Genomic DNA, 288,358 nt, shown 5'->3' on the forward strand with positions numbered 1-288,358 from the left:
CATTGTCAGACAAAGGGAAGTAGGTCAAATAAAATTATACAGGTAAGCAAGGCCTATATAGCATGCTAAGGAGTTTGGCAATTATCCAAAGACATTTGGGAGCAGCTGCAAGACTTAAAACATGGAATGTCATGTACATCTGTTGTGTTTGCCTGCTTCAGATCCCTTCCCCACTTAAGCTGATAACTAAACCCAAGCAAGAATTTGGATAGATTTGACTCTGCCCTGCAAGTCACTGAAGGCAAATGTTATAACTAAGGTCTGCCCAAAGTGAAGGCTATGGTATCAACAATTGATCCATGAAAGACATATAATCAACCTTTTATCCTTTTTTTTTTTCCCAGAACCATAGGAGAAGATTGTTTGTTGCTGGGTTATTTCCCCTGCTGGGCTAGTAACTGGTAAGCCCAGGCCCGAGAGATAGCACAGCGGCGTTTGCCTTGCCGATCCAGGACCAAAGATGGTTGGTTCGAATCTCGGTGACCCATATGGTTCCCCGTGCCTGCCAGGAGCTATTTCTGAGCAGACAGCCAGGAGTAACCCCTGAGCAACGCCGGGTGTGGCCCAAAAAACAAAAAAACAAAAAAAAACAAAACAAAACAAAACAAAAAAGAAAGAAACTGGTAAGCTCACATACCCAGCACCAATATATTAGAACCCCTTTTCAAGTTGGGCCATTTATCATACCTATGTTTTGAACTTTCCTAGGTCGCAGGACAGTAGATCTCCAGATTTACTCAATACAATGAATTTGGCTTTTTTTGTTGCAAGTGCAAACAAAAAGTCCTAACTAATATATAAGCACTATATATCTGAGAAACACTAAGCCAGTCACCAGATGGGTAATGCATTCCATTTTAGAAACTTCAACAGAAGGTAGGTGAGGCTTGATGTAAGCAGTGAAGATAGCGAGGAAGGGAAAAGGGAGGCCAGAAAATGAGGTTTGCCTCACCATGATGAAGTCAATGGGATGGTTAATGGTGAAAGTAAAAAAAGAAGTGATAAATGTATGCAATGGTCATTTAGTATGCACAATGGGAATATTGTTTATACAATATATACACACAATACATTAATACAATATTGTGTATACATAATGGGAATAGCACTTCATAAAAAAGTTGGAAGGATTTGTCAGTGTGAAAATAATAGGCCTTGTAAACTCTGATAATCTTGGTAAGTATAAAAGTCACTGGCAATCAAGATAAAAATACTAAAGTATAAGTAATTTAATGCTGGTAGCTTTTGGTTTCTATGGTAATTTTCCAATAATTTTCTGGCTTTGACTGATGTGATGCATTTTGAGCAGTTAATAAAATTTTCTGGGGAAAAATACATTTACAATAAATATTTTTTGGAATAAAAATATAAATGTCTCATTAAAATAAACTTAAAGTGAATACTTAAAAAACTCAAGTCAGTGTAATTAATACCTAAGAACAAAAGGATCAAGCTCAGTAAAATAAAATGGTGTTTTTAGGAATTATATAGCTTTCATTTTAAAAATATGAAGGAGGGACAGAGTGATAGCACTAGTAGATAGGGCCACCTTGCATGTGTCTGGCTTGGTTTAAATCCTAAGCATCCCAGATGTTCCCTGAGAATGCCAGGAGTGATCCCTGCGCACTGAACCAGGAGTCAAGCCTAGCACCAATGGTATGACCCACAACTTAAAAATAAAAAAGGAAAGAACATTGTCCTTTTTCATATAAATTTATTAACAGAAAGTTTCACTCATACTTGGTTCCCTGACCTGAAAATAAACCCGGGCCACTGCGATGAGAGCTCTGAATCCTAATCACTAGACATATTGCCAGAGGATCTTAAGAAAACTGGGGAGCTGACCAGGATTTACGGACATGCAAATGGCTGAATCACCTGATCATAGCAGCTGCAGCTAGGTAGATTAGTGCAGAATACTGTGTTCCATAAGGCCAGCCACATCAGCTTAGTTTGTGGCTGCAAACTAAGTTTGTGTAACTACAACTTAATTTGTGTAAGAGTGTCTTGTTCAAGGCCATATCCAGCTTTGACTGTAATTTAGTTTGTGTAAGAAAGTTGAGTAAACTTTTTTCCTTCCACCCACCTTGACTGCAATCTCAATTCTGGGACTAACTCAATAGACTCAATTAGAAAACCTACCACAACTGACTCAGAGAGAAACCAAGAGATAATATCAGTCCTGGACTCTGAAAACCAAATTTTCAATTTTAAATAGCTCAACAGTCCTAATGCATCATTCAAGTGAAGTATAGGTTTCCTAGAGCCAATTGATTACAAAACACTACTATATGGTATGGGGAATGTGTCATTAACACAAGAAAAAAAAATTTCCTTCATGGTACTTGATCATCAGCAAGGTAGTTTATATGGGAAAATCCAGAAGTTATTTTCATCTACCTCCCATTATTACTGTTGACAGTAAGATACTGTCAACCACTTTTGTATGTCAAAAGTATATATAATAAACTGAATATTATTTACTAATATTGTTCATTACATTGCTAATATTTGATAATTACCAAAATTATCTTTCTCTTACACAACACACACATACACACAGTGTTAGGGAATTAATGTGGTATTCCCATATGCAAAGCACATGCTCTAGTCTGTTGAGCTACCTTTTCAGTCCTTGGATATCACTTCTTGACTTCTCTTGCTATCTTTATTGCCTAACATTATAAATGTAGACTTCTATTAATTTAGCTTCCACATGTAATAATGTTGAATCAGCATCTTTTACCAGCTTTCTAGACCTTTTCCAGTTTAATTTATCTTCATCCTAAGGTAGAAATCCTTCCCATATCTCTAACAATTTATTTCTCTCTTTAATGTAAATACACTGGAAGATATTAATCTCTCAAACCCAATGCTTACTTTGACATTTTCTCTTTTATAGAACAAGTCCTAACTATCAGTCTAGGAAATAAATATCTACTAGGCTACATTTTTCATGCTCTCCAGTAAGTATCAAGTAAAGAGATGTCCCTAACCTAGCATAAAAGGCAGCTGATTTATGATAAATCTGGTCTCTCAGACTTTCTGAAGAACAAATGAGCCCAATGTCTTGTGGCTTTCTTTTGAAATTCCTATAAACTACTAGATAATCTTCCAATTTCTGTACCTTCATCTATTCCCTTCCCAGAGATAAATTTATTCTTTAAAATATATTTTAATTAAGTTATCATGATTAACAGAAGTAGGAACATTAATGGTTTAGGCAGTTAATATTACTACCTCTCACATCCACTATTCCTCCACTATGTTCCTTAAGTCCCTTTTCATTCATTCCCTCCTTTCCTACCTCTGGCTTGGTAACTTTCCTTCTGTCATCAGAGTCTAAGGTTTCTTTTCACAAGCTATTGTCTAGTGCCTTCCTCAGATCCTCTATATACCAGCATCCAGCTTTAGTCTTTTTTCTTCTAACATATTTTGCTTAACATACTTCCCATTAAAGTTGAAACAAAAGTAATATTTTGTTGTTCTGGGGGTTAGAGAATGCAGCCTATCTAGATTCAATCCCAGGATTCTATTCCATGTATCCCAAACACTATCAGGAATGTTATCCTAAGTACAGAGCCAGGAGAAAGCCCTGAGCATAGTCAGTTGTGTGTACCACTCCCAATTTTTCATCATTCCTTATAGCTGAGAAATATTCTATAGTATGTCTATACCACAACTACCTTAATCCTTCATATTTAAATTTCATTCCTATATACTTAACCCCACAGTTTAGGAGCCACTCAACAAAGTTCCTTCGTACTGTAGATTCTACACAAAAACACTGATGCTCCAAAGCATTCATCTAAGTTTTATGTTTGTTCAGAGTTTTGGACCATGCCTGAAGATACTCAGGGATTATTCCTGGATCTACATTAAGGAATTACACCTTGAAGGTTTGGGGGACTATATTGGATGCTGAGGATCCAGGCTGGCCACATGCAAGGCAAATGTCCTACCAGCTAGCTACACCATGTCTCTGGTGCCTCAACTTAATTTTTACAGTATTTATAGACACATTTATCTTTGCTGCAGTCAAGAATGACTGGATAATCAATCACCAAGGACAGTGGCAATTTTGTGAAGTCCTTTGAGAACCTGTTAAATTTATGTACCCTCTTTCAGAAAACATACAAAGGTATTTCATAAAAGCCTGAAAGTTAAAAGGCACCCAATAGAAGAGATCCATGAGGAAGAATAACTGATGCAAGGCTGAAAAGATAGTACAGGGTAAGGCACTTACCTTGCATACAACTGACACAGGTTCAGTTTCCAGTACTGGTAAATGATGCCCTGGACATCAGGAGTCATCCCTAGTGCAGAACCATGAGTAAGTACTGAGCACAAATGGATGTGATCTAAGAATAAACAAAACAAATTACTGATGTGGACCAAGATTTATACTTGAAAGATAAACTGCAAGGCTGTGGTAGAACCCTGTCAGGAATTGGTTTCAATGCAACTTTTACCACCTTATGTTGTGGCTTAGGTTGGGCCTCAATTATTATTAAAAAAAAGTAGAGTGCAAAAGGAGTTCTGACTTAGTTGCCGCAAAGGGGCTTACATGACCTCAGTGTTGAAGTGGTCTTTGATAGTTGTCTTAAGTCCAGGAAAAGAGTGAAGGATGAGTTGGGGGAGATAGACCCCATAAGATGACTACATGTAGGCAGATGTATGCTTACTCACATGTCACTGTGAGCCAGGAAGGGAGATCTCTTCGTGGAGTCACCAGCTATCAATGCTCCCAGAAAGACAGTTGGATTAGGAAAGGGAGGAATCTGTACAAATAACCAGAGCATCTACCCCAGTGACAGAGGAACAATTACAGCAAACCTCCTATATCTTCTCAAACAACAATTTTTTTGTTTCTTTGGGCCATTCCTGGTAGTATTCAGAGTTTACTTCTGGGTCTGTGCTCAGGGAATCACTCCTGGTGGGGTTCTGGGGACCATATGTGGTGCCACAGATCAAACTAGTTCTGGCAACATGCAAGACATGCCCAACCCATATGTCTCCAGCCTCAAACAACCAAAAATATTAGGCAGAATTTTCTTATCTCTCTTTCTTCCTTCTTAAAGAATTAAAATAGATATTCAAGAGTAAATATCATACAGATATGATGCCCCAAATATATGTGAGCTAAACTAAGGACACTTCTAAACATTGTAATGCCAATTGACCTTGACAAAATTAGGAAAGTCCATTTCCGAAAATAGTCTCTGAGGGATTTCATAAATAATGGGATAAAATTGATTGAGCAGTACACTGCTTCGCTTTATAGCCTTTCCATTTGTCACACAAATTATAATGAATACTTATTTCTTGATTTACATTCCAGCCTTCATACAATTTGCAGTTCTTGCCATGTTTACATGTACCATCTGGAAGAACTAATGAGCCAAGGAACACCAGAAATTATAATTTGCTTTGACTAAACCTAAAAGATATTTTTTCTGGCAAGAAATGATTTGGTTTTTTTTTCCCTTAATTTCTGAAATGGCAAAATTAAAACATGAGTTTTACTAAGTGTAGGCAGAAATAAGCAGAGCTAATTTTAATAGAATGAACCTGAAGGCATCTGGCAGTTCTAATCAATTTAGGATAATAAAGTTATTATAGTAATGGTCTCATGATAGAAAATCTCTCCTGACACTGAAATTCTTAATAATAATTACCTAACCTACACACAAATGTCACAATAGGTCTCAGTGGGCATAACACAGGAAAGCGGAATAGAAACTTTTAAGATCTTGGACTCAGATACCATTTGGACCTAGGCCCAGCTCCATTACAGACTATTAATATGACTCTAGACAAGTTTCCTAAATGTCTTTAGATATCAAATATCTTGTAAATAAAGCAGAGATAATCATAGGAACTGCACCATAGGGTGATTATGAGAATAAAGTGAGATATCACATAAAAGTGACATTAAATTGTTAAGGAATGAAACGGAAAAAAAACACTTAATAATCATTAGCAATTGTTATTTCCTGTCATTAGAGAATTTACCAAAAAATAATTTTAAATACAAATTCTTCTCTCAAAGGCAATTTAGTCCCTCTTGATACTGCCTGGATAAAGGGAAACCAAGGGTAACATGGATACATTAAAAAACATCCATAATTAATTTCAAGTGCTCATTTTTTAAATAGTTTTTTTCTTTATTCCTCTGCTCCTTCCATTTGCTATTATTATTGTTGCTCTGATGTGAGGTGGGGTGGGGTAGGGTAGCTGTGTGTTTGCTTGCACATTTTTTTAACTGAGGTATTTACTGAGTTAACCAGTATCTTGCATTGCTTGCACACATGCTCACAGGGGTGAGTACTCTTAGTTGAGGTATATATGTTGCAGTTGTGAGGTTCTCCAGTTCACACACGTTGGCCATTTCACTTGCACTTTTTTTTTCAGTTGTGGTGCTCACTGGAAGTTACTCCCTTTTTGGCTGGTGTTCACTTACAACTGATGGCATAATGGCCAGAAATCATCAGTGTTTATTCATCAAACTGATGTACAAAGGCCTTGAAAGTTTCTTCTAAAAATAATGTACTTGTGCTGTTGAGTGAGTAAGAAATGGCTGGATGTGGGGGTTTCCAGGCAGAGTGCTGATTGCTCTACCTGCAAAGTCTCCACCCGGCTGTGCTTTTTCTGAGGAAAGTGAGGACCTGAAGGGAGCCCTGTCCTATGCTTCTCTGTCTTTCCTGAATTCTTGAAGCTCTCCTCAGAGCCCTGGGAAGCAAACCCCCAAAAAACTACATTCTGAAGCTACCCAGCGAGCGAGTGAGTGAGTAAGAAATGGCTGGATGTGGGGGTTTCCAGGCAGAGTGCTGATTGCTCTACCTGCAGAGTCTCTGCCCGGCTGTGCTTCTTCTGAGGAACTGAGGACCTGAATGGAGCCCTGTCCTGTGCTTCTCTGTCTTTTCTGAATTCTTGAAGCTCTCCTCAGAGTCCTGGGAAGCGAACCCCAAAAATACTGCATTCTGAAGCTGCCCAGCGAGCAACTGAAAACTACGCCTGCCCAGTGGGGCCCAACTGTGAAAAATTGTGAGTGCTGCCTGTGTGTGTCTCTCTACTATCCTGTTGCGTGAACCTCTTGGGAGTGGGCCGAAAAGAGGCTCCAGAAGGCACTTAGCTCTGCTTCGCTACACGGCCATGCGCTCTTTCTAAGAAAAAAAACACCATCGCAACAAGAAGAAAAAACCACAATAAGAACTGTGCTGGATCACAGAAGCAAGCATTTCTCTCCGAACTGTCTTCTCTGCTGCGTGCATGGGCCTAAGATTTGATCCTGTGTGAGGCTTTATCCACGGAGGACTCCCCTCCCTTAGAGGCAAGTGGACCCATCCAGAAAGGGCTGAGCAGGAGGAGTGTGCTGCCTGCATCATATAACCAATGAATGCCACCACAACACGTAGAAAAACCCACAATACAAGTGTGACAATGGGGAAACAATGCAGGCCAGCATCAGACATAGAGAATGAAGATGACAATTCTGATGACCAGATAATGACCAACCAACTAATCAACCTCTCAGATAAGGACTTTAGACTAGCAATATGGAAGATGCTCAAAGAACTCCAAGAAACCATGGATCGAGTTGAACAGAACACTAATAAGAACCAAGAAAATATGAAGACAGAAATCACAAAACTCCAAACTGAAATAACATGTCAACTAACAGGCCTGAAAAAGTCAGTAAACAAAGTGAATGACAAAATGGATAAGCTCTGGGACAGGGTATCAGAAGCTGAGAATAGACTTGGTGCTGTGGAAGATGAGATATATAACAATTCCATACAGCAGGAGAGATTGGAAAAAAACTTAAAGCAAATGAGCAGACAATGGAAAAATTAGTCAAAGTATGGGAACAGATGAAAATAGAAGTCTATGATAAACTCAACAGAAACAACTTAAGAATCATTGGAGTCCCAAAGACCCAGGAAGAAAATTTCCAGGAAGAATCAACGGTCAAGAACATCATTAAAGAGAAACTTCCAGAGCTAAAGAATATATGTGATCAAATCCTGCATGCTTGAAGAGTACCAACCAAAAGAGACCCCAGAAAAACCACCCAAAGATACATCCTAGTCACAATGACAAATCCTAAAGATAGAGACAGAATTCTGAAAACAGCAAGATCAAAAGGGGAAATTACATTCAAGCAAGCATCCTTAAGATTTACAGCAGACCTGTCACCAGAAACACTCAATGCCAGAAAGCAGTGGTGGGATATTGTGACAAGACTGAATGAAATGAATGCTTCACCTCGAATACTGTACCCAGCAAAACTCACTTTCCGGTTTGACGGAAGAATACATGGTTTTACAGACAAAAAACAGCTCAGAAACTTTACAGACTCAAAACCAGTCTTAAGAGAAAAACTGAAAGACCTAATTTAAGACAAGACTAACCAAAAGACACACCAAATTTCGATATAAAGATGGCATTAAATCCCAGGACAATTCTTTCTCTCAACGTCAATGGACTAAATGCACCAGTCAAGAGACACAGAGTGGCTAAATGGATCAAAAAACTCAATCCAACCTTCTGCTGCCTACAAGAAATGCACCTGAATAGTCAGAACAAACATAGACTCAAAATAAAAGGCTGGAGGAAAATTATCCAAGCAAACAACACCCATAAAAAAGCTGGAGTGGCCATACTAATATCAGATAATGCAAACTTTATACTCAGGAAAGTTGTAAGGGACAAAGATGGACATTTTATATTAATCAAGGGGTATGTAGAGCAGGAAGAAATAACTCTCCTAAACATATATGCACCAAATGAGGGGCCAGCAAAATATTTACTACAACTGTTGACAAATCTGAAAAATAATATCAATAACAACACAATAATTGTGGGGGACCTCAACACGGCTTTGTCAACACTGGTTAGGTCAACCAGACTGAAACCCAACAAGAATATACTAGACCTGAGGAGAGAAATGGAAGAAGGAAGCCTAGTGGATATATATAGTACACTCCATCCCCAGAAACCTGGATACACATTCTTCTCCAATGTACATGGGACATTCTCCAGGATAGACTACATGCTGGCACATAAAACATACCTCTATAATATCAAGAGGATAGAAATTTTGCAGACTACCTTTGCTGACCACAAGGCTCTGAAATTATTTGTGAATTCCAAAGGGACACAGAAGAAACACTTTAACACCTGGAAGTTAAACAGCCTCATACTCAATAACCAGTGGGTCCGAGATGAAATCAAGGAGGAAATCAAAAGTTTCCTGGAAACCAATGACAATAAAGACACAAACTATCAGAACTTATGGGACACAGCAAAAGCAGTAGTGAGAGGAAAATTTATAGCTTTGCAAGCACACATCAGGAAGGAAGAAGGAGCTTACCTGAGTAGCTTAATGACACAGCTAATAGAACTAGAAAGTGCTCAACAAAAGGACCCAAAATAGAAGGAAATAACAAAGCTGAGAGCAGAAATCAATGAAGTGGAAACCCAAAAAACAATCCGAAAGATCAACGAAAACAGAAGTTGGTTCTTTGAAAAAATAAACAAGATTGATAGACCACTGGCAAACCTAACAAAGAAAGAGAGAGAGAAACTTGATAACTTGTATTAGAAATGAAAAAGGAGAGATCACTACTGATATGACAGAGATTCAAAGGGTAATCAGAAACTACTTTGAGAAACTCTACGCCACTAAAAATGAGAACCTGGAAGAAATGGATAAATTCGTGGACTCTTATAATCTTCCACAGTTGAAGGAAGAGGATGTAGCATATCTAAACATCCCCATCACCATTGATGAAATTAAAACGGTAATCAAAATTCTGCCCAAAAACAAATCCCAGGCCCAGATGGATTCACTAATGAATTCTTTCAAACTTTCCAAGAGGAACTACTACCAATCCTGGCAAGACTCTTTCATAAAATTGAACAAATGGAAACACTTCCAAATAGCTTTTATGAAGCCAACATCACCCTGATACCTAAACCAGAGATGCTACGAAAAAAGAAAATTACAGACCAATATCGTTGATGAATGCAGATGCAAAGATCCTCAACAAAATCCTGGCAAATAGGATTCAATGCCTCATTAAGAAGATCATCCACTATGATCAAGTAGGTTTCATCCCAGGAATGCAAGGATGGTTTAACATCCATAAATCTATCAACATAATACACAGCATCAACAACAAGAAAAATAAAAACCACATGAACATATCAAAAGATGCAGAGAAAGCATTTGATAAGGTCCAACACCCATTCTTGATCAAAACTCTCAGCAAGATGGGAATGGAAGGAACCTTTCTCAATATATTTAAGCCATCTACCACAAGCCAGTGGCAAATATTATCCTCAATGGAGAAAAACTAAAAGCCTTCCCTCTAAATTCTGGCACAAGACAAGGCTGTCCTCTCTCACCACTCCTATTCAACACAGCACTGGAAGTACTTGCTATAGCGATTAGGCAAGAAAAAGATATCAAGGGAATCCAGATAGGAAAGGAAGAAGTCAAGCTCTCACTGTTTGCAGATGACATGATGCTCTACTTAGAAAACCCTAAAGATTCTACCAAAAAGCTTCTGGAAACAATAGACTCATATAGAAAGGTAGCAGGCTACAAAATTAACACACAAAAATCAATGGCTTTCTATACACCAATAGTAATAAGGAAGAAATGGACATTAAGAAAACAACCCCATTCACAATAGTGCCACACAAACTCAAATATCTTGGAATCAACTTGACTAAAAATGTGAAGGACCTATACAAAGAAAACTATAAAACTCTGCTCCAAGAAATAAGAGAGGACACATGGAAATGGAAACACATACCCTGCTCATGGATTGGCAGGATTAACATCATCAAAATGGCAATACTCCCCAAGGCATTATACAGATTTAATACTATCCCTTTAAAGATACCCATGACATTCTTCAAAGAAGTGGATCAGGCACTTTTGAAATTTGTTTGGAACAATAAACACCCTATAATAGCTAAAGCAATCATTGGGAAAGAGAATATGGGAGGAATTACTTTCCCCAACTTTAAACTTTACTACAAAGCAATAGTTATCAAAACAGCATGGTATTGGAATAAGGACAGGCCCTCAGATCAGTGGAATAGGCTTGAATACTCAGAAAAATGTTCCCCAGACATACAATCACCTAATTTTTGATAAAGGAGCAGGAAATCCTAAATGGAGCAAGGAAAGCCTCATCAACAAGTGGTGTTGGCACAACTGGCTAGCCACTTGCAAAAAATTGAACTTAGACCCCCAGCTACTAACATCATGTATGAAGGTAAAATCCAAATGGATTAAAGACCTCGATATCAGACCCAAAACCATAAGATATATAGAACAACACATAGGCAAAAACACTCCAGGATATTGAGACTACAGGCATCTTCAAGGAGGAAACTGCACTCTCCAAGCAAGTGAAAGCAGAGATTAACAGATGGGAATATATTAAGCTGAGAAGCTTCTGCACCTCAAAGGAAATAGTGCCCAGGATACAAGAGCCACCCACTGAGTGGGAGAAACTATTCACCCAATACCCATCAGATAAGGGGCTAATCTCCAAAATATACAAGGCACTGACAGAACTTTACAAGGAAAAAAACATCTAATCCCATCAAAAAATGGGGAGAAGAAATGAACAAACACTTTGACAAAGAAGAAATACAAATGGCCAAAAGACACATGAAAAAATGCTCCACATCACTAATCATCAGAGAGATGCAAATCAAAACAATGAGATACCACCTCACACCACAGAGAATGGCACACATCACAAAGAATGAGAATAAACAGTGTTGGCGGGGATGTGGAGAGAAAGGAACTCTTATCCACTGCTGGTGGGAATGCCGTCTAGTTCAACCTCTATGGAAAGTGATATGGAGATTCCTCCAAAAACTGGAAATCGAGCTCCCATACAATCCAGCTATACCACTCCTAGGAATATACCCTAGGAACACAAAAATACAATACAAAAACCCCTTCCTTACACCTATATTCATTGCAGCACTATTTACCATAGCAAGACTCTGGAAACAACCCAGATGCCCTTCAACAGATGAATGGCTAAAGAAACTGTGGTACATATACACAATGGAATATTATGCAGCTGTCAGGAGAGATGAAGTTATAAAATTTTCCTATACATGGATGTACACGCAATCTATTATGCTGAGTGAAATAAGTCAGAGAGAGTGAGAGAAAAATGCAGAATGGTCTCACTCATCTATGGGTTTTAAGAAAAATGAAAGACATTCTTGCAATAATAATTTTCAGACACAAAAGAGAAAAGAGCTGGAAGTTCCAGCTCACCTCAGGAAGCTCACCACAAAGAGTGATGAGTTTAGTTAGAGAAATAACTACATTTTGAACTGTCCTAATATTGAAATATAGGAGGGAAATGAAGAGTCTGTTTAGAGTACAGGCGGGGGTTGGGTGGGGAGGAGGGAGATTTGGGACTTTAGTGATGGGAATGTTGCACTGGTGATGGGTGGTGTTCCTTACATGACTGAAACCCAAACACAATCATGTATGTAATTAAGGTGTTCAAATAAAAAGAAATGTTAAAAAAAAATAACGTACTTGTGGGGCCAGAGCAATAGCACAATGATAGGGCATTTTGCCTTGCACACCGTCAACCCAGGAGAGATCCAGGTTCAATTCCCGGCATTCCATATGGTCCCCTGAGCCTGCCAGGGATGCCACTGAATGTGGCCAAAAAACAAAAACAAAACAAACAAACAAACAAAAAACAAAAAGATATACTCAGGTTAGCAAATTAGCATTAATTTAATTTGTAGTAGTTCCTATGAGGAGGCTAGCAACAGATCAGTAAAAGAATGTAGGAGTCCCTGGGTTCAATTCCTAGAATGACACAAAAGTAGTATTTGTTACTTTTGATTACAAAAGAAGTAATATATTATGTAAAACTACTTTTTAAATAACAGAAATCTATCAGAGATTAAATACTCAACCATCCTGGGAGATTACTTTCTCATTTTTTTCTAAGCATAAAAAGTTCTTTTTCACAATGATTGTCATGTTATTTACTCAGTATTTATCTTCATCTTTCATTTAATGTTATATATATACTTTCTTCTATCTTGACATATTTTTTGAAAATGTGAATTCTAACATTCATACATATACAAACCTTATGACTCATTCATTATTTTTTGAATTTTTTTATTCTAGGAAATAAAGCTGGAATAAATCCTTTGTCCATTATTGTTTGTCCAAATCTTTATTTGAAGGATAGACTTTTTAGGTGAAATTACTGTAAATATTATCAACCAATTGATTTCCAAAGAAATTCCTACTTATATTTGCATCAGCAAAGGACAAGAACAAGGGTCCAAACAGAATTTTGTAGCTTTTTAAATGAAAAAACTGATAGATATGGAATTATTTATATCTTGAAAAAATTAACTTTGAAGTAATATTTTAATTATCATTCACTGGTGGTAGGAATGTAGACTGGTCGAGTCTTTCTGAAAAACAATATGGTTATTTCTTAAAAAAAAAAAAAACCTAGAAATTGAACTTCCATATGATCAAGCAATACCACTCCTAGGGATATACCCTAGGAAAACAAAAACACATTGGGGTAAAACCCTCTACATTCCTAATGTTCTTCGGAGCACTATTTACAATAACCAATGAAGAAACTGGTACATCTACACAATAAAAAATAAATAAATAAAATAAAATAGAAAAGGGACCACTGTGACAAGAAAAATTGCAACTGATCACTGGACCAAAAAAAGGTACAAAAATGAAATAAAATTATATTCATGATATATACCCCCTTAATTAACAGTAGTGTATACCAGTGTCAAAAGGAGTAATCAAAGGAAGAGAGAGAGAGAAATAAAATGTCTGTCAAGATGTAAGCAGAGAAAGGAAAACTGAGGGCATTGGTGGTGGGAAACACACCAGTAAAGGGTGGTATACATAATATGACTGAAAAATCATGAAAAATTTTGTGAACATGGTGCTTAAATTAAGTAATTATTATTAAAAAAATAGAAGTCAATTCATAATGACTGAGACAAATCTAATCATATTTTTATTATGGTTAGTTTGGTGATTAAATTACTAATGATTTCCTAAAATTCACCACCCTCCCCTAAATCACAGGCCTCTGAAGGACTGCAAAGGGCTTAAAGAAATTACCATACAACCTAACTCAGTATCAGTATAAAGATCATGATCAACTATTTGTGGAATAGAACTGATTGTGCTAGCTAGGCTTCATGAGAATGATAATTCATCTTTTCAAAGAGAGAGACACAGATATAAACCTCAGAAATGCATACCTCCACTGTCACCCAAATCCTATCTGCCAAACCACAGGGCTTGGAGAGATAGTATAGGTAAGAAGACCCTAGTTTGAGACTCAGAACAGCATATCCCCCTCCCCCCCCCCCCGAGAACTGTCAAAACTAAGCCCTAAACTCTACCAGGTATGGCCCTAAAATAAAAAAAAATTAAAATTGAAATTCAATATTTGCTTTCCCTTTCTCCTTATTTATGGCCCTTCTCCATCATTCATCTGCTTTCTTCTGGTCACCCATAATTAGGATTATAAAACTTTTATAATTGTTTTATCCAATTCAACTGTCATCTCTATTAGCATATTAATTTCAATAATACATTTTTATGTAAGTATATATGTGTATAGTCATGATGTAAATACATCTCTGGGTCCCACAAAAAATCACAAAAAGTATTTCTTGGGGTCGGAGTGATAGCACAGTGGTAGACGGTTTGCCTTGCAAGCAGCTGACCCAGGACAAACCCAGGCTCAATCCCCGACATCCTATATGGTCTATATGGTCCCCTGAGCCTGCCAGGAGCAATTTCTGAGCCCAGAGCCAGGAATAACTCCTGAGCGCTGTTGGGTGTGGCCCCAAAATGAACAACAACAACAGCAAAATAATAAACAAACAAAAAACACAAAATGTATTTCTTGACCATAAGGTATGCTAGTGTTGTCACTGCATGGTTTTTTGTTTGGGGATTTTAAAAATTATTTCTTGTAGTTTTAGAGATTAGGAGTCCAATATCAAGGTTTTTATAGATTTAGCTCCTTTTGAGGGTCCTTTTTGTGGTATACAGGCTATTGTCGTGTATGCCACAGTGAAAAGAAGGAACCAATGCATGATTTTTTTAATAAAGATGCCAACTTGACCTTCATGTTTTATCTAAACCCAAATAGCATCCAAAGACCTACATCCTAATGCCATCCTCTTTGGAGTTAAGTTTCAATATATGAATTTTAGAGAGACACTGGCATTTTGTCCACAGAGATCCACAATTAAGTCCTAAGCAATGTGCTACTCTTAGGGAATATTTAAGGAGAGAGAGATCAAGACCTCCAATTGGTCTCATCTTTATATGAGAGTTGTGATTGGTTGGTCTCACAAACCACCATTTATATAGAGTATAACCAATAGTATAGCAGAAATAGCAAAAAGACAGCAATATGTTCATATATATAAGCTTAGGAGCTGTTGTTTGGTTGTGGATTGGTGTTACTGGGACACTATTACTCTTGCTACTGCTGCTTATTCCATTGACAAGTCAACACAAAGAGATATGCCTATGTGAACCATAAATAAAGAGATAAATAAATATCATTGCTGTTCACTTGCTAGTCTCACTTGCTGCTCACAAGAACCTGAAGTTAGTTGGAGCACTGTCATATATTAAAGTGGTAAAAGTCATTTTTAGATAATTCTCTTAAAAGCACTATTCCCCCGCCCCTGCTTTCTTTCTTTTCCTACAAAATTTCACTGACTAGAATGTAGATTTGGCATTGGTAGTTGGAGCAACCATATTGGACCATGAAACAGAAAATGTGCATTGGGAATAATAGAACGAAGGTCTGAGGAGTTGTTCCTTGGATCAACGTGACTGCCTTACAAGTTTGAGACCAGGATCCTCCATGCCACCATGTGCTCAGCATAGGGACCCCTGGTGTTGTAAAGGAGTGTTCAGTTTCCAGGGTAGAGGCAGATGTGTATGAGCAATGCCACAAAAGTGTTCAATGCTCCATCCACCTGCAAGCATGACAGCTAAATATATCCGAGCACTGCTGCCAGGAGTGGAAACCCTCGCAAGCACATGTGTAAGCACCACAGCACCTCCCAGTGTGCACCATGGCCAATTAACAGCAGTACAACCTAGTATGTATAACTCCTAATTACTACAACAGCAACAATCAAGGGAAGGAAAGGGGAGAAGCTAAACCATTTTAAAAAACATAATAAATAAATACCCTGATAAAGTAGCAAAATTTCTTATAAAGCTAGAGCATGGAAGGAAAGGACCATAAAACTTAAATACCATGAAGTTATAACTCTAGCCCTAAAGTATATACTGTTATATAAATGAGATATAATTTTTTATTTTATTACACTACTTTTTCCTTTGTTCCAACAGCTGACTCTGTATTATAAATAGTTTTGATGTCTAGGTCTCATCAATAACAGAGCCTGTTAGTGAAACCCTATCAATGTGACTCCAAAGCCAGTTTTTTTTTCCTGATTGTACAGCACTGCTTGAGAAAACCAAACAGGAGAAAAATGACCAGAATGAGGTCAAGCTGGTAACTGAAAGAAGAGCTTGTGGCAAACTAATTTTAGTTCTTGAGGGTTTGGAATTAGACATTGCTGCCTCACATGGAAAGCTCAGACCTCCCTATTGTGGAATACAGTAACAAACAGCTTGAAAGACAGTTCTACAACCCTCCACACTGCAAGCAGAACTCTGACAGTTGCTTGATAAGAACTGGATTCTGGTTGGCTGTAGGAAGCAATCATCATAAACAATGTATGGAGATAACACCTTGTCAGCTAGACTTCTCAGCTAAAGTTCCCTTGGCAGCAAGAAGAAACTGTGGTTATATTCAACTCTCACCCTGCTCAACAAATAAATGCATTTATTTCTAAAGCCCAGTTTCCAGAAGCATTCTGGAGCTGACTGATACTAGTGAACAGTCACTTCAAAAACTACTCTTTAAAGGAATCAGCACTAAATATCTGAAACAATCAATACTCTCCTCAACAGGAGAGCCTGACTTTCTACCACAAAACTGATGTGGGACATCTATTGGATACTGTTAAAACAAATAATTTTAAAAAGCTAGAATAATCTCCTTTTTTTAAAAAAATAAAAGTCTTTGTGCTCATTTTAGCAGGACTTATACTAGAAACACATTATTCTTAACACAAAATAAAATTGATTATTTTCATTTAAGCTCTGTTGGTATGCTGAACAAGCCACGTATATGTGGAATACTTAGTCTATCTAAATGTATGCAGAGATGGAACATAACATTTTTTTTCAAAATTGCATTATGGTTTAGAATAATGTGCAAAGTTACTACAGACCTCTGCCAATGAAATGTCCAGGACTTTCCCTCCATGCCCTGTCCCTATGTCTTTTGTTTTGGTTTGGGCCACACCCAGCAGCACTCAGGGGTTATTCCTGGCTCTGTGCTCTGAAATTGCTCCTAGCACGCTTGGGGAACCATGTGGAATGCCAGGGATCAAACTCGGGTCTGTCCCATGTCTGCCATTTGCAAGGCAAATGCCCTACCACTGTTCTACTGCTTCGGTCCCCCTATGTCATTTTAAATTCAGTAAAAGAACACTCTTTCTATGCTCTTTCTCATGCAGGCCCTTGCCCCACTCCTTTCATCTGATACTGGAACACTGTGAAGAACACTTGAACACAAATTTAAGAATTTTAGGGCAATTGTGCCCATTTCTTTGTTTCTGTGGACCTAAAAGTATTCCTAAAATCATTTCTGAAAGTTAAACAGACACGTCCTCAAAAACATATTTGGATGGTTAATAGACTCTTGAAAAATGTCCACTACTATATGGTATAGTTAATAGGCTTGTGAAAAGTTCCCATTATCAGATGGTATAATAGAAATATAAAACAATGTTATGTTACTTTGTATCAGTAAGAATGAACTTTATTTAAAAGACCAAAAACTTGAGCTGGAGAGATGGTACCATGGGTAAGGTACCATGCAGTTGTCCCAGGTATGATCTCAAGCACCCCATATAGATACCTGAACCCTCCAAGAGCAATTTCTTAGTGAAAATCCAAGAATAAACCCTGGGCATCACTGGGTGTGTCCCCAAAACAATAACTTAATTAATTAAAAGACCATAAGCAAGTGATGGCAGAGACATGGAGAAAACACAAGCTTCACTTACTGTTGGTTCAGTCTCTATGAGCATGGCACCAAAGAAAGCAAAACTCAAATTTCCATCTGACCCAACAATTCCACTTCTTGGTACTTATCTCAAACACACAAAATCACCAAATCAAAAAAATGAGCACACTATCTTCACTGTAGCACTATATACAGTAGTCAATATTTGGAAATAACACAGTGCCCAATAACAAATAAGTGGATAAAAAAATATTTACACAATTGAATACTACCTAACTATAAAAAAGATGAATTTTGCCTTTTGCCATGACTAGAACTAGAGGGTCAACAAATACAGGACAATCTCACTCGCCTGTGGTTTATAAAGAGGAGCTAGAGAGATAGTACAGAAATGGAGGCACTTACCTAATATGCTTTTTTAACAGTTTGTTTTCCAGCTCTACATAAATACTTAGTGTACAGTCAAGTAACTTCTGAGCATAGAGCCATAAATAGTCCTGGAGTACCCCTAGCTATGCTAGGAAAGGAAAGGAAAGGAAAGGAAAGGAAAGGAAAGGAAAGGAAAGGAAAGGAAAGGAAAGGAAAGGAAAGGAAAGGAAAGGAAAGGAAAGGAAGGAAAGGAAAGGAAAGGAAAGGAAAGGAAAGGAAAGGAAAGGAAAGGAAAGGAAAGGAAAGGAAAGGAAAGGAAAGGAAAGGAAAGGAAAGGAAAGGAAAGGAAAGGAAAGGAAAGGAAAGGAAAGGAAAGGAAAATGGAAGGGAAGGGAAGGAAAGGAAAATGGAAGGGAAGGGAAGGAAAGGAAAATGGAAGGGAAGGGAAGGAAAGGAAAGGAAAATGGAAGGGAAGGAAAGGAAAGGAAAATGGAAGGGAAGGGAAGGGAAGGGAAGGAAAGGAAAATGGAAGGGAAGGAAAGGAAAGGAAAGGAAAGGAAAGGAAAGGAAAGGAAAGGAAAGGAAAGGAAAGGAAAGGAAAGGAAAGGAAAGGAAAGGAAAGGAAAGGAAAGGAAAGGAAAGAAAGAAAAGGAAAGAAAAGGAAAGGAAAGGAAAGGAAAGGAAGAAAGGAAAGGGAAAGGAAAGGAAAGGAAAGGAAAGGAAAATGGAAGGGAAGGAAAGGAAAGGAAAATGGAAGGGAAGGGAAGGGAAGGAAAGGAAAATGGAAGGGAAGGGAAGGAAAGGAAAATGGAGGGAAGGGAAGGAAGGAAGGAAGGAAAGGAAAGGAAAGGAAAGGAAAGGAAAGGAAAGGAAAGGAAAGGAAAGGAAAGGAAAGGAAAGGAAAGGAAAGGAAAGGAAAGGAAAGGAAAGGAAAGGAAAGGAAAATGGAAGGGAAGGAAAGGAAAGGAAAATGGAAGGGAAGGAAAGGAAAGGAAAGGAAAATGGAAGGGAAGGGAAGGAAAGGAAAATGGAAGGGAAGGGAAGGGAAGGAAAGGAAAATGGAAGGGAAGGAAAGGAAAGGAAAGGAAAGGAAAGGAAAGGAAAGGAAAGGAAAGGAAAGGAAAGGAAAGGAAAGGAAAGGAAAGGAAAGGAAAGGAAAGGAAAGGAAAATGGAAGGGAAGGGAAGGAAAGGAAAGGAAAGGAAAGGAAAGGAAAGGAAAGGAAAGGAAAGGAAAGGAAAATGGAAGGGAAGGGAAGGAAAGAAAAATGGAAGGGAAGGAAAGGAAAGGAAAGAAAAGGAAAGGAAAGGAAAGGAAAGAAAAAAGGAAAGGAAAAAGGAAAGGAAGGGAAGGGAAAGGAAAGGAAGGGAAGGAGTGTGGGAGAGAAGGAAGGAGGGAAATAAGTAAGGAAGGATGAAAGGAAGGAAGGGAAGGAAGGAGTAAAGGAGGGAAGGAAGGAAGAAAGGAAAGGGAGGGAGGGAGGGATGGAGGTAGGGAATGAGGGAGGAAGGAAGGAGGGAAAAGAGGAAGAAAGGGGAAGAGGGAGGCAAGGGAGGGAAGTAAGGTGGTAATGGAGGCAAGGAAAGAAAGAAAGAAAGAAAGAAAGAAAGAAAGAAAGAAAGAAAGAAAGAAAGAAAGAAAGAAAGAAAGAAAGAAAGAAAGAAAGAAAGAAAGAAAGAAGAAAAGAGAAAGAAAGAAAGAAAGAAAGAAAGAGATAAGAAAAGAAAGAAGAAAGAAAGAAGAAGAAAGAGAGAGAGAGAGAGAGAGAAAGAAAGAAAGAAAGAAAGAAAGAAAAAGAAAGAAAGAAAGAAAAGAAGAAAGTAAGAAGAGAGAGAGGAGAAAGAAAGAAAGAAAGAAAGAAAGAAAGAAAGAAAGAAAGAAAGAAAGAAAGAAAGAAAGAAAGAAAGAAAGAAAGAAAGAAAGAAAGAAAGAAAGAAAGAAAGAAAGAAAGAAAAAGAAAAGAAAGAAAGAGAGGAAGAGAAAGAGGAAGAGAAAGAGAGGAAGGGAGGGAGGGAAAAGAAAGAATAGAGTATGTCCAATGAAACAAAAGCTTTGACTTTGACAACAGAACTGTCAAAAGGATGAGACAAAGGCAATAGTAACAAGCACTGGGAGGTCTGGTTCATGGTAGGAACCTTGCCGTAAAGAGTTGGGAAGAGCAATTAGAGAAGAAACACTGTGACAATGATAGTTGGAAATGATCAAACTGCACAAGAACTGAAAGGTCAAGTGATATGCATGATAATCCTTTAGTAACAATATTGCTAACCACAGTGCCTACAAGAAAAAAAAGAAAAAGGAGAGAGGGGGAAGGGAAGGAGGGAGAGAGGGAGGGAGGGAGGGAGGGAGGGAGGGAGGGAGGGAGGGAGGGAGGGAGGGAGGGAGAGACCAGGAAATGTTTGCAATAGAGGTGGGAAGGAGGGAATTTAGGGACATTGTTGGCAGGAAATGTGCACTGGTGTAGGACATTGTATGACTGAAAACTCCGTCATGAATGACATTGTGATTTGTATCTCACAGTGATTCAATTAAGAAAATACTACGAAGTAAAATGGGTGGGAGTGGGGTTTTGAGGGTGGAGTGGAAAGGCAAGATCCTTCACACAGTGGAAGAATATTTGGTGGTGGTGTACCCAAATATTTGGGTGCACTGTACCCCAAGAAGTTATAAAAGTGTATGCTTTTATGAACCAATATTATCTCAGTGTTTTAATCTATGGAAATAGTAAAATAAAGTTCAGTCTGACCCGGATATCAAAAGGAGGGGCACATCTCACAACCAAACCACACTGCTTTCCAAGCCAAGTCATCCCAGCTGCTTGTCCCTGTGGAGAAAAGTGGGACAGGAATGGTTTCCAGTCCGCCTGCAGGCAGAAACAGAAATCCAATACCCCACAGAAAGTCCCAATTCCCTGTAAACAAAGAAGGGAAGAACTGTTTATTGCAGCCACTGAAGACTTTTAATATCAGGCTCCAAGTATGTCAAACACACCAAACAAATTTAGCTTCACCACCTGTTCTGGAAAAGAAACATCAATGCCAAAAATTCCCCCAAAAGCACATAGATATTCTCAGTGTGGATTAGCTAGGAGTCTTTTCAAATATGTTCTATATTAGAGTTTGTAAACTGGGCACTTGATGTATACCACATGGCTTCTGCTTAAGACATGCGAAGTTTTTGTTCTGTGCCTTAAAAAAAATTAAACCCACTTCTTTGCTCCATCGATTTCAGACAAAATTTGTTAAAATGGTAAGAAATCCTAAGAAACCATAGCAACCTGCTTAAGGGCAAGTGTTTGTGGGGTGGGGTAATGGTCAACAGAGGAAAACCCCATTGTCTTCTTGTAGGGAAAAGACACTTCCTTGAAAACCTTCATTGTCCAAGAGATGAGCCAAGAGAGAATGTAGGTCATTGCCAAAAGAGAAGGCTCAATAGTAATTGATAAAACACAGATGAGAAATAAACATCTGTACCAAGAGTTATAAAATGCCATGTTATAGGTCAGTAACAGAAAAAGTAAAGCCTCCATGAAAAGAATCAAATACTTTAATTTATTCAACACTTTTTTGAAAAGTATCTCTTGGTTCAGGAATCCAATAGATAGACACCCACTAAACTTCCAAATACATTTATAACTGTGGTTGCTATGGAGATGAACTCTGTGTGTCCATTATGTTTTACCAACCAACTGCTTTACCTCCTATCCTTCCTTTATTATGTTACTCAAGGAGACTGAGAGATATTCCTTTGCCTAGCATGTGACCAACTTTAGTACAATCTCCAACATCACATAGAGTCCCCCAAACACGGCCAAGGTCACTCCTAAGTATAGAGCCAGGAATAGACCCTAAGCACAGCACAGTTCATGTGGACACCAAGATTAATGCAAAATTTTTCTCAGATGCTTTTCTTGGCTACCAGACGTCCTGTTCTAACCAACAATGTTAGAAGCCTCTGCCCATACGCCAATACATAATCTCACATAAAATGATGTTCTCTAAGGAATCCAGGAACAATGGCAAAGGAAGCTTAGAGCTACATCTCTAACCTCTAATTTGAAGAACTTGTGGCAAAGGAATAAACCAGAAACACCAGAGGAAAAGCAGGTGGAGGGAATACCTATGTGTACACCCAGCATCCTGGGTTTATAGGTAACATATGAGATCTCACCAATATATCCCCGCCTCAGTATACAAGTCAATGCCTTATTTCAGTCTCCAAAATTATTTCATATATGATCCCAAGTCAAGTCTGATGACCATGTCTCTTATTCAGTCTAAGCCCACTCCTTCATCCAGGCCCCTTATCTGATAGCTTTGAGAGCAACCCTTGGTGGGGTTCAGGTCCCCCAAGGGCTGCCTGCCCAAAGAAAAGGCTTGTGTCTGACATCCCCAAAGAGCAAGCTATCTCTTAAAAAGTGAGAAGGAAAGACAGGTCTCTTCCCTATGAGGAGAATTGATTAGGGTGGAGTATTAGAATTGAGAAAAGGTGGCGCCATGGCTGGTGTGGCATAATTGAAGAGCAGTTTTTTGTTCTATGAGGATCTTCTCTATGGAAGAATGTCATTCAGAGGATTTAATCCCAGGGTTGAGAAACGAATGCATCAGATGAACTCTAAGAACAAAGAAATCCAAGATGAAACCAAAGAACTCGATGTGTCTCGGTCTCACTCATCTGTGGGATTTAAGAAAAACAGAAGATAGTATGGTAATAGAGATGAGGTTGTAAAGGACCAGCCCATGATATGAAGCTTACCACAGTGATTGGTGAACACAGTTAGAGAAATAACTACACCAACAACTATCATGATAATGGTAGTGAGTGATAGAAATAGAATGCCTCTCTGGAAGACATGCAGTAGGTGGGGGAGGAGGAAATTGGGGGCATTGGTGGTGGAAATGTTGCACTATTGAAGGTAAGTATACTTTCTATGACTGAAACCCAACTACAAACATGTTTGTAACCATAGTGCTTAAATAAAGATATTAATGATAAAAAAAAAAGAACTTGATGTGTCTGGTGAAGAAATGGCTAGAAAATATGAGACCCTAGTGGGAATCATTGGGAAAAAAAATTTGCCAAAAAGAGAGACTGCATTAATAATGGAGATGATAAAAATAGAGAAATAAAACCAGTAAAAATCAAGAAAATGTTCTTTAAAACTCAATATTGAAGTGGCGCCTTAAGATATGGCTTGGGGATGACTTATGAAAATGAGTTGCCCTTTGAAGAGAACTTATTTCCATGGTTTCTTTTACAGTTAATAATATTATGTTTATTTATTAAAAAAATGGGTAAGATTGGAAACATGCTATTTCTGAAGCAGATGTGAGATGGATGTCATATATCATTGGTCCAACAGTTTTCATGGAGAAAGGACTTTTCTGAGAGCTTCCATGTTCTGAGATATGTGGTTGCTTCCTCAAGATTTGTGACTTTGGGTTACATTTTGTTAATATAGCATTCCTGCCTCTGACTTGGAATAAACTCATCACACAAGGATTTAAATTGCTGTGACCCCCATTTAAATTTCACTTGATAGATTGTGTGAAGCCGATTTACGCCCTCACTTAGAAATCAGTCATGAGAATTTATCCTATGTAAACTCACCCAAGCATAACCCGGAAAGGTTTTTGTTCCCAAGTCACAGTCACTGTGTGTTCATGACACTGAGCTTTGGGGTTAAGCCATTAAGAACATCAAAATCTAATTTTTTTTTTCAGAAAAAAAAGAATTGAGAAAAGGTGAGACAGATAACATTTTTTCAGGTAACTAGCACAGCATTGCATCCTTGCAACTGGAAAGAACAGAGTTAAAAAATGATTGCAGATCCTGATCCTTTATCTTCCCCTAATTTAACCCTCTTTACCCTCAGTTCCTAACTTGATAGGCACCAAGATTAACCTCCTGCCCCAACAGACCACCTTCCAGCTCCTCAGTGGAAGACAACCTCTGGGTCCCCGTTCTCATGCATCGGCAAAGAACTACAACCAGCACGCCTGCTGACTCATTCTTGATGGCCCCTCTCACCCCCACCAAATTGTGGACTGTTGCAAGGTACAGGAATCGGCCTCAGTGAAACTCCCAGCTCAAAGACACTATATGGTCTTGTAATGCAGCAAAGCATCTCTCAAACTCAGTTCCAAGGCCTGTGGTTCGAAAAGTACCTTGGCTTTTACTCCCCACAAGAATATATCAAAAGACTTAATTGGGAGTCTTATATTGCCTATTGGAAGCTCAATACCTGTATAACAATACATATTAAGATGTGTATTCCTAAATATACAAGTAGCCTCCTCCACCACTTGTTTTATTCGAATACCTTTTCTTTGAAACTCAGTTTTATTTATTTGTTCTATTTTAATATATACATTTTTTCTCTATCCTTACCATTTTCGGTGCTGCTTGGTACAAAATGCCTTGACTGGGATAAAAGCTCAGAACAAAACCAGATGACAGAGACTGTGTGTGCAGCCTGTCATCCTTACCCAGAATAGCACCAGTGACACAGTATGACACCATACGTTTTTGTATGGGCACAGTAAAAGAAGGGGAAACCATAGACACAGAAACAAGATCTTATCTTCTAGGGATAAGAACTCACTTTTTATAGCAGAAGGGTGCCTCCCATTCTGAATATGTGTCATGTGGATGCAACCAGTCCCCAGGAGATTGGACAATGTTAGTCCAATCCGAAACCCCAGATCCCCGACGTAGAAATGATAAACCCCCTTGGCAACACCACCAGGAACTAAGCTCCATTGGGAGATTTATAACACTACTCTGGCACCAACTTGTGCCAGTTTTGATATGACAACGAGGAAAGGAAAACTTGACCTAAGACCAGGCTGTCCTATCACATCACCTAACACTAAATGGAAATCAGAAGAGCTATCATCCTTTGAACTGTGAAAAATAAAAGCATCAACAACAGAAAACTGACTTTGACATCTGTGACTGAACAGAGCCTACCTTGGGACTAATAAGGAAAACCCCACCCTAGGTTGCAGTCCAGGACACATAAAAAACAGCAACAACAACAACAAGATGTCTTATTGCAGAGGTCCAACAGAGACTGAGCAGAACCTTTGGATCCATAATATCCTAGGCTTTGGCTTAGGGACTTAACAAAAACAGGGAGCAAGTGTTACAGAAGACTGAACACCACAACAACGATGGATAGGAACCTCTAGAAACTAGAGACTCTATCCTAGACCCTGACCTATAACTTGAGCAAATACCAAGATCACTAGCTACAGTGGCTTGATTTTCTCACACACAACCGAGAGGAAACTTTCCTGGCATCACAAAAAAGCCTTTGGGATGGGGTAATGAGTATATATGGAGCCAGGAGTTGATCCCATGATGGTATGCTTCAAAGATGGAGAAACCCTGAATCTCTTAGGCCACAGGAATTCCCTTTCTTCCCCAATGCTTACTGTGCCTATGCAAAAAAAAAAAAAAAAAAAAAAGTGGAGGGAACGCCAAACCCTACCACTCCAGCACCCATACTTTTTCTTGTTTTGTTTTGATTTGTTAGTTTTTGACTTTATTTTCCTTCTCTTTGTTCTTCCACTTTTCTCTTTCTTTTTCACACTTGTAGATATTATTTAGAGATTTATTTTTATTTGCCGGGTCCATTTTTTTTTATTTTTTCTTCCATTTTTTTTTCTTTTCTCCTTTCTTTTTTTGGTAGTTGTCACCAAATTTTTTTCTCCCCGTTTTCTTATCCTTTTTTTTTATCTCCAATGATGGTGGAAAGGATGCTCAATCTACTACAAACTGTAAAGTGGAGACCAGTTGCACTGGCATACTGGGGGGTAGAGGAAGGAGATGTGGGATGCATGCTGGGAATAGAAACGAAGGGAGGACAGCACTGGTGGTGGGAATGCCCCTCATTCATTGTCACTATGTACCATAAATGATGCAGTGAAAGATTTGTAATGCACTTTGGTCACAATAAAAACCTGCATGCAGGTTCTGAATTGGGAAATCAGAGGAAGCTTTCTCCAGGACCCTCCAGAGATCTTTAGCACAAGTCACAGTGCACGGGGCCATTTGTTCTTCAGTCTTTAGCCCATTAATGTGCTGTGACCTAACAGATCAACCCGATAAGGATTTATAGTTCCAATTGTTAAAAATAACTTACATTTTTAAAATATTATCAACTAAAATTATTACTAAATTCAGCATTACATCAACTTAAATATTTCCATATTAATCAAATGAACTATTAATACTTATATGTTAATATTAAATACCTCACATTATCACAGTGCATGGGTAAACTTTCATTTGTTAGAAGAGGGCACCAGAAAGATAATAAATGCCTTACTGATTCTGTATCATTCTCAGGAACTGCGTGTCTCCCTCAATGACCCCAGAGCCAAGAGTAGTGTTCAACACCACTGGATGTGGCCTACATCATCCCCTATGGAAGGAAGGAAGGAAGGAAGGAAGGAAGGAAGGAAGGAAGGAAGGAAGGAAGGAAGGAAGGAAGGAAGGAAGGAAGGAAGGAAGGAAGGAAGGAAGGGAGGGGGGAGGGAGGGAGGGAGGGAGGGAGGGAGGGAGGGAGGGAGAGAGGGAGGGAGGGACGGGGAGGGGGGAGGGGGAGGAAGGGGGGAGGGAGGGGGAGGGAGGGAGGGAGGGGGAGGGAGGGAGGGAGGGAGGGGGAGGAAGGGGGGAGGGAGGGGGAGGGAGGGGGAGGGGGAGGGAGGGAGGAGGGAGGGAGGGGGAGGAAGGGGGGAGGGAGGGGGAGGGAGGGAGGGAGGGAGGGGGAGGAAGGGGGGAGGGAGGGGAGGGAGGAGGGAGGGGGAGGGAGGGAGGGAGGGGGAGGAAGGGGGGAGGGAGGGGGAGGGAGGGAGGGAGGGAGGGGGAGGAAGGGGGAGGGAGGGGGAGGGAGGGAGGGAGGGGGAGGGAGGGAGGGAGGGAGGGGGAGGGAGGGAGGGAAAAACACTCCCAAATAGTTTTTTTTCATGTGCTTTTTTTTATATACGTATTTTTTTTTCTTTTTTTTTTTAAGTTTTTTTGTGGTCTAAGTGAATTACAATTCTCTCACAGTAACATTTGAGGCACATAGTGACAATGAGTGAGGGGCATTCCCACCACCAGTGTTTTTATGAAGCTAACATCACCCTGATACCAAAACCAGACAGATATTGCAAAAAAAGAAAATTACAAACTAATATCCCTGATAATTACAGATACAAAGATCCTCAGCAAAATCCTGGCAGATAGATCCAATGCCTCATCAAGAAGATCATAGACCACAATCAAGTAGGTTTCATTCCAGGAAGGCAAGGATGGTTTGACATACGTAATTCAATCAACATAATATACCATATCAACAAAAAGAAAAATAAAAAACATATGATTATATATATCATATATCAATAGATGCAGAGAAAGCATTTGATAAGGTCCAACACCCATTCTTGATAAAAAAAAAAACTCTCATCAAGATGGGAATTGATGGAACTTTTCTCAATATAGTCAAGGCCAACTATCACAAGCCAATGGCAAATATTATTCTCAGTGGAGATAAACTAAAGGCCTTTCCTCTAAAATCTGGTACAAGACAAGACTGCCCTTTCTCACCACTCCTATTCAGCATAGTGCTGGAAGTTCTTGCTATAGCGATTAGGTAAATGTATGCTCTTTTTTAGCGGGAGGGAAACCGGAGTCATTGGTGGTAGGGAAGTTTTATGGGTGGTGGGTATACATTGTAAGACTGAAACTCATTTATGAACAACTTTGTAATCACAGTGTTTAAATACATAAATAAAAAATTTTAATTTATGTTTTTTCATACACTTAAAAACTGCTTTTTTAAAAGTAGTTATTAAAAATTACTTTAATATAACTTCATGAGGCAAAAATTGTGACACACATATTTTCTATCCTATAAGGTTGTAAGTACCTATTAGACATTCCATTTCTGTTATTTTAATTTACTTTAAAGTTTTAGATTTACAAGGGAAACTGTCATTTCAGCTGTTTTTAATTTTACTGTAGAGTTTCACGACCTCCTAAATCTGAAAGAAAGAATTAGGTGTACAATGTGGTGACAACACAGATTAGCGGCCATCTTTAGTCAACCTGACATATTTCTGTTTAAATAAACTAGCATAGCCATTTTGGCCAATTAATTTAAAGGACTAAATTAATATAGAAGCAGGTATCTTAGTGTTTTCAAATGGAAATATTTCTTTAGGTTCTCCATATCAATGTTAGCATATTCCTAGCATTCCAGTCAATGAGCTCCCCTAAAGGAGAGAAGCATTTTATAATTAAATTAGCTAGTATAAAATTGAATTATTTTAGCAGCTTTATCATACATTCCTTGGAATAGAATAGTCTGAGAAACACTTTCATGAGCACTTAGAGGGTAAATTAAGAGAGCAAGAATCTGCTTGTCAGGAAAGAGCTTGAAAGTGCTCTGGGGAAATAGGAAAGAAATATCTTTGCTAATTTAGAATAAGCATGGGAAGGAAAGGGAGAGAAAGAAGCAGAGAAAGAAGAATGTTGTTATAAAGCCTACACCCCACCTCCACTTCGTATATGGAAAGAGTCAAAGCAAGATAAACGCCCCAAAAGAAGAAACAAGTTGGATTTTGAAGAATCTATTATTGACTTTGATTTTATTTGCTGAGTAAAATATAATTCTACTTAGAACATCACCTAGATCTTCCACTGAACTTTTAATTTATTCTCTGCAGAATTAAATCTCGATAAGACTCATTCTCAATTCAGCCTCAAAATCTACTCAAGCCTATTTTTTTTCTCAATTCAGTCTCTACCGGTTAAAATTCTTTTCTGTAAAATACCTGAATGAACTAATTTAAACTCTTCTCAAAGAACTATATTCAACTCTGATCCTTAAACTAAATTTAACTTTACTTATAGATATTTTGTATGCATGTAATTTTCCTGTAATCTGAGAAGGAATGCACGTTATATCTAAACTGTAACAATGTAGGTTAAAAAAAAACTTGAATTCTGAAATCAGTAGACAGAATCTGGCTGAAAACACATCACAAAAGGTAAGGCACTTGACTTGCATGCATCTAATGCATTTAAGGTTGAAAAAATTTATGGACCCCTTGTTCTTTACATGACTGAAACCCAACTACAATCATATTTGTAATCAAGGTGTATAAATAAAGATATTAAAAAAATGTATGGACCCTTGACTACTGCCAGGAGTGATACTTAAGTGCGGGGTCCTAAAGCCCCCCGGAGGGGCCCGGCCAGCGGGGAAACGGCTGGGAGGCTCTTGGACTTCCGCACTCTTATTTGGCTGGGTTAAAAGAACAACCACACCTGTAAAAAATCTGAGAGAGGTTAGTAAAGAAGACCCCAGGCGAAGTTTCCGATCAGAGGCAAAATTTATTGATCCAGCATCTCTTATATAGAGGAGGAGAAATGGGCAGGAAAGGAGGACATGTCAATCATACTTTTTGGCGGGAAGGTTTTTAGAACAAAGGGCAGTAAAATATTCAGAAGGGATGGAGACCTTATGTCTCCAAAGTGGGATCTGCAGCCGCTTATCTGGGCTAACATCAGTTTGTGAAGGGGGCAGGTTTTTGAAGGTAGCTATTAACTCCGGAAAGAAGCTAAAGGGAGTGGTCTAGATCTGGAGTTAGCATTGGGGGTGTTCACTTTCTCTTTGGCTTCAAAGAAAAAATCTCCTTCAGCTGTGAAATACCTTTCCTGTTAGTCCAACAGCTTACAGCAAAATCAGCAGATGGGCAGCCTTAGGTAAAGGCTGCATAAAAGACAGAAGACAGAAAAATTGATCCTCTGACAGGATACTGTCTCCAACACTTAAGACAGAGCCAGGGGTAAATACTAAGCACTATCAGGTATAATCTAAAATCAAACAAATAAAATAAGAATTCAAAGAATATGGAGGAAGACATAACCAAATGAAACCCCAGCAGATTCAAAAACATCAAGTGACAAGCTTTAGATAGCTGTTGGGATCCTTAAACCCTCACTTCTTTCTTGTTATATCTAAAGATGGTATAAATCACTCCCTAATCCTTATGTTGCATTTTGAGTCATGAGCTTTGATGTATGATATGTGTGTGTTTCTTTTTCTGGAATAAGTTCCCCCAAAAGCTGGAAGTGGACTAAATTTGACTATAAAATCCAACCAGATCTTTCTTAGAATTTGGACTGGGGGCTGGGAGAGATAGCACAGCGGCGTTTGCCTTGCAAGCAGCCGATCCAGGACCAAAGGTGGTTGGTTCGAATCCCGGTGTCCCATATGGTCCCCCGTGCCTGCCAGAAACTATTTCTGAGCAGACAGCCAGGAGTAACTCCTGAGCACTGCCAGGTGTGGCCCAAAAAAACAAACAAACAAACAAACAAAAAAAAGAATTTGGACTGGTCCAATTTCAAAGCAGACTGTGTCCATGGTCAGATAGGGTCAAGCTTACACCAGAGAGATATATAGCAGAGGGCTTGAGTATACGTGGGATATAAACAAGCCAAACGTTTGATTTCTCAGCATCACATGACTTCTGCAATTCTATGGGTATAGTCATCAGTACTCTAGGGAGGCCTTCTCCATCCCCTAAATAAAACATGGGTCCAACGGTACAGTAGGGTAGTCCAGTATTGTGGTCACATGGGGTTCATTCTCCAGGGTGGAAAAGTACGTCAATGGAAGGGAGGGGGAAAAGGCAATTATTAATATCAATATTGAAAAGTTACACATAAGGCACAAGCATCAAACATTGTTTCTGTAGTGAACAACTTATATGGTCATGATAATGTAAATGCTGAGCAGTGATTTAACAAAAAATATGTACATGAATAAATTTTGAGGTGGGGACAGGAGTCGAACAGCAGTGGGAACAGGATAATATGAGAGCTAAAGCTCTATCCTTAATGAAAGAAAAATTCCTCCAATTGAGGGGAAAATACAAAAATATCAGTATGTCTATTAGTTACATCAAAATAAATACTAAAACAGCTGAAAGGATTTGACATGATGGCTTTTGAGAGGTAATAGAACAAGAGACTGCTATTTTTCATCATAAATTAAAAAATTTAATCCTACTTTATTATGTACACATGCAGCTCCTTAAATAGCAACATTTTGTTCAATGTCTTTTTTTTGTAATGTTGGTGAAAAAAATTATTTCCAGCTGGGGCCATTGTCTGTCAGGAATTGGCACAATCTCAATGTGAGCTTCTTTTAGTACTCTAATTTCCTATCAGAGCCCAAAGATATGCTCTTGTGGGTCACTGGTATACCTATATTGTGCTCATCTGAGTGACTGGATGCCTTGTTCAGGGCTGGAACACGCCTATACCTGAGCTGCCATCATAATCACCTGCCACCCTTAATTTAGTGGTTTGCTGATGTGTTTGTCACCAGGAACATGTCATAGAAATTAACTCTTATTTCTATCAACTAGCCTATTGTAAGATCGGTCTTCTTATAGGTTTACTTAAAGTCACAATTTCCAAAACCAGTCAAGACATTAAGTAATAACTTTCTGATGTATATGGCGGCACATATGGTATATATTTCTATATATAAAAACCAAAAAAAAAGGGCAAGTATAAATAAACAAAAAAGTAAAATATGTAAAAAATAAAGTAAGTTAAAGGCGATTAAAATAAACAAAAGAGTAAGTATAATGGAAGAATTTCCCACAACTTGTAATAAAATCTGTAACTCAAGAGGCCGATCTTCAGGCATTGAGAGTGACACCCTCAGAATAAGAACAGAGAAAACAGAACACCAGGTAAGCACAAAACAAGACTTTTTTTTTTGTTTTGTTTTTTGTTTTTCATGCTGCACCCATTTGATGCTCAGGGGTTACTCCTGGCTAAGCGCTCAGAAATTGCCCCTGGCTTGGGGAGACCATTTGGGACGTACCGCAGTCCTTCCTTGGCTAGCGCTTGCAAGGCAGACACCTTACCTCTAGGGCCACCTCGCCGGCCCCAAAACAAGACTTTCTTAGTTCAGAGTTTTGGTAGCAATTCCAATGTCCGAAGGAAATCAGGAAGAAAATCCTATATTTTTTGATCATTTAAATGTATCACGCACACACACACACACACACACACACACACACACACACACACACACTATGTGTACTTTGGTGGATACAATGGTCTATTTATTTAAAACCCCTACTACTTACCTACTTTTAATCAATATTTGATATTTCCCTTCTTTTTTTCTTTGATTATTGTACAACTTTTAGTTGAGCATGCACTTTTATTCTTAGCCAGAATAAAGAAGTGTAAATTGCATTGTATGCCTTAAGCAAAAGGCAAAGAACATTGTAGTTTTTAGCATAACTTGGTCCAACAAATTACAATAATGCTAAAATTGACTACAAATGATTTACACCCAAAAATTGCTCTAAATCGAAAAGCATCTCTACAACAGACATCTTAATGCTAGGGAGACATATTTTAATGCTATACAGTATCTCTTCATAAACATGCTTTAGTAGTTAAAACAGCACTACCAGGGGGGCTAGATATAGTAGATAGTGCATTTGCTTGCACAGGACTGACCTGGATTCTATCTCTGGTGTCCCATGTGGTACCCTGAGACTGCCAGGAGTAGTTTACTGAGTGCAGAGTAAGGAGTGGTTCCTGTGCATTTCTAGATGTGGCTAAAAACCCAAACAAACAAACAACAGCATGATCAAGCTTCAGGGTCTCCCATAAAATAGTGTATAAAATTACCTTCGATTAAAAAAAAATTGGGAGGGGCTGGAGAGATAGCATGGAGGTAAGGCATTTTCCTTTCATGCAGAAGGTCGGTGGTTCAAGTCCCGGCATCCCAGATGGTCCCCCGAGCCTGCCAGTAGCAATTTCTGAGCATAGAGCCAGGCAACCCCTTAGCTCTATAGATTTGACCCAAAAACCAAAAAAAAAAAAAAAAAATTGAGATCCAAAGCAATAGCACAGCTAGTAGGGCACTCGTCTTGCTTGGAGACAACCTGGTTTCAATCCCTGACATTTTATATGGTCCATATAAGCACATCCACGAGTAATTTCTGAGGATAGAGCCAGAATTACTCCTGTGTGCTGCCAGGTGTGGCCCCCAAACAAAAGAAAATAAAAAGTAATTTTTAAAAATGGCAAAATAATACACAGTATTTTCTTAAAATATCAAATTATGTTCAAACAAAAATTCTTTATGTAATCTAGAGGCAGTGGTGAACCAAATTATTAAATGGCAAACCCAGAATGTAATCCATACTAACCTAAAAGCTGTATGTGCTATTTCAGTCTAGTAAGAGGCCAGAGAAGATAGCAAAGCAGGTAAGAGACCTGCTTTGTACAGGGCTGACCTAGATTTAATTTTTGGCACCCCATATAACTCCCAAATCCCTGAATACAGAACAAGGAGTCAACCCTCTCACAGCTGGGTGTATGACCCCCCAAAACCCCAAAAAATATTTGCACAAAAATAAACAAAATCCCCCCCAAAAAAACATAAAACAACAACAACATAACACTCTAATAAATATGGCAGGCCATTATAAATAAAGACAAAATTAAAAACAAGAAATGATAGGGATGACAGATATTATGTTCTTATATAAATTGGAAAAGATGTTTCCAGTCCCAAAGCTGACAAACCTGAGAAGTGGTGAATCTAATAGAAATTGAACGCAAACTTGTCCGCAAGCCACTAGGGCAAATTTCACTGGGCTTACTCAAATCAGACATGAATATCTAAAAAAGTAAAGCCTTCTATATGGAAGATGCAAAAGAGATAAGAATAGAAAACTGTACTGACAATTAGAGGGAGTAATTTGTTACTCTTGTGCTAATAAAATCTCATAAAATAAAAATTCCATTTGAACAGCACAAAAATATAAAAGATACTTCCAGCTTTGAAATTAAGCATTATCAGGTGAATCCCCCAAAAGAAAGAGTGTAAGGGGAAGAAAAAAGATAAGGATAAAGAGGTGGAGGAGGTGGAGGGAGTGGAGGATAAAAACAACAACAACAACAAAAATGACAACAGCAACAACTCCCCCTATGTCCATGGACTTGGAATCAACTCAAATGAAATTAAGAGGTAAATTCTTGGGTGCTTAAAGGGGGATAAAGTAATATTCATGGTACCCCTTTGTTAGCAATGCAACCCACAGTGTTGAAGAAGAGGAAAGAAAGAGAAAGAAGAGGGAGAAAAGAAAGAGGGAGAAGGGCAAAAGGTGGAAGAAGAGGGAGGAGAGAAGAAAGGAAAAGGAAGAGAAAAAGGAGAGAAGGGAGGAGGAGAGAGGAGGAGAGAGAAAGAGGAAGAGAAAGAAGAAGTAGTGGTGGTGGTGGTGATGGTAGTAGTGGTGGTAGTAGCAGCAGCAGCAGGAGTAGTCATCCTAGTCAGTCATAATAGTAGTAATAAAATGCCTGACCCAGAGATAGGCGGGAGAGGGAGAGGATGGGTGGGGGGGAAACTGGGAGCATTGGTGGCAGGAAATGTTTACTGGTAAGAAATTGAATTATTTTAGCAGCTTTATCATACATTCCTTGGAATAGAATAGTCTGAGAAATACTTTCATGAGCACTTAGAGAGTAAATTGAAAGAGCAAGAATCTGCTTGTCAGGAAAGAGCTTGAAAGTGCTCTGGGGGAATGAGGAAAGAAATATCTTTGCTAATTTAGAATAAGCCTGGGAAGGGAAGGGAGAGAAAGGAGCAGAGAAAGAAGAATGTTGTCATAAAGCCTACACTCCACCTCCACTTCATATATGGAAAGAGTCAAAGCAAGATAAACTCCCAAAAAAGAAGAACCCAGTTGGATTTTGAAGGAAAGAAAGAAAGAAAGAAAAAGAAAGAAGAAAGAAAGAAAGAAAGAAAGAAAAGAAAGAAAGAAAGAAGAAAGAAAGAAAAGAAAGAAAGAAAAGAAAGAAAGAAAGAAAGAAAAAAGAAAGAAAGAAGAAAGAAAGAAAGAAAGAAAGAAAGAAAGAAAAAGAGAAAGAAAGAAAGAGAGAGAGAGAAAGAAGAAAGAAGAAAGAAAGAAAGAGAAAGAAAGAAGAAAAGAAGATCCTAAAGATAATTTTTAATATAATGTATTTTTCAACTAGTTGTCTACCCTTATTATTTTATATCTCCTGTTTTAAAACAAAATTTCCATACACAAAAATGTAACCTCACAAAAAAAAATTAACCTCACCACTCAAGTAAAAAGAAAATAAAGGTCCATGCCAAAATTTAAAAAAAGAAAACATTATTATTTCTCTCTGATTCTTTAAAAATAATAAAGAAAATCTTTGTTTTGGTATCATCTGATCTTTTGAGCACATGAGGGCTGAAAAACGCAATGTACTTAAAGAACCACTCAGATTTTTTTTTTCTCTTCCAAAACAGAATAATAGTGAGAACATTTTTGTGACTCCAAGGAAGCAAATGTTTCCAATTAGTGAACAAGATCAGCTGAGGTAGCTGCTTGGGGGCATCTGTGCCTCTCATTAGGGACAATGTCCTGTTGAGCAAAGCAACAGAAATACCTTAATTCTGTTTGTGAAGGTTGACACCTACTGAAGAATATACGGTATTGCAACAGGAATGCCAAGAGACTGCACCCAAAGAAGCATAAGGCACCGACCTGGCAGGATCCATCCTGTAGCCAGGCAAGACTTAGCCTGGGAAGCTATCTGTACAATAACTTAGACCTCAATGAATTATCAGGAGTTAGAAAGAAGTGAGGGAAACACGTGAAGTGGAATAGTGTGAAGACAGAGGGGTCTAGCAAGCAGATGAGGCTAAAAATTCACACTTAGAAGATATGAGAAATATGTTAGATAAAAAGGTCCTTGTGGTGCCTTAGCACTTTTTTTGTAAAAGGCAAAAAGAAATTGCTGGAGATCTTCAGCAAATGATCCTCAATTAACAACATTTTATATCTCTATTTCAAATAGAAAGTATATAAAGTTCATAATCTATATACATCACATCACACAAATTGAATTTATATAGCAGGATTTCCAGTAATAATGAAACATTTATTCATTATTTAAAAGGTATAAAAGATATGTAAAGCATACCAAAAATTCAACAATAGGGGGGAAAACAACAATTGAAGAAAAGAACTGAATAGATGCTTCTCTGAAGAACACAAATAGATACCCCACAGGTCTATAAAAGAATGTTGTTCATCATTAATTATTAGCAAAACCCAAATCAAAATAAAATATCTCTCACCAGGGATAATCAGAAATTTCATAAATAGGGCCAGAACAATAATACAGCAGGTAGGATACTTGCCTTGAACACAAATGACCTGGATTTTATCCCCAGCATCTTATATGGACTTCTGAGCCTGCTGAGAGTGACCCTTGATCACAAAGCCAAAATTAATCTCTAAGAAGAGGCGGGTATGTCCCCAAAACAACAAAACTAAATTAAACAACACAAAGTTTTATAAACAACTAATTCTTTTTTTTTCTTTTCTTTTCTTTTCTTTTCTTTCTTTCTTTCTTTCTTCCTTCCTTCCTTCCTTCCTCTTTCTTTCTTTCTCTTTCTTTCTACTTTCTTTCTCTTTCTTTTCTCTTTTTCTTTCTTTTCTTTTTCTCTCTTTTCCTGAACTTTTCTTTTCTCTTTTTCTTTTCTTTTTTTATCTTTATTTAAACACCGTGATTACAAACATGATTATAGTTGTATGATTACAGTCATGTAAAGAACACCCCCCTTCACCGGTGCAACATTCCCACCACCAATTTCCCAGATCTCCCTCCTCCCCCCCCCCTACACCTGTACTCGAGACAGGCTTTCTACTTCCCTCATTCATTCACATTGTTATGATAGTTTTCAGTGTAGTCATCTCTGCAACTGCACTCATCACTCTATGTGATGAGCTTCATGTTCTGAGCTGCACCTACCAGCCCTCATCTCTCTTGTCTCTGAGATACTGTTAAAAATGACCTTCATTTTTCTTAAAGCCCATAGATGAGTGAAACCATTCTGCGTCTTTCTCTCTCCCTCTGACTTACTTCACTCAGCATAATAGATTCCATGTACATCCATGTATAGGAAAATTTCATGACTTCATCTCTCCTGATGGCTGCATAGTATTCCATTGTGTATATGTACCACAGTTTCTTCAGCCACTCATCTGTTGAAGGGCATCTTGGTTGTTTCCAGAGTCTGGCTATTGTAAATAGCGCTGCAATGAATATAGGAGTAAGGAAGGGATTTTTGTATTGTATTTTTGTGTTCCTTGGGTATATTCCTAGGAGTGGTATAGCTGGATCGTATGGAAGCTCAATTTCCAGTTTGTGAAGGAATCTCCATATCGCTTTCCATAAAGGTTGTACTAGACGGCATTCCCACCAGCAGTGAAAAAGAGTTCCTTTCTCTCCACATCCCCGCCAGCACCGCTTGTTTTCCTTTTTTGTGATGTGTGCCAATCTCAGTGGCGTGAGGTGGTACCTCATAGTAGTTTTGATTTGCATCTCCCTGACGATTAGTGATGTTGAACATCTTTTCATGTGCCTTTTGGCCATTTGCCTTTCTTCTTTTTCAAAGTGTCTGTTCATTTCTTCTCCCCATTTTTTGGTGGGGTTAGTTGTTTTTTTCTTGTATAGTTCTGTCAGTACCTTGTAAATTTTGGATATTAGCCCTTTATCTGATGAGTATTGGGTGAATAATTTCTCCCACTCAGTGGGTGGCCTTTGTATTCTGGGCACTATTTCCTTTGAGATGCAGAAGCTTCTCAGCTTAATATAGTCCCATCTGTTTATCTCTGCTTCCACTTGCTTGGAAAGTGCTGTCTCCTCCTTAAAGATGCCTTTAGTCTCAATGTCCTGGAGTGTTTCACCTACGTGTTGTTCTATATACCTTATAGTTTCAGTTCTGATATCAAGGTCTTTAATCCATTTGGATTTTACCTTTGTACATGGTGTTAGCTGGGGGTCTGAGTTCGCTTTTTTGCAAGTGGCTAACCAGTTGTGCCAACACCACTTGTTGAATAGGCTTTCCCTGCTCCATTTAGGATTTCTTGCTCCTTTATCAAAAACGAGGTGGTTATATGTCTGAGGAACCTTCTCTGAGTACTCAAGCCTATTCCACTGATCTGAGGGTCTGTCTTTATTCCAATACCATGCTGTTTTTATAACTAATGCTTTGTAATACAGCTTAAAATTGGGGAAAGTAATGCCTCCCATATTCCTTTTCCCAAGGAGTGCTTTAGCTATTCGGGGTTGTTTGTTGTTCCAGATAAATTTCAGAAGTATTTGATCCACTTCTTTGAAGAATGTCATGGGTATCTTCAGAGAAATCGCGTTAAATCTGTACAATGCTTTTGGAAGTATTGCCATTTTAATGATGTTGATCCTGCCAATCCATGAGTATGGTATGTGTTTCCATTTCCGTGTGTCCTCTCTTATTTCTTGGAGCAGTGTTTTGTAGTTTCCTTTGTATAGATCCTTCACATCTTTAGTCAGGTTGACTCCAAGATATTTGAGTTTGTGTGGAACTAATGTGAATGGGATTGTTCTCTTAATGTCCATTTCTTCCCTATCATTATTAGTGTATAAAAAGGCCATTGATTTTTGTGTGTTAATTTTGTAGCCTGCCACTTTGCTATATGAATCTATTATTTCTAGAAGCTTTTGGTAGAGTCTTTAGGGTTTTCTAAGTAGAGTATCATGTCATCTGCAAACAGTGATAGCTTGACTTCTTCCTTTTCTATCTGGATTCCCTTGATATCTTTTTCTTGCCTAATCGCTATAGCAAGTACTTCCAGTACTATGTTGAATAGGAGTGGTGAGAGAGGACAGCCTTGTCTTGTACCAGAATTTAGAGGGAAGGATTTTAGTTTTTCTCCATTGAGGATAATATTTGCCACTGGCTTCTGGTAAATGGCTTTGACTATACTGAGAAAGGTTCCTTTTATTCCTATCTTGCTGAGAGTTTTCATCAAGAATGGGTGTTGAACCTTATCAAATGCTTTTTCTGCGTCTATTGATATGACCATGTGATTTTTATTTTTTTTGTTGATAAACAACTAATTCTAAAGATGATGTAGTGAAATAGGAAGAATCATTCATTATTAGTGAGAATATAATCTGATTCATCCTTTGAGGAAAATTAAAAATAGGGCTACCCTATGATAAATAATTCTACTCTTGACAGCTAACCCAAGAATACAAAATTACTCATCTGAAAAGATATCTGAACACCTATGTTCACTATGCACTGAAGTGAAGAACTAGACATTTTTTAAATCAATCTAGAGAAACTTTTCTATGAATTATCAATTTGATAGCTGTACTAAGAGTCATCAACTAGTAACAACCCCTAATTAACAGCTTCAACTGGTAGATCTCTGTACCCTCTCTCAAAGTTCAGGACTCCACTTCCACCCTGCCTTCCCCAGTTCACTATGCTTATTTCATTTAATAGCAACTCGTAGGTTTCAGTAGTTCTTGCTTGCCCTCTGCTACAATTTCTAGTCTTAGAGCACTTAGTTATAGAGAGCAAACAATGCCAGCATAAGGCCTTTCTACAAGTCTACTGATAGGCACATATACATATACCCAGGGTCTTGCTGTTTGTTACTTTGACTTTATAATTAATAGGTTTTCAACAGCTGTTTATAACAAAACCAAGACTCTGTTGCTTTTCAGGGCCTGTAAGTGATGGGACTTCACATTCACAGAATTTCAAGGACTTGTTTCCATCGTAGATCTCAAAAATGACACCAAGCACACAGCTCCTCCAGGCTGAAGGTTTAGTTGTGTTTGTGCAGAGAAAATCTTAGACTAAGAAATGCTCAGAGATACTATAGGGTCTGAGGCCTTCCAGGCCATGGCAACTCTTGTCCTACTTAGTGTGTGTAACCTGATTTTTTTTTTACTAGAGCTGTATAGTTGAAGTCTCTACTAAAAAAGGGAAGCCTGATGATTCTCTGCAGAGAAGCTGTGGTTCTTCACAAAGAGCTTTCACCCCAGCATGGGCTAAATGTATATACTCATAGTTTGAATATCATGACTGAATTGTCTCTGACAAGAAAGCCTTGATGGATTTTACAGATAAATGAACTCATGCTTTTCTATAATTTTACCAAAAAAAAAAGGGAATCACCCTACAGACTGTCAGACTGTTTTGGAGCCTTTTTATCCCTTAAATGATGATGACCAGATTTCTAGTATTAAACATCACTTATAAGAACTACAAAATATCCATGAAATGAACATGTAACTGCAAAGGTCCCATTTCTACCAACCAATTGGCAGACACAGTAAAAACTCAAAAGCATTTTTTGGGTCTTCTTTTTTGGGTGGGGTGGGGGTTTCTGGGCCACACCTTGCAGCACTCAGAGGCTACTCCTGGCTCTGTGCTATAGCACAACAGTAGGGCATTTGCCTTGCATGCAGACAATCAGAGATGAACCTAGGTTCAATCCCTGGCATCCATGTGGTACCCCAGGAGCAATTTCTGAGCACAGAGCCAGGCGTAATCCCTGAGTACTGCCAAGTGTGGCAAAAAAAAAAAAAATCATTCCTTGCAGGCTCAAGGGACCATATGGAATTCCAGGGATCAAATCTGGATCAGCTGCATACAAGGCAAATGCTTTACTCACCACACTCTCACTTTGGCCTCTGTTACTAATTTTTGGGGCTGGTCTGAAACATACAATAATATACTAAATTTAGTGTTGAATAGAAAAGTTTTTCTTCAGCTTTTTGCAATTTCAAATGACAGTTTAAGAAACATGTGTGATACAAAATAGTTTAATATAGCCATAATTATTCCAAAGACATAAAAATGAGGAACTCATATTTATGCAGACTCAATTCAGGCTAGTCTTGACATTTTTACAAAAATTCAATGACTTTCTTTAACATGAGTGCTTTATTTTTTAATAGCTCTTCAATTTGATAAAGGCCTGATTCATACTTTCCCCCTTATTATTGAGTATCACACTTGTAATAATAATTAGGTAGTAAATTGTATTTTTCAGAAATTTCCCATTGATAAAACCATTTGATCAAGGCAAGTATGCTGTTTAATAGCTTTGTAAATCTAACAGTTATGGCTTTTTTTGTTAGAGTTAAGGAGCAAAATGATTTTATAGCCTATACATTTCATTTTTTTCCTTGCCAGTGAAATTGGAACAAGAAGAAGTTTCTTTGGTTCTTGAAGCATGTTTATAAGCCACTTCTAAATTTGGAGTAATTTATGGCAGAATGTTCTGTACAATACAGCTGTGTATCCATCTGCTCCTGGTGCTTTATTACCTGATATGTCTTATAGGGCACTTAAAATTTTCTTTTCATTCACATAGCTTATTTAATTTGACTTTGTGTCTGGCCTTAGGAATTCTCTATTTTATTCTTACTAAAAATAATAAAAATAAATTCCATAGGTCTGCACTATCTTCCAGGAGATATTTTTATAAGGTCCATAAATCAAGAATAAACTTTAATACAGATTTCTTCAGTTCTATTTTGAATTTGTCCTCCTTAGCTGGCTCTAAACTTTGAGATTAACGTTTTTCGTCTCATGTGGGAAAAATGCCCTTTGAGAAACACAAATGCTTCTAACAAAAAAATTACTAACATCCCACCTAAAATTTTTATTAAAGAAGATTTAATTTCATGGGGCTTGAGAGATAGTACAGAAAGTAGGGCACTTGCCTTGAATGCAGTTGACCAGAGTTTGATCACTAGCATCTCATATTGTCCCTTGAGTCTGCCAGAAATGATTCCAGTGTTGAATCAGGAATAACCCTAAGTACCCCCAGGTATGAACCCAAAACAAAACAAAAAAAGAGTTCATTTCTCTAAGGAGTAATAATGTTTAAAAAAAAGACTGTAAAAAAAATAGTTCAATAAGTAACTATCAGACTTTCTCTAACTTTAGACCTAATACTCATCAAGAAATTATCTTCTTTGTTTCCAACAAAACTCATCTGGAGGGATTATTTCTTGAAAAGTCCAGAAATCCTGAGCCATGATAGCCAGAAATATGGTATAAACAAGTGTGGAAACCCTGCTTAGGTCCCTAGAAACTATCTTTGTGGTAACTTAATTCATTCCCATATTCTATATCATCTCATCATCTGAGACTTGAGGACATGACCAGGAAAGGAATGAGAGGTGAAATTACTTTTAATGTCCTGTGTAATCCTAAATTATGAGAGCAATCTCATATCTATGTGAATGCAAAAATGGTATAAATGGTAAAATGGTATAATATAAATATGAAACTCAAGCAAAATCTGGTAAAGTAGCACAATTTACTCAGAAGAGGTGAATACAAATGTGGATAAAAGGAAAGAAAGGTCTGTGTTCAGCTTAGATCAATCTAAAGTCTACATTCTCAGCAATGAAACCAAACCTCCACTCAGCATTGAGTCATAGGCATCCTCCAACCTGAAGTGAATTACCTGAATTTAGATTGGGGGCAGGTATGGAAAGAATTAGCTCAAGGGCAGTGTTGTACATTTAGAGAAGGTTTAACCTGAGTTAGAGCTAAGAATAAAACAATAAAACCTCTCTGTAGTGAGTATAGTACATTCCAGAGCCTGCCAGATCAATCTGTGTAATTGAAACATTACCATGCAAAATGCATTTTCAGTAATGAAAAGGTCAAAGAGAATGGGCAATACTTGACTAAGAAAGTGAATTATTTCCTTAATGGATGCTTATTAGACTATTTACTATCTATGTTCATTGTAAACCTCCTCAAGGAGGATATAAGTTAAGGTATTGCTCAAATCCATTTGTGCATGGAACTACATTTTCAATATTGTAACTTGAGGAGTAACATGTTTTACTGAATCCACTTTAATAAGCACTGGCTAGGTGAACAATATTACTCCTTACTTTCACCTTCCCTAACTGGTCATCTATTTTTGATTTAGAATATTAAAAATGACAAGGAATAGGGCTCCAAAATAAAGCACCAATGGTATACTGATTGGAGCTAAGAAATGCATTCAGAGCAACTGAGAACTATGTCCCAAGGCAAAAACGTAATAATAATAATTAAGGTATGGGGAAAGAAGAAAGATGGTATAGAAAAATGTAGGAAAAGGGAATAAAACGAGAAAGATGAGAAGACTGTATAAAAAGGGGTACATGTAAGACGGAACATGACCAACTAACAGCCAAATAAACAATTAACAGACAACGCAATCATCCCAGAGTCTAGGTAAATTTCTGCCATCAGACAGGTACTATTCCTGCAAGAGCAACTGACCACTGATGTACAAAGAAGACTTTTTACTCAGCAATCTTGGCCTCAGTCTTTTTAGTCAAAGAAAGTCTATCCAGGTAACAGCAAACCTTTGCATTCATGGCGATATAGTAGTCCTAATGTTCCTCAAATTAGGTATTCTGTTATTTTTAATGAATCTACTAAATGTTCCTATCTTGACAAAAACAAATATACACAGAGGTTGAGTGAAAGACAGAGACTGTGGACTTTTGCCTTAGAGTCACAGACTGAACTTCAGAATTGAAAATATCCTAGAAGAGAGCTTGTTTTGCTGACTATCCTACAAGTGATCCTTAAAATAGAAAGAAGCTTCGGTGACTATTGCTCTCTATTTGAACAGTACTAAAGGTAGACCACAAACATGCCTGACTATAGTACCTTCTAGCCAGAAAAGATGATCTAAAGTCTTGGAGCCTTTCAACTGTTACTAAATACAAGTTACTTTACCATCTGGTAAAATATTATGCCATCTTGTTTTTATGAAAGACCTATGGCACTACCTATTTATTTTCTCTAAATAAAAAAAATGAAGATAAAAAGCTTTAGAACAACAAAGCTTTTGCAACGAAAGTCACAAAGCTAAAATAGTAGTAAGAAAGTTTTAGCCCTCTAGAGGCAATTTCAAACCTAAACAGCAAAAGTGGTGCTATCTAGTTCCTTATCGCAATTACATCATACTGTTCTTCTGGCTCACTTTCTTGCCTTTACTGTTTTAACCGGTGGGCTACGAAAATCAAATGCCTTACATCCTGCACTATCTCTCCAACCCCTCATGTATTTTTTAAGTCGAGAAATGCTAAGAAAATTTTTTTCCATATAGATTCATGGTAATTATTTCTTTGATTTACACCATTTCAACTTAAGGGAGGTTGTTTGGAACTGCTCTGCTATTAAATAACAGGGACAAGTTCAAATACAAGATACACACACACACACACACACACACACACACACACACACACACGCTTGGAATGTTTTGGAATGCTACCTGCAATAGTGACATCTGGTGGCTTCTAAGTCATACTACAGAAATAAACCAAGATTTTAAGCAAAAAATTGTGGGTAACAACATTGATATATTATATGATTTCAAGATTCAGACTCCAGAAATATTAGATTATCTCTTGGGCACTTCCAGGCACATATAAAATATAAAATAAAGAAATTTTAAGAATAAAAAAAATAAATAACTAAAATAATCAGTGTTCTTAGGTCTTCTTTTTATTGGGAAGCAACTAGAGAAATTATTTTGGTTACAAGAGAGCATCAAGTAGCATGTTAAATGATATTTTCCTCAGGTTCTGCTTTGCAGTATCTCTCACCGAAAGTACTTGATAAATGAAGGCCAGTCAAGTACCTCACAAAATAAAAATACGATTGATGAGGAGCCAAAGTGATATAGCATGGCCGTAGGGCCTTATATGTACCTGACCTGGGACAGACCCGGGTTTGATCCCTGGCATTCCATATGGTCCCCCAAGCCTTTCAGGAGTATTTTATGTTTGCAGAACCAGTATTAACTCTGGGGTGCCACCGGTTATGCCCCCCAAAATACAATTGATAATAGGCATTCTCTTCTGAGTATCCTAGAACTGAGGAAGGGGAAATGTCTTTTATTTGTAGAGTTAAAGGCAAAAATATTTCCTAAAGTAGGGAGATAGCCAGAACAAATCATTAACACAAAGTTTTGCAGAATTAAGGTCTATGAAGATACAAAGCTGACCAAAAAAAGAATGGAATCAGAGTGCAGAGAAGCAACCAAGATATGAAGGAGTCAATAGACAGATGTGGATATCCTAGATTTCTGCACTTCTGTAAAGTGAATTAAACTTTAATCTTTTTTATTTCTTAGGAGCAAATGGAATCTTGATTTCTCTCAAAATATAAAGTCTTAAAAAATATATCAAGTCTTCCTTAAAAATTTGAATTTTCTTTTTTGTATTGAACTAATACCTAAGTACACTTGTTGCCTGTCTAACTTATCTCCAAAACTCAGTATCCTGGCTAAAGAATATTTCTTGCCCAGCATCTTGAGAAACTGAGCAACTTACTTTCATTTGTTACACATAATAATGTCATCTGAGAAAAATATAACTTAAAAAATTACCATAGTGCAGATTGGCATTTAGCTCAGCATAAATGATAAATGTTTAATATGTGTGAGTCCAGGACCGGCGAGGTGGCACTAGAGGTAAGGTGTCTGCTTTGCAAGCACTAGCAATGGAAGGACCAAGGTTTGATCTCCCGGCGTCCCATATGGTCCCCCCAAGGGGGGATTTCTAAGCTCTTAGCCAAGAGTAACCCCTGAGCATCAAAACGATGTGGCCTGAAAAAATTTAAAAATAAAATTAAAATGTGTGAGTCCTGAAGTCAATCCCTAGTGCCTGAAATTAATAAAATCCAGTAAATAGTGAAGGATTTATATATATATATACATATATATGTATATATTAAAAATTTCGAAAAAAAAGAAAAGATAGGCCTCCCAATTCTTACCACAGGCTGTATTCTTTACACTGACTGTATAGAAAGAGGAGGTACAGTAAATGCACCCCATATACACCTAACACAGGCCTTTTGCCTGGTCTGTATTGTGAATTGGGGGACAAAAATAAATAAATAAATAAATAAATAAATAAATAAATAAATAAATAAATAATAAAATCCAGTAAAGGCACGTACCTTCCCCATCACATCTGCCCAAGCCTGCTTTTTCTAAATTCCTTTAGCCAAATGGTTAGGTCTTGTCAGACATCAGATTTGGTGTTATTAAATATGTTTAAATTAGAATGACAGTGGTACAAATTTAGTCTGCTATAGAATGCTTGTTCCCGTGTTGAGTCCTAACCCCCAATATGACACTTTGTAGTTCGGTACATTGGGGGATACTTAGATGATGAGAATGAAACCTCAGGAGTGGGATTAATTTGAAGGAAGGGAGGGAGGGAGGGAAGGAGGAAGGAAGGAAGGAAGGAAGGAAGGAAGGAAGGAAGGAAGGAAGGAAGGAAGGAAGGAAGGACAGAAGGAAGGAAGGACGGTAGGGAGGGAGGCAGGTAGGAAGGGCGGGAGGACGGAAGGAAGGACGGGGGGGCGGGGGGAGGGGGGGAGGGAGGGGGGGGGGGGGAAGGAAGGAAGGAGGAAGGAGGAAGGAAGGAAGGAAGGAAGGAAGGAAGGAAAGAAAAAAGAAAGATAGAAAAGAAAAAAGAAGAAATAAAAGAAAGAAAGAAAGATAGAAAGAAAGAAAGAAAGAAGAAAGAAAGAGAATGAAGGAAAGAAAGAAGGAAGGAAAGAAAGAAAGAAAGAAAGAAAAAGAAAGAAGAAAGAAAGGGAGGGAGGAAGGGAAAGAGGGAGGGAAGAAGGGAGGAAGAGAGGGAAGAAGGAAGGGAGGAAGGAAGGACGGGAAGGAGGAAGGAGGGAGGGAGGGAATGAGTAAGAAGGAAAGAGGGAGGAAGGAGGGAGTGAGGGAAGGAGGAAGGAGAGGGGGAGGAGAGAGGGAAAGGGGAAGGAAGGAAGGAAGGAAGGAAGGAAGGAAGGAAGGAAGGAAGGAAGGAAGGAAGGAAGGAAGGAAGAAAGGAAGGAAGAGAGGAAAGGAGGGAAGGAGCAAGGAAGGGAGGAGGGAGGGGAGGAGAAAGGGAAGGAGGAGGAAGGAAGAGAGGAAGAGAGGAAAGGAGGGAGGGAGTGAGGAAGGAAAGGAAGGGAATGAGGAAGGAGGAAGGAGGGAGGAAGTGAGGAAGGAGGGAAGGAAGGAGGAAGGAGGAAAGAAGGAGGAAGAGAGGGAGGGAGGGAAGGAGGGAGGAGGGAGAAAGGGAGGGAGGGAGGGAAGGAAGGAGAGTGAGGGAAGAAGTGATGGAGGGAGGAATGAAGAGAGGGAGGAAAGTGCAAAAAAATAAACCAATTAGGGGCAGCCCTCTAGCCATTTCAATTTAATATATTACTGGAAGCACTTGCCATAGCAAACAGGCAAGAAAAAAGATACTGAGGGCATCCAGATAGAAAAGGAAAAAGTATGGTGATGGGAATGTTGCACTGGTGATGGGTGGTGTTCTTTACATGACTGAAACCCAAAAACAATCATGTATGTAATCAAGGTGTTTAAATAAAAAAAATGTTTAAAAAAAAAAAAAGAAAAGGAAAAAGTAGGGGCCGGCGAGGTGGCTCTAGAGGTAAGTTGTCTGCCTTGCAAGTGCTAGCCATGGAAGGACCGCGGTTTGATCCCCTGGAGTCCCATATGGTCCCCCCAAGCCAGGGGCAATTTCTGAGCACTTAGCCAGGAGTAACCCCTGAGCATCAAATGGGTGTGGCCCTAAAAACCAAAAAAAAAAAAAGAAAAAAAGAAAAGGAAAAAGTCAAGCTGTTACTGTTTGCAGATCAAATAATACTATATTTAAAAAATCCTAAAGACTCTACCAAAAATCTTCTAGAAACAATAAATTTGGAAAGTGGCAGGCTACATAATTAACTCTCAAACATTCATGTGTTTTCAGGCCCCCTGGACTGACCACTTAGTCCAGGGGACTGAGATCCCCCCCACACCAGGCGGGTCTTCAGGGCCACGCCTGGTTAATCGGGCCCTGGGGGGAGGGGGTGAGAAATTCCTCCCTATGCATCCAAAAACTACAGAGGCAGGGCTGGGCTCAGAACACTCTGCATGCCAGGATTTCTGGGTGTCTTTGACTGGTATGTTGGGGGCTCTGGGCAGGACAGCTAGCCACAGGCCCCCTGAGCTGACCACTTAGTCCAGGGGACTGAGATCCTCCCCACACCAGGCGGGTCTTCAGGGCCATCCAAAAACTACAGAATCGCACAGGGGCTTGCGCCCCCATGCGCATTTTAAGCATTAAGAGTACTCCTTATCCTTACGTTATGTTTTGCGTATCCAGAATGTTCATTTTGTATTCTGCCCTATCCCACAACCCTACAAAGCTCTTTTTTACTCCTTAACTATCTAATCACCCCCAATGTCACTAACCTAAATTACTCTTTTTAACTTCAGTACTGTACAATCCTAATCACAGACCAAAGCCGTGCATTGTGTGCAACAACCCCAAACTGTGTCAAGATACATAAAATGGACACGTATTTCTTTAGAATGTTCTGTGGTTTTTCTCTGACAGCTATAATTCTTACTAAATGTTGTCTTATACAGTGACGATTCTAACCACTTTATATCTTCTTTTTTTGAGCTGTTTAACGAGGAATTTTGATGAAAGAGTCCCCCAGTTTAATGCTTATGATTGAACCATATCATGGGAATAATTGGAATTGTTCTTATGGCCCCCATATGCGACAATAACACCACGTGGCATTGGTTCTTATTTGCATAGGCACATTAAAATGGGAAAATACTATACATACAAATAAGATCCTATCTAATAGAGATTGGAACACACAAATCTTGTAGTGCAAAGGGACCTTACACCCTGAACATTGACATAACTACCTGGCACAGACCTCAGAAGAAAAGGCATTTTCCATTCACCCCTGAACCAGGGAAGCCATCCACAAAACATCCAGGCTTGTCTATAACATCACCTGGAAGTAATCCTCTACCACGGAAGACCCTACACTGCTCAGACATCAACCTGCTCAAAAGAGACTTCCCTTAACACTGAGAAGACTTAATAACAACAACGACCTACTTACAGGACAGGGCTCCCTGCATTGCCCTTTTATTGTGAGGTGAAAGGAGAGGACGCTCCACATCCTGACTTCAATGTAGGATATGCAGATTCCAGGATCTTTTTTTTTTTTTTTTTTTTTTTTTGGTTTTTGGGCCACACCCAGCGGTGCTCAGGGGTTACTCCTGGCTGTCTGCTCAGAAATAGCTCCTGGCAGGCACGGGGGACCATATGGGACACCGGGATTCGAACCAACCACCTTTGGTCCTGGATCAGCTGCTTGCAAGGCAAACGCCGCTGTGCTATCTCTCCGGGCCCATGATTCCAGGATCTTTAATACAGAAACATGATACCAACAACAGAGACTGTGTGAAAAATAAAAGTGTGTTGGCACTACAGACAATGTCTTGGATTGGATGATCTAGCTTGCCTGGAGCCTAGAGTTGGTCTTGTGCCAGGAAACTTCAGGGGTCGGGTCTCTTTGTATTTAGGCCAAGGTTATTCCTTTCCATGTCCCTCATATTTTGGTGGGCCTATGCAAACAACAATTGCCACTCTAACACCATTTTTACTGTGCTCCTTTGACTCTAATTCTTAAAAAGAACCCACTTAAAATTTGAGGTTAACTTAAGCTAATATGCATGTTCCAAGTTAAGATATCAGCAAGGGGACTTCTGAGAATTATGTTATGGGTGATTGTCCTTCCACTGTAACCTTACATTGTCCTCTTTCTTTGCATCTTTGTTCTCATAATAAAAAATTAAAAATTAAAAAAAATTCATGTGTTTTATATACAAATAATGAAATAAAAAAACCCATCTCATTCACAATTGTGCCTCAGAAAATTAAGTACTTTGAAGTCAACTTAATTAAAAAGGTGAAAAATCTATACAAAGAAAACTAAAAAATACTGCTTCAAGAAATAAAAGAGGGTCCGGAGAGATAGCATGGAGGTAGGGCATTTGCCTTGCATGCAGAAGGACTGTGGTTCGAATCCCGGCATCTCCTGCGGTCTCCTGAGCCTGCCAGGAGCAATTTCTGAGTGTAGAGCCAAGAGAATCCCCTGAGTGCTACCAAGTGTCACCCAAAAACAAACAAACAAACAAAAAACACACACACACACAAAAAAAGAAATAAAAGAGGACTCTAGGAAATGAAAACATAAACCTACCTGGTTCATGGATTGAGAGGATAAACATTAAAAGTGGCAATACTACCCAAAGCATTGTAAAGATTTAATATAATTCTTCTAAGGCTAGCCATGACGTTTTTCAAAGAAGTTGATCAAATACTTCTGAAATTCATTTGGAACAATGAATGCCTATGAATAGCTAAAGCATTTCTTGGGGAAAAAATATGGAAGGCATCAATTTCCCCAACTTTAAACAGTACTATAAAGCAATAGTTATTAAAACAAGGTGGTATTGGAACAAAGACAAACCATCAGTTTTGTTGGTTTTTTTTTTGTTGTTGTTGTTTGTTTGTTTTTGGGTGACACCTGGCAGCACTCAGGGAAAGAAAGAAAGAAAGAAAGAAAGAAAGAAAGAAAGAAAGGAAGGAAGGAAGGAAGGAAGGAAGGAAGGAAGGAAGGAAGGAAGGAAGGAAGGAAGGAAGGAAGGAAGGAAGGAAGGAAGGAAGGAAGGAAGGAAGGAAGAAGAAAGAAAGAAAGAAAGAAAGAAAGAAAGAAGAAAGAAAGAAAGAAAGAAAGAAAGAAAGAAAAGAAAGAAGAAAGAAGAAAGAAGAAAGAGAGAGAAGAGAGAGAGGAAAGAAAGAAAGAAAGAAAGAAGAAGAAAGAAAGAAAGAAAGAAAAGAAAGAAAGAAAGAAAGAAAGAAAGAAGAAAGAAGAGAAAAGAAAGAAAGAAAGAAAGAGAAAGAAAGAAAGAAAGAAAGAAAGAAAGAAAGAAAGAAAGAAAAGAAAAAGAAGGAAGGAAGGAAAGAAAGAAAGAAAGAAAGAAAAGAAAGAAAGAAAGAAGAAAGAAAGAAAGAAAAAGAAAGAAAGAAAGAAAAAGAAAGAAAGAAAGAAAGAAAGAAAGAAAGAAAGAAAGTAAAAAGAAAGAAAGAAAAAAAGAAAAAGAAAAAGAAAGAAAGAAAAAAGAAAGAAAAAAAAGAAAAAAGAAAGAAGAAAAGAAGAAAGAAAAAGAAAAAAGAAAGAAGAAAAGAAGAAAGGACAACACTGAAAGAAAGGGAGGAAGGAAGGAAAAGAGGAATGAAATGTTTTAAAGGCATGCTTTAACAGCAATTAAATTATATGCTTGTTATAATATGTCTGGGTGAAAAATATATCTCAATGGGGGAAGAAGCAGTAAATTTTGATTGAGGAAAGTATGTGAACCTAGTGAATTGAGTATATATCACCAAAAAATGTTGGAAATATAATTTGTATGTGCTGTTATAAAATAAGAGAAAATTTCACCTTAATGCATGAATCATGTTGTAAATGATAATATGGCAGATAAACAGAATAAATATTATTTCCCAGATTTTGGCTACCATCCCATAGAAATAAAAGTTAAACAGGAGAAAATGAGATTTGACTTTCCAAAGAGGAAGAAGGTGGCAAGGCCAATCATTCTCAATATTCTTCTGATAAGAGGTCCGGGGAGTACAGTAAATGAGTCACTTACTGAGCTACCCTGAAATGCTGTTCAACAATTGACTTGGGCCCCATCCACAGTCAAATTGTCCATAGTTCTCATACACCAATATTGGTAGGAATCTGGAAAATCTCTGTGGAGGGGGTAGGATGGAGTGGGGTTTGTGGAGGTGGGTGGGAACATTTTGAAGAAGGAAGAACAGAATAAATTAGTTGAAACTTAATCTACAGAGTTAACTGCAAATTATATATATATATGTATATATATGTATATATATATAGACAGCTATCACACTGCCTTGTTGAACAAGTTTGTATCAAAATGGACAAAAAATTCACACAAAGAGAGAAATATTTTGTACATTGGGCATTTTCCTCATTTTTCTGGGGGTTTTTTGGGGGAGAGGGAACACCCAGCATACTAAGGGGTTACTCTTGGTTCTGAGCTCAGGAATCACTCTGGCAGTGCTCAGAGGACCACAAGGGAAGCGGAGTTTTTTTTAATCTTTATTTATGTACCATATACAAGCATGATTGTAGTTGGGTTTCAGTCATAAACAGAAAACCCCCCTTCATCAGTGTTTACTTGCAAGGTAAACTGCTATTTCTCTGGCCCATACTGGGCATTTTCTAAGAGAAATCATGCACTGACTTTCATATTTTCTTCCATATTTGCTCAAGACAATCTAAGGCTGAGGGTCGCCTTGTTGTTACTTACATCATTCTCCCTCCCCTATCCCAACTGCACTAACTCTTTAATCTTTCAAGGATGATAGTTCTCAAAATAACATCAAAAATAGTTGTTTAGTAGCCCAGAAAAAGAATTTCCAGGAGAAGAGAAAGAAAAAGGGTAAGAGTGAGTCTTTTTTTTTTGTTTGTGATTCATTTGATTCATAAATGATTAAAGGTGTTAAAAAATTAAGTGACTTTTAACCCCACCTTTAGAGATGTTATTCCTCCACATGGGGGAGCCATCTTCCTCCTCTGGGTGAAAATGACAATTAATGTGATAGGGAATTTTGAAGAGAAAATAAACTATGCTGAATCTCACATATGGTGTCCTAAAAATGTCTAAAATGATGTCAACCAAGTGGGGGTGGGGGGAAAGGAGTTGGTGGCTGCAATTAGATGGATGAGAAAGAGGCAATTGAAAAAAACAAATTAATGATGCCTTTGACACAATCAGCCTGAGAGGAATACTGGTTTCCATGACAACCCAAGCACTTAACCTAAATTAACAAAGCTGTTATAAAAGGAAAACTTAAAAGATGGGGAGGGGGAAGCCCAGTGCATCCTCTTTGGGGAAATTAAGTAGCCTGTCCCATCAGCCCCTGTGAGAGGTGTGTGTGTTAACTACATATCCACAGGGTGTGTATTCTTTTACAGTCTCTGGTTCCCAGTAATTAGTTTTCAGAAGCTTTCCAAGGATATTGAGAAATTGCAACTAATTAGCACAGTTTTCTGATAGAACAGCATTATCTTGATGAGGCCTTAGCTAGAAAGCAAGAACTACTAGAAAAAGGCTACTTGGGGCCTTTCCCAAATTTTATGTTGATATTCACATTTGCCATGATCACAACCTCTTCCTGAAACTACTCTTTCTTAATTAGGCAGATCAGAATGCTTTCTGGATTTCAGGAGGGTTTTTTTTGCTAGAAAATCTTTGATTTTACAGTGCAATGTATAAGCCATTCATAATATAACTGCACAAAGAGTGCAAATCAACTAATAAAGTTTTTGATGATAGTTTAATTCTCTTGTTGAAGGCAAGAAATTGTACTTTCCTGAGCTATTTTCAAGATGGAGTAGAAATATGCCTGAGTTTCCTGTGTGTAAGGTAAGATTGTCCAAGTCACAGTAGACATACTGTGAATCTAATACAGGAAGTAGGGTGGGGAGTAAGACACTCTGGCTAACTGTAATTCTACATAAACCCCAACATTATTCCTCTACTTCTACAGCTGAGAAAAGGGAAGAATATCTGTTGTATTGCCTCTTTGTAATTCTTTTAAAAATATCGGAAGTGTGGGCCCCGGAGAGATAGCACAGAGTGTTTGCCTTGCAAGCAGCCAATCCAGGACCAAAGGTGGCTGGTTTGAATCCCGGTGTCCCATATGGTTCCCCGTGCCTGCCAGGAGCTATTTCTGAGCAGACATCCAGGAGTAACCCCTGAGCACTGCTGGGTGTGACCCAAAAACCAAAAAAAAATATATATATATATATATATATATATATATATATATATCGGAAGTGTACAAAACAGATAAATGAGAAAAAAAAACCTAATGATATTGAGTGAACTGTAAAATTAAATAATTCTTATAATTTTATGAGAAAATAATTATTTAATAAGACATTAAATTATGATAAACCCTTGACATTATTTTTACAAAAACTAATTAATTGATTTTATAAAAACTTTTAAATAAATTTTTAAGATAATATACATTTCATGAAAAATAAGGGTTTTAAAACAAAACTTAAGTTGCTTTATAAATGAATTTGAATTATTAATTATTAAGTAGAGGAAAGATTTTTTATCTTTTTTGTTTTTGTTTTTGGGCCACACCTGGAGATGCTCAGAGGTTATGCTGGCTTTGCAGTCAGGAATTCCTCTGGAAGGTTCTAAGGCTCTGTAGTCCAGATGATGCTCCGACGCAGAGAAATGAAGAGACAGTCACTCAGGCAAAAGCTCAAGTGGGTTCTTTATTCTGGCCAGCCAGGGTCCAATGCTCGTTCAGAACCGAAAAGAGGCAAAGGACCATGTGGCTTTCTTTGTTCATCCTTATATACCATAAGAAGTGGAGAGGGGGTAGAGATGACTTCCTTATAATGTCATAACATCCACTGAGGTAACACGAGCTCCTTATAAGGGCATGACATCCACTAAGATAATACTAGCTCCTCTTTAGGACAAAAAGGGTTAGATACAAAAAGGCAGGTATAAGTGGGGGCTGGTGTAACTAGTTGTTGACTTCCCTTTTCAAGAGGACCACATGGTATGCCAGATATGGAACCCAGGTCAGCCACATGCAAGGCAAGTACCTTATCCACTATATTCTCTCTCAGGTTCTCGGATTATTTTCTTAGTTACCAGGAAATGGTAGCTAAGTCAAAACACTTGAGTGCTGTGGACCTCTTGGGGTCCAGGTGCATTACAGGGCTTCTTTTGAGTCTTTGAGAAGAGTCACTACACAAATAGTGAAATATGAAGAAAATGAGACCACACAGTGATTGTATGGGGAAACACATTCTGGCAAGCATGTTATAAATTCAATCTCCAAGCCAGAAGTAAAGGGGTAAAGCCAGTCATAGGTATTGAGAAGAAAATTTACAATTACAAAGCAGATAATAAAACAATACATCAAGCTATGGGTTTAAGCAGTACAAGTTCTGAGTTACAAAGGAGAAGGTCAAAACTCAAAGCAGTTCTTTGCAAACTAGCTTCAGATGCAAAATAAGGGATTAGTGAGAAGTAGAAAAAATGTAGGAATTCTATCTTCACTGGGATGGGCTCTATTATTTTAGAGGTCAAGTGAAAGAAAGAACTAAATTCACTAAGGTGTACTTTCATTTTCTGCAAAAAGTCAATAGCCCAGAATCTGCATTCTGGCTATGCCCTTGCATCCCAGAAGCTGAAGCTGCAAGGGCACTTTGAAGAGAGAGAAAAATATATTGTCTTTGATTTGGTGCTAAAAATTATCCAGGTAAAGGGGTTTTAATCAAGGCTATATTTTGCCTGTGAATATCAGCAGAAGGGATAATTAATCTTAAGGCCAAATAATATGAAGGGAATATAATGTCAGTACCATGACATAAATTTCAGAAATATCTCTTCAGAATTCCTCAACTCTCCATGCAGGGGTAAAGCTTCCATAGCGGGTCTTTTGATGAAAATTCCGTGGGTTTATCAGTTATCCTCATCAGGAAAATTCAGAAAATTCATCTGATGAACCTACTGAATCAACTCTTTAATGGAGATATAAAAATTATTATCAATGGTGTAGACACTTAAGATTCTATATTCAAATGACACTTGACTCTTGTATGCAGATTCTTTTGTGCAATAAATAAGTCTAAAGTCAAATTCTCAACTATGCTTTGGTCCTTTCATCCTTCCTGCCTCAAGTAAATAAAAACTCTAAGCTTTTACTTTCTACCTAAACATAAAAATAGTAACTATTCCCATTTTTATGTCCACTAGAACAATGTTTGGGGAGTATCACCCCATTGTATTTGTAAAAATGTCCCTTGAATCTTACTATCTCATCTTTATTCTTAAATCTGCCCTCTGTATCACCTTATGGCATCTCCCTTTTCTCTCTTTTTAACTCTGAGGTCCCCTCTGGTAGATATGTATACCTCTGCTCTCCCCTTATGAAAATAGGATCTCCCACAATATCACTCCTAGGAATATGCCCTAGGAGTGCAAAAACACAATACAAAAATGCCCTCTGCACTCCTATGTTCATCACAGCACTATTAACAATACTATTTATGCACTATTTACAAAATCTGGAAACAACCCCAGATACCCAACAACAGAAGAGTGGCTAAAGAAACTGTAGTACATCCACACAATGGAATACTATGCAGCCATCAGAAAAATGAAGTAATAAAATTTGCTTACACATGGTTGGATATAAAGATTATTATGCTGAGTGAAATGTGTAAGAGGGAGAGGGATAGATATAGAATAATCTCATTCATTTGGGAGATTTAAGAAAAATAAAAGACAATATAGTAATAATATTCAGAGACAATAGAGGTGAGAATCAGGAGGACCAGTCCATGGTAAAAAAAGCCTGTAACAAAGAGCAGTGAGTGCATAAAGTAGAAAAAGTCTATGACAATGATAGTTGGAACTGATCACTCTTGACAATAACTGGATGCTGTAAAGGGTAAAGTGACATGTATGGCACCCCTTAATTAATAATAGCGCAAACCACAGTGTCAAAAGAAAGGGAGAACTGTATGTTGAAAAGAGATAAAATGACATGCAAGGCATCCCCTAATTAACAATAGTGCAGACCACAGTGGGAGGGGGGAGGGAGAGAGAGAGAGAAGCAAAATGCGGGCCCCAGAGACAAACTGGGAGGGAACAGGGGACATTGGTGGCAGGGAAAGTGCACTGGTGAAGGATGGTGTGCATTCTATGACTGAAATTCAACAACGAAAAACTTTGTAACCACCATGCTTAAATAAAGCAATAAAAAAATTAAATATCACAAACTTATCTGCTGAGAACAAAAAGGAAATAAAACACGATATAATTTTTAAAAAAGAAAACAACAAAAAGGAAATCTTTAAAAAATTCTTTTTAAAAAACATCTACATCATCATGGTAGCTTCCCTGTGAATGCTATGAAATTGAGTTTTCCTTGGCAAACAATTTTGATGTTGAATTTTACCTTCAGTCCAGGAAAAAAAAACAAGTACAATTGGAGCTTATCCCATGAGCCTCACCAAGAGCTTGGCACATATTCAGTCCACAACAGTGAAATTCCTGTTTCACATGTTGGTTGTACATTTAAATATTTTTGGGTTGGGGACCACATCCAGCAGTGCTTGGCACTTAGGGACTATGTGGCAGTGGGCATCTAACTTGAGCCAACTATCTCCTCAGCACCTTACTTGTACATTCTGATTTACATTTTACTTCCTAAGCTGACCACAAACCTCAAGCACCAAGCTGAGAAGACTGTTGGATATGCCCCCCTCAAAATCCGAGAGTAGATAATTAAATAAAGAAAATATGAGGGGACGGGGTTGAAAGAAAAAGAAAATATGAGCATGTATAGATTCATATACCTATATTTATACATATGTAATAGAAGGATACTGTTATTTTATTAAAAATATGAACTAAGGGGCCAAAATGATAGCACAGCGGTAGAACGTTTTGCCTTGCATGCAACTGATCCAGGATGGTTGATAATTCGAATCCCAGCATTCCATATGGTCCCCCAAGCCAGGAGCGATTTCTGAGCACATAGCCAGGAGTAACCCCTGATCGTCACTGGATGTGGCCCCAAACCAATAATAATAATAATAATAATAATAATAATATGAAATAAATCTGGGTTTTGCAACAAAGATTTGCCATTTGCAACATGAATATAAAACTAGACTCACTTGGAACTAACTAGTGCTAACTGACATAAGACAGATGAAGGAAAACAAACACCAGATTAATGAATTAAGTCATATTTTGCATGTGGAACTTCTTAAAAAATAAAAGCAAAAACAAACTAAAAATTAAGGCCAAATTAGTGAACTGAAATGCAACTGAGCAGTAGAGCACCTGCCTTACATGTGTTCTACTCCTGGGCTCTCTTACCGACACTTCATGGTCTCCCAAACACCTCAAGGAGACCAAAAACAACAAAAACAAATGAGTAGTCAAGAGAAGAAAGGCTCCATTTTTACTGCAGAGAAAGGGGTCCATCGTATGATAAAGGATAGAAATGAATGTAGTAGTGAATATAATGTGGTTTATATAAACACTAAATTATAATGATGTACATTTAAAGCATAATTTACAACAGCATTGCTTTAAAAAAAAAGTAATGTTTATTCTGTGAAATTCTGTTTTCAGGAATCTTGATGAATAAATAGAGAAACTTTAACTCAGAACAAGGAAGCACATCTCCAAATCTCCTGATTCAGGAGACAGTTTAGAATACACCTGCCTGAGGGCTTTTGCCTGCCAACGCAAACCAGGAACTCTCTCTGCTGTTCTGTAGCTACATGTCCAACAACAAGAGAGGAGGAAGCTGCCTTTGCTTCATCTCCGATCCTCCCTGAGGAAAGGCTACTGCCAGAAGAGCTAAAAGCTGCTGGAGTCAGTGATTGCTCACATTCATGAGAGAGCCAGCAAAAAGCAGTAGTGAGAGGACAGTTGGTAGCTGGCTGGCTGCTAAGGACCATCTGGAAGGGGCGGGGGTGGGGGAATCAGGATGCTGGTACTGGAATAAGAGATGTTTACTTTTGGACTGAGCTTTACAGATGTCCTTCACAGAGCAGAACCTTGCTCAAATAAATCAAGAAATCAACCCTATGATGAAACAGGTAAGAGAGAGAAAGATGGTATCAAACTACCATGTTTCTGAAGGTTTTGGAAGATTTCTAGGGTTCACTTTTTTTTTTTTTTTCAGAGTCAGTAGAAACCAGGATCTCAAGAACCTCTACTACAGATCCACCTCCCAGGAATCACTTTTTATTTTGTTTGGGGGGAGGGGGCACACAGAGGTAATCAAGTTTTACTTCTGGCTTTGTACTCAGGGGTACTCATAGAGGGACTCAGGGGATCATATATAGGAGGTCAGTGATTGAATTCAAGTCATCTGCTTGTAAGGTAAGTGCTGTATCCACTGTACTATCTCTATCTTCCAGGAATCACTTTAAAGATAAATGGAGATTAGCATCAAATATTGATAGAGAAAATAAATTTCATAGGGAATACAGAAAATAGATTTTGTCCTATATATACACATATAAGTTTGTAGATATATGACTATAGGACCTGATACATAAAACATGTGCTCTACTATTTCAACTCCCTTCGACTAGGAAGCAAAATGAAATAAGCAGTTTAGTTTGTATTTCCATTGATTTGAACACTTAATATATTAAGAGTCGTGAAGATGGATTCTAAGTCTAGGGGAGTCTCACTGTTACTCCCAGCCCTATGCTCAAGGATTGTTCAGTGGTGTTCAAGGGACCATTTATTGATGGGAATCAAAACCAGGCTTTCTGGATGCAAAGTCTATACTGAGTCCATCTCTCTGGGCCGTATACATAACTTTCATCCAGTATGAACAACACACATTTCTTCTTTTTTTTTTTTAGGGGGGTTTTGGGTCACACCCAGCAGCTCTCGCAGGTTACTCCTGGCTCCACACTCAGAAATCACTCCTGGCAGGCTCGGGGAACCAAATGGGATGCCGGAATTTGAACCAATGACCTTATGCATGAAAGGCAAACTCCTTACCTCATGCTATCTCTCCGGCCCCAACACGCATTTCTTCTCTACATTTTTTATAACCAACTCATCTTCCCTTGGCCAAATCAGGTGAGACCCCAACAGGCAAACAAGATGCTATATTTAAATCTTTGACAAAGTTTAGGAAAAATTGTTCCCCAACATACTAAAATATCTAAATATGAATATGTCTCATATTAATGAACAGCATAAATATTTATCTGCATAATATGCTGTGTAGAAGCATATGTTTATGTTTATTTATATATTTACTTGCAGGAGAGTAAAGGGTGGGAGAACCAGGGCAATTATTAAGAAAAGAAGCATTCATGGGGCCGGAGAGATAGCATGGAGGTAGGGCATTTGCCTTGCATGCAGAAGGACGGTGGTTCGAATCCTAGCATCCCTTATGGTCCCCCCAAGGCCTGCTAGGAACAATTTCTGAGCGTAGAGCCAGGAGTAACCCCTGAGCACTGCCAGGTGTGACCCCCCCAAAAAAAGAAAGAAAGAAAAAAAGTATTTTTTAAAATATTATGCAATCATAATTTTAACTCCAATGATATTACAATCCTTATCTTTATGTTCATCCAGAGTTTGTCAAATAAAGATTTAGTTACCTGGGGGTGGAGAAAAATCAGGAAATATATTTATTTGGAAATTTTAGAAGATCACAAACTTAAAATTTGGATCTTTAGAAGTTTGATTATTTCAGGGACAGAAAATTAAGTGAAAATGTTTTTTCTTAAAAAGAAATCTATATGGTGGTGGTATAGGATGCACTCTGGGTCCATTGGTGGAAGGAGGTTGACACTAGTGGTGGGAAGGGCCCTGACTCACTGTATATCTGAAATTCATCTATGAAGGACTCTGTAGATCACAATGGTTTTAATAAAAGAAAATTTAATAAAAGAAAAATATAAATCATCAAAATATTATTAACATTACTTTGCTTGTAATCTCAAGATTGTGTTCTGCTTAAATATATCAATAGTTTAACATAAAACAGGCAAAAAATAAAATAGACCTTTCAGAGCTAAAAATAAGAGCACTTCTTATTTTCCATTTAATATTTGGGTAAGAACAATTCTTGGAAATGATCACAAACGCAATAATTACTGGCTTAATTCTAAGTAGATTTGCAGTCATTTCTTTTCATGTTATTTTTGGCATGCCAGCTATAGCAGTGGCATGCTGTAATGTCGATATAACCAGTTTCTCAGAAAACAAGATTTGTGACAATTTGCTCCATTCTGCTTCAGAGACAATCTGAGGCTTTCAAAGCAGGATTAAAATGCACATAAATCTTCCCTTCACAGCTGCTTATTGTTTAACGTTGTCGAATTTTCTTAATTAAAATTTGAGGTTTGATTCTTGGCTTCCCCATTTTAAAACTCAAATGACATGCTGCTTCTTTTAAACATTTGATGATCTGCAAAAAATAATAAAGTCCTCATTGTTTTATTAAAATAAATAATTTCTGAATACACCCTTGATATTATTAGCTTTATATTGTTCACTCTGAAATCTAACAAGCTCAATTCAGCTTTGAGGGTGATTTTAGTCTGTAATTTACCCTAAATCATTTTTAATTAAATGTATATTTTACTGAGGTAATATTTGGTTACCTGTGTTAAGGCTTTATATTGTAGAGGTACAATGTTACCACATTATATCTACCACTAAGTCTCAGTGTCTTGCCAGCACTTGTTTATAGAACCTTTTCACACCATTTTCCCAACACCCCTTGGTAATTTGGATTCTCTGGTCCAAGTCTTTGTTTCCATTGAACATTGTCTGTTCTCTTGCTTTGTTTCTTTTTAGACAAAATAAGAATGAGATTATTCGAATATGTGTGTTTCTCCTGATTTACTTCACTTAGCAAGTGGTTACAAAAGGCAAGATTTCAGGACAAGAGCAATAGTACAGCAGGTAGGGCACCTGCTCTGCACATAACCAACCAAAGTTTGGTTACTGGCACCATATATGGTTCGCAAGGTTCCACCAGCAGTAATCCCTAAGTACAAGAATCAGGAGTAAGCACTGAGCATTGCTGGATGTGGCCCTGAAACAAAAGCAAAGAAAAGAATTCATCTTTTCTTATTGCTGAGTAGTTTTCCATTGTGTATATATAATACATTTCAGGGTGTGGAGGGAGTGGTTGGGTCACAGGGAATGTGTATGATCTTCTTTATTTTACATGTCTGGCTCTTTTGCAGTAAATTAACTGTCTATATTCTGAGGGATTATTTTGGACTCAGTCTTACTGGAATAAAATTGTTGTTATTCCATTTCACACTATTTTGATTACTATAGATTTTTGTATAAAATTAGGAAATGCAAAGACTCCTATCTTATTTTTTCTAAGTATTGTTTTGGTCATTCAGGGGGATTGTGTTTCAATACAAATGCTAGCAATGGCTGTTTTGTCTTGGAAGAATGCTACTGGAGAGTCCAGGAGAGAGCACAAAAGACTAGAGGTCATATTATGTGTGGGGGAGTCCCATTTTTGATCCCCAATACTCCATGTTCTCCTCCATGGTCTCCTGGCACCACTAAATATCTCCTGAGTAACTCCCAAGCATCAAACCAGGAGTAACCCAACCACAGCTGGGTGTGGATCAAAAGCCAAAAGATAAAGAAAAATTAGAGCAAAAACAAAATAAAATGACATTGGAAAGTTATAGGGAAATTATTGAGTCTAGACAATGTTTTGGCTAGAATCATCATTTCATCATTTTAACCATGTTATTCAAATTCATGAACATCAAATATTCTCCCATTTCTTGTTTCCTTTTTTCTTAATAGTGACTTCTGGTTTTCATTTTTTTTTTAATTTAATGTACACCACCCTTCACCAGTTTAACTTTTTTCTGCCACGAACTTCTGGTTTTTAATTTGTAAATTTCATATTTTCTTTGTTGATATCTTGAAACTTGACTATTTTTTCTTGTAATTGTAAATGGTAGTTTCTTCCATATTTTCCTTTACATATAGAAATACTACCAATTCTTTTTTCTTCTTTCTTTTCTTTTCTTTTTTTTTTTTTTTTTTTTGTGGTTTTGGATCACACCTGGCAGTGCTCAGGGGTTACTCCTGGCTCCATGCTCAGAAATTGCTCCTGGCAGGCATGAGGGACCATATGGGACGCCCGGATTCAAACCGATGACCTTCTGCATGAAAGGCAAACGCCTTACCTCCATGCTATCTCTCCGGCCCCAATACTACTGATTCTTGTATATAGATTTTGTAGTCCACTATTCTTTAGTATTCATTTATTGTTTCTAACAATTTTTCAGTGAAGTCTTTAGGTTTTTTTTTTTATATTATGATAGCATATTATGATGCAGATGCTAATTCTTTAACTTACCCCCTCTCCTTAATTGGATTCTATTACTTTTTTTTTATTGCTAAATTGATAAATCTAGAACTTCCAACACCTTGATGCTAAATAGTAGGAAGGCTGGGTATCCTTGTTTTAAATCAGATCTTAGAGAAAGTGTTCAATTTTTTTATGTTTATTATCATATTAGCTATGAATTTTATATATGGCTTATACTACATATAAAAGGTTAAGTTCCTTCTGAGAACTTAACTCAACTTTCAGTTGAGCTTATATTTAAAATGGTGTCAGATATCATCAAATACTTTCTCTGCAACTATTGATATTATCATATGGTTTTTAGCTTTCTTTTTGTTGATATAGTATACTACATTAATAATTTGTATATGTTAAGCCATATTTGCATGTTTGGGTTTGCTTGTTTTTTTTTATTTTATTTCAGGCCACACCGGATGATGTTCAGGGGTTACTCCTGGCTATGCGCTCAGAAATCGCTCCTGGCTTGGGGGACTATATGGAACGCCAAGGGATAGAACCGTGGTCCGTCCTGGCTCAGCCGCGTGCAAGGCAAAACGCCTTTGGGCCACACTGGTGGCACTCAGGGGTTACTCCGAGCTCTGCACTGAGAAATCGCTCCATACCTGATGCCAGGAATCAAATCTGGGTTTGCCATGGGTCGGCTGCTTGCAAGGCAAACACACACACACACACACACACACACACACACACACACACACACACACACACACACACGAATGGGAATTCTAAACTTACATTACCCTAATACCAAAAGTAGACAATGACACAAAACAATCAAATTGCAGATTACTATCCCTGATGAACAGAGAAGCTAACGTGATCCAGTTTAACAATACATTGAAACTAAGAAGCTTCAGGGCTGGAGCGATAGCGCAGAGGTAGGGTGTTTACCTTGCAAATAGCAGACCCAGGGCAAACCCAGATCTGATTCCTGGCATCCAGTATGGAACGATTTCTCAGTGCATAAGGTCCCGTGAGCACCACGAGGAGTGACTCCAAGCAGAGTCAGGATTAAGCCCTGATCATTGCCAAGTATGATCCTCAAATAAGAAATGTCTTCAATTCATTCTGAGAAACCCAAATATTACTCTCCTTTCTCACATTTGGTGTTTTTATCTAATGACTTCTGAGTTATTTCTTTTCTTTTTATAGATGATCTTTGTGCATTTCTTATACAGCTAATTTAGTAGCCGTAAATTCTTACTTGTTTTTCATCTAAAATACTTCAGATAATTCCTTTGAATCTGAGTAATTACCTAGTTGAATAGAGTATTCCTGGTCATAGGTATTTTATTTCATTATCACTTTGATAATAGCTTATGTCAGTCCTTATGGTCTAAAGTTTGTTAAAAATCTATTATGAGGGGCCCGGAGAGATAACACAGAGGCGTTTGCCTTGCAAGCAGCGGATCCAGGACCAAAGGTGGTTGTTTCGAATCCCGGTGTCCCATATGGTCCCCCGTGCCTGCCAGGAGCTATTTCTGAGCAGACAGCCAGAAATAACCCCTGAGCAACGCCAGGTGTGGCCCAAAAACAAAACAAAACAAAAAAACAAAACAACAAAAAAAAATTCTACGAGTTTTATAGGGTTTCCCTTACATGTAATTTTTTTTTTTTGCCTTTTTCTTTTTGCCTTTGCCATTTCATCTCTAATTTGGATTTTGTTATTTTGTTTTATAGTGTGTCTTAGTGTTTATATCTGTTTGGGTTTGTTTGGAACTTGTCAAGTATAACTACTTGGGGATAGATAATCAACATATGGTCTAGTAATAAAAAGAAAAAAAAAACTACAAATAAACCCCCAAACATGGAAGAATCTTAGAACATATACTACATAAGAGAAATAAAAAATAAAATATTATACATTTGACTTCATTTATATAAATTTAATAAGGGCAAAACTAGCAAGACAAATAGGTATGTTTGTATGAAGCTGGGAGTTAGTAGTACAGACCAAGATTAAACGGGCAAAACAGTTTTATCACATTAACAGTTTTTATGTGATAGAAGTGTTCGAAGTTGTGGGTGGTTGTATATATGTATATTTGTGTGTGTGTGTGTGTGTGTGTGTGTGTGTTCATTTTGAGGGGATCCACCTTACTGAACTCAGGGTTTACTCTGTACTCAAAGATTATTCCTGGCAATGCTTTGGGTGCCATATACAGTATTGGGAAATTAATGCATCAGCTATGTGCAAAGCACTTAAACCTTAAACCCTGGAAAATCTTTCTATCCTCTCTATCAAAGGTAGACTTGTATATATTAAAAGAAAAAATTATATCTAAATTATACCCCAATATAAAGGTACATTAAAAATTGCTGAAACACAATTTGCCAAACAAGATAATGAAAGTTCCAATATCAACAATGCAACCCTAAGTGTCAATCTAAAATGCACATACAGCATTTTATCAGGAAACCATTGTCATTTTCATCTGCTAAGGCTTGCAAATTGCCACTATGGCATGTCCTGTCTATACTGATTAATACAGAAGTTGATGCCAGAGACTGACCCAAGTCAATATTAAGTTTAGTTCATTATAATTCAAGGGAGGCTGAAATGGCACTGAGAATAATGACTTTGAAATACTATGGTATAGTTAGTTATATGGCAAATGAATCAAAGAGATAAGAAATACGCCAACTGAAAAATATACTGACAAATTAACAACCTGCACAGAAAGAGGTGACTTGGCTAAAGTCCTGTATGAAAATTATCTGGAGTGATCTCTAATTTTCCTAGATCAGAGATGCAGCATGAGATAAATTTAAATGTCTCTCTCTTTTTTTTCTGGACACCTTCATCCCATAATATAGCCTTTGAACCACAAACAGAGGTTCAACTGTTGAGAAGTGGTCTCTATAGCTTTTTAAAATTCTGCATTTTAAATTATTTCCAAGAAACTCCCACATTCCCGTCACTAAACTACACAAGTCACTCTTTCTTCTTTTTAATATATGCTCCTCAGGTTTTTATTCCTAGACTAGTTAAATGTTCTTACTGGCAACCCAAATAGTTATACCTAATATATTTCTAAATTGATTTTTAAGTTCCCTGTGCCAAAGAACAGGGTCAAACAGAAAAATACAGGACATATTGGAAGAATCATGATGAATTCAACCAGAGGGTGGAAGCCCAAATAAGGATATGCCAGACAGGTTTATTTTTGATCATTCCCATTTCCTGTTCTCCCCAAACCCATAGATATACTGTATCTCTCCACTTCTTTCATCATTATGTGAAGCAAAGTGACTATATTCTACCTGATGGAATGTGAACAGATGTTATGCAAAAAATGATATGCTCTTTCTTCCTCTATAAACCCTCATGCCTTTCCCCTTTGACAACTTGATGTAAAAGAGCAGAGACCTTAGTAATTAAGTCCAGCAGAGAGCAGAGCCTGAAAAGTATTGGATTACTAATCACAACAAGAAAAGCCACTCATTAGAAATATATGGTTTGTAAGAGCATCTGGTTTGGCAGACAATATCTTCAGATAATTTATATGTGAATCTAATGAAAAATAATTTATTTTCAATTAGTTGCTGCATACCTCCTTCTTGGTATACAGGGAGATAAAAGCTCACTGAAGTAGAATTGTCCTCATTATACAGTGGAAATGGGCAATGTTTAAAGAAGTTAAAGAGCAGGGAGGAAGATCAAATGACAATATGGAGCAAAGTTCAGCCTTATATACAGACAGATTCCTAGAGAGCAATATTTTTTCAATGTGCTACACTAAATGCTATAGACTGCTCCTAAAAATTGGATATATTAGCAACTAGTCAAGATTTCTGACCTATTAGCTGACAAGAGTGAAAAAGGTAATCCTCCCTCAAGGCAACTGCATCCTTACAGTTCACTCTTCATGATACATAAATAGGCAAGAGCATGAGACAAAGAGCCTGTATACATACCCTCAACAGTTTCAAGAAATAAAAGGGTTGAAGGGACAATACAGGAAATAAGGTACTCAGCTTCACATGGCAGGCCCTGATTTGATTCACATTATTACAAATGGTTCCCTGTACTGCCAGGAGTGATCTCTGAGTACAGAGCTATAAATAAAAGCTCTATGCACTGCCAATTTTGGCCCCAAAAGCAGAAAAATAAAACAAAAAATAAATTTAAAAGTCTTACCAAGAGAGGGGCTGAAGCTATAGTTACAGTAGGTAGGACATTTGACTTAAACATGGCCAACCCCAGTTCAATTCCTGGCATCCCATACAAAACCCACCAGGTGTGATTCCTGAGTATAGACCAGGGGTAACTCCAAAGCACAGCTGGATGTGACCCTTCAAAAAAAAAAAAGCTTACTAAGGGAAAAATAATTCAAGTTTATATCTATGTCACAAAATAAAGGATCAACAAAATTAATGTTGCATATAATTTTCACATGTTGACTAACAAAAATAAGACTCTAATTCCACATAGTGTAATTTATTTAAATAACAGTTTACACATTGTAAGAGAACTAATTGTGAATTAATTGTGTATTATGAAATAGTTTTAAGAATATCTGGAAACTCAAACATATAGTGCAGAATATTCTGTAATAATAAAAAATTAAAATATGTTGACTTTCAAATTGGGGTGATATATTTGCACTTAAATATACAATTTCTAAAATGATACGATTTCAAAGATGTCTTTAAGTTTAAATAGGTTATAGGAACTGCTCCCCTTCTACCAAAAATTTAGAGCTCATGTTAACATTAGCTTTAAATCAGAGAACATAAAATCAGCAAATACTCATTGGGAACACAGTTTTTATATTAAAAATCTCAGAAGCTCAGTTTTATTCTTTCTTCTCAATTTAGATTTATAAAATACCTTTATAGTTATATTTCATTTTCTGGTACAAAATCCAATATTTTCTTAATCAGCAGATGGATGCTACTAAATATTCATCTTACATTGGACTCACATATCTTCATTTTCTAAATTTGGTTTTATAAAACTGTAACTACAAAGGGTACGGGAGTTAGAAATAAAATAGAACAGTGACCACTAATAAAAGGGGAAAAGAGTTCAAATGTAACAAGAAGAAAAAGTGAGAAAATGCAGATGTTTACTAATAACACAACAAATTATTAAGTTTATATAGGTAGCTTTCATAATTCGACATATATGTTGATTTATGAAACACAATAGCCTCAAAATTTTTTGTATAGTCTAAATATAAGAAAAAATACTATTAAAGACTTAAAAATTCCCTACATGTTCAAGGTGATAGTCAGGGTTGTTAGATGAGCAAATCACAAGACTGACTTATTTGTTTGTTTCTGTTATTTTATTTTTTGTTTTAAGGCAAAACAAAACTTCCCACAGTAAGTACCTATAAAATAAATTTGCTTTGGAAAAAAATTTCAGTAGCAAAATAATACTTCTCAATTATTAATATATATGCCTTTACATATAATTTAGCAATCTGCATGAAAATTCAAGAGTTCTATGCAAATAAATACATTTAACGCTAGAATATAAAATGAGTCAGCTGGTATTCATTCAGGTGTTTGATGTCAATCGTCATCAAAGGGTAAAAATAATGAACAATTTAGTTAAAAAGTTTCCCTCTTACACAAAATGAGAATGCGACATATTGTTGAGAACTACGTAATTTTTCTAGACATCACATATCAGTAGAACACTTGCTTTCTTTAACATCTGAGTTAAACAGAACTCAAGGTACAATTTTTAAAACCATTTAGTCATTATCCTAAAATTTGTTTAACATTGCTTTTATGTCAATTATTTTAAATAACAAATCACTGTATAGAAAAGAGCTGTCTATGAGAAGAATGTATTAACTTAAGAAAGAGAGAATTGAGTTAAAATTGTTTACACTCATTTATTATACCCCAAATTGCTACCTGGACACTTGGCAGCTCCAACAAGAACAAATTTTAAAAGTCTGCTACAAGTCCCACCCAGAGCAGGATTTTCATCTTTTCAAATGGAGGGAGATCTCCCAACAATTTAAAATAATATAATTCCTTTAAGATAAAATATTAGTAAGTAATATCCTTCCACATGTTCAATATAACTAATTTTAACCAGGTAAGTTACACTGAGATTAACTATTGCACTGCTAAGGAGACAACCAATCATGAAAACTTAGTTACTGAATATTAAGTAGCAATAAAACTAAAGCTCCTACAAGAATATGTCAAAACCCTACATTCATCATTGAAATTATATCTTTCTAAAACTACTGATCAAACATATAAGGCATAATGTATAATATGCAACAAATTTTACTTCCAAGGCTTGGTTTTAAAGTACTTTGGGCTAACCTAATAAATATCGCGTCTATAGTCATCAGTGTGCGCTCTTTACTAGTGAAATACATTGAGGCAGTTGCTTAGACTTTTTTGAAGTCACGTCACAGTATTACTTGCTAACATGTTTGTAAACCGGGCAGAATGGGAGTTGAACTTCCTCAAAGCTAAAGCCACATTATCTTTTCAGAATGGTTCAGGCCAAGACCCTGCCTCAGCCTTCTCAAACTGCTTCACATGCCCAGGATCACTTCTTTCTGTGGTTGTTAAATTATAAATATACTAGACTAATAAATAAACTTCCACACCATCAATTAGATAAAACTTCTGAACCCAGAAGATTCTTTTCTCTCACAACAAATTCTGTGCTCTTCTCATTACATTTCAAGTTTAATGTTCTGAAGTGTAAAAAAGACAAAAACTACTGACAAAGGGAATTAGGAATAAGGTTCAAAAACAAGGACTGGCAGACATTGTAATATGTACATAATTGGTCTAAGGTATAGGGAACCATATGGAGAAGATCCAGCATTTCCACTGAAAGAACAGTATAAAACACTGTTTGATATGTTTCTTCCATCTGACTATCTGATCAAGAAATGTCTAAAATTAAAGTATTCTTATTATGCATCCACAGTAGATACTACACCTATTAAAAAATAGGCAGCAAAAGGCACAAAACATATATAACTTTAAACTCTTTCTCAAATAATTCTATAAATTGGTTCTTACTGTCTAAAAATATTTGGTAATGATTTGCTGTTAATGTTGAAATGTTGCTGTAACTTATTAAAAGACCACTGTTTCAGAATGTTATTCTTCAAATATATTGTTTTCATCATAAAATCAACTAGCATCTGAAAGATGAGATTCACGTCTTCTACAATGTTAAGAGCTTGTGTTGACGAATCTGAAAAAAGCAAGAAATATTTAGAATTCGTATTAAAGGATATTCCTAGTGTAATATAAAAAGAAGCTGTGGTAGTGGAAATAATGTCCAATTGTGTCATCTGATCATCTGAATAGTAAATGTGATGAAATGAAAATTCACAAGTGCTTTACAGGTTTATATATATTTGAATTACAATCGACTGCAATTATGGTGAATGGGTGATCACAGTAAAAACAGCAAGTAAATCCAGAACTTCAGGAAAAACAAATGAGCCCTTTATGAAGAACAGCAGCACTTATGCTCACATGAAATGCTCAACTTGATACTCAGCATCCTTCTAATGTTATGCTAAAAGGATGCTCAACTATGCTTCAGGTGCTTGACAGCACATATGGCAAGTGACTACACTGGACAGGGCCTAAAAGAGAAACACCGCTGTTGAGAGTTCAAGGAGGACAAGAGAGTTTAAGAAAACCCATTCCAGGACCAAAGCTTAAAGACCGTAAAATGATCACTGGCGTTTTCACCACCTCCTTTGAATTGTTTTAGTTTATATATATGGAGAGCATAACCAGGAAGATAATAGAAGCATGAAAAAAAACAATTAATGAAGAAGGACTTTTTTTTTTTAAGTTCTGGGAATTGAACCTAGAGCCTGATGCATGCAAAGCACATGCTCAATCACATCCTTGGCCCAATGAAGAACTTATAAGAATAATTGCAGAATTTTTTTCAGATGGACACAAAGACCTTTTATAATAATTATTTTTAATGTTTTTGGGTTTAAAAGAATAGATGAGAAGTAGCATCATTGCATTAAAGGCAGATGATATGTCTATGACATATGTATGTCATATATATATATATATGAGGTTTTAACAATAGCTTCAAAAATGTTATTTAGTGCAAGAATCACCCAGGTTCTCATATATGCAAACTTTGCTCTCTTTTGTGTGACATCCTGTAGCCATTAGGAAAAACTTTTCTTTCAAAGATGAGAACTTAAAGTTCACCTAGTCCAAGCTTCCAGACGAAGAAGGAACATCATATTATTAAATTCACTCTCTAGCAAAAAAAATTTTTTTTAATTTTTCTTTAAGCTGATTATTCTAGCATTTACCTTCAAGCAATGCCTACCTACTTGCCTCATCTCTGTTCTCTGAAAAAAATTAGTGTCCTTTGTCCTTCCCTTTTCTAAATAAACTGGGACCTTCTATGAAGGAGAAGCATGGGAAGAATAAAATAAATGTCCAATTAAGAGCTGATTAAACAAATCTTCCATTAATTATTGAGAAAAAAATCTTAATCTCTTCTTGAGTTCTGCATTAGCACAGCACCAATTAGAGGCCTGGCTCTTGGTTAAAAAGGGGGGACAGCAATTATACCAGGAACTACTTAAAATGTATATAAAGTTTCAGATGCCTTGGCAGCCAAACCCCATCCTATATGTAATGCAAAACATTAAATAAAAAATGAACGAGTCACTTCTGTGCTCATTCTTCAATGGTTCACAAAATAACTAAAAAAAAAAGGCAATATTAACTGATGTCAAGAAACTCCACTGGGGGGCCGGCGAGGTGGCGCTAGAGGTAAGGTGTCTGCCTTGCAAGCACTAGCCAAGGATCAGGACCGCGGTTCGATCCCCCGGCGTCCCATATGGTCCCCCCAAGCCAGGGGCAATTTCTGAGCACGTAGCCAGGAGTAATCCCTGAGCATCAAATGGGTGTGGCCTGAAAAACCAAAAAAAAAAAAAAAAAAGAAATTCCACTGGGATATGATGAGCATGGCAAGAAAGAGAAGATCTACTGGGCAAAGGGAAGGGAGAATGCTGAGCCTCTGGCACATGTGAGTCCTGAGCTCCAGCTTCACAGTGCTCCAAACCAAGTATGAATATCATAAGGCAAATCCAGGACCTCAGAGTACTTACTTGAGCACCCCCCAGACCAATCTATTGGATAGATTTTCTGTATTACAAGGAACTCTATAAAGGATTAGAAAGAAATTAAAATACAATTGAAAAGAAAGAGAAGCTTTTTAAATAGAAGTCTATTTTTTGTTTGGTAATGTAGTTAAAATAAGCATAACCATTGTTACTTTAAATTGTTTTAATATAATAGCAGAAAAAATGTTTTTAGACTCAGTTTCTCAGAAATACCATGGGTCCTTCTCCTTAAAAAAATAATGCTACCCATGCCTTGTGGAAGAATCTGTAAACTTATAAGAAATATATACTATTTTGTTTTGCTGAAATTGTAGTGCCAGTTAACTTTAATTCCTCTTATCTGCTTAGAATTATTTGATTCATATTAACAATACATACTAAGATAGAGCAACATACTATCTGAAGGGGAGGTACTCTGATGTGAGAGTATTAATACATCTTCATTATTGTTCAAGAGCCAGTTACTTGATGGGTAGGGAGATAGCTCAAAGTGCTTGTTTACACACAAAGCACAGATGACTCCAGATCCAATGCCCCTACACTGCATAGCTCCTTGAGTACTGCCAGAAATGATGCCCAAGTATTGACTGAAAATAGCTGCAGTACCAAATAAAAAAAGAAAAAGAATAAATAACTTAAAACAACAATTACCTGCTGGGTTCAGGCATACACAGCAAGGAATAAATAGCCAGGAACAAATCCACAATCTGGCCTATCACCAGCATCAAACTTTACTTAAGGTATCTGAATTTTCATGCTTCTTTCTTTAGTAACAGAGATCACAAAATCAGCCAATACTTTTGTGTTGATATTATATGTTATAGTACACATACCGGTATATACTAATATGTATAATTAGTACATACAATCTTAATGATTACAAGTAGTGTTCACATATCCTTCAACAATTTAAACAACCTATCATGTGCATTACCTAATTCAGCCCTCACAAGCACCATGTATGATGCCGCTGTTTCCAAAGGGGGAAATCAAGTCCTCAAACAGGCAATGAACTTGCTGAAGGTCGAGCAGCAACGATAACAGGTATGGAAGGAACCCTGGCTTTTAAAATGGGGTTACTAAATTGCACTGATTTCCTGATAAATGATTGTTCTTCAAAAGAGCACCAGGGCAACCACCCTTGGCCCAATTCTTCAATTCTCAAGAGGTTTTCCTCTCTCTCTCTCTCTCTCTCTCTCTCTCTCTCTCTCTCTCTCTCTCTCTCTCTCTCTCTCTCTCTCTCTCTCTCTCTCTCTCTCACTCTCTCTCTCTCCCCTCTCTCTTCTCTCTCTCCTCTCTCTCTCTCTCTCTCTCTCTCTCTCTCTCTCTCTCTTCTCTCTCTCCTCCTCTCTCTCTCTCTCTCTCTCTCTCTCTCTCTCTCTCCTCTCCTCTCTCTCTCTCTCTCTCTCTCTCTCTCTCTCTCTCATCTCTCTCTCTCTCCTCTCCTTCTCCACTCTCTCTCTCTCTCTCTCTCCTCTCCTCTCCTCCTCTCTCTCTCTCTCTCTCGACATAAACAATCATGTCTTCAGCCACAACACAGACTATTTTGGGGATGAGGGAAGACAATGACGATAAATGATTATCACAAATTAAAACATTACTAAGTAGGAATGGTTTAAATATTTTAACATAGGAATGATTTAGAGGCAAATTTAAACATTTGGTACTAACTAATAATTTTCCTATATACAGACTTACAGTTATAAAACTGAAAGAGGCCTTGAAAATCTTTCATTTGTTTTTTGTTGGTTTTTTTTTTTTTTTTTTCATTTCACAGGTAAAGAAAATGTAGTGATGCCAAGAGCAAGAGGTCCTGGAGGTCACCCCACTCACTGCTAAACCATAGCAGAGCCAAAGCCAGAGTCCATCTCTTTTCTGCTTATGCCCTGATTGTGTTTCTCAATGAAACAACTAAGCCTGGGGTCTCAAACTCAATTTACCTGGGGGCCGAAGGAGGCAAAGTCGGGGTGAGGCAGGGCTGCATAAGGGATTTCGCTTACCGAATATTCGCAATAAAAAATCGCATTAGAAAGAAAAAAAATCGCATCAAACATTTGCATACCCCAAACGTAACTGCTCGGAGTATGCGAACGTTTAATGCGATTTTTTTCTTACTAATGCGATTTTTATTGCGATTATTCGGTAAGCGAATAATCGCGAATACTGCGATATTTGAAGGCCGGCCGCGGGCCACAAAATGTTGTACGGAGGGCCGCAAACGGCCCGCGAGCCGCGAGTTTGAGACCCCTGAACTAAGCCCAGTCCAGGTATTTACAAGGAACTATCACAGTGCTAGAGTTGTGGTTTTCTTTTTCTTTTTTTCTTTTCTTTTTTTTTTTTTTTTTTATAAAATTAGATCATACTCACTAACATTACAAGTGTAAAACTATTGGTATTTCACATATCATTTAAAACAGCAGGAACATAGCTTTATATAAGAAAAATAATCAACATACATATACATATATATATTTTTAGACTCTCTTGCTAAATTTGAAGATAATTTCTAAAATATGACTTTTTATTCCCTTTGGATACACAGTTTTTTATTTTTCTTATTATAATAGACCTAAGTATATTTAGAAACAGAAAAAAAAAAAACCTCTCAAAAACTGTAATTATCTATAACCATGAAGAATAAAATATAATACAGAATTTTTTTTCTCTTTTCCAGAAACAGGTCTCTTCAACCTTTCAAGTATATTATCTTATCCCTGTACAAATCACTGTCTTCTTTTTTCAAGAAGTTTTCATAAAGTTATTATTAACCTACTTGGAAAATAGGTGATTTTTACTTTCCTCTACAACATGTAAATACTTGGCAACAAAATATCTGAAGTTCAAATGACCAACAAATCTAAAAATTTCCCAACTTAAAAATATTCACTTTCACATTAAAAAATAATAATATAATTAGAATTTATTGTACCTTTGAGTCCTTGAAAGAACTTCTCGCTTTCCAACTCAAATCTAATATGAATTATTTTTTAGAGGCAAAATATATAAGAATGTTCTAGATAGTACTGTACTGAATATTTTTTCATAAGAAAAAACATATTTATGTAGAACAATATACCATACAGGTGATAGAAAATATTGACAGTAAAGTTGTTGTTTATCTCTAATTCACAAGATCATATTAATACAAGGTCTAATCTGTATCAGATGCCAGTGGTATCTAAGGAAAATAAATTCATCCTTCACGCTGTGCTGCTCAATCTGAGGAAGGTATTTTCCAGAGCTGAAGAGCTGCTTGAATTCTGAAGTGCAGCCTGGATTCCATGGAGTAATCTCTGTAGTTGTTTCTAAAGCAAATAACAATAAAATTGTGGTGTCAAAACTGATTTATATGACAAGGTTCACCATCATCCTTCATTTCCTCACATCTCCATTTCCTATTTACTTTCAAACTTCATTGTGCACAGCAGAAACTGGTGTTAAAATGTACATCTGGGTGTGTGAGAGGAAAGGGGTGAAAATATTTTCTATTTCCAGAAGATTTCTTAGGGTGGTTTCAAAGCCATATTTTGAGCAGCAAGTTTCTATTTCATTAACAAATCATTCACCAATATAGCAAAAAATAAATAAGGTTAAAGAAGGATATAATAAATTTTGTGTGAGCGATTTCTAAATAGTTTGACTTGCTTTATAAGATTGGAAATTTTAAGGCTGCTCTATATAAACATGTACAGAAATTTAGAACTAGAAGTACTACATGATCTACTTCTGGGAATATATACAAAGAAGAGAAAAATACTAACTCCAAAAAATATCTGTATTTCTACACTGATCTCCTGCATTATTTAGAATAGTAAAGTTATGGAAACAATCTAAATGCATATCTATAAACGAATGACAGCAGAAGGTATGGCTTACCTATATAAAGAAATGTAGGTGTATCCTGAAGGCATTATGCTAAATTACATAATCCAAAGACAAAGAAAAACCACATGTTCATGTTCTCATTTATAGGTAGAACATAATTAAAGTGAAATTAAACTCAGGAAAAGAGAGCAGACCTCATGGTTGTCAGGAAGAAAAAAAAAGAACTGGATAAATGTGATTTTAAAAAAATATCTTAAGGGGCCCAGAGAGATAGCACAGTGGCGTTTGCCTTGCAAGCAGCCGATCCAGGACCAAAGGTGGTTGGTTCAAATCCTGGTGTCCCATATGGTCCCCCTTGCCTGCCAGGAGCTGTTTCTGAGCAGACAGCCAGGAATAACCCCTGAGCAACGGCAGGTGTGGCCCAAAAACCAAAAACCAAAAAAAATATATATATATATCTTAAGGGGCTGGAGAGATAGCATGGAGGTAGTGCATTTGCCTTGCATGCAGAATGGTGATTCGAATCCCAGTGTCCCACATGGTCCCCCAAGCCTGCCAGGAGCAATTTCTGAGTGTAGAGCCAGGAGTAACCCCTGAGTGTAGCTGGGTGTGATCCAAAACCAAAAAAAAAAAAAAGAAAAGAAAAGAAAAAGTCTTAAGCTACTGATAACCTTGCAGAAAAAATAAAGTGCTTTCAAATGTCCACAATAAACTAAGAAGATTCGAAGGGTTTCTTTAAATACATAGTTTTCCAAGAAAAGGTTTTCCAAGGAAAGTTAAATATACACACAAGTCAGCATATTCTAATCCAAAGGCCAAATTCAGATTCCTTTCACTTGATTTTATACTGCAAAACCAAAACTAATACTTGAAAAAGTCTGCTGACCTTTGTATAGAAGAGAATGGAAGGTACCCTAGACAACAGCCAATCATTTTTAAAGATCATAAAAAAAAAAAAAAAAATAGAACCTCTTTATAGCCTCTCCTTATATAATCCAATTCATAACCTTGGATGGGGGTTTGTCTCCTGAGAGAGATAACCCTGATCAGTCAGTTTGGAGATGTTGGTAAATGAATTAAAGTTTTGTTCAGCTTTAAAAAAAAAAAAAAAAAAGAAGTCTGTTATACAGATGCCTATCAGCACATCTGTAAATAGTCACAACAGTGCTTTAGTCACAACAGTGCTTCAGGCACTTGAGAAGCTTGGAAACAGCACAGTTACAGCAAAAGATAGAAGCAGCATAAAGGAAGCATAAATTAGCACAGGCAACATTTTTTTATTGTACTGAAAATGACACTTTTAAATGTATGATTGTGCTGCACTGTTGAAACATTGGCATGTAGAACTCCATAACAACCAAGGAAAAGCAGCCATCATCACTTACCTGGCAGTTTCGAGGGTCTTTATGGCCTTGTCAATTTCCCCTTGGTTTTTGTACAAAAATGCCAACTCAAACAGGGTAAATGGCACTAGGTAGTGGTCATACTTCAATAGCTTTTCGCTGAAAGAGTGAATGAAAAGCAAAAAAAGATTAAGACACATGCCATACTTTTTCAACACATAAGCATCCTCCATTACCCAGAAAACAGATATAGCACCAAGTCTTAATGAGAGAGCTGCCATAAATCCACACATCAAATAAAGTATGGCAATAGTATGCATTATCATTTATTTAACTCTTAAAACCAAAAATTGAGCAAAAAATGTGTTAAAGTGGGGCCAAAAAAATAACAAAAGACTTAAGACACTTGCCATGATTAGATCTCCAGTACTACCTCAAGCAGAGCCAGAATTAGCACCATCAGGTGTGGCCCCGACTTAAAAAATATACATATTCATGGGCAGTCAGACAATATAACAGGTAAAGTGCTTGCTTTGCAAGTAATCAAACAGGGTTCTGTGCACCACACAATTACGGTCCTCTGATCAAAGCCAGGAGACATCCTTGAGCACTACCAAGTTGTGATGCCAAAGCCTCCCTCCCCCACAAATTGTATTCAGAAAATGACTCTTAAAATATTTCTTACAAATAAGAAATCTTGGACCAGAAAGATAATACAGGCACTTGCTTTGTACCACAACTAGATCACTAGTAACATGTATGGTCCCCCTGAGCATTGCCAGAGTGATCCATAGAGCCTTAGGAGTAAGCTTTCAGCACCACTGGATGAGACCCCAAAACAAAATTAAATCAATAAAATATAAACTTTTTTGAAACTTATTTTTAAATGGCTTTCCATTTTCCTTGCGTTGAATCTTATAGCAATGAAAAAAATCAGCAAAAATAAAAGTGGTTAACACTTCAGTGGTCAGCAGCATCATAAAAAACCAAATCTAAAAGTATAGAGGCTAATGCTGAAGGAAACCCAGGGTTTGCTCAGTATAAATCTGGGTTTAGTGTCTAATGTCTAGTCAGGGAGCGAAGACATCTAGGACTGAAGAGTCATATAAGTTGACCCTTTAAGGTTACTTCATTGAGAAAAGGTGGGTTAGAAAAGCCTCATTTGCTGGCACAGAAGAAAGACAGACAGCAGACTCCACAGCCTGTTCTTAAGTATGAATAAAAAAAACCACATTCCTTAATAACTGATAGGCTTGATTTCACCTAAATTTTTTTGTTTTGTTTTGTTTTGTTTTTTTTAGGTCACACCTGGCAGCACTCAGGAGTTACTCCTGGCTCTACGCTCAGAAATCGCTCCTGGCAGGCTCAGGGACCATATGGGATGCTGGAATTCGAACCATCGTCCTTCTGCATGCAAGGCAAATGCCTTACCTCCATGCTATCTCTCTGGCTCCAGATTTCACCTAAATTTTAAACTTAAATTTATATTGCCCAAGTGACCAGAAACCTCTGAGAAAAGTAACTGATTTTCAAAGCCTATGAATAATCTGATAAAAATAGAGCAAAATCACTTCAGGCTTTGCCCCTCGTTGTTAGCATCATCATATTCTCAAGATAAAACCCCACTGAATGAGTTTAGCTTTCAAAAGTTATGAAGGACAAGAGCTAATAACTCACTGAGATAAATACAAACAGCAACTAGCATGAGGGTCATCCTTTTGGTTCAGACAAAAACATCATTAAAATACAACTAAAATAAACACTGATTTTGATTAAAAACAGTACTTATTTTAGGGTAAACAGACATGGTCTCTCTTCTTGCAAGGAAACATTCCCTTTGCATTCTTATAAAATATTATTTTAAAAAAAAGGAGGGACGGGAGAGATAGCATGGAGGTAAGGCATTTGCCTTGCATGCAGAAGGATGATGGTTCGAATCCCAGCATCCCATATGGTCCCCTGAGCCCACCAGGATTTCTGAGCATAGAGCCAGGAGCAACACCTGAGCACTGCTGGGTGTGACCCCTCCCCCCCCCCAAAAAAGGAGGGAATCAGTCTCTATGAGTAGAAAGGCAAAATGATAGGGAGAGAGAATGTGACTTTGTAGTCTGTGGCTATTATCTATTTGACTTACCAAATGAGTCAGTTTGTGAAAATGTGTAGTCCTGGGCTAGAGAGAGATCAATGGGATGAGGGCATGCACTGCAAGCAGGAAGCCCAGGTTTGATCCTCACCACTATCACTGTATAGTCTCCCAGGCAGCTCTAGGACTGACTCCTGATCACAGAGCTGAAATAGCCTCCCATGTTTGGTATGGTTCCCCAAATCAGGAAACAGAACAACAATGAAGTGCAGCTATAATCACAAAAAATATTTGTTTTGTTTTAAATCTATAGATCTTGGGCCAGAGAGCTAGCACAGCGGTAGGGCCTTTGCTTTACAGGCAGCCTATCTAGGACTGAAGGAGGTTGGAATCCTGGCATCTTATATGGTCCCCTATGCCTGCCAGGAGCAATTTCTGAGTGCGAAGTCGGGAGTAACCCCTGACACTGCTGCCGGGTGTGAATCCAAACCCCCACTCCAAATCTATAGATCTTATGCAAAAAAATAAATAAATCCAGAGTTCAGGTTTTCTATAGCAATTTTTGCTACTGAACTGTTTTTCAGAAGTCAACTGGAGCTAGGAGAAAGAGTATTTGGGGGGGAGCGGTTTTACACTCGGCAGCGCTCAGGGATTCCTCCTGGCTCTACGCTCAGAAGTCGCTCCCGGCAGGCTCAGGGGACCATATGAGATGTCGGAATTTGAACCACCAACCTTCTGCATGCAAGGCAAACGCCCTACCTCCATGCTATCTCTCCGGCCCCAAGAAAGTATTTTTTTAAATGACAACATAAGCATTCCCAAATCTACAATGTCCACCAATCCCTATTCCTGCTATTGCTCAATAAAACTACTTCTACTGTCCGGCCACTGTGGATAATTACATTGATGACTTCAGGAAGAGAGAAAAGGGCCAGGTATCAGAAAGTGAGCTGGACTTTATTAACTAAAGGAGCAGGACACATTATCATCAGTGCTATTGGGGGAAAAGCACCTTTCTTTATAATAATTAGGGATGCATGCATAACACACCCTCCATCTGAGTGTCCACTTTCTTCCTCTGTCCTATTTCTACCACCCATTTTATACTTCCCATTTCCACTTAAGACCAGTTAACCTTTTCAGTTGCTTTTGGACATTTCTTTTCACTATAAATGCTCAGTCCCAAGGATTCATGTCTTCTTTAACAATTTATTATCACAACTCTGAATCCTTAGGACCCAGCATGATCTCTGGCTCATAGTGGGAGCTCAAATATATACAGGATAAATAAGTGCACAGATAAATGTATCAATCAAAATGGATGTCACCTGAATTTAAAGAGTATCTTGCTAAATCAAGTTAGAAGGAGAGGGAGAAACACAGAATGATCTCCCATAACTTAAATATTAAAAGAACAAAGTAATGATCTAGCAAATACCCAAAGGCAACAGAAACTGAGAACTGAAGTGGTGGAAATTGTACAGAGGAAGGAAGTGACACTTTAATGGAGGGTATATTATGCATGAAACCCTAATCATGAGTAGTCTTGTAAACCACGATGCTAATTTTTTTAATGTGCACTAATCATAAATGTAATGTGGGAGATTCTGCTAAAATATAAAAGGTTATCACTTCTGGAGTTTAAATGGACAACAACTTTGGGGTGTCACTTTTAAAAGGGCATGTAGAAATGTAGAACTGCATAAAGTCATGTTCTAGTTAGATTCTTCTCAAAGAACATAAACCCCTAGATTTTGTACATGGCAATTCTTTGTTTGGGGGTCACGCCAACAGTGCTCAGGGTTACTCTTGGCTCAGAAACCACTCCTGGAAGGTTCGGAGGACCTGAACCCAGATCTGTCCTGGCTAGGGCCATGCATGGCAGGTTCGGAGGACCATTGAACCTGGATCTGTCCTGGCTAGGCCAAAGCATGTCAAATGCCCTACCGCTGTGCTATCACCCTCCGGCCCTATTTAGACAATTCTAAGTGAAAGGGTTGGTGGGCAGGATCAAAGCATGATTTTATCCCAGTATTCCCCCTCCCCAACTATAAATTATTCATATTGAATTCACATTTTTCACCTTTGGATAACATGATTGAAACATAATTCTGCTTGCAAAGGCCGCTGTAGGTTCTTCAGGCAGCATCCTTTCAACAGCTTAACTAAGCACTCGTCATCCACAGAGTAGTCACTGGGATCTTAAAGCAAAGCAAACAAGAATCACACACACAAAACAATACTATTAAAAATCCTAATGAGGAAAAAGACCTAATGACTATTTGGTTTCAGAGGAATCATTGTAAGATAAGAAAAATAATTTCAACATTTGTTCTGCCTCACTAAATAAAAATACATGAAGATGTGCTTCCATGGAGAGAATATTGATGTTTGCAACAAGAACACACCATTTTATTAAGTGGTTCATTCTATCTACTTACATTTTTTTTCCAAGCATTCCCTCTACAAGTTATATGATGCTAGCTGTAACAAAGGGAAATCTGAACTCTAAGGGAGGAGAGGTTTATTCATTCTATAAAAGGTAAAAGCTATTAAAAAAAAAAAAAAAAGTAAAGCCAGAAGGAGCAAGAAGGCTGCCCCCTCCTGGCTTCTGGCCTCTAATTGTGCTGGCTTCAGCAACAGAGATTGCACTTTCCATATGGAGAAGCAGATGGCCTTGTAACCACTCAAAATTCAGAAGGTAGAATATCCTCTATATTCTTCAGATCATTATGTTTCCAACTTATAAATTCTTCCAGATTATTTTCTTGGGGTGAGGGAGATGGAACTATATTATAAAATTAGACCAAAAAAGTTTCTGAAGTACATGCAAGGTACCTTTACTCCTCCCAAACTTCCTGCTGCTTGATGCTAACATAGACATTTTTCCCACCACTTTTCTCCTTAAAAAAAAAAAAATGCTCTCTGCTTTCCACAGCCCAAGGCAGTAGAATAATAAACAGTAGAATATTAAACAACCATATTATATGACATCTGACAAAGGGTGGTAGCTCCTCATCTGCTACTTGTGAATTAGAGTGAGTGATTGAGTGTGTTTTGTGTGTGTGTGTGTGTGTGTGTGTGTGTGTGTGTGATGATGATGATGATGAAAAACTAAGAGCCCATTCCAAAATGATTATTTATTAACTCAGGTGGTTGCAACCCATATGAGAAAGGTCAGTAAAATAAATGAATGAGACCCTGAGCATCCTTCAGACTCAACCCTCCTGTTTGTGGTACAAACCTCAGAAACCACCATGAACATATGCTGGTGCTTTAATAAGAAAGCTGCTCATCCCTGAAAGTTAACAATACAATTTCTCACCAAGAACAGTGCTGATACCAGATGCTTTTTAACCCTCTCTTCCAAGATCTGATAGGTCATCCACAAAAAAAAAAAAAAAAAAAATCACGGATTTTAATACCATAAATATCTCTCCTATTAAGAATTCATTTTCTACATCCACTCCAAAAAGAATCTATTCCTACTTCTAGACATAATGCACCATGAATTACATTCCACTAACAGTATCATTTTTGTGATTTTCTGCATTCTGTGCAGCAATTGATGCCAGTTTGTGTTACCATATTATTCTGGTGTTCTGTGAATGGTAAATGAAGCAACAGACATAGGACATAGAAATTAAAATAAATATAGTTATACTTAATTTTTATCTATATATTATGTGTTGGGGATATGGAAACCAAAATTTAAAATAACCACATCCCTCCCAAACCTTAGAAGTCAAAACCATTCTTTCCACCGAACCACAGTCAGATGATTATTTTTCCTTAAAATACAGTATAGATGCATTATCATGACTATTAAATATCATGAGTGAATTCATGAATGAACATTGCAATATAATTTCCATTTTCCATTCCAAGAGCATTACATAATATGGCTGCCAAGGCAGATTGTCAACACAAAAGAAAGATCTGATGAACTTAATAAAACAGAGGATAGGCTGAAGGGGAGAAATACTACAGAAAGACTAAGGCCTTCAATACTGCAGAAATATCAATAGCAGAGTCTTTAAAAACTAGTTGAAATGCACCAAAGAAAAATTTAGAAAGAGACTTAGAAAAAGTGAAAGCCATAAAGTAACACTTTTCTTTTATTCAATGCTGATTACATTTTCATTAAATATTTAGTATTTAATTGCAATAAAAATTAAAAATTAAAGAAGTGGCATCAGTGAATTGCAATCAAAATACATCAAGCAAGCAAACTAACTGCAATAAGTGGGCCAAGTAGGACCTCCTGTACCAATTTCTTGTTATAATTGAATTTAATGAGATTTCAAATGAACAGCTACTGAAAATCAAGATGAAACACTGATGCCAAACACTTAAAGAATTCTACCATTCATTACTAGTAACCAGCCTTTCATGCTATAGCACTGTGTCAGTGTAGAATGCTAGTTCTATTCTTCACCACATAGTGCTTTATTATTTTGGGCTTTTGTTTTGTTTTGTTTTGTTTTGTTTTGTGGTCATACCCAGCAGTACTCAAGAAAAGGGAAGTCAACAACTAGTTACACCAGCTCCCACTGCTGTAGCTCATGGAACTTAAAGGTCAGGTTTTTGTAACCAGAATTCTATAATTTTCTATGCTTATACCTGCTTTTTGTATCTAACCCTTTTTGTCCTAAAAAGGAAGCTTATACCAACCCTAAGCTCATGTGATACCTTGTGCTACCTCAAAATGTTTTAGCAAATGTTATGCCCTTATAAGGAACTTATATTACCTCAGAATGTCTTAGTGGATGATATGCCCTTATAAAGGAATCATCCCTACCTCCTCTCCCCTTCTTATGGTATGTAAGGATGAACAAAGAAAGCCACGTGGTCCTTTGCCTCTGTTCGGTTCTGGACGGGCACTGGACCCTGACCGGCCAGAATAAAGAACCCACTTGAGCTTTTGCCTGAGTGACTGTCTCTTCATTTCTCTGCATCGGAGCAGCATCTGGACTACCGAGCCTTTCACTCAGAGGTTACTCCTATCTCTATGCTAAGGAATAGAGCATAGAGATCTATTCTGGTGAGCTTGAGGACCATTTGAGATACAGGGGATCAAACCTGGGTTGGCTGGATATAAGGCAAACATTAGCCAAAATACTATCCCCTGCTTGCTATCTAGTGCTTTCAATAGTAAAGCTGAACTCTGCTTTTGCAGATATGTGTTACCCGTTTGCATAAATGTGGTATTATTTAAAGGAAACATACCTTTCACATCACAAACTAAAAACATTTTGTAACTGCTTGGAAGATGCTAATTTATATGATTCGTTTCTCAATCCATACAAACATCTAATATCATTTTGGTGCCCACAGAAATAATAACTTATTACTTAATTATATTTCAACCAAAGTTTATTATGTTCAGGTATAATATGATTTTAGGTATAGAAGTAAGAATAAGATAGAAAACAAAAGTTCTAAATTTGCTGTTAACAAAAATTGGATGACATTTTTTTAAAAATTACATCAATTGTTATCATGTGTATTGAGTTTTTTAAAATGACATTAACATGATACTTAAATAAAATAATTAACAAAAACCCTATCAAAAAACAGAGACAGGAAATAACAGGCATTTCTCAAAGGTGGACAGTGCTAATGGGCACATGAAAAGTGCTCATTATTACTTATCATTAGAGTATTCAAATCAAGTCAACATTGAGATAATCATGTAACACCAATGATAATGGCACCGTGCTGCAGGTGTCTTGCATCTCAGCAACTCTAGTGGGGAAAAAAATCCTTTACAAGAGAAAAGCGGGTGAAACACGAAGCAGCCGTGCAGCAAAATATGAAATAAATGATAACCACACACAAATTTTGTATCTGGGGACCCGCGTCTTCTGGCCTAGAAGTGAGACAATTTTACTCTTCCATTTTAATAGTATATATAGATAGCCAACCCAGTCTCGGGTATGAAAAGAATTCCTGTATTGACAAAAAGACAGGAGTCATAGAAGAAAGGACACAATGACAGCAGGCCCTAAAATATACATATCAGAACTAGCTAGTGCAGATGAAAAGAATCTACTAAAAAAATTCCGAGCTAGGAAGGAGGAAGTAGCATAATAGAGAGAAAGGAGTGTAGCTAGATTAGAAAGGAGGATCTTATGACAAAAGATGAAAAACTTGTTTGCTGGAATTTGGGGGGGTGGGGAGGCCCCTGATGGCAGTTGATAGTTAAGGTAGAAACTGTTTACTACTTAGAAGCTGAAACTAGAAACATAGGTTTTCACCTAACTGGCCCTAGCTTTAGAGGTGAAAATTTATTTGGCCAGAGGGAAAACTTTTCTTAGTAATTTTTGGTGCTAAAAATTTCCCTGAGCAGAGTAATTGACTGAGACTGTACTTTGGCCTGTGATTTTTGCAAGGGAGAGAATGTGCCAGATAATAAGAAAGAAACTGTGATGTCACTACCATGACACGAATTTCAGAAATATTGCCAGTAATCCACGTAGGGGGTATAACTAACGTCCACAAATGGGCGTGCTGGCTAAAATATTTCTTGGGAATAATCAGCTCTCTGCTCCAGGAAAATCCGTAGATAAATCTGGTGGGCCTGCTGAATTGCCTTTCAGACCTGCCAATGCAACTGAGAATCACCAAGAGGGGCCTTTGGTCCTTTGCAATGTTGAATTTTTTTTTTTTGGAGGTGGGGGGGTTTGGGCCACACCCGACAGTGCTCAGGGGTTACTCCTGGCTATCTGCTCAGAAATAGCTCCTGGCAGGCACGGGGGACCATATGGGACGACGGGATTCGAACCAACCACCTTAGGTCCTGGATCGGCTGCTTGCAAGGCAAACGCCGCTGTGCTATCTCTCTGGCCACTCTTTGAAATATTAAAAAAAAAAATCCACCCTCAGTCTCATACTGTAGCCAAAAAAAAAAAAAAAGCATAAATGTGGTCCTCATTTAAGGAGACATATTCAATAATCGTATCCCCCTCCAGAAGAAGAGCGTGTCAAGAATAAACTTGCTCCTTCATGCTCATTTTCCAGTTAAGAAAAATATGTTTATTTTTGTTTTTTCCCTGACTATTCCTGAATCTATATGTCCTTTACAATGTTTATCACCACAGAGATTTTCATTGTATTTCTGTATTCAGAGCATATTTTTTTGTAAAATAACTACATGATGTGGCTGATACAGAACCCAAGAAAGGCAGCCATTATGTCAAGGTTTACTTTAAAAGAATTCATTCTATAAATTACACATAATTAAAAATATCAGAAAAAGAATACTTGGGAATAGTTTAGTCCACTGTTTTCCAAATGGTGACTATGAACTCCTAATAGGTAGGCACTGAAATGATTGGGGGAGCAGAAGCAGAAGTAACCTCTGAAGCAATTTTTCTATTTGTTTGGGTCATTCAGATGGTAGATTTCTGGGGGCAGGAAGTTGTTAAGTAATTTATTTACTGAAAAAGCAACAGTACTTCAAAGAAGTTTTGGGGAGTTTTTACAATATCATTCCCATCTTAAAAGAAACCTAAAGTTTAGAATGATGAGGTTTGTTTGCCTGAGTCTCACAGTTGCAGATCTAGAGGACATAAACCCAGACTTTCTCATGATCCTTCTGTCAGCTGTCCCTAGTAAATGGAATTTCCAGGAGCTAATGGGGGCCTCTACTATACCAGAAATGAGTGAAAAAATGAACTGTGGTAAAACTCCAACTTAAGAACAAACAATTCTCTCTATCTGCAAAGAACATTAGTAGTCAGTCATTTGAGGGTAAAAAAGACAAAAAAAAAAATCAAACAAACTAAAGCTGGAAAAGTACATGAGCTTCTCTGACCATCTTCTTCCATTCATCTTTTTAACAGCTTGAAGATATATGTTACAAACCATAAACTATGCAATTCGCCCTTTTAAGTATACACAACTGACTGGATTTTAGTAGGTTATAGAATTGTGTAACCATCATCACAATCAATTCTAGAACATTTCAGCACAAACACCCCCAAAAGAAAGGACATGCCCTTTACTTGCCCTATATCCTTTGTTCTCCCCATCCCTACACAACCACTGATCTACATTCTGTATCTTCAAGTTGCTCTAATATTCTCAATATTTCAAACTAGTGAAATCATATAATATATAATCTATTTCAAGGACCTCCTTTCTCTTAGCCTGCTGCCTCCATGGTCTATCCCTGTTACGGTGTACACTGTTTCTTCATTTCATTATGATCACACAGGCACATGAAGCCCAGTTTTGGCTGCTCCACCATGCCCTCAAGTTAATTTGGGCAGAGATTTAGGAAGAAACAAGAGAGTGATAGAGGTAAAGTCCCAGGCTCTTTTTATATACTTACTTTCATTCTGTAAAGCTGCCTCTGCCTTTTCAACAGTTACCAATAGATTTTCAGACAGGTCATTCCTTTTGCTCACTATTGGAAAACCATTCCAGACATACATCATTTCCTAATGAGGAAAAAATGAAAAGCTACTCAGTTATGTGAGGTCACTTGCTGTCCTTCTCAATGAGAAACTACATTCTTAGATTTTCCTCAGTAGCCATGGCAAAGCCAACGTTCAGCAATTTTGTGCTTTTCCCATTTAAACTTTAGTGATGAAATTTTCTCTTTTTTCATTTTATCATATATCTTTTGACTTAATGTTTTGAAATAATAATTCAATATATGGTATATCGTGTTTTATTAAAATTATTTTAATTTTTATTTAAAAATAGATATACTTCCACATATTCAATAATTTGGGAAAATTATAGAAGTGTGTAGGAGGATATGTTTTAACTAACATTATGAATCAGTTCATGTAAATTTTTTGGGCCACACCCATTTGATGCTCAGGGGTTACTCCTAGCTACACACTCAGAAATTGCCCCTGGTTTGGGGGGACCATATGGGATGCCAGGGGATCAAACCGTGGTCCTTTCCTAGTGCTTGCAAGGCAAACACCTTACCTCTAGCACCACCTCGCCAGCCCCAGTTAATGTAAATTTTTGTTGTTACTACTTTTTATTTGTTTGTTTAAGTCCACAATAAGTGTGTATCCAGGGGCCACTCTTGGTTCAGGAATTAGGGGCTGCTCCAAATAGTGCTCAAGGGACCATGTGGTGCCAGGGATTGAACCTTGGCTCTCCATTGGTTGAGCAATGTCTTTAGTGCTTTGCTATTGCTTTTAAGTTAAAATTTTTTCTTTTAAATATCTGTCATTTGTTTATATAATTTGCTTCCAAGAACATCACTGGAAATGAACATAGGAAATATTTTACTGGGCTCAGATTCTTTTATACCATTAAAAATATGTGACAGTCCAGTAATGCAATCCAAGATGCAGAAAATACATTCATTTAAAGGCCATATGGCTAAATGACAGCCTTGATAAATGTAAACTAATGATATAGAGTTGCAAATTACATTTTATAGGCTAACAGATGAGAGTATCTTTTGGACCAAAAGCAACTGTTTTTTTTTGCTTGAAAATATTTTTCTACTCCTCCTGGTAGTAAAGTTCATATTTTGAAAGGGAGGAAATATGCAGAGCAGCTTAACGTATTCTCAGAAATAAATACATTTGAAAATCGAATAAAGTCACTGAAAAGTATCTTACAGGAAATCAGTGGAAATAAATGAGACATTTGAGTGGCAGCAAAAATTACCTTTATTTTACAGCAATGAAAACTAAGATTACAACACTTGTGTTTCTATTTTACTAACAGTTTCTGTTAAAAGTCTTAATGATTCAATGAGACCTTCAATAACAATTAATGATTGATATCTAATTAATATTTAGGTTAGTCTAGTAAGGGTTACACCCAGCAATAATGGAACTCTCAGGGTCAGCCCCTACAGAGCTCAGCCCAGTGGAATAAAACTGAGGGTCCAGTGCTCATAAGCCATCAGGGTTACATACCCCCTGTGGTAGTAGAATAGTGAGAAGGGGTGTGCATGGATGAGGGTCTCAGACTCAGCCCTCTATTACTTAAGATATCACCTCATACTTCATGAAACATTTCTTTGTTCATTGATGGAATATTTAATTAGAAAAATATATTAGGGCCCGGAGAGATAGCACAGTGGCGTTTGCCTTGCAAGCAGCTGATCCAGGACCAAAGGTGGTTGGTTTGAATCCCGGTGTCCCATATGGTCCCCCGTGCCTGCCAGGAGCTATTTCTGAGCAGACAGCCAGGAGTAACCCCTGAGCACCGCCAGGTGTGGCCCAAAAACCAAAAAAAAAAAAATTAGACTCTTATTTAGCAATAAGATTTTGAGGCAATGGGATATAGTACAGCAATTAGGGTTCTTACCTAACATACTCCTGGACCTGAATTTAATTCCTGGTACCACATCCTTCCTGAGCACCACTGGGGATCCCCAGCACTGCAGGTCCCAGAAGCACTGAGTTCTGGGCTTCTAGATTTAACTAACAGCCTGGTTGCTCAGAATTGCCAACGTGTGAGGAGGTTAGGCCTCCTGAGTGCTGCTAGGGAGACCTCCCTTCCCCCTCCAAAAAAAAAAAAATGCAGGGGAAAAATAAGATTTTGGTAAAATTCCTAGTTATCATAAGCTCTATACAAAAGACCTGGAGAAAGAAAGGAACTTAGTTATTTAGCCTTTCTTGAAACTCTTAATAATGGAGGTTAGTGGACAAGTGAGACCTCAAAGGGGTGGAGTGTATGTCTAGCATGAAGAGGTACTAGTCTCAATGCCCAGCACTGTATGGTCAATTAAGCACTACCTGGGTGCCCATAGCCCCAGCACCACAGACACCAGGAATGGCATCACCACTCCCCCCAAGTGCTTGGGAATCCCCATATTTCCCCTCTCAAATAATCAAAGCTGGAAATAGTTACATATATGTGATCATCTAAATTCTAGAGCAGTGAAACATTTTTGAGGCCCTAGAAATTTTTCAGACAAGTTGTATGATAGGAGTTAAAAAAAAATTCTGGTACAAGTCAGTTGACAGGAAAGATTCAGGAAATAAAATTCATAGTTGAACTGAAAAAGCAGCATCAGGTCACATGTTATTCAGGAAAGGGGATGTTGTTCATTTTTGTTACTTGCAATATGTTCAGATTTCTGAACTGTGTTCATAGAATGGCCATATTTCTGTTACACCCCCGATCTAGGCATAAAATGATCTGGTCTGATGATGTCCTCAGAGATGATCTGAAATAATGAATACTCTGATCTAGATACTAGGCACAGACAGAACTGCACCTCCTGCCCTCTATCTGGACTGCAATTTTCTTTCTCCTAAAATATATAAAGAGTTAGACCAGAGCCGTAGCACCTGCCATGTATGTGTGAAGCCCTGATTTTATCTCCTAATTACAGAAAGAGAAAGAAATATGAGTATACTCCTTTAAGTCAATACTTAAACCCAGTGATCCATAAACTCAGTGAAAAATTAGAAAGATGAGTTTGCCATTTTCCTTCCATAACAAGAGAAAAATTAATTAAAACATTTATACACTGCTGGCAAAATTTTAAATTGGGCCATCTTTATCGAGGGCAAATGGCAATATATTAAAATATTAAATTAATAGGCCCTGCAACCAGTAACTTCATCTTTAGAAATCTTTCCCAGAGACCTAAATATACCCATAAAAACTATAAAGAAATTTTATGGCAGCATGTTGGTAACAGTAAAAACTGGAAACAATAAAGTCACTGTCAATGAATAAAACATATAAAAATATAAAATCATTTATTTTTATATACATTTTGATTATAAAAATCAATAAATCAGGAGCCCTAGAAGAGGATAGCAGATGTACATGGGTAGTAAACAACTTCCTGTGCTAGTTAAGTACCTACCTACACAAACTAAAGCCCTAAAGAATGATGCTTAAACCGAGATACTACATTCCTCTTATGGCCTTTCATTAAGAACAGCTAAATTGAAATTAAATGTTTCCCAAACTGAAATTGAGCCAATCTCGATGGTGACAAAAAACAGTAGTTCTGTGGTGGAAGTGCAGCAATTTTGTACATGAAATAAAAAAAACTAAAACAACACTATTGTAAGCTGTTACCTTAAAATAACAATTTTAAAATCAAAGTGAAACAGAAAAAGGGATGTAACTGTTATTCTGCAAATCGCTAGATAGACCACAGCAACAAGCAGCTGTCCATACTCCTTATTTTTCCTTTTTTACTTTTTTTTTTTAATGGTATTTGGGCCACACCCAGCAGTGCTGAGGGGTTCTTCCTGGCTCTACTCTCAGACATCGCTCCTGGCAGGCTCAGCGTGCCATGCAAGATGCCAGGGATTGAACCCGGGTTAGTCCTGAGATGACTGCATGCAATGCAAACGCCCTACTGCTGTGCTCTCTCTCCAGCCTCCACTCACACTCTTGAACAGTACAGCCAGTTCAAACTGATAGTGCTCTAAAAGTGAGAGTCAGGGGCCAGAGAGATAGCATGGAGGTAGGGCGCTTGCCTTGCATGCGGAATCCTGGCGTCCCTTAAGATAGAGCTGAGTGTAGAGCCAGAAGTAAACATAGTGAAACCGGGTGTGACCCAGAAACAAACAAAAAGTGAGAATCAAACAAAATTTCAGATAATCCCCACATTATCAAATAGAAATGCAATATCTCATTGCACATTTGGATTGGCTACATGTGCAAATGACAAATTTTGCTTATATTAGGTTAAACAAAATATAATTGTACAATTCTAACATAGTTTTGTCTTCTTTTTACTTTTTTGGGGGGAGAGGGACGTGGTGGCTATCTAATTCCTGACTCTGTGCTCAGATCATTCCTGGCAAGGCTCAGAAAGCCATATGTGGTGCCAGAGACTGAATCAAGGTGGGCAGTATGCAAGGCAAGTGCTCTGTCCACTGTTCTATCCCTCCAGCTCCTCTTCTTAGTTCTCTTTTTTGTTGTTGTTTTTTTGTTTTTGTTTTTGGGTCACACCCGGCAGCACTCAGGCATCTATTCCTGGCAGGCTCTGGGGACCACATGGGATGCTGAGATTCGAACCACCATCCTTATGCATGCAAGGCAAATGCCCTACCTCCATGCTATCTCTCTGGTCCCCCTTCTTTAGTTCTTAATAGTTTGCTTTCTGATTATTTTTTTAAGGGCAGAAGGTTGGGTTTGGAGCCACACCTGTAAGTACTCAGAGCTTACCCCTCACTCGCTCTATGTCAAGATCACTCCTGGAAGTTCAGGGGGAACCAGACATATGTGCAGCCAGTTACTATGTGCTAGCCATGTGTGCCTTACCTTACTGTACCATCTTAGGAGCCAGCCCCTCCTTTGATATTTAATGTGACTCCTAGAAAAGGTAAAACTACAGATGTGGTCAGTATAACAGTTTGATTCAATTTTATTTATGTTGACTCAATCCTCGCTGCATCAATTTTCCTGTTAGATAAGATTACCAAAAACAGTCAACACAGAGAGTATTAAGTGCATAATAGTAAATTAAGGGAAGGCCTGACCAATAGCACAGCAGTAGGGCATTATTTGCCTTGCATGTGGCTGACCTGGGACAGACCCAGTTCAACTCCAGGCATCCCGTATGGTCCCCTAAGCCTGCCAGGAGAGATTTCTGAGTGCAGAACCAGGAGTAATCCCTAAGCACTGCCAGGTGTGACAAAAAAAACAACAACAACAATAACAACAAAACAAAAATTAAAAATAAATTCAGGGAAATTAAAAAAACAGTACTACTGTAAACTATATTTACTTAATAATTTCATCATAAGACCTAGAATATACCAGTCAAAAGACACTAACTATAATTGTTAGAGATTAATAACTACTTTGCACCTGGCAAACACACTGACAGAGGTTTTTTTGCACTGAATTAAAACTTCACAGGTGAAGGTAGATGTTCATACCAGGGCAGGCAAGATGAGTTTTACAGGTGCAGGCAAAGAGGCAGAATAGCGTCGAGACTTCCTCACAGCAAACTTCTCAGTAGGGATGGATTTCCCAGCAATTCTCTGCTTCAAGCCATCCACCTGTCTGCAAATAGCCCAGCCCAGCGAAAGGTCATTAGAACATAGTAGGTACATCTCTAAGTTTCACACTGCAGTCCCTGCTAAATCAGCAGCCCAGCAACCTGGTAACTTGTTCCAAAACAAATCTCATACTTTCAGGCCCTACCCCAGGCCTACTGAGTCTGTAATTCTAGAACTGGGCCAAGATATCTGGATTTTAATGAGTTCTCCAGGTGATTCTGATGCAAGCTCTGTTCTGACAGGCACTGCTTGACACATACTTCTAGTTAATTTCTTTTTTTTTTCCTCTGACTATTTTTAAATGAAATCATAGGCACATAAAGATGATTGTTGGATGGAAAGAATCTGTTTATGGAACATTTTCTTATATGCATCAAACACATTTTGCTAATATTTTCTTAAATGCATTTTCAAAAATGCATCAAACATATTGCCAAGAAATAACTCAGGGATATAGAAAATATCATCTTTGAAAGAAACAGTGAAAGGAAACAAGAAAAAAATGTTCCAATATAAAACCAAACTTGTATTAGGGTACTTCTAGGCATAATTTGGGTATGTAGACTTTACCTCAGAATGCCCAAATGGTGCTAATTAACAAATCACTGAAAGGATGTGGTCGGCAACTGTGCTAGAAAAGGCTAAAGTTGTTGGGTTCATTCTAATTGGACAGATCAAGTTAAGGTGGCAAATAAAAACTGGGTATATGGGTGTGGTTCATCAGCAGATCTGACAAAAAAGTTTTAAGTTGGCTAGGTTATGATTTCCTAAGGCTTACCTTTGTAACAAAAATCAGCATTTATAGCAAAAGTAGCTATAGGCCTACAAAGCTATTTTTTTAATGGTATATGAAGTAGAAGTGGAGAGAAAATCAATTATAATTATAAACGGACATTGGCATATTTGTATGATTATCTCATTGTGTAATTTTTTTGGTTCCACTACTCCACAAAGACAGAATCCATATCCATTTACTTAGCAGCTAACACATGAAAACTTTATATCAAAGGCAAATGGAAGCATTAACGAGTGCTGGTCTAGATTGTATAGACCTTGCATAAATTAATTATAATTTGTCCCTTGCACTTCATGACCTTCTGAGCTGTATCAAGTGAGGGCCCAAGTACTACTAAGGTGGGACAGATAATTCTGTACCACAATGCCCTCAAACCGAACCCCAAGGATAACCATTCAAAATGTAGCAGCAAAGCCACAATAACAAAATTAAAATGCATTTTCCAAGATTCCCCATCACACTACATATAGCAAAATCTTACTGAAAAGATGACATTTTGATTCTAGGCTAAATGTAATATTTTGAGGGTTCCTGTGTAAATGAGTATAGATGAATGAATCAAAAAGTGAAGCATGGAAGAACACAAAGCAAAATATATTTTTTTTCATTTCTAATGTATATATTTAGGATATTTTATTTTTTACTCCAGGGCCAGGTATTTGAATCCAGAGCCTCACACATATAAGGCAAGTGCTCTACCACTGAGCTATATCCCAAGCCCTTACAAGGATTCACTGATGTAGTAGTAGTGTCTGTTTACCTGAATAAAGTTACCACATTTTCTTTAGTTGTTTGTACATCCTCCTCTGGAAGCATACTTAAAATTGCAGCTTTTAAGAACACATAAGTTGCCTTGAAGAAAAGAAAAAAAATTGAGAGTTATACAGATCTCAGTATATGACCTGTTTACCTTGAAAATTAGGCAACAAATATCCAAAAAAAAAAAAAAAACAGTTAAAACAGTTAAAAGGCATCAAAGACACAAAAGAAAATAAATTATAGTGACAATTACATAAGTGAATAACGCTCCCACTTAATTTTGACTATTATACAACTTTAGTGAGGAAGGAAATTCCATTATCTTATTTATTTCTACCAATTTCCAACAAGCCAATTTTGACTATTATAAGCAAAGCTTTGTTATAAGAATGTGGAAAGGACTCCAAAAAGACTGGAACTAATGATAACATGTGTAAATAAATATAAGAGAAGTCTATCTTCAGAGGCAAAACCCTTTAATTGAAAGCTCTTTTGGATGGAGAAATGACATATTTATAAGCAACGCATATTTAATTCACATTTTCTTTTGATGGACCTCTGGATTGAAAAACTGTGGATATTGTATTATTGAACAAACAGCACAAAATGAAAATCATTCTGGCTACTTGTAAGCAAACATATAATATTAATAAAAACACTACCCATTACCTTAGACCATTTACTCTCTTTGCAAAGCAGATCTGAGAAGTAATATGCCTCCATCCAGTTTTGTTGGAACACATAAATCCACATCAGTTCCCAGTAACAGAGATGATGAAACTGTTTCCATTCTTCTTGAACTGAAATGCATTTTCGAAATGTCTCTTGTGCCTATAAGTCAATTACATAAAGCTGATCATCCAGATATTAGACAAGGATAACAACCTAATGGAAAAAATACATAAAACACTTTGTACAAAAAGAACAAATGAATCGCTCTTTAAGCCACTCAACGTAATAACATGGTCCCTTCGTAACAGAGAAAAATATAGTTTAGGGTCGGAGCGGTGGCGTGGAGCTGTTAGGTGTCTGCCTTGCCAGTGCTAGCCTAGGACGGACTGCGGTTCAATCCTCCAGGATCCCAAATGGTTCCCCAAGCCAGGAGCGATTTCTGAGCGCATAGTCAGGAGTAACCCCTGAACATCACTGGGTATGGCCCCAAAACACAAATAAACAAACAAACAAAAAATATACATAGTTTTAACTCTGCTTCTATATTTAATTTTGAAAGGAGGATTATAGATCTTTATAAAGTGGAAGTAGAGAACATATATTAAATAAAATGCAGAATTATTTTAAGAAAAGACAAAAATCAGAATTTCCAGGAATAAAGCATACTTTAAGCAAAATTAAAGGCGATGGATAGAGAAAGAGAAGAAATCACTACATACAAAACTGTCCTTACCCAACTATTTTTAAAAACCTTTAAAAAAATTTTTTTTTAATTTAGTAGGAAAATTGGCTATGATTTGAATAGGTAATATAAAATATAAATATATATACAATGAAAATACACATATAAATAATTTGTAAATGGAAAACATGTTATGAAATCAGATTGATCATTTTCAGCTAGCAAATATACAAAAATAAAAACAGAAAAAATAATATCTAGATTTCACATAAAAAACCTTTTTTTCCATCTTTTTTTTTTTTTTGGTTTTTTTGGGCCACACCCGGTAACGCTCAGGGGTTACTCCTGGCTATGTGCTCAGAAGTTGCTCCTGGCTTGGGGGACCATATGGGACACCAGGGGATCGAACCGTGGTCCGTCCAAGGCTAGCGCAGGCAAGGCAGGCACCTTACCTTTAGCGCCACTGCCGGCCCCTTTTTTTTTTTTTCCATCTTAATAGGAATTGGAATAGCCTCAAATAAATTAGACTCAAATTAAAATTGGAATTAAAAATGAACTGGCATAGTCATAAGTTAGTAGGGACATCTGGTTGGATTTAGCAAAATACAATTCTCTTTGGAACCTGCAATCCTTACAATCATCTACCTTATATCAATATACTTTGCACAAAAGTATAAACATACTGATATTTTAAGTAATATTATTTATTGTAATCAAGAATGTTTATCAGAACACCAGTTTAATTAGTTTATCAGTCTCAAAGAATGAAACCATCATTGAAAAATTTTAAAAAGATTTGAGGAGGAGGGGCCGGCGAGGTGGCGCTAGAGGTATGGTGTCTGCCTTGCAAGACAAGCGTTAGCCAAGGAAGGACCAAGGTTCTACCCCCCCACCCCCACTGTGGCCCAAAACACCCCCCCCAAAAAAAAAAAAAGATTTAAGGAGACTTAGAGACACTGACCTGGAAAGAGATCTCTTTTACCCATTTATACAGAAGAAAACCATAAATATATTTATGTGAAATACTTTTCAACTCTTCCTCAAGGAATTAGTAAATTATTTCCTTTGATGGTGTGTGCACATGTATAATAGTGAAAATATACCTATGAGGGGTGAATCTCAAAGTCAGTAGTTAATGTTGATAACTGATAATAATAAAAGTTTTCTGAAAACCCTTTGAACTACCCGGCTGTATTTTGCATATTCTACCCCATATTGCTTCGTGTGTGCTTTATGTAAATATATAGACTGTGAACAATAACCTGCCATATACAACAGGATGCATGTGCACAATTTTTATATGATTAGAATTTCCTTTATTTTTGCCTATTGCAATACTGAATTTATGTTCAAGAGGCATATGCTGTGACACAGCCCTACATATATTTAGATCAGTGGTTTTCATCCTTTTTATATCTGAGCAACAGCTCTGGCAGAGACAAAGCAAAAGCACTGACATTGAAAACTCACTAAATAACTATTCATCAAGCAAATTACCTCTTCCAAATTCCCTTTCAGCAGCATTATCCGGGCATGATAAAACAACATGAGGGACCCCTAGGGAGAAAGGGAGAAAAGACACTCTTCAACATCAATGCCATTAGTAAAACCATGGCTGAAACATGTACTTGAGGTTCTAAGCATACATTTGGAAACTGCTGGAGGAAGGGCGCAAGGAGGTTCTCTGCTTCCATGACATTCACTTCTCCTGTGCCTAGAAATTTAACAAGGAAAGCCTCAGTCTTCATGAAACATGGCAGTTCTTTATAAAAAAAAAATCTCTCCAAATTTTATAAAAATATCAAAAAACCCAGCTGTGGAAAAGAGAACTGTGTACATTTGGAAGATAATGTAACACAAGTCTCAGCTATGACTTTAGTTTTTAAGAGTTCTATGACAGCCTTAATTATTCATTTTGTTTTGTGGCCACACCTGGCAGTACTCAAAGCTACACCCACATAGGAGTCAAGGGACCAGGCAGGGCCAGAAATAGAATCAGGGCCTTTCTCATGTAAATCAGGCACTTAGCCCACTGAGCTATCTCTCCAGCTCAAGGGATGACTAATTCATTAGAAAGGAAGGTGACTGTCTTAAATCCCTAATTGGGAGTTTCTAGCTTTAATAGGAAATATTAACTTTCTTTAAAACTTTTTTTTTGCAATGCCAGGGATTAGACTCAAGATGTCACTTATGCAAGGCAAGTACTTTACTGCTGAGGTACATCCAAAGACCCTTATCTTATTTTAAACGAAATTTTCAACTAACAAAGAAATCTAATATGAATTTGCTAAAATTGACTGCCTTAAACTTTACAGAATATTTTTAATTGAGAACAGATAAAAAATATTCAGTGAGGGGCTAAAAAGATAGTACAATGGACTGAGCATATGTTTGGATTGTGATGGGGCTGCTTTTGATATATGGCACCACCTGGCCCCTCACCCACCCACCCAAGCTCAGCCAGGTGTGGTTGCATACAAAACAAAAAAATTTTTTTTAATTTTTGGGTCACACCCGGCAGCACTCAGGGGTTACTCCTGGCTCCATGCTCAGAAATCGCTCCTGGCAGGCTCAGGGGACCATATGGGATGCAGGATTTGAACCAATGACCTTCTGCATGAAAGGCAAACGTCTTACCTCCATGCTATCTCTCAGGCCCCACAAAACAAAAATTTAATAAAAGAAATCCTCTACCCCTTTTGCAACAGGTAAAGAGATATGAGCCATCTGCTCTTACTAATTTTTTTCTAAACTTTGATTTAGATAAAAAAAATAATCAATTTAATGACATAAATATAATCTAATTCTTACCTAGTATTAAGGAGATATATGTGTGAAAAGCTAGAATAGTTAAGCAGCATAGAGGAGATCGCATGCTAATTCCTGATGCACCTTCCCGTAACTGCAGGAGGCCCAGTTCCTGTAGGAATTAAATGTGTTTTAGATATTTAGAAAAGCTAGTTCACATATATTCACTCTGTGAAGGAAGGGAATTATTTTTCAAGAGCTTACACTAGAGATAGGCCTAATTAGAAGCAAACTTTACACTTTAAATTAGCATCAATTCCACAAATTCTTTTATATTTTTGGGGGGTGGGCACATCCGGCTCTGCTCAGGGGTTACTCCTGACTCTGCGATCAGAAATTGCTCCTGGCAGGCTTGGGGGACCCTGTGGGATGCCAGGGATTGAATCCGAGTCCACCATGGGTCAGCCGCATACAAGGCGAATGCTCTACCATGCTACCACTCTAGCCCCCACAAATTATTTTTTATCAGATAAATTTAGTGGGAAAAAAGACAGTAATTTCATAGAAATGCAGGATATTAATAAAATTAAAAAGTATATTAATGGGGCCAGAGAGATAGCATGGAGATAAGGCATTTGCCTTTCATGCAGAAGGTTATTGGTTCGAATTCCGGCATCCCATATGGTCCTCTGAGCCTGCCAGGGGCAATTTCTGAGCGTGGAGCCAGGAGTAACCCCTGAGCGCTGCCGGGTGTGACCCAAAAAATCAAAAAAAGGATATTAATAAAGTTATATTGGAGATAAACTGCTAGATACTATGGTGAGTATGAAAAAAATCTATCTTCAAAGACTTTTCCATCAAATAGATAAGATAGTACTTAATCCATGATTTCATTAGATAATGGTAAAAATAATAAAGATGTATAAATTATTCTGAGTGGTAGAAATACTTAGTTCATTGGGAGGGGATAAGGGAAAGTTTTGTGGGAAATAAGATATTTATCTCAAATTTAAAAGATTAAAAGGCTCGTAATACACATTCTTTAGGAGGATACAGGGAGGACTTCCAAAAGATTCCAGCAGGTGCATGAAATCAAGAAAGCATAAGGTCTGTTTGGGCTGTAGTGAATTGCTCAGCTCCGCAGAAGCACAGGAAATGCAGAAGCATTGGCTAAAATAAGATATGGCTAAAATTTTATAGCTAAATTTTATGGTTTAAAAAGATATGGCTAAAATATTATGGAAATACATTTTAACCATACAAGAGTACTAAAGATCCAGCAAGCAAAAAATAGTAGTAGAAAATAATTTTTAGAGGCCAAAGAGATAGCATAGTAGGTAGGGTGTTTATCATGCATACAGCCAACATGGGTTATATCTTTGGCATCCCATATGGTCCCCCAAGTCCACCAGGAGTGATTTCGAGCACAGAGCCAGGCGTAACCAACACCTAAGTGCTGCTGGGTGTGGTCCAAAAACCAAAAAAAATTCTTTAATCCAGAGTTTAGGTAATAAAGTTGACTTTCTTTGTTTGTTTGTTCGTTTTTTGGGTCATACCCAGCAGCAATCAGGGGTTACTCCTGGCTCTATGCTCAGAAATCACTCCTGGCAGGCTCGAGGGACCATATGGGATGCCGGGATTCGAACCACGTCCTTCTGCATGCAAGACAAATGCCCTACCTCCATGCTATCTCTCCAGCCAGAAGTTGACTTTTAATAAAAAAACTTTATGTATGCATATATATATACACACACACAAACACATATACATATATTCTAAAAAAGATTATCAAAGATCATTAGCATCCTACAAATTCCCATCTCTTAACAACTACATTTGCAAATCACCAATAACTACCATTCTGGAACATGCTGCATGGCTATGTATTCAATACATGCAAACATTATCTGTCAAAATTAAGATAAAACTACATGGTACCCGGTTTCCAGAAAATCCTATAAACTCAAGTAGTCTGATAATTCGTGCAGGTAAAAGGGACAGCATCTGTGAGAAAAAAACACAAGATAGATTAGTTTATATAACTATAGACAGATAGTAAGCTACTAACAATGTATAGCTTTAATAATTCAACAACATGAAAAATTATGATTGATTTCAACCACTAGACATATCTCAAGCATCACATACTAGGTATATAGTTATTATTACTTGAAAGTTAATTTCATTTTGCTAAGACAATGAAGTAAACAAATTGAAGAGTGGTGGTGGAAATAACTAGTTTCTTCAGGATGCTCTATGTATTTTCTCCTTTTAGGTGGACTAATGAGTTCTGAATGGGCAAACCTTTGAGCCCACATGAGAAACAGAAGTTTCTTTCAGAGTCTGTCCCAGAAAATTCATCTGTTCTACTCTGCAGAGATGCAAGCAAGGTGAATGAACAGTTACAGTACTGCTACTTCTTTTTGACACATACATGAAGACCTGGTAAAAGGAATCCTTTCAGCAGAGTTCTAAGCACTATACCCACCTATTCACTTTACCTGGAAGGAAAATGGCCCCAGGTATATTGATCATGTACTATGGGCTATCACTGATGGTGAATAGACAAGGAATTGGAAGGAATGTGATGGAAAAACTAATAAGGAGGGCTAGGAAGGAGGCATTTGAGAACTCTGAGTAAAAAACTTGAAAATATCGGGGCCGGAGAAATAGCATGAAGGTAAGGCATTTGCCTTGCATGCAGAAGGTCAGTGGTTCAAATCCCGGCATCCCATAAGTCCCCCGAGCCTGCAAGGAGCGACTTCTGAGGTAGAGCCAGGAGTAACCCCTGAGCACTGCCAGGTGTGATCCAAAAAAAAATATATTGAAAATATCTATGTCCCATATGAATATTCATCAAAGTTTGCCGCAGAAGAGAATTTTCATAACCAAATGTATAGGATGACCTGTACTGTAAGTAAAGGTCAGATACTTTTGCAACTACCCCTGTCATGGGGTCATATGCGCATATTCAAAGTAGCTATGGTTACAATCACACAGTCAAGGACAAGAATCCGTTTACTATCTTGTTTCTCATCAATTATAACCAATGCTATAGTAAAATTTTATATCTATCTACTCAAACTCCTCATCTCTGCCAAGATCAAAATCACTCCTCAAATTACGTGGCTGCTGCTTCACCTGGCTTCAATTCCAGAGTCACTACAATTGCAGCAAATTTCTATATAAAAATGTAAATGAAGGTTGGAGCCATAGCACAGTGGTAGGGCATTTGCTTTGCATGCAGCTGATCCAAGACAGACTTGGGTTCAATCCCCAGAGTTCCATATGGACCCCAAGCCAGGAACAATTTCTGAGCACCTAGCCAAGAGTAACCCCTGAGCATAACCGGGTGTAGCCTAAATAAATAAATAAATAAATAAACAAACAAACAAACAAAAAAAAAGAACCCGAAATTCCAATGATTCAACCTCCTTATTATCAAAAAAACATTACCAATCCATCCCCAATGTTGCTTTCTTTTTGGGGGTTATTTGTTTGTTTCTCGGCCTGTTATACACAGATCCTGGCACTGTGCTCAAGGATAATTCCTGGTGGTGTTTGGGACCATATGTGGTTCCAGGACTGAATCCAGGTCAGTGGAGTGCAAGGTAGACATCCCACCTGTCTCTAGCCCTTAGTGTTACACTCTTACCTTATGATATATTACATTTTTGGTTTTCTTTGGACTACACACTAGCTTTTAGAATTTACAAGGTTCAAGATTTACTCATGGCTCTGTGCTCAGGGATCACTCCTGATGCGCTTAGGGGAACTATATGGGATGCTGGTGGTGCAGGTTGGCCATGTGCCAGGCAAGCACTCTATCTGTTATACTATCGCCTTGGCCCCATTATGTTATAATCTAAAACTAACCTGAATATGTGCAGAAATATACCACATGTTGACCACAATTTGAGCCATATACAGTAAAGCCACCCATTCTAGTTACTTGGTAATTATACCAAATTAGACACTGTAGGTGAGTTTCAAAAGCATTAAACGAAGTATTTAGGTTCTTCAAACCTTAGATTATTTTTAACAATATGGTTCTAGTGGCTTTCTAATTATTTACTTACCAGATTAAAGGCACCTATTCCCAGCTTGACACCCCCTTCAAACTCATAGAAGAACTGTTGTTCACCTTTGCTCTTCTGAATTACATGCAGAATCGAAAGACATTCTCTAGATTCAAGAGTTAAAGTGTAAGTTAACTATAAAAGTAAATTAGTGCTTCTCAGGTTTCCTATTTACACATTATAGGTTTAAAAAATTATACAGAATTTCTAAATTAATAAAATTGTGCTAAGTTTATTCTTGAGGTTGCTGGGTAGTAAATAAGGAAAAATGACAATTATTTCTACTATTTCTATTTATAAGGATCATTCTTTCTGGGTGTACAGCAATATAGTGTTTCAAGTACTGCAAGCTTGGCTCAGAAGCCCCCATTGACAGTGACCACAGGCTTCTACCTCACAGCTTGACAACAGAATTTTGTAGAAGATTTCCTAGGGTTGCTCAATTCTTCAGCTGAAATACATACTTCTGCAATTTTATATTTTATTTTTCTGATATCTTTTGCAAATATACAAGTAATACAAAAACAAAGCATAAATGTTCCCAGAAAATCAGCACTTCAAAAGATGGTTAGTTTTTAGCTTTTCCTGGAACAGAGAGATAGCTCAATGTGCTTTGCATGAAGCAGACCTCAGTTTGATCCCATTACTGGATGGTCATCCATGTACTTCCAAAAGTGTTCTCAAGCACTGAGGAAAAAATAGTCCCTGAGCACCACAAGATGTGATCCAAAACATTAAGAAAAAAATATATTTTCCTATGATTTGTTGATACTGTTTTTTGGTTTGGTTTGGTTTAGTTTTGGGGCCACACCAGGCATGGTGCTCAAGCTTACTGCTGAATCTTCACTGAGGGAGCATTCCTGGATGTGCTTGGCATTCCTATGAGATGCCTGAGTTGGCCACATTCAAAGCAAAAGCCCTACTCATTGTACAATCACTCTGGCAACTATTGGTACTATTTTAAAAATATTTTAAAATTAAGTCTATATAAAAATAATTTTTCTGAGGTTAATTTTTTTTCCAAAATGAAAAACTAATTTTCTAAAAGTCATTTACTAAAATATCTATCTTCCCCCGACTGGCATGAAAAGAACATAGGAATGTGTAGAAATTAAGTTTAATTTGAATTCCCAAGCAAAGTTATATGTGTATAAACAAGCAAGTGTGCAGCTGTGCAAAGAGATACAAAACACATGAACACACTCGGTTAAAAACTCTTAAGTTCAGGGCCAGAGCAGTAGCACAACAGGAGGATGTTTGCCTTGCATGCAACCAACCCAGGACGGACCTAGGTTCAATTCCCAACATCCTATATGATCCCCCGAGCCTGCCAGGAGTGATTTCTGAGCCTAGAGCCAGGAGTAACCCATGAGTACCCCCCAGGTGTGGTTTCAAAACCAAACCAAAACAAAACAAAACTTAAGTTCTGTTCCACGATATATGGGCTTCTGTAATTATAAGATGTTTAATTTTTGAAATATAAAACAATTTTTTAAGTAAAAATGGGCTTTTAAATTTCACAAGTACTGAGGAAGGGGAAGGAGAGGCTAAGAAAGGGTGACAGAAACATGCTCAAGAGAGAACTTGGGATTCTTCAAAGGCAGAAAGCTGTGGTACAAAACCCAGCCTGAAAGTAGAAAAAGTCGCATTTCAAGAACGGAGGTGAAGGCAACATGTGCTTAGGCATCATATATATGAGACAGCATTACACATGTGCACAGCACCGACACATGTGTCTAGGGAGTACACGTGTGCCACACTTTAAAAACATTTTTTATTAATTTTTATTGTGGCCGAAGTGAATTACAAATCTTTCACAGTATTTTTTTTATTAATTTTTATTGTGGTCTAAAACAATTTTATAGGGATCGAAGCAATAGCAGAGCAGTAGGGTGTTTTCCTTGCACACGGTCGACCAGGGACAGACACTGGTTCAATCCCCGACATCCCATATGGTCCCCGGAGCCTCAAAAGAGTGATTTCTGAGTGCAGAGCCAGGAGTAACCCCTGAGCACTGCCAGGTGTAGCCCAAAAACAACAACAACAACAAAATTTGATAAAGGCAAAAGCGATCTACTCCTGACATTATTTAAGTAGTCAATTTGGACTCTATCCCTGGCACTACATATGGTCCCCTGACCCCACCAGGAATGATACCTGAGTATAGTGCCAGGACTAAGCCCTGAGTAGAGTTGGATGTGGCCTACAAACAAAAATAAATAAACATGTTTTGTTTCATTCTGAGTAGAAGCAATTAAAGTGCTTCCACTAACTGGAATCTGTTTCTCTAAGATCACTGCCATTTAGTGAACCTTTCTGCCAATAACAATTATAAATTCTAAAAAAAATATAAAATACAAATTTGAGATACATTTATGGACATTGAAATGGTAGTGGTAGAGAGCAAGGAAAGATAGCCATTTAAGAAGAAAGATGGAATTTTCAAAGAAGCCAACAATTCCTGAATGAACTTTACACTTACATAGTTAGTTACCTGAAAGTATTCAATTTTCAAGTGTGCGGTACCAAAACCTTAAACATTAAGATATTTTTTTAACTTGAAAAGATTAGAGAACAGAGTTTAATAATAGTAAATGAGTGACATGAGAAGAAACAAGGAATTATTATAGTTAAGAGGCAAGAGTTACTAAGTGACTCACAAATGGATATAATATTTAAACTGAATATTTCAATGACCTACTAAAAAAAATCTGATTGCTTGACCATTATTATCTGAGTCTCAGAAGAAGAAAATAGAAGAATAGAACAGAAAAAAGATATATGTTGGGGCAGGAGAGATAGCATGGAGGTAAGGTGTTTGCCTTTCATGCAGAAGGTCATCGGTTCGAATCCTGACATCCCATATGGTTCCCGAGGCTGCCAGGAGTGATATCTGAGCATAGAGCCAGGAGTATCCCCTGAGCACTGCCAGGTGTGACCCAAAAACAAAAGAAAGAAAAATGATATATGTGAGGGAATGATTTTCTCAGAATATTTCAAAGGCACCCTAAAATAGAATGCCAGAAGAAATGGCACATTATAGACTTAGGGACAATAATTCAAATAGCAATTTTTTTTGTTTTGTTTCGTTTTTTGTTTTTGTTTTTTAGTTTTTGGGCCACACCTGGCAATGCTCAGATCTTACTCCTGGCTCTGGACTCAAGGAATACTTCTGACAAAGTGCCAGAAGTGCTGAAAATTGAACCTGTTGGATCACATGCAAGGCAAGTGCTTAATCCACTATACTATTATGTTCTTTCTAACTAACAAACCCCACCATAACACACAGAAAAAAATCACACTATAAGCGTGACAATGGGGAAACCTCACAGGCAAACACCATGCACAGAGAATGAATATGATAGCTCTGATGACTCAAAAAATACCAAACATCTGATTAATCTTTCAGATAAGGAGTTTAGAATAGAAATATGGAGGATCATCATGTAAATCAAAGAAAATATAGCTCTAGCTGAACAGAAAGTTAAAAGGAATTAAATGGGGGGGGCCGGCGAGGTGGCACTAGAGGTAAGGTATCTGCCTTGCAAGTGCTAGCCAAGAAAGGACTGCGGTTCGATCCCCCGGCGTCCCATATGGTCCCCCCAACCCAGGGGCAATTTCTGAGCGCTTAACCAGGAGTAACCCCTGAGCATCAAACGGGTGTGGCCCAAAAACCAAAACAAACAAACAAACAAACAAAAAACACTGCTCAAAAGGAATTAAATGGGGACACTTCATAATAGAAAAAGAATAATCCACCAAGAAGTTAAATTAACTATAAATGAATAATCATAAAAGTTCAAAATATGCAAAACAAACACAGGCAGGACTAAAGGGAAAAGAGGATTACAGACTCATAAAGATGGAGGTTTTATAACACTGAGTGCATGATAAAACAATAACATAAAAATCACTAAAGATATAAGATATACACACCATCCACCTTAACTAACTCAGTGCAGAAAGTTTTATTGGGCAGTATTGCTATTAAGTTTAAGTCAAAGACAAACTTATCAACTTAAATAGTCAACCAAATCTTAATTGCTTTTAGGAAAAAGAAACTAATATTATTCAGAAATCTTCAATGCTTTCTTTAAATCTTTTTTACAAAATTGTTTTACATTTTGCTGTCTTATTATGGTGAGTACATACGCAATAGTCTAACAACCAAGTTCATTTTTACTAACCTTTTTTTTTTTTTTGGTTTTTGGGTTACACCCGGCAGTGCTCAGGAGTTACTCCTGGCTCCACGCTCAGAAATTGCTCCTGGCAGGCTCGGGGAACCATATGGGATGCCAGGATTTGAACCAATGACCTTCTGCATGAAAGGCAAATGCCTTACCTCCATGCTATCTCTTCAGCCCCTACCAACCATATTTTTAAAAGGAAAATCCATACTTAGTGAGACTGTTGAAATACAGAATAATTTTTAAACACATCTTAATTTTTAACTTACTTGTATATTTGATAACTTGTTCTAATTTTGAGGCCACCTTTAATGAAGTTTATCATATTTTCATCCTGTAAACAATATAATTAATTAGACCATCAAGCAAAAATTCTTATATATCGAACACCTATACATTTATACAACTAGAACAAAACACCTTGAGGTCTTAATTTTTGAGGGGGAGAGGTTTGGGCCACACCTGGTGGCGCTCAAGGGTTACTCCTGACTCTGTGCTCAGAAATCACTACTGGCAGGCTCAGGGGGACCATATGGGATGCCGGGAATTGAACCTAGGTCCTATCCAGATCAGCCTCATGCAAGGTAAATGCCCTACCACTGTGCTATCACTCCAACGCCAGGACTTAATTTTTTAATTAAAATGTTCTTTCTACTTTACAATAAAAATGCCTTAATGTGTTTTTACAAACTAGATAACAAAAATTCTTTTTATAATTTTTCTGTTTATTTAAAGAATTAAGAAATTAATCTTCACCAAATAGAAGCCATAGCGATTAGTTCAAACCTACTTTAGTCAATATCATCTACTGAACAATTTTTCTTCTGAGTCATTAGAATACAAAATTATTCCCTTAGAGGCTAAAGTGATAGCACAGTGGTAAGGCATTTGCCTTGCATATGGCCAACACAGGATGGACCCCAGTTCAAATCTCAGCATCACATATGGTCCCCCAAGCCTGCCAGGAGTGGCTTCTGAGCATAGAGCCAGGATTAAACCCTGAACACCGCCATGTGTGACCCAAAAACCTAAAAAAAATTAACTTTAAAAAGGCCAGTTATTTTCATCCAGTGTATTTTTCATCTGGATTCATCCAGAAACCCAAAAAGGGATTCTCTTACACAGGTTATTTTAAGAGGAAGAGGAGGACGGTTATGAATATCTCTAATTTTATTCATATGTACTTCCAAGCCAAAAATAATTTATCAATTTTCTAAGCAGCTTGTCACTAATGCATAATTTTATTTGGAAGAAAAATAATTTTATTTCTTTCTCTTTGCCTGATATCATGAATCACAAAGTTGTAGCAGTCAATATAGCTCAATCCCATTTTCAGAGTCAACATTCTAAGATTACAAGAGAGCTTCCTAATAAACTATAGCAAATGAGTGCATGAAGGAGGTTATCTAATGATGCTAAAGGAATGGTTCCAACTTTTAGCTCTCTATGAATACTTTTTTTCTAACCTATTATATAAAACATATTTGTCATTTATTTTCTACACACTTAAACATCTATTTATAATATAACCATTAAGTTTCAGTTTTTTATTTTATTTATTAAGTAGTTAACATTAACATTATTGAAAATCGGTGTATATAATACTCACTAGCAACTTTAAAATATTTTTCTCATTAAAAACATTTTATGATCACACAATTGCCAAAAATGGGCAGAAAATAATTTCTTAAATGAGACTAAAATATGTCTAGAATAGGATTATTTCATTTCCTGATTCAGCAAATATTTACCAAATGTCAATTTCACACCAGCCACATGAATGAAAAATCAGGACAAAGTGATAGTGTTTTAAGGGATAAAAGCAAGCATACAGTTGGAGACCTGCACAGGATGCCATAAGGGTATAGAGAGAGGGAGGGGACACATGGGAGAAGGTACAGAAAATTTCTGGAAGCTTATAGAACAAATATTAGTAGGTGGCTAGGTGAGGAAAAAACAGCAGATGTGAACTTTGTTAGTAAAGAAAAACTTGGGCAGAAAAGCAAGAAAACATGGAAGTTTGACCTTTTGTGTTATAAAACAAACCTGCAGTTTCTGCTTCAAAGGAGAAACTAAGAAGTATGAAAGCAGCCTCTACCTATGCTTCTTTGCAAACAATATACCCCCTGGTAGCATCTGAGGTAACTGTAAGAAAGATATAGGGACTTGGGACTGAGGGAAGTTTATGTGAAAAGGCTCCCATTTCTGATTCTTCTGATATATCATTGACATACTCAAGGAATACAAAAACATAGACATGGAATGGTGAGATTATCTCTGAGAGGTCGCCCAACTGCACAATGCAAAATTGGAGATAGGAGAAAATGGAGGGTCACCAGAGAAAGTCGTACAGTTTGGAAAAGATCTGATAAGCATTTTTTTATCTGATAAGCATTTTTACTAGCAGGAATGGTTGAAACAAAAAGGAAGAGATGGAGCTCCATAGCTTCAAAAGGCAGATACAACATGACCATGAAACTATCTAGAGATACAGTGGGCGTGGAAGGGAAATAGTCATGGCTGTCTTCCCAGTGTTGTATGATAAGACCCCAAATATAAAGCTAGCATTTGAATCTCAGATTTGATTGGCTTAAATGCTCATTTGAAAAAATAACATCAGAAAACTCATTGGGGCTTCAGTGACTAATAGTATTTATTAAGGCAGTTAAGACTATTGCTTTTAGATAGTCCTCAGGATCATAGACTAGATCAGATGATTCTCCTTGCAGGTTCAGGGGACCATATAGGATTCCGAGGATTGAACCTGGGTTGGCTACATGCGAGGCAAACACCATACCCACTGTGCTAACACTCTGGTCTCAAATTGGTTCTATTTTACTAAGCCAGAATACAACCTAAGAGATCAACTTCTGAAATAGAAGAGATGAAGTAAAAATGCTTATTAGAAAAAGATTCAGACTTTTATTTAGGAATCTTTAAAAACTGCTCTGCCATATGAAGAAATAAAGCAAGAACAGGAGATGAGCATAAGGAAAAGGGAAAAATAAAATATGGAGTATACATGAAAATTTTGGCTCTCCTTTCATGCATAGCAACTTTGCTGAAACAGTTGGTCCAAGAATAAAGTGGCCAAGGATTTAAGGATCTTCTCTTGCAGGCTGCTCCTGTGTGCAGTCCTCTACCTTTAGCAATCACCAAGGGTGATAGTTGCACATCTTTTAAACAGAACAGCATCCTGAACTTAAGAATGATAATTACATTATAATTTCTTTTAACATATTTCTTTGTGTCCAGCAGAACTAAAGTTTTAGATAGACTTTAAGTGCATTTAAGTTGGAGAAAAATTCTCTGTTGTCTTCATTTTTTCAGCTAGTTTATTAGAACACTATATATTTGCTATTACAACTGTAAGTCAAAATAACAGAAGCACTGATATAGACATTTTTTTCCTATGTTGGCTTTCTCAGCCAACCGACTCTAAGCCAAATATTCATTACCTGCACAAACGTGAGTGCTGCTTTCTGTAGGAGACACTCAGCATAACAGATTTCAGCATGCATTTCCTCTATTAAAGACAAATAAAATTATATTAAGTAAAATCCCATGTCCACAGTAATTTCTCTGAGTTGCTCCCAAAAAAGGACTGGTAGTAAATGAGCCTAACACAAACATTGAACTCTAGATTGCTTTGGTGACTAGATAAAAGTGCATAAGGTGGGACTGAAGCAATAGAACAGCAGGTAAATCATTTGCCTTGCACATAATCAACCTGGGCTTGATCCCTGGCATCCCATATGGTCCCCCAGGCCTACCTGAAGTGATTCCTGAGTGCAGAGCTAGGAGTAACACTTGGGCAATGCCAGTGTGGCCCCAAAGCAATAAAAAAAATGCACAAGAAGCTCAATTCTCAACCTCTGCAGGATTTTTTCTCAAATCTGAGATTTTCCAAGAGCATGCTAAAGGGTTCAGGGAAGCCATTTTTTGCCCCATTCAAATATAACTGCCAAGAGTTAGGCACTGAGTGTCAGAGATTCACAATTAAGTCACAAAAAGAAAGCCAACATTTAAAAAAACATATATATAATATATATGTATATATATATTATATCTTTTAACTTAACAGCAAACAAATACAGTAATATATTTTAACTTAACAGCAAACAAATAGTTTAACAGTTATAACAATGGAAAATCCTGACATAAATTTATGAATTTGTCTCTAAATGTGAAAGTATAATCCTGTCAATGATGAGACACTCTAAACCTGAACTAGAAATTGCAGTTCTGTGGAGTTCTGTAAAAGCATCACCACCACCACCATCACCAATGGAGATAGCCAAGCACCAGCATACTATTAGGTTCTTTTTTGTTTGGTTAGTTTTTTGGTTTTTGGGCCATACCCAGCAGTGTGTAAGGTTTACTCCTGGCTCTGTGCTCAGAAATCACTCCTGACAGGCAAGGGGCCTATATGGGATGCCAAAGATCGAACCGGGGCCAGACCCAGGTGGGCTGCGTGCAAGGCAAATGCCCTACCGTGCTATTGCTCCAGCTCCACTATTAAGTTGTTTTGATCAGCTTCTCACACAGGAACCAGGCATTCATAAAAGAGACTATACAAAATTATTCTATCCCTGGGTCAGGTGACCCAACTCAAAATACTGGCCTTTCTCAAAATTTTACTGTATGTGCAGATATTGAGTATAAGGGATCAGGATAATCACACTGGGCATAAACAAATCAATGGATTCCTATATCCATGATACAAATTGGTATTTTACTTAAGTAAATCAGCTCAGAATAGTTGACAGCCCAGGTTTGAGCAAAGCTGTTTGTGGGCCCTCAAGCAACCTTATCTCTACTGTTGCCTTTACTTCTGAAATCTGGCTAGTTAGGTCTCTACTTCAAAGCTAAAGAATCACATGAGGTGCTGCAGTGTGTAGCTCATATATCAGTGTAATACCTAGTATTACTGGTATGTCCTGCTTTTATGTAAAAAGCTCATATAGCACTTACTTTATGAATTCTTTAATTGAATCACCATGAGATACACAGTTAATTATTAATGACTGAGTTGCAGTCATACAATGCACAACACCCTTAGCAGTGCATATTTCCCACTACCAATGTCCACAAATTTCCTCCCCTCATCTGCCTCTATGGCAGACATTTTTCTTCATGCTCTCTCTTTTTAGACAGTGTTTTGCAATATTTTTCCTAAAGAGGTATCATGCATACTGCTTTATTTCCTTTCAGTACCCAGTTCTTGTCCAGAGTAAACATTTTCAACTCTTAAAATCATAGTGGTCCCTTCTCTGTCCTAACTGCACACCACTACTATTTGTAGGAGGCTTCCTACCATGGACTAATTCTCTTTGCCCTTGTTTTTATTGTCTTTGAAAATTATTACCACATTATCTTTTCTTTTATATCCCACAAATGAAAGCACTTTCTTTTATTTTGCTTCCTTTTGGTTTGGGGACCACATTCAGTGGTGCTCAATGATTACTCCTGATTTTGTGCTCTAGAATTGTTCCTCATATTGTTTGGGGTATAATATCTGGTGTGGAGAATATAACCCAGATCAACCATATGCAAGACATGGGGCATATTTCTCTGGCCTAGTACTTCTTTTTTCATGAAGGAAATAGCTTTAAAATAAGGCACTCCTGTACTATTGGGGAAAGCTGTTGACTAAAACGAGATAAGAACTAGTAGTGTTTTTTTTTCATTAATTATAGACACAGAACCCACCCCCACCCACAATACATCCACTCACATGATCCACAGGCTTCACAGATTAGTTCAACATCCTACTGTGTTTATAATCCAAAGACTAAATTTTAAATGACTCAAACTGGAATGGAAGATCTCTCAACAGCATTCCTAAGCGAGGCCCAAATCATTAGAGGCCCTAATGGAAGAGTGGTCCCTATGTGAACATTTGAAAGCACCTACATTAGAAATTCAGCTTTCTGAATATCTCACCTCAAAATATGCCTTTTTCCAGTGTAGTCAGGGGGATTAAAAACTGACAACTCTTAAAAAAAAATTGACAACTCTTATGAAGGAGCTGCTGCTCTGAAAGCCTTGCTGAGTTACTAAGATTTGCTGACTAGAGCATGTGCCCAGGGAACAAAGTTACTACTAGGAAAGGAATAGCATGCACAAAGGCACAGAGAAAGGGACATACATAGCACAACCAGTGGTGCACATTGGCCTGAAGCACATCTGTAAAGGGAGAGGGTGGGCATTGAATTGGAAAAGGTGAGTCGAGGTTAGACTAGGGATAACCTCGATGCAGAGCACAGTGAATCCTTGTAGTGCTCTGAGTGAAAGGTGGGCAGATAAAGCTTAAATACAAGACAGACCAAAAAATGGCATAACAAGAAGTCAGGGACAAAAGAAGAAAGTTTAAATAATACATTCCTTGTGTAAGTTTTCTTCGTGTTTCAACCCTTAAATGTCTGAAATAGTGCATTTAAATATATCTAAAGGCAATATGCCAGCCATGAGATCAGAATGGGACTGTTCCCTGTTAAACCCAGGATAAGTTTAATTAAATATACTCACTCCTGCAGACAAGCAGCCACCCATGGATGTAAATGAAAATTACTAAGAGGAAAAACAAATCACATACTAAAGCTACAATGTTTTGACATGCTCCCTTGAACACAAAATCTGTTTGGGTTACAGTGACAGCCAAACTCATAGGAATAAAATGCAACTTAATTTATAGTATTCTTTCTCCACTCTGGTTGATTTACATTGGGGCAGTATCTTGATTCTCTAAAACAGCTCTTTGCCAGTTTGTGGGTGGGTACCTATCATGTTATTTCTTAATTACAAATTCCTTAATTCACTGAAGGAAACATCTTTTAATGTGACAGAAGATTAGCTAAACACACCTTTAGATATGAGAATTAAATTAAATCTGTGCTTCAGAATAGACTATAGTCTACAGTCGGTGACTAATTATTTTTTACCTTTTAATTAAGACTAACCTTTTTATATTTGTTTGTGTGTCTTGGGTCTGACCATGCTCAGGGGCTTACTCCTGGCTCCATATACCAGGGATCAATCCTGGATGGTTCCAAGGACCATAAGTTGGGGGTGGAACTCATGGCTCTCATATGTGAGGTGTCTTACCCACTATTGCACCCAAGACTTTAACTTTTAAGGCAATTTTAGGTTCACAACAAAACTAAGCAGAATATATCCTACACTAGTATCACACCTCTTAAAATAGCTCTACATTTACTACAAAAGATGAACTTCTATTGACAAACCATAATGACCTTAGGTCATAGTTTACATGAGGATTCACTTCTTGTTGTGGTGCAAACAACTCTGAGTTCTGAACAAATCTATAATGGCATGTATCTGATCATTAAATATGACTGAGTTGTTTCACTTCCCCATAGTTGGAATCTAGTTATATAGCCTTTCAGACGGATTTCTTTCCCTTAATTCCATATATTTAATCTCTGATGGTGTGATGGCTTAAAAGTGCATTTTGTTTTAGTGCTGAGTAACAGTCAATTGTCTAAATGTACCACAAATTATTTATCCATTTACCCACTGATAGGTACTTTGGTGTTTACACATTTTGGCAATTTGGCTAGAGCATCTATAAATATTCAAAATGCAGGTTTCTGTGTGAACAGAAGTTTCCAGAAACTTTGAGTAAATTCTTTTTTTTTAAATTATTTTTTTATTTTAATTATGACAACAAAGATGCAAAGAAAGAGGACAGGGTAAAGTTACAGTGGAAGCCCCATAAACAGAATTCTCGGTAGTCCCATCGATGATATCCCAGCCTTGAACTTTCAGCCAAAGAAAATTAAGAAAAACAAAACTGAACCCATGTACAATACAATTACTTTGTCCCTCAAATCCCCAGTTGTAGTACATACTATTTCTTAGCAGCACACAATATAATCTAAAGACATTAGACTTATGTAACTCCTTAAACATTGAGGGCAAAGTACATTTCTCTAGTTCCATGCACATGCTTACTAGTTTAAGTTAACCTCAAAAGTTTTAGTGGATTGTTTTTCTTAAGGATTGGAGTCAAGGGAACATAGTAAAAAACGGTATTAAAGTGGCATTTGTTTGCATAGGCCCACCAAAACATAAGGGACATGGAAAGACAAATTATGGTCTAAATACAAGGAGACCCTACCCCTGAAGTTTCCTGGCACAGGACTGACTCTAGGCTCCAGGCAAACTAGTTTGTCCAATTCAAGTCATCTTCTGTAGTGGCAATACACCTCCATTCCTCACATAGTCTCTGTTGTTGGTATCATGCTTCTGTATTAAAGATCCTGGAGTCTGCATATCCCATATTGCAGTCAGGATGGTGCAGAGCATCCTCTCGTTTCACCTCACACTTAAGGGGCACTAGAGAGAACCATGTCCTGTAGAGCAGGTCATTGTTGTTGTCAAGTCTTCTCAGTGTAAACGGAAGTCTCTTTTAGGAGGTCGATGTCAGACCCTTGGTAGAGTCTTTCCTGGTAGAGGACTGCTTCCAGCTGTTGCTATAAAAGACCTTGGATGTTTCGTAGGTAGCTTGCCTGGTTCCGGCGTGAATGGAGGATGCCCATTCTTCTGAGGCCTGTGCCAGGTCATTATATCAATGTTCAGGGTGTAGGGTACATTGTACTGAGATTTATTAGATAAGAACATATCTGTATGTATGGTGTTTTCCCATTTTAATGTGTCTATGCAAACAAGGATCAATGCCATGAAGCGTTATTGGTGCATCTGGAGGCAATAGGAGCAAGACCAGCAATTTCCATGACATAGTTCAATCATAGGCATCAAACTGAGGGACAGTTCCAACAACAATCCTTACTGAACAGCTTACAAAGAAAAGACAAGATGAAAAGTGGATAGAAACATCATGGTAGAAGAATATATAGAGAGTTACATCAGTTAAAGAAAATACCTATAAAATATTCAAAAGATATATGTGTTCATTATGTGTTCAATTTGTGTCCTTCTAAATAGTTCTGGGATTTGTTAGATCTACTGTATGTCTTCGGTCAGAGATTAGAACTATGTGTTACTGAAGTTAAGAAGGGTAAATCTGGGGTACTGATGGTTGGGAGGAGCATATGTTCGGTTTGCAAAATGTAGACTGGTATGAAATTGCCAGTGACAGCCTGAGTATAGCTGAGCAGCTATCTGCCACCCACCAGATCAAACTCCATCCCCTAAGCCCCACCCTAGGCCAGTGTCCGGGGCCCGGCCTGGGAGTGGGGAAAACCCAGGGTGCCCCGTCAGCTTCTTCCAGGAACCCACCTGGAGATCCGGAGGAATGGGGGAGAGGGGGGTCGGGTGACCCAGGTCCGGGCCCCCCTACCCTAGGCCAGGCTAACAGGCCGCTGGCACATGCAGAGGCCTGCCAGCTGCCCACCCGTGCTGGCTAAAAATCCTGCTCCAGGAAGGGAGAGAGACCCTCCCAAGCCCGAAGGACAGGGATTTAAGCCCCACCCTAGGCCAGTGTCCGGGGCCCGGCCTGGGAGTGGGGAAAACCCAGGGTGCCCCGTCAGCTCCTTCCAGAAACCCACCTGGAGATCCGGAAGAATGGGGGAGAGGGGGGTCGGGTGACCCAGGTCCGGGCCCCCCTACCCTAGGCCGGGCTAACAGGCCGCTGGCACATGCAGAGGCCTGCCAGCTGCCCACCCGTGCCGGCTAAAAGTCCTGCTCCAGGAAGGGTTGAGTAAATTCTAAGGAAAGCAATTGCTGGTTTGTAGAGCAAATTTAATTTTTCCAGGTTTTGTCTTCCAAAGTAATGGCAACATTTTGCATTTACCAGTCAATGACTGTATGTGCTCCTGATAACTTCCTATTCTCTCAAGCATTTTACGTTACCAGTGTTCTGGATTCTAAATGTTTTTTTTTGGGGGGGGGGGAGGGAGAAATTTAACTCACTAGTTAAGTGTTACTCCTAGCTCTATGCTCAGAAGAGATGCCTACTATGCTCTAAGGTTCACAGAATGCTGGGGATGAAGCCAGTCAGTTGCATTCAAGGCAAGTGTCTTTCCCCCTGTACTATCTTTTTGAATATTCTAGTAGACATGTAATGGTATCACATCATTGTGGTTTCACTTGTTTTTTTAATGATTAGTGAAATAAGTAAACAACTAATTTATTTTCTAAATGCCATGTCCAAATATTACATAAAAAATGAGAACATTGTACAATTTATTTCAAGATTTATAACAAAGGAGTCAAATTTTCCCTCAGCCAGTTGAGATACATACTGTACCCTTTTTTGCCTATAAAAAGTATAGGATACTGTAGTTGATCCCATGAGAGTATGCTGCAAGGATGGAAAAACCCTGTCTCTCTTAGGCCAAGGGAATTTCCTTTCTAATTTCCCCCATACTGTGCCTATGCAAAACAACAACAACAACAACAACAACAACAAAAACCCTAGTCACGCTGGCCCTCCTTTATTGTTGTTGTTGGTTTTTGTTTTGTTTTTTCTTTTTGTTTTTCTTTCTTTCTTACTTTTTATAAATTTATATTTATAGCTTCTAGACAGGGGCTCCTCCCTGCAATTTTTTTTTTTACAACAGAACCAAAGAACATAAATTATCTTGTTTTGCCTCATAAATTGAGGAAGAAGAGGAAAGAAGAAGAAAAAAACAGTGGATGGTACCAGGGGCAAGCAGTCTCATGAACATTAAGTGAAAATAAAAAATGATCAGAGTTAAATACTCAACCCAAAGTCAACGACAATAAAATCAAGAGACCCAAACTACAATAAGCTATACACAAAAGAAACCTATTACACTAGCAATCCAGAGGGCTAAGGGTAGATGTATGGAAAGCATGCTGGAAACAGGGGCAGAGGAAGGCAACACTGTTGGTGGGAATTGCCCTAATTCATTGTCACTATGTACCTTAAATACAACTGTGAAAGACTTGTTAAAAAAAAAACTGTATTATAAACAACTGTGCAACCATGGTGTTTAAAAGTTTAAATATATAGTTAGAATGTTACCAATAATTTAATATTATCCTTTTTCTCCCTTTACAATATGTCACTGGAACCTGTATTATATAAGAATTGGAGAAGACAGTTGAAAAGATTGTAAGTATGCCAAAATCTTAGTAATTCCACAAGCTAATTTTTTATTCCTATTCTCGTATCTTCAAGCATTTTTCTTCATATAAATCTTTCTCTGCCACTTATTTCTGTTTCTGTCTTTTGTACTGTATTCTCACTTCTAGATTGGTTAACCCTAACTCTTGGTTACTAAACCATAGTGGACATATACGTATATGTACATATATACACTTATATCTATATATCTGTAATCATATTGATATATCTAAATCTACATTTATATCTATATGCTGAGTGCATTACTCCTGACTCTATACTCAGCTATTCTGGCATGACTTGGAGGACCATTGAAGTGCCAGGGATCAAACTCGGACTAGCCACATGTAAGGCAAGCTCTCAACCCATTGTACTGTTCCTTTGGCACACCTAATATTGTTACTTTTAATAATTTATAGTCTATAATAGTGCACCCTTTACTGACAAAGGTAAAATCTTTATCAGTTGTTTATATACCACTGTTTATGCTTCAGTTTTACTAAACTTCTTAAAGATGCCACTTCTTTCTAAAGTATCTATAGAAAGTAATCAGTCTGTATCTTTCAACAATAAGAAGATGATAGCAAAAAAAAAAATTAAGTATATGGTAGATGGGAAAAACTGTATTAGAGAAATGCAGATCAGGTTTGACTCCTGCAGTGCTAGATAGATAATCTTGAATCATGGTTTAAGATCTCTGAACATCAAGTATTAGCTTTTAAAAAGGAAATTACAATGGTTAGACTAGATAGTGTTATTGTTATTTTAAGAGAAATAGGTTAAAAGTATTAGGCACAGGCTTTGTATACAAGAGTCCCAGATTCAATCTCTGGTACCAACAAGTCCCCCAGCACCCTGGAAGCAAATCCTCTAGCCCCATCCCTAAACAGGAAGTAGCTATAGAGCATTTCCAGATACAGCCTAAAATAAAATAAAACATCATACAATTAAATAGTGTCTAACACATAGGTAACTATTTTTTTAAATGGAACATTATCACTGTCATTTTAGGATCATGTGGTATGTTGGACCACACCCGGCTGTATTCCAGGCTGATTCCTGACTCTGTGCTCTGGGGTCATTTTTAGAAATGATGTGGGATCATGCAGTACTGGTAATCAAACCTGGATTGGCTTAGTGCAAGGCAAGTGCCTTACCAACACTACGAACTTCCTGGCCCCATATTGTCATTTTTCAAAAAGTGAAATACTTTTATTTAAATATATTGACTTAGAGGACTGGAGTGATAATACAGTGGATAGGGCATTTGCTATGCATGTGACCAACTTGGGTTCGATCCCTAGCATCCCAGATGGTCCCCCAAACACTGATAAGAGTGATCCCTGAGCACAGAGCCAGGAGTAACCCTTGAGAACAGCCAGGTGTGGTCCCCAAACAAAAAATTGTCTTAAAGAAGTGGTGGAAGAGAGGGGAAATAAAGAAAAGGTGATATTTGTTCAAGAGAATATCAGCTTCTCCAGAGTGGAAAAAGCAATCATGTCATTTTAAAGCATGTCATATTTAACCTTCTTCTATCACCTTTGCCCTTCTCTTTTAACACCACAAAACTTAGACTCTCTGGAATTAGGAAAAGCTAAAACAGACTAGCCTAAGGGTTGCAGTCTGGATGATGTGGCAATCTTTCAGAGCTAAATTCTCTTCTCATGGCTCTGCAATCAGACAATCAGACCAAGACAGAACTTCCAGAATACTTTTTCACTGAAAGGACCCTAGGTCCCTGGCTGAACGATAATGGAGACTGTATGTTGGAACTTTCTCAGCATTCAATCACCTCCCTCTTCAGCATCATACTGAAAAACATTCCAAAAGATGTTCTATAGCATTTTTCCTGTTTGTTCATTTGTTTGTTTGTTTGTTTTTTGAAGTGGTAGGGTAAATTTCTGGAATAGGTTTCACACCTAGTAGTACTTAGGGACCACTCCTTGCAGTGTTCAAAAGACTATTTGTGGTGCCAGGGACAGAACTGAGGTTGGCCAGACACGAAATCTTAACAGCTTATTTACTTAGTTCTTGGAATTTTGGGGTCACATGGCTGTACTCCTAGTTCTAACTCAAGGGTCACTGCTGGCAGTTTACTTGGGAGACTAAATGTGGAACAACAAATATGTTGGCCACATACCTTAACTTCTATACTATCTCTCTGTCTCTCAAAGTCAATTTTTGGTACACGTGATATCTGTTCTTGTACCTTCTTCGATTGTGAAATGTTAGCCATTCTCCTGCAGTCTTAGGACCAATAGCATATCTTTAGGAATAAGCCCATAACCCTCTCCTGTAATTAATACTCTAGCCTCCCAGCATACATGATCACCCACCCAGGACTTCCGATATCTATATAACAAATTAGTAATAGTACTCTTCTAGCAAATTGACTTCCTGAGGAAATTGACTTCCTTTCTAGTAAATTGGCTTCCTGGGGAAAAATGGTATCCAAAAATAGTTTTCATTCTTATTCTCATTCTCAGTTAGAACCACTAATTCTGCTTTTAGAGGTCTATTCTAAAGTTAAAATTGCATGAAATATTAGTGTTCTTAATACTTTATTATTTGTGATAGTGCAGAATTTAAAAAACATAACTTTTTCAATAGAGAAGAGCAAATAATTCATTGTACTCCATCTTATGGTATATTACATAATTAAACAATAAATAATAATTTATATATATTGATTTGGAAAAATATGTAGGTACCATATATTCTATTAATGTAAAAACATATAATAAACAACTATAAAGATTCTATATGTACCATCTATATATGTGCGGTTTTAGCCCCCAAATTAAAAAAAATGTGGTTTGGGAGCCATAATTGGCACTACTCAAGGCTTGCTCCTGGCTCTATGCTCACGGGGCACTCTTGGTGGTGCTCAAAGGATCATAGATAGTATCAGGAGTCAAATTTAGGCTGGCCATGTACAAGGCAATAGCATTACTCACTATACTATATCTCTGGCCCTATATGTTTTTATATATCCACAGGAAAGTCTACAAAGCTTCAATTTCAAAACCAGTAATTAACAAGGATTAATAAATATGATAGGGGAGAGAAAATGACATTTCATTTACTTTATATCACACTCTTAAGTTTTAATCTTCTGAGATTGATCATTTTAGTTTCTCTAAGGAAAAGGAAAAAATTCATCTTGCACTTGATACTTACCTTCAGTAAGTTGTTCAAATGATCCTCTGGAAAGAAAACTCGAGAAAGTTTCCACAACTGAGGATTTTTTCCTATATCTGAATAAGTAGAAGGGGATAGGAAATAGAAAGAAAAGTAACAATAAATCAGGCTAAGCTCATCTTCATAAGACACTCATTTCAATGACAATCAAAAATAATGAAGACGTAATCAAATCCTGAAGTCTTCAGGGCAAACATTAACTACTTTCATTACTGCAAACCCTCTTCTGATCCAACTCCTAAAGCTAGAATGGCAACCAGTAAGCACTCAGTCAATGCTCACCAATCACATGTGAGGAAACCTACACAAAACAGTACACACTAACCCTGCTAAGCACCTTTCCTAATTTCTATGGCTAAATTCAGTATTTTCATGGCAAGAATTGTTATAAAGTAAGAGTGGATTAAGAGAATAGTATATAGAAACTTACTTCACTTGTGGGGCTTCCAACATATAAAGACATAATTTCACAAATCTTAAATTGTCCAATACTAGATAACTGCATTACCATCATTTTCACTGAGCATGTGAATCTGCAGTTTTGCTCTCATAAAAGAATGTTCCTCTCTAGTTCTTCTTAGCAGGTAGTACCTCATCTTGTTTACCCCCCAGGGAAACCTTTTAAAATGCTTATCAACCCTATTGAAATGTTCCTCACTCTCTGTAGCTCAAGTTACCAAGTTACCAAGAAGAGAAAGTTAAGTATAGAAGGTAAAGGTCACCCAAATAAGAGCATGCAACTTCTAGTAGACAAATTTTAACTCAATGGAGCTATGAAATGTTGATGCACAAGGCCTTTTTCAAAATTGTGACCAATTTCTAAAACAGTGCTTAATAATCTGTCTATGATCAAATCCCAAAAATGCAATGATTTAGTTCCTACTTTTGGCAGGTTTGTAAGGCGTCCCTCATGGCAGATATGCCATTCTGGATGTCCTGTTGTTCGAAGGTCATGATGGCCTGCAATACCACAATTGTACTATATCCCAAGGCATGGTACATACTTTCCTTAGCCCTGCAGAAACACAGTGAGTTAAATTGACAGAATTCAGTTCATCTGAAAAATGTTCAAATATTATGTTGTGAATCATAAGAAATCCAAGTAAGTGCATGTTGTGACTTTCACAGTTATAACCTTTACTCCTTCACCACAGCCACCATAGGCACTGAAGGACACGTCCTTCAAACCAAAAGCATAAAGGACTTTCCCAGTATAAATACACACAGGCAGCACAAAACGTTCCTCAATTAAGTAGAGGAAAGGATGCTTTTCTCTGTTTTAGCACAAGGGGGCAGCCTGCAGATTCATTTCCAAGGAAGTATTCCAAAGCAAATCCGTATTTCCCAGTTGAACAAAGACTAGTGTGCTGTCTTTAACTCCCTAATAAATTTAAAATTGATGCCAAAAATGTATTTTGTGGCAGAGATGTTTTTTGAAAAAAATGAAAGCTCATTTAAGATTTTCCCCTCCCTCTCTCTATGCCACCCAAAACTAAACACAATTTTTGCAATAAATTTGGGTATGCAACAAAGGCCTCTAATGAAAGCATATTTTAGGTTTCCTAAGTAATCTAGTCCCACTATCTGATATTCCTGATTAAATTTTGAAAATTCAAATTATCAAGTTATGTGCAAATTGCTTCGATTCTTTTTTTTTTTTTTTTCCTTTTTTTATTTTAATTATGACAACAAAGATGTAAAGAAGAGGACAGTGGAAGCCCAATCACCCATAAACAGAATTCTCGGTAGTCCCATCGATGATATCCCAGCCTTGAACTTTCAGCCAAAGAGCATTAAGAAAAACAAAACTGAACCCATGTACAATACAATTTCTTGTCCCTCAAATCCCCAGTTGTAGTACATACTATTTCTTAGCAGCACACAATATAATCTAAAGACATTATACTTATGTAGCTCCCTAAACATTGAGGGCAAAGTACATTTCTCTAGTTCTATGCACATGCTTACTAGTTTAAGTTAACCTCAAAAGTTTTAGTGGGTTGTTTTTCTTAAGGATTGGAGTCAAGGGAACATAGTAAAAAAATGGTATTAAAGTGGCATTTGTTTGCATAGGCCCATCAAAACATAAGGGACATGGAAAGACAAATTATGGTCTAAATACAAGAAGACCCTAACCCTGAAGTTTCCTGGCACAGGACTGACTCTAGGCTCCAGGCAAATTAGTTTGTCCAATTCAAGTCATCGTCTGTAGTGGCAATACACCTCCATTCCTCACATAGTCTCTGTTGTTGGTATCATGCTTCTGTATTAAGGATCCTGGAGTCTGCATATCCCATATTGCAGTCAGGATGGTGCATAGCATCCTCTCGTTTCACCTCACAATTAAGGGGCACTAGAGAGAACCATGTCCTGTAGAGCAGGTCATTGATGTTGTCGAGTCTTCTCAGTGTAAACGGAAGTCTCTTTTTAGGGGGTCGATGTCAGACCCTTGGTAGTGTCTTTCCTGGTAGAGGACTGCTTCCAGCTGTTGCTGAAAAAGACCCTGGATGTTTCGTAGATAGCTTGCCTGGTTCCGGCGTGAATGGAGGATGCCCATTCTTATGAGGCCTGTGCCAGGTCATTATATCAATGTTCAGGGTGTAAGGTACATTGTACTGAGATTTATTAGATAAGAACTTATCTGTATGTATGGTGTTTTCCCATTTTAATGTGTCTATGCAAACAAGGATCAATGCCATGGGGCGTTATTGGTGCATCTGGAGGCAATAGGAACAAGACCTGCATTTTCCATGACATAGTTCAATCATAAGCATCAAACTGAGGGACAGTTCCACCAACAATCCTTACTGTACAGCTTACAAAGAACAGACAAGATGAAAAGTGAATAGAAACATCAGGGTAGAAGAATATATAGAGAGTTACATCAGTTAAAGAAAATACCCATAAAATATTCAAAAGATATATGTGTTCAATGTGTGTCCTTCTAGATAGTTCTGGGATTTGTTAGATCTACTGTATGTCTTAGGTCAGAGATTAGAACTATGTGTTACTGAAGTTAAGAAGGGTAAATCTGGGGTACTAATGGTTGGAAGGAGCAAATGCTCAGGGACTGGAGCCCCTCCCTAGGCCAGGGTCCCGGCCCGGCCTGGGAGTGGGGAAAAAAAACCCAGGGTGCCCCGTCAGTTCCTCCCAGAAACCCACCTGGAGATCCGGAGGAATGGGGGAGAGAGGGGCCTGGTGACCCAGGTCCGGGCCCCCCTAACCCTAGGCCGGACTAAAAGGCCGCTGGCCCATGGGGGGCCTGCCAGCTGCCCGTCCGCGCCGGCTAAGAATCCTGCTCCGGGAAGGGAGAGAGACCCTCCCAAGCCTGAAGCTCAGGGACTGGAGCCCCTCCCTAGGCCAGGGTCCCGGCCCGGCCTGGGAGTGGGGAAAAAAAACCCAGGGTGCCCCGTCAGCTCCTCCCAGAAACCCACCTGGAGATCCGGAGGAATGGGGGAGAGAGGGGCCTGGTGACCCAGGTCCGGGCCCCCCTAACCCTAGGCCGGACTAAAAGGCCGCTGGCCCATGGGGGGCCTGCCAGCTGCCCGTCCGCGCCGGCTAAGAATCCTGCTCCGGGAAGGGAGAGAGACCCTCCCAAGCCTGAATTGCTTCGATTCTTAAGGACAATTAGACATAAAGTATGACTGATACTCCCAATTTTCAGGCTATAAAAACCTCACCACCTTTTTCCTCTAAAAGAAAAATATCCGCTATGTTAATTTTATATAAAGATTTAAAATATCACTGTGGGATTGGTGAAAAAATAAAATTAAATAAAATTAGATGTGCCATTATGCTTGCGATTCAAATGTAATACAGATCAGCTAGTCCCTATGTAAAATTAATGCAGCTAAACAATTATTTTCCCCATGTAAGTTATTTGAACATCCTTTGGCAATGAACATATAGTCTGTCCTAAACAGTGAGGGCACTGTTCAGAAGAAATGTAAAGAATATGAGTAGCCTAAAGTTAGTCAGCAATTTTGCTTTATTTATTTTTATTTAAGCATCAAGCTTTACAAAGTTATCTTATTTTATTTTAAGGGGGTGAAAATTGGGACCATATCCAGAGGTATTCAGTCACTAGCTCCTGGCTCAGTGTTCAGGGGATAGTATGGTACTATAGATGGTACTCAACTGTATGCAATGTGGACCACTTAACCTCTGTAACCCATCTCTGACCATAAATGTGAAGTTATTGGGGAAGGGGAGTTTAAGTTGTAGATCACACCTTGCTTAGGGGCTATCCCTGGCTCTCTATAGTAGAGAAGACAAGGCAAGTTAAGTGCTTTAATACGAGCACAACATCCTCGAGTGACATTTTAAATCTACATTTTGTTGTTGAAATGACTCAAGAGGTAGAACAAAGACCTTACATGAGTAAGCCCCTGGCTGTGTTAGTGGGTACCAAAAATAAAAGAACAAATAAAACTCACATTTTAAACCAAAAATTCCTTTAAGAAGAAAATGTCAAATAAGGGGAAAAAATTAACAGTAAAACATGCATGAAAGACAGACAATATAAGTCTTGAACAAATGTAATATTAAATTATTGTATTTTCATTCCATTCTGGGATTAGAAATGGGATCAACGGGGATTCTGCTAGAATAAAAACAAAGGAGTTAAGTGGGGATGCTGAGAAAGAAGGCAAAAGGTGGAAGAAGACAGGAAGGCAGAGATAGGAGATGAAAAGACAGAAAATAAGGGAGGTCAGATTACTGCAAAGCAGAGATTATGGCTCAGTGGTGAATACATACAGGTCAGTTTCCTTAGACTTGGATTACCCTCTAGCTGTCATCAGTAACTGACCACAGTGCTTCTGTATCGTAATAGAATTGTCCAGGAGCTGCTTACTAGTAAGCTCCATTCTAAACCACTGTAGGTACCTATATACTCGAGTATAAACCGAGTTTTTCCAGCACAAAATTTGTGCCGAAAACCCTGAACTTGGCTTATACTCGGGTCATACAGGTTATTTGATTCAGTGTGGTGCCGCCCACTGAATCAAATGCTCAGAGTCAGTCTCCAGTCGTCTTCTGCATCTGCTGGAGGGGGCGGTGCTTCAGCTCAGTCCACAAGTCCTGGCTGAGCTGAAGAGGTAGGCGGCTGAACTGAACTGTCTGCCACTGAACTATTTAAACTAGAATATTCTGCTCGTTGTTCGAGACTGACAGCAGTGATGATGATATCTGCGAACTCAGTGATGATGACAATGTCTATACTGATACCCTCACATCGGATACAGCTGAAGCTCTGTTTGGACGTACAGATGAAGAGGAGGAGGAATCCAGTTTTGAAGGATTTTAACCTTTGTGATTTAGCTTGATTACCTGTTAATGTTACCTGTTATGGTTTTCTGCACTTTATTTAAAGTTCTAAAGTTATTGTTGCTAGTTTACAGTTTTTTTCTCTAAAATAAATACTGAAAAACATTTAACCTACCGATTCCTCAATTTTTGTAATTGTTTTGGATATATTTTTTTATTTTTGAAATTTCCCAGTGGCTGGTGCATTTCCCACCTTGGCTTATACTCGAGTCACTAGGTTTTCCCAGTTTTTAGGGTGAAATTAAGGAAAGTTGGCTTATACTTGGGTCAGTTTATACTCAAGTATATAGGTAAGTAAATTTGTTTCTAAGACTCAAAGTCAGTGATCAGTGTAATATCACCCTGATGATCCCCAAAGGAATGAAATTCACATTTTTTCTATCCAAGGATCTTCCTAGAAAATTATTATATAAAAATTTATTATTTATTAAAATATTTATATTTTGATATTCTATTATAACTATATAATATATAATACTATACATTGAATTATATTATACATTTTATATAGTGTTATATAATGTATAATTATTCCATAATAATCATTTTATTGTCTATTAAAATATTTAAATTTTATTTACATATTATATGAACTTAAATTTCATCTGAATAATATGACGGTAGGAAATCACAATTAAGATTATACCTGATAATCTATATAATTTTACTGAAGGGTTGGAACTATAGTCCAAGTCAAGTCTAATATAAAAGACAAATACATGTTTGTGTTGACATTTTAAAAATCAACAGCTACTACTTTTGATTGAAATTAAACAACATTAAAAAAATAAATTAAACAATATTGACTTTGTTTATGTTTATCATCTAAATAAGGAATACCACTAACTGTTGTACAATCTTAAATTTTTTTAGCATCTAAGGTTGGTATATTCTATTTCTATCCCTCCTCCATTTCAAAAGAAACCTTGTCCAATGAATTTAAGCTTGAGAAGTATACCCACAGAAATATTTCTTTTCTTATTTTGTTATACTTTGGGGTCATACCCAATCATACTCAGAACTTACTCCTGGCTCTGCACTCAGGAATCACTCCTGACAGGGATAAGGGACCAAGTTGGGTACCAATGATTGAACCTGGGTCAGTTGTGTACAAGGCAAACACCCTACTTGCTATACTATTGCTCCAGTCAAAGATATTTCACTGAAGTACAATGAAGTTTAAAAACATGCTAGTATAAATCTATACAAGAAAATAAAAAATGAGATATCATTAATACTCTGTATTCAATTTGCAAGGTCAGATTTCTCAACTGAATATTAAAACTCACCAATAGCAAGCACTCTGAAACAAAATAGCTTATAAATAGCCAGGTAGAAATTCAAATAAAGTGAAATATATAACACTGAGGGAGAACAAAATTTATTATGAATATTGTCATTCTGGCATATTAATTATAAAGTTACTCAAGAAATAGCTACTATGGGCCAGAGCGATAGCACAAGCAGTAGGGCATTTGCCTTACACAAGCTAACCTAGGATAGACCAAGGTTCAATCCTGGTATCCCATATGGTCTCCCAAGCCAGGAGCGATTTCTGAGCGCATAACCAGGAATAACACCTGAGCATCACTGGGTGTGGCCCAAAAACCAAAAAAAATAGAAGAGAAAGAAAGAAAGGAAGGAAGGAAGGAAGGAAGGGAGGGAGGGAGGGAAGGAGGGAGGGAGGGAGGGAGGAAGGGAGGGAGGTAGGGAGGGAGGAAGGAAGTAAGGAAGGAAGGAAGTAAGGAAGGAAGGAAGGAAGGAAGGAAGGAAGGAAGGAAGGAAGGAAGGAAGGAAGGAAGGAAGGAAGGAAGGAAAGGAAGGAAGGAAGGAAGAAAGGAAGAAAGGAGAAAGAGAAGAAAGAGAAGAGAAGAAAGAAAGAAAGAAAGAAAGAAAGAAAGAAAGAAAGAAAGAAAGAAAGAAAGAAAGAAAGAAAGAAAGAAAGAAAGAAAGAAAGAAAGAAAGAAAGAAAGAAAGAAAGAAAGAAAGAAAGAAAGAAAGAAAGAAAGTTGTACCACTTCTACCTAAAACTTTGAAACCAGAAGTCAGTTTTTTAGATAAAAGATACTTTCTGTACCAAGAGGTACAAAAAGAGTCTACTCATTAGAGAAAAAGAACTTAGACACAGAAGACTATAGAAACATATATATATATATATATATATGTATATATATAAACATATATATGTATATATGTCATTTCTTCATATTATACTTACTGGCCTCAGCCCAAATTTGTACTGTCAATAATTCACTAAAGGCCAGAAAAGTTGGTTATGGTCACTTTTTGGGTTTTCCTATTTGAGAGGGCCTCTTAAAATACAAAATTAAGAAGTTTTTCTCCTAGTAATCTGGTATATCAATTAGCAGTCCATGTAAGAAAGGGGGGCGTATTTCCCTACAATAAATTCAAAGACATGAAAAATAAAATTTTAATTTAAAATAAATAAAATTAAGAACTGGAGCAAAGGTTAAAGCACTTGCCATGAAAACAGCTTGCCTCACTCAATCCCTAGCACTATATATGGCCTCTCAGGACCACCAGGAGTGATTCCTGAGAACAAAGCCAAGAGTAAACCCTAAGCATAGCTAGGTGTGGATAAAAAAATAAATAAAAATAAAAAAATAAAACAACAACAGATGAAAAAAACTATTACCAAGGTCGAAGCAATTCCAAGGCATCTGTAAATCTGTTATTTAGAAATAAGTTCAATGCCACTGCACATTCTTCTAGGCCACTCTTAAGATCCAGCTTGTTTGATGATGATGACCTAAAGATAGAGAAAAAACAAATTTCTGTAGCTTTTACTATTTGAAAGTTGTTGCTGTGAGAGTGAAACTGTGTATAAGTGTGTGAGTGTGTGTCCATGCATGTACATGTCTGTATGCACACACGCCAACACACACACACACACACACACACACACACACACACAAGATTTGGAGAAAGAGTAGGCTCAATTCTAATTCTACCATTTAGGGGCCAAAGAGATATCACAGTGAGTAGGGTGCTTGCCTTGCATATGGCTGTCCCAAGTTCGATACCCAGTTTCCCATATAATTAATTCCTACACACACACACACACACACACACACACACACACACACACACACACACACACACACACACGAGCACTGGTAGGAGTGATCCCTGATTTCAGAGCCAGCAGTAATCCCTGAGTATTACTGGGTGTGGTTAAGAAAATAAACAGGACATTGCTCAAAGGACCATATGAGGAGCCAGAATCAGAGATCAAACAGAGGTAGGCTACATGCAATGCTTACCCCTTGTACCAATCTCTATACCCCATATACATCCATTTTTTTAACCAGCAACTTGATTAGAGGGACTTGTTGTTCCTTCTTCTTTTAGGTTCCAGATACAAGGGACTGTCCTATCTGTGCATTGTTATTTTGGAATAAATATTAGTAAGTTTAGAAAAACTGCCATTTAGTTGCTCTTGTCTTTACACATCAGAACTTGAATTTATTATTTGTAAATTGGGTAAAGATACATTGATCTATGGAGTTATTCAAAGGGTAAATTTAAGTAATAAATGATGGTCCTAGCATTATTATACAACTATAGTTATTAATTATATTAAAAATAGTAGCCTATATATTATTTAATTTACCCATCACCCCCCAAACCACAGTATAGCAATACTATTTATTGGAGTGAAGGGAGAAGGTATGTAGAGTCTAACTTGCTTTACTTTGCTTAGAGTGGGATGTCAGCATAAAACTATGCATTGTCTAGACCATAGCTTCTTTTTTTTTTTCACTTTTTTAAAGTGTTATTAATAGCAAGAAAGAAAGATCCCAAGTACAAAACAAGCTTTAATGCAATATATTTTAGACAGTTAAAAACTTATAAGAAAAATAGGCATGTTCTATTGTATTAAATGATTTGAATTTAGTTTGTTAAGATAGTAACCAATAAATTGACTTTTATTACTTTTTGGTAGTCCCACTAGCTATAGACCATAGCTTCTTAACTGGATTCTGACCCCATATGACAGTGCCATATCTGAATCCAAGTGCCACAAAAGTGTTGTAAAGTAAATTTGGAGATTTACTAAAGAAAAACCATAGTTGTGTACTACGTCACCTGAATGCAATCCTCTACCAAGGAAGATCCTACCACTGCTCTGGCATTCAACAGAGACTTCCCTTTAACACCCAGAGAACTTAACAACAATAACAACCTGCTTTAAAGACTGAGCTCTCTGCATCACCCTCTAATTGTGAGTGAAACTAAAGGGTGCTCTGCATCATCCTGACTCTTATATAGGATATGGACATATTTCGAGATCCTTGGCTACAGAAACCTGACACCAACAACAGTGACTGTGTAAAAAATAAAAGTATATTGGCACTACAGACAATGACTTGGGTTGGGCAACCTAATATGCCTGAAGCCTAGAGTTCGTCTTATGCCAGAAAACTTCAGGGGTAAGGTCTTGTATTTAGGCCAAGACTTTTTCTTTCCATGTCCCTATATTTTGCTGGGCCTACGCAAACAATTTCCACACTAACACAGTCTTTGCTGTGTTTTTTTGACTCATTCTTAATGAATTATTGTATTATGATCAATTGTTTCAACAATACTACAGCTTTTTTTTTTTTTTTTTTTTTTGGTTTTTGGGCCACACCCTGTGGTGCTCAGGGGTTACTCCTGGCTGTCTGCTCAGAAATAGCTCCTGGCAGGCACGGGGGATCATATGAAACACTGGGATTCGAACCAACCACCTTTGGTCCTGGATCTGCTGCTTGCAAGGCAAACGCCGCTGTGCTATCACTCCGGGCCCAATACTACAGCTTTTAATGGTAAGGGAGTTGCATAAATTTTGTGGCTTTGGATTGCTTTGTGTAAGAAATATTATAATGTACTACAATCTGGGGGCTCAAGGGACAAAATAAATGTACATGTTAAAATAAATAAAAATTAAAAATAAAATTGGAGATTTAGCTTGATTTGCATACCTATTTTATATTAACCAGGGACATATGAAAAAAAAAAAGAGGTGGTGAATGAAAAAGCTTAAGAAACCTCCTTGATGGGGCCGGAAAGATAGCATGGAGGTAAGGCGTTTGTCTTGCATGCAGAAGCACGGTGGTTTGAATCCCGGCATCCCACAGGGTCCCCTGTGCCTGCGCTGAGTGATTTCTGAGTATGGAGCCAGGAGTAACCCCTGAGCACTGCCGGTGTGTGACAAAAAAAAACAAAAAACAAAAAAAAAAGAAAAGAAAAGAAAAGAAAAGAAAGAAGAGAAGAGAAGAGAAGAGAAGAGAAGAGAAGAGAAGAGAAGAGAAGAGAAGAGAAGAGAAGAGAAAAGAAAAGAAAAGAAAAGAAAAGAAAAGAAAAGAAAAGAAAAGAAAAGAAAAGAAAAGAGAGAAAGGAAGGAAGGAAGGAAGGAAGGAAGGAAGGAAGGAAGGAAGGAAGGAAGGAAGGAAGGAAGGAAGGAAGGAAGGAAGGAAGGAAGGAAGGAAGGAAGGGAAGGAAGGAAGGGAATGAAGGAAGGAAGGAAAGAAAAAGAAAAAAGAAAGAAAGAAAGAAAGAAAGAAAGAAAGAAAGAAAGAAAGAGAAAGAAAGAAAGAAAGAGAAGAAAGAGAAAGAAAGAAAGAAAGGAAAGAAAGAGAAAGAAAGAAAGAAAGAAAGGAAAGAAAAGAAAGAAAGAAAGGATAGAAAGAAGAAGAGAGAGAGAGAGAGAGAAGAAAGAAAGAAAGAAAGAAAGAAAGAAAGAAAGAAAGGAAAGAAAGAAAGAAAGAAAGAAAGAAGAGAAGAAAGAAAGAAAGAGAAGAAAAGAAAGAAGAAAGAAAGAAAGAAAGAAAGAAAGAAAGAAAGAAAGAAAGAAATAAGAAAGAAAGAAAGAAAGAATAGAAAGAAAGAAGAAAGAAAGAAGAAAAGAAAGAAAGAAAGAAAGAAAGAAAGAAAGAAAGAAAGAAAGAAAGAAAGAAAGAAAGAAAGAAAGAAAGAAAGAAAGAAAGAAAGAAAGAAACCTCCTTGAGAGGCGGTGGTTCGAATCCCGGCATCCCATAAGGTCCCCCGAGCCTGCCAGGAGCAGTTTCTGAGCATAGAGCCAGGATTAAACCCTGAGCTGCGCCAGGTGTAACGCCCCCCCCCCCCCAAAAAAAAAGAAAGAAACCTCCTTGAGACCAGCAATTCCCATAATGACATGGCCTACTACTTCCTTTTCAGATTAAAAAAAAAAAGAATACTCCCCCCCCCCCGCGGGAAATTCACCTTCTTTAAGCAAGTAAACAGTGGTCCCTTTCCTTGCATTGAGGCTACTACTCCCCCCTGGATAGAACTGGTACACCTAGGAGTTTCAATCATAGGCTGGGAAAGACTGGTAGACTCTAGAAGAGATCCCTTGTTTTATTTACTTTCCATTTTATAGAAATTGCCTTACAGCTCTATAAAGTACAGTAAATGATGGCAAGGTGAATTATTATATTTTAAGATGTATACATTCTGTCCTGACCAATTGGCTGAGCTGACTTTCAGCTAATCTTGCTACATCTGTACATTCACCTCAACAATCTTTCACACCATAAATATGTGCTAATTTTTATTCTCCACTGATTCTACTATAACATCTCCCAAGCTCCCTTATTCGTTAATGAATTCAATAACTCCACAACATGAACTAATTTTTTGTATATGGGAGTGATTGCTTAATGTTTTTGAAAAATTATCTGCTTATTATGGATAGAAATTGTTTAAAACTAGTGCCTTCTTTAAGGGCTGGAGTAATAGTATAGTCACTAGGCACTTGCCTTGCTTGCAGCCATTCTGTGTTTGATCCCTAGCATCTTATATGGTACCCCAAGAATGACCAAGAGTAATTCTTGAGTGCAGGCAGGAATTACCCCTGACCATTACTGGGTAAGTTCTCCCCAAATATAATTGGAGCCATCTCTAAAAGATTTTATATAACCAATTATAATAAGAAAGTATTTAGTAAATAAGCAGTTATGGTGATTGTTTTGAAGTATTTAATGTTAAATTTCAGTGCTATCAAACTGCCCAAATTCATTCTTCAAGCATGTAAACAAAATCCAGCTCAGTTATTTATCATCCATATAGGGTTCATACGTTACAACATGGGCCCACCCTAGCCTTCCCAGGACTGGTTCCTTCTTAATATTCAGATATTAGCTCAAAAAATTCATCAACTCAAAAGGCCAGAGTGATAACTTCTAATAGTGATTGCATACAGACAGGAGGTACAGCGGGTAGGTTGCATGGCTTGCATGTAGCAGCCATGGATTTGATTCCTCGTACCCCTACTGGTACCTCAAGCACAACCATGAGTTATTCCTGACACTCAATTTCTTCATCTGTAAAATGAAACTAGTAATAGTAATCATTTTGTTGGTGCTGCTGTTGCTACACCTAATGTACTTAATGTAACATCTTCTGCATAGATATACTCAAGATATATCCCCTAATATGATTATTATGCTAAACTGGATAACGTTCAGTAATTCATGGCTGTCTAGTACATAACTAATTAAACATTTATTTTAATAAACCCTTTACTTATTTAATCATCTGTATAATACAAAACAAATTAGTAATGATCACAGTGCAGAAAGAATTAAATATCACTATGGATGGCAGAGAATGGAAAAAGTAAGCTCAGAACATCTTCTAAGCTGTTTTTCTTATTAAAAACTTACTAGATATATAGGGCAGAGAGAAGTGAAAAATGTAATCATTTGAAATTTAAGACTATAAGATACATAAAATGTCAGAGTTTTATTCTTTTTGAAAATGTGGGAATGTGTATGGTTGGGAAGACAACAGGAATACTGTGGATCAAGGGAAACAAGAATTCTGGAGTCTTTAGCTGAATACACAGAAGTTTCTATTTTATTCAGGGTGTAGGATCCCCTTTGCTACAAAGGCAGTGCTTAAAAATTTCCCATATGGGGCTGGAGAGATAGCACAGTGGTAGGGAGTTTACCTTGCACACAGCCAACCCAGGACCCTGGTTCGATTCCTGGCATCCCATATGGTCCCCCGTGCCTGCCAGGAATGATTTCTAAATGCAGGGCCTGGAGTAATCCTGGAGCGCCACTGGGTGTGATCCCAAAAAAAGAAAATTCCATATGGATTATGAAACTGTCTCCCTAGAAAAACATATCTTAAGGAGCTAGAGCAATAGGACAGCAGTAGGGTGTTTGCCTTGCACGTGGCCAACGCCAGACAGACTCCGATTTGATTCCCAGCATCCATATGGTTCCCAAGCCTGCCAGGGAGCAACTTCTGAGCACAGAGCCAGGAGTAACCACTGAGGGCCGCTGGGTGTAACCAAAAACAACAACAACAAAAAATATCTTAGACTCCTAATGATATTTTGATTCATTTACCTGTTTCTACCTATGAAAACTCCCAGTTTATACTGACAGAGATTAGACAGAGATAATTGGTGAGTTTTCTCTTTTCTAAGGTTATTGTACTCTGTTCATGCAACTTTTATGATTTAAAAAAATTGATTTATAAATATGCTGAAACACTAATGATTTAGGGCTAAAGAGATAGGACGGGGCTTAAGGCCCTTACCTGTGCATGTGACCAATTCCCAATCTTGAACACAAGCATCACCTATCCTTAAAGCCTCATCAGGAATGCTATTGAGCAAAAAACAAAAAAACAAAGAAACCCTGAAAACCAAGCCAGGAGTATCTCTCAAGAGAGAGAGAGAGAGAGAGAGAGATGAGATGGAAGAAGAGAGAGAGAGAGAGAGTAGAGAGAGAGAGACTGAGTGATTCTTGAGAGCTACTCCTGGCTTGGTTTTCAAGGGTTTCTCTCAGCAGCTCCCAGGGTATCTTGCAATGCTGGGAATTAAAGCAAGCCTCTAACATGCAAGGCAAGTAAACTATCACTAAGTCACATCCCTGGTCATTGATAAAATTATTGTTACAAAGTGTGTGTGTGTGTGTGTGTGTATGTATGTATGTATGTATAAACACCTGTGGTACTCATGGATACACCTGGCAGTGCTCAGGGGACTATGCAGTGCCAAGGATCAAACTGAACCTCCTGCCTGTAACGCATGTGCTCCTGCTTCCAAAATCATCTCTCTGGCCCTCCAACACAATCTTTGGCAATAACGAAGTTAAATAGCCGGAAGAAGTAGGTCAAGTAGCAGGGCACCACTTTAGCATGTGTAAACCCTAAGTTGCTGGCACTTCATGAATGTACCCTAACATCACCGGATGGGGCAGGTGGTGGAAAGTATAGCCCCAGGCTTAGCGGTACATAAGCACTCCTGGCTAGATTCATATAAACAAAAATATAAAAGAAAAGGTTGAAAGCTTGGTCTGTATAGAAATGAACCTCATACCAATATCTCACTAACTCTAGACTAAAGCCACAGTAGCAAAGTCCTTTTATAAATTAAAATGTATTTTAAAGGGAGGTCAGAAACAATAGCACAGCAGGTAGGGCATTTGCCTTGTATGTGGTCATACTTGGGTTCCATCTTCAGCATCCCATAAGGTTGCATGCTAGAAGAGATTTCTTTTTTGGGGGGGGAGGGATCACACCTGGCAGCGTTTTCAGGGGGTTACTCCTGGCTCAATACTCAGAAAGTGCTCCTGGCAAGCTCGGTGGACCATATGGGGACGCCTGGATTTGAACCACCGCCCTTCTGCATGCAAGGCAAACGCTCCACCACCCATGTTATCTCCCCTGGCCCCCAGGAGTGATTTCTTTTTTGTTTGTTTGTTTTTGTTTTTGTTTATATGGGCCACACCCGGTGACGCTCAGGGGTTACTCCTGGCTATGCACTCAGAAGTCGCTCCTGGCTTGGGGGACCATATGGGACACGGGGGATCGAACCGCGGTCCATCCAAGGCTAGCGTCAGGCAAGGCAGGCACCTTACCTTCTAGCGGCCGATGCCCGCCCCCCAGGAGTGATTTCTGAGGGGTAGAGGCCAGGAGTAATCTCTGAGCACCACTGGATGGTGGCCCCAAAACAACAAACAAAAAACCCTAAAAATTAAAAACTATAGAAACAATATTATTGTAGGCCAATATTACCTGATACAGATTTATTATTACAAACTATAATTAAAAACAAATTTAAACATTAAGAAAAGCAAAATTTTAGCATTTGGAATTAAATGTAAGATTAAGAGTTTACTCTGGGGCCCGGAGAGATAGGGCACAAGCGGGCGTTTGCCTTGCAAGCAGCAGATCCAGGACCAAAGGTGGTTGGTTCAAATCCCGGTGTCCCATATGGTCACCCGTGACTGCCAGGAGCTATTTCTGAGCAGACAGACAGGAGTAACCCCTGAGCACCTGCCGGGTGGTGGCCCAAAAACCAAAAAAAAAAAAAAAAAAAGAGTTTACTCTGCAGAGTAACTGACCATTGTGGAGTGACCAGAATTCTTTTGCAAGCAAATTCAAGGACTTTATCTGCATTTTAGATCCATGAGTTTGGTTCCCAAGAGTTCCAAGCCAATATGCATCAGATTGACTCAGCTGAGGAATTCAAAAACTCAAAAGTCCCTCCGCTAGATAACCAGATTACAAAGAAGTCCGTAATTTGTACACCCCAGGATGAATTGGGGTGGAATGGGGTTGTGTGAATGAAAAGATTTTAGGCAAATCACATAGACTTTCCAAGTCTTGTTTTCTTATCTATAGAAAACATTTTAGGACATGACAATACCTATTCAATAAGAATTAACATTTCTGTATGAAGACTAACCGTGTTGTTAAAGTGATACTATAAATAATGCACTAAAAACAATAAGGCAGGGGTGGAGAGATGGTTCAAACAATTGGAGCACATGATTTCCATATGAGAGCCCTAAAACTGACCCCTTGTACAACATGTAGCTTCATACACTGCTGGGAGCAAGAATTGAGCACTGGCCTGGAAGTAGCCCCTGAACATTACCAAGTGTAGCCCCAAAACCCAAAAATAGTAACAACATAAATACTATTATTATTTTTTTTTTGCCGGTGTGTGACAAAAAACAAGGAAGGAAGGAAGGAAGGAAGGAAGGAAGGAAGGAAGGAAGGAAGGAAGGAAGGAAGGAAGGAAGGAAGGAAGGAAGGAAGGAAGGAAGGAAGGAAGACAGGAAGGAAGGAAAAGAAAGGAAGACAGGAAGGAAGGAAGGAAGGAAGACAAGGAAGGAAGGAAGGAAGGAAGGAAGGAAGGAAGGAAGGAAGGAAGGAAGGAAGGAAGAAGAAAGAAAGAAAGAAAGAAAGAAAGAAAGAAAGAAAGAAAGAAAGAAAGAAAGAAAGAAAGAAAGAAAGAAAGAAAAGAAAGAAAGAAAGAAAGAAAGAAAGAAAGAAAGAAAGAAAGAAAGAAAGAAAGAAAGAAAGAAAGAAAGAAAGAAAGAAAGAAAGAAAGAAAGAAAGAAAGAAAAAGAAAGTCTAATAATGTCTGAGCTAGGGGCCTGAGAGATAGCACAGCAGCGTTTGCCTTGCAAGCAAGCCGATCCAGGACCCTAAGGTGGTTGGTTTGAATCCTCCCGGTGTCCCATAGGGTCCCCCGTGCCTGCCAGGGTCTATTTTGAGCAGATACCCAGGAGTAACCCCTGAGCACCGCCGGGTGTGGCCCAAAAAACGGGGAAAAAAAATATAAAATATATATATATACTATATATAATATATATTGTCTGGGCTATTACCCTGCAATCTTTTTTTCTCTAAGAACACAAAATTTGCCACTTTAGCCATTTTTTGTTTTGTTTTGTTTTTGGGCCACAATCGGTGACACTCAGACGTTACTCCTGGCTATGCGTTCAGAAATCGCTCCTGGCTTGGAAGACCATATGGGATGCCAGGGATCCAACAGTAGTCCGTCCTGGGTCAACTGCGAGCAAGGCAAACGCCCTACCACTGCACTATCACTCCAGCCCCAACTTTAGCCATTTTAAGTGTACAGATCAGTAGTGTTAAATATGTTTATATTATTGTGCAAACAATTTCCATACTTTTCATCTTGCAAAATGGAAACCCTATACCTATATTATAAAAAAAAATCTTTCTAGCCTATATTCTCTACTAAAACTAAAGGGGGGAAGCTAGACATTTGAAAACTTGATTCCACTAAAAAGTTTCTGAAACTCAGCCTCCCCAAATAATTCTATAACTCTTAAATTAAGCAAATCAAACTACAATTGGTCTATACCCATGTTGAGTTGACAATTTAGGCTGGATAAGAGAACTATTTAGAAGTCAATAATACATGGGATGGTGAGATAACATGGAAATAGGGCATTTGCCTTGCATGAAAAGGATGGTGGTTTGAATCTCGGCATCCCATATGGTCCTCTGAGCCTGCCAGGAGCGATTTCTGAGCATAGAGCCAGGAGTAACCCCTGAACGCTGCTAGGTGTGATCCAAAAACAAAAACAAAGCAAAAAATAAAGTCAATAATAAAGGGGCCAGAGTGATAGCACAACAGTAGGGTGTATGTCTTGCACGTTGCCAACCCAGGACAGACCTGGGTTCCATCCCTGGCATCCCATATGGTCCCCCGAATCTGCTAGGAGTGATTTCTGAGCACAGAGCCAGGAGTAACCCCTGAGCGCTACCAGGTGTGGCTCCCCCAAAATAAATAAAGTTAAAAAAAAAAAGTCTATAATACAGGGGCCTGAGCAATAGTACAGCCTGTAGTGTTTTTGCCTTGCATGTGGCCAACCAGGTTCAATCCAAGACAATCAATGCAAGACAAAGTACCCTACATGCTAAACTATTGCTCTGGCCTCAATAAAATAATTTTAATAAGACAAAAATAATAATAAGATTTTTCTCCCCATTCTTATAATGCCAAAGCTCTAACCCCAATTCTGCTTCCTATTCTTGCTTAATATCTCAAATAGATCAAGAAAAAAAATTTAAGAGATTTTTTTAAATGAGCAAACTTGTCATTCCATTTCCCAGGAGAAAATAAGTTTAAAATCAAAATAACAGGGATCTCAACTTATTTATATATTTATTTATTATTTATTTTTGTAGTGCCAGGAATTAAATTTTACACTTCACTATTAAACCTCATCTCAAGCCTTGTCTCTTGATTGTAATAAAAATATTTCTGACATGATGTAATCTTGGGGCCAAAGTGCAGTTTTTCCTCATTCTTCCAAAATGATGGTAAGAAAACTTCTTAGATAACTACAAAAGGGTGGTAACAGACTGGAAGTGATGAACAAAAACTCACAAAAGCCTGAAACTCTGTTACCAGAACTCTCTGCAGATAACAGAAATAATTCAAGGAATTTCAAAGCAAAGCATGTTGACTACATACTTATCAGCACATCAAAATCCTTTTACAGGAGACACTTTCGAGTTGAAATACAACCAAAAGAAATTATTGATGTCAAAACACTTTGTAAAACTTCACAAAGTAAAGGTACTAAACCAGAAGGAAAATGGGCTCAGTAGAAGTGCACTGGGCTGGAAGGAATAAAAAGAGCAACAAGCTGCAATTTATCCACTAACTTGGGTCTGTCACTCAACATCAAGATTTCTTCATTTTCTTAAAACATTGTTCAGGGAGGGCTGGAGAGATAGCATGGAGGTAGGGTGTTTGCCTTGCATGCAGAGGGATGGTGGTTCAAATCCTGACATCATATATGGTCCCCTGAGCCTGCCAGGAGCGATTTCTGAGCATAGAGCCAGGAGTAACTCCTGAGCACTGTCAGGTGTGACCCAAAAAAAAAAAAACAAAACTAAAAAACATTGTTCAACACACCATCCAATCTATCTCATAACGTTGTGTTGAAGAATATGAGAACAGGTTACCTGTGTTGTGAGGAATAATACATTAATGAAGGTGCTGCTAGTTTCTGTTCAGTTTAACTACCCACACACTTGCCTGGGTCTTTGCTCCACTAAGCAGATATATTTAAGCTATACCACAGTATATTTATAAGGGCTTGTACTATCACAAATGTAATAAAAGACTTAATTGTTTATTAAAATGCAAATTAGAAAACTTTATTATTACAAAAAAAATTTTTTTTAATCTCCCAAGCAGTGCTCAGGAACTCAGAAGACTCTGTTGGAGATTTTCAGTCAGACCAATGGTTCAGCGTGAGGGCCTGAGGATACAATTGAGTGTCCAGACATCACCCTACCAGTGCTTGGGGCTCCCTAGGTTCGTACCCTGAGATGTGTCGGGGACAGGGAGCAAACTTAAATCAGCCACATGCAAGAGATAACTCTTTTTTTTTGGGGGGGGGGGCCCACACCCAGCGGTACTCAGGGGTTACTCCTGGCTGTCTGCTCAGAAATAGCTCCTAGTAGGCACGTGGGGACAAATGGGACACCGGGATTCGAACCAACCACCTTTGGTCCTGGATTGGCTGCTTGCAAGGCAAAGGCCGTTGTGCTATCTCTCTGGCCCAAGAGATAGCTCTTGTACCAACTCCCTGCATCCTTCTGATCGGCTTTATAAAAGAAAAAGGTTACAAAATTAATCTTTAAATGTGATTAGTACTGTGCTTAATTATGACCCTGAATTATTTCTTAATTTTCCACTCATCTTTCCCTTATGGATCTTTAACCTCTGTCAATTTTAGCCATTACAACACAGCTCCTGCCTTACCTCAACTGCTTTGAAAGTTTCCAGTGTAAGGGCGGAAGAGATAATACAGCTGATAAGGCTCTTGCTTTGCAAGATCCCTTGTGCACTACCAGGAGTGATCCCTGAGCTGAGAGCCAAGAGCAAGTCCTGAGCCCAAAAACAAAGTATCCAAGTTCAATAAACAAAACCAATAACAGAATGCTCAACCAGCAATAAACAACTTAGTAAATCTTCAGACAATGACTAATTTTCTTTTAATGAAGGCTTTTTTCTGATAATTCCAGTACCATTTAGTTGTAACAAGCAATATTAAATAAAGTATTTGTGCCTGCTAAGGGGCATTTTGGGAAAGGGTGAGAAATTGGGAACAATGGTGGATGGAATGTTATACTTGTGGTGGGATTGGAACATTGAATGCCAGAAATAACTGTATAATGAGCAACTCTGTAAACCCTATGTTTAAAGTTTTTATTTTGTTTGGGGGTCACACACGGTGGCGTTCTGAGGTTACTCCTGACTCTGCACTCAGAAATTACTCCTGGCAGGCATTGGGGACCATATGGAATTCCGGGGATCAAAATTGAGTCAGCCGTGTGCAAGGAAAATGTTCAACCTGCTGTGCTATTGCTCTGGGCCCAAGAAAAATTTTTTTTTAGAAATTTATTTTTTTAAGTTGAGAAGTGAAAAAATTATTTTAAAGTTTGACTATTTAGAAAATTAAGATTAAAAGAAGGCTCTCAAGGAAATTATGCCTCCAAAGATGAATTCCTTTTTGTTTTGTTTCTCAGTTTTGAATTCAGTTTTGTTTCTGTTTTTATACAGCAGTGCCTTTTATTTGCTATGTTCATCAGCACTAAGTGCCCTTTCTGACTTGTAAAATGGGCATTATAACTGCCTGGAACTCTTTACCTCATACATGTTAATAAAACACAAAGACTTATTATAAGATCAATTGTAGAGTTCATCAGAGTTAGGCTATCTGTCCCCGAACCCCCAAAATACCCAAACCTCCATCCTAACCTGCTTATATTAGATGGTCCATGCTGTGCAGATGCCTGTCTTGTATCAAATGAAGCATAGTATTGGCTGCTTTCTGCCATAGCTGACCGAGATCTGTTGATGAAAAAGGCAGAGATAGATTTTAGTTTAGACAGTAAAAGTCCACAAAAAATGCAAGTGTAGAAAGAAACCCTTCATTTATTTAGCACACTTCATCTTCCATTTGTAAATTTTGAAACTCAAGTAACAAAATAGCTAGTTATATACTGTTTATAATTTATTTCCCAAATAAATTGGCATTTATTTTTATTCTAACACACACACAAAAATAACTGTATTGTCCTACTGCTCAGTACCCAAAGATATCATAGTATTTGCATATATCCTTCGAGGTCTTTTGTCAGAAAAAAATTTTTTTCCAAATAAATGAACTTTTTAGGAAAGTAAAATTTTTTCATGAACCTATTAAAGTAACCAGATAATTTTGAATACTAACACAGACAAAAAGGAGAAAAGCAATTGTTTGATATACTGTGTATATAAAACACTAAAATTTACTAAATTCTGCTCAAATCAAGGCAGCTGCATGAGCTTCATATATATGAATATATATAAGTATATGTATAACTTATATTGTGCCATCACACATGTAAAATACTGTCCAGTATTTTTTATTATCTTTATTTAAACACCGTGATTACAAATATGATTATAGTTGTATGATTACAGTCATGTAAAGAACACCCCCTTCACCAATGCAACATTCCCACCACCAATTTCCCAGATCTCCCTCCTCCCCACCCCCCCACACCTGTACTCGAGACAGGCTTTCTACTTCCCTCATTCATTCACATTGTTATGATAGTTTTCAGTGTAGTCATCTCTCCAACTGCACTCATCACTCTATGTGATGAGCTTCATGTCATGAGCTGCACCTACCAGCCCTCATCTCTCTTGTTCTGTCCAGTATTTTATAAGAATCTTCTTTCTGGGGCCGGGCGGTGGCGCTGGAGGTAAGGTACCTGCCTTGCCTGCGCTAGCCTAGGACGGACTGCAGTTCGATCCCCCGGCGTCCCATATGGTCCCCCAAGAAGCCAGGAGCAACTTCTGAGCGCATAGCCAGGAGTAACCCCTGAGCGTCACAGGGTGTGGCCCAAAAACCAAAAAAAAAAAAAAAAAAAAAAAAAAAGAATCTTCTTTCTGTGTGTTACTCTGTCTCTGTTTGTCTGTTATCTGTCTGTCTCTCTCTCTCTTTTGGTATTGGGATGACAGTAATGCTCAGGGCTTAGTCCTGGCTCTTCTCAAGAACCACTCCTGATTGTACTCAGAGGATTAAATGGGATGCTGGGGATTGAACATGAGACAGTCATGGGCAAGGCAAGCATCTTATCATATAGTTAATGCTCTCAAAGACAATAGCTGTATTAGAATCAATTATAAATTCCTAAACTGGCTAAAAAATCCAATAGAAGAGAAACTGTATTTAAAAAAATGTTACTTAGCAGCATGGTAAAAGGTCCTAATGATGTTGAAGCATGTGTATGAATACAATAGATTGCTCTCTTTGGTGCAAATTAAGCTGTATTAATAGGAGCATAATACCTAGAAAGAAAAAAGATCATCAAATACATATACACACAGACACATACACACACAAGCAGATCTCACCAACAAAGTGTAAACTCCTTTCATGAAAAGAGATTAGATTCAGCTCCTAGAATTATCTTGCAAGTAGACACCATGAGTAACACTGATGAATGATTGGTCAAACAAATAAAAAAAAAGAATACAGGAGATTAGGATCACCTATGGCTGATCATACCTAGTCACTCCAATGTTCTGGACACACTGTTCAAAGGTCAATAATTTAGAAATGGAACTAGTGGCCAAGAGTCTGGGAAAGAAAAGGTCAGTTTTATTAAAGTAAGAGTCTGAGTAGGTAGAGAAGTGAACTAAGAAGTAAAAAGAGTCAGAGGCATACAGAGAAAAGGAAAGTCCCTTAAAAGTTTTGTCTAAGATTCCAATCCATCCTTCTAGATCATATTGTCTGGAGCAACATCCTACTTCCAAGAAACTCTGATATATACCTAATAATGTGTATATAGAAAAAATAAAAAATGTATCAAAATGTCAAAGGTAGATTAAAGGTATACAGAAGTTCTGTATTATTCTCATAATTTTTTCCTAAATTGGGAAACAGTAAAAAATAAGAAATATTTCCAAAGGCAACTTAATTGAAACTGTACCAAAGAGCAGAGATGGGGATCAAATGGGAATGGATTCCAGTCAATGCTGGATGAAAATGCCAAGCCCTAAGTCGATGAACATGCCAACAAGGACAAAGTTTATAAGTGCTTGAGGTGCAGGGACAGAAGCAGATAGGACAGAGGCCACAGCAATGACAATGACCATCAGAGAGAAATACTAAGAGTGGGGTCTCTGAATCCCTTCTTCCTACACACAGGTTCCAGAATACAGGGGGAAGAATCATTGAGATGGGGCATGTAGGCCTGATGTGGAGCTTAGATGATTCTTGATTAGGCATTAACATCTCCCCTTACCCCCCAAAAAACTTGAGTCACTTCAAAAAACATTTAACTTTGAGGCTGGAGAAATGGTACAGTGAATAAGACATATGCTTTGCATATGGCTAATCTGGGTTTGATCCCCCAAACACCTCATAAGCCTTTGAGGCAAAGACAGGAATAAGTACTAAGCATAACTGGCTCCCAAAAAACTTAATATTAAAAATAAGACACTAAACTTTGAATAGATGTTCAAAAAAACAAGAACATTCACTGCTAGTGGAAATGCCAACTGAACTAACCTTTTAGGAAAACAGTATGAACAAATTCTCAAAAAGTTAACAATTGAGCTTCTGTAGTAGCCAGAAATTCTGCTTCTTGGCATCTACCACAAGGCCAAAAATGCTATTCAGAAAAGACATTTGCACCCCTAAGTTCATTGCATCACTATTTACAATAGCCAGAAATCTCAAAACATCCCTAATGTCCAAGAATAGATGATTAAAGAAACCATCTCTCTCTCTCTCTCTCTCTCTCTCTCTCTCTCTCTCTCTCTCTCTCTCTCTCTCTCTCTCTCTCTCTCTCTCTCCCTCCCTCCTTCCCTCCCTCCCTCCCTCCCCCCCCCCCAGATGTGGGATATAAAGAAACATGGTTGGGGAAAACAGATGCACAAAAGATAGAGAAACTGAGAAGTAGAATCCAGTAGGAAGGGAAGAATGAGGTGGGGGAACACTGGAATAATGGAAGAGGATATGATACTAGAAATTTTATGTATGAAACTATACCAATAATAGTCTTGTAAAACATGGTGTTTAAAAGATTTTTTTAATTTATTACCGAAAAAATGGAATGTTTATTTAAAACATAAAGATGTACTTTCTATTCGTGTACTTCAGACCCTACTCACTAAGCATTTCTTTTAGTTAGAAAAAAAAGAAGGGGCCAAAAAGATAGAACAGTGGCAGGACGAACCTGGGTTCAATCCCCGGCATCCCATATGCCCCCCCCAATCCTGCCAGGAGCAATTCCTAAGCATAGAACCAGAAATAACCCCTGAGTGGCAACAGGTGTGGCCCCCCAAAAATAAAAAACAAACAAAAAACACATGAAGGGCCTAAGGATAAAGCTCTGAGATAAAATGCCAACTTGAATGTAGGCACTGTTCTAATCCTGACCACACACACATACACAAAACTAAAACATAACACAACACACATACACAGTCTATTTAAAAATGAAGGGTGGGGGTCAGACAGATAATACAGGAGTTAAGGCACTTGCCTTGCATGTAGCTAACCCTGGTTCTATTCCCAGCACAGCATAAAGTTGTCCAACTACCACCAGAAAGGATCCGAGTACAGAGCAAACAGTAGCACCTAAATACTGATGAATATGGTCCCAACACAAAATAATGGGGCTGGATAGATAGTAAAATGGAGTCAGGTGTATGCTTTGCATGTAGGAGATCCAGGTTCAATCCCCAGAACTGCACAATCCCTGAGCACTGCCTGTAGCAGCCCTGAGTAACATACTCACAATAGCCACTGACCTCTGCCAGATATGATCCCAAAATAATAGTTAATTAGTTAATAATTAGGGACCAGAGTGGTGGCATAAGCAGTAGAGCATTTTTCTTGCACATGCTCATCTAGGATGAACTGCGGTTCAATGTCCCAGCGTCCCATATGGTCCCCCAAGCCAGGAGTGATTTCTGAGTGCATAGCCAAGAGTAATCTCTGAGTGTCACCAGGGGTGGCCCAAAAACCAAAATAAAATAAAATAAAAGTTAATTAAAATAAGATGAATTAATTAAAATTGAGTTAGAAAATAGAAATCAGTAAATGCTGTTTTCCTCATCCATCAACACAGCAAATCATTGACAGTTGAACATTTAAACCAAAGCCTTATCTTTTCAAATTCTTTCTTTTGGCAAAGCAAACTGTCCTCTTTCATATTCTTTAAACAAACTACAAAAGCATACTAGCTTGGTTGGAGATATGAACCGTTCCCATTCATTGGCTTCCCTTGGTGACTTAAGTTGAAAAAGAAAAATACTTCTCAATTGGAGAGTTCTCTTATCTCTAACTGAAATTCTTCTAACTTCCACATTGTCTCTTTATTATCCTTTCTTACCACCCAACAGTCAAGTGGTTTATGAGGAAGAATGCAGAATGCTGCATGCCAGCCACTCCAAGCAATGTGACTTTGAACCACTCTCTTAGCCTCAGTGTTCTCATCTGCAAAAAAGTAGAGGATTACAAACCAAAAAATAAAAAGTAGAATGGTAGCCAGAGGAGCTGGAAAGATTGTTTAATGGCCAAAGTTTTGGTTTCATTAGCTAAAAATGGAGAGGATTGGTAATCATAGTTGCACATCATGAAAGCATTTAATAATACTGAGCTTTACAGTCCAAACGTGTTAAAATGAAAGAGAGAGAAAGAGAAAAAGAGAGAGCAGAGGACTACAGAGAATGTCTTGCTCATGGGAGCTCCAAGTTGAATCTCTGGTACCACATATCCCCTGAACACACCCAAGCACAGTGCTAGAAGTGACATTTGAGCACCAATGGGTGTGCTCCCCCCATCAAAAATTGTTTAAATTAAAATTTTAAGATAAATGTGGTTAATATAACAAATTGACAGTTGTATGAATTGTATACCAATAAAAATATTAGGATAAATTATTTTTAAAAAAATATTAGGAGAATAAAAGCATATGTGCCTGCATGTCTGTATACACACACACACACACACACACACACACACACACACACACACACTTAAAGGAAGAATAGTAATACCTGCTTCTATCTGTCTCACTGGGAGGTTATGTGAAGAGGAAATGAGTTTCATTTTGTAAGAAAATCTCTTTAAACTGAAGTTACAAATAAATGTAGGAGTGAGAGTGGTGCTTATGCTGTTAAGAAATGCCTAATTGGGCCGGCGAGGTGGCGCTAGAGGTAAGGTGTCTGCCTTACAAGCGCTAGCCAAGGAAAGGACCACGGTTCGATCCCCCGGTGTCCCATATGGTCCCCCCAAGCCAGGGGCAATTTCTGAGAGCGTAGCCATGAGTAACCCCTGAGCATCTAACGGGTGTGGCCCGAAAAACCAAAAAAAAAAAAAAAAAGAAATGCCTAATTGGGGCCAAAAATTTTCCATCATAGAAACCAATTTCAGTCCTACTGCTCAGCAGTTGGTGTGTCTGCAAAGGCAAAGTCAGAGAAAGGCCAGGTAGACAGCAATTTTCTATATGCATTATGTCCAAGCTAGGTGCAGATGATGTCTCTGTATAAAGCAAATAAATGCAGCATTCCATGGTGGCACTTCAGAGTGGGTGGGGGACAGGGGTAAATAGGGTCAACTATTTCCTTTAAAACATCACATCCAGAGACCAGAGAAATAGGATAGTGTATGAAGTTTTATCCCTGCACTCCATACAGTTCCCTGAACCATGAGAGTAGTGATCCCAGAGCACAGAGCCAGTAATAAGCCTTTGGGCACCACTGGGTATTACCTTCCCCCAATTTTTTTAAAAATAAAATTTAAAAGCCTAGAGAGATAGCACAGCGGTGTTTGCCTTGCAAGCAGCTGATCCAGGACCAAAGGTGGTTGGTTCGAATCCCGGTGTCCCATATGGTCCCCCGTGCCTGCCAGGAGCTATTTCTGAGCAGACAGCCAGGAGTAACTCCTGAGCACCACTGGATATGGCCCAAAAACCAAAAAAATAAACAAATAAATAAAATTTAAAAATCACATCATAGGAGAAAAAATTAAAATTAATTGTTCAAAAGCACTGCTGGCTAGAAACCAGTTTTCCTTTCACTTTCATCATAATCCATGAGTGAAAAAAAAAAAGTTACTCCAAAATCCTTTTTCCACATGAAGTAATATCTCTGAATTTAAAACTCATCACAGTATGTTTGTTGATTTATTTTTGTTGTGGAATTAGGCTTAGGACAGAAATTAGTCTTTGTCCAGGGGTGTTCAATGAGTTATTAATAAATGAGTGAGATTTGTATTGATTTTATACTAATACCCCATGCCAAATAGAGTCACAAGACTCAACATTTTATAAGCAGTTCTCAGTAAAATACAAGGGCTTTTCCTAGAATCAAGAGCTACAAAAGACAAATGAAACAGGAGGAGAAATATGCAAATAATCAAGTAAAAGTCCCAAAGCTTATACACAAAAGGGACCTATTACACTAGTAGTCCAGGGGGCTAAGGGTGGAGGTATGGAATGTATGCTGGAAACAATGATGGGAATTGCCCTAATTCACTCTTCACTCTCACTATGTACCATAAAAATAACTGTGAAAGACTTGTAATTCACATTGCCTCAATATAAATTTAAAAAAAAAACAGTTATAGAGCTTAAATTTTAAGATGCACCTATTTTCATATTTTGTATACTCTTCAGTCTATGTTATCAAGTAGGAACCCAAAATGGCTTTGTCTTATAGAGAAGTTATTAGTTTAAAATTGAAGTAAACAATAACAACAACAACAACAACAACAAAAGCCCTAATTAAGCTTAACAAGTGAAAGCACTTAAATGCTATATATTAGGACCTGCTTTGCTGCAACACAGGAAGGCTCAAATTTTGGCTCCACCCCTTGACTAAGAAGATAATGACTACAGCCATAAACCACAAAAGAAATTCGAGTCTTGCTCCCATGTTCCCTTTCTTTCAAAACTACAGTCACCTGTCATGATTTGAAATAAGAGTATCTAACCCACTAATCTAAAATGAACACCAAAGAATACCAATTCGTATCACCTGAACGGTCAAAAAAGGCTTTCCACACCTGTGGACTAATGACATGTGAAAAGAAAAATAAATCATGCATGGAATTCATTATCAAATTCATGTTCATAAAATCTGCTGTTATCAGCTGTCTTGCCCTTTCTAAAATGAGCTAAAGACATAAGTGCAAATGTGGTAATGTGGTGCTAAAAGTGAAAAGCAAGTGCAAAATGTTGGGAAGTTCTTTGTACATGAGGCAAAAATAAAAAATCTCAACCATTTTCCTGTACACAAGTATCCTGGAGTGTCCTTAGGCTTAGAGAGAAGAGTGGGGAAGGGAGAGAAAGAGGGAGAAATGAGTTGCCTACATTCCTCCACTGACATACACATAAATGAATAACACAATAGCTCCAAGGAGTTCAGATCTACCAACTACAGCAGTCAGTAAGACTAAATGACCTTGGGCATCACATGTAACTTCTTTACACTTTGTTTCTCTCATCTGCAGAAAGGAAGTAATAAGACCAATTAACACTAATGTGCCTGAAGAAACAGAAACGGAATTTAAACTAAAAAAATATCTAGTTCATTTCTTCTTCATTAAGATTTAAAAATGGGGGCCCGGAGAGATAGCACAGCGGCGTTTGCCTTGCAAGCAGCCGATCCAGGACCAAAGGTGGTTGGTTTGAATCCCGGTGTCCCATATGGTCCCCCTTGCCTGCCAGGAGCTATTTCTGAGCAAACAGCCAGGAGGAAGCCCTGAGCACTGCCGGGTGTGGCCCAAAAACCAAAAAGAAAAAAAAAAATTTAGAAATGATGACATACAAGAAGGTGCTAATCTTCTTCCCTCACGCTCAGTTCATGAAAGTACATGGAGCCTTTGACTAATCAAATGAAAAGACTGGGTACACAAATGGGAAGTTATATACTCTCAGGTTATAAATACGTGATTTCCTGTAGGTTTTCTTCTAAGTCTTTAAGTTAGAAATAAAAGCATATTCCATAAAAATTGTTTTATATGCATACTTACCAATAAATATCTATATGGTGTTTTATATAAATGTATATATATGCATCCATATGTACTATTAAACCTAGTTGTCCACAGTCCAGAGAAACCTCTTATAATCAAAGTTCCCACTCCAGTACTTACCTAGATAAAGCCAAGTTTGGGTATCATTAGAAGAGACAGATACTTGAAATCAAGCCTCATTAAGAATCAAGTTCTGGGGCCGGCGAGGTGGTGCTAGAGGTAAGGTGTCTGCCTTGCAAGCGCTAGCCTAGGAAGGACCGTGTTTCGATCCCCCAGAGTCCCATATGGTCCCCCCAAGCCAGGGGCAATTTCTGAGCGCTTAGCCAGGAGTAACCCTGAGCATCAAATGGGTGTGACCCGAAAAACCAAAAAAAAAAGTCTAGTTCTAGGTGGCTGGAGAGATGGCATGGAGGTAAGGTATTTGCCTTTCATGCAGAAGGTCGGTGGTTTGAATCCCGGCATCCCATATGGTCTCCTGAGCCTGCCAGGAGTGATTTCTGAGCATAGAGCCAGGAGTAACCTCTGAGCGCTGCCGGGTGTAACCCAAAAACCAAAAAAAAAAAAAAAAAAATCAAGTTATAATCCTGCCACTCACAACCTGTGTAACCTTAAACAACTTACATAATTCTTTTATGTGTGGGTTTAGTTGCTTTCTATAGTTCCAACGTAGAAGGGAAAAGTACAGAGTGCCAAATAATGGTTGGCCTACAACAGAGACTCAGTAAAAAAAAAATGAAGTCCTTCCTTCTTTGTGCATAATATCAGCAAAATAGCAATTTCTCTTTCCAATCCTTAAGACCTTTTACAGAGCAGGTGGATCTATTTTACCCATAAGTGCCCAATATGACAGCAGACCCTCAAGCATTGTAGGGCTCTGTGACTTTAGAATATCTAGCTGGGACAGATCAATTGCAACTATTTATGTCCTATTTATATTTGGCTGCAAAGTACCTATTTTAATACAGTTGAAAATGTATCTTAATTTTTACCAACTAATTTTTAAATTACTTCTTCTCACCTGCTAAAATATCTACCTCATGAAGACAAATATAATACTTGTTCTGCATCATAGCCCAGAACCTGGCAAGAGTTTGTGACAAATGCAAACATTACTTGAATGAATAAATAAATGAATGAATGAATTATGGATAAAAATGAATGAAGTTCTTGCTAGTCTTGTTAAGGCAGATATCCAGCTTTTAGAAATCCTTCCTAATTAAAATTTTAAATTGCTGTGTTAGGAATGACAAAAAATGTTTAAAAATAAAAACAGCAGATGTTTGATCTCTAGGTGGTGAAGTTTTTTTAATCCTTGATTTATTTTATCCTGCATAAAAACAACCAAAATACTTAACTCCCACAAAGCTTAGAGAGTGCGTCACCAAAGTCAAACATACCCATCCTGCAACTACAAAGATGACTGTTAGCAATTGATATTTAAAAGTATTTTGACGACTGATCTCTGAACATATTGACCTTTAGAAATTGCTTTAGCTAATGTGATTTTAAGATAGAGAAATGAGATTAATCCAGCAAATAACATTAATCAGTCCACTAAAATAGCAAGACTTTCATTTAACATGGACAGATCAAGAATGTATGAGGTTACTATAAGAACTATAATTCAACCTTCGATCTTCACAAAATGTTCAAGAGTATTATTAATTCAGCAATGATGCAGTTCTAGCCTCCAGCGAATTCCCAAAAGGAAAAGTGGGACACAATGACTAAGGACAGATGTTTGAACTAAAGGGTCTGCGTCACCAGTAAAGAAAAAAAAAATGGCACCAACTCAAATGCACGATCAGAAAAGGGTGGTCGCGCAAAGGTCCCTTTCTGCTAACTCCCAGTTACTGTAATCCATTACAAAGAGACTGGAGTCAAGGAAGCCAAGAAGCACAAATTGGTAAAGACTCCAGACTAGCAATTTAGGCTTTTCGAAAAGCAGGTAACTTGATCCCCTCCCCAAGGTTTTCATCATCATAACACAACAAACTCTGTAAGGAAGGTCCAAGCATCAGCACCATGAATAAAAATGAGCCGACATCATCCTTCCATTGTTCTGCAGCCCCAAGCACACCTTGCCGCGGCAGAAAACCGGCCATGGCATTCCGGGAATTCTGCATCCAGGGTTGCAGCTCTTTCTCTGATTCAGCGCTTTTCGCGGATTCAGCATTCACAGTTGGAAGTTATAAAAAGGGAGCTGGGTGGTATTGAGGTGTGGGGGAGAGACCTGGCAAGTTTGACAGACAGTGTCGATTAACAAAAACTGCAGGTCTCCAATAAAATTTAACTGCGATTTGTTTTTAATTTGGCATAGCTTTCCTTAAATTAAATTGTCACATCTTTTAAAGAGAACCTTATATGCATAACACCAGGACAGCTAAATAAATGCACTATACTTACAAGATTTGGAGCAGCTGTAACTTTGGAGAATGACTACAGCCCCACAGTAAAGATGCCTTTCCCTCTCTCTTCTATCAGATTTTTTAAAAAGTCATCCAAAAGAAAAGAAGAAACGAGCCTCCGTTTTAAAGCCAACAACAAAAAAAATCCTCAATTTCAGCTTTATTTCTTGACTTCCAGTGAGACAGTTCTCTGGAGTGAGAAAGAAGTTGCCCAGGAGGCGGCTGACAGCATCCCAGAACCTCCCAGAGCAGAATGTAAGACTTGTCAGTTAAAGTGGCAGCAACACTCACCGCCTTAGCTGATGCTTCCGCAGGAAAGGATGCTGGGAGATTTTCCCACTCAGCTTCTCCTGTAACCTAATTCTAATCCATCACTGTTTAATTATCCTAAGGAAACAGGCAAGGAAAATACAAAAGACTTGGATTTGTAAAGTCTATAGTGTCTTTTGATCATTTTTCACCTAATCCTGAAATTCACTTCTATCCTGAGCGAGTCAATTGAGAGAAAACAAATTGTCACTTTGCTTCTAAAGGAAAAATAACTAGTATTAAAATGCTAGTATTCCCCAGGCTAGAGCAGAAATTCATGTTCTAGGACTCTTAAAGTATTAATTATAGCAAATTCAAGTTCTCTGGAATTTTTAGGATTTGAGATGGTTTAGGATTTGAGATGTAATAGCTATATTGTCTTGAATTTAGTGCTATAGTCCATACTTGAACTAACCCATTTTTATTATAAGGCTCACTATTTCATCCAAAAATAAAAATAATAGATAATGTATTTTGATATGTCCTGATTATGAAATAATGTATTCTTGGGAGACATGAATAAAGCAAAATAAGAAAAGCCAGTGCAGTAACCCAGAGATAAACACTAATATTCTGCTAAATTTACTTCATCTATATACATATATATATATGAACACACATGTATCACATGTATATATATATACATTTTTCCTTAAAACTATTCACAAGGAATCAACTAACTTTTCCACACAACACTGTTATAATAATTTACTTCTAAATACAACTCACTATTAACTATTGATATTTCTAAAAGAGTTGATAAATACAATGGATAGCCAGCCACATCTTAGGTCTGGGCATAATAAGTGTAGTATGAAGTTGAACATCCTGGAGCTCACATACCAACAAGAAAGTCTAATATTGCTTCACCCCCCCAAAAAAAAACAAAAACAAAAACAAAAAAACAAATGTGATAGATATGTACTGCATTGCTTCAAAGAAAAATACACAGAACACCTTAAAATATGCAAACAATGGCCCCTCAAGCCCCCATCAAACTATGGACTGTTGCATGATACCAGAATCAGCTTCAGCATAACCCCTAGTTCAAGGACAATATAGGGTTCTGTAATGCTGCAAAGCATGTCTCAAACTCAACTATCACCTGTTGTCTTCAAATACCCTTGTTTTCTTTCTTTTTTTTTTCTTTTTAAAACATAAAAGGGTCACATGCATCTCTTTTGTATATCTCAGATGTATTCCCTTACATCTATAACTTTTCAAATATCCTCATATAGTGACAATTTTGCCCACTAGATTAGTTATTTGATTGTTTGATTTTCCCCCTGTGAGATCTGTTTTATAAGCAATACTGGTAGAAGAGTAACTCTGTATAGATTTCACGTTTATACCAAGTTACGGGAAATGTTGGACTTTATTCGTTGGCTCTCAGATGCACCAACAATATCTTGTGGCATTGCTTCTCTTTTGCATAGGCACATTAAAATGGGAAAATAATACATATGCAAACAAGTTTTTATCTAATAGAGATGGGAACACAAATTTGGTAATGTAATTAGGCCTTTTACCCTGAACATTGGCATAATGATTTCGCTCAGGTCTCAGAAGAATGGGCATTGCTCACACACACCTGATCTATGGAAACAACCACAATTGTCTTTAACATTCCCAGGATCCAAGCCTCTACCAAAGAACTACCACTGCTTTGGCAGTGACTTACTCCAAAGAGTACTTCCAACACCCAGGCGACTCAGCAATAGTCTGCATGCAGGGCAGATCACTCTGCATTTAATGATATGCTGAAACTAGAGGATGCTCCACATCAGCCTGACTTTGATGAAAGAAATGCACAGAATCCAGAGTCTTTAAATATAAAAGTCTGATACCAACTATAGCTAAAGTGTGCAAAAGTTTCACCGGGACCTTGAGAATGACTGGAGTTGGATAGACTGGTATGCCTGGAACCCAGAGTCTGTCTTATGCCAATAAATTTATGGGGTGAGGCCTTTTTGTAATCAGGTCAAGGACTTTTTTTCCATTTTCTCCATTTTTCTGGACCTATGAAAACATTGGCGATTGCCACTATTACACCTTTACTATATATATATATATATATATATATAGATAGATAGATAGATAGATAGATAGATATATAGATATATAGATATATATATATAGATATAGATATAGATATATATTTTACTCTTATCCTTTAAGGAAAAAAAATACAACTTACTGAACTTAAAAACAAATTACTGTAGTAGAGTGCCTGTCTTGAATGCAGGTAGGGGATGGGAAGTGGGGAGGGGGTAATGTTGCACTGGTGAAGGGGGGGTGTTCTGGTTATGACTGTAACCCAAATATGATAATGTTATTTAAATAAAAAATATATTTAATAAAAAAATATGCAGACAATTGGTATTGTAAAGATCGGGCTTTTTAAGAAAAGAGAATGAGAAGGTCAACTACAAAAATTATTAATGGTGTTTTGTTTTTGTTTTGGTTTCGGTTTTGGTTTTGGTTTTTGGGCCCCACCCGGTGATGCTCAGGGGTTACTCCTGGCTATGCGCTCAGAAGTCGCTCCTGGCTTGGGGGGACCATATGGGATGCCAGGGGATCGAACCGTGGTCCGTCCTAGGCTAGTGCTGGCAAGGCAGACACCTTACCTCTAGCACCACCACGCCGGACCCATTAATGGTGTTTTTTAACCCTGCATTTTCTCACTGATAAAAATAACATTCGTTTTTCCTGTGTCAAAGAAAGTTTAAGTACAGCTATGATTGTTACAAATAATATGTATTTGTAAGAAATGAATTGGTCGGGCCGGAGAGATAGCATGGAAGTAAGGCATTTGCCTTGCACGCAGAAGGATGGTTTGAATCCCGGCATCCCATATGTCCCCCGTGCCTGTCAGCAGCGATTTCTGAACAGAGAGCCAGGAGTAACCCCTGAGCACTGCCAGGTATGACCCAAAAAACAAAAAACACAAACAAAATAATAATAATAATGATAATGATGATAATAATAATAATAATAATGATGATAATAATAATTGGTCTAATTTGTTTCTGAACAATCTTTGGGAAAGTATAAAAAATGGCAGGAAATATAAAAAATTTCTAAAATGGTGAATTACTAAGAAATCTTTCAAGCTGAAGTCAATTTACCCACATTCAGAATGTAACAAAGGTTAGAAAACTTCTTTATAAGCATTGGAAGAGATACAGCAATTTAGTCAGTTTTCTAACATGTGATTGTCTTAATGCAATCTACTCCTACATATGCAAATAATTTATGCAGATTCTCTGCCTTCCTGTGAGTAGTGAGGAGGATGAGGGGTGGATTAAATACCCCTCCCCACAAGAAAAGTGTGACTTTATGATGGAGAAACCTAACACAATACCTCCCATGTAATCTAGGTCAGCTTCAACTGTGCTAAACCTTGTTAATAATCTAAACCTTTGACATGATGTAATGAAAATGGCATTTTTCATAAGACTTTGCAGCCAGGTCCCCATTCTTACTCTGAGAAAAAAAGAGTCACCCAACACAAATAAAAAACAACAAATAAAAAATAAATATAAATATATATAAAAATAAATATAAAAAAACAAAATAAAAACAACAAATAAAAAACAAAAAACAACAACAGATTCATTACAACCTGAAAATTATCTGACTAGAATTCCTTAGGGTTCCAAACTCCAAAAAAATAGCCAAGCTCATTAAAAAAGAAGGAAAATCCTAAAAAACTGTCATAACCAATTACATAAAAACTAAGTTCTAGGCTGCCCCATCACTATCTGTGATGTATATTCTTTCTTGCATTTTTCTAAATAATTTTTAATGAAATCATAAGCTAATATTGGCTCATTTACTATCATTAATGATACTAATCACAAATTATGCTTACTAAATTTAGCAATCATAAGGGAAACTGATTCTAAGGTAAATGAGACTCACTGTATTATCTTCTCAATTTTTCTGTAACCCTAAAGCTGGTCTGAAAATTAGTTATTTTTTAAAAATTCCTTTCACAAATTGAAATTAATTTCATATTTTCTGATTAATAACAAGTAACTTTATATTTCTGACCATCTCCCATAAAAATGTTGCAGTGTAAAAATATAAGGGGTCTTTTTGAAATTTTAAATACTTTGAGATCATATCATGCTGAAATAACCAACCCCAAATAAAATATGTATGTATATATTTTTCTCACATATGTGCTTCTTTTCACTGCATTATAGCCCCCAAAAGATTTTAAATTCTTAATCTCTAATACATGAGTATTTAACATTAAAAAAGAGAATTTATAGGTGTTATTATATCAAGGATCTTGAAATCATGAAATTAGATAGAATTATTTGGACGAGATCTAAATGTAATCTCAAGTATTCTTATAACAGGGTGGAAAATAAAGGACCTAAGGCCAATTTATAGGAAGAGTATAAGTAGAAAATTTCACACACCATGAATAATTCTTGAACATAAGCAGATACCCCAGATTTCAACTTAGTTCTAATATTATCTACACAGAATGCACATCAAATACCAAAGGCTAAAAGCCCAATCTTCCAAGAGAACCAGGCCTTTTGACCAGCTGACCAGTCCTTATGTATTACCCAGCTGACTATAAGTCAGAGGTCAACCCTTTTGGTAGAAGGGAGTGTCTATTAATTTGTTGAAATGGCTCACAAAACTCAGGAAACCTATTTACTCACTAAAGCACAACTTTATTACAAAAGATTCTATACAATACAGAATAGTCAGATAAGGGGATGTATATATAGATTGAGGTTCCTAACAAGGCAGTTTCTGTCCTCGTGGAGCTCAGTGCCCAGCCAATGGCACATGAAAGTACTCTACTGCTCAACTCTGAGGCTCTCAGAGTTGTTCATATGAGGACTTTCATAATGGCCTCTTTATATAGGCATGACTGGTCAATCACTGACTATTTGGTAGCTAGACTTAATCTCTATCTTCGCACCCTCTCTGGAGATCTGGAAGTGGGGATAGAAATTACAATCCTCTAAAATCCAGTAACAGCCCCATTCTCAGAGTGGCATCCTAAAGATTCGCATCATTAACCTCACATTTGTATCACTTAACAAAGTAATTAAAAAAGTCTGGGGATTTATGAGTTAGAGACAATGGATAAAAACCAAATATATATATAAATATATATATATATATATATATATATAAGAAATTCACATTAGTTAGCTCTCTGACCAAATACACACATTCCTATAAATCGCATTATCATGGGAAGGCAGAAAAGTCAAAAAAGTAGCCATGAAGCCAATGACAGAATCAAAGAATTGGAACACATGCCCAACGAGCTTGGAGCTTCAGGTTCAATCCTCAGCACCACATGACCCCCTGAATGCAGCCAAGTGTGAACCTGATGTTCTATCCCATCTCTCCCCACAGTACTATGGCATTGCTCAAAGTGGCCGCTGGAAGCCCAGAGCCAGTGGGAAAGCGCCACATGCAAAAAATTGAAGCAGTCATGGAAGCTCGATAACCTGAAAATTCTGTCCTTTTGGATAAAAAAAAACCCATAAACCAAGGAATACAAGCAGCACAGTTCTAGAATAGGAAGTAGGCAAGAATGTGGATGGATTTTCTCCTACAATTTCTCTCAAGAGCAAGATTTTGGTGACAGCTTGGTATTGATTAAGTGAAACTCATTTCAACCTATGGAACAATAAGAGAATAAATTTGTGTTGTAACAATCAGTTACAGAATAAGAAATGGAATGATGACAGAGGAGTAACCTGTTTAGGTAGAGTGGAGGAGAAAGGTTAGAGGATTTGCCAATACAGGAAGGCAGACCTGTGATGAATAGGAAGAAGCCACTGTGATCAGACAGCAGTATGTTCAAATATAGGACAGTCAAATATAGGCAGTCCTACATTTGAGGGTGTGGACCTGGGACAAGCCTGCGAGAAACTTGTGACTAGAATTAATAAATGAGGGAGAGTTACCTCCACCAGGTAGAAAGAGGCATCTTGTGAGGGTGTGGCCACCTCAAGTTTTAGGACAGAGGGAGATTGGAGTCTTCTTTTTAGAGACATGCAAACTCATAGATTATATGAGTTATATTATTATATTATATTGTATTATATGATTCTGACAAGGAGTGGCATTGTTAAATTTAATAGCCAATATATATCCTTCTGTCTTGATTCAAACAAGCTATTATAAGACAAGTCATGAAACCTGGCAGGCTGTAGTACCATATGGGATGCCACGGATCAAACCCGGGTCCGTCTGGGTTGGCTGTGTGCAAAGCAAACACCCTACTACTGTGCTTGGGCTCCAGCCCCAGTAATACTTTTAAATGTGATGACAATCTTGCAACATTTTTTAATTAAAAAATTAATTTAACATTTTTATACTTATATAGTAAAAAAATAGAATTAGTCACTGAGATTAGATAATAGCCCTGTGACCATGTTAATTTAATAAACTAGATATCAGGACTTGAATTATGTAAGAAAACATCTTTGTTTTTAAGAAGTAAATACTGAAATATTACAAAATTCAGTGGTTACAGTTCTGATGTCATATTTTTAGTGTTGTTGAGTCTGGCTATGTATGACTTTATAGCTATACCACTCTCCCACATCAACAGAATAGCTACAGCCCCAAACCTTGCTCCCTCCTTATTTCCCCCGGTTTTTTTTTCTGCTATGATTTCTTTCCTTCTCTGTCCTCCTCCTTCTCTATAAGATCTGAGGTCAAGGATGATATATTTTACTACATATATTTTCCTCATCTAGTTAAGATATTACTGTTTTTTATGCAGTTTTTCATTAAAATGGTAGAAACTTCCAAACTCTTCCTGTTGAAAATCAAAAACAACTTTGTTTGCATTTAACTTAAAAAATAAAAAACAAAAATTGTCACTCTACATTACTGACAGTGCTTCACAGAGGCAAAGATAAAGCAACCCAAAAGTTAATGTGCATTACCCACAGTTCACTCTGACCTGTTTTCTTTTTTTTTTTTTTTTTTTTTTTTTTGGTTTTTGGGTCATACCCGGCTGCGCTCAGGGGTTACTCCTGGCTGTCTGCTCAGAAATAGCTCCTGGCAGGCACGGGGGACCATATGGGACACCGGGATTTGAACCAACCACCTTTGGTCCTGGATCGGCTGCTTGCAAGGCAAACACCTCTGTGCTATCTCTCCGGGCCCAACTCTGACCTGTTTTCATCTTTGAGTCCTGAACCTTACTTGATGTTCCACTGTTTCAACTTCCACCTGGGAATAGTAGTGGCTTCCACGGCTGAATCCAATCACTAGACCCTCAACCTGATACTTTTCTAGCTTCTGGATCTACTTGCCATCTCCCATTCTAGCCCACACTCTGTGCTTGCCAACACCTACACGTGGCACAGCAGTGACGGAGTTGAATAACTACAAGTGTCCAGGAAGTGAGTAATAAGTTCACCTTCAAAGCAATTTTTTAAATTACGCAATCAAATTATCTTCTCAAGTACAGGAGGGGAAAAGATAGAGTAAGTCTTTCCTGGAAAGATCTGTCAAACATAAGTCAAGTGATCAAGTTTAGCATCAACTATAGCAAGTCTTCAATATAAAACTGTATCTTTATATAATGCTGTGAGAAGAGGACTTTGATTTGTGGTTTCCTTCTGAAAACACTCAGACTCAGTTTAATCATGTGGAAGAAGAAAAAAATCTGTAGACTGAAAAATTTGTAGACTGAAAGGCAGTCTACGAAATTACTGCTTTGAACTAAATTTCGACTAAATTGTCGATATTCCTCAAAAATGAGTCTGAGAAACTGTCAGGAGCTTAACCAGACATAAGTATTAAACATCTTGTGATATCTGAAAGAGACACAAGGTAAAAACTAAAGAAATATAAATAAGGGAGCTGGAGAGATAGCACAGCAGTAGGACATTTGCCTGGCAAGTGCTGACCTAGGACCAATGGTGACTCGAATTCCAGCATCCCATATGGTCCTCCGTGCCTGCCAGGAGTGATTTCTGAGAAGAGAGCCAGGAATAACTCCTGAGTGCCGCCAGGTGTGAACCAAAAACCAAAAATTAATAAATCAATTAATTGGGGCCAGCGAGGTGGCGCTAGAGGTAAGGTGTCTGCCTTGCAAGCGCTAGCCAAGGAAGGACCACAGTTCGATTCCCCGGCATCCCATATGGTCCCCCTAAGCCAGGGGCGATTTCTGAGCTCTTAGCCAGGAGTAACCCCTGAACATCAAATGAGTGTAGTCCGAAAAACCAAAACAAAAGAAATCAATTAATTAATAAATAAGTAAATAAATAAAATAAGGACTTTAGTAAGAAGTCTTGATTAAAAATAGTACATTTATACTAATTAATACTAATTGTATATTAATAATTCTAATTATGTATACTAATTAATACTATGCTAATATAAGAAACCAATTATAGGAAATAAAAAGGTTGTAAGGGAATATAGAAACCTTCTATAAGACCAAAGATTTTCCAAAATAAAGAAGTAGCCCATATTTTACTGCATAATCCTCACAGACTGTCAAGGTTTTTTTTGCACACAATAAAGGAGGGGTACAGCTATTATGTAAAGTTAAGTTTATTACTGAGTTGCAGGGTTTTTCGGCATCATTATTTTAAAAAAAAAGGGTAGACATGAAGTAGGAAAAATTATGCAATAACAATGATTATGTAGTCAGATATATTCTGTTTGTAATCCTAATTATGATTTAGCTTTTTATTCAAAAAATCAATATAAAAAGTTACAATTCTTGTAAAATATACACATTTTTAACTTATATAAAAACAATAACTAGAGGGGCCATAGAGAGGATAAAGCACTTGATTTGCATTAAGCTCACTTGGGTTCAGTACCTGTCACTGCATATAATCCCCAAGCATCACCATGAAAGTTCCCTAAGTATAGAGCCAGGAATAAGTCCTGAGTACCACTGGGTTTGTTCCCTGTCCCCTCAAACCCCCGCAAAATAAAAGGGTAAATATCTACGTAGCAAAAATGGCTAAATTTTAGTGCATATATTCTTAATTCATTGATATATAAAAGTAAAACAGAAATAAATCAAAAAAGGTAAAGATTTGATTTCATAGAAAGAAAATATAAGGTACTATGCAATGACAATATGCATTTTTTTAAATTAGATATTGTCTAAGTAGGGGCCGGAGAGATAGCATGGAGGTAAGGTGTTTGCCTTGCATGCAGAAGGTCAGTAGTTCGAATCCCAGCATCCCTTATGGTCCCCTGAGCCTGCCAGAGCAATTTCTGAGCATAGAGCCAGGAGTAACCCCTGAGCGCTGCTGGGTATAACCCAAAAACCGAAAAAAAAAAAATATATATATATATATTGTCTAAGTAGCAAAACTTTCTGAGAATGTAACAGCCAGTTTACATAAAACCACTTTCTAGTCACATAAACTGATTTAAAAAAAAAAAATTCTTAAATGTGCTATGGACTGCATTGTATTCTCCTCATTCATATAGAGCAGCCCTAGTCCTCGGTACATGAGAGATAAAGCTTTTGGCGATCACTGGAACTAAATGAGGTCCTAGAGCAGGACCCTCATCAGGGGCTAATATCCTTGTAAGAATCACCACAAAGCTCTTTTCCCCTCCTCCTCCTTCTGTACTACCTCCCTCATGGTCATCCTTCCTCCCTTTCACTCTCTCTAGGGCAGGTAGCCATCTGCCAGGCAGGGAGACAGCATTTACCCAGCCTGACCAGGCAGACACCCTGACGTCAAGCTTTTAAAAACCATTATTCTGAGACAATAAATTTACATTAAATCACTCAATCTGTGCTACTTTGTTTTAGTAATAAAACTGATTAATACAGAATGACAATTTGAAACAGATCAAAAACAATAAAAGCATTATCACTTTGAATTCAGTAATCTTAAATTTGTGAAGTTAAACTTTGGAGTTAATTTTAAATATGCCAAAGGGGCTGAAGAGATATTACAGGTGTTAGGACACATGCCTTGCAAATGACCACTCACAGTTTAACCCCTGGCACCATATGGTCACCAGAGAATTCCTGGGTACAGTCCTGAAGGACATAAGCATTGCCAGATGTGGCCCTGGAAATACACCCTCTCCTACCCCCCAGTAGTACCAGGATGGCCATATAATTTCCAGCAGCACAAAACCCAAACAGCACCACATCCTTGGGCCCTTGCCTTGAACCACTATCTTATATTCACTAAAAAGATGTTTAAATAAAGATTTATTTTTTAAAAAGTTAAATAAAATATTCATTAGGGGCCAGAGAAATAGCACAGCAGTAGGGTGTTTGCCTTGCATGCGGCCAACTAGGGAGGGACCTGGTTCGCTTCCCTGCATCCCATATGGTCCCCCAGCCTGTCTAGAGTGGTTTCTGAGTGCAGAAACCAAGAGTAACCCCTGAATGCCACTGGGTGTAGTCCAAAAACTAACCAATCAATAAATAAAATTAAAAAAAAAGGGATATTCATGAAGCATAGAAAATATAAAAGAAGAACATGTTATTTCTATTACTCTGACTAATTCTAGGATATAGAATTGCATAGAGGGAACTGGAAAACCCTATAAACAAACAAATAAATAAACAAATAAGACAAATATATAAAAATAAAAATATTCATTGTTTAGTTTTATTTTTTAAGATCATAATAGCCAAAATGCCGAAATGTCTAGCAATGGCAGATTGTTATATTATTATTAATATTATTACTTATCTAACATGATGTATTTAAAATAATTGCAGAATTTATCTGGGCTTATAGAAAAATCAACCAAAAGCAAAATTTGATTGAACACATCTTGGCTGTGTATAAGACAAGATCCTTACCTGCTGTACTATCTCTCCAACCTGACATAGATGGTTTCAAGATTAATATTCCTTTTATCATAGCTGATAAATGAGTTATGTAATTAGAGTGCTTTTAGAATTAAGAATCATTTTAAATTTTTTATAATTTAATTATATTTACTTTATTAAGTTAAATTTATATTTAATTATAAAATAATGATTATTTTTACAAAATGATCAGACTTAAACACCAAACCCAAAGTCAACAACAGAATCAATACTCAATCTTCAACAAGCTATAAACAGAGGGGACCAGTTACACTAGCAGTCCAGAGAGCAAAGGAGAGGGATGCTGGGAATAGAATTGGAGGAAGGAGAACACTGGTGGTGGGAATATCCCTGACTCAATGTCACTATGTATTTTAAATATAACTGTGAAAGACTTGTAATTCATGTTGGTCACAATAAAAATTATTAAGGAAATAATGATTATTTTAATTAAGTATTATTTCATACTATGTTGTTATTTTTATATGCCATAGATGGGTATAATCACTATATACTTTTAATGTTACTACTTACACAGAAATGGTTTCCAAAGCATCTTCAAAAATGTCCTGGGGAAGAACAGAAAGAAAAATACAATGAGTTTCAAAGGAATCTAGAACTCTAAATATAAAAGAAAAATGTTTGTGTTTGTATATGTATATATACATTCAGGGTTTAATAGAAGAGGGTGGGGGACAGGAGACAATTTTGATGAAATATCACAAAATTGTTCAAATAAACTCAGTGGAGTTCCTTTCAAAGAAACCAAGGGATTGAAGGTAAGAGCCATACACATATTTACTTTCAAATAATAGGGTGGTGAAACATTTGGCCAAGAATCAAAATGAGCTACTTTTAAGGAAATGTGATTACAATAGTTACCTTTCACTTCCATCTCACTTATTCCAGACCAAAAAAAAATATTTTTTGCTCAATTAAGTCTAATCCTTCCTCATAGCTGGCCAATTTGGATATTCTGGACCTCCACATCATATCTAACTTTACAACCCTCCAAACTCTTCTGTCTGCCACCACCCAGCTTCCAGTTTTATCAATACAAGGGGCACAGGATACCCTTTCCTTCATGCTTCTGGAATTTCAAAAAGTACAACAGGGAAAATCAAAAGTGTATTCATGTATCCACAATCATGTTACATTCACAAATCTCAGACTCAAGCCATGACTCACAATCTCACACATAATTCAGTTGTATATATAATCACAAACATATACTTAAAAGCTCACAACTCAAAATGCCAAGTTAGCTGCAAAAATCAAATCCATGATTGGCCCCAACCTTAACCTTGTCTAATTTTCAAAGTATCCTCCACTCTACATCCCACCATTATCATCATAGCCAAAGCACAAGGACATCACTGACCTCCCAATTCCTCTACTCAACATCCTCCACTCAATCCTTCACCACATGTCTTTATTTGGGAATGAACTGAGTGGGTGTGTTCACACCCAGTGGTGGTACTCACAGGCTATTTCTGGCTCTGGGCTTAGGAGTGATCCCTGGTTGTGCTCAGGGGACCATATGTGGTACTAGAGATTCAAATCAATGTCAGCCACGTACAAAGCAAATGTTTTCATTCCTGTATTTTCTCTGTGGACCTATAATTATCCTTTATATTTCCTCTTTTTGTTGTTGTTGTTGTTGTTGTTGTTTGGGGGGGTTGGGTTACACCGGGCAGCGCTCAGGGGTTACTCCTGGCTCTGTGCTCAGAAATTGCCCCTGGCAGGCACGAGGGACCATATGGGATACCAGGATTCGAACTACCATCCTTCTGCATGCAAGGCAAATGCCCGACCTCCATGCTATCTCTCCAGCCCAATATTTCCTCTTTTAATAAGTTTATGCCATACCACTGCTCTCCATCTTCTGAACTTCTTCTCCAACTTCTCCACCCACGGGGCCCTTTCAGATACTACTTGCCCCACTGATCTATCTTTCTGGTTCTATAAACAAACTAAATGTATCCCAAACCTGCCTACACTGTTCTATCTTCACTAGAATGTCCTTCATTCAACTCTTTCCATGGTCAACTTACTTTCATCATTCCATTTCCAGGTCAGCAAGACATCTCCCCAAAAAGGCAATCTTTGATGAGCCTAATTAAAATCACTAACTGCTTATAGTTTCTTATCTGATTTATTTCATTCTAAGTACTTATCATAATCTCTAATCATCTTGTTAACATGATTACTATGTCTTCTATGTACAGGCATCTTCTTATTTATCATATTTATAGAAAAACTGCCAGCATTAATTCATGCCAGCATAAATTCATGTTGCTTAATAAATGAATGAATTGAATTTGGATGGCCAAGGCACCGACCATGTGACATAAATTAAGAATCATACGATCTCTCCTTCCTGGGAGCAGGGAGTCTAGCAGTATGGGGTTCAGCAGGCCCCCGCCATGCCAGAGGCCTTCTTAACCAGGCCTGGGGGGGGGGTGCAGGACTTGGGTAACCCCAGCACCCCTCTACCGCCTTGCTCCAGATCTCCAGGGCTTCCCCAGGCCACATGCCTGGGCAAGCCGGTGAGTTGGGCCCCTTGGTGGAGCTTGAAGGTACCCTAGACTTTCCCCCATTATCCATTCAGCTCCTTAGGGAGGGTCTGGGTGGGGCTCTGAACTTCTGGCCTCCCAGCTTCTTGAAGTCACTGGTAATCTCTTTCCAGTCTATATTTTCAAAATCACGCGGGGGCAGAAACATTAATAGTACTCACTATCATTGAATTATGTTTTTATGTATGCAGAATGTCCATTTTGTACTCTGACCTTTTGCATACCCCTTCAAAAGATCATATTTCTCTTTAACTTCCTTAACTCCTATCATCTTTACTCCTCATTTACCCTTTCTAACTTAAGTACTGTAGAGTCCTAAGTCACAGACCAAAGTGGTGCCCTGGAGTTAACACCCACCCAACTATTTTAAAAGGCATAAAAAGGACACTTATGTCTTTTCAACATTTTATGGGTGTTTTCTTTGACAGCTATAACTTTTGCTGAATATTTTCTTATACAGTGATGATTCCCCCCCCCCCATTTTTTTTTTATCTTCTCTTTGTGAACTGCTCAATATGGAATTTGGTGTGAAAGAATCCCTCAGTTTAATGCTTATGTTTGAACCAAGTCATGGGTATTGTTGGAAATGTTCTTACGCCCCCATATACTCTGATAGTGCCACGTGGCTTTATTTCTTGTTTGCTTAGGCACACTAAAACGGGAAAATACTATACATACCAATAAGTTCTTATCTAATAGAGATGGGAACACACAAATCTTGTAGTGCAATGGGACCTTACACCCTGAACATTGACATAAAGACCTGGCACAGGCCTCAGAAGAATGGGCATTCTCCATTCACCCCTCATCTAGAGAATACATCTACAAAACATCCAAGGTTGTATATAACATCACCTGGAGGCATTCCTCTACCAGGGAAGACCCTACAGCTGCTCTGACATCGATCTACTCAAAAGAGACTTTCCTTAACACTGAGAAGACTTAACAAGAATAATGACCTGCTTACTGAACAGGGCTTGCTGTATTGCCCCTTAATTGTGAGGTTTGTCTATAACATCACCTGGAAGCAATCCTCTACCACGGAAGACCCTACCACTGCTCAGACATCGACCTGCTCAAAAGAGACCTCCCTTAACACGGAGAAGACTTAACAACAACGACCTGCTTACAGGACAGGGCTTCCTGCATTGCCCTTAATGGTGAGGTGAAACGAGAAGATGCTCCACATCATGACTTCAATGTAGGATATGCATATTCCAGGATCTTTAATACAGAAACATAATACCAACAACAGAGACTGTGTGAAAAGTGTTTTGGCACTACGGACAATGTCTTAGATTGGACGATAACTTGCCTGAAGCCTAAAGTTGGTCTTATGCCAGGAAACTTCAGGGGGTAGGATCTCTTTGTATTTAGGCCAAGGTTATTCCTTTCCATGCCTCTCATATTTTGGTGGGCCTATGCAAACAACAATTGCCACTCTAACACCGTTTTTACTGTGCTCCTTTGACTCTAATCCTTAAAAAAAAAAAAAAAACACTTAAAATTTGAGGTTAACTTAAGCTAATATGCATGTACATGGAAATGTAAAAAATACTATGCCTCTAATGTTTAAGGAGTTACGCAAGTTTTATGGCTTTAGATTGCCTTGTGTGCTGTTAAGAAATATTATAATGTGTTACAATCTGGGGACTTGAGGGACAAAGTAATTGTACATGGATTCTGTTTTATTTATCTTAACGTTCTTTGGCTGAAAGTTCAATGTTAATATATCAGCAAAGGGACTTCTGCTGAGAATTATGTTATGGATGATTGTCCTTCCACTGTAACTTTACCTTGTTTTCTTTCTTTGCATCTTTTGTTCTCATAATTCAAAATGAAAAATTTAAAAAAAAAGAATCATACAATAGAGATTTTATTAAATTGGGCTATGGAATTTTTCTTTTGGGTGACAACAATTTGGGCAGGAAAGAAAGTTCAATGAGATTGAGTACAAGCTTTGCAGATGGGAGGCCTAGAATTAATCTCTAACACTTTATATTTTCCTAATGGAAAGTTACAAATATACGAAGAGCTGGGAGAGGGAAGAGAGAAAGGGAAGGACGAGAGGGAGGGAGGGAGGGAGGGAGGGAGGGAGGGAGGGAGGGAAGGACGAGAGGGAGGGAGGGAAGGACGAGAGGGAGGGAGGGAGGCAGGAAGGAAGGAAGGAAGGAAGGAAGGAAGGAAGGAAGGAAGGAAGGAAGGAAGGAAGGAAGGAAGGAAGGAAGGAAGGAAGGAAGGAAGGAAGGAAGGGAAGGGAGGGAAGGAGGGAGGGAGGGAGGGAGGAAGGAGGGAGGGAGGGAGGGAAGGAGGGAGGAAAGGATAATTTTTACCATGATGGCTGACAAAAGAATAAGTAACATGTTTTCATTTTAAAGTGGAAATTTAGAGACCAAAGATATTGATTAGCAGTAAAGCATTTGCCTCACATATGTGGGAGTCTTGTTACAATTCCAAGAACCACACACCCAAGAAGAAAAAGGGATAGAGCAAACTAAGCCTATTGCCAATCACAGAGAGATAGTACAGGAAATAGGGCACTTGCCTCTTAAACAGCCTACCCAGGTTCGATCCCTAGTACCACATATGGTGCCCAGAGCCCTGGCAAGAGTGATCCCAGAATGCAGTCAAGCATCACTGGGTACAACCAAATGCCATTTGCTCCTCTCAATTTACAAGTAAATCGAAATGGGATTAAATAACAACATTACACAATTCTAAGTAATGGAACTGAGATTCAGTTTAAGGATTCTTGAACTCCAAAATATTTGTTAATGTTAATAAAAAAAAAACTATGCAAACTTTGGAATTTCAGTACTTGGGCAGGAATTGGGAGAGGGGAGAGTAGATTCTCTCAAGTCACTCTTGCTCACTGCTGAACGAGCCCACCCAAGATCCATTTCTCCACATTTTCTAATCACTTCCTGGGTGCTGTCTCTCATTTCTCCATTATTACCAGGAGTCAGTTTCCCTTGAAACTCTCAACACTCAGTGGTCTACAGCATAGATACCAGATGAAAGAGACAGTGCCAGAGAAGCATCTAGAGTCCTGCCAGTTTAAATAAGAAAGCGAAGCTTATTCTCCTAACAAACAGGACTCATTTATAAGAGAACACAGATGTTTAGTTCTTTCTTCAAAGGCAGCAGCAGCCTTTGCCCTAGTCTCATGCTGGGGTCAACCCTGAAGGACTATTCTCTTTGGACATAGGATGACAGAGCTTTGAGCCACATCTGGCACCTCATCATACATAGGTACCAAGTGATACATGACTGTCTCAAGAGCCTATCTAGGCTCCCTGACTGGAGCCAAGAGCATTCAGACTCCTTTTGCATGCACCTGGCATTCAGTCACAATACTCTGCATTCAATAGTCTATCAGCAAATCATTATTGGCTCACCAGCTGTCTAAGGACCCTTGTCCTCAACTATTAAGTCCTTACTGTGAGAGGTTTAATTTTACAATTGAACAAAAGGTCTAACCTTATTTAATGGAAGATTACCTGAAGGGCTTTTTCCATGCAAGGCTCTCACACCAAACCTGCCCCCTGCTAGGTGGGAGCCTGCAAATACAGCCCTTATTCCCTTGTGGCTAGAAGATCCTGCACACAGAAGTAAGGACAAAGATGGGGTGCTGTGTTTATTAAAGAGCTTTTTAAAATATTTCTCATCCTGATTTATTAACTATTCTAATTAGCAAATGTGCATGCAAGCACATTTATGTAGTAACAGGTTTCAATAAGTGTGTCTTTTAAAACCTTAAATAAGAAAAATCTAATGATACAAATGTTTACATACTTTTTACCCCTGAGTTGGAAAAGAAGAATAACAGGAATCAATATGCTATTAACAAAGTAATTTAGGTGCTCTATTAAGTTTCGAAGAGACATGTAGACATAAAGCTTTTCAGAACTTCCCATACATTTCAATTATTTGTGATATAATAGGGAGCATACAGTGGAGCCTGGAAGAAATAGTTCAATAAGTAGGATCCCATACTTGGCATGCAGGATGCCCAGCACATGGTCCCTAGAGCACTGCCAGGAGTAGAGTGGAGTTCTTCTTGGAGAAGAACCTAGCTAAAAGAAGTAGCCCTTCAACACGATCATTCTGGACCCCAAATATCTTCCTAATAAAGATTTTTAACCAGGAGTTCAAAACCGAAGAGGAAGAACAAACATGATAATAAAAAAAAAAAAAAAAGTAAAACCATGTACCACAAATCTAACAAGTAAAATCACTTCCCTGGGGCCTCTTTCTCTCCCGTACTCTCTTTTACTACCACCAATTCTTCCTCCTCTTCTTCTACCCTTTCTCTGACTCTTCACCTCCTACTCTACTTCTGCTCTACCCTCCATTTCTCCCTCTATTCCTGATGGGTCCATGAGCTAAATCTCCCATGTTCTCATTTAACTGTCTCTATTTAGGAAGGGATGATAAGGTTTAATGGGGCTCTGCAGAAAACTTCCTCCTCAATGAGGACCACCCACCAACCACTCCATAGTACCAGGCATCCTCAGTGGAGCTTCTACCCAACATTCCATTCTATGAACCAATGAAGCTGTATGCTTAGTACCATGGACTCTAAAAACCTTAGAACTGCTGAGAACTCTTATAAGTCAACAGTCAGTGTGCCTGGCTGTGAGCCATCTCTGGCACATTTTCAAGGGAAAGAGACCTAAAAATATGTCCCACCATCCTGCAAGATGAGAGAAGGAATGAAGAGTCAGGGGTGTTGGGATCCTATTGACCGCTAAGACTCTTTCACATGATCTTCACATCTAGTGAATCAAGATATCTATAATATGGGGCCGGAACAATAGCACAGTGGTAGGATGTTTGCCTTGCATGCTGCCAACCCTGGATGGACCCAGGTTCAAATCCCAGCATTCCATATGGTCCCTGAGTCTTCCAGGAGCGATTTCTGAGAGCAGAGCCAGAATTAACCCCTGAGCGCCGTCAGGTGTGGCCCAAAATATATATACAATATATATACAATAGAATATACAATAGAATAGAATATACAATACAAGAGTAAATATAATATATACAATATAATCTACAATAGAAGAGTAAATTGACATCAGTAATACTTTGTCCCTGTCCCTACCATCCTCACACCCAGGAGGATTCTAAAAATATTATATGAAAATATTTTTGCACACACAAAAGGAGAATAAATTGTTAGGTAAATATTAGAAGCTTACATTTTAACTCATTTAATACAGAAACTTAAATGTTATTGATTTTAATTAGGCACTGTGATTTACAAATCTTTTAATAGCAAGAGTTTCAGGCATTTGATATTGTATAATTCCACATCCACCACCAGGGCCAGAGTCACTCCACCTATAGCCCCAGGTTCCCCTCCTTTCCCCACCCTAATAAAAGAGGGAAACTCAGTTGATCATTATTTCCCTGTACCATTTCAACGAGGTGCTGGTTTTCCTAAATCAGGATTGGTTTGGTGGTGGTGGTTTTTATTTATTAAATAATTTCTTTATTTTAGCACCATGATTACAAAATAGTTCATACTTGAATTTCAGTCATAGACTGTATACCACCCTTCACCAATACACTTTTCCCACCACCACTGTCCCATCCACCCATCTTCATACCTGTCTCAGAAGCAAAGATTTTGCTTCTCTCCCTCTCCCTCCCCTGCCTCTTTCCTTTTTGACAATGTGGTTTGCACTATTGTTAATTAAAAATTATGTAATTAAAATTACATCGTTAATACCATGTATGTCACTTTATTCTCTTTTAGCACCCAGTTCTTGTCCAGAGTGATCAGTTCCAATTATCATTGTTATAGTGGACTTTGCTCTAACTGCCCTCACCACTCTGTGGCAAGCTTCCTACCATGGACTGGTCCCTCATCTCTATTGTCTGTATTATTACCATACTGCCTTTTATTTTTCTTATATCCCACAAAAGAGTGAAATTATTCTGTGTCTATCTGTCTCCATATGACTCATTTCACTCAGCATATAAATCTCCATATCAATACACGTATAAGCAAATTTCATAGCTTCATCTTTTCCTTATGACTGCATAATATTTCATTGTGAAGATGTACCACAGTTTCTTTAGCCACTCACCTGTTACCAGGCACCTGGGTTGTTTCCAGATTCTGGCTATTGTAAATAGTTCAGCAATGAATATAGGAGTGCAGATGGCATTTTGTATTGTGTTTTTGGGTTCTTAGGGTTATATACATAGGAATGGTATTGCTGGATTATAGGGGAGCTCAATTTCCAGATTTTTTGAGGAATATCCATATTGTTTTCCAGAAAAGATGGACTAGACAGCATTCCTACGAGCAGTACCTGCACCCACACCAGCAGTGGTTGTTTTCGTTCTTTGTGATGTGTGTCACTCTCTCTGGTGTGAGATGGTATCTCACTGTTGTTTTGATTTGCATCTCCTTGATAATTAGCAATGTGGAAAAAAACATTTTTTCGTGTGCCTTTTGGCCATCTTTTCTCCCCATTTTTAGATGAGGGATAGATGTTATTTTCTTGCCAAGTTCTATCAGTACCTTGTGTATATTAGATATTAACCTCTTATCACATGGGTATTGAGTAAATAGTTCCTCCCTTTTTGTAGGTAGTGTTTGTATCCTATTCACTGTTTCTTTTGAAGTGCAAAAGCTTCTTTAATGTAGTTTAATGTAGTCCCATTTGTTTATGTTTGCTTCCACCTGCTCAGAGAGTGGTGTCTCATCTTTGAAGATGCTTTTAGTTCAGCATCATGAAGTATTTTTCCTGTTTCCCTCTATGTACCTTATGGTTTCAGTCTGATGTCAAGGTCATTAAGTATTGGTTAATTTAAAGTACATCTCTTTATTATGTGTCCATAAAATTACTTTTAAAAAAATATCAGGCAAAGAATTTTATATATATATATATATATATATATATATATATATATATATATACACACCCTATGCTCATGTGTTAGGAATTTTTCATTCTCCTCGTATCTTCCATCCATTTCTCTGTAATCTGTCAAGTTTAAAAAATACCCATGGCTTTCTGGAACACTTAACACTCCCCCACCCCATCATAGCTAGATTCCTAATAGTTGCATCTTATATGCATTGCTGTTAGATGAGAATATTAAATGTAAGTTTAGTATTAACTGTTGTTTTGCTTAGAGATAAGGATTGCCATGACTGGTTTAAACTGCAGAGTACAGGGACTAGACCTAGAAAAACAGCCAGTTCCAGAAACTTTATGGGTATATTAAAATGGATGATCAAATAAACTAAGGAATGTAGGAAACAAACTAATTGCACCCAGGGACTAGCACTCAGGAACCTGCAGGCACCCAAATGAAATTCAGGCAATAAATCTATCAGAGGGTGCCCAAATTCCTACCCCTACACCTAAGATAACATTCTGTTTACATCCAGCTTGCAGCCACCATAAAAGTCCTTATTAGGTCCAACCAATCACCTTGTGCCCTATAAACAATGATGTAATGTGTAGCCAATCCCCACAACGGTCACCTAGCCCATTTGAAAATTCTCTAAACTGGGTATAAAAGTAAGAATGTAAGTTGGACCATTATTGCCACTTTTGAAAGGTGTGACCCCAGCATGCTGGTATTTTAAAATAAATTCCTTTGGGGTTTTGTTTTTTTTTTGGGGGGGGGGGAAGGTGGGGTTGTTTTGGGGTTTTTTTGTTTGTGTGTGTGTGTGTGTGTTTTTATGGTTTTTGGGTCACACCCAGCATCGCTCAGGGATTACTCCTGGCTCTACGCGCAGAAATCACTCCTGGCAGGCTCGGGTGACCATATGGGATTCGAATCACTGTCCTTCTGCATGAAAGGCAAACATCTTACCTCCATGCTGTCTCTCCGGCCCCTCCTTTGTTTTTTACATTACTGTCATCTCCTCCAGTCTCTGTGGCATAAATCTTGAGTCCAGAACTAGCAATGCTACAGCTTTGTTTTTCATTTCATATTATATAAAGGAGTGACAACAATGTAAAGCTCTCTGAAGTAAAGTGTCAAACTCAGTTTTAGTGTTCCCATTACTGAGTTTGTTCTTTTCTGGTTTTTGGTTTTAATTTTTGTTTTTTGGTTTGGGGTCCATACTCAGTGATGCTCAGGGCTTACCTATGGCTCTATACTCCAGGATCACTCCTGGCGGTGCTTGGGGGTAATGAATGCTAAGATCAAATACAGGGTGGCCACATGTAAGGTAAGTGCTTTATCTTCTTAACTATCTCTCTGGTCCCCTACTACTGAGTGTGAAAAGTACAAACCACACAAGCCCAAGAGAGAAGTTGCTTTTAGAACTTCCTGCAACTTCTAGATTAATCTCTTAAACCTTTCCTTAAAGAGTTTAAATTCTAGGGGATTCTTCTTAAAAACTTAAAAGACCTACAGAGCTCTTAAAGCAAAACAAGGAGATCCATACATGAGAAATCAGTTACACTTAAAAGTCCCCAACATGATCCTAGCCATTGAATAAAATGTGACCTTCCTAAGTATAAGATGACACCCAGCTGTCAACCCCAAAGATGTTCCCCCAACTTCCTCCTTCCTTAAACCTCTTCCTTTGATATGTAAAAGTCCACTAGATAGGTACTTTTGTCTCACTCTGGACTTCCCCTTCCTGGTGAAAGTGGAAGGGAATTGGTATAATAAAGAAAAGTCAGGGCCCGGAGAGATAGCACAGTTGCGGAGTTTGCCTTGCAAGCAGCTGAATCAGGACCAAAGGTGGTTGGTTCGAATCCCCGTGTCCCATATGGTCCCCCGTGCCTGCCAGGAGCTATTTCTGAGCAGATAGCCAGGAGTAACCCCTGAGCAACACCGGGTGTAGCCCAAAAACAAAAAAAAAAAAAAAAAAAAAAGAAAGAAAGAAAGAAAAGTCAGTTTGGGCTTTCTGCTCAGAGATACCACCAAGTACAGATGGCTCCGTGGCTCTCTCATGACTGGCTTAGCTTATTATTTCTTCACTGCTACCCTGCTTCTTCAGACCTGTCTGCCTAAGAATTAGAAACATGGCTTGTGGAGTGAACTCACAACCTGTGGATTTTTATTTTACAACTGGCATTCAAACAGTGACCCAGAACCCAGGGACCAGAGAAGACCACAACACTGGTGAGTACCTTGACTCTCTGGTGGATAATCACCATCATGGCCTCCTTGAACAGGACTGTGCCCATCACCAGTACCCATCACCAGAACATCAGTGCATATGGTACCTTTTCTGAATGCAGCAGAGGCCCCTTCAAGCGGGACAGATGCAGGCAGTGAAGGCGAGACAGCTGAACACTCTGAAAAGTAGCCCAAAGGCCAAGGCTCACCACCTTTTTTTTAACAAAGGTGCTTTGTGTGAGGACCTCAGCCTCTAAACCTGAAGCTTATTGTGGTCACTGATGGGGTAGAAGCCATAGAGAAAGCACCATTGGAAGGGGATCAACAACAGGGAGATGAGCAGATCCCCCAACCCAGATTCCAGCCTAGGAACAGAAGGTCTTTCCATCCCAGATGACTAAGCAGAATACCACAAAAGAAGATGGAGAAGATGGAGAATCCAAGCCCACACAAGCCCAAGAGAGAAGTTGCTTTTAGAACCTCCTGCAACTTCCTTCTACGTTAATCTCTTGACCCTATTTGCATCAGTCATTATATTGCTGTGTTATATTAAACTGTGTTCTGGTTAAACTATGTGTTCTACCTGGATAGATCTTAATGCTACTGTTTTGTTCTATGCCCCCACTGCAAACAGATAATTTTGTATCCAACTTTAGTAATTTAATATTATTTTGCATATGGGGCCGGAAGGGTGACACAGGCCATAAGGCATCTGCCTTGCATGAGCTAGCCTAGGAAGGACTGCGGTTCGATCCCCTGGCATCCATAATCGTCCCCAAGCAAGGAGCGATTTCTGAGCGATAGCCAGGAGTAACCCCTGAACATCACCGGGTATGGCCGAAAAACAGACAAACAAAAATATTAGTTTGCACAGTTCTGAGGAAATGCAAAATGTTGTTAGACTGCTAACGGTTCTCAACTATCCTATGTTCCCCAATGCTGTGATGTTTGATTGTATACATTATTTAGCAGCTTATTCTCAAAATTATGTCTGCAAAAATGTTCTAATGTCTTTGTCCACGGAAAAGTTAACTCGGATACTATAGAAAAGGAACGTGGATCCCAGTATAGACTCTTATTACAGTGCTTTCAAAACTGCCTCCAAATGCAGTGCAGCGGATCTTTTTCAAGTGTGATCCATATCCATACGCTAACTTGATCCTAGAAAGCTAGCCCGGCATTAAGTTACCAGAAACACAATTCACAAAATAATTCTTTGAATTCTCAATAACTTAGAACCAAGCAGAGAAACCATGAAAGTTAAAAAGGAACCACCAGATGTCACTCTCACAAAAACAACTGAATTGGACAGTGGTGCTGCTTCAGTTTCCATTAACACTTATTTATTAATATGTCTGGAAAAAAAAGAAATGGAACAATGAGATATATAAAGGGAAATTTTTTTCCTTTCTACATTTCATTACAAATACAGAGTTGGGGGCTAGAAAGGTAATTTAGGGGATATAGGGTATATTGCATGTGGTGACCCAGTTCAATTCTCAGCATCACCAGGAGTAACCCTTGAGTACAGTGTCAGGAGTAGCCCTGAGCACTTCAGAGTATGAGCCTAAAAAATAAGCAAATAAAGACTGAATTCTATCATTTCAGAATTTCAGGGTCAGTTCTTAAAAGAAAATCATGCAGTCAAAATTAACATGGAAAAAATACTTTAAATTGCTGTTGTAATAAAAAAAAATCACACATGAGGGGTGGAGCAATAGTACAGCATTTGCCTTGTACACAGCCTACCCAGGTTAAATCTCCAGCACCCCATATGATCCCTAGAACACCACAAGGAATGACCCCTGAGTGAAGTGCCAGGAGTAATCTCTGAGCATCGCCAGTGAGGCAAAACAAAAACAAAAAATCACACAAGATTTTTGCTATAACCTCATACAAGAATAGTTGCGTACAAACAAAATATGTACAATGATACAGGTGTGCAATGGAGTACCTGCGTATGTTACAAGTGTTTTACAATTTTCTATGAATCTGTTCAACATAAATGAGCAACTTACTTTAATGTTCTATCATATCTTTAGTTACTAAATTTATTATTGGAAAGTAAACTATGACAGTCACTTATTATAGCAAGAACCTCTGACTTTTAGTGCCAAATCTATGTAATCTATAGTAAACAGAGGAAAATCCGAGAACATTCATTTTATTTCCCTTTTTTGGGGAGAAGAAGGGAGGTCCCCACCAGAAAATGCTAGGTAGCTAGTCCCAGCTCTGTACTCTAGGTGTCAGCAATACTTGGGGAACCATACAGTGCCTTTGGCATACAAAGCATGCAGTCACCTGAGTGCCCTAGGATGTACCATTTTCAGGAGAATAATTTTGCACAGAAAAAAATAAAAATCAAGAAACTGTTTTAATATTTTATATTGTAATTCTGAAGGTATTTAGTATTTTAAAATTTAAATGAGGCAACATGTATCATTTTTACTAAAAATAGTCATGAGTTCTGGGGTATTTTGTGAAGCAAAATAGTTGTGGTTTTTGGTGATTATTTTTGTGGGGGGCCACAGACAGCAGCACTCAGGTTACTCCTGGCTCTGCACTCAGGAATCACTACTGGCAGGCTTGGGGGGAAATACAGGATGTTGGGATCCAACTGAGGTCACCAGGCGTGTGCATTGCACACACCCTACCCAGTGTGCTATCATCCAGCCCCCTGGTGAAATTTTTGTTGGTGGTGATGCTTAGAAGTTATTCCTGGTTCTGCACTCAGGAATCACTACTGGCAGTGCTCAGGGGACCATATGTAATGCCAGGGTTCAAACTCTGCATGGAGTCCCAGAAAAAAAATTATTTAAAGAAATTTAGAGAGGGCCCGGAGAGATAGCACAGCGGCGTTTGCCTTGAAAGCAGCCGATCTGGTACCTAAGGTGGTTGGTTCGAATCCCGGTGTCCCATATGGTCCCCCGTGCCTGCCAGGAGCTAATTCTGAGCAGACAGCCAGGAGTAACCCCTGAGCACCGCCGGGTGTGGCCCAAAAACCAAAAAAAAAAAAAAAGAAAAAAGAAATTTAGAGAGGACCGGAGAGATAGCATGGAGGTAAAGCATTTGCCTTGCATGCAGAAGGTCAGTGGTTCGAATCCCAGCATCCCATATGGTCCCCTGAGTCTGCCAGGAGTGACTTCTGAGCATAGAGCCAGGAGTAACCCCTGAGCGTAGCCAGTGTGACCCAAAAAACAAAAACAAATAAAAAAAAAAAAAAGAAGAAATTTAGAGAAATGTTAAGGGAAAGAGAGATAGATGTGTGCTACAGTGAACACTTCAATAATTCAAACAATCATAAAATGTGAGCATTTCACTTTTTACTATTACTATTATTATTTGCTGATAAAGAAAACAGGTAGAATTACTGAGTCTTTAGCACATGTTAACTCATTTAATTTCACAAAAATTCTATATGATATGACTATTATATCCAAATGAAGAAACCAAAACAGAGTTCTAATTAGCATTATCAAACATTACTTAACTGGGTCTTGGTTCTCCATCTATGCTTTGGTAGTACTACTTTAGTTGTACATCACTGCAAAGTTTAACTGAGATCCTGTATTTAAGTACCCGTCACACTATTGACACAATACTAATAACTAATTACTTTCATTTTCATTAAAATGACTATACAGCTAAAAGTCTCTAGCTGCAGTCTCATGAGTAAGCAAAGAAAAAATAAAACCGGGGGTGCATAAAAAAAAACTTCTTGCATTTATCTTGCTTGCCCATCAAACATTCCAGCTATAACAAAAATGGCAGAGCTATTCCCTTTGGTAATTCTACTCCAAAATAAATGTCTTTTTTGTTTGTTTGGTTTTGGTTTTGGTTTTTGGGTAACACCCGGCTACGCTCAGGGGTTACTCCTGACTCTATGCTCAGAAATCACTCCCGCCAGGCTTGGGGGACCATTTGGGATGCCGGGATTCAAACCACCAACCTTCTGCATGCAAGGCAAATGCTTTAACTCCATGCTATCTCTCCAACCCCCAAAGTAAATGTCTTTTAAAAAACTCCAGAGAATCTCATCACTTACGGGTCCAGGGATGATAGATGGTTGTCTGTGACATTAGGTGCTGCTTTGTAAACATGAGGCTGAGAGTTCTCCAGGACACTGCCATCAGATGTAAGTATACACCATGCCTAACATGTTTATCCCCTAGTGAGCGCCGCAAGTGCAAAAGCACCACAACCAAGCATGGATGCAACCCTCAGTTATCACAATAACAATAGCAAAAAAGGGGGACTGGAAATTTTTTTTTGAAAGAACTTCCTAAATGGCTTGAAAGGTCACTCAAACCTCAAAGCCAAAGAGACACTAACTTTAAATTCTTGTTAGAACCAGCCTATCTCTGTTCAAGTCTCAACTTTAGCACTCACAAGCTTTGTAATCTTGAGAAGCTATTTTCCTTTTTTGTGTTTAAATTCCCATTTCACTGGTTTGTCCAGATTAAATAGCACCTGTGACGGGCATGTTGAGCAAAACATCTAGTTCCACGCATTAATTATTGAGAATATTATTAGGACTAGAATGTCATTAGAGCTAGCCCTGAAGGGCCGGCGAGGTGGCGCTAGAGGTAAGGTGTCTGCCTTGGAAGCGCTAGCCAAGGAAGGACCGCAGTTCGATCCCCCAGCGTCCCATATGGTGCCCCCAAGCCAGAGGATCAATGGTTGCAGTTAACTGTAATTTCTCTCACACAGTCTTTAAACTGGGAAAAATTCACAGCTTTTCTTGGTATTTCATATTTCCAGTTTCTTCCATCATTTTTGTTTTATTTTGGTTGGTATTTAATTTGGGGGTGGGGTGTCATAGCCAGTGCTACGTAGGCTTACTCCCAGCCCTGCATTCAGAATCACTCCTGGCGGGGCTGGAGTGGAATTGATGGTGCTATATTGGTGTTGAGGATTGAGCCCTGGTCAGCTTTATGAAAGGTAAGCACATTGTGCACTATATTACCACTTCAGCATTGTCTACCATTTTAATACATACAATCTCCTATTCCTCTACCCTTCCTTATTTAAAATACTTCTACTTTTCCTCATGATTAGATTCAGGTAGACTACTACAAAGGGACTCTGAAGTCTTGCCAGGCCATTTAATCTGAAGTCACAAATATTTACCCTCTCTCATGGGCACTAAGAACTTTGATTACCTATCTAATTTCTCCACTGCAGAGCTATTCTTGTTGGTTCACAATGAAGAAGGAGCCTCTGGTAAGAAAGGGTGCTAAGAAATATTAGGGTCATAACTCATATTTAGTCATATTATTATGGTCATAAAGTCAGCACTTATGGGGATGGCTCCTGCCTGGCTTTATCCTAAGAAGAACTAAAACCTGATTTTCCAACTCAAGCACTCTCTCTGTTTTGTGTTGGCCTCAGGCATTCTGATCTAAGCAAAAGCACTGCCATAAGATCACAAGCCATAAGGTCTGAAGAATTCCTATTATTTAAGCTGATCTACAAATACCAGATGTCCCCTCTTATCTGTAGTATAGAGAGTAACAAGACAAAGGGAATGGAAAGTATCACTATAGGCAAACCCTTGGTCCTGGAGCATAGAAATGAAAACATCAAGGAAAGAAGACTGAGGAGAGAGAAAAAGGCAGTGCACTGGTGGTAAAATAGGGGCACTGGTCAAAATCCTTGGACACTTTGATGATGTAAGGGTAAGAGTACTCTGTAAGAGCCAACATTATTATAAGCATAAGTCCTAAACTGTAAAATCAATGAGGTCATAGATATAGTACAGTATGCCTTGCACGCAGCCAACCCAGGTTCAATCCTTAGCATCACATGCAGTCCCCAGAGTACCACCAGAAGTATTCCTAAGTGCAGAGCCAGGAACTGCTGAGCTTCACTGGGTGTGGCCCCAAAACAAAACAAATCCAACTATAATCACTAAGTTTAAAAATGAGAAAGGTAAAGGGTTTGAAGCCACAACAATGTATACCTGGAACTCTGTTTTTAACAACTTTGTAATCTGGTGCCTAAATTTAAAAAATTCATCATTTTTTTAATTCATCATTTTTAATTGGATCACCATGAGATACACAGTTACACAGTTATCCAGGATTTAATTTCAGTCATACAATGTCCAACACCCATCCCTTCACAATTGCACATTTCCTACCACTAGTGTCCCCAGTTTCCCTCCTGACTTTCCCCTGTCTGCCTCTATGGCAGATATTTTCTTTTCCTTCTCTTTCTCTCATTCTCTCTCTCTCCCCTTCTCTGTCCTCTTTCTCTGTCTGTCTGTCTGTCTGTCTGTCTGTCTGTCTGTCTCTCTCTCTCTCTCTAACCCCTTTGAACCTTTGAGACACTGTGGTTTGCAATATTGTTACTGAAGGGGTATCATATACATCATGGTTACCTCATTTTATCACCCAGTTCTTGTCCAGAGTGATCATTTCTATTATTGTCATAATGGTCTTTTCTCTGTTCTAACTGCATTCTCCTGCTCTTTGTGGCAAGCTTCCCACCATGGACCAGTCCTCCTGGCCCTTGTCTTTATTATTTCTAGAGATTTTTACCATATTATCTTTATTTCTTTTTGCCACAAGTAAGTGCAATCATTTTATATTTATCACTCTCCCTCTGACTCATTTAACTCTGTATAATATTCTCCATCTACAAATAAGCTATTTTTTTTTTTTTTTTGGTTTTTGGGTCAAACCCTGCATTGCTCAGGGGTCACTCCTGGCTCTATGCTCAGAAATCGCTCCTGGCAGGCTCGGGGGACCATATGGGATGCCGGGATTCAAACCACCAACTTCTGCATGCAAGGCAAATGCCCTACTTCCATGCTATCTCTCTGGCACAACATATAAGCAAATTTTAGGAGTTCATTTTTCCTAACAGTTGTACAGTATTCCACTGTGTAGATGTACCACAGGTTTTAGCTATTTGGGATGTTTCCAGATTCTGGCTATTGTGAATAATGCTTCAATGAACATAGGAGTGTAGAGGGCTTTTCTGCATTGAGCTTAAAAATAATTTTTATAAAGTCCAGAGATATTACAGGGTTTATAGTGTTTGCTTTACATACTGCTTACTCTGGTTAGATGTTTGGCACCACATGTGGTCCCCTGAGCAAAGTCAAAAGTAAACTCTCAGTATCACCATGCTCAAAACAAAACAAAATGTTTAATAAAAATAAAATAAAATGCTCCACAATACCTTATTATTATCAAGTTCTCCCAAGGTTAGCCTCTGCAACTTTCAGAGATTCCACTACTTCCTGTCTCTGAATAAATTCTAATAACGAGAGTTTGCTTATTGTGAAACTTCTGTTTTTCAAGAAGTCTGACAAGATTAAGACATATCAAACTTACAGCAAGAAGAAAATCATTTATTTTCATACTTTCCTTAATGAAACTAAGGTATGCAACTACTGATTTACAGTTAATATACCAAGGTACATCACAAAATGAACCTAGTTAAAAAATTAGAACATTAGGTCTGCCTGACTTGCGACCATCTAAATCTGAATCTTAATCCTTTGTTGATTTGCTTACTCATTGCTCTAAATACCTGGAAAGGCACTTACACAACTCTCAGCATCTGCCCCAGAATAAAGGAACAGACTTCTAAAATAGTCTCTTTCAAAAATTTCTTTTCAATGTAGAAAAAGAATTGTCTGGCAGGAATGTTCAGCAGTGCAATCACTGAAAATAACTACCAAAATGAAGAAGCTGATGAACAGCTAAAAAGAGAATGAGTGTATTCAAAGAGAAAGTTTGTCAAAACAGAACATTTGAGACTCTCCAGGATCCTTCGAACACCGGCGTTCTTAAGAGCCTTACAGATTTGTGGCTACAGCGTGATCAATTGGCTCTGGGTGAAAATTCAGTCACACCCAATGTAATTAGATTCAGTCACGCCCAATGTGACACTAGATCTGGAAAGCCAGGCCATTTTCCTGTTGCTAAACTTTTCTGCCATTCTCCAGGCTGACTGTTTCAACTGCATTCCCTTCCAGCTTCCTGCTTAAAAAGAAAAAAGAGACAACAGAAGTGTCTCTATTCTGGCTCCCAGACTCCTGCTACTGCCAAATGTTGAGATCTTTCATGTCTAAAATCATCAGTCACAGATGAAGATCCTCTTTGCTACTGGGTCAGCTCTTTCTGGAGGCCCAGCCTAGAGCATACTTTCAGCCCCTCTACATTTGTAAACACTGAATTCCCTTCTTTGCCTTTTCTTAAACTACCTCCAGCCATTGCCATTTCCTGCACTAAAACATGTACATGGGACTGAGGCCGGAAATGAGACCGATAACAGAAGGAAATTAACAAGGCATCTGTGATCATATCTGGGAGGAAATAAGCCAGATGAGAGAGAGAAGAAAGGAAAAAAAAAAAAAAAAAGAAAGGCTGCTTTGAAGATGGAATCGAAAGAAAGACATTTGGGAACCTGATCTTTAACAAGAGAACAGAAAGCTGAGAAGGACCTGGTCATGTGACGGCAGGGTAAAGCTGGCAAGCTGGGGCAAAATCCAGCACACTGATGAAAAAGAATGGGTGTGTTCAGGTGTTCAGGAAATATGAGGGAAGTCAGGGTGACTATAATAAAGGTAATAGAAAACTATGATCCAGACATGAGCTGAAAGAGAAAGTCTAAGTTCAGTTTATAAAAATCACAACAGAAAGGTGTGGATTTTCTTCAAAAGGTTATGGAAAAACCACTAAAAAGTTAAAGAAAAGAATAATATGATGGTGTTTGTAAAAGAACACATAAGCCAGAGTGGAGCTTGGATCCCAGAAAGCAGGGAGGATACTGGTCAGGGGACTGGTCAGAAGAAGCTCACCGAGATGCAGGTCTGAGTTGACAAAGGAATGATCTAAGCAGACAGTTGTAATGAAGAAGAGCAGGGCTGGTGAGCAATTCAGCACCATGTAGATTGGTCAGGATTCACCAATGACACAGATATAGGTGCAAAAGAATAAGGTAAGGGAAAAAGAAAGAAAATCAAGGATGAGAAATGGGAATGGTCTTTCTGATTTAGCAATATTATTTTAAATTGCTCCCCAAAGCCTTGTGTTTGTTCTAAAAGCAATTATGAAAATGAAGTATTTTATCCGAAGTGGCACAAATGAAGTGGAATGCATGATGATCTTTAATAAGAAAATGACTTTGTTTAAGTCCACGTCCCTCAGTCAAGTCAAATCAATGATTACATAAGTGAAACCTGCTTCCCTAGACAAGTAGACATAAAGCTGACTTACACAATGAGTATGAAATCAGCAAATAGGACTAGGTCTTTATCTAAGCATCCTCCTCCATAAACTTAAAAGAGAAGGAAAAATAAGTACTTACAATAAAAATAATTCTCTCTAGGATAGCAGTTTTACTTACTAAATTTCACATATTTGGATTTACTTGTTCAGAGTGAAAGAACAGAGACTCATAATGAAAAGAGGCCAGGACACCCAGAACTCTGGGACACATGGATAAGCAAAGAAAAAAGGATAAAGGACCAAGAATGCAGCTTAGTGGTAGAGCACTTGCCTTGCACATATGAGGCCGAAGGACTTACTGCTAGCGTGGCAAAACAAAACAAAACAAAAACAAAAACAAAAAACCAAAAGATCAAAAATGCATAGAAACGGACTGACCAGTTTTCTGCTTATTCCAGTAGCTAAGTCAAGGTAGCAGGTTCTATAATTCAGAACACAGGGAAAGAGTCTCTGTGGTGAAATATAAGCCTATGGACTATTCAAACATGTCCAACTTGTCAGTCTCTTTAACACTAGTTTATGAGTCATCACTTTAGAAATACAGCTGGGAATGGAAAACAAAACCCAGAAGTGGCATTGTCATTGAGTTCTTTATTCAGATTTTAGAATTAAAAAAAAAGTAGTTGAAGTGATAGTACAGCAGGTAAGGTGTTTGCCTGGCATATGACCAACCCATTAACCCATACGGGCTCCTTAATAACACCAGGAGTGATCACTGAGTGCAGAGCCAGGAGTAAGGAGTAAGCCCAGAGTTTACACCAGTATGTGTGACCCTAACATAAAAAAGAAGGTTAAGGTTTGAGCAATAGCATAGCAGAGATTGCATTTGCCTTGCACACGGCAACCCACATTAGATCCCCAGCATGCCTTATGGTCCCACAAGCCTGCCAGGAATGATTCCTGAGGACAGAGCCAGAAGTAACCCCTGAGCACTGCTAGGTATGACCCCTTCCTACCAAAAAAAAAAAAAAAAAAAAAATGAAAAAATACCCTCCAGATGGGAGAGAAGGGGGCCGCTTCTCCTTACTGTCAAACAAGAAAATAGAAATAGGAAAGCCAACATCTTAGTTTGGTTTTCAAGGCCTGCAAAGATCTGCTGGAACATGCAGGATGCAACTCATCTACCATAACCATGTAACTCACATGTACCCTCTGTTCCAGCACCATGAGAAATCATCTGAGTCAGAGCACATTTCTTCCATAACTCCCTCTGCCTGGAGACTGGAAGGGCAATCTGCTGCCTGGCTGTCTGCTGAAATACCACCCTTCAAAATACAGATCAACTAGTCCCATTTGTTTCACAAATGGTAAAAACTGGGGAGAATTTCAGAAACAGATCATTAATGCTGTCTCCTTTAGGATAACCATGAGATTAACCAAAGCCCAAGAGGCTGAAAGAAGTGACTCTGGGCAGCCAACCCAATATGTCTGGGAAAGCAGATCAACAAATGTGCGGTGTAGAAATCCTCTACCACCTCCAAACTGCCCCAGATCTGCTTTCACTCTGTCTGAATGTACTTTTACACTTAGAGAGTCCATATTCCAGATTTTAGCTCCTGGACAGGTCAAAAGTACTTCGTACCCAATTTTCCTGTACTTAGTTGTCCTTGTATTAAGTGGGTCTTCAGCAGGATGTAATGCCATTGAATGCATGAACTTAATACAGAAACTCCCACACCCACCTTACTCCTTTAAGCACTCACCATGTGTATTTCACCATGTCTCCTCTCAGTTTATATATACCCTGCCTAAAATGAGGATAGCCACTATTTCACATGAGAGACTCAGGAATGTCCTTCTTATTCTTCCAGCATCATTGTAAGCCATCATAAGTTTTTCCTCCCTCACCTCTTTTTTTGTTTTTTTTTTTTGTTTTTTTGTTTTTTTTTGGGGGGGGGTCACACCCAGCAGCACTCAGGGATTACTCCTGGCTCTACACTCAGAAATCACTCCTCGCAGGCTCGGGGGACCATATAGAATGTCGGGATCAAACCACCGTCCTTCTGAATGCAAGGCAAACGCCCTACCTCCATGATACCGCTCCAGCCCCTCATTTGTTGTTGTTGTTGTTGTTGTTGTTATCAATAATACCCAGAAGTGCTCAGGCTTTATTCCTAACTCTTCTCAGGGATCATTCCAGATAGACAAACTCAGGTCAGCTGTGTGTAAGGCAAGTGCCTTAACTACAGTACTATCTCTACAGTTTCACCTCCTGATCTCATGTCTAAGAGATCTCATGTCTAAGACATAAAGGGTCTTTATCCCCACCTCTCCTGAGCATGGCTTATCCTTCCTCAACCTGCAAGATCCAGAATTTCTAAGAAATGGCCTCCTCCAAGAAACTATCAGAGCAAGTGGCCCTCTTCAATGCTCCCCAAGCACCCCCACTTCCCAGATGATTCTCAGTACAAATACAGCATTGATCTGGCCACACTCCTGTCCAATCTCCACAGGACCATGCCTCAGGCAGACATTGTGCTGTCTCTCCTCTTGGTGCTCACCACAGTCAGCAAATCAGACTGAATGATATTCTCACTACTAACCATCAGGCCCAGCAAATAGAGATCATGTATTATGCTTCTACAATATTTTTACACAGCTAAATATATATATATACATATGTATATCTCTCAGCATGTCAGCATACTAAGGAGACATGTCCCCAGATATCTGCAAAAAAATTTTTAAAAAACAAAAACAAGGGACTGGAGTGGTAGCACAGCAGTAGGGCATTTGCCTTGCACATGACTGACCCAGGACAGACTCGAGTTCAATCCCTGGCATTCCATATTGTCCCTCAAGCCAGGAGCAATTTCTGAGCGCAGAGCAAGGAGTAACGCCTGTGCACACACACACACACCCCAAAGAAGAAACTATATACCCAAGACCCTGCATAGAAAGTTTCAAGTAAGTAATGGTATTATGAATCAATGCCATTTGACTTGTTTGACATATCCAAAGTCTCCAAACTTCTTTGGCTCCTTTTCATAAAAGATTGCTCAGCAACCCTCTGTCCTCACTCCAAACTATTCTATGTTCTTCAAGCAAATAGAAAGTGCCCTATTCTACTAAACATAGCTGAAACATTACTGCTGCCCAGGATCTTTCCAGTGACCCCAAATGTATGTATGGCACCACCCACACAGAATGCCCGGCTTTAGAGAGTGACCCAACTCTTGCTACCAGAGCAACCAATACCCACCTAGCTCAAGGGTAGGAGTAGAACTCAAACAAGAGTCAAGAGACAAGGAAGCACTCCCCCACAGGCTACTAGGGGATAGGGGTTCTCACCTCCCATGAGCATTTAATAGCTTCAGGAGATACACCTGAGATGATCTCTGGTGTGTGCCCCCCCCCCCAGTTTCCCTAGGGTTGTTCCCAAGTTACACAATATTGAATAACCTGTGTCCATGGACAGGAAACTAAGATAAGAAGGCAAACAGCTGTGGCATTATAAAGATAGCACAGTGAATGGGGTGTTCGCCTTGCATGGCCAACCTCAGTTTCATACCTAGTACCATACATGATCTTCTCCAGTACTGATCATCAGCAGTTATTCCCCATATAGTCAGAAGTAAGCCCTGAGCACCACAGAGTATGCCTCCTCCCAAGAAAAAGAGGCAAACAGTTAACCTACAACCTAAGAAAACCTGACAGTCATCTAGAAAACCTAGGTGGCCACAGGGACTTCAAAGAAAACAGGTCATTATTTAGTCATGGAGGTAGGGGGAGAGGACTAGTTTCAGTGAGTAAGTAGCATTCCAAGAATAGATGGGATTTCAAAAGCTTCCAGATAGAACCCTTCAGGAAAATTACTTCTTTGTTGACCTGAGCTTGAATTGCACCACTCCAGGTAAGAAGATACTTCTTTTTTCCTTCTCACTGACCAGACCAACCAACACTCTTTCTTTGCCTTTCCTGAATTCATATATACTAAAATCCTGCCCGTGCTCAAAAAGAAGATTCAAAATAAACCACAGGAGTTTTTCTGTATGAAGTCCTTTCCCATACTCAACACATACCCTGGAACTCAGAATCATCGCTGAAAGGCACCTCCCAATCTCCTCACACCACTGACCCCAGGTTCGACCAGGTCCCAGAGCCAATATCTCATCCAAGTTCTCCACAAAGTCACTTAAACAAGGCCTTGCTCCTCCAACACCCATCCTACAGCTTCTGCTCCACTTCAGTCTTCCTAACCTCTCCCATAAATGGTTGCAACAGTCTCTTAACCTCGCCTCTGCCACCTCCACAATTTATCTGCAACAACATCAACAGATTTATTACCCTAAAATAATTTTATCACATTTGCCTAATTACAAAACTTTCTACACTCCCCTGTTTGAGGGGCTGGAGAACCCAAATTTCTAATTTTAGGCCTGCACCACATGAACAAAAGCAGGCATTTGTAACCGTGCCCCACCCCCCCCCCCCAGGCTCTCCTCACCCCTAAAAAGCCCTAAAGAACTTTCTATAGAAAGTTCAGGGTCCGGAGAGATAGCACAGCGGTGTTTGCCTTGCAAGCAGCCAATCCAGGACCAAAGGTGGTTGGTTCGAATCCCGGTGTCCCATATGGTCCCCCGTGCCTGCCAGGAGCTATTTCTGAGCAGACAGCCAGGAGTAACTCCTGAGCACCGCCGGGTGTGGCCCAAGCACCAAAAAAGAAAAAAAAATAAAAGAAAAAGAAAAAGAAAGTTCAAGATACATAATGGCATCATGAACTAATGTGGCCAACACTTGAGGAGTCCCTCTGTGGAGTTCCCAATTAGTTTTGGCCTACTGCTCCTTTCCAGAAAATGATTATTCAGTGCTCTTCCCCCCCTCCACCTCCAACCTCAAACTTTCTTCTTTAAGGGAGCAAAGAGAAAATGTCTAAATGTACCTTAAGTTACTACTGCCTGTCCAGAATCATTTCAAGATCCCCAAGGAGATGGCTTTGCAGATACTCAGATTGTGCCCATCTAAACTTCAATCCAGACCTGGCCTGCTTTCTCCATGTAGCAAAATCCTGTTTTCTCTCCAGAAGGCCTTCAATAACCTCTCTTCCTTCAAGTCCTTGCTAGCTTCTAATCTAAGGTGGCCAACCATGCCTGTCTGCCCCCTTTTCCTGAGGTTATTCCTGGAAGCCACATGTATACTCTTCAGTGTCTCATCATGGACCATAAATTATGTGTCTACCTACCTAAAACCCACCCTGACCTAAGTCAGACCTAGTAATTTGAATTGCTTTAACTTTGGCTAGATCATGTTCCTCCTCAAGCTCAATCAGCATCTGAAGATGATCCACAACTGAGAATCAAGACTGGTAGAGTGAAAAACTGTATGTGAATCTAAGAAAACTATAGCATAATATATTTTATCTAAATTTCATCTAAACTTTCTTCTTCTTCTCCTCCTCCTCCTCCTCCTCCTCCTTCTCTTCTTCTTCTTCTTCTTCTTCTTCTTCTTCTTCTTCTTCTTCTTCTTCTTCTTTTTTTTTTTTTGGTTTTTGGGTCACACCCGGCAGCACTCAGGGGTTACTCCTGGCTCTACAATCAGAAATAGCTCCTGGCAGGCTCAGGAGACCATGTGGGATGCCAGGATTTGAACCACCATCCTTCTACATGCAAAGCAAATGCTTTATCTCCATGTTATCTCTATGGCCCCTCATCTAAACTTTCAATAGGTTAATTTTCTAAATCAGAATTAAACTTAACAACTCCTAGAGCAGGGAAGGCAGATAGTACAGCAGATAAGCCAGAGATAGTATACCTTAAAGAAAAGGTATGTTTAGGAGCAGAAAGATACAGTTACAGGCTGTATGTGTTACAGCATATGAGTTATATGCAGAAGGGTTGGATTCCATCTCTCATACTGCATGGTTCCTTGAGCACCACTAGGAGTAATGCCCCCAAGCACTGAGCTAGGAGCAAACTCTGAGCCAACAAGTGCAGATCCAAAAACAAACAAAAATTTGGGTCAAAGAGACAATAGGGTGGGGAGAATGTTTTAAAGACATATGTCTTACCTACAATGACTCCGGTTAAACTCCTGGCATAAAATATGGTCCCCTAAATACTACCAGGAGTACTCCTGAAAACAGAAGCCAGAAATAGGCCCTGAGCCCTGAGGCCCCAAACTGAATCAAACCAAGAAAAGTATGTTCACCCTCTAGTACTATCAAATATAATCCTGATAGCCCCAAAAATCACCAGAAAGTAGCCTCCCTTCTTTTAAAAAAAAGTCATGTTTAGGGGCCAGCGAGGTGGCGCTAGAGGTAAGGTGTCTGTCTGCCTTGCAAGCGCTAGCCAAGGAAGGACTGCGGTTCGATCCCCTGGCGTCCCATATGGTCCCACCAAGCCAGGGACAATTTCTGAGCGCTTAGCCAGGAGTAAACCCTGAGCATCAAACAGGTGTGGTCCGAAAAAAAAAAATAAAAAAAAAAAGTTATGTTTAGTATACTTTTGTCTCAGACAAGCAAAAAACTAGTTGGTTTTTTTTTTTTTGGGGGGGGGGGATGGTCACCCTGGCAGTGTTCAGTGGTTATACTCAATTTAGTGCTCAAGGGTTAATCTTAAAGGTGTTCAAGGAATCCCTGACAAAGAACCAAACCTGGCCTTCCCAAATGCAAAGCACCTACTTAGCAGTTTACATTAATTCCTCGATTCAAGAAAGCAATGTCATAATTTACTTATCTGCTAGGTAGCCCAATATTACTGATGCTAGATAGTCAGTCATTCTGATACTGTTGATGTGTTCTCTCTATTCAGCAGCAGATATAAGTATTAGTAAAATTAATAGTAGAATTAAATAATTCAATATAAATTACTTTTATTTGATTTTTATATCCCAGTCATACACAAAAGCACTGGGGTCCAAACTAAAGTAACATCCACAAGGCAACCAACCAACAGCAGATCATAAATACAGGAACATCACCAGCAGAGGTATGATTTCAAGATGAAACAAATCTACAAAATGTCTTTCTTGTCAGGGTCAATGAAAGGACAGTGATTAAGACACTTTTTTTGGGCCCAGAGAGATAGCACAGCAGCGTTTGCCTTGCAAGCAGCCGATCCAGACCAAAGGTGGTTTGTTCGAATCCCGGTGTCCCATATGGTCCCCCGTGCCTGCCAGGAGCTATTTCTGAGCAGACAGCCAGGAGTGACCCCTGAGCACTGTCGGGTGTGGCCCAAAAACCAAAAAAAAAGACACTTTTCTTGCACATAGTAGACCACATTCAACCCCTGGAATCAGAAATAGTCGCTGAAGCACCATCAAGAGTGATCACTAAGCACAGAGCCAGGAGAAATCCCTGAGCATTGCTGGTATGACCCAAGAACTCCAATAAATAAATTAAAGCTTTATTAAAAAAAAAAAAAAAAATATATATATATATATATATTTTAGTCCTTCAGTCATACCCATCTACTCGCCCTAGGCTTGTGGCAAATCTTCTATATTTATATCTTCCACAAATCTGATGTTACTATTGCTTATGTATTATCCACATCCCCCTCATCACCAAAAATGAGAGAAATTTAAATGTTCAGATACGATTTGGTTTGCAGAGCCCTTTATGATCACAAAGCATTGTAATTTAAGATGTGTCTTCCCCACCATATTCTGCCCTCACTCAAGATGCAACTTCTGAGGTCAGAGAAATAGTACAGTGGGTAAGGTGTTTGTCTAGCACACATCCAACTCAATTCTCCACACCACGTAAGGACCCTCAAGCACTGACAGGAGTGATCCCTGAGTTCAGAGCCAGGAATAAATTCTGAATACAGGGGCCGGAAAGATAGCATGGAGGTAAGGCGTTTGCCTTTCATGCAGGAGGTCATCGGTTCAAATCCCGGTGCCCCATATGGTCCCCCATGCCTGCCAGGAGCAATTTCTGAGCCTGGAGCCAGGAATAACCCCTGAGCACTGTCGGGTGTGACCCAAAAACCACAAAAAAAAAAAATTCTGAATACCACTAAGTATGGTACCAAATAGAAAATAAAAACCCAGGATTCAAGGACTAATTTCTGTGTTTCTTTATATCAAGCTGGTACCTAAAATATAACAAAATAAAAAATACAGTTCACTCAAGAAAGCACCCCATCCCAGAGTTTAGAGTTTAGTAGAGCTCTGTTACTATCCTGGGTAATTTGAGGGAGATGGGGATCCCGTATTATGAGGGATCCTTATCTCAAAAAGAAGTCATCATCATTATAATAACAGACTGCCAGATGGAAAAAAGACAGGGCTCATCCATTCCCTTTTCCAAGAAATGAAGAAACTGAAAGAGCCTAACAAAACTTGATCAATTAAGATAAATAGTTAAAGACAGAAAGCTGGTCTGTTTAGATCACTTGTATCTTTAGGCAAGTACTAACTCTGACTCCTAGGCTAGTCAGAGAGCTTGCTCACATAACAAATTCTTTTAGGGGGACTGGAGAAATAGCACAGCAGGATGAGGCCGACCCAGGTTCAATCCCCAGCATTCCATATGGTCCCCAGAGCCTGCCCCTGAGCCTGGCCCTGAGCGCTACGGGGTTCTGCCCAAAACCAAAAACAAAACAAATTACTTTTAGGCAAATCAGTGACAAGGCGGAAGACAGTTCACTGAATATCGGACCTACAGCTTTTCCAATTCCATCACTCTGTCTTCTTTTATTTCCCACAAATATCAAATGATAGCCAGAAAGACTGTCAAGGTTTATATTGTATTTTTAAATATTTATAGTTGAAATCTCCTATCTCAATAGCTAAAGAACTTGTGAAGTAGGTAGCATACATTGGTCCCTTTAAAGTTTCTACAAATAAATCAAGAGTACCTATTCTGCAATGCTCTACTTCAGACTTGTTTAACCTGCCTTGAATTTTCATACACATGATATCTCTGTCTACAAACTAAAGAACCTTGAGAATTAAAATCATTATTTTCTCAAAGAAAAATTCTATTTCTCATAGAAGTAAGGCTGGGGTTATGGGCGAGACAACGAAAGCACAATTGAGAAAATTTGTGGTGGGAAATGAACGTTGGTGAAGAAATTGTTGTTGAAACACTGTATGACTGAAACTCAACTATCAACAATTTTTTAACTCTATCTCATGGTGGTTTAATAAAAAATTTTTTAAATCATATCTCCTCTTTCTAAGGTATCCACAAAATATAAAACAGAGAATATATTCAATAAATAGTTGCTAAACTAATATCAATAAAAATGGTGTACCAAGAAGGGCAAAAGTTAATTTGAATGAAATATCATCTCACATTCCAAAGATTGGCTCACATCAAAAAGAACAAGAACAACCAGTGTTGGCATGGATTGCAGGGAGAAAGGGACTTGCTTTCACTCCTGGTGGGAATGTTGACTGGTCCAACCTTTTTGGAAAATGATTTGGATATTCCTCACAAAATAGAAATTAAGCTTCCATATGACCCAGCAATACCATGCCCAAGAATATACCCTAGGTGCCCAAAAATACAATGTAGAAAAGCCCTCTGCATTCCTATGTTCATTGCAGCACTAGTCTCAATAGCCAGAATCGGGAAACAATTCAAGTGCCCAAGAGCAGATTGAATAAAGAAACTGTGGTATATGCACAATGGAATACTATGCAGCTGTTAGGAAAAATGAAGTAATTAAATTTGCTTATACAAGCATGGATATGGAAGGTATTAGGCTGAGGGAAATAAGCCAAAGAAAAAGATAGACATAGAATCATTGCATTCACTTGTGGCATATAAAAAAATAGCATAGTAATAATATTTAGAAACAATAAAGACAAGGGCCAGGAGGACTGTTCCATGGCAGGAAGATTGCCACAAATAGCAGGGGAGTGTAGTTAGGGCAGAGAAGGGACCACTGTGACAGTAATAGTTGGAAATGACCTCTCTGAACAAGAACTGGGTGCTGAAAGGAGGTAATCGTGATATGCATGATAACTCTTCAGTAACAATATTGCAAACCAGTATCTAAAGGGAGAGAAAAAAGGAAGAGAAAGAAAGAGAAAGAGGGGGCTGGCGTGGTGGCGCTAGAGGTAAGGTGCTGCCTGCTAGCCTAGGACAGACCACGGTTCCATCCCTCAGCGTCCCATGTGGTCCCCCAAGCCAGGAGTGCATAGCCAGGAGTAACACCTGAGCGTCACCGGGTGTGGCCCAAAAACCAAAAAAATAATAATAAAAAGAAAAATAAAAAGAAAGAGAAAGAGAAGGAAAAGGTCTTCCACAGAGACAGGTAGAGGAGAGGGCACAGGGGTTGGCTGGAGGGAATAAATCTGGGGACATTAGTGTGGGAAATGAGCAGTAATAAAGGGTGTTTGTATGGTATGACTGAAACTCAATTATAAACAATTGTGTAACTGTAGGAAAAATAAACTATACTATGAGTAATTTTGTAAACCAGGGTGTTTAAATAATTTTTAAAAATCTTTTAAAAAAAAAGTTAATTTGGGCATGAATAAAAATGAAAAGGCTGCTCATGCTTTGTCTTCTAGGATCAGTACCAAACCTAACATGGATTAGGAACCTAATAGTTATTGAATTTTAAAAAGAAAAGATGTGGCAAAAATAAGTCGCAATTTTTCTTGGCAGTCATCCATTCATTCATTCAACAAATATGTATCTGACAGGTGTCTACATCCGACTCTCTGCTACTTCGAAACTTGACTTCGCCCACAGAAATAGAGCACTCCTCCCCTAGAATCGCAATGCAATACCGTGTAGGCAGTAGGCGAAGTTACAGTGGCCATAAGTCAATATGCCCAGGGCAGCCCAGTTTATACCTATTGTCTAAGAGTTAATTGTTAATAGCATCCCCCTAATTCTCAAAACAATGCCTTGGTCTGAAAAAATAATACATTGCCCAAGATCTGATCAGCAAATTGAGGATCTGAAAGTTTCATTCCTGTATTTACTAGCTATTCCCAGTCTGTTCCGGGTTTTAAAATGTGGGCATAACACAGATTATATTATTTAATAAGGAAGTCTCAGGGGACAAGGCTGAACATCAAGTTGAGAACATAGTTTGGAGGAAGAAGTACTAAGATAGAAGGAAGGAAAACTAGCACCAGGTGATGTGTATATATAGATATATATAGATATAGATATTCAGATATATAGATATTCAGATAGATATATACCTAAATCTATAAAGGTTGTCACAGATGAAAATAGCAACAGATATGCCAGTTCATCAATAATTCTTTATATGCAGTTGAAAAGTTTTAGCAAGAAATAGGATGAAGTCGAGCAAATTCTAGTTCATTTTCCTGTAGTCTTGACGCTCTCAATGCTAAGGACAGACAAGGAAAATTCTGGCCAGGCCAGCTGATCCTCTTCCCTGCCAATGGAAAACATTTCAAACATAGTACAGTGTTTGTTGTCGGGAGTTTCCCGACAATGAAGAGATGGTGAGGAGTCTTAATCCGCCTCTTCCAGATAGTCCACTGTTGCATCACTATTTAAAACCAAGCCTCCTCAAGCAGCGACTTGTAAAAAAATCCAAGTCAGGTAAAAAAAAAAAAAAGAGAGAGAGAGAGAGAAAGAGAAAGAGAGAGAGAGGCAGCAGAAGCAGAAGTGGGTGGCGGCTCATTTGTCCCGGGTGGCAAGTGACAGCGAATGTTCCTGCGGTGCCACCAGGTGCTGAAAGGCACAGTCAATAGAAATCAACAGGTCCGAAGCGCCTGCCCGAGGGTGCTCAGAGCTGCTGCACCGGGTCAGAGAGAGGAAGTGAGGAATTACTTAAGTACAGTCTTGACGTCCAGAGGCCGGAGGCCGGTCGGAAACGCCTTCCCTTACAGCGGACCCAGAGGGATTGCCGGGGGAAAAGGCCCAGACCCGGGGTATGGTGGGGAAACAGCAGTCCCCTAGTCTGCAGTTCCTGTCCTCTAGCCCTGCGGCCCGGCCACGCTCGGGCGAGCAGGCAGACAGACAGACAGACAGACAGACACACACACACACACACACACACACACACACACACACACACACACACACACCAGGGACTTCTTCCTCGCGCCATCCTCTTCCCCTCAGCTCTCTCACCAAGAAACTTTGCAAGGAGGCCAAAGTCCAGCTCGAGAAAGAACCGTTTGCTTCAAGTTCCTGAGGGGGGTCAAGAAGTCAGTGTCCGGCCCAGGAGATCAGGAATCTAGATAGAGCCCGGGGGTCCCTGCACGACTGACTTCTCAGCAAAAACCCAGGCAGGGCTCCAGCACGCACCCACCCGAAGCTGAGACCAAGGAGGGGGGAGAGGAATTTCCATCTCCAAGATCCACACATTGCCAAGCGCCCTCAAACTGCAGCGCCTTGGCTCCTGCCCTGAGCCCAGACAACTTCCAAAGACCCGGAGCCCTCCCTCACAATCTGCGTCCCAGGGAAGGAGGCTGCAGTCCCCTGGCTCCCAAAGGGGGGCGGGACCCTGGCCATCACCCCCTCTCCCCCCCCCCACACACACGCACACGCACCTCTGGATCCAGGGGCAACCTCCATCACTCCCCACCACCCACCCAGTCAGTACCTCGTCGGCTTCCAACTCGGTCCCGTTGCCTACGAGCGCCATGTTCCGCCTCTGGCTGCTGCTGGCCCCAAAGCACGCAGGCAACCCAGGACTCCCGTTTCTCAGCTCCAGACTGCCAGAGAGGGAGGAGGGAGGAGGCCCTGAGCTCGCTCTCTCTCTCTCGGGGCTCTAGGCGGGGCCAGATCGCTGCTACGCCGCTTTCTCCACCCCTTAATGTTTGCAGACTTGCAGAGCATCCATTGCCCCAGGCCCGCCTCACTGCAAGCTCCGCCCACCCAGATATAGTCCCGCCCACCAGAGATAGGATCAGCCAATCAGGATCCTGAATAGCATCTCCGCCCCCAGCAGGCTTCCGCCTTGGACCGCCCCTATATGGGCTGGGCCTCCTAGGAGGCGGGATCACTTCTCTCTCTCCCCGACCCTCCGGCAAGGTGTCCGAGAGCGTCCGTCCGCACTACTGGTGCATTGCTGAGGGATTGGTGGTGTTAGGGGGTGTCTACTGAGGGAACCCGGGTTTGAAGGGCTCAAGGTCAAAGGCCTATGGAATTGTTCATCTTTCTGATACTTGGATCTTGGCCAGTGTACTTACCTAGCCAGGTGGGCACTGAGTCTCGCAGACGTGTGATCCAAGGGCAACTTTAGGTCACAGCGACTCACACCAGGCTCAGTCATGCCACTTGCTCAGACAGCATGTCAAGGGCATCGTCTTCTGACAGACTGACTAAGTGTTTGCACTCAGTGTCTGTGAAAAGCAAAACACCGCAGGACAGGCATTTATGCAGTTTACAATCCCTCGATCCTGTCACGGTTTGCTTTGCACTCCACGATTAACAAATCTGCAATGATCTTTCTGTAATCCAAGAAGAGGAATATGGTTGTGCTTGAACTGTGAATTCCAAGAGAAAAGGGGATGTAGTCTGTCTTCTTCAAGACTGTACTGCCAGCACCTGGAACCGTGCCTTGAATTTAAGAAGTGCTTGGTAAATATTTGTTATCTGAGTTTAGAAATTGCTTTCTGGCCTCTAGCATGTAAAAGTAACTATCCAACTGGAAATTTTGAAGCTTTATTTTCAGAGCTTCTCCTGTCCAGCATCATTTTACATATCATAAAATATAGCCGTGTGAACGAAGTATAGAATTCAATGACAAATATTTGGGAAAAAACTCTCCTCATCAATAATAGTAGAACATCTCAAAAAAGTTCACTGTGCAGAGGGTGTTTGGTTGCCTTGCATGCAGCTGACCCTTCTTCAATCTTAGGTATCCCATATGGTCCCCCAAGCCCTGCCAGGAGTGATTCCTAAGTGCAGAGCCAGGAGCACCGCTTAGCACTACTGGGCACCTCCGGGTGTGGCCCCAAAACAAAACAAAAAAAGTTCAATATGTGTCATTGCTGTCAATTTCTTGTCCCTAAATCCTGTCCTCCAGCAACTAATGATCTATTTTTCATTACATGATTTTTCACCATACATTTTCTTGAATTATTATAAATTGAATCATAGAATATGTAGTCTTTTGTGTCTGGCTCATGAAATAGTAATCTAGTAGTGATTATAAAAATAGCTGTTACTGAGTACTTTCTATGTGCCAAAAGTTCTGAGCCTCCTACAGAAATGATCTATCTTTCAGAACCCCCTAGAACAGATACTGCTACCTTACAAAAGAAAAACTGAAGCTCAAAGAGTTAAAGTCAATTGCATGAGATCATTTGATTAAGCAAATATGGAAGCAGAATCCAAACGACAGTATCAATTCTGGGATGCTGTTGGTAATCATTACCCTGTGCCGCCTCCGCCACCCTCCTTCTTCCCTCTTTCTCCCTGTTTTACTTCGATAGAGAAACTGCCTGCACATGCCTATTGTGCATAGTTTTAGTGACTCATTTTTATATCCTTAAAATTTGTGCTCTGGTTTTAAAGAGCCACTGACTGAGTACCTTTATACTAGAAAAATAAAATTATTTCTAACACACAAACAATATGAAAAATGAGTTAGAATAGAATGATAGTTCACAAACCAGGAATCATTGAACCATCTACTTTCAGTTTGTGGCTTATGGGTAAGTAAATTATATGTCAAAACTTTTTGCTTGTTGTCTTTGTATTGTTGGGGGCCACACCAATGGTGCTCAGGGCTAACTCCTGGCTGTGATCAGGGGTCACTCATGGGGAGCTTAGGGTTGTCAGATATCAAATCTGAGTCAGCTGTGTGCAAGGCAAATGTCATACCCTCTATACTATAACTCAAAACTTGTTAAAAACTGATTAACACTTTAAGTGTTCTTAGAATCAGTTATATGGGACAAGAAAAAAAACCTAGAGGGCATTTAATTCCAGTCTCCATGGAAGTTTTAATTCCTGCTCTTCTTGTGTTTATGTTTCACTTTCTGAAGTTAGATTTCCTGTCTTAATTGAGATTCTATTTGTATTATTCATGCATGAATCATTTTCTTTAGATTTCATTGGTTCCTATGCTAATGGAACTTTTAGATGTGAAACCATTTTATGGCAGCTTTTTCTCTTCTGTATGCCTGGGGAATCTGTTTTTGAAATTTCAACTTTTCAACTTTTGAAAAGATACAAAAAATCTTGCCTTCAATTTGTGACATGATGATGTTATAATGAAAACTAAGTCTAATTTTCAAAATTTGTTCTTAATAGATGAAGTTGGTGAGATAGTTTTGTTAATATCAAGAATCAAATCAAATTTCTGGTGGGTGTGTTTTAAATTCACATCCCTAGGTAAGCAGCACTCATATTCCCAAGGAAGTCAGTTATGAGCATTGATAAATAAATGTGTTTGAGCCACTAAAATTTCTAACGAAATTTGTTTTGCTCCTGGGCCGGAGAGATAGCACAGCAGTGGGGCGTTTGCCTTGCATGCAGTGGGACGGTGGTTTCGGCATCCCATATGGTCCCCCGAGCCTGCCGGGGGCGATTTCTGTGCGTAGAGCCAAAAGTAGCCCCTGAGCGCTGCTGGGTGTGACCCAAAAACAAAACAAACAAAAAAAATTTTGTTTTGCTCCTGGCAGAGGCTAACTTTAGTTCACTTTCTTTGTAACACATATTATATTACAAGGTTGTGAATCACAAACTTAAAACATTTTTTAAAAAAAGAAAAATTAGAATAAGTTTCTTTTTATAATAGAATTTCCTTTGCCAATTTGCTAATAATATTGACTCCAACAGTGCAGTGAGGTTACTCAGATATTCCATTTCCCAAGACACTTACGTAGTGATTAAGCAAGAACAGTGTTGAATTAAAAAAATAAAAACCTCTGAGAGCTGTTTGTGTTTCAAAATAAATATAATAATGCAGAATACCTAATCTTTATTATTCCTGAAGCTGCTCTTAGCAGCTTTTTTTTTGTTGTTGTTGATATTTAATTTAGATAAAAATTATATCTTCAATTACATGGTGGGAGAGAGAAATTTTGCATATAGTAATGTATATTTTTAGAAGTTTCTGTCTGTGAACTAAATCATCATTATAAATCACACATTTGACCATGACTTTGTCTCGTATTCATATATTAGCTTATGAGTAGTTCCTTATAAAATAAGCTACTCTAGGTTGGAGAGAAAACACAGGTTTAAGGCATTTTCCTTTCGTAGATCTGACTGTGGTTTGATCCCTGATACTATATATGGTCCTCCAAGTGCTGACAGAAGTAATCACTGCATAGTCAGAAGTAAACCCTGTGCACTGCCATATGTGGATCCAAAACCAAATAGAAATTAATTAAAGTAAAATAAATTATCTCAGCTCAGCTTAGTGTTTGTATCAATAGATACTTAATGACTACTTAATAAACAGTTATTGAATAATGAATGAAAATAGTAAAAATCCATAATACACAGAACAGTATTGCTTGGAACTTATAAACCAATGCTGTCCATAGAATGATAAGTGATTTTATGAGTAAACCTGGGATGAGAGAGACTAAAGGTAGAAATCACAGAGCAAATACCTTCCATTAAGGCAACATGGCAGGCATGACAGCTACTGTCCATTTTTAAAGAGTATACAAGAGTTAAACATTTAATGGTCCCTAGGTGGCCTTAAGGGGATTAATTTGTGTCCCTGGGAGAGGTATAGATGCTAGAAAAATATATATGATCATTTAGTGAAGGCTGAAATGCTCCCTTAAGAGGATTCCTAATCTGGGCATTGCAGCCAGGTAACATACATTTTGTTCCATTTGTTAGTTGTTTCTTCTTTAATATATATATATATATATATAATTTTCTAACTGTCTTTTTATTTATTTTCACTTTAACTCTTTAAATCCTATTTCTAATTTTTTTTCAGATGAGAAAAGTGAGATTCAGGGAAGAGAAAGCAAAACAAACATGAACTTTGGCAATGAGACTTCAGGGTGGAATATTGGGGATTTAAAAGAATAAATAAGGAATTTTTATATGCTAAGTAAAGCAACACATTGCCACATGCTGTTCATTCTTCCTTTGCTCAATTAGTAAAAGACCCTGATTTTCTATAGTGTAGCATGAGCTTATCTAAAAGATTTTCAAGGACCCTGCTACTAGAAAATGACAATTGTAACTAAACGTTTGTAAATAAAATATACTGGTATTCCAGAAAGACTTTTCAAAAGAAAATTACTCAAGGTCCCAGAGAGGTAGCACAGCGGCTTTGCCTTGCAAGCAGCTGATCCAGGACCAAAGGTGGTTGGTTCGAATCCCGGTGTCCCATATGGTCCCCTGTGCCTGCCAGGAGCTATTTCTGAGCAGACACCCAGGAGTAACCCCTGAGCATCTCCGGATGTGGCCTAAAAAACAAAAACCAAAAAAAGAAAAAAAGAAAATTACTCAAGAAAATCATCTGTGGATTGAGACATGGGAGCTATTTTTAAGCTGAAAGAGTCTGTATAGCATTTCCCCTAGGTGAGCACCACAGGATGAAAAGAGAAAGAAAGAGAGAAAGAAAAAAGAAAAGAAAGAAGAAAGAAAAGAAGGAAGGAAGGAAGGAAGGAAGGAAGGAAGGAAGGAAGGAAGGAAGGAAGGAAGGAAGGAAGGAAGGAAGGAAGGAAGGGAGGGAGGGAGGGAGGGAGGGAGGGAGGGAGGGAGGGAGGGAGGAAGGGAGGGAGGGAGGGAGGGAGGGAGGGAGGGAGGGAGGGAGGGAGGGAGGGAGGGAGGGAGGGAGGGAGGGAGGGAGGGAGGGAGGGAGGGAGGGAGGGAGGAGGAAGGAAGGAAGGAAGGAAGGAAGGAAGGAAGGAAGGAAGGAAGGAAGGAAGGAAGGAAGGAAGGAAGGAAGGAAGGAAGGAAGGAAGGAAGGGAAAGAAAGAAAGAAAGAAAGAAAGAGAGAAAGAAGAAAGAAAACCATCTGTCTTTTGCCTTTCTGCCTTCTTCCCTTCTCACATATCTGAAGCAGATATTATCGTTGGAGCTCCTGCAACCATACTGTTTCCATAAAGCAATGCCTTAAGAATGGAGGCCACAGCTTGCTCTTCAAGTCTTTGTTATCCCTTGAACACAAGTCTCACTTGCTTGTCTCTATGTTTGCTTTTTATTTTTTCCCTGCTCTGGAGAAACCTGTGTTCTCTCATGAACATGCATTTCCTCTTTCTCTCCTCTCACATCTTTCTGAACAGGTTTTGTTCAATAAAACTATCTTGCTCTGTCTAAATGGCCCTCAGCCTGCAAGTGCTCTCTGCTATAGCAATCCACATTCCCAGCATCATGATTAGTGATGATGAGTCAGGCTTTGACCTAGACTTTTTTGTGGGGAGGAGTTGTCCATATTTATGGACTAAATATGGACAGAACCAAGTGGTTAGCTCATGATATAATGAAGGTGATGAAAGGCCATCATATTATAGCCTTGTGTGTGCCCAGAGGAACTCCGAAATATTTGCTGATGTTCTGGGTGACGTCAAAGCCCTTAATAAAAACAGTGATAGAACCATTCCTATAACCTTGAGTCTTCAGACTAACTAGTTACTATAATGACCAATCAACTGGAGACATCAAGATCATTGGTGGAAAAAAATCTCTCAACTTTAACTAGAAAGAATGTTTTGATCGTGAAAGACATCATTGACACTTGCAAAAACAATGCAGACTTTGCTGTCTTTGGTCAAGCAGCATAATCCAAAAATGGTCAAACTTGCTGGTGAAAAGGTCCCCTCTCAGTGTTGGAAATGGACCATACTTTGTCGGAATTGAAATTCCAGAGAAGTTTGTCGTGGAATATGCCCTTACCTATAACGAATACTTCAGGAACTTGAATCATGTTTGCATCATCAGCAACAATAAAAAGGCCAGATATAAAGCTTAAGACATGAGTGTTCCAGTTGAATGTAGAAAATAGGAATTCCAGTGAAGACACTGTTCACATTAGCAAATGTCCTAGTTCCATGGCCATCTATTGCTTTATTGAGTTGATTGCATTCTTCCTCTAAGAATTATGTCGGTTTGACATCTTAGAAAGTCAGTTGTTGTATTCCTGAACTCTTTTATTTCCTCTAGAAGCCAGTTCCCTTGGGATGGATTGCTCTTTGACTTGAATGAATAATCTCTCAGTGATACTCCTATTAAATGGCAGGTTGAAACTGTATCTGTAAGAAATATTGAAAGGGAAGATATATTAGGGTTTTGGGGGTTTTATTTTGTTTTGTTTTTTGGTTTGTTGTTTTGTTTTGTTTTGTTTTTAGGCCACACCATTGATGCTCAGGGATTACTCCAGGCTATGCACTCAGAAATCACTCCTGGCTTGGGGACCATATGGGGCACCGGGAATCGAACTCTGGTCCATTCTAGGTCAGCCATGTGCAAGGCAAACGCCTTAATGTGTGCCACCACTCTGGCCCCAATATATGTTTGTTTTGTTTTGTTTTGTTTTGTTTTGTTTTGTTTTGTTTTTGCTGGGGGGTCACACCTGGCTGCGCTCAAGGGTTACTTCTGGCTCCACACTCAGAAATTGCTCCTGGCATGCTCAGGGGACCATATGGGATGCTGGAATTTGAACCAATGACCTTCTGCATGAAAGGCACATGCCTTACCTCCATGCTATCTCTCCAGCCCCCCAATATATGTTTTTTAATTGATAGCTTTTTATATATTCTGGAAAGAACAGAAATGCAGGATGATTTTTTAAAATGCCATTGTTATTTAGTCTATTTGCTCAGTGGTTGACAGTGCCTTGTTGAAAGCCTGTCTCAAATACAGACGAGCGGGAGGGGAAGGAGGGGGGAAATTTGGAGCATTAGTGATGGGAATGTCACATTAGTGAAGGGAGGATGTTCTTTACATGACTGAAACCCAACTACAATCATGTTTGTAATCAAATTGTATAAATAAAGACATTAATAAAAAAAAGTGGTGTTAGGGCAGATAAACCACGCATCCTGGAATTATTCTAAGAATGCATTAACTGTTATTTTTCTGCTTGTGCAGATTATTTCTGGTGATTTGTTACCAGTTGTTTCTTTTCAATATCCAAATAAAGAAATTCCACAAACTAACACTTTTTTCAATTCTTAAGTGTATCAACCTTAATGTCTCTTTAGAAACAAAATCAAACTGTCTTGCTATAAAAATAATAATGAAGGCTAAAAACTGAAATAGTGGAATAAAAAGATGAAAGGAGTCTGAAGTCCTGATATCAGCGGATCCACCATACAACTTCTAGACTTCTATTAAATCATTAACAAATCAATCATTATCTTGCTTAAGCTTGTTAAATTGAATTTTCTGTTGTGGGCAATCCTAAATGTAAGTTAAATACCTGTAATTCTAAGGGTTATTAGATGTTCTGGGTTTCAATACCTTCTCACTAATTCCAGTTGAAGGGTGTGAAACTTCACTGTTGAATTTCATGTGGCTCCTTCAATCCTTCTCTCCTGAGTCTTTCCACTCACGAGTCCTCTTTTTAAAATTTTTTCAGTTTCTTGTTTTTTTTATTTAAACACCTTGATTACATACATGATTGTGTTTGGGTTTCAGTCATGTAAAGAACACCACCCATCACCAGTGCAACATTCCCATCACCAATGTCCCAAATCTCCCCCCTCCCCACCCAACCCCCGCCTGTACTCTAAACAGGCTCTCCATTTCCCTCATACATTCTCATTATTAGGACAGTTCAAAATGTAGTTATTTCTCTAACTAAACTCATCACTCTTTGTGGTGAGCTTCCTGAGGTGAGCTGGAACTTCCAGTTCTTTTCTCTTTTGTGTCTGAAAATTATTATTGCAAGAATGTCTTTCATTTTTCTTAAAACCCATAGATGACTGAGACCATTCTGCGTTTTTCTCTCTCTCTCTGACTTATTTCACTCAGCATAATAGATTCCATGTACATCCATGTATAGGAAAATTTCATGACTTCATCTCTCCTGACAGCTGCATAATATTCCATTGTGTATATGTACCACAGTTTCTTTTTTTTTGTTTTGTTTTGTTTTTGGTTTTTTTTCCTTTATCTTTATTTAAACACCGTGATTACAAACATGATTATAGTTGTATGATTACAGTCATGTAAAGAGCACCCCCCTTCACCGGTGCAACATTCCCACCACCAATTTCCCAGATCTCCCTCCTCCCCACCCCCCTACACCTGTACTCGAGACAGGCTTTCTACTTCCCTCATTCATTCACATTGTTATGATAGTTTTCAGTGTAGTCATCTCTGCAACTGCACTCATCACTCTATGTGATGAGCTGCATGTCCTGAGCTGCACCTACAAGCCCTCACCTCTCTTGTCTCTGAGATACTGTTAAAAATGTCCTTCATTTTTCTTAAAGCCCATAGATGAGTGAAACCATTCTGCGTCTTTCTCTCTCCCTCTGACTTACTTCACTCAGCATAACAGATTCCATGTACATCCATGTATAGGAAAATTTCATGACTTCATCTCTCCTGATGGCTGCATAGTATTCCATTGTGTATATGTACCACAGTTTCTTCAGCCACTCATCTGTTGAAGGGCATCTTGGTTGTTTCCAGAGTCTGGCTATTGTAAATAGCGCTGCAATGAATATAGGAGTAAGGAATGGATTTTTGTATTGTATTTTTGTGTTACTTGGATATATTCCTAGGAGTGGTATAGCTGGATCGTATGGAAGCTCAATTTCCAGTTTGTGAAGGAATCTCCATATCGCTTTCCATAAAGGTTGTACTAGACGGCATTCCCACCAGCAGTGAAAAAGAGTTCCTTTCTCTCCACATCCCCGCCAGCACTGCTTGTTTTCCTTTTTTGTGATGTGTGCCAATCTCAGTGGCGTGAGGTGGTACCTCATAGTAGTTTTGATTTGCATCTCCCTGACGATTAGTGATGTTGAACATCTTTTCATGTGCCTTTTGGCCATTTGCCTTTCTTCTTTTTCAAAGTGTCTGTTCATTTCTTCTCCCCATTTTTTGATGGGGTTAGTTGTTTTTTTCTTGTATAGTTCTGTCAGTACCTTGTAAATTTTGGATATTAGCCCTTTATCTGATGTGTATTGGGTGAATAATTTCTCCCACTCAGTGGGTGGCCTTTGTATTCTGGGCACTATTTCCTTTGAGATGCAGAAGCTTTTCAGCTTAATATAGTCCCATCAGTTTATCTCTGCTTCCACTTGCTTGGAAAGTGCTGTCTCCTCCTTAAAGATGCCTTTAGTCTCAATGTCCTGGAGTGTTTCACCTACATGTTGTTCTATATACCTTATAGTTTCAGTTCTGATATCAAGGTCTTTAATCCATTTGGATTTTACCTTTGTACATGGTGTTAGCTGTGGGTCTGAGTTCGCTTTTTTGCAAGTGGCTAACCAGTTGTGCCAACACCACTTGTTGAATAGGCTTTCCCTGCTCCATTTAGGATTTCTTGCTCCTTTATCAAAAACAAGGTGGTTATATGTATGAGGAACCTTCTCTGAGTACTCAAGCCTATTCCACTGATCTGAGGGTCTGTCTTTATTCCAATACCATGCTGTTTTTATAACTGTTGCTTTGTAATACAACTTAAAATTGGGGAAAGTAATGCCTCCCATATTCCTTTTCCCAAGGAGTGCTTTAGCTATTCGAGGTTGTTTGTTGTTCCAGATGAATTTCAGAAGTATTTGATCCACTTCTTTGAAGAATGTCATGGGTATCTTCAGAGGAATCGCGTTAAATCTGTACAATGCTTTTGGAAGTATTGCCATTTTAATGATGTTGATCCTGCCAATCCATGAGCATGGTATGTGTTTCCATTTCCGCGTGTCCTCTCTTATTTCTTGGAGCAGTGTTTTGTAGTTTTCTTTGTATAGATCCTTCACATCTTTAGTCAGGTTGACTCCAAGATATTTGAGTTTGTGTGGAACTAATGTGAATGGGATTGTTCTCTTAATGTCCATTTCTTCCCTATCATTATTAGTGTATAAAAAGGCCATTGATTTTTGTGTGTTAATTTTGTAGCCTGCCACTTTGCTATACAAATCTATTATTTCTAGAAGCTTTTTGTAGAGTCTTTAGGGTTTTCTAAGTAGAGTATCATGTCATCTGCAAACAGTGAGAGCTTGACTTCTTCCTTTCCTATCTGGATTCCCTTGATATCTTTTTCTTGCCTAATCGCTATAGCAAGTACTTCCAGTGCTATGTTGAATAGGAGTGGTGAGAGAGGACAGCCTTGTCTTGTACCAGAATTTAGAGGAAAGGATTTTAGTTTTTCTCCTTTGAGGATAATATTTGCCACTGGCTTCTGGTAGATGGCGTTGACTATATTGAGAAAGGTTCCTTTTATTCCTATCTTGCTGAGAGTTTTCATCAAGAATGGGTGTTGAACCTTATCAAATGCTTTTTCTGCATCTATTGATATGACCATGTGATTTTTATTTTTGTTGTTGTTTATGTTGTGTATTATATTGATAGATTTACGGATGTTAAACCAGCCTTGCATTCCTGGGATGAAACCTACTTGATCAAAGTGAATGATCTTCTTGATGAGGCACTGGATCCTGTTCGCCAGGATTTTGTTGAGGATCTTTGCATCTGTGTTCATCAGGGATATTGGTCTGTAATTTTCTTTTTTGGAGGCATCTCTATCAGGTTTTGGTATTAAGGTGATGTTGGCTTCATAAAAGCTATTTGGAAGTATTCCTGTTTTTTCGATTTCATAAAAGAGCCTGGCCAGAATTGGTAGTAGTTCCTCTTGAAAGGTTTGAAAGAATTCATTCGTGAATCCATCAGGGCCTGGGCTTTTGTTTTTGGGTAAATTTTTGATTACAGTTTTAATTTCCTCAATAGTGATGGGGGTGTTTAGATATGCTACCTCTTCTTTATTTAACCGTGGAAGGTTATATGAGTTCAGAAATTTATCCATTTCTTCCAGGTTCACATATTTAGTGGCATAGAGTTTCTCAAAGTATTCTCTGAATACCCTTTGAATCTCTGCAGTATCTGTAGTGATCTCCCCCTTTTCATTTCTAATACGCGTTATCAAGTTTCTCTCTTTCTTTTGCTTTGTGAGTTTTGCCAATGGTCTATCAATCTTGTTTATTTTTTCAAAGAACCAACTTCTGCTTTCGTTGATCTTTCGGATTGTTTTTTGGGTTTCCACTTCGTTGATTTCTGCTCTCAGCTTTGTTATTTCCTTCTATCTCCCTATTTTTGGGTCCTTTTGTTGAGCACTTTCTAGTTCTATTAGCTGTGTCATTAAGCTACTCAGGTAAGCTCCTTCTTCCTTCCTGATGTGTGCTTGCAAAGCTATAAATTTTCCTCTCAGTACTGCTTTTGCTGTGTCCCATAAGTTCTGATAGTTTGTGTCTTTATTGTCATTGGTTTCCAGGAAACTTTTGATTTCCTCCTTGATTTCATCTCGGACCCACTGGTTATTGAGTATGAGGCTGTTTAACTTCCAGGTGTTAAAGTTTTCTTCTGTGTCCCTTTGAAATTCACAAATAATTTCAGAACCTTGTGGTCAGCGAAGGTAGTCTGCAAAATTTCTATTCTCTTGATATTATGGAGGTATGTTTTATGTGTCAGCATGTAGTCTATCCTGGAGAATGTCCCATGTACATTGGAGAAGAATGTGTATCCAGGTTTCTGGGGATGGAGTGTCCTATATATATCCACTAGGCCTCTTTCTTCCATTTCTCTCCTCAGGTCTAGTATATTCTTGTTGGGTTTCAGTCTGGTTAACCTATCCAGTGTTGACAATGCCGTGTTCAGGTCCCCCACAATTATTGTGTTGTTATTGATATTATTTTTCAGATTTGTCAACAGTTGTATTAAATATTTTGCTGGCCCCTCATTCTGTGCATATATGTTTAGGAGAGTTATTTCTTCCTGCTCTACATACCCCTTGATTAATATAAAATGTCCATCTTTGTCCCTTACAACCTTCCTGAGTATAAAGTTTGCATTATCTGATATTAGTATGGCCACTCCAGCTTTTTTATGGGTGTTGTTTGCTTGGATAATTTTTCTCCAGCCTTTTATTTTGAGTCTATGTTTGTTCTGGCTATTCATGTGCGTTTCTTGTAGGCAGCAGAAGGTTGGATTGAGTTTTTGATCCATTTAGCCACTCTGTGTCTCTTAACTGGTGCATTTAGTCCATTGACGTTGAGAGAAAGAATTGCCCTGGGATTTGATGCCATCTTTATTTCAAAATTTGGTGTGTCTTTTGGTTAGTCTTGTCTTAAATTAGGTCTTTCAGTTTTTCTCTTAAGACTGGTTTTGAGTCTGTAAAGTTTCTGAGCTGTTTTTTGTCTGTGAAACCATATATTCTTCCGTCAAACCAGAAAGTGAATTTTGCTGGGTACAGTATTCTAGGTGAAGCTTTCATTTCATTCAGTCTTGTCACAATATTCCACCACTGCTTTCTGGCATTGAGTGTTTCTGGTGACAGGTCTGCTGTAAATCTCAAGGATGCTTGCTTGCACGTAATTTCCCCTTTTGATCTTGCTGTTTTCATAATTCTGTCTCTATCTGTGGGATTTGTCATTGTGACTAGGATGTGTCTTGGGGTGGTTTTTCTGGGGTCTCTTTTGGTTGGTACTCTTCGAGCATGCAGGATTTGATCACATATATTCTTTAGCTCTGGAAGTTTCTCTTTAATGATATTCTTGACCGTTGATTCTTCCTGGAAATTTTCTTCCTGGGTCTCTGGGACTCCAATGATTCTTTTTTTTTTTTTTTTCTTTTTTTCCTTCTTTTTTAGGAGAGGAGAGGAGAGGAGAGAGGAGAGGAGAGGAGAGAGGAGAGGAGGAGAGGAGGAGAGAGGAGAGAGGAGAGAGGAGACAGGAGGGGAGGGGGAAGGGGAGGAGAGGGGAGGGGAGGGGGGAGGGGAGAGGGGAGGGGAGAGGGGAGGGGAGGGGAGGGGGGAGGGGAAGGGAGGGGAGGGGGGAGGTGAGGGGGGAGGGGAGGAGAGGGGAAGGGGAGAAGGGAGGGGAGGGGAGAGGGGAGGAGGGGAGAGGAGACGGGAGGGGAGAGGAGAGGGGAGGGGAGAAGGGAGAGGAGAAGGGAGGGGGAGGGGAGGAGAAGGGAGGGGAGAGGGGAGGGGAGGGGAGGGGAGAGGAGAGGGGAGAGGAGAGGGGAGGGGAGAAGGGAGAGGAGAAGGGAGGGGGGGAGGGGAGGAGAAGGGAGGGGAGAGGGGAGGAGGGGAGAGGAGAGAGGAGAGGATAGAGGAGAGGAGAGGGGAGGAGGGGAGAGGAGAGAGGAGAGGGTCTCCAATGATTCTTAAGTTGTTTCTGTTGAGCTTATTATAGACTTCTATTTTCTTTTTTTTTTTTTTTTTTTTTTTGGTTTTTGGGTCACACCCGGCGGTGCTCAGGGGTTACTCCTGGCTGTCTGCTCAGAAATAGCTCCTGGCAGGCACGGGGGACCATATGGGACACCGGGATTCGAACCAACCACCTTTGGTTCTGGATCGGCTGCTTGCAAGGCAAACACCGCTGTGCTATCTCTCCGGGCCCAGACTTCTATTTTCATCTGTTCCCATTCTTGTACTAATTTTTCCATTGTCTGTTCATTTGCTTTAAGTTTTTTTCCAATCTCTCCTGCTGTATGGAATTGTTATATATCTCATCTTCCACAGCACCAAGTCTATTCTCAGCTTCTGATACCCTGTCCCAGAGCTTATCCATTTTGTCATTCACTTCGTTTACTGACTTTTTCAGGCCTGTTAATTGACATGTTATTTCAGTTTGGAGTTTTGTGATTTCTGTCTTCATATTTTCTTGGTTCTTATTAGTGTTCTGTTCAACTCGATCCATGGTTTCTTTGAGTTCGTTGAGCATCTTCCATATTGCTAGTCTAAAGTCCTTATCTGAGAGGTTGATTAGTTGGTTGGTATGTTATCTGGTCATCAGAATTATCATCTTCGTTCTCTATGTCTGATGCTGGCCTGCGTTGCTTCCCCATTGTCACACTTGTATTGTGGGTTTTTCTACGTGTTGTGGTAGTATTTATTGGCTATATGATGCAGGCAGCACACTCGTCTGGCTCCGCCCTTTCTGGATGGGCTGACTTGCCTCTAAAGGAGTGGAGTCCTCTGTGGATGAAGCCTCACACAGGATCAAGTCTTAGGCCCGAGCACGCTGCAGAGAAGACAGTCCGGGGAGAAATGCTTGCTTCTGTGATCCAGCACAGATCTTAGTGTAATTTTTTCTTTTGTTGCAATGGTGTTCTTTTCTTAGAAAGAGCGCATGGCCACGTAGTGAAGAGGAGCTAAGTGCTCTGCTGGAGCCTCTTTTTGGCCCACTCCCAAGAGGTTCATGCAAGAGGACAGTAGACAAACACACACAGGTAGCACTCACAGTTTTTCACAGTTGGGCCCCACTGAGCAGGCATAGTTTCGTGGATTTTCCCAGCCTGGCATCACAAACAGGGGACTGGCTTCTGCAAAAGCTAGCCGGTTTTAATGTTATGGAGTCCCACCCTGGAATTGGCTTCTGGGAGAGCGAGTTTTCTGGAGTCTCTTTTCGGCCCACTCCCAAGAGGTTCATGGTAGAGGACAGTAGACAAACACACACAGGCAGCACTCACAGTTTTTCACAGTCGGGCCCCACTGGGCAGGCATAGTTTCATGGATTTTCCCAGCCTGGCATCACAAACAAATTTTTTTCAGTTTCTGTTGTGCCTTTTGTTCTGAAATGTTTCCTGTCTAATTGCTATGGTCACTTATCCTATAAGTCCAAATATTTTTCTTTTCTGAAGGATACTAATTATAATTATAATATATTATATAATATATTATATATTATAATTTATATAATATAATTATAATACTCATTATAGTTCATGCATCATTTTGGAAAACCAACCATTACTTTTTGTTGCCCTCAATAATGTCAGTTCACAATCTCTTTTAGAACTGTTATTTACATCACTTATGGTTGTATGTGCTGGGTTTATTTTAGGCAGTAGCTATAGTCACCTCAAGAAGGAATCTTGGGTATAAATCTCTTTAGGCTTACATGTCATAATAATTCTACCTTAAAATTTGTTCTGACTCAACTTTAAAATCATTAACTCTAAGTATCTAAAGCAATGATTTTCAAACTTGTGTATATATTGGAATTATCTAGAAAAGTGATTTTCAACCTTTAGTATATTGAAGACAGGCACCTACCTGAGCACTGGTTCATGTATAAGCAGTTAATAATCATTAATTGGCGTTTTTAATCTTTTTATATCTGTGTATGAACACAGTCCTTGAACTGGCAGTTGAAAACCACTGACCTAGGTTTTCAACCATCAAAAATAACTAGTGCCCATCCACAAATGTAGAAGAGTTGAAAACAACTGGGCTGCTGCCTAAGTTAGTTGGTCTGAGGACTGATATGCAGGACTGGTATCCCTTTGCAGTAGGTAAAATGGTTGAAGAACACTGAGCTATAGCATTTGGTAAGGCTCAGGGCTAGCTAAATTCACTTGAGCTTCTTATTGGTTTCTTATTAGAGTGAGGCCACTTGCTGCTATTGTTGCTGCTGCCACTACCACAGCTGTTTCTTCAAGACCTCTGTTCTAAATGTTGTCAAGCAATTTAGTTTTTAAAACTAAGCAACCTATCTGCCAGATGTGGCCCATCCTCAGAGTTCAAGATGGAAGACCTAAAATATCCCTGTGTATTTCTATGTTGCATACAAAATCTCATATTAACATCCTATATAAATGGAAATCTGTGGCAGTTTTTTCTCCTTGCTAATCTCCTATTAATAAGAACAAAAAAACTAAAAATTGCATAGAGTATTTCTTTATTTTTCAAGTGACTCAATAAAACCATTTTCATTTTATTATTAGTTGTTTTTTGTTTTGTTTTGTTTTGTTTTGTTTCGTTTTGTTTTTGTCCTATAAACTGACATGGGGCTTAAGGCGTAAGTTCTCGTTGCTTCATAATACAGCATGATATTTTCACAAATACTGAATCACCAGTTAAATAAAGCCTCAACTCCTAGCTCCTTGAGACCTTGGTTCATGATCACGTTTTTTTTTAAAAACGTGAAAGATTAAGTATGTGAGTTTTCACATCTCTAAAACTATAATTCTGAATGGCAAAGAAGGAGAAAGTTTGATCCCAGCACTGTATGGCACCTTGCACATCCTCAGGAGTGACCTCTGAGTACAGATTAGGCGTAGTCTTGAGCACCAAAGGGTATGGTGCAAAAAAAGAGAAAGATAAACTATAAAACTAAAAATTATTGGAATTCAATTTACTTCTCAATCCTTGAATTATTATAATTAAAGGAAATTTTCTCTCCTTTATAAAGGAGAATAAGATATATTGATTATCAGAAAATAGCTAGTAGAGCCCGGAGAGATAGCACAGCGGTGTTTGCCTTGCAAGCAGCCGATCCAGGACCTAAGGTGGTTGGTTTGAATCCCGGTGTCCCATAGGGTCCCCCGTGCCTGCCAGGAGCTATTTCTGAGCAGACAGCCAGGAGTAACCCCTGAGCACCGCCGGGTATGGCCCAAAAAAAAAAAAATAGCTAGTAGATGAATTTACACTTTCTCAAATTATCAGGAATCTCAAGTAATTTCCACTACCACCACTCTCCCCACAATGTCATACTAGGTAATGTGCAAAGAAGAAAATTATACTCTTAATATAAGTTAATCTTTTCTTTTTGCTGTTGTTTTTTTTGTTGTTGTTGTTTTTGTTTTTTGCTTTTTGGACTATACCAAGCTGTTCTCAGGGGGCTTTTCCTGGCTTTGTGCTCAGAAATTATTTCTTAAGAGATAATGTGTGGTGCTGGAAAGTCTATAGTGTCAGCCTTAATGCAAGGCTTTTGCCTATCTCCTGCACTTTCTAACACAATTTATGGTTTTCTATATGGTATCTTTCTGTTATCTCCATTCTTTCACTTATTTTTTAATCAGGATATCACTATCAACTCTGTTTGAGGGACCATGAAGTGTAGGGAATCAAACCTCAGATTCCTGCTGCAAAGTATGAGCTCTAGTCCTTTGAGTTGTCTCCCTGATTCTACCTTTGCTTCCCTTGGGAGTTTCTGATGGACACAAAATTCTCCACTTATTTTCAATAGAAAGCTTTGTCAGAAAAACCTAAACATTGAAGAATCGATTCCTGTACAATAGGATAGTAGCCTCTGATACTGCTGAATACTTAGGTGCAGGCAGAGTTAGAAGTAGCACAATACAATTTCTGTGTATCATTGTTTCTTTTTCTTCTGAGGGTTTTCATAAAAACCCCAAGAGGTATGTAAAAACAATAACATTTTAGATGTCAGGTGACTTTATCAAGGTTATTACTCAGCAGGAATAACAAATATATTAATACCATTTTCTGAAAGGTATTTGAGAAAGATGCAATTATTTTTTTAAAACATTGTCAAGTACCTCCAAGGCATCCTTGAAGACATAAGTTGTTAGTAGATTTGAAAATATAGGTCCTTGGTAGACTCAAGATGTATTTCATGACATTATTTATGCACAATCAAACAATAGAACTCCTAGATGCCAAACTGTCATGACTGATGTGATAAATTCAGGCAAGAACCTTTGTGCTTTGGATCCCACCCAAAATGTAGAATGCAAAGGTAGGTAGACTCTTGTACAATACTCAGAAAAACTTTTCCAAGGGTCAGGGAGATAGTACAAAAGGAAGACATTTGCTTTGCATGCAGGTGGCCCTGGCTTAATCCCAGTACCACCGCATAAGGGCCCCCCAAACCCTACCAGGAGTTATCCTTGAGCACAGAGTCAGGAGTAAACCCTGAGCACAGTCAGGTGTGGCCCAAGAACCAAGTAAATAAATAATTGATCTGAGGGGACTCCATACTGACAAAACAACACTTTTAACTGTAAAAGTCCAGGACAAGAGAACCATAAGGAGACTACTCTCCCTTATGATCTCTAGACTATTTTTAAACAGAACCAGTTTTCTGAGTTGCCACAGAAATCAGCTTTGCCTCCATATTTGGCCTGACCCAAGTGTCCAGCACAATGTTCAGTCAAGATGAATTCCAGTGCAGGGGATTCTAGGAGATTCACATAGTCTGTTGTGGAATTTTGCCATCACCTCTCTTGAACCTCAACCTGGCCCTTCCTAGGGCTTTGGTTAGTCATTCTGTCAACACCTAATATGAATGAGTTTTTTTTTATTAATTTTTAAGTACTGTGATTTACAAAGTTATTCATAGTTAAGTTTTAGTCATACAATGTTTCAGCACCAATCCCACCATCAGTTTCAACCTTACTCCACCAATGTTTCTAGAGTTCCTCTCATACCTCTCTGCCCCTGCTCTAGCATGCCAACATAACAGACACCTTTTTAATTTGATTGTTGTTAAAGTTTGGGTATCATTGACTTCATTGTTGTTGACTCTGTGTTTGGTATATTTAGTTCTGTCCTTCCTTAACACCACCAATGCACTTGAGTCCTTTTATTCTGCATTATTTCACATATGTCTTTCTCCTCCACTCAATTTCTTGCCCCATTTTTAATTTTTAAAATTGTTTATGAACTATCAGACAAAGATAAAAAAATTTGGCAAAGGCTATTAGAATAGATTTTGTCATTGATAAATAGGGCCTGCTTTATTACAATAATAGAAAGCAATTTGGCAATAGTTTGACAATAATTTACCAATATAACAAATTCCCAGCAAAGTCTTATTTGCACTGTACCACATCTATAGGAATTTACCTAATATATTTGGTCACAAATATAAAAAGCTATTTGCGCACAAGTTTAGTTGCTGCAGCAATCTGTGTGCTAATGTACGTAAGTCTGAGATCTGTTTAACAGATCAGCAAAAGATTGATTAAGTATCTTGTGAGGGCAAGTTTTCTACCATGTGGTTCAATGGTAAAGAACTTGCTATATGCATAAGACCTGGGCTTGATCACCACTAATATATAGATATAGATGATATATATAGATATAGATACATTTGGTTCTAGGTATGTGACTCATTAGTAGAACACCTGCCTTGCATATCTGGGGCTCTGAGTGCAATTTCAGGATTACATATGCAAAAATTATTAATACCTTGTGATACTTATAAATAATAGAATATTATTGTTTTTTAACATAAAATCAATCTTTTAAAAGCTATATTGAATCATCTTCAAGATATGTTCTAAACTAAAGCAGCATGAAAAACAGTGTCCAATGTTCTCCAATAGTCATTTACCCTTCTTCCAAACTTGTTTAGTCAGATACATGGTTATCTGAAATAGACAGCCTTTTCCAGTATCCCTTGCATCTAATATTGTTCAATGAGAGTAAGCAAAGGTCTTATAGGGTCCAGAAGACCTTGGATCTTTTCTCATCAGGCACACCCCTTATTGGATACACTCTTTCATGTTGTCTAAAACAGATTTTTCACATCTTGGTTGAAGATTGAGCAGGAAAGAAACTTTATCTGTCTTGGAACTCAGACTTGTAACAGTTAAGGAACATAAATTCCTGAAGCCTAAATGAACAAGAAATCATTAACCACTGTGCGTGTTTGTGTGTTTATGTGTGTGTGTCCATGATCACACTGTTGTGGCACACATTGTTGTGCCAATCAAACCCAGAGCCTCAACAAACAAAACTGCACAGGAGCAAGTACTATACTTGTGAGCCATAATTCTGGCCCCTCATGAATGAGAAATGAGCTTACTTCTTATTTAGAACATAGTTATTTGGAAGTCTTTTATGATGTAAATTTAAGTAAATTTTCCCCCATTCTTATTGAGGCACTGTAATTTGCAGTATTGTTAATGACAGAGTTGCATGCATAAGAAAACTTCAATATCACACAGTCATCACAGTACCCTCCCACCTGCTTCCTGCTTTCTCCTTGGTAAACTTTAGTTTTATTGACCAGTTCTCACATTCTATTGTCTTTCGTTACTACTTTACTAATGTTTCTTTATATTGCACATATGAGGGAGATCATTCTGTATTTTTTCCTCTCATGGATATGTGATTTCATTCAGCATCATACCATCATTCAGCATCATCCACTTCCACTTATGGAGCACTAAATTGTATGCTTTCACCTTTTAAATTGAAGCAAATATTACATAGCTGTAGACAATGTAAGAAAGATTGCACACATTTATTTATAAATGCTAAATGAATTGTATAAAGCTATTTTTATGGTACTGGGCTGCCTCTTGGATGCCAGTGGTTAGTTGCCTGCTGGATCCAGAAGCATGAAAAAGATGCAGATTGTGACCTGGTCAGGACAGGAAGGTACTCCAGTACCACTCAAAAAAGTTTCAGAATTGGGCCCGGAGAGATAGCACAGTGGCGTTTGCCTTGCAAGCAGCTGATCCAGGACCAGAGGTGGTTGGTTCGAATCCCGGTGTCCCATATGGTCCCCCGTGCCTGCCAGGAGCTATTTCTGAGCAGACAGCCAGGAGTAATCCCTGAGCAACGCCGGGTGTGACCCAAAAACCAAAAAAAAAAAAAAAGTTTCAGAATTGAGGCTTCTCTTATTTTCTCTGGGTTTCACTGAAACAACCTTCCTCTCCCCTGTCACTTCCACAGGCGCTGGAGCTCTTTGTTCCTCTATATAATGATTCCCCTGATATCTGATCCAGACCAGTTTTCTTGGTAGGAAACCTGTCCCTACTATGGAATGAGAAAAAGCGAGCCACAGCTTTCCCTAGGGTGTTCACTTTTCTCACTACTGAGTGTTGGCACTAGCCAGCTGGGTGGAAATCAGGATCCAAAGCCATGTCTGCAATATCAAGCAGCAGAAAGTGATTAGCTGGAACAGGAAACCATTCCATTCCCACTCCAAGACTCCTTCTGGTCCTGTGATTTTCCTGCTGCTGGATGGAATCTGTAGAATGCTTCATAGCTTTGTATGTCTGAAATATTCTGATGGTTGCATCAGAAAACTACATCAGAAAACTACAAATGTCACTGTCATCTTCCTGGCAGAGAAACAGGCTGGCTCCACCACAAAGCTCCAAAAGAAAATAATGATTATCCATACATCCCTGCTAGGTACAGTCCTGGCTGATATTTCTGGGGCATTTTCAGAAAAGAGGGGACAATTCTTTTACCTGCATGAGCTATACCCTCTAACATGAACTATACCCTCTAACATAAATGGCCAAGCTCAGTGACTTAAGCTTATCAAACTGCCAAGCTACTAAATTTTGTTTTAGATACATAAATCTTGGACTGGCAGCTTTGCAACACCTCAATATCTTATAATAGTGTTAACCCTGTATTATCACAAAAATCTGATGGGAGAGTTACATAATATTCTACCCACCTCAGGGAGCCTAACCAATAGCACAGAATGCTCAACTAGCTCAATCACAGCCCAATAAATCCTTAGTCACTGACTTGAGTAACAGCATGGAGAGATATAACAATCATTTTAATTTGATCTGTGTTGACTTAAGTTTGATAATTCCATTTGCTTTAAAGTTATAATAAGCAATATGAAGTAAATTTGTCCCTGCCAGGAGCCAGGCTATGGTTATGGGAGACTGGGGACACTGTTGAAGGTAGGGTATCAGTGGTGGTGGCATTGATGTTTCAATATTTAATGCCTGAAACAACTGTATTATGAATAACTCAGTAAATGACAGTATTAATAAAAATTAGAGACAAATAGAGAGAAAATTGCAAAAGTAATTCAATTTTAATCTGTCCCTCTCACACAGCATTTCAAACTTCTGCAGCAGAGATAGAAGAAGACAGCCTGTTGGTTGGTTCTTTTTTTTTTTTTTTTTTTTTCAATTCTTCCTTCCTAACCCAGTAATGACCTACAGTTTGGGACCCCTCATACAACTAGTGTTTTTAAAGTAGTAAACTAAAAAAAAAAAAAATAGTTCGGTGACTTAATAGAACAGAGATGCTAAATATCACCACATTACTGTCATATCACAATATATAGATGTGCTCAGAGTCCAGTGAATATAGTCGAGTTGGTCCTGAAAACAGTAAGTTGTGGTCCAATCTTCCCCCACCCCTTGCCATGAAAAAAAGTGGGGGACACAAAAGCTTCTTAACCACTACAATTACATCCTGTGTCACAGATTAACATAATGATGACTCTTCCCCTCAAATGGAGCTTTTGTGGTATCTTTGGAGACCTCAACAGTATGGCTCTTTTCAATATAATTTTATGTGTTGATGTATGTATATGGAGGGGCCAGATGGGAGGGAGAGTTGGGACCAAATCTGTAGTCATATGGAACATTGAATCAAATCATGCAAGGAGCCACCAACTCTACTGATTGAGCTTACAAGATGGGTTTTAAATTCTTCCCATCATCAGTGTTTCCTACAGAAGATATTTCTTTGCCAGGGTATTTCAAGATATTCTTTTTTTTTGGGGGGGGGGGGGTCATACCCGACAGCGCTCAGGGGTTACTCTTGGCTCTACGCTCAGAAATCGCTCCTGGCAGACTCTGGGGACCATATGGGATGCAGGGATTCGAAACACAGTCCCTCTGCATGCAAGGCAAATGCCCTACCTCCATACTATCTCTCCAGCCCCCATTTCAAGATATTCTTTTTTGGGGGGGTTTTGGGCCACACCCAGCGGTGCTCAGGGGATACTCCTGGCTGTCTGCTCAGAAATAGCTCCTGGCAGGCACGGGGGACCATATGGGACACCGGGATTCGAACCAACCACCTTAGGTCCTGGATCGGCTGCTTGCAAGGCAAACGCCGCTGTGCTATTTCTCCGGGCCCTCAAGATATTCTTAAGGTTATTGTTAAAAAATAATCAGCATAGCCGGAGAGGTGGCGCTAGAGGTAAGGTGTCTGCCTTGCAAGCGCTAGCCAAGGAAGGACCTCGGTTCCATCCCCCGCATCCCATATGGTCCCCCAAGCCAGGGGCAATTTCTGAGCACTTAGCCAGAAGTAACCCCTGAGCATCAAACGGGTTTGGCCCCCCAAAAAACCAAGACAAAACAAACCCCTATCACCTCTAAGCTAGGACCCATGAACATCAACATATATGGCCCCCAAACCAAAAATAAATCAATTCTTTAAAAAAAAAAAAAGTGACATAGAATCCCCTTTCCAGTTCTCTTCCATTTGAATAGAGTGGAGAACTACTCAAGACTAAGTCATTCTCTTCTCAAATCAGCTTTATTCTGTTTGTTGTTGTTGTTTGGGAGCCTGAGGGATGACTCCAGGCTTTTTACTCAAAAATCATGAATCACTCTTGGCAGTGGTTCATTGGCCTTATGCAAAGCAAAGGCCCTCCCTGCTGTACTACCTCTCTGGTCCCCAGCATTATTCATATTATTCTGATGACTTCTGAAGAATCCTTATCATTCTCTTGCTTCACTTTGAAAGGTAATAAGCCAAAGTGACAAAGGCAAATTTTGGAACTCATTCCTTTTCCATTTGATACAGTCATGATCTACTCCCTAACTGGCCCTGTGTGTGAAGTAAGGCTCCCTTTATAAGCCAAGTCTTCCAAAAGCAAAAGACTACAAGAAGTATTACACTCATCCTCCTTTAAATATGCACTACATATAAAGGCAGGGAATCATCTGGAATGCTACAGAAGAAACAGGTTAATAATGTTTGCCTTTGGGGAGAGAAACTGTTTGTTGAAGAACACATTATGATTCAAGAGAATTTCAGAACACACTAAAGAGGAAGCTTAATAAATAGTTATTTCTCCTGGTAGAAATAATAATAACCCCATAATTTTAAAGATCAAACTTCTTTTTTTTTTTTTTTGTGGTTTTTGGGTCACACCCGGCAGTGCTCAGGGGTTATTCCTGGCTCCATGCTCAGAAATTGCTCCTGGCAGGCACAGGGAACCATATGGGACGCTGGGATTCGAACCGATGACCTTCTGCATGAAAGGCAAACGCCTTACCTCCATGCTATCTCTCCAGCCCCCAAGATCAAACTTCTTTTTTTTTTTTTTTTTTTTTTTTTTTTTTTGGTTTTTGGGCCACACCCAGTAACGCTCAGGGGTTACTCCTGGCTATGTGCTCAGAAGTTGCTCCTGGCTTGGGGGACCATATGGGACACCGGGGGATCGATCCGCGGTCCGTCCAAGGTTAGCGCAGGCAAGGCAGGCACCTTACCTTTAGCACCACCGCCCGGCCCCAAGATCAAACTTCTTAAAACAAACATATTTCTCAACCAACAGTGATATCAGAAAAAATTTATTTACATTCTCAAAATTCTTTGCAGGAAATGTCAGAAGTAATACCCAGTAAAGTTGTACAACATAAAAAACACATTTACATAACTTTGAAAAATGCATTGAGTGTCATCAGCAGGGAAGACCCTTAAAAACTTTGCTGATGCAGAGATAGGCTCTCTTACAATACATTGTTTGGTGACATGCAGCATTTTCTCACAGAAAAACTATTTTATAACCATGTATGAATTATATTTTAGGAAAGTCAGAGATCTGAGGTAACTATCATTATTATTATTATATTACTATTACTATATTTACTAGAATATCACATAATAATCCTCCATAGAGAGCATTCAACTCTCTGAAGCTTGTTTTACATACAGCTCACTTCTGGTTGATCCCAGACTCTTTCACATTGAATTTGAATATGTAAGTAAATGCTAAGTTGCCAACAATCACTGTTCAATAAAAAAATAAAGTTTCCCCCAGGCTTGAAGTTTTTTTTTTTTTTTTTTTTTTTTGGGCCACACCCGGTGACGCTCAGGGGTTACTCCTGGCTATGCGCTCAGAAGTCGCTCCTGGCTTGGGGGACCATATGGGACGCCGGGGGATCGAACCGCGCGAACCGCGGTCCGTCCTAGGCTAGCGCAGGTAAGGTAGGCACCTTACCTTTAGCGCCACCACCCGGCCCCAGGCTTGAAGTTTTATTGTCCTGTAGAACTTTAATGAGTTATGCACCTCCACATAGTACATCATTATAAATCCTTTGATTCATTAGTTAAAAGTATATATATTTCTCCTGTACACCTTTGAACCCCTGTCATCTCTACTGGTTTGCCTATTACTTAATTGAACATGTTTTTTTAGCATATGCTCACTATATGAATTAGAGTTGTATTTTGTTTTTGTTTTTGAGTCACAACCGGCGGCGCTCAGGGATTACTTTTGGCTCTGCACTCAGAAATCGCTCCTGGCAGGCACAGGGGACCATATGGGATGCTGGGATTCATACCACTGTTCATCCTGGATCGGTTGCATGCAAGGCAAAAGCCCTACCACTGTGCTATCTCTCCAGCCCTAGAGTTTTATTTTTAACTTTATGGAAATCTACAATTAAAACAAGTATTGAATGAATAGATTCTAGCACCATAGTTATAATATAATAATTACAGTATCACAGTAATAAAAGCATAATTTTAAGGTAAATATACATTTAAAAAATAAACACCTGAGATAAGTTTTATCAATTTAGCAACAATAAAAAATTTCTTTAAGTGGAGAAATTTAGTGTTTTTTAATGTCTTCTTTTTGCTTTCTTCTGTTGCATACATTATTCTACAATAAAACTTTATCTCTTTTCATGTTAGAAGAAAAGGACCAGAGACTTATCTCAAGTGTCAGAGTATATGCTTTGTATCAGTGAGGACCTGAGTTTGATCTCTGGTCCTTATACAATCCTATTACTGCCAAGTGTGGCCCTGGTGACCCATAAACACTTTGAGGTAGTACAGGGCATAGGTGCATGTCTTGCATGAAGCTGATCTTGGTTTAATCCCTAGCACAATATAGCCCCCCAGCATTGGCAGGTGCCATCCTGGAAGCCCCCAAATACTACTTTATGTGGGCCTAAACCCATACACATGCCCAGGTGTTATAAGTATTTGCAAGTGTTCCAGGGTCTATACAGAACCACATCCTCAGGTTTCTACATTGACTCACCTTCAGAGTGGCTGAGAATTCCAGAAGAATACCCATTTTAGGAGACCCGTCAGCAAACTATATAAATAAATTAATAAAGTGTCTAAAAAAACACCAAAATTACCAAATACTGAACCATTGGTTTTAGAGGAAATAAGGATTCACTTCCTATTAGATTGGTTTACATATGTTTCTGTTTAAAGACTATAATTTATGATAATAGTAATTAATAAAATATAAAAAATAAATACTATTATTGAATAGTATTTATTGATTCATTCAAATTAACTGAATGACCAATAGCATTATAACCAAAACTGAGCAAAGTATATCTAAACACATGTTCTCTGTAAGGTACATCACAGATAGACGGTACTTAAGCATTATACTTGAGAAATGTTTTGGGTTTTTTGTTTGTTTGTTTTTGGTTTCTGGGTCACACCTGGCATCGCTCAGGGGTTACTCCTGGATCTATTCTCAGAAATCGCCCCTGGCAGGTTCAGGGGACCATATGAGATGCTGGGATTCGAACCACCATCCTTCTGCATGCAAGGCAAATGCCCTACCTCCATGATATCTCTCTGGCCCCCTGAGAAATGTTTTGTATATTTACCAAACAAATATACAAAATAAAGTACAGAGAGGACACTGTTTTATAGCAGACTGAGGCGAAAAGGCAGTGTAGTGATTCGTTCAGCCTCTGCAGGAATGTGAACACTGAATGATTCAAACTTTCCAGTGCTGCAAAAGTTATAATTTAAAGTCTGTGACATTTAAGTTCCAATTTTAGAATGCTCAGAAAGTTAAAAACATGGCACTCATACAAACCAATTGCTAATGCTTGCTAAAATGCACTTGATTTATTAATTAGGAAACCAACAGAAGTTATTAAAAGGGGCATGAGAAGAAGCCAAAAAAGTGTCACAAGTGTTGTTTTATGGAGTCCCATAAATTTTAATGAGTAAGTGAATTCACAAATAATAGGACTAACTATAAATCTGCTTTTACCTTTTTACAATGTAAAATAGACTTCAATACTTTATACTATGCACAAAATACTTTAAACTATGCAAAAAATATTTTAAGCCACACATGTAAGTTTTGGCTCAATTTCTAGATTTTGAACTTTAGAAGACAGCAATAATTTATTGTTCATCACTAAATGCCAACAGTCGAGAGTCTGTGTGTAGAACTTAGTGTATCTCTTTTCCTTGCTCACTTGACAATCTTCAAATACTCATCCTTGCTTCTGTAACAACTTTGTGCTAGTTGTAAACCCCCATGTGAATGCCTGAACCAGGAGAGCAGACTTCTATGAATGAGTTTTGCTGCCTTGTACCTAAAACTAACTGAATTCAGAGAACAACCATCTATGAATCAATGTTTACTGTTTGCTTCTAAAGCTCTAAGTACCAGATTTTGGAGATATACTTAGGCTGTGACCAGGTTCACCAATCACAAGTTACCCAATTTAGGTGCAAAGTTCAAAAGTTTCTACATGAACCAGCAGGCCACCAGAAGAGTCCATTGTGAAGATGAACAAAAATAGCAAATGTTGCCACAAGTCATGTCCAGAAATAGATCTCACAACAGTCCTAGCAAAGGTGGTCATTATTAGCACTGGCCTATTCGTGTGGGGCCTATTCTTGGGCCCCACACCATGGCATGATAATAGCATTGTTTATGGATATGAAATAGATGTCATTATTCCTGGTTCATGTGAAGTCTCCAACTTGGTTCTCTAAACACTCTGGAAAACAAGCGAGCTTTGAGTTGCTCTTTTGTTCTGCTGTGTTTATTTGGGGGCCATATCTGCAGTATTCAAGGGCTACTCTTGGCATTGCTTGAGGGACTCTGTGGTAACAGTAATTAAACCTGGATCTCTCACATATAAAGTTTGTACCCATACCTTTCAGCTATCTCTCCAACCCATAGTTGTCTTTTAGTGAATTCCTCTTTTATCTCCATTTATAAGAGATGATTTCTGTTGTATACAGCTAATAATCTTGATTGACATGTATGTGTGCATGTGTATGTTTGGGACTATCTACTAGTTTGGGTTTCAGTTTTGATTGAGTAAAATCAAACACATTAAACAATAGAGAAAGCTTTCTATTTTTCTCACTGAAAGTTAAAATTGGAAAGTGGTTAGATATACTCTGACATATAGTTCTTCAATGTCACTTAGAAACCTAGATTATCCAAAAAAAAAGGGGGGGAACAGAGAGATAGCATGGAGGTAAGGCATTTGCCTTGCATGCAGAAGGACAGTGGTTTGAATCCCGGCATCCCATCTGGTCCCCGAGCCTGCCAGGAGCGATTTCTGAGTGTAGAGCCAGGAGTAACCCCTCAGTGCTGCCGGGTGTGACCCAAAAACCAAAGAAAAAAGAAACCCAGATTCTTTCTATTTAATTTCCTCCTATTCTCTAAATATGTGTGGGAGTTAGGGGAAGGGGTAATACCACATGGTCAGAGCTGAATCTTCACTATTGTATTGCATTCCTCCCTCAGAATAAGGAGAATATATTCTTTGAATTGCTGGACCTGGAATTTGCACACATTGATTCTCACATCTCATTAGTGTAAAGGAAAAGGAAAGGAAGAAACATTTGGGGGGTTTTGTTTGTTTGGTTTTTTGTTTGGAGGACACATCAGGAGGTATTCAAGGCTTACTCCTGGCTTAGGGATTACTACTAGCAGTGCTCAAGAAACCATATGGAGTGTTGGGGATTAAACCTGGGTTGGCCGCATGCAAAGAAAGTATGATACAATCGCTTTGAACTCAAGTAAAGAAGAATTTCTTTGTGACAAGCAAATTATTTATTCAGCAAAGGTGACATTATTATATAACTATTATTTTACTTTTTTAAACATTTATATTTGCTTTTCATTTTCCCTTCCCTTTTCTTTGTTGTTGGTGCAATGTGCAGGGGTTGCACACAATGATTGTGGCACCATCAATGACAATGCCATAGGGATCACACTCAGCTTGTAGAACTGGAATAATGATCACACTTGTGGCCTCTTGCCTACAAGCAGATACTTAACCCCTGAGCTAACCTTGCAGTTATATAACTAAAAGGAATAAGTTGGGGATGGCTACTGGGAGCAATGTGACATTTTGATCACATATTTATCTTCCATGAGAAACCATGAATATTGGAGGAACAAGAATGACTTACATGATCTAATTTTCCCATTTGGCTTTTATTTTATTTTATTTATTTATTTATTTTTGGTTTTTGAGTCATACCTGGCAGCACTCAGAGGTTACTCCTGCCTCTACGCTCAGAAGTCACTCCTGGCAGGCTCGGGGGACCATATGGGATGCCAGAATTTGAACCACCATCCTTCTGCATGCAATGCAAATGCCCTACCTCCATGCTATCTCTCCGGCCTGACTTTTATTTTAATTTTACAGATAAGAACATCAGATTTGGAGAAATACATAGAGGATAAAGCAGTTGAGTCACTTTATCCTTTATCCATTATCCTTTTCTTAGTAATAGATAAACAAATGAAAGTAACATCATCATATACTTTCTTGTAACCAGTGACCATGTTAACAGGTAAATTTCTGACTCCAAAGTCAACAGGGTTACATTTTACATACATCCATGTACTAATTTACAATGAAAAGTAGAAATCATAAAGAATAAATGTATGCTAATTTTTCTCTATTCTTTTACTTATTTTTTTAGTATGGTTTGAAGGTCACACACACACACACACACCCACAGTGTCAGAAGACCAGGAAGTTATAGGGACTAAACCTGGGCCTTCCACATGCTCACCATGTGCCCCAATCATTGGAATCTCACTCCAGCTCCCTAGTTATTTAGAAATCTATATAAAAGCAAATCTAAACTGGAAGATGTAGAGACCTGATGTTGAATTACAAAAACAAAACAAAACTAGAGAATTGCTTTTAAGACAGAAAACTGGTTTTTAATGACATTTTGCAGTTTTATAAATGCAAGAATAGACACTATCTTGCAGGTGCCTGTAATAAAGAGTAGAACTGAAACTATCTGACTTTGTCCCATCTTTTTAAACATAAACTTTGAACTAGACTCAGTCTAAAATTCTGAAAGCAAAAATCTCCAACCTAATTATGAATGGAAGAATATGTAATTTTTTATTAGAGATCTTGACTATTATCATCACCTTTTCAGTGAATTTTTATCACCACAGTTTGCAATCAATAGGGGGGAAGTACATATGATTAATTGGGAAGTTTCTGCTACATTATACTATTTCAGGCAAGGTAATGAAAAGAAGAGAACTGCCATATTTTATATACCTGATCACCCAGACAAGACTGAAAAAATTACTCTTGTAATTTTTTCTCTTCTGATCCCCCTTTTTTTTTTTAATTTTTATTGTGACCAAAGTGCATTACAAATCTTTCACTGCATCATTTATGGTACATAGTGACAATGAATGAGGGGCATTCCCACCACCAGTGCTGTCCTCCCTCTGCCCCTGTTCCCAGTATGCATCCCATATCTCCCTCCTCTACCCCCCAGTATGCTAGTGCAACTGGTCTCCACTTTACAGCTTGTTGTAGATTGAGCATCCATTCCACCGTCATTGGAGTTAAAAAAAAAAAAAAAAAAGGATAAGAAAAAGGGAGAAAAAAATTTGGTGACAACTACCAAAAAAAAAAAAAAAAAAAAGGAGAAAAAAAAAAGAAAAAAGAAAAATGGAAGAAAAAAAGAAAAAAAATGGACCCGGCAAATAAAAATAAAAATAAATCTCTAAATAATAACCACAAGTGTGAAAAAGAGAAAAGTGGAAGAACAAAGAGAAGGAAAATAAAGTCAAAAATCTCCTTTTCTCACTACAGAGCTACTCATGTGCTTCAGTTCACTTCATCCATCTTAAAACTCAAAAGACCACACCAGCTTTCGTTTTTCTTAACTCATGATTTACTCCTTTTTATTCACTCATTCAACAAACATCATCTGTATATCCTCAGCACAGCTCAGGTTTATAGTCTAGATGTAAAAAATGGCTAAAACATAGAAGGCTTAGATTTGGATAAAATAAATCACTAGCAACTAATGATTTTTTTTTGTTTTTGTTTTTTTGGGGGGGCCACACCTGGGGGTGCTCAGGGGTTACTCCTGGCTGTCTGCTCAGAAATAGCTCCTGGCAGGCACAGGGGACCATATGGGACACCGGGATTCGAACCAACCACCTTAGGTCCTGAATCGGCTGCTTGCAAGGCAAACACCGCTGTGCTATCTCTCTGGGCCCAGATTTTTTTTTTTTTTTTTTGGTTTTTGGGTCACACCTGGCAGCCCTCAAGGGTTACTCCTGGCTCTACCCTCAGAAATTGCCCCTGGCAGGCACGGGGGACCATATGGGATGCCGGGATTAGAACCACCTTCCTTCCGCATGCAAGGCAAACACCTTACCACTGTGCTATCTCTCCGGCCCCTTTTTATTTTATTTGGGTCACGCCTGGCAGTACTTAGAAGTGCCTCCTGACTCTAGGCTCAGAAATCGCTCCTGGCAGACTCAGGGGAGCATATGGGATGCCGGGATTTGAACCACTGACCTTCTGCATTGCAAGGCAAATGCTTTACCTCCATGCTATCTCTCTGGCCCCTAATGATTATTTTTTAATAGCACACAGGAGACTGGGAATATATTTGTGGCCCATGTTTGAAGACCTGAGATTTACAGAGGTTTTAGGTCTCTTTTTGAACACAAGAGGACTTAGTCATACAAAATGAAGACTACAAAAGTAAGTATGAAAGTATTTAAAATAATAATAATAATAATAAAGTAACTCTTTAATTCCAGTATTTCTTCTGACATGTTTTTTTTGTTTGTTTTGTTTGGGGGGGGGGCACATCTGGCGGCACTCAGGAGTTACTCCTGGCTCTGCACTCAGAAATCGCTACTGGCAGGCTCAAGGGACCATAAGGGATACCAGGGATCAAACTCGGATCTGTCCCAGATCGGCAGTTTGCAAAGTAAATGCCCTTTCACTGTGCTATCACTCTGACTCCTGATATGCCTTTGGTTATTAAAAATGCTTTCCCAGAAATGCTTCCTGCTTGCAGCCTGGCTCTTCATGCCCATAGAGAAACACTCAATAACCCCCAGCAACTCCCTGCACCCCAGAAACCTGAGTCTGAACCTGGAAATTTAAATACTTTTATATTTTTATGGGGCCGGAGCGGTGGCACAGGGTGTAAAGGTGTCGGCCTTGCCAGCGCCTGCCTAGGACAAACCGTGGTTCGATCCCCTAGCATCTCATATGGGCCCACAAGCCAGGAGCTATTTCTGAGCGCATATCCAGGAGTAACCCCTGAGCAACACCAAGTGTGTCCCCCCCCCTCAAATAAAAAAGCAAAAACAATAAAATAAGGGCCGGAGAGATAGCACAGTGGTAGGGCATTTGCCTTGCAAGCAGCCAATCCAGGATGGACGGTGGTTCGAATCCTGGCATCCCATATGGTACCCCGTGCCTGTCAGGAGTGATTTCTGAGCACAGAGTCAGGAGTAACCCCTGAGTGCCGCTGGGTGTGGCCCAAAAACATAAAATAAAATAAATAAATGCTTTTATATTTTTAGGTCTGTGGTTTTAATCAGCCTCTGCACACACATGCCTAGCACTTTTTCTCAGAAGCAGATTCAGAGTACCAAAATATCTTGAGAGGACACAACTTTCTTTTAGTCTAAGATTGTTTAGAGATATGAATGCTTAAGAAAGGCCAATAAAATAAGGGTTTTTAAAAACAAGGAAGCAGGGGCCAGAGAGATAGCACAGCAGTAAAGAGTTTGCTTTGCATGTAACCAAAACAGGAGACAGTGGTTAGATTTCCGACATCCCATATGGTCCCCCTAGCCTGCCAGGACAATTTCTGAGCACAGAGCCAGGAGAAACCTTGAGCACCACTAGGTGTGACCCAAAAAAACCCCCCCAAAACAAGAAAGTAGTCTGGAGTTTCTGCTCAAGTAAGAATTTTGGAGGTTACAAAGGTATTTCTATTCTGCCACACTATCATAGTACCTACTGGTTTTGCCTTCATGATGAGGTTAGACATGTCAGCCTTTTAATGTTGTATTGTTTTCTCCATATGGTCTTTAATCTTTAGTTGAGTATCTTTTTTTTTTGGATCACGCCTGGCATCGCTCAGTGGTTTCTCCTGGCTCTGCACTCAGAAATCGCTCCTGGCAGGCACGGAAGACCATATGGGATGCCGGGATTCAAACCACTGTCCTTCTGCATGCAAGGCAAACACCCTGCCTCCATGCTATCTCTCCGCCTCCCCCCCTTTTTTTTTAGTTCTTGGGCTACACCCGGCTGTGCTCAAGGGTTACTCCTGGTTCTGAGCTCAGAAATAGCTCCTGGCAGGCTCGGGGATCATATAGGATGCCAGGGATTGAACCGAGGTCCATCCTGGGTCGGCGGTGTGCAAGGCAAATGCTCTACTATGCTATAGTGCTATGCTATTACTCCAGTCCCATAGTTGAGTATCTATTCCTTAAGCCAAAAAGCTAAACATTAAAACCATATCTCATTAATATAAAGAATTAAATAAAACATCTGCCCAGTAGTAAAATTCTAGTGAATCATGTTATTGACTCCAGAAATGAATGGTTCTTTATAAAAGAGTATTTGGGTTGGGAATATAGCTCAGCAGAAGAGCATTTGCTTTGTATGTGTGAGGCCCTGAGTTCAATCTCTATAATCACAAAAATAAAGTATATATGGAGATGTTGATTTATTGGTGAAATCTGTATTATCACCGAGACAGAGATATGAGCCCATATGAGATATGTAATCAGCAATTATCATTTAGGTGTCATTTTCTCTCCCAAACTATAAAATCTAATCATTCCCATCCTAAGGGTTGTTTTTACTTTTTTCTCATTCCATTCCACCTTCTCTCCAGTTGGTCACCAGCTAATATGGAAGGTATATTAGTCTTTCCTTCTTTTTTCCAGTATGAAGCTTCTAAAACTCTGGTCATTTCCTCAGTAATAAGAATAAGCTTCTTTTGCTCTATTAAGGTGACACTGGGTCATCTAGTAGTCCTGGATGGAAGAAAGTAGTCACCTGATAGGCCAAACTACAATTAGAAGTCTAAAATTTTCAGCCCCTATCCCTTTCTCCAGGAGGAAGAAAGAAAATTTTGTGCAAGAAATAGAGTTTCTATATCACACTCATGTGGGGAAGCTTCAAGTGTGTGGGACTTGGAGAAGTTCCAGGACAAAACATGCTGGGAGAATGACATCTCAACTCCATAAAGACTCTTGCTTCCCAGGACCCTCCCAGACCCCATACTAGGGTGTCTCTTCATCTGTATACTCATTTTTATTCTCTCTTATGACCTCTAGTACATGGGGATATGGAAGTTCTTCCCCATGTCCTATGAGCCACTGGAGCAAATTAATATTGCTTAAGAAAGGAATCTCTGGAACCTCCCAACCTGTGTATTGATCAAAGGCATTAGTTGATCAGAGACATGAGGGACTGCCAGAGAATGTGATTACTGTTTCGAAGTGGAGCTTGAGGGTAAGAGGAGTTTTGTGGGACTGAACATTAAATCTAATTTACATAAATTGAGATGAATTTTCAGACACAAAACTGGCATCCAAAAACTGCTTCTTGTTATGGGAAAGCCCCACATCCACTACTCATGAAAACTGATAATGTATGGTTTCCAAGTCAGATCTCCAGACACACAGCTACCCTAAGCCTGACCTCTCCTCCCACAATTTTCAGAGCATGTCTAACCGTTCCAAGTCAAATTGCTAACACAAAAACAAAAACACCCTAAAACCACTAATGGCTTTGTAGACTCATTGTAGTCCCTCTGCCCCACAGTCAATCACTGGCCTCTGTCTCTTACATTTGTTATGCATCTTCTCCCCTAGGACCTTAGGAGTAGCACTTGGATTTCTCACTTGGATTTTGAGCCTACATTGCTTACTTCAATCACGTGGCTCCTAAATGGATGTTTACATCAGGGAGGCAGCTTGAGAAAGAGTAGACAGCCAGTTTCCAATGTGGCTTCAAACAAAATCTCAGCTCTCCTGTTTAATGAGTCCTAGTCAATCACTAAGTAGAATGAGGTTTCAATATTTTTATGTATAAAATAAAGATAATTATAAGCCACAACAATAGTATAAAGAATATGTAAAATCATTGGTATAAAATGTTAAAGCATAGAAGTGCTTAACACATTTTACTTATAATTATCATAATTATGCCCAGAGTTATGGGCATATGAATTTGATATATCAAATTTATGAATTTGATATATAATATGAATAAAGTTATATACTATTATATAACTACTTATAACATATCATAATATAATAATATATATAAATGAATAATATGAATTTGATCATGTACTACACATCACAGGACTCACTATCTATCTAGCTAGGTCTTTCCTATTTTAGGGCTTATAGAAGACTTCACTTCCTAACCACATCCAGTCAGTATCCTCATGTGATTAGTTCTAGCAAACGTAGAAAATTAAATATGAGATTTTGATGTACTTTCTTCTCCCATATGATGATCAAAGAAATCTTACATACCAAATGGTATTTCTACAAGATTCTGGGGGCACCATGAATCTGGTTTCATAAGTGATTGAAGACTCTAATTCACCATTTTACAACAAATTTATACAGTACACAATTCTGATACAAGAGATTTGGGGATTGTTGTATTCTCACAGTTTGACATATCTCCCGAATCCTGAGTAATGCTTCTAAATCTGGCGATTTCCCCTACAAGATTTCCCTAAAATGGATTAAATCAACAGATACTAAACAGATCTTATTCTGAGACAAAGTTGTAATTTTTCAGAATTATTACCTCTGTGTGTGTATATATATATTATATGTATATATTTACTTGAAAGTGATTTGCTTTTAAAAAACACAATGAGATTGACTTATTTAAAATAGGAAATTTGTTAAACTACATTAAGAAAAAGTGACCCACCATTGGGTACATTGAATACAGAGGTTTAATTTGGGTATCAGAATTCAGCCTTGATCTACTTAGCTCTGCTTTCCTGGATGATAGTGATGATGCTTTACGGAAGTCTCTTCTTCTGTAGTGGAAAAAAAAAATAGGTACCAGGAATTCAAAGATTGCTTGTTTTTGTGAGTTTTTTTTCTTAGCAAATTCAGCTTAGACTTATTTTCTCTCCCAGTGATACTAACAGAAGTTCTGATATTCATTTTAAGTTTAACAGATTGAGTCATATTATTTATTACCAATCATAGAACCATTCCTTATGATGAATAAAATACTATCTTCTGATTGGCTACTAAGCTACTAAGGCTTCATATTGTTTTTTTTACATTACTCATATTAGCAAATCTAAGTAAAATTTAAAAAGGAAAAACAAAATATACATATTTTTCTTTCCTGTGGGTCTATGTGTTCATGTATATGCAGCACATACATGTTGGTTCATATATAGACACATGTGGGATGCATATATTTATATTCTTATTGCTTTGTGTTTGCCTATAGTATTGTGCCTCGGAGATTTGCTGTCTTACACGAGCCATTTCACTCTCCTCTTCTTTCAGCAGGTTATTCCTCTTGAGAATTTCTGGTTTAAACAACTGGAATGAAACAGTAACAGACACAAAATTGTATGTGGTGAGCATCTCCTCTTAACAGATCTAAATCTGCTCTGTGACTGAGCTCACAACATAAAAGATTAACATCAGCAGAAATTTAAATGGGACACTTATCTTTGGTTCTTTCCCAGCGTGTGAAATTTTAAGGGTTTTCTAGATTAAAGACCATGTCATTCCCCAGGATATAAGCCCATAAAGGACATAGAAAGCATTTTATAGATATCTGTCTCCATAGCACCCACAAATGAGAAGGGACTAAAAAACACTGGACTAACCCCATGTTTCCCCTATATATTACTATTATATTTCTCCTAGAATATTGTTCATATTGTATTTCAGAGAAAATATAATAGTGGCATACTATAAAACAGAGCATTTTAATTACTGATAAAAGGGCTTTGGGATTGATTTCAAAGAGCCATTTTACCCAGCCAGATTAGATTAGAAGTCTTCACTAGACAACAGTTGCTTAAAGAGACCTAGAAGACTGTGCATTGCAAAGACAGGAAATGTCATGCAGAACCAGAGAAAATGTTCTTTTGGGGGCACTGGTAGTAGGAATGTTGCACTGGTGAAGGGAGGGGGCATTCTGTTTATGACTGAAACCCAAGTACTAACATGCTTGTAATCATGGTGCTTAAATAAAGATTTATATATTTTTAAAAAAGGCTTCAGAATATAAATTGACCAAATTAAAAAAAAAGGTTACTAAAAAGGTACTAGAACTAAGAGTAAAAACTTCAAGCTCAAAAAACAAACAAACAAACAAACAAAAAACAACAAGAGATAGCAAGGAGGTAGAACGTTTGCCTTGCATGCAGAAGGATGGTGGTTGGAATCCCAGCATCTCATATGGTTCTCCCAAGCCTACCAGGAGCGATTTCTGAGCGTAGAGCCAGGAGTAACCCCTGAGCGCTGCTGGGTGTGACCTCCCCCCCAAAAATTAAAAAAATTAAAAAAAGAACCTTCAAGTTCATGAGTGACTACATGCACTTAAGCAAATATAATCTCTTTACTATAGTGTGTGGGACAAAGAAGAGATTCTCACACATATGCTTAGAGACTGGTATTATGACTCATGCATATCCTGTATTATGTTAAAAAGCACTCAGAATTTGGGACAATGACAGAGAGAGAAGCTGCAAAGTTGGAATTCTTTAAGTATATTATGGGAGACAATCTGAATATCTAAATTGGGGTCACATCTAAAAGCATTCAAAAAAATAGCTCCAGCTTTTGTGGTTGGTTCAATGGGTAAAGTTGGTATAGCGAATAGGGTCCTTGCCTAGGAATCAACTCAATAAAGACTTAAGAGTCTTATACTATAAAAATTCTAAATCGCTTGTGTAAGAGATGAAGGCTGTAGGAAATGGAAAATTATTGTTATTTTTTTTTTTTTGGTTTTTGGGCCACACCCGGTAACGCTCAGGGGTTACTCCTGGCTATGCACTCAGAAGTTGCTCCTGGCTTGGGGGACCACATGGGACGCCGGAGGATCGAACCGCGGTCCGTCCAAGGCTAGCACAGGCAAGGCAGGCACCTTACCTCTAGTGCCACCACCCGGCCCCTGGAAAAATATTTCATGCTTATAGATTGGAAGAATCAATATTCTCAAAATAATCACCCTGCCTAGATTATTGAGTCAACACAATCCCCCATGCAAATTCCATAACATTCTTCAAGAATTTAGAATGGATAATAATAGGGTTTGTATGGAATCATACAAATACCTAAAGATATAAAAATAAATAAAAAATAGGCAGTATCTTATTATCTAACTTGAAAGTATATTTTAAAATTATAGTGATAGTACTGGTACATGGTACTGAAATAAAAACAGATCCTCTGACCAATGAGTAGGAATTGAGAACCAATACATATACACAATGAAATATTATGCAGCCGTCAGGAGAGATGAAGTCATAAACTTGTCCTATACATGGATGTACATGGAATCTATCATGCTGAGTGAAATAAGTCAGAGGGAGAGAGAGAGAGATGCAGAATATTCTCACTCATCTATGGGTTTTCAGAAAAATAAAAGTCATTTTTGCAACAATCCTCATAGACAGTGAGAGGAGGGCTGGAACTTCCAGCTCACTTCATGAAGCTCACCACGAAGAGTGGTGAGTGCAGTTATAGAAATAACTACACAGAGAACTACCATAATCATGTGAATGAATGAGGGAACTGACAAGCCTGTCTAGAGTACAGGTGGGGGTGGGGTGGGATGGAGGGAGATTTGGGACATTGGTGGTGGGAATGTTGCACTGGTGAAGGGGGTGTTCTTTACATGACTAAAACCTAATCACAATCTTATATGTAATTAAGATGTTTAAATAAAGAAAAAAGTTTCAAAAAAAAAAAGAACCATAAAAAAAAAGAAAAGAATTGAGTACCAAAAGGCAAATTCTCACATCTGTATTCAACTCTTCTGTTTTTTTCCCCACCCACTTTCCAAATCTTCTGGTTTTGTTGTTGTTGTTTTTGTTGTTGTTGGTTTTTTGTTTTGTTTTGTTTTGTTTTATGTTTTTGTTGTTTTGGGGGGAGTTGACATCCAGTGGTGCTCAGGGGTTACTCCTGGCTCTCTGCTCAGAAATCTCTCCTGGCAGGCATGGGGCAGGGGAACCATATGGGATGTTGAGATTCGAACCACCATTGGTCCTGGGTCAGCCGCTTGCAAGGCAAACACCCTACTGCTGTGCTATCTCTCCGGCTCCAACTCTTCTGTTTTTAAAGAGAGAATTTCTAACATAATCTGAATAAGGTTGATAAAACTATAGTATGAAATCAAATGGAAGATAATGACACTGACACAATGCACCAACCTTATTCAGATTATGTTAATTTTATTTATAAGGGAATGTGTGTAATTTTGTTCTGTTAAATTGTATCACATGTGTAGGTTTGTGAATCTACCAGTCAAAATATTAAACAGTTGCAATGCCGGAGAGATAGCATGGAGGTAAGGCATTTGCCTTGCATGCAGAAGTTGGTGATTCAAATCCAGCATCCCATATGGTCCCCTGAGCCTGCTAGGAACGTCTTCTGAGCATAGAGTCAGGAATAACCCCTAAGTGCTGCCGGGTGTGACCCCAAAACCAAAAACAACAACAATAAAAAAGATAATGCAACTGTAATATTTTATGCTCCCACTAGTAATTTAGGACTAATCTAATTTTCTATACCTTATAAACTACTTGAGATAGTCACCAGTTTGTTTTTTTTTTTTAATTTGGGGTCACACCAAGAAATGCTCAGAATACTCCTGACTCTGTATTCAGAAATCATTCCTGGCAATGCTCTTGGGACCAAATGGGATGCTGCAGATCAAATCCAGGTCGACTACATGCTACATGCTAGACAAATGCCCTAGCCACTGTACTATCACTCCAGCCCTGGTAATCGCCATTTTTTCAGTCATTGTAACAGTGTATAGTGATAAGTCATTAGGGTTTTAATTTGCACTATCCTGAAGGCTATTTATATTGAACATATCTCCATGTGGTTGTTTACCCCTCTATTTGGTAAAATGTCTGACCAGTCTTTTGTCCATTTTTTACTGAGTTGTTGTAATTTTACTCTTGATTATTTTAGATTTTTCTAGATACTGTTTTTTTTATATAGTAAATAGACTTTATCTGGTTTTCAAGATGGCATTTCCAAGTCAAGAATTTGCATACAATCATTTATGTGTTGGCTATTTATTATTTACAGTAGTATTTTTCTCCTTTGAAAAATATAGGTACAAAAGCTAAGTAAATAATGAGGTACAGCTATTTGGATTTATCTGTGTCAGAGCTTAAAGAACTACTTTTTAGCAAGTATACAATAATCAATCAATCAGGATAAAGTAAAAAATAATAATAATAGATACTCGTTCTTTGTTGGATATATACTTTAAAAGTATTTTTTCTCTTCTGTAACTTATCACTTTCTTCACAAGCCATGAGCTTCAACAGAACAAAACTTTTATAATAGTTATATAGATACATATGTATTATTCCCTCCCCACACCCTTTTGCCTTTACTGTTATCTTTATGTTATTGTTGCAATGACCATCAGTTACACACACACACACAGTTTTTGCTGTGGTGTATGCTCAGGGTTATACATATAATGCTTGCCACTAAAACAAAAATTTAAATAAAAATTTTTATTAACTCAAATTGGTCATTTGTTTCTTTATGGGTCATTGAAGAATACTTTGTGGAGCTAGCTCCAGATTCTAAAGAACTTATTTTCTATTTGCAAAGAATTTCATAGTTTTTACATTTTACATTTAAGCTAATGGTCTATTATGAGTTAATTATTTGATTTTTTATTGTTTTAATATTTTTTGTTTTGGGGGCCACACCCATTTGATGCTCAGGGGTTACTCCTGGCTAAGAGCTCAGAAATTGCCCCTGGCTTGGGGGGACCATATGGAACGCTGGGGGATCGAACCGCAGTCCTTCCTTGGCTAGCGCTTGCAAGGCAGGTACCTTACCTCTAGCACCACCTCACCGGCCCCAATTATTTGATTTTTTTGATTAAATGTTTATATTTTATTATAGATGTTCTGCTGTGTTAGCCACATATACTAAAAAAATTATTTTTCCTCCATTAAGTTGCTTTTTCATCTTTGTCAAAAATTAATTGAGCATGTTCGGGTTCTTTCTATGGATTCTCTGGATATTTTTTCCATTGATATGTATGGCTGTCCTTTTACAAATATTATACTGTCTAGATTACTATAGATATATAGTAAATTTTAATATCAAAAAGTGTTATTCATCCCACTTAATTTTTGTCAATGATGTTTTAGCTACTTGGGATCTACACCTTCCCAAGTAAATTTTGGAATAATTTCATCTTTATTAATGCAAATGAAAAGGCTTGCTACATTTTGGGGTCCGGAGCAGTGACACAGTGGTGGGGTGTTTGTCTTGCATGTGGCTGACCTAGGAAGAACCACGGTTCGATCCCCCCGGCATCCCATATGGTCCCCCAAGCCAGGAGCGATTTCTGAGCGCATAGCCATGAGTAATCTGAGCGTCATCAGGTGTGCCCCCCCAAAAAAGAAAAGACTTGCTACATTTTGATAGAATTGCACTAAGCTCATAGAGAAATTGGGGAAGTTATCACTGTCTCCCTAAAAGATATGGGAATAAGGTTCAGTTCCATCTACCTACCTGAAACAACTGAAAAAAGTTTGTCTTACAATCATATATAAAAACAATAATATATACATAAACATTCTATATCAAGTAGTGAAAAATAGTGAACTTTGAGAACATGAAAAAATAATTATCTCAAGTGAGCCCTTCAATTGCCCAAAATAGGTGTCCACAATATAGACTGCAACATAACATGAGGGAAAGGAGATGAAGTCCAATAATCTCCTTAATAGAGATAGGCAAAGCACAGGGAGACCAAAGTAGCTAGAGTTTGTTTTTGTTTCTGATATTTGTTTGGGGAACATAGTTGAAGGTATTCAGGGGCTATTTGTAGATCTGTGCTCTGGAGTTATTACTGACAATGACCAGAAGACCATATGTGATACCCAGGATTGGATTCAAGCAAGGGTCTGTGGGATGCAAGACAAGTGTCTTAACTCCTGTCCTATTTCTCTGGTCTTAACTAAAAACTTAACTTGAAAACTGGAGTTTTCAAAGCAGAGTGGTAGAGAGGAGAGGTTCAGCAAGAAATCTGGAATTCTATATAAATGATCTCCCTTGAGTCCTCAACTAATTGCTCATCATCATTTAATGATTAGAAGGAAAAATTCTGTGAGATCTCCATAATAGCTGGTGTTCTTCCTAACTAGAAAAGTTCATAATTCACAAGACATAAAATAGGCTTCTCAGAAGGGTATTGCTTCAGCAGAGTGAAAGTAACCTGTGATCAAATGCTCCTTCAGTCTTGCTTAGCAAAGCTTACAAGCAGCATCACCACTTAAAGCACCACTCTTTCTTAGCACCCCTCCAGTTTTATCATAATCAGCTTCTTTTACTTTTCTCCTGAAAGGCCAATAAACTCCACATTTGGAACCCTAGAACCCCTGAAACTTCCTTCCCATGTTCCCCCTCTCCATGATTTAGCCAGTCTTGATTGATCTCTGCATTTCCCTTCTACCTTCCTGCCTTCTCAGTTCCCACCCCAGGCAAGGTGTCCCTGAACTTTTTGACTTTTATTTTTCAAAGAAAGGAACTCCTGCATCAAGTTGGCATTTTTTGTTTGTTTGGTGGGTTTTGGTTTTGGACTCTGGCAGTGCTCAGCGATGACTCTTGACTCTATGTTCAAGCTACAATGTGATTGAACCAGGGTCAACAGCAAACACATCTTTTTTTTCCACCTGTACTACTTTTTTTCAATCACTAAAGTTGGTGGGGTTTTTGTTTGTTTGTTTGTTTGTTTTTGGTTTCTTGAAATGCAAAGCTCTTTATAACATGTGACTCTATTGCTTTATTTTCAAGGTTCTCAATTTACAAACATTACTCAAAACATGCTCCAAATGTGACAGACAAAATATGATTTGTTATATCGGTTCACTAAGAAGATCCATTCCTGAAGATATCATGACAAACAAATCTGATTTTAAAATGATAAAAAAAACACCATATTGACTACAATATTTAGAAATACTCTAACTTATATATTATATATAAGTATATATATATATACTTACAATATATAAGTACATATATATATACATATAGGGTTTGGGGCCACACATGGCGGCTTTCAGGGGTTACTCCTGGCTCTGCACTCAGAAATTGCTCCTGGAAGTCTTGGGGACCATATAGGATGCTGGGAATCAAACCAGGGTCTGTTCAGGATCAGCTGCATGCAAGGCAAAGGCCGTATCACTGTGCTATCTCTCTGGCTCTCTAATTTATATTTCTAATTAAGGTTTGTAATGAACACGGTCTGATTAAAGAAATCATGGCCTCTATATTCTTGTATCATCATTGTCGCCCAAACATTCAGAAAATCTCAACCAGGAAACATGACACCCACACACATTCAGTCTCTCTCATTCATTGCTCTGTTTCAAGTTTGTATGTTTGTTTTTTGTTTTTTTTTTTTTTTTATTTTGGTTTTTGGGTCACACCCAGCAACGCTCAGGGGTTACTCCTGTCTCTATGCTCAGAAAAATCTCTTGGCAAGCTAGGGGACCATATGGGATTCCGGAATTCGAACCACCGACCTTCTGCATGCAAGGTGTAAATGCCTTACCTCCATGCTATCTCTCCAGCCCCAATGTTTTGAGATTTTTATGCTGTTTTGTGAGGGAACTTTGGAATGGCCACAGAAAAAATTATTATCCTAACAAGTATTTTAAGCAAGGGGGAAATTACAATCAGCACCACATATAAGTAGAAGTGGAACTGCTACATAAGTTTACTTTTCCTCAGTGAACAAATAATTTGGCTGTGTTATAAATGGCAAGACAATAGTTTTGTCTACCTCAAGTAAGCTCAAACCCCTTGTAAGAAACTCAAGGGAAGCTACTCTGATTTTTGTTAATACAGTCTAGGACTGTTACAAGAAAGGAAGGATCAAGCTCTTTTGTTGCAATTTTTTAGAAATATAAGTATGATTTCGATCTACAGTGAGTTGGAAGGACTGGCAGAAATCAGTTGAAAAGAAGCACAGATGGGGCCGGAGAGATAGCATGGAGGTAAGGCATTTACCTTTCATACAGAAGGTCATCGGTTCAAATCCCGGCGTCCCATATGGTCCCCTGTGCCTGCAGGAGCAATTTCTGAGCATGGAGCCAGGAAAAACCCCTGAGCACTGCCGGGTGTGACCCAAAACCACAAAAAGAAAAAAAAGAAAAAGAAAAAGAAAGAAAGAAAAGAAAGAAAGGAAGGAAGGAAGGAAGGAAGGAAGGAAGGAAGGAAGGAAGGAAGGAAGGAAGGAAGGAAGGAAGGAAGGAAGAAAGAAAAGAAAGAAAAGAAAGAAAGAAAGAAAGAAAGAAAGAAAGAAAGAAAGAAAGAAAGAAAGAAAGAAAGAAAGAAAGAAAGAAGAGAGAGAAAGAAAGAAAAAAGAGAGAGAAAGAAAGAAAGAAAGAAAGAAAGAAAGAAAGAAAGAAAGAAAGAAAGAAAGAAAGAAAGAAAGAAAGAAAGAAAGAAAGAAAGAAGGAAGGAAAGAAAGAAGGAAGAAAGGAAGGAAGGAAAGAAAGGAAAGAAAGAAAGAAAGAAAGAAAGAAAGAAAGAAAGAAAGAAAGAAAGAAAGAAAGAAAGAAAGAAAGAAAGAAAGAAAGAAAGAAAGAAGGAAGGAAGGAAGGAAGGAAGGAAGGAAGGAAGGAAGGAAGGAAGGAAGGAAGGAAGGAAGGAAAGAAAAAAAGAAAGAAAGAAAGAAAGAAAGAAAGAAAGAAAGAAAGAAAGAAAGAAAGAAAGAAAGAAAGAAAGAAAGAAAGAAAGAAAGAAAGAAAGAAAGAAAGAAAGAAAGAAAGAAAGAAAGAAAGAAAGAAAGAAGGAAGGAAAGAAAGAAGGAAGAAAGGAAGGAAGGAAGGAAAGAAAGGAAAGAAAGAAAGAAAGAAAGAAAGAAAGAAAGAAAGAAAGAAAGAAAGAAAGAAAGAAAGAAAGAAAGAAAGAAAGAAAGAAAGAAAGAAAGAAAGAAAGAAAGAAAAGAAAGAAAGAAAGAAAGAAAGAAAGAAAGAAAGAAAGAAAGAAAGAAAGAAAGAAAGAAAGAAAGAAAGAAAGAAAGAAAGAAAGAAAGAAGGAAGGAAGGAAGGAAGGAAGGAAGGAAGGAAGGAAGGAAGGAAAGAAAGAAAAAAGAAAGAAAGAAAAAAAGAAAGAAAGAAAGAAAGAAAGAAAGAAAGAAAGAAAGAAAGAAAGAAAGAGAGAGAGAGAAAGAAAGAAAGAAAGAAAGAAAGAAAGAAAGAAAGAAAGAAAGAAAGAAAGAAAGAAAGAAAGAAAGAAAGAAAGAAAGAAAGAAAGAAAGAAAGAAAGAAAGAAAGAAAGGAAGGAAGAAAGGAAGGAAGGAAGGAAGGAAGGAAGGAAGGAAGGAAGGAAGGAAGGAAGAAAGAAAGAAAGAAAGAAAGAAAGAAAGAAAGAAAGAAAGAAAGAAAGAAAGAAAGAAAGAAAGAAAGAAAGAAGAAAGAAAGAAAGAAGAGAGAAAAGAAAAGAAGCACAGCATCTTTTCATGGCACTTTAATGTATGATGATAACCAGCACAGTCCAATAAAAGTTTCTGTGATGATGAAAGTAGAAGATAGGAATTCAAGAACAAACTGTACCTCAAGAGTAAGAACTTGAATACATATCAAACATCTTAGTAATTAATGTATGTTTCTGTGTTTTATTTTTTGGGAATAGCAGACCACAGTTTACGATACTCAGGGCATATTCCTGGCTCTAGTTCAAGGTTCACTCCTAGCAGGTTCAGGGGATCATATCAAGTTCCGTGGTTCAAATTCGGCCAGACCACATACAAAGCAAGAAACTTAGTTCTCATATGAATTCTCCAGCTCTATGTGCTTTAATTTAAATAAAAAGTTTACCGTGCACAAAGGTCAAATCTAAATGGATTAATGACCTGTATATCAGACCCGAAATCATAAGGTTTACTGAACAACACGTTCATGACAACACTCCATGATATTGAGACTAAAGGCGTATTCAAGGCAGACACAGCACTCTCCATAAAAGTGGAAACAGAGATGAACAGATGGAAATACATTAAGCTATGAAGCTTCTGGGGCCGGCGAGGGGGCGCTAGAGATAAGGTGTCTGCCTTGCAAGCTCTAGCCGAGGAAGGACCGAGGTTCGATCCCCCTGCGTCCCATATGATCCCCCTCAAGCCAGGGGCAATTTCTGAGTGCTTAGCCAGGAGTAACCCCTGAGCATCAAATGGGTGTGGCCCCAAAAACCAAAATAAAATAAATAAAATAAAATACCTCCCTGTCCAAATTTATAAAAAAAAAAAAAAAAAAAAAAAGCTATGAAGCTTCTGCACCTCAAAGGAAATATTGCCTAGGATATAAAAACCACCCGCAGATTGGGAGAACTATTCACCCAATACCTGTCAGACAAGGGGCTAATATCTAAGATATACCAGTTACTGACAGAACTTAACAAGAAAAAATATCCCCATCAAAAAATGGGAGAAGAAATGAACAATTTCTCAAAGAAGAAAATACAAATGGCCAAAAGCACATGAAAAAATGCTAATTATCAGGGAGATGCAAATCAAAACAACAATGAGGTACCATCTCACACCACAGAGACTGGTACACATCACAAAGATCAAGAACAAGTGCTGGCAGAGATGTGGGGAGAAAGGAACTCTCATTCACTGCTGGTGGGAATGACGTCTAGTTCAGCCCTTATAGAAAACAGTATGGAGATTCTTCAAAACACTGGAAATTGAGCTCCCATATGATCCAGCTATATCACTTCTAGGGATATACCCTAGGAACACAAAAATACAATTCAAAAATTCCTTCCTCACACCTATATTCATTGCAATACTATTTACAATAGCCAGACTCTGGAAACAACCAAGATGCCCTTCAACAGAATGAAAGGCTAAAGAAACTGTGGTGCATATACACAATGGAATATTATGCACATCAGGAGAGATGAAGTCATGAAATTTTCCTATACATGGATGGACATGAAAACTCTTATGGTGAGTGAAATAAGTCAGAGGGAGAGAGAGACACACAGAATAGTCTCACTTATCTATGGATTTTAAGAAAAATAAAAGACATTATTGTAATAATGCCCACAGATAAGGGCTGGAAGGACCAATTTACGATATGAAGCTCACCTCAAGAAGGGGTGAGGGCCCGGAGAGATAGCACAGCGGCATTTGCCTTGCAAGCAGCCGATCCAGGACCAGCCTCTAGAAGGACTCCTCCCATTTTTTTTTGCTTGCTTGATTTTTGCCCCCCTTTTTTCTTTCTTTTTTTTTTTTTTACTTTCCTTCTAACAGAATCACATAAATTAAGCCATCTTGTTCTGCCTCACAAATTGAGGGAGAAATAATGGAGGGTACCAAGACCAAACAGTTATATGAACATCGAGTAGAAATAAAAAATGATCAGACTTAAACACCAAATCCAAAGCCAACAACAACAGAATTGATACCCAATCTACAACAAGCTAGACACAGAGGAGACCACATATACTAGCAGCCTGGGGGGTAAAGGAGGGGGATATGGGATGCATGCTGGGAACAGGGGTGGAGGGAGAACAATATTGGTGGTGGGATTGCCCTTGATTCAAGGTCACTATGTACCTAAAATATTACTGTGAAAGATTTGTAATCCACTATGGTCAAAATAAAAATTATTTAAAAATCATTATTTAGTTATCTTCTTTTGGGAGGGGGTCACACCTGGCGATGGTGATCAGGGGTTACTCTTGGCTCTGCACTCAGAAATCGCTCCTGACAGGTTCAGGAAACCATATGGGATGCTGAGATTCTAACCACCTTCTGTCCTGGGTCGGCTGCATGCAAGGCAAAGGCCCTATGGCTGTGCTATCTCTCCAGTCCCAATTGTCTTCTTTTAGAAACCACCCCAGGCAGTGCCCAGGGGTCATGTCTAGAAGTGCAGGGTACGGGGGTCATAAGAGGTGCCAGGGATCAAACTGGGGTTGGTTACAAACCTAGCAAATGACTTCTTAGCCCCTATACTATGTCTCCAGCACCCCCCTTTTTTAATGCTTCTCAACTGTAACCAGCTTATTTTGTTCAGCAATCTGGTGAGCTTCTTTTGAATACTACAACTAAGGCAAAGGTCATTGCTTTATATATGTGATTACTTACCTAGTGATTATACCTACCTAGTTATATGATTTGCCAGTATTTAAATGAAAAGTCAAAATTCTTATTCATCATTAATACTCTTTTGATACACTCTTCTCAGTCTACTCTTCATTCTTTAAATTATGTTGGTGCCAAACTTCTCCTGATTCCAGTAATTTTCTTTGAGGGGTGTGTGTTTGGGACTAGACCCAGATATGCCTCAGGCTTTTTCTAGTTCTGTGTTCAGGGATCACACCTAGTGGAACTCAGGGGACCATTTACAGTGGTTCATGTACCTATACATATACAATATGTATATACATATACAATCAAATACAACCATATACATACACAATCAAAATTATCTCTTCTATATGCCTGGCTATTGCCTTAACTCCTGTACTATTTCTGCAGTATCCAGCTCCATTTTAAAGTTTTATATGTTTGTTTGTTTGTTTGTTTGGGCCATACCCAGTAGTGTTCAGAACTTACTCCTGACACTGTGTTCAGGCATTACTCCTTGTAGAACTCAGAGGACTATATGTGGCTTTGGAGATTGAACCCAGATTGGCTACCGGAAAGCCAAGTGTCCTATTGGCTGTCTTATCTCTACCTCACTTAAGTTCCACTCTTGATCCTTGTTTCCAGTTTTTTATCTTTGCCTGGAGCTTTAGTACTGAGCTCAGTACTCAATCCTGTTTTTCTAGTTCCAAAAGACTTGATTTGATATAATCTACTTCTCTTGCTAAATTGTCATAAAAAAGGAAGAAAAAAAACACTTGTGCCTGAATGGATTGAGCTCTACTAATCCCAGTATCAACTTTATGTTCATGATCAGAAAGGCTAGCTCCAGTTTCATAGAAATATCAGGAGAAAAGAGAGCAGGAGTTTTAAATTGGTACTCAGGATAGATATGAAAGTTAATGGCTCTTCACAAATCGGGCAGAAGGAGGAAAAACTCAATAAAATTGAATGTGGTTTTATGAATTCAATACTGTTTTTGTATCATTCAGATACAAATATCCAGTGTATAACCGTTCACTATATATCTAGGAAGACATCCCTCCTCCCCATTGCTATCTTTCCTAATCACTTCCAATTTACCTTTACCATCACACTGTTGCATAGTCAACTAGGCCCCAAGGCTTTATCTTTATCACTGAACCTGTCAGCCATGCTAAATAATGTAGGGTGTATTAGTAAAATGTAATAGATATAGCTTAAATGGACTGACCTAGTTTCCATTAAGAAACCATAAGTGGGGGCCAAAGTGATAGCACAATGGTAGGGCGTTTGCCTGGCAAGCTGACAACTGGGACGGACCTGGGTTTGATCCCCACCATCCCATATGGTACCCCAAGCCTGCCAGGAGTGACTTATGCGTGCAGAGCCAGGAATAACCCCTGAACGCTGCTGCCAGGTGTGGCCCCAAAACCAAAAACAAACAAAAGAGAAGGAGATACAGGAAGATATTAGTGCATACAGTCAGTTCCGGCTCAAGCAATGTACTACGTATAGTCTCCAAGCATTCATGGAAGTGATCTCTGAATGCAGTGCTAGGAGTAAGCCCTAAGCACAAGTTGGGAGTGCCCTTACCCTAAAAGAAAGAAAGAAGAAAGAATGAAGAAAGAAGGAAAGAAAGGAAGGAAGGAAGAGAAGAAAGAAAGAGAGAAAGAAAGAAAGAAAGAAAGAAAGAAAGAAAGAAAGAAAGAAAGAAAGAAAGAAAGAAAAGAAAAGAAAGAAAGAAAGAAAGAAAGAAAGAAAGAAAGAAAGAAAGAAAGAAGGAAAGAAGGAAGGAAGGAAGGAAGGAAGGAAGGAAGGAAGGAAGGAAGGAAGGAAGGAAGGAAGGAAGGAAGGAAGGAAGGAAGGAAGGAAGGAGGAAAGAAGGAAAGAAAAGAAAGAGGTCACATCCAAATGAATCCTTGTGGGAATCGCATGGCCTCTGCTGGGGCAGGAGACCTGGGCAACAGGGCCCCAGTCCCAGGGCCCTTACAAAAGAGCTTTTCCCTTTTTCTCATCAGTCCTTTTTTCCCAAATCACAAGGGCACATTGATATACCATAATGCTCATAATTATAGGTTGCCTCTAGGAAAGCAAAAGGAATACGCAAGACCCATTGGATAATAATACATAGTATATACTTCCTATACAATGCTCATTACCATAGCATGTATTTTCTTTTTTTAAAATAAATTATCTTTATTTAAACACCGTGATTACAAATATAATTGCAGTTGTATGATTATCCATGTAAAGAACACCCCCCTTCACCAGTGCAGGATTCCCACCACCAATTTCCCAGATCACCCTCCTCCCCACCCCACCCACACCTGTACTCGAGACAGGCTTTCTTTTTCCCTCATTCATTCACATTGTTATGATAGTTTTCAGTGTAGTTATTTCTCTAACTGCACTCTATGTGTTGAGCTTCATGTCATGAGCTGCACCTACATGGGAAGATGGGGGGAAATAAGGGTTGGGACTGAGGCAGTAAAATATTAGAAATGAGATTTGTAGGGCAGTATCAAGGTCACAATACAAGATGGATGTAATGGATATATAAAATAATACATACAATACTATCAATAGGAAAATATCAAAGAGAAAAAATTTCCAGTGACTGTCCCAACATAAACCAGTACTAGAGCGGCCCGCCCTCCTCCCAAAGAGCATTCCCATTAGTGTAGGGAGAGGTAGGGGGAAAGCCTGTTGACCCCTATAAAGTCCACCTAGACCGGCATCCAGGGAAGGCCTGAAGTCCAAGGGAGAAAAGGGGGGATGGCTGGGGGCCTGCCAAGCCTCCCAGCACTCCCCAGGCTAGGGAGAAGGGCTCCAGTATGGGGCCTCCTCAAACCCCATACCTGGCAAGAGCTGGTCTCCAGAATCAAAGAGGAAACCGGAAGCCAGATGTCTGCCCGCCCTCCTCCCCATGCACCTCCCCCCTAGAGTATGGAGGGAGGGGGGAAGCCTGAGGACCACTAAGAGCCCACCTGAACCCACTTCTGGCCATCTGAGCTGGCACCCAGGGAAGGTCTGGAGTCAGGGGGAAAAGACAAGGACGGCTGAGGGCCTGCCAAGCCTCCTAGCTCTCCCCAGGGCAGGGATAAGGGTTCTGGTATGGGGCCTCCCCAAACTCCATACCTGGCAAGAGCTGGTCCCCAGAATCTAGGAGGAAACCAGAAGCCAGATGAGCATGTATTTTCTAAAATGCTCTATAAACAATCTATTCCAGGTAAACTTTCCCCAGTAAAGTAAAGATTACCCTCACCAAACAGGATTGGACCAAAAAATGGAAAATCTTTGCTGGCTTTAACCATTTCTTCTTTCTCTCTCTCTCCCTTTTTTTTATTTTATGTCCCATCTCACCTGGGTCTACTTTTTAACTGTAACCTATAGATCGATTGCATGAATATATATGTTCACCATGCTAATGACTGTCTAATGTTCTTCCCAGACGGTAATGAGTCATTTAGTTATTTAGACTTGAAAAACCATGATTGTTCTTAAGAATGCTCCATACACAACGTAAGCTATGAAGCCTTTCTTCAATCTAGTTCACTCTTACCAAACATGGTCGGCCTAAAAGGAAAAAAAAAGAAAAAAGAAAAAGGAAAACCTTTTACAGCAAATTTGCCAGATTTTTTATTTTTGTATTTTTATTTTTTGGTTTTTAGGTCATACCTGGCAACACTCAAGGGTTACTCCTGGCTCTACGCTCAGAAATTGCTCCTGGCAGGCTCCGGGGACCATATGGGATGCTAAGATTCGAACCACCAACCTTCTGCATGCAAAGCAAACACATTACCTCCATGCTATCTCTCCATCCCCACCAGGTTTACTATTTTTTTTTTCTTTTCCCTTCTTTTTTTTAAGCGTTCTGTTCAATATCAGCTGAAAAAGCTTTTCTAATGTAATCAGCAAATCTATCATCTGGCTGCCGATGTAGGAGCAAGAATATCTGTATTCCATACCAATGTCAGTCTAAATCTCTGTCCGTAATAGATATAATGTCTACTTAGTATAGTGTTGTCCCCTTTATCATAGATAACCCTTCTTCCCCCTGCCCCGCTTTTTATTTATTTTTTGCTTACCACCTTACAAACCCTTTTTGAGCCCTTCATGTTATTTCTCCACATTTAACCTTTTTTTACTCAGTCTTTAACTCCTCACGTAACAGAACATTCTCCCCAGCCCAGCCAGATGCCAACCAGCTCCCAAAGTGAAAAGATAGTCTCTCAGCATGAGAAGAAACCGACAGTTGGCTGCTACTGATTTGTTCTTGATGGCCCCTCTTCCTTTACCTCCCTTCACCATGGATTTTTGCTTGCTACCAGATTTGGTTCCTGAGAAATCTCCCGCTTGAAGATACTTCCCGATATGGGAATGTAGGGAGCCACAAAAACCAAATCACAGGCTGAAGCTGCACTCCAAATCTTACCCCTTCCCCACCTATTTCAAAAGATTTAAAAAGGACATAAATTTCCTTTGAATATTTCTTTTAGATACACTCCTTTAATAGGCATAACTGTTATAGAATATCTTCTCATGTAGCAGCAATTTCTCCTATCCTTGGGATCCATTAACTATGGAATACTAGTAGACAAGTCTCTGTTCAGAGTTCATATAAGCAAAAGGTTCTGGGGACTGTTGGTCTTGACACCTTGGACCCCCACATGCACTAGTAATACCTTGTGTCATTGTTCCTTTTTTCAGAGGCACATTAAAAATGGGAAAAGTTGGGGCTGGAGAGATAGCATGAAGGTAAGGCATTTGCCTTGCATGCACAAGGATGATGGTTTGAATCCTGGCATCCCATATGGTCCCCTGAGTCTGCCAGGAGCGATTTCTGAGCAGAGCCAGGAGTCACCCCTGAGCGCTGCCAGGTGTGACCCAAAAACAAACAAAAAAAAAAAAAGGAAGAAAGAAAAGTTTATCTCCCCAAAGTTAATGTGGCTTCATTTTTTTTTTACAAAATAAAGTCAAGACATAATTTACCTTGATTAGGCAAAGTCCTAAATGGAATAAGGATATATATGAAGCCGAACCAGAATCCACCTTCTTAATTTTTTTAGGTTTTTAAAATTTGAATCCAGGAACCAGCTCAAAGGATGGGGGACATACTTTGTATGCAGGGGGCCTTAATTCAATCCCTAGCACCACATGATCCCCTGAGTAAGAGCAACCCTAGGCCCAGAGTTAGGAATAACCCCCACCAAGTACTACCAAGCACCATTAGTTGCCTCATCTCCCTCTCACCCTGCCAATAATAAAAAAAAATAAAACGTTATTCCAGGACAAGGAAATAGCCCAAAGGGATAGGTTTCCTTCCTTGCATGTGTGAGGTACCAAGTTCCATCCTCACCATCTAATTACTGACCCTAAGCTATCAGTCACAGCTCACTGAGTAATGCTGGAAGTTGTACCAGGATTCCTGAAAGCATGGAGAACACTTTGCCAATCACCAAAAAAAAAAAAAAAAAGTGAATGAAAAATGTAATAAATGAGAAAAATAAAGTTTGTTAGTTACTTGGCCTGCAGATATGAGCATTAGTGGCAAGCTATAAAAGATAAAAATTTTCAACTTAAATAATTTACTTTAACTCTCTTTGCCACCTAAAAGCTGAGTTAAACCAGTCTTAAAACTTACTAAATGTGGTTTGTATGTTGATCAACTTGCTAAAAGTTATTAACTCATAGCTCCAGAGAAATAATTCAGTGGGTTTTTGCCTTGCACGTGGCTAACTCAGCTTCAATCCCCAGCATCACATGTGGTCCTCCAAGCCTGACAGGAGGGATCACTGAATGAAAATCCAGGAGTAATCCTTGAGCACAGTGGAGTTGTGGCTCAACAACTAAAATAAAAACAAAACCAAAGTTATTAACTCACTAGTTTTAATACCTCACATCTTATTCACATAAGCAAATAAATAAAAAGGTTAAGTGGAGCTTCTTGTGGAGGTTCGAGACATGCCACCCTTGATAACATTTTTGTGGGGCCGGGAATGTGGCACTAGAGGTAAGGTGTCTGCCTTGCAAGCACTAGGATAGGACGGACCACAGTTCGACCCCCCGCTGTCCCATATGGTCCCCCCCAAGCCAGGAGCGACTTCTGAGTGCATAGCCAGGAGTAACCCCTGAGCATCAAACGGGTGTGGCCCAAAAACCAAAACAAACAAACAAAAAAGATAACATCTTTGTTACTTTGCTCACCTGAAAAAAATTGCTAAATATAGTAGTTATTTGCTATGGGATTTTTTAAAACAAAATTATTTGTGTTTTTGCCTTAATTATGTTCTTGTTTGACTTCTCCCTGTCTTTGATCCCATGCAGGTTAATAAGGCAAGAACATAAGTGACAGAACAGTGAGTGTATATGCAAGAGGAAAGCCAACCCACCTCTTCTCAGTAAGCCTAGGTTGCAACTATGGAAACAAACAATTAAACCCATGGAAACAAACCTCTGCTTTGCCCAGTGGTGAGAACACTCATCAGTACTGTTCACAGGGCATGTTCTTGGTTTAATGCTTTTAATATTACTGTCTTGAGGTCTAAATGTTGCTCTTCTTTCCTTAGCTTTTTAAAACGTATAATAATTATTTCTTACTATAAAAGCAGTACTTTGCATTGCAAAAAAAAAAAAAAAAAAAGGAAGAGTCAGGTTAGTAAAAGAAAGACAGAAAGAAAATAAAATTACTCCTGAGGTAATTGGACCTTCTGCTAATAAGTCACTTGAGATTTCAGTGATAAAAAAAAAGATAAGGAGAGAGAGAATATATAGTGAAGATTACTCAGTGACATAGTAAATATCAGTGATTGGAAAAATTTTTTTTCTAATTTCAAATTCTTGGCTACAAGTAAATCTTATGTCAGATATAGATAAGACAGGTTTTTAAAACAGGGTACCTACCTGAAAAAAAGGGGAAAAAAAACCCTGAAAAACTACCTGAAAGTTTGAGAGTTTGATTCTAAAGCTGACCCAAATTGAGTCCTGAAACATCTCTTCAGCATCTTATGAATTCTTCAAAGCAAAGATAAAGAAGTTCTAGAATTGGGAGCAGAGATGGTTCACTAGCCTGAGCACAGATATTGCAGGAATCCCAGGTTCCATCGCGGGCACTATACAGTCACCTGACTCCACTCCAGGAGTCATCCCTAAGAGCCGTAGATGTAATCCCCAAAATCTACTGGGATTTATTCTTTCAGGTCTTTCACCTATGAATAATATTTATATGTATCATTTTATAAAATGAAGATCACATATATTAATTTTTGTTTTAAGTCCTTCCTTATTCTTATAAGTACTGTTAACATTTAATGACCTTGCTTAGTAAGTACTTTAATGATATATTTTAATTTTATAATAAAATATAAACATCTCAAATAACCTGAGACTGGTTTACAGAAGTGTGCTTACCAAGAGGGTGGGGGTGAAGGTGAAGAGATAGTTGGGAGGGTACCCTTGCATAACAGTAGTGAGAAGCAGGTACTCTAATGCAAGGTGTGGTGTTAGAATACTGTATGCATGAGAGCTGGAGCAATAGAGCTTTTGCCTTGTACTTGGCTGACCCAGGACAGACCTGGGTTCGATTCTCAGCACCCCATATGGTCCCCTGAGCCTGCCAGGAGCGATTTCTGAGCTCAGAACCAGGAGTATGCCCTGAGTGCCACCACTTGTGGCCCAAGAACCAAAAGGAAGAAAAAAAAAGAATACTGTATGCATGAAACTTGTACTATAACTCATACATTTTTAAAACATAAAAAGCCTGACTACATCAATATTCTTCCTAAAACATTGTCTTAAACTGCTATGTATTTCATTATATCTATTTACTATATTTATCCAGTTTTAGGTAATACATGCCATTTTTTCTTTATTTTTCCCCATTCAAAGAAATATTGTGACTATCACTATAAGGATTAAATATTGTGTGCATTCTCAACTTTTTCTCAGGGAGTCATAATTTTTTAAATTAAAAGTACTTTAGGGCCAGAAAAATGGTTCCTTGCATGTGGCTGACCCATTTTCAAGTCCTGGCATCTCATATGGTCTCATGAACATCACCAGGTGTGGTCCAAAAACAAAATAATAAAAATTGAAATGACTGGTGTATAAGTTTAGAGGTATCTGTATACGTGTATATGTACTGGTATATATGGAATTGTATAGACTTTAGGAATACATACATATATTGATATCTATATTGCACTTATTATAAAAGTTTGGTTCTATTCATAACCATATAGTTGATTCCATTTAGCTCATGGCAAACTCTTCATCATCCTTTCCTTCTAACCACTTTTTTGTTCTTGTAATCTAAGAACTGTTCTGTTTTCCTATTTATTCATTTGTTTTGTTTCTTTTGTCTACTATATATGAGTGAAGTCATGTGATTGTTGTCTTTCTCCATCTTTCTTCAATAGCAATAGGTCCATCTTGCAAATGACAAGATTTCCTCTTTATTGCTGTATTTTATTGAGCATATCTACTACATCATCTTTAATCATACATGTGTCTGTCAATAGGCACTTAAGTTGTTGTCACTTATTAAACATCGTGAGTATTGGATTGAACGTGGGTGTGCATATTTCTCTTCTGATTAGAGTTCAAGTTTTTTTCTGATAAATCACCAGTAGCAGGAAAGTTGGGTCATATGGTATTTCTAGTCTTAATTTTTTAAATTATTTTATTCCCTTCCCATTTCTTCTTTTCACTGTTGTTAATATTTTTGCAATGTCTGAGGTTCACATAATTTAGCAATAGTACCCTACATTTTTAGGAGTTGTGCTTGCCAGATCTTTCATCTGAATGTGGCTGGCATACTCACTGGGATCTGAGGGTCTGCACTCTTTATTTAATAGCAGTGCTCATAGCAGTGGTGATGCTCCTGTTGGATTGATCCCATTTTGTGGTGCTTGCACACACCACTCTGGAAATCATGTATAGACCAGAGATCACAAACCACAGGGTTGCCAGCTCAGAGGGCAGAGCTGCTAAGATCACACTCAATACAGGTGGGACTCTGGGGATTTAAACTCGTGATCATATGCTTAAGAGGCAGCAGCACTCTTAGCCATTACATCACTCTTCTAGGTCCTACTCTTAATTTCTTGAGCAACCCCCATATTGCTTTCCACAATTACTATGCCAATTAACATCCCATCCAACTGTGTGAAAGAGTCTGCTTTTCTGCTTATCCAGGCCAAGACTTGTTTCTTATTTTTGGATAATAGCCATTGTCCCAGATATGAGGAAATACCTTATTATTTTGATCTGCATTTCCCTAACACTTAGCATTGTTGAGTACCTTTTTGGGGCCAAAGCAATAATACATATAACATATATATACTTACATGGCATGCAGCCAGCCTGGGTTTGATCCCCAGTATTACGAAAGGTTCACTGAGGGGCCAGAGAGATAGCATGAAGGTAAAGTGTTTGCCTTGCATGCAGAAGGATGTTGGTTCGAATCTCGCCATTCCATATGGTCCTCCGAGCCTGCCAGGAGCGATTTCTGAGTGGAGAGCCAGGAGGAACCCCTGAGCGCTGCCGGGTGTGATCCCCCCAAAAAAAATAAAAATAAAAAAAGGTTCACTGAGCCTGGTCAGGAATGATTCCTGAGCACTGCCAGATGAGATGCAAAAACTAAGAATTGTTAAATACCCTTTCAACATACTTGCTGAATATTTGTATGGTTTCATTGAAGAAGGGTCTTTTCCAATACTCTGCCCTTTTGGGGGAAGGTTGGTTTTTGGGCCACACTCGGCAGTACTCAGGGGTTACTCCTGGCTCTGTGCTCAGAATCTCTTCTGGCAGGCTCGGGGACCATATGGAATACTGGGGATCGAACCTGGGTCTGTCCTGGGTCAGTAGCGTGCAAGGCAAACTCTCTATCACTGTGCTATCACTCTGGCCCTTCTGCCCATTTTTAATCAGATTATTTTGTTTTGTGGTTTTATGAGCTCTTTATGTCCCTTTGCTGACATATAACTTTAAGAATATTTTCCCATAAACAAACACTTCAGAAGAAGACAGTGGATCATTAATAGACACATTACAAAATATTTCACTTAGGGAAATCCAAATCAAGACAATAAACAACAAGGTATCATTTCACATCAGTAAGAATATATAGTAGAAAACATCCAGGGCCCAGAGAGATAGCACAGCAGTGTTTGCCTTGCAAGCAGCCGATCCAGGACCAAAGGTGGTTGGTTCGAATCCCGGTGTTCCATATGGTCCCCCATGCCTGCCAGGGGCTATTTCTGAGCAGACAGCCAGAAGTAACCCCTGAGCACCGCTGGGTGTGACCCAAAAACCAAAAAAAAAAAAAAATCATTATGATTGTCTCTCCTCCCCTGACTCAAGCTTCAGCTCCAGGAGGCGTTCACGCCATAAGATTCATCTTTTGGGGGAAAATATGCATTTTATAGTACGAAAAAATACGGTAAGTACTCATACCTTCCCTGAGGCACCCATATCTATTCCACCATGTTTTAGACACCTAGGAATGAGGCCAATGAGCATTCACCAATCTCTATGTCTGGATCATAGACTCAATCAAAAAAAAAAATCTTTCTAGAAAGACAGCCACGATTGAAAGGTGCTCCTATGGGACAGGGTGTGACTCAAGAATACCTTGCATTTCTAAGGCCACAAATTTGATCTCTACCGATGCAGGTCCACCCCTCACCCCATACCCAGTAGAGCTGATATAGCACTTGCGCCCCTAAGCACCACTGGGAGTTGTCCTGCTCTATCCAAAACAAGTATATTTTCCATAGACTTGAATCATATGGCAGTCTGTGGTTGTGAATGAAGTAACATCAACTTTAGCAGCCTTGTCACACCCCCTTACCAAAAGAAGTTTAGTAAAAGAGGTAATATATAAAACTCTAAAGAGAGACCTTTACAATCTCTTCATAAAGTTTAAACAGTAATATGTGAGATGGAGTTGCCAGGTGGGAGCTTCAAAGAAAGTCCATAGGAAAGGCTAATAAGGGGCTGGAGCAAAAGCAAAGCGGTGGGGCGTTTTCCTTGCACACAGCCAACCCAGAATGGACCCATGTTTGATTCCCGGCATCCCATATGGTCCCCTGAGCCTGCCAGGAGCGATTTCTGAGTGTAGAGCCAGGAGTAACCTCTGAACCTGCCATGTGTGACCAAAAAAAATACATTTGTGATTTATGTGGAAAAACCTGCTGGTCAAGGGTGCTAAGAAGGGGATTTGGGTATAGCTCAGTGGGAGCATGAGAACTTGACCAATGCTATAACCTGACTGTGAGCACAACACTGCAACCAGCTATGGGACTCCTGACAAGCACCACAGCCTGCTATGTGATTCCCAGCATGAATTAATGATAACAAGAGCAACCAGGTTTATAGGGAGGATGGGATCAAGATAGTGGGAAAGGGAGCAGTGTGGGGAACCTGATCATCATAGTACACGTCAAATCTAAACCTTTAAGACAGAATTCTGGAGTGAGGTTGTTTCTACTGAGGAAGTTCATTGGGGAACCTCCCACTCTCTCTGAGTGCTTCTCCACTGGAGAACAAGGAGCAGTAGTCAACTTGAAAGCCAAGGAGAGTTGTGCCTGTATTTCAGCAGACAGGTACTGACAGCCCCTTCCAGGAGACGACTTCCCTGTGGAATTATATGCAACTCTAGCAGTAGTGATATAGGAGCATGCCAAGGTACTTGATGTGGCAGCTGGGATAAAAGAGTATAAAGAAGCTTAATGCATGAACACCAAAGGCACAGGAACAGACTTGGTTTACAGCTCACAGGCATAAGGAAATCGGCCAGGCATGTGCTGTAATTTTAGATTTCTGCTACCGAGCTTTGTCTTCACATACACAGAACTAAGAAGGAAGAAATGAAGGCTGGAAGCTTGAGTCAGAACATATGCAGGATGTTGTCTCAGTAGCATCTGGTGGTCTGATGATCACCATGCTAGAGGTAAGCTCAGCCCATCAGTGGAAGTGGTTAGTGACTAATTCTTGCTTAGCCTAGTAGATACAAGCAGCTCTGACTAACAAACTGTCAGTTACTAGAAAAGTAGGCCAGAACATTCTCAGCCAGTGCTGCAAAGACATTAATATCCAGAAGGTAAGTGTGTGACAAAGGTACCAGATGCCTATTAAGTTCAGGTGACCCTGTAGTACCTGTTCACATACAGACCTATGTGAACACCCAGTAGGTAGGGAATTGTCAGGCCCTGATTCCCCAGATGCACCCAGGTCCCCCCAATTTATATGCTGTGGTACCATGGATGTTTGTTACCTATAGTTCAGCCCCCAAGGATATATGACCACAATCCTTAACCACTGTAATGTAGGCCAGACATTGATTTTTATATCCCTGTGAGACTCCTGAACTCTGCTAACCAAACTTCAACATTATAGCCACTATAGGCACATATAGTGTTCAGGGGACCATGATAACCAGTGTTCAAACCAGGCCTTCCACACACAGAGTACATTAAGCTATTCTCTGATTCCTTCTCTTCTATCTCTTGGGCCCTATACTTAGCATACTGAGATATTTCTTAAGTCCTCTCTCTCTCTTTCTCTCTCTCTCACTCATTCTCTCTCTCTCTCACTCACTCACACTCTCTCTTTCTCTTTCTCTTTGTCTCTGTCTTTGTCTCTCTCTCAATGATTTTCTCTATCTTGTCCTTAAGGTCATTGATGTGATTTTCACCTTCTTGAACTCTGTTGCCAAGTTTCCTATATTGTGGGTTTGTTTATTTGTTTGTTTGTGGAGAGGCACACCCAGCAGTGCTCAGTGCTCATTCCTGGCTCTTTGCTCAAAGATCAATTCTGGCAGATTTCAGGGAACCATATGAGATGGCAGGGATTTGAATCTGGCTCAAACACATGCAAATCAAATAACTAATCCTTGTACTTTCTCTCCAGTCCTTTCCAAAGTACTTTTAAGCTCAACTGTTATACTATTAGCATATTCACTTTTATCTTGAGCTTATTCACACATTGTTTGATCATTTCTTTCTTTCTTTATATTTTCTTGCAAGTTCACATATTGACCGTGGGCTTTACTTGCAAAGAAATTTCTTCCACTAAGGCACCTAACTAAATCTTTTCTACCATACTTTATCTTAGCTCAGTGATTGCCATTGTCCACTGACTGTTTTCATTTCATTGAACTTCATTAGGATTGCTGTTCAGAAGTCATCCTCTGGGAATTTATGCAATTTTATTGTATTTTAGACTATCTGGAGCTTTCATACTCACATATCAATGAGGTTGATTCATCTTTTTTTTTTAATTAGACCTACTGCTTTGTGAGGGCTAGGGCTGGTGATCTGAGTATAAGCTGTCCTGCCCATACATTACTGTGTCAGAGTCTTGAACTCTCAGTCCCAGTTGGCAGAGTATTGTTAGAGTGGCACCTTAAGCTTCTAGAGCACTGCTCAAGAGTGGAAATGAACAGAATCTTCCTCTGCAAAGCCATGTAGAAGGTCAACAGGCATATGAAAAGTGTTTATTACTACTGATTATCAGGACAGTGAAAATAAACAATGATATATCACTTCACACCAGTAAGAATGTTCTATATAAAAAATTCAGCAACTATGACAATGATAGTTAGAACTGATCACTCTGTACAATAACTGGGTGTTGAACAGAGATAAAGTGATATACACAGTACCCCTTCATTAACAATAGTACAAGCCATAGTGTCTAAAAGGACAAGAAAAGGAAAGAAAGAGAGAGAGAGAAAAAGGGATAAAATGCCTGCTCCAAAGGCAGACAGGGGAGCGGGGAGGGAAACTGGGGACATTGGTGATTAGAAATGTTCATGGGTGAAGAAGGGTGGTGTAAGACTGATATTCAATCATGAACAACTTTGTAATCAAGATATCTAAATAAAATGGGGGAAATCAAAAAACAACCAGTGTTTACCAGGAGGGTGACTACTCAAAAAATAAAAATAATACATATGACCTAGTCATTCTTCTCCTTGGCATCTATTCCAGGAACACTAAAAGATTAATTTGAAAAGTCAAGCACATCTGTGTGCATTGCAACACAATCTACAAAGCTAAAATCAGGAAATAGCCCAAGGACAGATGAGTGGATAAAGAAATTGTGGTGTGCGGGGCCGGGCGGTGGCGCTAAAGGTAAGGTGCCTGCCTTGCCTGCGCTAACCTTGGACGGACCGCGGTTCGATCCCCCGGTGTCCCATATGGTCCCCCAAGCCAGGAGCAACTTCTGAGCACATAGCCAGGAGTAACCCCTGAGCGTTACTGGGTGTGGCCCAAAAACCAAAAAAAAAAAAAAAAAAAAAAAAAAGAAATTGTGGTGTATATTCACAAGATACCACTCAGATAAAAGAAAAGATAAAACTCTTAAGTTTCTATAACCCATATGGGACTAGAGGGTGTCATGTTAAATGAAGTAAATCAGAGGAAAAAGGACAAATACTGAATAATGTCAAGTGATGAATAAGGAAAACAGCAAGGGAATGACAGTGTCCAATAAAAACAAACCATTGGACTTGAGATTACCAGAATTGAGGTTACCAAGCAGATATGTGGGGATGTGGTAGACTATATGTGGCAAGTAACAATGCTAGAGAAATTCTAGCACTTTAAAGATGAAAGTAGAAATACTTTGCATATTGAAACTATAGATATTAATATAAGTGTAAGCCATGTTACCTTGTAATAATAAAAAATGTAAAGCAACAAGACAACACAGCAATTGGGGAAATAGCTCAAAGTATTGAAGCTCATCAATTCCACGTGGGAGGTCTCGATTCAAACTCCATGGTCCCACAAGCACCACCGAAAACAACCGCTCCAAGCAATAAACTGGAGCCATCCCCACACATCACTGATGTAACTAAAAAGCCAATACTAAAAAACCCAGCAACCACAAAAGCGGGAAGAGGGAAGAAACTGCTCTTTAAGCAAACAATTCTGTGGTTATGACAACCCTGATAAACTAGTATCCCCTACCTCTTCTACACCAAAGTGGATCTGCAGAAGCATGTTGAATCCATAAAGAAACAAAAACCATGTTTCTTGTGAAGGGTATGGAGCAGAAAGTCCTCAGATACACAGATATGGAATCAGGAGTAAGGAATAAGTAAGGAGTATACAACTGACTCACGTTCAATATGACACCACACATGATCCTCCAATGTCTTCCAGGAGTAAGCTGTGAGCACCACTGGATATTATCCAAAAACCAAAAAACCAAAAGCAGTTATGAGTGATAATGTGGAGCCTTTCTAGCTTATACTCTATTACTTTCAGTCTCTTTAGATATCAAATACAATTCTTTTTCATTTTTTTATTGAGATCATTGTGAATTTCAAGTTCTTCATAATTGTATTTCAGTCATAGAGTGATGGTGAATTAGGGCCATTTTCACCACCAGTGTTGACTTCCCTCCACCAGAATTCCCAGCATGCATCCCATACCCCCACTCTTAGTCCTCTGGTCTACCAGTGTAACAGGTCCATTTTGTGTTTAGATTGTCATAGTTTATGTCTTGATTCTATTGTCGTTGACTTTGGCTTGGGTATTTAATGCTTACCATTTTCCCCCACCCAATGCACCTGAGAACACTTGGCCCCTGGGCCCCATCCATTTTTTTTTCTTCTCTCAATATGTAGAGAGATGTAGAAATCTGAGCTAAAACAAAGTGATTCATATTCCAATTTTCTATGAAAAAAGTGGGAGCCCCTATCTAAGGGATATAATAAATAAAAATTTTTAAAAGGGGGGCAAGTGTGGCAAGTTTTTCTTGTTTGTTTATTTTGTTGTTGTTTTTACATAGGCACAGTAAATTAGAAAGGAAATACCTTTGGCCTAAAAAATCCAGGGTGTTAGGGCTGGAGTGATAGCACAGTGGTAGGGTGTTTGCCTTACAAGAGACTGCCTAGGACGAACCTTGGTTCGATCTCCTGCATTCGATATGATCCCCCAAGCCAGGAGCGATTTCTGAGTGCATAGCCAGGAGTAACTCCTGAGCATCACTTGGTGTGGCCCAAAAACAAAACAAGCAAACAAACAAAAAACCCCACCAGGGTGTCTCTACCTATGAAGCATACTGTCATAAGGCTGACTACAGGCTCCAAGCTCAGCCCCAAAGTCTTTCTTTATGGTCCCAGGGAAAGTTCTACTCAGTCAAGACTCTCAATGACCTGGTTGATAAATTAGTGCTTTTACTTCAGATAGGTCCTGATTTCTAAGACTTTTCGGAGTCTCATATGTAGCAATGTGCTCCAAGCTTCTCCTTGTCTCTACCTTCAACTTATAGATGGTGTCTGCCTGTGTCACTTAGATGATCATTCCCATTGCTATTGTTAACAGCACTTTCGGAAAATCTCCAAATCCACTTCCAAAGATTCAATCTTCCAAGTGGTTCCGGATGCCAAAATGAGTTGGTCTTCATACCCTGCTGTGTGTCATCACTGCCACCAGGCCCCACAGCATCAGGTCTCTCCTCTTTAAAAAGTGTTCTACAAATCAGCTCTTTTAGCTTCTGTCTCAAACCAGTGCGGGCAGGAATGTAACTCATGGCACTCTGATCATGCCTTCCTTCTCTACTCTTCCCAGCATGCTTCCTTCCTTTCACTGTGAAATGAGATTATGTTTTATTTACTTTTCCCTTCATAGAAAGCATTTTTAGAGAGTTGGAAAAAACACATGTGCTTGTCTTGCACATGTCAGACCCCTTTTCAATTCCCAGCATTGTACACAGTGCCCTAATCCCTTCCAGGAATGATCCCTGAGCATAAAATCAAAAGGTCTAAAAACATTCTAGTATGACCCAAATCCCCACCAACAAATGACATTTGTGGAAGTATTCAAGTAAATCAGATGCATTTAGGTAATAACTATCCCCCAAAGACCCTTTAAAATCCAAATTCTGGGGCTAGAGAGATAGCACTGTGTTAGGGCGATTTGCCTGGCAAGCGGCCGACTCAGGACTGATGGTGGTTTGAATCCCAGCATCCCATATGGTCCCCTAAGCCTGCCAGGAGGGATATCTGAGCCAGGAGTAACCCCTGAGTACTGCCATGTGTAGCCAAAAACCAAAATAAAAATTTTTTCCAAATTCCTAGTACTCTCATATCAAATAGAGGAGAGAAGATCAGATGAAGCTAAGAGCCAGAGAGTTAGAGTGGTGCTTAAAACATCATCTTCAGAACGTTGCATTGACCCCAGGTTACTGGGCCTTTTTTTTTTTTTTTTTGGTTGTTTGGTTGGTTTAGGGATTGTACATAACAGCTTTCAGGGCTTACTTCTGGCACTGTACTCAGAGATCACTCCTGACATATGTGGTGACAGGGATCAAATCCAAGGAGGCAGCATGCTATGCTATAGTTCCAGCCTGCTGTACTATAGTTCCAATTCCTTTCTGGGCCTCTTGAGTATTGCTTAAGAGTCCCCCCAAATTTTTTTCAGATGAAGCTAAAATTGGGCATGCATTGCTAGCTTTTGTAGTAACTCTAATAGAACTATTTATGAGAGTCTGAAAGCACTGAGGAACTTTTCAAGGTTCACAATTGGCTTCTTTACTTTTTATACTTTACTATTGTTTTCAAAGTTTCCATACTGAGACAGAATGTGATTATAAATAGATAAAGCATTTTAATTAATAAAAAGTATATTGGGATGGGGATCAGTGAATAGAGGGCCCACCTGGTAGACATGAAATTGCAAATTACATTCCCATTCCTGCACCTCATGCTTAGTGCAATCCTGGCAGAACTGCTCTTTGTAATCCCCACAACAAATGGTGCAAGTTCAGTGCATCACAGGTTCAAGTACCCCAACCAAATAGGTAGGCATGCAGGAGCACTGCAACAATACAACGAAGGAAGGAAGGAAGAAAGGAAGGAAAGAAGGAAGGAAGGGAGGGAGGGAGGGAGGGAGGGAGGGAGGGAGGAAGGAAGGAAGGAAGGAAGGAAGGAAGGAAGGAAGGAAGGAAGGAAGGAAGGAAGGAAGGAAGGAAGGAAGGAAGGAAAGAAGGGAGGAGGGAGGGAGGAAGGGAGGGAGAAAGGAAGAAAGGAAGGGAGGGAGGAAGGGAGGGAGAAAGGAAGAAAGGAAGGGAGGGAGGAAGGAGGGAGGGAGGGAGGGAGGGAGAAAGGAAGGGAGGGAGGGAGGGAAAGAGAAAGGAAGGGAGGAAGAAAGGAAAGGAGGGAGGAGGGAGGGAGGAAGGATGGGAGGGAGGAAGGAAGGAAGGAAGGAAGGAAGGAGGGAGGGAGGGAGGGAGAGAGGAAGGGAGGGAGGGAGGGAGGGAAAGAGGGAGGAGGGAGGGAAGAAGGGAGGGAGGAAGGGAGGGAGGGAGGGAGGAAGGAAAAACAAAGGACAGTTTTAGGAACCAGCTGTCTATAAACTGAAGAATTTTCAGCAAACAGGTGAGAAATAGCACTGACTTTATTTGGAATCATTTTTTTTTTGGGGGGTCACACCTGGCAGCGCTCAGGGGTTACTCCTGGCTCTATACTCAGAAATCGCCCCTGGCTGGGATTTGAACCACCGTCCTTCTGCATGAAAGGCAAATGCCTTACCTCCATGCTATCTCTCCGGCCCCACTGGAATCTTTTTTTTTTAATATATAATCACTCTTCACTTTTCCCTTCTGCAAAGCAGAAATGATAATAATAGAGAGAAGTTATTCTCAGTAAATAGATGTTCAGCCATTTATTCAATTAGTGGCAATTTCACTTTGAGTAGTTTGAATTCACTTTGATTCGTTGAAAGGCTTTTTCCATTCATTTACTGCTCATTTTTTTCTTCAGCTATCTGATTTTAGTTAACTTTATTTCTTTAGTTTTCTGTCTCTGAATGAAGAATTTAGTAGGAAAAATTGCCTTTTTCAATGATACTTTAGAGCCTTTAAGTTTAAGAGGACAAATAAAGATTTTTGTCAATCCTGGTTTTATTTATCCATAATAAACAAAATTTAAACTTTCCTAGTCTTTTCACTCAAAATTCTTATGATCCAATGTGCTGAATCAGGAGATTTATTGAAGAAATAACAAATAAAACAGATTTTGCTAAAGAGTGATAGAAATCAGAGCGTGTGTGTGTGTGTGTGTGTGTGTGTGTGTGTGTGTGTGTGTAAGAGACAGAGCATGAAAATGAGAGAAGAGAAGAATAGAGAAAATAAAAATGTCTGCATAAAAGCAGGCAGAGGGAAGGGCAGTGGGGAGGATAGGAAGGAAACTGAGGACATTGGTGGTAGAAAACGTGTACCGGTAAAGGGGTGGGTATTAGACATTATGTGACTGAAACATTTTTTGAATTTTTTTGAATTTTTTTCGGAGAGAAAGCACAGGAGAGGGCCTTTGCCTTGCATGTAGCTGATCCCAGAGGACCTGGTTTTGATTCCCGGCAACCCATATTGTCCCTGGAGCATGTCAGGAGCAACTTCTGAGCACAGAGTTAGGAGTAACCCCTGAGCATGGTCCTGTGTGGCCCAAAAACTAAAGGAGAGAGAGAGAGAGAGAGAGAGAGAGAGAGAGAGAGAGAGAGAGAGAGAGAGAGAGAGAGAAGAAGAAAGGGGGAAAGTTTCAGGGAGAGAGGAAGGGAGGGAGGGAGAGAGAGAAATAGAGAGATAGAGGGAGGGAGTTAGAGGGAGGGAGAGAAAAAGAGGAGAGATAGATAGAGAGGAGCATATGACTGAAACTTAATCATGAACAACTTTGTAACTGTATTTCATAGTGTTTCAGTTAAAACCAACTATGGCCCAAAAACCAAAAAATAAGCTATAAAATAATAATTTTTATTCAAAAATAACAAAAACTAACCACTATTGATGTAATGTAGCTTAACATCCTACTTGTCTTTTATTGCTCTTGTCCATTTCCTGGAAAAGCCATGTATTTTCCACTCTTCAATGCTGAGCTAAAAGAAAGGTTGAATACCAAACTGACAGAAAAAGTTCTGCCAGAAAAGAGATTTTCCTCAATGGAAGAGCTCCTTGCAAACATTACCAGTTCTCTCAGATTCAACCCAGAGCCACTAGCTCTCAGAATAGCTCCATCCTGTACACTCCAAGCTTCAGAGTTTAGTCAGAGATGATGCACTAGAATTAATTATTTTGTACTGTAAAAACCAAACACTTCAAAGCATTTTTCATCACTTCTTTTTGGTTTTTTGTTTTTGTTTTTTTATTTCTCATCACTTCTTAATATGTTTTTGTTGGTGCCATACCAATTAATTAATAGTGAAATGAAGAAATGATTTATAGAACTGGGAAGATAGTACAGGGACTAAGAAACAAGTCTTGCATGTGGCCAATCCTGGTTCAGTCCCCCATACTTTATGATATCCTGAATATAAAGCATAACTGGGTGTGGACCTGGAGGTTCTCTCCTGCAGCACTACCAAAGTGGCCTGGGAAATCTCCATTGCTTTAGAGCCCAAGCATTACTCCATCTTCAAGCCATTGCATTGAACTTGCAGCCTCGTTGTCTAAGGAGCACAAGATATGGTCACCACTACCTCTAGGTTCCCTGAGTACCAGGGAGAAAGAATGAAAGGATTTTCAGGGGACAGAAGACCACAAAGGACCCCAAGTATATCATAACTTTCTGATCTAAGGCAAGAAAATTATATCAAAGGCATTCAGATAGGAAAGGAAGAAGTCAAGCTCTCACTGTTTGCAGATGATACTATATTTAGAAAACCCTAAACACTCCACCAAAAAGCTTCTAGAAACAATAGATTCATATAGCAAAGTGGCAGGCTACAAAATTAACATGCAGAAATCAATGGCATTCTTATATACCAATAATTATAGAGAGAAATGTACAAAAACAATCCTGGGGGGGGGGGAACAACAGCAGCAGCAACAACAAAATCCTATTCACATTAGTGTCACAGAAACTCAAATATCTTGAAGTCAACTTAACTAAAGAAGTGAAGGACTTATGCAAGAAAACTACAAAACCTGCTTCAAGAAATAAGAGGATGGGGTCAGAGAGATAGCATGGAGGTAAGGCATTTGCCTTGCATGCAGAAGGATGGTGGTTAGAATCCCAGCATTCTATATGGTCCCCCGAACTTTCCAGGAGTAATTTCTGAGCATAGAGCCAGGAGTGACCCCTGAGCGCTGCTGAATGTGACCCAAAAAACAAACAAACAAAAGAAATAAGATGACACAAGGAAATGGAGACACATACCCTGCTTGTGGATTGGGAGGTTTAACATCATTAAAATGGTTATACTCCCCAAAGTATTGTATAGATTTAATGCAATCCCTCTAAGGATACCCATGACATTCTTCAAAGAAGTGGATCGAACACTCCTGAAATTCATTTGGAAGAATAAACACCTGCAAATGGCTAGTGCAACCTTTGGGAAAAGAAATATATGAGGCATCACTTTCCCTGACTGTAAATTGTATTATAAAGCAATAGTCATTAAAACAGCCTGGTATTGGAATAAAGACAGACCCTCAGATCAGTGGAATAGACTAGCATATTCAAAGAATGTTCCCCAGATATACATTTAACCTTTGATAAATGACAAGAAATGCAAAATGGAGCAAAGAAAGCCTCTTCAACAAGTGGTGTTGACACAACTGGTTAGCCACTTGCAAAAAAGTGAATTCAGACCCCCAGCTAGCACCATGCACAAAGGTCAAATCCAAATGAATTAAAGACCTTGATATAAGACCCAAAAACATGAAGTACATAGGAAAACACATAGATAAAACACACCATGACATTGAGACTAAAGGCATCTTCAAGGAGGAAACAGCACTCTCCAAAGCAGATATATATATATATATATATATATATATATATATGACTATATTAAGCTGAGTGACTAGGATACAAAAGCCTCCCACAGAATAGGAGAAACTCTTCACCTAATATTCACCTATTCACCTAGCCCCCCATCAGATAAGGGACTAATATCTAATATATATAAAGTACTGACAGAACTTAACAAGAAATAAACATCTAACCCCATCAAAAAATGGGGAGAAGAAATGAACAATTTCTCAAAGAATAAATACAAATGGCCAAAAAGCACATGGAAAAATGTTCCACATCAAAAAATGTTCCCCATCAAAAAATGGGGAGAAGAAATGAACAATTTCTCAAAGAATAAATACAAATGGCCAAAAAGCACATGGAAAAATGTTCCACATCATCAGGGTGATGCAAACCAAAACAACATCTCACATCACAGAGATTGGCACACATCACAAAGAAAAAGGTCAGTGCTGGCAGGGATGTGGAGAGAAAGGAAATCTCATTCATTGATGATGTGAATGCCGTCTAGTCCAGCTTTTATGGAAAACAATATGGAGATTCTTCAAAAAACTTAAAATTGAACTCCCATATGATCCAGCTATACCACTCTTAGGGATATTCCCTAAGAACACAAAACACAATATAAAAATGCCTTACTCACAACTATATTCATTCTGGCGCTATTTACAATAGCCAGAATCTGGAAACCCAGATGTCCTTCAACGGATGAATAACTAAAGAAACTGTGGTACAATATATACAATGGAATATTATGCAGCTGTCAGGAAAGATGAAGTCATGAAATTTTCCTATACATAATAATAGAATTTTCCTATACATAATAATGAAAACTATTATGCTGAGTGAAATAAGTCAGAGAGAGATAGTCACAGAATTCTCATTTATGGGTTTTAAGGGGCCCGAGGGATAGCACATCGGTTGGGTGTTTTGCCTTGCACACAGCTGACCCAGGACGGAACTCACTCAGTTTGATCCCCGGAAATCCATATGGTTCCCCAAGCCAGAATCGATTTCTGAGCGCATAGCCAGGAGTAACCCCTGAGCATCACCGGGTGTAGCCCAAAACCCAAAAGAAAAATAAAAAGTAAAAGAAAAGACATTATTGTAATAATGTCCAGAGACAATAGAGATGAGGGCCGGAAAGATCAGCTCATAATATGAAGCTCACCACTAAGAGTGGCGAATGCAGTTAGACAAATAACTACTCTAACAACTATCATGACAATGTTAGTGAGAGTAGAATGCCTGCCTCGAATATAGGCATGGGGTGGGACAGGAGGGTATTGGTGGTGGGAATGTTGCACTGGTGAAAGGGGTGTTCTTTTTATGACTAAAACCAACTACAGTCATGTTTGTAAACATGGTGCCTAAATAAAGATATTATAAATTAAGAAACTTTCTTTTTTATTTTTTAGAAACTTTCTTTTTTATTAATATATTTATCTAAACGCCTTGATTACAAACATAATTGTGGTTGGGTTTCAGTCATGTAAAGAACAATCTCCCTTCACCAGTGGTAATATTCCCATTACCAATGTCCCAAATCTCCCTCCTCCCCAGCCCACCCCTGTCTGTACTCTAGACAGGCTTTCTATTCCACTCATTCATTCACATTGTTATGATAGTTCTCAATGTAGTTATTTCTCTAACTGCACTCATCACTCTTTGCAGTAAGCTTCATGTCATGAGCTGGACATTTCAGCCCTCCTTACTTTTGTCTCTGAGAATTATTGCAAAAATGTCTTTTATTTTTCTTAAAACCCATAGATGAGTGAGACTATTCTGCATCTATCTCTCTCCCTCTGACTTATTTCACTCAGCATGACAGATTCCATGTACATCCATGTATAGGAAAATTTCATGACTTCATCTCTTATGACGGCTACATAATATTCTATTGTGTGTATATATACCACAGTTTCTTTAGCCATTCATCTGTTGAAGGGCAGCTTGGTTGTTTCCAGAGTCTGGTTATTGTAAATAGCACTGCAATGAATATAGGTGTGAAGAAGAGATTTTTATGTTATATTTTTATGTTCCTAGGGTATTTCCCTAGGAGTGGTATAGCTGGATCATATGGGTGCTCAATTTCCAGTTTTTGGAGGAATTTCCATATCACTTTCCATAGAGGTTGGACTAGATGGCATTCCCACCAGCAGTGTATAAGAGTTCCTTTCTCTCTACATCCCCGCCAGTACTGCTTGTCTTCTTTCTTTGTGATGTACACCAATCTCAGTGGTGTGAGATGATACCTCATGGTTTTTTTGGTTTGCATCACTAATGGTTAGTGATGTGGAGCATTTTTTCATGTGCTTTTTGGCCATTTATATTTCTTCTTTGACAAAGTCTTAATTTCTTCTCCTCATTTTTTGATGGGATTAGATGTTTTTTTCTTGTAAAGTTCTGTCAGTGCCTTGTATATTTTGGATATTATCTGATGGGTATTGGGTGAATAGTTTCTCCCACTCAGTGGGTGTTTCTTGTATCCTGGGCACTATTTCCTTTGAAGTGCAGAAGTTTCTCAGCTTAATATATTCCCATCTGTTTATCTCTGCTTCCACTAGTTTGGAGAGTGCTGTTTCCTCCCTAAAAATGCCTTTAGTCACAATGTCATGGAGTGTTCCTACATGAACATGTACCTACATGTTCTATATTACCTTATGGTTTCAAGTCTGATATCAAGGTCTTTAATCCATTTGGATTTTACCTTTGTACATGATGTTAGCTGGGGATCTGAATTCACTTTTTTGCAAGTGGCTGACAAGTTGTGCCAACACCACTTGTTAAAGAGGCTTTCCTTGCTCCATTTAGGATTTCTTGCTCCTTTTTCAAAAAGTAGGTGATTGTATGTCTGGGAAGCATTCTCTGAGTACTTAAGCCTATTCTACTGATCTGAGGATCTGTCTTTATTCCAATACCAGGCTGTTTTGATAACTATTGCTTTGTAATACAGTTTAAAATTGGGAAAAGTAATGCCTCCCATATTCCTTTTTCCAAGGATTGCTTCAGCTATTCGAGGGTGTTTATTGTTCCAAATAAATTTCAGAAATGTTTGATCCATTCTTTAAAGAATGTCCTGGGTATTTTTAGAGGGATCACATTAAAACTGTACAATGCTTTGGGGAGTATAGTCATTTTAATGATGTTAATCCTGCCAATCCATGAGCAGGGTGTGTGTTTCCATATCTGTGTGTCCTCTCTTATTTCTTGGAGCAGGGTTTTACAGTTTTTTTGTATAGGTCCTTCACATCTTTAGTTAAGCTGACTCCAAGATATTTGAGTTTGTGTGACACTAATGTGAATGGGGTTGTTTTCTTTCTAATCATACCAAAAGAGACTTCCAAGCAATAATCTTATATATTCACTGAACAGAGCATCAAAAAGTTGAGAGAAATTATTATAGGATAAAAACACTTCATGGGACAAATAAATAGTACAGGGGTTAAGGCATTTGTCTAGCACACAGTCAACCTGGGTTTGATCCCCAGTACCAGATATAGTCTCATGAGCACTGTAAGGAATGATTCCTGATCACAAAACCAGAAGTAAGTCTTAGAGACATGTGTGACTAAAACTTCCTTTCCACAACTTAGTATATGTACACTAAAAAATTTAAAACTCCACTTTAAGCAGAAATGAGTGATAGATTTGGAAGAGACAGCTCACCCAGTGAAGCATGTGCTTTGTGGGAGAAAGCTTGGGTTCAATACTTGACACTATATGGTCCCCCAAACATCACCCATAGCAATCCATGTTCACTGAGCCTGGTGTAGTTCTGCAAACTGCCAGGGTTGAGCCAAAACTCCAAAATGAAAAGAAAAATATATAATTAAAACAGTTGTCATGTCTGGCAGTTCCATAGATTCACTCTGTTCTCAAAAGAGATGTAAACCAAGCTGTGAAAAATTATGGGCACACCAGTCATGCAGCTGAAAGCTGGGAATCTCAGGAGGAGAAGGCAAGCCAAGTTCCTGCTCTGACAAAGTCACACCTGTTCCACCCACCAACCGCAATCACTGTTTTACCAATCGCCCTGCTTCATTCCTTCAGAGCTCTCTGCAGAGACAACAATCTGACCAAAACTCCAGGTATGCCAGTATTTTAGTTGATATCACTAGGACTTTTTGGATTGAATTTGGGCACACACTCCCCTCACCTTCTTGTACTTCCAGAAGATCTGGCACTGAAAATATGTCTCAAAAGCCACAGTATCAGCAATAGAGTTTGAAATTCCTGGATAACTCCATTATTTTTACCTTCTTTCAAGAAAATGCATCACATAGTAGACAATAATGCATGTTTCCAGAAAAGTGAGAGCAAAGTTATTTTAAAAAGAATAGAAAGAAAAAGAAAAGAAGAAAATTAAGAAATAAAAAAGAAAGACAAAAAGAAGGAAAGGAAAGGAAAGAAGAAGAAATAAAGGAAGAGAAGAAAGGAAGGAAGGAAAGAAAGAAAGACAAATAAGTATAATAATAAGCAAATTTGTGAAAATTATTATATTCCCAAGTCATAAAGACAATGGTAGAATGTTTAGTAGGCTTTTGTTGTTAGCTATCTATTCCATAATTTCATCTGTGACATCAACTACACATTGGCATTTAAGTTGGTGTTTTCCTATGGGGATGACAGCGTCAAACAAATGAAGTTATCCAAGAATTCAAAGCACTAATTCTTATACTGAGGCTTTTGTGGGGCATGTTCTCAGCTGCCTGCCAGGCCTACTGGATGAAGGAGGAAGCCCATACTCACTCCAGAAAAAGCCCTGGTGATATCAGTCCTATGTGCATACCTGAAGTTTGGACAAAATGCCGTGTACAAAGGACCCAACCAGCAGCAGGGCCTGAGCACCAGCACCCATGACATCTTCCAGAAAAGCCATTTTGCCCCACACAGTGTCCCCACATTTTCACTTTATCATTGTGTGTGGGGGTCAGGGAGCAGACCAGGAGGCAGTGCCATGAAAATCTCTTTCAGACCACCTTCCCCATATCCTATAGGCACAGTCCAGCCTCCTCCTATGTGCAGAAGGTGCCCATGATTGGCCACACCAGCTGCTGAGCCACCTACTCGATGCTCAGACTATTCGCTGTACCTGCTGCTATGAGGGATCTTCCACCCTGCCATATCTGTAAATAAAATCCACTCGGGGGAAAAAAAGAAGAAAATGATAGAGGAGTAGTGAGGCAGGGCCATAGGCAAAACAGTGACTACAGGTGATGGATGCAGAAGACGTGACTTCAGTAGTGTGGAGCTTGACCCACCATCTCCTCCGAAATTGCCAGCTTTCAACTGTGTGCTGGTTTACCCATGATTTTTTATGGCTTGGTTTACATCCCTTTTGAGAAAAGAGTGAGTCTATGGAGCCGGCACAGAATGAATATAGCCTAATTTTTTTTGATAGTCATCCTCATAGGAACACCAATTTTTTTGGGGGGGGGGGCTTCTGGCTCTTGGGCCACACCCAATGACATTCAGGGGTTACTCCTGGCTATGAGCTCAGAAATAGTTCCTGGCTTGGGGGACCATATGGGACGCGGGGGATTGAACCCAGGTCCATCCTGGGTCAGCCAAGTGCAAGGCAAAAAGCTCTACAACTGTGCTATTGCTCCAGCCCAGAACACCAATTTAAATGCCAATGTGCGTCTAAAGCCACCTAACATTTAGAAAAAAAATTTAATAGAATTATGAACTAGCAACAAGTGTTTACTAAACCTTCAGACAATGACTTAATGACCTCATTGTGAGAAACAATACTTTTTACAAATTTGCTAGTTGCTGTGCTTTTTTCTTTTTCCCGTCTTATTTCTTTCTTTTCTTTACTTTTTTCTATTTTAATAATTTCATTTTCCACTTACCCATAAACAAATGTATTATGATCAACTGTGTCAACTATGTGATACATGCTCTTTAATTAAAGTACATTTTTATTTATTTATTTATTTTTGGTTTTGGGGTCACACCCGGCAGTGCTCAGAGGATACTCCTGGCTCTGTGCTCAGAAATCACTCCTGGCAGGCTCGGAGAACCATATGGGATGCTGGGATTTGAACCACTGTCCTTCTGCATGCAAGGCTAACGCTCTACTTCCATGTTATCTCTCTGGTCCCTAAAGTACATTTTTAAAAAGGAAAAATAAATGATTGATCTACCTTCTTCATTTTATCTCTAGATGGAACATAATTCCCAGCAAGGCCTATGGACAGAGATGGAGAGTTAATGGTGCCGTGTTGGTGATATGGTGTATTAATATTGTATGCTTGAGATATTAATGTTAGCTTTATTATAAATCATGACACCTCAATTAGAAGTGTATCAGCTATTCTATAAACAATAATAAGCTAATATCAGATGTATGAAGAAATGCAGAGAAGGAAGGTATGTAGATAGAACAGCAGGTGTGGTGCTTACCCGAAGACAGCTAACCTTGTTCTATCCGTGGTACCTCATGTTGTCCCTGAGTTCTATCACGAGTTATCCCTGAGTCCAGAGCCAGAAGTAAAGTCAGCATAGATGGATATGGTCCAAAAAACAAATCAAAAGAATGCAAATAAACTAGAATAGTTGAAATAATTTTGAAAAATGATTGAAAGACTTGCATTTTCTGAGCATAAGGTTAACAATACATTTGTGTTAATGAATTCAGATCATGTAATTTTTGTATAATGATAGCATTTTAATATATTATCAAGTTCAGTGATGAAAACACATATGCACAGTCAGTTGGGTTTTTTTTAGAAGCAGCATGATTACATGAAGGGAAGGATAGATTCAAAAGGTATTATCCCATAATAAAAATATACATATATTTAAAAGAATCTTTTCGTATTAAAATGAAAATGTACTCACATCATTTTAAAATAGTTTTTAAGGATTCAGAAGGTAGGTCAAAGAACTGAAACACATGTTTTGCTTTGAGGGGCCCAGGGTTCACTCTCCGGAACTGCATGATCTCCTGAGAATAGCTAGAAATAACCTGGTATCTCCTGAGAACCTCAGAGAGTAGCAGCTGAGTACTGTGAAGTGTGGCTCCAAAGTGTGGTTTGTGAACCAAACCAAAGAAGATTACAAAAAAGTCTTCTTCAAAAGAGACACCAGGAAACTGATATCTAAGTGTACACAATAGGCCTTAGTCCCTTAAGTTTTCACTAGAGCCTTAATGCTTATTAATACTACAGTTAGGGTTAGACTTCCTTGCTCTTGCTAGCATGTCTAGGTTAAATGAATAAGTTAAAAGAGGGTTGCCAGATATCTTCATTCCACACTCAAATTACCCAGGAGAAAATAATTCTATGTGGAAATACAGACTGTGCTTGGTCCTGGGCTCCTCTGGAGGCTTCCTTGATAACTGAACAATTAGCCAAGATTCAGCTCCTCATAGATCTGATCAAGAGAGAAGACATGTGATGAAAACCAATCTCTTGATAAAAGCATAACATTACTATTTCAGAATTTTCCAGAATAAAATGAGTATGCCATATGCTGTTCACACCTCTTAGGAGATGCCCTTTAGATTTTGCCTTAACACATGAAAGGATCATGACTCAAGGGAAAACAGGAAGGGCAGTTGTTCCTTAAAAGGCTCCAAATTAAACATCCAATGAGCTAAAAGCAAGAGCCTGCAATTAAGGAGGACACATGGGACTTAGTTTCTTTAACCAGCTTGACGCAAAGCAGTTCCCAGGGGAAATCTCAGGTCTCATAGCCAAGCTCTGTTGTTTGCAATGTCCAAGCTAAATATACTGATTCAACTTGAAGGATGAGAGGGGGGAAGAGCCAAACAAATGATGGGGAGTGGGGAGAAGTGTTACTTTAGTTGTAGAAACAACATAGCACAGAAAGATGATTTTTGTGGCTATAATTTTTGGTCCCTCTCCTACTTCAGTTAAAGATAATTTCTGCTTGAATTAGCTTCAGTGAGGTTTAAAGAGAATTCTTTCAGGACACCTTAGCAATAGACATACCTCCACATAGCTCATTTATTGTTAAATATAGGCTGAATGTGATACAGTAGATATATAATAGTATAATAATACATATATAATAATAGTAAATATTAAATTAGGGTGCAAAAATATTTTCTGTGACCCTCTATATAGGGAAATGATAATCTTGAAGGATGATCCCAAGGGTTAGGAAAGAGTAAGCAACTCGTCACAATAGAGAGATGTACTTGCCATCATCAAAGAATATGGAGATGAAACATCCCCATGATGGGGGTATAGTGGCTATTTTCTTTGTCCCCCTAGAATGATTATTATTCCTAGGAGGCCCTCCCTAGAGAACTCTATTACCTAACTAAGTTCTCTTGCTTGCTAGTTACCACTTGGGATTGGCCAATGTGATTCACTAGTAGGAAACCAGGGTCTAAGAGAACGAACATTTAGGCATGTTTTCCTCTGTATTCTTTTTTTTGTTTTTGTTTTTTGTTTTTCGGGCCACACCCGTTTGAAGCTCAGGGGTTACTCCTGGCTAAGCGCTCAAAAATTGCCCCTGGCTTGGGAGGGCCATATGGGATGCCAGGAGATAGAACCACAGTCCTTCCTTGGCTAGCGCTTGCAAGGCAGACACCTTACCTCTAGCGCCACCTCGCTGGCCCCTGTATCCTTCTTCTTTAGCACTACATCACATATTTCTATAACTACACTTAGCTTGGTATCCTGTTTTCCATGGTGGTCTCCACTGGGCTCTGGTACTACTGTTCCTTCCTAGCATCACATAGCTGGATTGATAATGACTTTTCTCAGTTACAAATCTTCTAAATGACACCCTTCTGTGTTCCGCCTCTATAAGCAATTTTTTTCCTTAAAGACCTTTTGTTTGAATCATCTGGGGGAAATGCTTATTTCTGCTAGGCCCTTGACCAGCAGGGTTTCCAAATAAATCACAAATGCATTCATTAGACTAAAAAATCAAAAAGCCTTGCATTCCAAAGAGTGCCAACTAGTTAACCATAAGAGGGAAAAACAAGGATTGGAAAGATAATATAAAGGTTAAGGCACTTCCCTAGCATGGTGCTGTGGTCACTTTGACTCTGATTCAATTTCCAGTACTACATATGATCCCCTGAGCATTGCTAGGAATGAGACCTGAGTCCAGAGTCAAGAATAAACCTTAGGGCCAGAGTGAGAGCACAGCAGTAAGGCATTTGCTTTGCATGTGGCCACCACAGGATAAACCCCAATCCTGGCATTTCATATGGTCCCCTGAGCCTGCCAGGATCGACTTCTGAGTGCAGAGCAAGGAGTAACTTCTGAGTGCCACCATGTGTGACCCTCCCAAAAAAAAATATACCTTAAGCACTACTGGGTATGATACAAAAGAGTAAAAATATATGTATGTATGTAAACACACATATGTGTGTACGTATGCATATATATAAATGCTTCATAAATGCAAAGTATAAACTTAGCTGAGTTATATCCCCAGTCCTAGAAAATATAATTATTTTCCTGCTTTCTAAATTTTCCTGTATACATTAGAAGTGATAGCAAAATAGAGGTAAAACAGAAAAAGTTCAAAGTGAAAGACCAAAGAGAATCCTGATATTCAAAATGAGTAAGATAAATATGCTTTATTATTATATATGAGGACTCTGCCATCCAAAATAATATTCTTACCATTTTATTGGTATGAGTAATGGTTCCAGTTTGAGAAAGACTTATTTACACAGAGGTAGATCCTAACTGGGATTTTAGGTGCAGGCCTACTTGTTTTGCTCCCAAACATTGTTACACCACGATGGAACTGAGCCTGTTGTTTCATCATTTGTTGTTTCATTACTATATGATCAGAAGATGTTTCCTTCTTCTTTGCCCTGTTGCATACTGAATATATACTGTATAAATATGTACAATATTTATATTTTGGCATTGTATTACATAACAACTCACCATGGTGTATCAGTTTAACTATTGGTCTGTACTTCCTGATTGGCTAGAAAGAGAATCTGAGTGCTATTTCTTCTTTGATTTAAATTAGCAGTGGATCTATAGTTAGGCAGTGGGCCAAAGAAATATTCTCTGGGAAATGACTATTTCTAAACTGACTTTCTGCCATTTTCTAGGGTACAATCCTTTTGAGTTTCTGAAATTGAAGTAATTGAGTATTCCATGATATTTGGACTCTTTAGGTCTGACTCTCTTTCACCAAATCTACCTATATTTATCTATATAATAGATATAGATCTAAAATGTCAGTTCACTAATAAATTAGTAGTTTTGTCATTATTATGACAAAATTGTTGAGCTTATCTAACACATTCATGTCCTTTGTGTGACATCGACATAGAAAGCCAAAATCCATTAAGGTTATTTGGTGAGCACAGAGTTAACACATGAATTCATTAATTGACTTTAATGATTGATATTTAGATGTAATAGTAACATAAATATGGATATGTCATGTCTTCTTCTTTTGGTGTTTGTTTGTTGGTTTGTTTTTGTTCTTTTGTTTTTGTCTTTGGGTCACACCCGGTGATGCTCAGGGGCTACTCCTGGCTATGCACTCAGAAATTGCTCCTGGCTTGGGGGACCATATGGGACGCCAGGGATCAAACCAAGGTCCTGTCCTGGATCAGCTGTGTGCAAGGCAAATGCCATATCGCTGTGCTATCATTCTGGCCCCCTTCTTTTGGTTTGGTTGGTTTTGTCTTGGATGGGGATGAGGGAGGTTTGGTTTGGGAGTCAATTTTGTTTTGGCTATTTTTTAGGAACTATACCCAACTGTACTCAGAGCTTAGTCCTACCTTATTGCTCAGGGATCACTCCTGGTAGTGTTTGAAAAACAATGTGTGGTTCTAGGGATTAAATCTAGTCAATCAGGGAAAGCATCTTACCCACTGTACTATTTCTTCATCTCTTGTGTCAGATTATCTTAGTTCATGGACCTGAGAAAATACACTTTTGCTATTTAATTTGAAGTGTAGATATTTATGCTTTAAGCATATAGTTTTATCAGACCACACCTATCAGCAAATAGCAGTAATCCCTTTACCATTGTCCCTACATCCCTTCCTTCCCACAATTGGGAAATCTCAGTTATCATAGTCTAAGGATTAGTTTCATTGGAAGTTGTCACAGTCTTTGCCCTTTTTCTTTATATACCACACATGAGGAAGATAATCTTTTTCTTGTTTTTCCCCCTTTTAATTTACTTTGTTTTACATGTTACAGCAAAATGCAAGGTTTCATTTTTTTTTTTTAGAGAAGGCTAATATCGCACGTGGACATATACCATAATTTATTTTTACTTAAGTATTCTTGGGCCTTTAAGTTATCTCCAGATCTTGGTTATTGTGAGTAATGTCACAAGAAGCAGATAACTTTTGGTTCTAGTTGCTTTTGTATTCTTAAATAGATATTAAGAAGAGAAATAGCTAGATCACTAGAGATGTCTACATTTAAATTTTTGAAGATGCCTCCATGCTGATTTCTTTGGGGGGTGGGGAAGGTGGCACACAGCCTCCTGTGTGCAATATTCAGGGACTAGTCAGAGTTAAGTGCTTGGAGTAACTCCAGTGATCCCAGTGGCACTCTGGGATCCCACAGGCAAAACATACATTCTAATCCATGGTGTAATCTCTCCAGGTTTGACCCCTGGTACCAGGTAGTGTCCAATAACACAGGGAGTGGGTTTATTATTATTATTATTATTATTATTATTATTATTATTATTATTCCTGGTTCTGTGCACCAGGTTTCCTGGTGGTGCTTGGGGAGTGGATCATATATAATACCTAATGATTAAACCAAAGCTGCCTGCATGCAGGACAAAAGCTATACAAATTTCTAAGTTGAATTTTGGTTCTCTGAGCCAAGAGATACATGAATACATGAAACACATAAAACAGAGTTGCCCAGACAATTTTCTCCAAAGGCATGCCAGGGTCCTTGAAAGTGACACCTCTGTATTGGGTTTAAGTGCCCTCTCAGTTGGGTGGACCCAGTGATAATGCATCTGTGATGTGCTCCTTGGGTTGAATAAGGGAGAAAACTGTCAGGGTTCAAAATTTCTGGTTCAGCTTCCAGCCCTAAATAATTAAATAATTAATGATGGTGCTGGATGGAGATGGATGGAGATGGAGGGGCCTTTCTGTGCCATTCCAGGCCACGTGGCTCTGCAACCTCCAATAACCAGCGGGTCTGGAGGTTCATGAGAGCGGTGGGTATTGAGCTCACTCACAGGCAGGCTTCAGGAAGTATCAGCTTTATTCATACCCTATTCACCGCATGTGTGGCCTATATCATAACCAATTAAGCATTCAGCCATTCTTAGCTAGCCCTGCGTTTTAACTTCTTTCAGCCATCTTCCCTTTGATCTCCATGCTGGCAAAAGACCAAAAAGGGCCTCCTGGGCCTTCCAAGACCACTCCCTGGAATGGGAGGGGTCTTGCAGGTAAGGTTACAAGTAATATTCGGTTCCCAAGACCCTTCCCAGAAATGGGTGGGTCTCAGGTAGATACACCTAAATCCAGGGTGGAGTTACACTAGATATTAAAAGGGCAACCAGCCTTCCTCCCCTCCACCCCTTTCTCTGGTGTATGCAACAGCAACAGCAGAGGCAGCAAAGAAAACAGTTCTCCATGTTCAAAAGAGCCCTGGTACTGACCAGACACAGAGATCAAAGTATTCTAGCAACTGTAGCAGAAAATAATAGAATAGACTGATAAGAGCACTCATGACTTGATTCTCATTATCTGGCTTTGATACTGTTTTCCAACAATTGTTTCCTCCTAGCCAGAGGCTAGAAGGCTATTTATATGGGCAGATTCTAGAATAGAGTTAGCTGTACAGTTAGTTGTGAATCATTAATGGTATCTGGCTGAGTCAAACTGAAGAAATTTATATGTGAACTTAAGGGGAAAATATCTAGGGGTTCAATTACCTAAATATAATCATCAGAATTAAAAAAAAAAAAAGCAAGAGGGGGCCAGAGTGATAGCACAGCCTTGCATGCTTTTGACCTGGGACAGACCCACTCCTCGAGCCTGCCAGGAGCGATTTCTGAGTGCTGAGCCAAGAGTAATCCCTGAGCACCACTGGCTGTGGTCCAAAAACCAAAACAAACAAACAAAAAAGAATTAAAGAAACAAAAGACCAGACTTGAACTTTTCTGGCCTAAACTAAAGTAATTATTAAGGTATCTATCTAAGATTAGAAGAGTGTCTATTTGGAACCCCCAAATTGCAATGAAATAGAACATAGAGAGTTAATAAATTGTAGACAAGCTGTTGTCTGGGTAGGTGACAGTAAATAAAGAACAACTGGCCTCTGACAGCAGCAATGTCTGTGGAGATTCAGTTATTAGGAGAAATATGAATCAAATTCCCTTATGTAATTAACCAAAACAATTTTTTGTTTTGGTTTTGGTTTTCTGGGTCACATCCAGCAGCGCTCAGGGATTAGTCCTGGCTCTACACTCAGAAATTGCTCCTCAGAAATTGCTCCCGGCAGGCTTGGGAACCATATGGGATGCTGGGATTTGAACCACCATCCTTCTGCATGCAAGGCAAACACCCTACCACTGTGCTATATCTCCAGCCCCTAACCTAAATATTTTTACCTTATTCCTTGTGTTTTTTAAAATTGCTAGGCTACATGTCTAACATTTTTGCTATAAATATCTAAGCCCATAGCTGCTTGCATTCAAATTTCCACAAAAGGAAGATATGTGTAGTTTTTCTACTTTATAGCAACTAATAAAATTATATTATTCTATTTCAAATCACCTCTGTGGTAGAACATTTGCTCAATTGCATTATAATATTATTGCTATAAGTAGTTCGAAATTTTTATAATAGGGCTGCCTGCTGAGCTTTATTTGCTGTGACTTATCTATAATTATGTTGTAGACAAGGAGGGGACCCTGGTAATAATATTTTCAGGAAATAATAAAACCAAAATGGGGATTTGAAGAATTTCTAATTTAACAGGCCTGAGTTAACTCAAAGTCAAAAAGGTACTACTCACATGCAAAAACTGAGGCAGAAGGGAGCTAGTACAGTGTGGAGAGCACTTGCCTTGCACATGGCTGACCTGGGTTACATTTGTAGCATCCCATATGATCTCCAGAGCAACAATAGGAGTAATTCCTGAGTTAAGAGCCAAGAGTCAGCCCTAAGCATTAAGGGCTGTGGCCCACTCAAAAACAAAAAAATGAAGGAGGAGGAACAGAAAGAAAAAGAAGAAGGAAGAAATGAGGAAGAGGAAGAAAGAAGAAGAATGCAGAGGAGAGTGAACCTCTCTAAAAAATAAGAAGCTTTAACCTTTAAATGAAAGGTCATAATAAGGTCATTAAAAAGAGAGTAGAGGTCCTGGAGAGATAGCACAGCAGCATTTGCCTTGCAAGCAGCCGATCCAGGACCAAAGGTGGTTGGTTCGAATCCCGGTGTCCCATAGGATCCCCCGTGCCTGCCAGGAGCTATTTCTGAGCAGACAGCCAGGAGTAACCCCTGAGCACCGCTGGGTGTGGGCCAAAAAAAAAAAAAAAAAAAAAAGAGAGCAGAAGAGTAAGACATTTACTTGCATTGCATGTGGCCAAACTAGGTTTAATATGCAGTAACAAATATTAATCTGCTGAGAACCACCAATCTGCTGAGAACCATAGAATCAGGTATAAGCTCTGAACACCATCAGATGTGTTTCAAAACAAAACAAAAATTAAAAAATAAAAAATAACGGGGCCGGGCGGTGGCGCTGGAGGTAAGGTGCCTGCCTTGCCTGCGCTAGCCTAGGACGGACCGCGGTTCGATCCCCCGGCGTCCCATATGGTCCCCCAAGAAGCCAGGAGCAACTTCTGAGCGCATAGCCAGGAGTAACCCCTGAGCGTCACAGGGTGTGGCCCAAAAACCAAAAAAAAATAAAAAATAAAAAAATTAAAAATAAGAGAAAGGAGTCGGGCGGGGAAACACAGGGCAGCAGGTGGTGGTGGGAAAAAAATAAAAATAAAGTCAAAACAACAATTAAAAGCACTGGATCAACTGACTAGAAAACAGGGCCTTTACCACAGGATACAGCCCCCAATTTTTTTTTAAGGACAGAAATGGCCCAGCTCCACAACTTAATCTCAAAAGAATATGTCACAGTATTGTCCCCAGATAGAGGGGCCCTCTTGGAATGGGGGTAGACAGATGCCACCTTTCTGCCTGAAAAGACAGCAACTCTGGGACCAGAGAGAAAGCATGGAGGTAAGACATTTGCCTTGCATGCAGAAGGACAGTGGTTCGAATCCTGGCATCCCATATGGTCCCCCGATCCTGCCAGGAACTGAGTGTAGAGCCAGGAGTAACCCCTGAGCTCTGCCGGGTGTGACCCAAAAACCAAAAAAAAAAATAAAATAAAAAATAAAAGACAGCAACTCTTACCCTCACTTGACACTCCCCAGCATAGAAATGACCTGGCTCCACTTCTGAACCTCATTAAATCACAAAGCCAACAAATGACATATATGGACACAAAACACCTCCAAGTTTCTTAATATTGACAGCCCAGTAGGGGCACAGCAATTTTGAAGATGTCATGTAGAGGACCACCAAGCTCAATGAGAGAAAACGATAGCAGAAGGCTCAACTAACACCAACCAGCTCAGTAATTCTTAATGACTTTAGTACTATTAATGTGAGATATAATCATTAACTTTTCTTATCTCTTCTGGGTTACATTTTTTATAATAGTTTTTTATAATTCCATTTGCTTTTGTGTTTTAGCAATTAATATGAAATAAATTTGTTTCTCTTTCTAAGGGGGCAGACTTGGGTGATGAATGGGAAACAGGAGACAGTAGTGGAGGGAAGATCACATTGGTGGTGTGATTGATATTGAAACACTGAATGCCTGAAACAGCTACATTATGAACATCATTGTAAATCATGATGTTATAAAGCAAATAAAATAATAAAAATTGGGGAGCTGGAGGACTAGTGCAGTGGGCAAGGACTTGTCTTTCTTGCAGCCAATCTGGGCTTGACGGACACTACCTCATATTGTATCCTAAGTCTGCCAGGTGTGACCCCTGAACACAAAACCAAGAATAAGCCTTGAGTACTGCTGAGGGTGGCTCAAAAGCCAAAATAAAATTTAAATAAATAAAGATAAAAATTTTAAGAAGAGAGAATATGGAAAGACACCTCCCAAGAACCCAAGTCTTTTCAAATTGACATTGTTCTAGCAAGCAAGCAACGTAGAAATCCCTAAGCCATACTGAGGAAGTTTGGAGAAAGCCCTCTTCTAAAAACATTCTTGTAAAAGCAAACTAGGCACATTTTTTATTTCAACCCGAGATGTGTAGTCCCAGCTCTCTTCCCTCTGTAGAAGTCTATGTTATCTCTTGAACATGTAACTCTCTTTTTATATATCTAAATAAAACTATTTTCATTTGCCATACATCTGTTTTAGAAATTTTTTTTCCTTCCAGGGATACAATAAACCTAGAAAAATATGGGCAGAGGTTAGGATTGACTTTCCTTTTCTTCCAAAAAATAATTGTGTCAGCCAGATCTACATTTTCCCAAATCTTGAACAATGGGGACCAGTCCCTCACAATGCAAATCAAATATATTTCATATAGTCTTCCCATTGGAGTTTATGGGATTCTACTGTTTACACCATGAAGGTATTTATGGCAAAATTTTCCAGATTAACCAGCCCACGCACTTTTCTGGATGACCAACGTTGTCAGGCAGGAAAGCAGGAACATTTTCTTCTCGAGGTTATTACCTCCCTCTCCTGCTTCACCAACATCAATGACAAGAAGCCAGGAATCCACCCAAAGAAAGAACTGCAACTTACCCAAGAGATTTGCTTAGCTGAGGGAGTCACCCCTTCCACTTACATCACTTATCCTTTTATTATAAGAATACTTTTATGACTTTAGAAAAATACAATACATGTCTGAGGAAAAAATGAAAAAGCAACTAAGTGTTCTGCTTTATGTTTTAAAACAAAGGATAATTATAAGGCATTATATACTTGATGCAACTACAAAGAATAATACTATAGTCAATAAGCTTTCTTTGAGATAATGAAGGCACATATAGGTTAAAAATTCACCTAGATTTCATATAAATAGGAAGTATCTGCACTAAGGATTCAAAGTGCTTTCCATATTTTTTCTTTTTTCTGAAAAGAGGAGAGTTGTGGATCACACTTGGTGACCCCTGGCCATAGGTAGGAGACTACATGTGGTGGCAGAAATTGCATTTTAGTCGGTCACATGCAAGGCAAGTGCCTTCCCTTCTGTATTATTTAACAGAAGTTACGTATTTATATTTAGCAAAATCTTTTTTTGGGGGGGGCCACACCCGGCGTTACTCAGGGTTACTCCTGGCTGTCCGCTCAGAAATAACTCCTGGCAGGCACGGGGGACCATATGGGACACCAGGATTCGAGCCAACCACCTTTGGTCCTGGATCGGCTGCTTGCAAGGCAAACGCCGCTGATGTTATCTCTCCGGGCCATATATTTAGCAAAATCTTTTTAAATATGAAAGGGAGCTGGAGAGATAGATAGTACAATGATTTAAGAGCTTGTCTTGCATGAGGTCAACCCCCAGTGAACCTTAGGCACCACATATAGTGCCTCCGGAAAAAGTTTGGGGCACTGCAATTTGTGACTCAAAACCCAAAATTAAAATTAAATTAAAAATATGAAATGTGGGGCCGGAGAGATAGCATGGAGGGGGGCGTTTGCCTTGCATGAAGGACAGTGGTTTGAATCCCAGCATCCCACATGTCCCCCAAGCCTACCAGGAGCAATTTCTGAGCGTTGAGCCAGGAGTAACCCCTAAGCACTGCCAGGTGTGACCAAAAACCAAATGTATATGTATATGTATATGTATATGTATATGTATATGTATATGTGTATATATACATATATATGTATATGTGTGTATATACATATATATGTATATGTGTGTATATATATACATATATATGTATATATATATATAAAACTTGAAATTTTTTCACAATATAAGCCATACCAACTAGAAGAAGAAGGCAAAGGAGAGTAGAAAGCATAGTTTGCCAATGGTTCCCAGGTTTCTGTAGTTCCATTTCTAGCCCCCACCAGAAATCAAATTGGTAAGACAATCAGAAGTGGTACCATGACTTTGCTGTCGCCTTCTAGGAGAGAATTCCCTCCAGAGACTCATGGTTACCCAAGGGTGATAGTGACTGAAAATAAAGAAGAGCATACTCGATAGGCCATAACTGGAAGCTGTAGCGAAGTCAAGTCATATGGGTTTTTATTTGCTCCTGTTGGGGGAGGGGGAATTCTCTAGAATTTCCCAGTGTTGCAGATCTCTGCCTCTGGGTATCTTCTAGATTTCTGAGCATATGAACTCATTTGGATTCTCTGACTGATTACCTAAGCTGAACCCAGGGCAGAGGTGGATCAAGGCCCTGGCACCAGATAGTCTCCCTGCACTAATCCACAGTTTGGGCATTCTTTGACACCCACCTTTAGGTGCTTTAGTTCCAAACTGTTGCCCTACCTGTGTCAATATTCCCAGCAGCTCTAGGCAGTCCTTCTGATGTCATGAACTTTCCACAAGTGCCCATGACTCACATGGGTGATTGTAAAAGGGTAATGTCTCCAGGAAACAGATGACATCAAACAAATCTAAATGCAAGTCTAACCCTAACCACTCCCTCTGCTCAAGTTAAACAGGCCTCTAGTTTTAGTTTCATTATCTCTGAGAGAAATAATAATAATACCAGAAAGATAGTACAGATATGAAAGGCTCTTGCCTTGCATGCTGCAGTTTCTGATTTGATACCCAGCACTGTATGGTATCCTGATGCATTGACAGTCGTGAACACCACTAGGTGTAAACTCAACATCTGAGAAAGAAAGAAATGATAACACCTGATCTACAAATGTTTATAAGATTAAAACAACAAAATCCAAAACAACAACAACAAACAGGATCAGCTGAATAGGAAACAGGGCCTTTCTGAGCATAAAATAGTTAAACTGGAAAAGGTGGTTCACCAGCATGGACAGGAAAAGAACTTCAAAGATAGTGAATAGGGTATTTGATTTTATGCCGGGTAATAAAAGAGTGAAGTGACAGCTTATATATAGTCCAACAGTTTTTCAGGAAATTCATTAATACTCGTAAGGGATGGCAAGGGAGATAACTCAAAGGATTTTGAAGCACGTATTTTGTATACAGGAGGTGGGGGTTCCATTCCCAGCACCACATGCTCCCCAGAGCACTTTCAGGAACCACTCCACTCCCAGCATCAAACTGAGAGTATCCCTTGAGCACCACCTATTTTTAGGGGCCAGAGAGATAGTCCAGTGAGTATGGTGCTTGACCTGCACCCAGTCAAAATGAATTCAATATCTACCTACCTATAGTCTCTCACGTACCACCAGGCATAATTCCTGAGTTCAGAGCCAGAAATAATCCTTGAGCATTTCTGAGTGTGGCCCAAAAAGGGAAAAAAAATTTGAAAGCACATTCTTAAGGGAGAATGGTAAAACATACACTAAATATACACTGCAAGTACGGGTTTCTCTTTTTCTTTTCTTTTTCTTTCTTTCTTTCTTTCTTTCTTTCTTTCTTTCTTTCTTTCTTTCTTTCTTTCTTTCTTTCTTTCTTTCTTTCTTTCTTTCTTTCTTTCTTTCTTTCATTCTCTCTCTCTTTCTTTCTTCCTTTCTTTCTTTCTTTCTTTCTTTCTTTCTTTCTTTCTTTCTTTCTTTCTTCTTTCTTTCTTTCTTCCTTTCTTTTTTCTTTCTTTCTTCCTTTCTTTTTCTTTCTTTCTTTCCTTCTTACTTTCTTTCTTTCTTTTTTCTTTTTACATTTCTTTCTTCTTTTTATTTTTTCTCTTTCTTTCATTATTTCTTTTTTTTTTTAAGTTTCACTTGGGGCTACACCAAGCAATGCTCAAAGATAACTCCTGGCTCTGTGCTCAGGAATCATTCCTGTCA

The 288,358-nt window shown here is 38.6% G+C and overlaps 1 protein-coding gene, 1 non-coding gene and 1 pseudogene across 3 annotated transcripts; 2 read left to right on the forward strand and 1 right to left on the reverse strand.

The window, feature by feature from the left end:
• Positions 1-46,266: 46,266 nt before the first annotated feature.
• On the forward strand, positions 46,267-46,398 carry LOC126032161 (small nucleolar RNA SNORA51). The gene has a single exon (XR_007503824.1). It is a non-coding gene; the product is annotated as a small nucleolar RNA SNORA51 (small nucleolar RNA).
• Positions 46,399-75,573: 29,175 nt separating this feature from the next.
• TTC39B (tetratricopeptide repeat domain 39B) lies at positions 75,574-198,239 on the reverse strand. 2 transcript variants are annotated; one of them, XM_049769363.1, is made up of 20 exons: positions 198,051-198,239; positions 165,165-165,199; positions 142,811-142,903; positions 129,884-129,997; positions 122,783-122,914; positions 121,879-121,955; positions 111,080-111,147; positions 107,891-107,955; positions 103,435-103,540; positions 101,294-101,359; positions 99,419-99,527; positions 98,254-98,321; positions 98,105-98,164; positions 95,923-96,084; positions 95,255-95,346; positions 93,576-93,702; positions 88,067-88,175; positions 81,812-81,929; positions 77,688-77,804; positions 75,574-75,782 (listed from the first exon to the last, which is right to left on the reverse strand). In XM_049769363.1, exons 1-20 carry the CDS (start codon positions 198,090-198,092, stop codon positions 75,692-75,694), a joined length of 1,851 nt encoding a protein of 616 aa, XP_049625320.1. In that variant the 5' UTR covers positions 198,093-198,239; the 3' UTR covers positions 75,574-75,691. The 2 variants fall into 2 exon arrangements, with proteins under 2 accessions (XP_049625320.1, XP_049625321.1); XM_049769364.1 differs by lacking the exons at positions 165,165-165,199; positions 198,051-198,239 and adding an exon at positions 153,501-153,614.
• Positions 198,240-202,557: 4,318 nt separating this feature from the next.
• LOC126001986 (hypoxanthine-guanine phosphoribosyltransferase-like) lies at positions 202,558-204,347 on the forward strand (annotated as a pseudogene).
• Positions 204,348-288,358: the final 84,011 nt, after the last annotated feature.

The sequence above is a fragment of the Suncus etruscus genome, chromosome 1 (genome assembly GCF_024139225.1).
Source record: "Suncus etruscus isolate mSunEtr1 chromosome 1, mSunEtr1.pri.cur, whole genome shotgun sequence".
Classification (NCBI taxonomy): domain Eukaryota; kingdom Metazoa; phylum Chordata; class Mammalia; order Eulipotyphla; family Soricidae; genus Suncus; species Suncus etruscus.

Coding starts and splice junctions, on each gene's coding strand:
- TTC39B (XM_049769363.1), bottom strand. CDS start 198,092: ATGGCGCTCGTAGGCAACGGGACCGAGTTGGAAGCCGACGAG. Junction 165,200..198,050: donor CCGAGTTGGAAGCCGACGAG/GTACTGACTGGG, acceptor GTTCTTCCCCAG/GACATTTTTGAAGATGCTTT. Junction 77,805..81,811: donor TTCAATCATGTTATCCAAAG/GTGAAAAATGTG, acceptor TCACTCTTTCAG/CGAAAAGCTATTGAAGTATG.